This window comes from Hyaena hyaena, unplaced genomic scaffold, assembly GCF_003009895.1.
Source record: "Hyaena hyaena isolate Hyena2069 unplaced genomic scaffold, ASM300989v1 scaffold_37, whole genome shotgun sequence".
Taxonomy (NCBI): domain Eukaryota; kingdom Metazoa; phylum Chordata; class Mammalia; order Carnivora; family Hyaenidae; genus Hyaena; species Hyaena hyaena.
The window spans coordinates 1,560,621-1,820,951 of NW_024080669.1; the positions used below are offsets into that span (position 1 = coordinate 1,560,621).

At 49.5% G+C, this 260,331-nt stretch overlaps 17 protein-coding genes, 1 non-coding gene and 1 pseudogene across 36 annotated transcripts in view; 8 read left to right on the forward strand and 11 right to left on the reverse strand.

The window, feature by feature from the left end:
* Nucleotides 1-1,921: 1,921 nt before the first annotated feature.
* MCAM (melanoma cell adhesion molecule) lies at nucleotides 1,922-9,552 on the forward strand. Its single transcript, XM_039229320.1, has 16 exons — nucleotides 1,922-2,091; nucleotides 3,833-3,957; nucleotides 4,184-4,391; nucleotides 4,474-4,544; nucleotides 4,622-4,709; nucleotides 5,665-5,844; nucleotides 5,951-6,072; nucleotides 6,154-6,316; nucleotides 6,421-6,539; nucleotides 6,621-6,762; nucleotides 6,931-7,052; nucleotides 7,146-7,287; nucleotides 7,375-7,446; nucleotides 7,566-7,713; nucleotides 8,040-8,157; nucleotides 8,604-9,552. The coding sequence occupies exons 1-16, from the start codon at nucleotides 2,022-2,024 to the stop codon at nucleotides 8,631-8,633; spliced, it is 1,920 nt and encodes a 639-aa protein (XP_039085251.1). The 5' UTR covers nucleotides 1,922-2,021; the 3' UTR covers nucleotides 8,634-9,552.
* An 813-nt stretch (nucleotides 9,553-10,365) lies between these two features.
* CBL (Cbl proto-oncogene) lies at nucleotides 10,366-92,882 on the reverse strand. Of its 2 annotated transcripts, XM_039229318.1 has the most exons (16): nucleotides 92,590-92,882; nucleotides 69,356-69,603; nucleotides 43,777-43,923; nucleotides 40,691-40,847; nucleotides 39,740-39,861; nucleotides 39,280-39,417; nucleotides 38,257-38,344; nucleotides 37,539-37,670; nucleotides 37,119-37,322; nucleotides 29,940-30,071; nucleotides 29,437-29,814; nucleotides 27,482-27,576; nucleotides 20,081-20,221; nucleotides 19,613-19,713; nucleotides 18,741-18,923; nucleotides 10,366-17,739 (listed from the first exon to the last, which is right to left on the reverse strand). In XM_039229318.1, the coding sequence occupies exons 1-16, from the start codon at nucleotides 92,782-92,784 to the stop codon at nucleotides 17,468-17,470; spliced, it is 2,733 nt and encodes a 910-aa protein (XP_039085249.1). In that variant the 5' UTR covers nucleotides 92,785-92,882; the 3' UTR covers nucleotides 10,366-17,467. The 2 variants fall into 2 exon arrangements, with proteins under 2 accessions (XP_039085249.1, XP_039085250.1); XM_039229319.1 differs by lacking the exons at nucleotides 69,356-69,603; nucleotides 92,590-92,882 and adding an exon at nucleotides 53,353-53,538.
* Nucleotides 28,310-28,438, reverse strand: LOC120230049. The gene has a single exon (XR_005527908.1). It is a non-coding gene; the product is annotated as a small nucleolar RNA SNORA19 (small nucleolar RNA).
* On the forward strand, nucleotides 66,123-66,830 carry LOC120229985 (annotated as a pseudogene).
* A 459-nt stretch (nucleotides 92,883-93,341) lies between the features above and the next one.
* On the forward strand, nucleotides 93,342-102,422 carry CCDC153 (coiled-coil domain containing 153). The gene is made up of 7 exons (XM_039229398.1): nucleotides 93,342-93,377; nucleotides 98,019-98,100; nucleotides 98,533-98,598; nucleotides 99,225-99,344; nucleotides 99,874-99,966; nucleotides 101,871-102,001; nucleotides 102,276-102,422. Exons 2-7 carry the CDS (start codon nucleotides 98,031-98,033, stop codon nucleotides 102,402-102,404), a joined length of 609 nt encoding a protein of 202 aa, XP_039085329.1. The 5' UTR covers nucleotides 93,342-93,377; nucleotides 98,019-98,030; the 3' UTR covers nucleotides 102,405-102,422.
* Nucleotides 102,423-103,400: 978 nt separating this feature from the next.
* On the reverse strand, nucleotides 103,401-107,684 carry PDZD3 (PDZ domain containing 3). 2 transcript variants are annotated; one of them, XM_039229389.1, is made up of 11 exons: nucleotides 107,669-107,684; nucleotides 107,250-107,277; nucleotides 107,034-107,107; nucleotides 106,493-106,704; nucleotides 106,093-106,282; nucleotides 105,886-105,980; nucleotides 105,377-105,581; nucleotides 104,954-105,150; nucleotides 104,629-104,856; nucleotides 104,288-104,488; nucleotides 103,401-104,056 (listed from the first exon to the last, which is right to left on the reverse strand). In XM_039229389.1, exons 1-11 carry the CDS (start codon nucleotides 107,682-107,684, stop codon nucleotides 104,027-104,029), a joined length of 1,476 nt encoding a protein of 491 aa, XP_039085320.1. In that variant the 3' UTR covers nucleotides 103,401-104,026. The 2 variants fall into 2 exon arrangements, with proteins under 2 accessions (XP_039085320.1, XP_039085319.1); XM_039229388.1 differs by having other exon boundaries at nucleotides 105,844-105,980.
* A 471-nt stretch (nucleotides 107,685-108,155) lies between these two features.
* On the reverse strand, nucleotides 108,156-119,776 carry NLRX1 (NLR family member X1). 3 transcript variants are annotated; one of them, XM_039229409.1, is made up of 10 exons: nucleotides 119,495-119,776; nucleotides 118,039-118,135; nucleotides 117,424-117,493; nucleotides 116,871-116,959; nucleotides 115,503-116,122; nucleotides 114,095-114,916; nucleotides 110,788-111,383; nucleotides 110,429-110,515; nucleotides 109,468-109,719; nucleotides 108,156-109,052 (listed from the first exon to the last, which is right to left on the reverse strand). In XM_039229409.1, the coding sequence occupies exons 2-10, from the start codon at nucleotides 118,106-118,108 to the stop codon at nucleotides 108,731-108,733; spliced, it is 2,928 nt and encodes a 975-aa protein (XP_039085340.1). In that variant the 5' UTR covers nucleotides 118,109-118,135; nucleotides 119,495-119,776; the 3' UTR covers nucleotides 108,156-108,730. The 3 variants fall into 3 exon arrangements, with proteins under 3 accessions (XP_039085340.1, XP_039085341.1, XP_039085342.1); XM_039229410.1 differs by having other exon boundaries at nucleotides 119,679-119,774; XM_039229411.1 differs by lacking the exons at nucleotides 108,156-109,052; nucleotides 109,468-109,719 and adding an exon at nucleotides 109,722-109,803.
* Nucleotides 119,777-123,549: 3,773 nt separating this feature from the next.
* Nucleotides 123,550-137,145, reverse strand: ABCG4 (ATP binding cassette subfamily G member 4). 4 transcript variants are annotated; one of them, XM_039229259.1, is made up of 15 exons: nucleotides 137,022-137,145; nucleotides 136,134-136,383; nucleotides 132,011-132,128; nucleotides 131,762-131,894; nucleotides 131,578-131,628; nucleotides 131,231-131,376; nucleotides 129,935-130,058; nucleotides 129,692-129,806; nucleotides 129,380-129,522; nucleotides 127,840-127,938; nucleotides 127,449-127,617; nucleotides 127,257-127,357; nucleotides 125,749-125,907; nucleotides 125,464-125,582; nucleotides 123,550-125,299 (listed from the first exon to the last, which is right to left on the reverse strand). In XM_039229259.1, exons 2-15 carry the CDS (start codon nucleotides 136,369-136,371, stop codon nucleotides 125,074-125,076), a joined length of 1,941 nt encoding a protein of 646 aa, XP_039085190.1. In that variant the 5' UTR covers nucleotides 136,372-136,383; nucleotides 137,022-137,145; the 3' UTR covers nucleotides 123,550-125,073. The 4 variants fall into 4 exon arrangements, with proteins under 4 accessions (XP_039085190.1, XP_039085191.1, XP_039085193.1 ...); XM_039229260.1 differs by having other exon boundaries at nucleotides 136,134-136,398; XM_039229262.1 differs by having other exon boundaries at nucleotides 137,104-137,131.
* Nucleotides 137,146-147,009: 9,864 nt separating this feature from the next.
* Nucleotides 147,010-158,976, reverse strand: LOC120230017 (histone H4 transcription factor). Of its 2 annotated transcripts, none has more exons than XM_039229380.1 (10): nucleotides 158,875-158,976; nucleotides 152,363-152,553; nucleotides 150,440-150,669; nucleotides 150,069-150,180; nucleotides 149,748-149,900; nucleotides 149,157-149,234; nucleotides 148,949-149,069; nucleotides 148,725-148,863; nucleotides 148,503-148,627; nucleotides 147,010-147,984 (listed from the first exon to the last, which is right to left on the reverse strand). In XM_039229380.1, exons 2-10 carry the CDS (start codon nucleotides 152,541-152,543, stop codon nucleotides 147,570-147,572), a joined length of 1,554 nt encoding a protein of 517 aa, XP_039085311.1. In that variant the 5' UTR covers nucleotides 152,544-152,553; nucleotides 158,875-158,976; the 3' UTR covers nucleotides 147,010-147,569. The 2 variants fall into 2 exon arrangements, with proteins under 2 accessions (XP_039085311.1, XP_039085312.1); XM_039229381.1 differs by lacking the exon at nucleotides 158,875-158,976 and adding an exon at nucleotides 158,425-158,485.
* A 4,618-nt stretch (nucleotides 158,977-163,594) lies between these two features.
* C2CD2L (C2CD2 like) lies at nucleotides 163,595-173,081 on the reverse strand. Of its 2 annotated transcripts, none has more exons than XM_039229401.1 (14): nucleotides 172,347-173,081; nucleotides 170,238-170,333; nucleotides 169,760-169,879; nucleotides 169,481-169,591; nucleotides 169,273-169,389; nucleotides 169,067-169,178; nucleotides 168,821-168,929; nucleotides 167,937-168,001; nucleotides 167,710-167,837; nucleotides 167,441-167,615; nucleotides 166,647-166,748; nucleotides 166,371-166,504; nucleotides 165,999-166,284; nucleotides 163,595-164,683 (listed from the first exon to the last, which is right to left on the reverse strand). In XM_039229401.1, exons 1-14 carry the CDS (start codon nucleotides 172,698-172,700, stop codon nucleotides 164,472-164,474), a joined length of 2,121 nt encoding a protein of 706 aa, XP_039085332.1. In that variant the 5' UTR covers nucleotides 172,701-173,081; the 3' UTR covers nucleotides 163,595-164,471. The 2 variants fall into 2 exon arrangements, with proteins under 2 accessions (XP_039085332.1, XP_039085331.1); XM_039229400.1 differs by having other exon boundaries at nucleotides 166,371-166,507.
* A 3,926-nt stretch (nucleotides 173,082-177,007) lies between these two features.
* DPAGT1 (dolichyl-phosphate N-acetylglucosaminephosphotransferase 1) lies at nucleotides 177,008-182,778 on the forward strand. The gene is made up of 9 exons (XM_039229291.1): nucleotides 177,008-177,903; nucleotides 178,239-178,359; nucleotides 178,514-178,727; nucleotides 178,964-179,110; nucleotides 180,604-180,688; nucleotides 181,290-181,478; nucleotides 181,791-181,878; nucleotides 182,038-182,193; nucleotides 182,272-182,778. Exons 1-9 carry the CDS (start codon nucleotides 177,743-177,745, stop codon nucleotides 182,335-182,337), a joined length of 1,227 nt encoding a protein of 408 aa, XP_039085222.1. The 5' UTR covers nucleotides 177,008-177,742; the 3' UTR covers nucleotides 182,338-182,778.
* Nucleotides 182,779-183,516: 738 nt separating this feature from the next.
* LOC120229969 (histone H2AX) lies at nucleotides 183,517-184,827 on the forward strand. Its single transcript, XM_039229294.1, has one exon. The coding sequence runs from the start codon at nucleotides 183,582-183,584 to the stop codon at nucleotides 184,011-184,013; it is 432 nt and encodes a 143-aa protein (XP_039085225.1). The 5' UTR covers nucleotides 183,517-183,581; the 3' UTR covers nucleotides 184,014-184,827.
* Nucleotides 184,828-185,086: 259 nt separating this feature from the next.
* On the reverse strand, nucleotides 185,087-192,532 carry HMBS (hydroxymethylbilane synthase). 2 transcript variants are annotated; one of them, XM_039229292.1, is made up of 15 exons: nucleotides 192,355-192,532; nucleotides 189,890-189,937; nucleotides 189,670-189,723; nucleotides 189,296-189,368; nucleotides 188,864-188,913; nucleotides 188,723-188,778; nucleotides 188,278-188,355; nucleotides 187,972-188,049; nucleotides 187,773-187,848; nucleotides 186,738-186,851; nucleotides 186,457-186,495; nucleotides 186,116-186,235; nucleotides 185,820-185,873; nucleotides 185,627-185,713; nucleotides 185,087-185,528 (listed from the first exon to the last, which is right to left on the reverse strand). In XM_039229292.1, the coding sequence occupies exons 1-15, from the start codon at nucleotides 192,385-192,387 to the stop codon at nucleotides 185,355-185,357; spliced, it is 1,134 nt and encodes a 377-aa protein (XP_039085223.1). In that variant the 5' UTR covers nucleotides 192,388-192,532; the 3' UTR covers nucleotides 185,087-185,354. The 2 variants fall into 2 exon arrangements, with proteins under 2 accessions (XP_039085223.1, XP_039085224.1); XM_039229293.1 differs by lacking the exon at nucleotides 189,890-189,937.
* A 2,261-nt stretch (nucleotides 192,533-194,793) lies between these two features.
* VPS11 (VPS11 core subunit of CORVET and HOPS complexes) lies at nucleotides 194,794-204,798 on the reverse strand. The gene is made up of 16 exons (XM_039229362.1): nucleotides 204,598-204,798; nucleotides 203,861-204,009; nucleotides 203,633-203,768; nucleotides 202,929-203,092; nucleotides 202,116-202,363; nucleotides 201,209-201,410; nucleotides 200,646-200,797; nucleotides 199,450-199,636; nucleotides 198,678-198,824; nucleotides 198,365-198,553; nucleotides 198,096-198,257; nucleotides 197,733-197,872; nucleotides 197,446-197,648; nucleotides 197,156-197,327; nucleotides 195,421-195,643; nucleotides 194,794-195,298 (listed from the first exon to the last, which is right to left on the reverse strand). Exons 1-16 carry the CDS (start codon nucleotides 204,782-204,784, stop codon nucleotides 195,134-195,136), a joined length of 2,826 nt encoding a protein of 941 aa, XP_039085293.1. The 5' UTR covers nucleotides 204,785-204,798; the 3' UTR covers nucleotides 194,794-195,133.
* An 8,641-nt stretch (nucleotides 204,799-213,439) lies between these two features.
* Nucleotides 213,440-225,903, forward strand: HYOU1 (hypoxia up-regulated 1). Of its 3 annotated transcripts, none has more exons than XM_039229347.1 (26): nucleotides 213,440-213,598; nucleotides 214,371-214,506; nucleotides 214,724-214,817; nucleotides 215,009-215,087; nucleotides 215,240-215,394; nucleotides 215,477-215,553; nucleotides 215,851-216,032; nucleotides 216,269-216,384; nucleotides 217,623-217,815; nucleotides 218,035-218,169; nucleotides 218,324-218,406; nucleotides 218,505-218,637; nucleotides 218,791-218,978; nucleotides 219,185-219,323; nucleotides 220,687-220,747; nucleotides 220,898-220,977; nucleotides 221,348-221,533; nucleotides 221,624-221,796; nucleotides 221,934-222,021; nucleotides 222,136-222,258; nucleotides 222,426-222,559; nucleotides 222,693-222,777; nucleotides 223,425-223,659; nucleotides 223,744-223,791; nucleotides 224,257-224,310; nucleotides 224,437-225,903. In XM_039229347.1, exons 2-26 carry the CDS (start codon nucleotides 214,416-214,418, stop codon nucleotides 224,496-224,498), a joined length of 2,994 nt encoding a protein of 997 aa, XP_039085278.1. In that variant the 5' UTR covers nucleotides 213,440-213,598; nucleotides 214,371-214,415; the 3' UTR covers nucleotides 224,499-225,903. The 3 variants fall into 3 exon arrangements, with proteins under 3 accessions (XP_039085278.1, XP_039085277.1, XP_039085279.1); XM_039229346.1 differs by having other exon boundaries at nucleotides 214,411-214,506; XM_039229348.1 differs by having other exon boundaries at nucleotides 214,411-214,506; nucleotides 224,260-224,310.
* A 17,582-nt stretch (nucleotides 225,904-243,485) lies between these two features.
* SLC37A4 (solute carrier family 37 member 4) lies at nucleotides 243,486-249,897 on the forward strand. Of its 5 annotated transcripts, none has more exons than XM_039229374.1 (10): nucleotides 243,486-243,526; nucleotides 244,711-245,053; nucleotides 245,903-246,135; nucleotides 246,448-246,691; nucleotides 247,200-247,358; nucleotides 247,601-247,686; nucleotides 248,201-248,314; nucleotides 248,519-248,584; nucleotides 248,898-249,036; nucleotides 249,168-249,897. In XM_039229374.1, the coding sequence occupies exons 2-10, from the start codon at nucleotides 244,906-244,908 to the stop codon at nucleotides 249,332-249,334; spliced, it is 1,356 nt and encodes a 451-aa protein (XP_039085305.1). In that variant the 5' UTR covers nucleotides 243,486-243,526; nucleotides 244,711-244,905; the 3' UTR covers nucleotides 249,335-249,897. The 5 variants fall into 5 exon arrangements, with proteins under 5 accessions (XP_039085305.1, XP_039085306.1, XP_039085307.1 ...); XM_039229375.1 differs by lacking the exon at nucleotides 243,486-243,526 and adding an exon at nucleotides 244,380-244,443; XM_039229376.1 differs by lacking the exon at nucleotides 243,486-243,526 and having other exon boundaries at nucleotides 244,465-245,053; nucleotides 249,168-249,338; nucleotides 249,477-249,897.
* Nucleotides 249,898-250,515: 618 nt separating this feature from the next.
* TRAPPC4 (trafficking protein particle complex 4) lies at nucleotides 250,516-253,516 on the reverse strand. Its single transcript, XM_039229311.1, has 5 exons — nucleotides 253,276-253,516; nucleotides 252,938-253,112; nucleotides 251,863-251,966; nucleotides 251,148-251,274; nucleotides 250,516-250,860 (listed from the first exon to the last, which is right to left on the reverse strand). The coding sequence occupies exons 1-5, from the start codon at nucleotides 253,448-253,450 to the stop codon at nucleotides 250,782-250,784; spliced, it is 660 nt and encodes a 219-aa protein (XP_039085242.1). The 5' UTR covers nucleotides 253,451-253,516; the 3' UTR covers nucleotides 250,516-250,781.
* Nucleotides 253,517-253,829: 313 nt separating this feature from the next.
* RPS25 (ribosomal protein S25) overlaps nucleotides 253,830-260,331 on the forward strand; it is a 26,363-nt gene continuing 19,861 nt past the window's right edge. For 2 of the 3 annotated variants that reach the window (XM_039229313.1, XM_039229314.1), the window contains exons 1-4: nucleotides 253,830-253,940; nucleotides 254,176-254,271; nucleotides 254,834-255,017; nucleotides 256,243-256,341. In XM_039229313.1, the coding sequence (XP_039085244.1) occupies nucleotides 253,938-253,940; nucleotides 254,176-254,271; nucleotides 254,834-255,017; nucleotides 256,243-256,337 (378 nt within the window). In that variant the 5' untranslated portion in view covers nucleotides 253,830-253,937 and the 3' untranslated portion in view covers nucleotides 256,338-256,341. Of the gene's footprint in view, nucleotides 253,941-254,175; nucleotides 254,272-254,833; nucleotides 255,018-256,242; nucleotides 256,353-260,331 lie in introns of those variants that run through there. The other variant, XM_039229312.1, reaches the window with a different exon arrangement.
* CENATAC (centrosomal AT-AC splicing factor) overlaps nucleotides 256,425-260,331 on the reverse strand; it is a 7,585-nt gene continuing 3,678 nt past the window's right edge. The window contains exons 4-11 of the mRNA XM_039229309.1: nucleotides 259,501-259,567; nucleotides 259,367-259,429; nucleotides 258,984-259,048; nucleotides 258,725-258,830; nucleotides 257,757-257,787; nucleotides 256,950-257,039; nucleotides 256,746-256,878; nucleotides 256,425-256,655 (exon numbers count right to left, since the gene is read on the reverse strand). Coding sequence (XP_039085240.1) covers nucleotides 256,583-256,655; nucleotides 256,746-256,878; nucleotides 256,950-257,039; nucleotides 257,757-257,787; nucleotides 258,725-258,830; nucleotides 258,984-259,048; nucleotides 259,367-259,429; nucleotides 259,501-259,567 — 628 coding nt within the window. The 3' untranslated portion in view covers nucleotides 256,425-256,582. The remainder of the gene's footprint in view (nucleotides 256,656-256,745; nucleotides 256,879-256,949; nucleotides 257,040-257,756; nucleotides 257,788-258,724; nucleotides 258,831-258,983; nucleotides 259,049-259,366; nucleotides 259,430-259,500; nucleotides 259,568-260,331) is intronic.

The following is a 260,331-nucleotide window of genomic DNA, read 5'->3' on the forward strand; positions in this document are numbered from 1 at the left end:
TACCGGGCCCTTCGCATCCTCTCCAAGGTCCTGATCTCTCTTTGGTTTGGAATCTCAAAGTGCCCCCATCATGAGCCCGTCCCAAAGCTGCCTGCTCCCTGACCTCTACCACCCACGCCCTCGCAGCCCAGATCACCCCCAGGCTTCTTTAAAGGACAGTCTTTGTGCTTGTTTGGTGGAGCCACACAGGGAAAGGATGTCACCCTCAGCTCTAACCTCATTTCCCCTTCGACGCAGAGGCAGCTCCTCCACCCCCACCTGGCTGCACTCTGCTCAGGGCGGAAGAAGGATTCCGAACTGACTGTCCTTGGTGGTTAGCTGGCTTTGTTTTCAGGCAGAGAGGAGAATGATTAGTTAATGGTGTTAAGTGAAGGGAAGGGAGTGGGGGCGGGGAAGCAGAGCGCCATGCCCAGCCCCGGTGTGCCCGGGAAACAGCATCCTTCAACCATTCCTGTTCCTTCCCCCTGTAGACAAACTCCTCCATTCCACTCCGGGCCCAGGGCCAGTCCATACATTCACTCCTGGGGGGATGCGGAGCCACGGTCCTCCGCTTGTCCTGTCCTCCTAAACTCCAGGCTCCAGGCCCCTGCCCTGGCCGGCTCGGCGTGGCTTCTGGCTGGAGACGGATGAAGAGAGAGGAGGGGTCAGCAAGGTTCCAAAAAAAAAAAAAAAAAAACCCCGAGGCTCATGTGGTTTGCCAGTCATCTCTGCGTCATCAAAATACCATCCCAGAGCATTCTCTCAAGTCACCTGCCCATCTCCGGCGTTTGCTGCCTCACGCTGCTCCTCCCCCAGCCCGCAGAGGCTGCTCTGCCAGGCGACAGGCCTCCACCCCAAATCCAGACCTCTATTTGACCCTCTCGCTGAAGGAGTCCCAGCAGATGTGAAGCTGGGGTCTCTCAGAGGCGAGAGCCCATGCCACTCCCCAGAGCCGGAGTTCAAGAGGCCAGAAGACCTGGGTTTGGGAAGGGGGGGAGCTTGCTGTGTGGACAGTGCCTGCAGCCAGGCCTGATTCCCCTCCAGGCTTCCATTCTCGGCTGGGCTGCGGAGCCACAGTCAACTAGGGGCCTGGGGGTGTGCAGTTGGGGGTGGGCGGGGAGCCCTGCTGCAGGGGGCCCTTTCAACCGCCAGGACAGCAACAGGTTTTCAGGGGTCAAGCTGGAGACCTCGTGCCCATTAAGCCTGCCTTCTCCCTCTTTTCTTTATTCAGGAGAGAGGAAACTGAGTCCCAGCTAGGCTCAGTGAGTGAGGAGGGCAAAACCCAGAATTTTCAAGGCCTGGACTTGGTTACGTGTGAAAACCTTGGGCTTGTGAATTGCAGCCCCCTCCCTCTTCCACCAGTCAGACTTGCAGGAGCTTGGGTTTGAAGGGGGAGCCCACGGGGTACCATCTCCATCCCCAGTGCAGGTGCCTCTGGTTCTGTGGGACCCGGCTTGGGGCTCTTCCCTCAAAGCGGCCGGCACTGCAAGGCTTGGGGGCGTGCGAGGCTTTGGGGGCAGTGCCAGGCCGGCGGCAGCCGCAGTGGTGCAATATTTCTGGGAAGCGACTGCGGCCGGCCAATTTCTCTGTGGCAGGGGTCCGGCGGGGTGGAGGAGGAGGCAGGCAGAGGAGTCTGCAGGGGAGGCCCCCATCGGGGCGCCGGAGGACCGGGTCTGCTGCTCCTCCGACCCGGCCGTCCCGGTAGGGGCCGAGCGGAGCCCAGCGCCGCCGCTTCTGAGCCGGCGTGACTCTGGGCGCCCGGGCCGGCCTCTCCTCGCCGCCGCCTCGGCCGGTCAGCCCGGCCTCGAGACACCTGTCACTGCCCCCTCGCCCGACCCGAGCCGGGAGAGGGGCTGGGAGCCGGGCCCGGCCTAGCTGGGCGCGCGGCCCCGCGCGGCTCCGGGCCCGCCCCCGTGGAGCGGCGGCGGGGGCGGGGGGCTGCGCGGGGCGGGGCGGGCCGGGCCCCCTCCCCCGCCCCCCTGACGTCAGCCCCCGGCCGCCGCCGGCTGGCTCACTAGGCGCTCGCCCTCCGGCCGGGAAGCATGGGGCCGTCCGGGCTCGTCTGCGCCGTCCTGCTCGCCGCCTGCTGCTGCTTCTGTCGCCGCGCCGCGGGTGAGTGGCTTCGCAGGGGGCCCGCGCCCCCCGAGCGGCCTGGGCCAGGGGTCTTCGGCGGAGCGTGCCCGGGGAGCGGAGCCGGCGGCGCGGGCCGGGGCTCTGCGCTCCGCGGTGCGCTCCTCCTTCCCGGCGCCTTCTGCGCGCGTGCAACTCTTCTTCGCGGCCAGTTTGCAGCCTCGGTCCTGGAGGATCGCGGGGAGGAGGCTGCTGCCCGGAGCGGGAAGGGGTGGAGTCGAGCCTCTCTGGGGTGCTGGGGAGAGCTTTGCCTCAGGTGCCCACCCTGGGGGCCCGCGGTTGGAGCGGCGGCGGGAGGCACGGCTCGTGCGCATCCCCAAATCCCGAATTCTGCGCCCGCCTGTTGCTGGAAACGGCGGCTTGCTGAGCGGGAGGGGGTGCGCCGACGCCTCCTCTCCGGCCTGGGCTTCGAGCCAGGCTGGAGGTGAGCGAGCGGGGGAGGGACGGCGGCTCCTGCCCGAGCAAGGGCGTTGGCAGGAGGCGGGGGTCGGCGTGGGTCGCCTCGCGCCTGCCGGGTGACGGGTTCACAGGTGGCAGAAACGAGGGACTGAGGGTGCCCAGGGTGGAAGCGCCCCAGATTTGTTACGCCTCGCGGAATGGGACCGCATTCAGGTGGGAAGAGCGCCCCTGCACTTCGGAGTTTTTCTCTGGAACTGCCTGGGAGCCGGGCGCTCCCGGGTCCACGCTGCCCTTGTATGGCCTGCAGCGGTGTCGCGTGTTTCTCTTGGCTCCCTTTCCCGGGTCCCAGCCGCTGTCCGGCTGGGGAAGGGGAGGGCTAGGCAATACCCAGCTCGCTGGCCTCATGCCCAGTGCCTACAGTGTCCCTGGGGTCCCCTGGCCCCTGCCTCCCAGGCTGACTGTATTTCTGGGGAAAGAGCTAAATTGGGCTCCACAGCTGCAGCCAATCTAGCCCCACCCTGCCCGGCTCCTCTCGCTCTGGGGAAACGGAGTCAGGGACTCGAGGCTTCTGCCCTGGGCTGAAGACCGCTCCATCTGCCCTCCTTGTCTGGGCGCCAACCGGGGGCAACCACCCAGGCATCCCTGAGGCCAGCCAGATGGTACCGAGTGACATCACCTCCTCACAGGGCAGGCAGCACGCTGGCACCACTGACGTCACTGTTGCCCACTGCCTGGCCCTCACCCTGACCCCTGGGGGGCATTCTGACCCCTCCGTGCTCACAAGACTCCCAGGATGGGGTCCCCTGAGTGTGTGGGATGTTCATGGAGACACTGCTTGGGGAGCGTGAGATGGGAGCTTCTGGCCAGGATTGGCTCACTGGGTCTTGGGGGAAATCTGGGGAGGGGTGTCTTGGGGGGCAGAGTAGTGATGTCTTCCCCGGGTGTGGGGACACAAAGGGGCCTGTGTGCCCCAGCCTGGTACATGCCTTGCATTCCCACGCTCTGAGCTCACTGGGAGTGGAGGGGGGTCTGGAAGGAAAGGGGCCTTCCTCTTGGCTCAGAGCCTGGGTTGCCCCTCTGCCAGCCTCGTCGGGAAGGTGCCTGGCACTCAGGGTCTCTGCGACAATGGCCAGGGACGGTCCCCCTCAACCCCCCTGACCCTGGGGGACAGGGCGGCCTGGGGCAGCGGGTAGAGAGCGGTTGAGGGTCGGGAGGGCAGAGCCGTCTCCAGGAAGAACAGCTGCAGGGAGCGGGCTGTGAGGGGAGGCCACGGGGAGCAGCTGGAGCTGACAGCACTGCTGGGGTGTCCCCTCCCGCACCCCAGGTGTGCCTGGCGAGGCGGAGCCCCCCACCCCGGAGTCCGTGGAGGTGGAAGTTGGCGGCACGGCCCTTCTGAAGTGCGGCCCCTCCCATTCCCAGGGCAACTTCAGCCACGTGGACTGGTTTTCTGTGAGTGTGTGGAGAGGGAGGCAGGGTGGGAGGCTGTCTCCCTCCCGCAGCCCTAGGACCCTCTCTCCCCTCCCTTCCCCTCCATCACCTGCCCTCCCCTCCTCTCCATTACCTGCCCTCCCCTCCATCACCTGCCCTCCCCTCCATCACCTCCCCTCCCCTCCATCACCTCCCCTCCCCTCCATCACCTCCCCTCCCCTCCATCACCTCCCCTCCCCTTCGTCAGATCCACAAGGAGAAGCCGACTCTAATCTTCCGCGTGCGCAAAGGCCAGGGCCAGAGCGAACCCGGGGAGTACCAGCACCGCCTCAGCCTCCTGGACAAAGGGACTACTCTGGCCCTGACACACGTCACCCCCCACGACGAGCGCATCTTCCTGTGCCAGGCCAAGCGCCCTCAGTCCCAGGAGCACCGGATCCAGCTCCACGTCTACAGTCAGTGCCCCGTCGGTGCCTCGTGGGCAGCGTGGGTGGTGGGAAGCGGTGGCCCCACACCCCTCCCCTCCTTCCCTTGCAGAAGCCCCGGAGGAGCCCACCATCCAGGTCAATCCCATGGGCATCTCGGTCAACAGCAAGGAGCCTGGGGAGGTGAGCTATGCCGGGGTGGCCAGGCAGGGGCTGGCGGGGCCTGGGCGGCAGGGAGACTCACACCCTGTCCCCCTCAGGTCGCTACCTGTGTGGGGAGAAATGGGTACCCCATTCCTCAAGTTGTCTGGTACAAGAACGGGCGGCCCCTGAAGGAGGAGAAGAAGCGTGAGTATGGCCCTCTCAGCCCCTTAAGAGCCGTGCTTAGGGTGCCGCCACCTTGCCTTTCACTCACTCGACTCTGGTTCTTTGAAGTACCCCAGTGGTGCCTGAAAACATTTCCATGAGAATGTAAACGATCCAGAAAATCTAGAAGGAAAACGCCCTTCCTGCCCCACATCCCCTCCCAGAGGCAATCTCTGCTGCCAGCTTAGTGTTTGGTCTTTCCAGCCAATTTGTGTCTTTACACCTGTAAATACATCCCGGAGCATGTAGGTTTTTATTTTTTATTCTCTAAATCATTGGTTCTCAAAGAGGGGTCGTTTTGCGCTTCCTCTTCGGGACACTTAGCGATGTTTGGTTGTCGTGAATGGAGAGGTGGTGATGGCACCTGGGGGCGGCGGAGGCGGAGGCCGAGGGTTCCTGCCCAACAGCCTACAGCGCACGCGGCTGCCCGGCCCCGCAAAGAATTATCTGGGCCGACGCTTCGGTAGCGCTGAGGTTGGGAAGCCCCGATCCCAGTGGTTCTGTAGGGCGTGTGGCGTCACCCGGGATCGTTTTTTTTTTTTTTTTCTGATGGGGAGTCTTGGAAATCTTTGGGGCTCAGTCAGCGCTTTGCCGCCCCGCCCCCCCCCGTAGCGTTCCGTCGGGCAGGGGTGGCGTAGCCGGGCTGGCCGTTCGTTCCCCCGCGGGTGGGCGTCTGCAGTGTCTGGCGAGGGGGCGCCGGTCACGACTGCTGCGTTCCTGGCGCACGCCCTGCTGTGTGTGTGTGCGCGCGCATCCGTGGCACGCGTGGCACACGTAGTACAGGTAGGTAATGAGCAGGAAAACTTCAGAGGTGAAGGGTCGCAGCTGCACTGTGCCTGGCCTGCTGCAGAGGCAGGGGTCCCTCTGGGTGCCCCCCTGCCCCGCAGCCCCTGCGACCAGCTGAGGCAGAGCCCTTCTCCCCCGTCTCCCGGCCCAGGGGTCCACATTCAGTCGTCCCAGATCGTGGAGTCGAGTGGTCTGTACACCCTGCAGAGTGTCCTGAAGGCCCAGCTGGTGAAGGAGGACAGGGACGCCCAGTTTTATTGCGAGCTCAACTACCGGCTGCCCAGCGGGAACCACATGAAGGAGTCCAAGGAAGTCGTCGTCCCGGTTTTCTGTGAGTCCCCGCAGGGCCCTGGGCCGGGGTCGGCGGAAAAGCCGGGCTGCTCCCCGGCGCGGGGACAGCTCCGCGCTGAGGGCCACCGCCGCCTGTGCCCGTGCAGACCCGGCGGAGAAGGTGTGGCTGGAAGTGGAGCCGGCGGGCGCGCTGAAGGAAGGGGACCGCGTGGAGGTCCGGTGCCTGGCTGACGGCAACCCCCCGCCCCACTTCACCGTCAGCAAGCAGGTGCGGGGGGCGGTGCCCGGGGAGGGGGGGGGCGGCAGCTGCAGGCGCACCCTGCTCACTCACCCCTTCGCTCTCCCCCAGAACCCTGGCACCAAGGAGATGGAGGAGAAGGCGACCGAGGACAGCGGGGTCCTGGTGCTGGAGTCCGCCCAGAAGGAGCACAGTGGGCTCTACCAGTGCCAGGGCCTGGACCTGGAAACCGTGACGTCGCTGCTCAGTGACCCACAGGAGCTGCTGGTCAACTGTGAGGGGCCCGGGGCCCAGGATGCGGGGGGGGGGGGGGGGGGGGAGGGGAGGGCAGGGCAAGAGGGAATTTCGCCCAGGCCAACGCCGCTGTTGTGTCCCCAGATGTGTCTGATGTCCGGGTCAGCCCTGCAGCCCCGGAGAGCCAGGAGGGCAGCAGCCTCACCCTGACCTGTGAGGCAGAGAGTAACCAAGCCCTTGAGTTCCAGTGGCTGAGAGAAAAGGTATCCAGGTGGCCCTGGGGCTATGGGGTGTGTGCGACTCGTGTGGCCTTGCGTGACCCACCGACCCCCCTCTCACCCCAGACAGGCCAGGTGCTGGAGAAGGGGCCGGTGCTCCAGTTACGCGACCTGCAGCGAGACGCAGGGGGAGGCTACCGCTGCACGGCCTCCGCGCCCAGCGTCCCGGGCCTGAACCGCACTCAGCTGGTCCACGTGGCCGTTTTTGGTGAGGCCTCCGGGCACAGATCAGGCGGCCCCGCGAAGCTACCCGGAGCTGGGTGGTTTCGAGCTCTTCGAGGACACAAAGCCACCTGCTGCCCTGGGATGCTCTGGCGGGGAGGGGGAGGCAGGCTAGTGGAGTTTGCCACCACACCCGTCCCCCTCCCTCCCTAAGGGTCCCCGTGGATGACCTTGAAGGAGAGGAAGATGTGGGTGAAAGAGAACACGGTGTTGAATCTGTCCTGTGAAGCGTCAGGACACCCGCGGCCCTCCATCTTCTGGAGCGTGGACGGCACGGTGAGCAGGCACACCTCCTCACTCATCCCTGCCCCGGCCTCAGCTGCCGTGACCGCTCCCCCCCACCCCTGAGCTGCGCCTCCTTCCCTACAGGCACATGAACAAGACCAAGATCCGCAGAGCGTCCTGAGTGTCCTGAATGTCCTTGTGACCCCAGAACTGTTGGAGACAGGAGCCGAGTGCGTGGCCTCCAACTTCCTGGGCAGAAACACCACCACCATCTTCCTGGAGCTGGGTACAGTCCTTTCTGTCCGGTAGGGTGGTGGGGGCGGGCGAGAGCTTGGGCTTTTCCTAACCCACTTTTCAATCCGTGTAACCACAGACTCGAACAGAACCACGGCCCCCAGCACCTCCACCGTCAGCCCTCACGCCAGAGCCAACAGCACGTCCACAGGTGAGCAGGCGGGGCTGGGCCAGGGCACCCTCATTCTGGCCGCCCTGGGCTGGGCGGGGCAGTGGTGGAAGGGTGGCCGCCCGGGGCCGGGAGTGACTGGGGGCATCTCTGTGGGACAGAGAAGAAGCTGCGGGAGCCTGAAAGCAAGGGCGTGGCCATCGTGGCCGTGACCGTGTGTGTCCTGGTCCTGGCCGTGCTGGGTGCCGTCCTCTATTTCTTCTACAAGAAGGGCAAGCTTCCATGCGGGCGGTCGGGCAAACAAGAGATGTAAGCATGGTGCCCCCACCCCGTTGCCCAGCTTGTTGCCTCCGCGGGCACATTCCCTGCCGGCTCGAGCGCCCGCTCACCCCGTAGGAGCAGGCGGGGGACGCCGAGTGCGAGTGCTCCCTGCTTTCCTGCCCACTGCATCACCCGCGCCCCCACCCCCCCCACCCCCACCCCCCGCCTTCTCCCTTCCATTCATTCAGTTTCCGGCCCTGGGCCGGGCCCCAGAGCCCCTCCGCAAGAGCCCAGCCCCAGCCCAGCGTCTGCCAGCGACCCTCCCTTTCCTTGCCCTCGAGTTGCCGACGTCTTGCCTCCCTCCCTCCTCCCAGCACGCTGCCCCCGTCTCGTAAGAGCGAATTTGTAGTTGAAGTTAAGTCAGATAAGCTCCCAGAAGAGATGGGCCTCCTACAGGCCAGCACCGGTGACAAGAGGGCTCCAGGAGACCAGGTAGGAGGCGGCTCCGCGGCCGGTGCCTGACGCGGCTCCAGGGATCCGCAGCCACAGGGGCTGCCGGCTCTGGGCCCCTGAACACTGACTCTTTGTCTCCTTCCTCCTTCTCTGTTGAAGACTGCGAGCAGGCCCGGCTTCCCTTCCTAACACTGGCCCCAGAGGGGTAGGGTGCGGCGAGCGGGGCAGGGGTGGCTCCCAGGACGGAGAGTGTACACTCTGCCCTGTCGCCGCTCCCTCTTCCTGAACAGCAACGGGGCTGGGGTCGCCAAGTGCAGTGTGGCCAGTCCAGTCCGCAGCCTAGGCCCCCGCCCCCTCCCGCCGCTTCCCTCCACGCCTCATCCATCGGCTTTGGCTTCCATCCCTCATCCCTCCAGCGCTCACACCCCAGACTCCCTCCTGGTCCCCCCCGCGGTTCCCTTAACCTCTGTTTCACTCATTTCCAGGGAGAGAAATACATCGATCTGAGGCACTAGCCTGCTAATCACACGGAGCGCCCTTCCCGCCTGGAACATTTCCCGCTCCCCCTCTCCCTCCCGACACTCAGGATGATCGCCAAGCCAAAGCCACTCACGCAGGCTGCAGAGAAGGCCCTCTTCACGGACGACCCACCCCCACCGAGGTCTCACTTGGGTGGAAGAGGGGCGTCAGGGTCCCAGGAGGGGGGAGTTCCCCGCAGGCTGTGTATACAGTGTCCTGGATGTATGTACCTGTTTTCTACCAGCAGCCCAGTTAGGTAGCCTATTTATCTTGAGCTGGTTTCCTGCCCCAAAGGCTTGCTTCCTCATTCAGTGTGTCACTGAGGTGAGGACGCACTGAGCCCAGGCCCCTCTCTGCTGGGGAAGCATGCCGCTCACGGCGGTGCTGGAGAGGACCGCGCCTCCATTACAAGCAGCTGCCTGCCCCGGGCGGTCCTCGTGTGACCCACCTTTCTCCGGGAAGCAGCCAGGACTGGTGTCGCTCCTTACGAGACGTGCCAGGTGAACGCTGTCCCTGCAGGGAGGAAGGTGGGCAGCTTTCCCGAGTTAGGCCCTTGTGCCCAAACCCCCTGCATTAATCTGGCTCCCGCTGCCCTCTTAAGGGGTCATGTAAAACTGAAAAGGGGGGTTTGGGGACAGGGATGAGGTCCAGACTGTCCTTTAGGACGATTAAGACTCTACTAGCACCGAACTTCCACAAACTGAGCTCATGGGCTTAGACCCTGAGAGAAGAGCCCCCTCAATGGGAGAACGGTACTTAGGGGCGAGAAGCCGGCCTGGCTAGAGCTTTGGGGTGTGTGCGCACACCTGTATGTATATGTGGTTTCGTCAGGTTGTGTGTAAATTTGCAGATTTCCTTTATATATATATATATATATATATATATGTAAGAAAAATAAAGCTTAACCGCCCCAGAGCTCTGACCCTGTCTTTATGTACCGCGGGCACCACTGCAGCCTGGGGTCTCCGCAGCTGGAACCGCACCACACCAAGCCCGGTGCGTTTGGGAGCGGAGACCAGGGGGTGCCGTCTGTTTCTGTGCACACAGCCACCTGACTCTAAGGCGGCCCCAGCGAGTACCCCTTCCCCTGGGCTTTCCGGATCGGACTTGCCTGGAGGAAGGACTTGCCTGAGGGAGCGGCGGGCTGGCCTGGCTCGCTCTCCCACCCGCACGGAAGGGCAAGAACCGCAGTCTGCTACAACAAAAGAAACTTTATTTAAAAATATTTTTTTTTTTACAGACATGGGTGCTTGAAAAAGCTCTTTAGTTAACTGTATGGAAATGAAAAAAAATTAATAAATAACATTAGTATAACAGACCTCTAAACATTAATACATTGGCAAAACAAAAGGGACTTCAAATGAAAACCAATCTTTAAAGCTCTGCTCTTCTCTGTAAGAATATTTACCTTCTGTCGTATTCTTTACAGGTGAGGAGGATTAAATACTGCTAATAGAAATTTTTTTATATTAATGACACATTTTTAAAATAGTCCACAAAAATCTCTAAGCTTTCGTTTTGTTTTATTTTTAACACCGATATACAAACTGGGACTCTATTCTGGAGAAAGCATCAAGTTCTCCTCAGCCCCACCCAGGCCAAGAATGTCAAATCCTAAAGAGGGAGGACTTTCAAAAGGATGGTTTCTCTCCCAATTCTTGATTAAAGGCGGGGAAGAACTGAAATGGGAGAGCGAGAAGAAAAACGTCTTATAGACAACTTTTTTCCTTTTTTCTTTGCCGAAACTGCCCGTGGCCACATCCTGAGGCCCTGGCGCGTGGGGGTCCTGCTGCCATTGGGGGTGGGGGTGGGGACGGGACCCTGCATGGGGGCACTGGCTGCTTAATGCTTTAAGACTGAAGTCTTCAAATAAAAGGAAAGCCACGTCTTTAGGGAAAGGCAGGAGGTGGCGGCCAGTTCAGGATCCAGCAAAAAGACCAGACCCGAGGACGGAGCCCCGTCCCGTCCTCGGGAGGTTCCAACCCACACCCCCCCCCCCCCCCCCCCCCCCCCGACCCGCGCCGCTGCGGCGCTGGCAGGACCAGGAGGCGGCACACGTGGAACGGTCCAGAGCGCGCCCGGAAGCCTCGGAGCAGGGTCTCTCCTTGTGGGAGATCGAGCGTTCACCCTGGAAGTCACGATCGGGGACTGGGACTGACCGAATGACCCCAGGGGAACACTTTTTCCCCCCGATGGGGCATCTCGGCAGGGAGAAGGGACCCCAGATGCGCCTCACCCACCTGCCATCTCCAGCCACAGAGTGTTTACCTCCTCCCCGCCCCCAGCCTATAAGGGCTGACACTCAAGGTAGAGGAGCTAAGACTCTGGTATTTCCATATTAAGTCCTAAAATGCAGCCTGAGTTTCAGTGCTGCCTTAGAAAGGCACAAAAATGTTTGGCTTTTTTTTTTCAGTGTGCTAAAAATTGTTTTGTTTTGAATAAAGGAAAAAGATATATAAGGTTAGAAATCCCAAGTCACCACAGCCAGAAAGCAAACGTAGGAGGAGGTACCTCGTAGCTGCCATGCCCCTACCATACATTTCAGCAGGAGGTCAAGGCCAAGACACGGAGACGGGGAGGTCAGGAGGCATCCCCTCTCACGGGCACCGTGCCCGCAGGCTCACCCAGGCAGCAGAAGGAAGGAGCCAAGGAGGAGAAAACACATGGTCTACAGACACCTCGGTAGTTGTCTGCCTCTTCGGTTTTGAGACGGCCATGAGCATGGCGGCCTCGCCCCCAGCGGGGTCCGAGGTCTGCAGGGAGGAGGGACCAGACACACGGGGCACGCCGACACACGTGTACGTTAGGGCGCTGGGCTGGGCGGGGAAGCGGCGTGAGGCTCGGGGAGGTGCCCGGGGCCTGTGGCTGAGCCTTCCCCCCCAGCCCCCCGGCCCCCTAGTCTGAAGGGGGCGTAAAAAGAGGACCTGCGAGAGGCAGGGCAGGGGTGCCCTCCCGTGCATCTCAGGAGGAGGTCAAGAACGCAAGCCGGGCAATCAGAACTCCGCCGACCTGCTCGGCTGCTCGGCTGCCCGGCCGCCCAAAGCTGGCTTTCAGCCCCTGCTCTGTGCGAGCAGAGGGAGTGGCCCGCACATTCTTCTCGGGCACGACACGCTACACATCACACACCACATGGGGGAAGCGGCAGGGAGCTCTCCCGACAGCTGCTGCCCTCAGCCAACAGCTGGCCCTTCGGGAAGGTTCTTTCTGCATTCGGATGGGAGTCTCCAGTCGTAGCTTGCTCTTCCCGTCCCTGTCCGCCCACATCTTACTCCGGTGCTGCTGCGTAGAACCAGAAAGCGCCTGCAGGCCCCTGGGAGACCAACCCAGATTTCCCAGGACGCCAAGGTACCTGGCACTGCTATCCCTCTGCTCCGTGATTCTGGCGCCTGGTCCAGGGTACCAAACGCGAGGGCTAACGACTCATCCTCCCTCACGTGCCTCGATGTGTATCTTTGGATTACTAGATCACTTCTGTGTATTCCAGACGACTCCAACAGTTTGAAAAAGTTACAAGTAATTGTGAAATGCCTTAAGAACATGGGACAGGCTCTAGGAGGGAAGTATGATCAAAACTTACTAGGCAAGCAGGAGCAGTTTTTCAAAACCTAAAAAATAATTAAAAAAATAAAATTTACAAAGGCTCTGCTACAGGACTACAAAGAAGTCAGGTGGACGGGGAAGACCAGAGTTCCTGGTCTGAAGAGCTCTCCCTCAGTCAAAATGCTCCTCTGAACCGGAATCTACATCTAACTTCTATCCTGGCCACTGCCCCAACTAGCATGTGGTCCTGCCGGACCTCGCATGGGGAAGTCGTTTCTGAGGTACCCAGAAGGCCTGCCCAAGAATATCACCGCAGGGCTCTCCCCGAGGAGGGGCGGAGCGAGGGCCACGGGCCCACAGAATGGATGTATTTTTGGTGCTACAACTTGAAGAGAGCCCAGAAGTCCCTGGGCAGCTGCAGTGGGATGTGTGATCTGCTCTCCAAAGAACATGAAAGAAGGCTAACCACCTGAGACTGAATGAAGGCAAAGAAATGTCACCTTAAGAACAGACTAGCTCCGGAACAGGAGAAACTGGTCCTAAAGAGGGAGGTAAGAAATCTTGGATGCCAAGACTGATAAAGGGAATTAAAACAGTAAGAAACAAAGATGACAATAACCTGAATTAAGTGAAACCTAAGAATTTCCTCAATATCCCAGACACAGTCCCATGCCTACCTTTCTACTCTTAAAAAAAAAAAAAAAAAGGCAGGATGACAGCAGTTTTACCACTAAAACACCTTTAGGGTGTCTATCCTGCCAGTAGCCTCTCCCCGCACCCCCACCCGAAGGGGCAGGCTGCCAAGGCTGACTGGTCAGGGGTAGACACCCAGGCAACGTGCTGGGCCGATCGTGTTCTTTCTTGAGAATGTGAATCAAGAGGCACCGGAAAGCTGTACTCAGTGATCCTTAGAGAGCCCGGATGTCATGTCAACTTGGGGACTGGGCTGCCTATTCCGGGGCTTGCCTGATAAGGAGAAAGGACGAGGTGCAAAGTCTGACAGTCCCAGGCCAGCCCCACGCAAGAATCAACTGTTCTTGTTATACGGGGGGTCTATAAAATACCCGGTGTCCTCAGGGTTCCTTCCTTTCTTTAGCCTGTATACCTGTTTCCAACATCCGAAGGATTCCTAAACAGGACCATCAAAGACACAAAACTGTGGCCTCCTTTCACTATGCACCCTCCTCCGTGCACTACGTGGCTTTATGCACTTCTAAAGAAAGACAATGAACAGAGACTGAGGTCAAAGTAGTGCCAGTAACCCTGCATGTGGACTTAGAATACTTCAGATTGAATTCTAAGGCCTGAAAGTCTAGGAAAGTGGTGATGTGCACCTTCTGGTGCTAAGTTCTAGGGGGCTAAGTAAGGCTCCTGGCCCAGGGGGGAAAGGCTGGCACTTCTGAGAACTGACTGAGTTCCATCGGTTTTGCTGCCTGGCTCTTGGGAGAGCAAACGATCAGCTGAAGACCAGGACCAAACAACAGGTGGCCAGCCCCTCCTACACCTTCAGCCTTTCTGAGACAGAGGATGAGCTGCAAAGGGTGTGGAAGGACTGGAAAACAAGTCCCAAAGAGAGTGGGACGTGGTAACAGGTTCCCAAAGGGGGACAAGGAAACTTCACAAGGGGGATTAGGGACGTGAGCAGCTCAGTAGAAAGATCAAGGAAGGCACTAGACTGGAGAGGGACTCCGGGCAGATGCTTTACTTATACACGTAACTGGCCTACTGTGCAGCTCTGAGCCAACCAACGCACCCCTCAACCCACCAGATTCCACTGAACTACATCTAAGATGGTGGGTGCCCACGAGACTTACACTGAGGAAATCTCCCCAATGTTTTCAAAGCTCTAGGAAGACGACACGGATTAACGGAAGAGCCTTGAATTGATTTTACCCAGGACAGCTCTTTAAGGAAATACAGATCTACATAAAAGAGCTGTGAATAAAAACTGCACAATCTTTTGGGGATAGGCTATTTTAGGGCCAAATGCAAGTATGAGACAGGGGGCATGCGCAGTCTGCCGGCATCGGTTACTCACAACGTGCCCGACAGGGGAATGCGGAGCTGGCACTTCTGGCACATGGTAATCGCTCAGAAACATCTGCTGAACGAACAAACTGGTAAACCGCCAGGCCAACGGTCAGAATACCGTTCTCCCCTGGGCGGCGGTTGGTCACCAGAGTCAGAAAAGCCAATGGCAGGAAGGCGGACTTACTTAGTTTGGGAAGAAGACCTAGAACCCTGACTGTCATGTGAGGTAGGAGAATATTCTGCATCAACACTATCGCTGACCACCCACAAACAGGCATCGAGCTTGTTAACGGTGCCTTGAAGGGAATATACAGGCCCTACTCTGCGATAGCAAATTCACAAAAACTCATTTGTAGGTCTGCCATTTGAACCATCAGTTGTATCTTACTCTTCTATACAGGAAATAAATACTTTAAGTATGAAGAAAAGCGACCCCCTTCCAAAAATTTTAACCCACAAAACAGCCAAAGGACACCATGAGCGCTATGCCCCATCCCAGGCCCCAGTGTCACCTGTATGGGAACAGAACCGAAGAATGGCTGAGAGTGTTGAGTGGGGGGAGCGGGGCGAGTGGGAGAGAATGGGCGCCCACAGGTGCGGATCACTATTTACATAAAAATGAACCGAGAGCCAAGGAGAAGAGGAAGTGCCCAATCTCTTATTTTCTTACAGGGAGGCATATATCACAGAGCCCCCAGGGCAGCTGGCGAGGAGGGCTGAGCAGAGCAAGCCAGAAAGAGGGAAAGGAGACTGGACTGAGCAAAGCGGCGTAATGCGTTTGAGAAAAAAGAAAAACATCAAAGTGACTTTTACCTTATCCACCCGGCAAGTTAACAGAGAAGGAACCACTTGGAATTAGGAGGGAGATGGGTTTGCCCCACAGGGCACTATACCCAGCTGCCGGGCCGATGACCAAGCCAATCAACAAAGTGTATGTTCAACAGGGGGATCTGACACCCCAGGTTGAGGGCTGACCCCATGAGCCACAGGGGTACTCGATTAGGAACAAAAGAATGAACTTGCCCGGAGCCCACACAAGCAAGGACGTAATCTCCAAAGATGCGGGACACACTAAACAGACAAAAGATACGCAGAACTGCTGTCGTGTGCTCTCCACACATACTACGGGCAATGTGTGCAGACGAGGAAAACCGGCAGCGTGTAAGGGCATGGAAAGTGCTGCCGTTTTTTCCGAGTTCTTCGTCTGTGTCTTCAGCATTTAAACAAAATACAAACTGATTGTTACCACAAACAAAACACTATCCTTACCGGCTTTTAGGAGGAGATGCTGGGTTATGGTGTCCCATCCACTGGCACTCTCGCTGCCCCCAGCCACGCCGATCGGGACCCCCCACACCTGACGGTGGGCTGGGCTGTGTCCCGCCACGTGGAGCAGACACTGGGGAACTAGGGCAAATCAGCAAGAAGTCCTGCACCTTCTTCCCTGGGAACGTAAACAGTTCGGAGGCAAGAGGGTGAAGCCAAAAGGTCCAGAACAGCTGAGAGCCAAGGGAAGAGTCAGGACAAGTGTGAGCTCCACAGATGACAAGATGCGAAAGAAAACTGACCTAAAGAGATTCTAGATCTAAAGACAAAAGCAGGATTTAGATTTCGAGGTGGGCAGATTTGTCAGAGTAGGCGTGCTTCTGACAAGTGGGGGTGGGGGGAGGGGGGAGCCAGCGGAGACCGGACAGAAAACTAAGCCAACTCCAGGGGTCATTTCGCAGCACCTCCGGGGGCTGACTACCGGGGGCCTCACCCTGGATCCTGAATCTTCTTCATGACCTGCAATGACACAAACTGCCGGGCTTCTCACATGCGCGCTCTGCCCACAGGAAAGTCACGTACACACCAAACACTGTCTAATCACCGTGGAGAATGCGGTCACTGGAGGACACAGGATTAAGGTGACGAGGAGACGGAAGGACGCGCTACAGGCCCAAAGCCAGAGGCACAAGAGAAACCCAGTTGTCGGGACCAGCGCCGTAAGCAAAACGCTGTGTGACCACGGGCGTAAGCCCCTTTCCTTAAAGGGCAAAGAGCGGACTCTCCTCTGAAACTGTAACCTGGCTTGTGTTCAAAGGGAGACCCCCACACAAGCTGGGACCAACTCGCTGGGAAGAAAAATCGAACAGGGAGGTCTTCACTATCCTGTGCGTCTGCTGGAGAACAAGGCAAAGAACACGTGAATGAAGCTTCCTAAAAGTTCTATGGGCTTCGGCCAGAAAGCCGTGCTGGAAACAACCGCCCGGCCCTTCCCATGAAGGATAAAAACCCGCGGGCCTACGGTCGCGCACACCCGGCACCGAGGCAACGCGCTCCCACAGACCATCTTCGGGGCGGGAGGGAGTGGGGTGGAATGTATCTGAAGGCCTCTATCTCAGACCGGTCATTATGTAATTAGGGTAACGAAATCATCTTACTTTAACAGATTCAACGTTCCTATACAAACAGTGCTTTGGAGTGACCAGTGCCAGCTGCTAGATCAAACAGGACTATAACGGTACAGCGACAAGACGGGCCACCCTTCCCTGTCTACCACACAAACCAACACCATCACACATAATGAGGAACATCCCATAAGCCCCTCGGCTTCAGTGTGTCTGGTCACGGCCACCCCACTGCCAATGACAGACCCGGAGGAGGAGGAGGAAGCAGGACGAAGGACAGAGGGAGGGGGTTCTAAAAATACAAGACTTTAGCTACGCACATGGTGATCCCAGCCGACGGGGAGTGTTGGGGCAGTCATACACACGGGTTGGGTAGAAAACCACAGTAGATGGAAGTCCTTACACGATTCCTTCCTAAACCTCTTGTGCTAATTCCCTGCCTGGGATTAACACACACAGCAGGTTAATCTTATAATCACGAGACACACGCAACCACAGACACACACACAACCACATCCTTAACCCAGGGAAGTCTGAAGTCCCCAATGAGAATTTACAGCAGAGAACTTCTCCTACTGCTTTCTGGGCTGTTCCCCAGGTAGGCTACCATTTAATAAGAATCCACACTCTAAAGTGAGGACTGAAGGACACCTTCGAATCCACTCTCAAAACAAATAAAATAATAAAACACACTAGCTGCTCCATGTTCATTCCACTGCTTTGAAATCTTGGAACCACAGATGTGAACTCCCACAGAGAGGGCAAAACTTCGCCATGAAGCCTCCAAAGAAACCTCTGCCCTTTCAGGGGCCACTCGGCTAAGAGCGGCCGGCTCACTGGTCCACGACGCAGCAGCGGGGCAGGGGGTGCTAGGTGGCCACGTGGGCGGGAGAAGAAATAGAAACAAATTCCCGGAGGATATTTTTGGCCATTTCGATGTTGTTGTGGGCAATGACCAAAGCTTTCTGAATGTCCTGGTAGGAGTACCCCTGGCTCATGAGGCTCTCGATCTCGCTGGAGAGCTGCGGTGGGGCAGGGGCACCACCGCCCTGCTGGCAGCTACTTGCTTTTCGTTCAGAGTTGATTCTGCGAGGGAACGGTTTGGGAGGCCTTTCGGGAACTTGGGAGCCCTCAGTGAAGTCTAGAAGAAATAAAAAAGAAAATATTTGCAAACGTGGGGGGGTGGGGAACGCTCACCTGACGGCAGGAGTCATGACAGTGTGCTAAGGCCAAGGTATTACTGACCTACAGCACCGGGGACTTGTGCTCTCAGAGGGCCGGGTTTTACCGGTTCCGGGGTTTTAGCACAAAGCCGCCGCCACCACCTCCTCACGGCAGGAGCAGCCTTCTAAATGTGCCGCGCACCTGCTCCACGGACAGGGACACTGGCGTCCTGAGCACAAGCACCTGCACCCGCGTCACGCTCTACACTTCTCACACGCAGTAGTGCCTGGATTATTTAACCACTTTTCTGGCAGGGAAGCAGAAGACACTAAACTTCTCCTTTCCCAAAGAGGGAAACAGAAACGAGCCCAAGTTGCAGCGGAGGAGCATTCGACAAGGCTGGGCGGGTGGGGAGCACCAATTGTCTGGGCAATGGGATGCATCTTTTCGGCCAGCTGTCCTGAGAGCGGTCTTCAGTTTCCAAAGTGACAGCAACTCTGGCTGCACCCCCAGGCAGCCACAGGTGCGAGGACAGCCCCTGCAGTTGAGGCCCCAGCGCAGGCTGGCTCCGAGCCCACTCAGTGCACTTCCAGAGCCGGCACACCCTCTTTCCACTGGGACAGGGCCCGGAAGTCAGGAATGCGTGCTCTGAACCATCAAGCTTCGTTACCAGTGTCACGAAACACACTCCAAAGAACCAGAAATCTTACCAGTGCCAGCCAGGAGGAGCCACGGGTTAGGGAACAGCCTCGTTTCTAAGTCTGGCAGGATCCTAAAGACTGACTACAGTTCAACTTCCTAATGGAGACCCGGGACCAGCGTCCATTCCCCCCACTCCCGCCCCTCCCTGCCAGGGAGACTAAAATAAACTAACACCTGGTGACAAAAGTACTGTCACCAGGCAGTCACCTCTGTTGCAGTGCAAACCATGAGCCACACAGCAATTCAGCACAAACCCAAGCTGGCTTGGAGACTCACTTGAGGTGGGGTCGCCTTCCAGGGACAACCAGCCGAACGAAGAGCTGGCGTTAGAGATGTCGGAGAGAGTCCGCCGGGCCAGCGCTGCTGGCACAGGCGGCTTGGGGACGTCGTAGCTGTCCTCCTCATTTTCAGACTCCTCGGGTCCGGTGCCGGCGTGGGCCACGGCCGGATTCCCCTCACCTGGAGAGCAGTTGGTGTGGTTATCTTCCGCTTCTCACACAGCTCATTCATTCATGCGTATCCAGCACCCAAGCTACTGACCACCCACCACGGGCCAACCGCCCTGGGAGGCACCGTGCGTGGAGGTAAAAGAACAGAGAGAACGCAATCTGCACCGATACTGCAGCCCCGGTCTTCTCAACGTGGCAAAGGGTCCCCTCGCCAGGGTTAAAAGCCACCGAAGCTGAAGACTCAAGTGCCATTTTGCAGCATTCATTCAACGTTTCTACTGGCATTTCACCTCGGAAGACAGGCCAAAGGGCCTGTGTGTGCTGCCGTTTCGAACTTTCAACTTGGTAAACTACTTGATATGGGAATTGAGTATTCACCACCCACACACAAAAGAATTTCATCAATGTGAAAAAGCAAAGGAAATAAAAGGGAGCTGCCAGCACTGTGGGCCCAGGTCACAGAACCCAAATGCCTCTAGGCCCTGGAAGGATGAAAAAGTACAAAGGGAACTAGGTGTGTGAACAGGAAATAAGAGAGAGGAGAGGGTTTTACTGCCCCTGGATCAAAGATATTTTGCAAAGAAGATTATATAAACGAAGAGTCTGCTTAGAACCAAGCTGTCTTAAAGAGGCACATAGGACAGACTCATTCCAGTGGCACATCCGTGATTTTTTCAAAGTAGCAGAATGGCTACTCACCAAAGGTGCTGCTTTCCGTGACAGCCGGTGTCGCCTGGGACTGAATGTTATACATTGCTTCGTACGTACAGCTATCAATCTGCTGGTCACAGTCACACGCTCTGAACCGGAAGGAAAGTAGCATATGATCTTCAGAAATAGAACTCTGTCATCTGCAAACTTATTAAGCCTCGTCTATTCTTCACTACCGTAGACCCTGAGTCTATCAAGATAGTATTTTCCTTTTGCCAGATCACTAATAATTGGCACCAGATCAACTCTCATGACCCATAATGGACGTGTGGTTTTGAAACTGCTGTGACAGTGAGGAAGCAGAAGTGGAATTGCCCATAGGTGCATGGGCCGAACCCTGGGGTACGTAGGCTCCACGTCTTTCTGCTTTCATGCTGGCTGGAGAACGCCACGTAGGGAGCAACCGGGCAGGTGAGTGGTGTCCACTGAATTCCCAGAGAAGACCTGCGAACATACCGTGAACTCTGTGTCGTGTCCAAAGGCCGTTTCCCATCTGGCTTTGGAAGCCCTAGAGGCCTGGAGGAGGGGGTCATATACTCTGTGTCCTCCTCACTTTCACCCTGCTCCCCGGGGGGCAGCTTTGGCACAGGAAGGGGCCTGGAAGAGGGAGAAGACAGAAAAAGAAAATGAAAACAACAAGCTGCAAAACGTGTAGGTGTGAAATGAGCGCCTTCGAGACAGGCGGCGACTCCCATCCAACAGGGCAAAACACGCCACCTAGGGAGCTGTTACTTCCCCGGTCAAGACAGGTTAATTATCGCAAAACACACTGAACGCTAAGTGTTTTTTTCAGCTGACCACAGATGCAGCTATGTTGTGTGAGACGGGCTACACAGGAACAGTGCTTGATGCCAGTTCGTCTAATCCTCAATAAACTGGGGACCCAGCCCAAGGGCTGGCATGCCAGTTTTTCCCTCACCAGGCACGAAGCGAGCAGCGGCCGTGACCTTCTGACAACATGCTAGGAACTTACACCAGATCCTAGGTCTAATATCTATCTACGGTTTCAAAGACTATGCAGCTTGTTGAATGCCTCCTCATAGGTTATCTCCTAGTTTAAGCACCTTTTCTTGTTCTATAAAACAAAACTCTGCCATAAAGAGAGATCAAGTGCCTGGGTAGGTTAGCATCAATTCTGAGATGGGACCTGCCATCTTCTGACTCCTGCTTCAAGGATCTTGTGGTTACACCCAAAGCTCTCAGTCAGTAGCTTTAGAATCAAAAATTCTCCTGCTCCCTCCCCCCACCCAAGAAACTTGACAAAAGGGGCGCCTAGGGGGCTCAGTCAGTTAAGTGTCCGACTTTAGCTTAGGTCATGATCTCATGGTTCGTGGGTTTGAGCCCCGTGTCAAGCTCTGTGCAGACAGCTGGCTCAGAGCCTGGAGTCTGTCTTGGGATTCTGTGTCTCCCTCTCTCTCTGACCCTCCCCAGCTCACGCTGTCTCTCTCTCTCTCAAAAATAAATAAATAAAAAATTAAAAAGGGAAACGACAAAAACAACAGGAAAATGAAACAGCCACAAAACAAGACACATGCACAGGTGCACACATACACATAACTGCTGCTGGGAACGTGAGTTAAAGAGGGGCGCTCCTCCCTTCCTCTATTTGTTCTGCACACCCTAAACACTTGATAGGGAGCACCTACTGGATGCGTCTGTATTTACTCTGTGTTTCTTTTTCCCAATTATAAAAGCAAGAGCCGCTTATTATAAACCACTTACAGAAACCCAAGACAAAGCAACAGTCCCTCTAATCTAACTGGAGATTTTTCTTACGTCTACATAATACTTGATTTGTACGTCTACATAATACTTGATTTGTGCGCTGCATGCGGAAGTTCTGAGTTAGAAGCATGTTAGGATCTACAATATGCTCTGAAATGTGCCCACGAAGTAAGATAGACTGACGGATAGACAGTAGGATAGGTAGAGAGGTGTCTGGCTGCCTCGGTTGTTGGGAGTATGTAACTCTTAGATTTGTAGGTTCAAGCCCTGCGCTGGGTGTAGAGATGATAAAAAAAAAAAAAAAAAAGAGTAGATGGAACCAGGGGGTATTATACTAAGCGGAATTAGTCGGAGAAAGACAGATATCATATGACTTCACTCATATAAGGAATCTGAAATACAAAACAGATGAATGTAAGGAAAGAGAAGCGAAAATAATCTAAAAACAGGGAGGGGACAAAACAGAAGAGACTCCAAATTCAGAGAACAAACAGGATTGCTGGAGGGGTTGTGGGAGGGAAGATGGGCTAAATGTGTAAGGGGCATTAAGGAATCTACTCCTGAAATCACTGTTGCACTATACGCTAACTTGGATTAAAAAAAAAAAAAAAGTGTAAGTGAGCGTAAGAAAATGTTGATAGAACACAGGTGGGGGTATATGGATGTTCACTGTAAAAATCTGTCACCCTGACTCTATGCTTGAAACTTTTCATAATAAATTGTTCATGGGTAAAACCCATCCATCAAGATTAAGAAAAATATCAAGTATTGGTGAAGATGGAGGGAAATAGTATTTTCATGTAGTTTTAGAAATAAGAAATTGGTATAATTTTTCTGGAGCGTAATTCACCAAAAATATTTAACCGAACAGGCAGGCATATGCTCAGGCTCAGCAATTCCATTTCTAAGAACTTTCCCTAAGGAAATAATCAAGAATATTCACTAGAGCATTATTTAAGATACTGAAAAAATAGGAGATAACCTGTCAAATAATATTGTACTGAATCAAGTAACCTTGGAACCACATACATAGCAATATACCTGAAGCCAACTGGGTCCCTCGGTGCCTTAGAGGTTCTAAGCAGGAGCCTCAGAGGCTCACTTCCTTCTACCACAGTAGGTGTTCTTATCTATTTTACCTACTAAGGTTCCAATTAAGTCAGTTCCGCTGCTGTGTAATCATCTGCAATAACTTGAAAATCATCGTAGTAGGAGAATATATAATGACATCCTAGGATGTTCAAGGTCCTCCTAGTGAAAAAAAGCACGTACGACAGGATTCCATACCCACAAAGAATGGCAACGAAGAGATCGTCAAATTGCTAACGACTGTCTAAATCTAGGTGGTAAGATTATGGGTAACTTTCATTTCTTCAGTGTCACATCTCTCTATTTTCTAAGTATTCTTTAGCATATTACTTTCATAAAGCGAAAAAGGTCAATGAAAGGGCAAGCAAAACATTTTAATTATTAGAATTTTTTGTTGATGATGGTAATAAAAATATAGAACTGCACTTCCTTCTCATTAAGTATCTTGGCAATACATACTGCAAAACACTCACAATCTCTTGTCCCGGTAATTCTACTTCGGCTGTGTCTCTGGTTATGTAAAGATGTTCAATGAAGCAAATTTATGATGGTAAGTGGTTTTATACAAAATAAATATCCAACAACAGAGCAATGGGTTAAATATGTAATGTTATAGCTAGCTACGCTATATGATGCTATACAACCATTCCAGTGACTATTTTGAAAAACTTTTTAAAAAATTTTAGTTAACGTACGTTGCAATATTGGTTTCAGGAGAACTCTGTGATTCATCACATACAACACCCAGTGCTCATCACGTGTCCTCCTTAATGCCCATCCCCCATCTAGCCCATCCCCCAACTCACCTCCCTCTATCAACCCTCAGTTTGTTCTCTATCATTAAGAGTCTCTTGTGGTTTGTTTCCCTCTCTCCTCTTCCACCTCCTCCTTCCCATATGTTCACCTGCTTTGTTTCTTAAATTCCACTATAAGTGAAATCATATGGTATTTGTCTTTCTCTGATTGGCTTATCTTGCTTAGCATAATACATTCTAGCTCCATCCACAATGTTGCAAATGGTAAGATTCCATTTTTTTTTTTTTTGATGGCTAAGTAATATTCCATTGTGTACATATTACCACATCTTTATCCATTCATCAGTCGATGGACATTTAGGCTCTCTTCCTAGTTTGGGGCTACTGTTGATAATGCTGCTATACACACTGAGGTGTTAAAAAACTTTTTTAATGACAGGGAGAAATGCCCAAAATATAAGGCCAAGGTTAATAAAAGGGAGACTATGAAAGTACACTTTAAGACATATGTACATTTTGTGTGTCTACAGACATGACCAAGGAGCAACCATCATCCAACTGCCTGAAGCAGCCGTACGAGCAGGATGAAATACAAAAGAAAGGAGGCACTGGAGAGCGGCCTGGCAGCCAAGGCTCAAGAGGCCAAGACTCCAGAGAAGAATACCTCAAAGTATGCCCCATGCAGCGGTTGTGAACTTGAGATGTGAAGGCAGTTTCAACAGGCTGGAGAGAAAGGGACTAGAAATTTGGGGTTTCATGATGGCCAAGACACAGGAGGCAAAAGTCCTGGAGAAGGGCACAGGGGAGAAGTGGGTCTGAAATTCTGCCGCAGTCTTCTCTGGAACTGCAGCTAACCCCTGACCCATGTCTGGAGGCCCGCAGATTCTGAGAAACCGAGCCGACGGTGCTAACAGAAGGGCTTAACTGATAGTCTGGCTACCTCACTAACCCGGAGACAAAGCTGGGGTTAACAGGTACGGCCTCTGAACAATTACACTTCACGTGTTCAATGACAAAAAGAAGAATGGAGACTTTTATTAGAAAATTAGAATTAGTAAATTTTTAAAAGTCACGTGGAAATTCCAGAACCTAAAAATAAGAAGATTTAGGGCAGATTAGAAGCTGCAAAAGAGAAGATCAGAGAACTGGAACAGTGTAGAAACTACTGATATCAAAGTAAGAGAGGAAAGGAAAACACAGCAGAGAGCAGAAGAGGTGGATGAGGTCCGGCCAAGAGGTGGGACGTTCAGTAACTGTGGTCACAGGAAAGGGAGAGATGGCAGTGCTCAGTCTATTTTAAGAAAGAGTGGCTTGAAACTTTATAAAACAGGTTTTAAAACATTAAGCCACAAAATTGATAAACTCTACTAACCTTAAGTAGAATAAAGAAAACTAGGAGCATTATAGTACCAGCTCTGGGATCCAAAGGCAAAGAGGTCTTCTACAAGTAGTCATGCAAAGAAACACTACCTGTAAAGAAGCAGCATTAAGCCTGAGAGCTGATGTTTCAACAGAAACAAAGGAATATTCTTAAAATGCTGAAAGGCGGCAATGGTTGGTAACTGTACTTTTTTTTTTTTTTTTTTTTACCATGAGATCATGACCTGAGCTGAAGTTGGATGCTTAACCGGCTTAGCCACCAGGACCTCTCCACCCCAATTTTTTAAAGTAATCTCTACACCTAATGTGCGGGTTGAACCTACAACCCTGAAGTCAATAGTCACATGCTCCACCAAGTGAGGCAGCTGGATGCCCCACCTCATAAAAATTTTTAACAATTTTTATGCATCGAAAAATTCTATCCACGATAAAATGGCAACCCACAGAATGGGAGGGAGTTATTTGCAAATCATTATCTGATACAAGATTAGCATCCGGGATATACAGAGAACTTCTAAAACCTGATGTGACGACGGCAAAAGAACAAACAATCCAATTAAAAAACAAGCAGGTGCCTGGGTGGCTCACTTGGTTTCAGCTCGGGTCGAGATCTCAATGTTCATGGGTTCGAGCCCTTGCGCTATCAGCGCGCAGAGCCTGGGATTCCCTCTCTCTCTCTCTGCCCCTCCCCAGCTTGTGCTCTCTCTCTCTCTCAAAATAAGGCAACTTAAAAAAACTGAAAATGAGCAAATGCCTCAAATAAACATTTTTCCAAAGAAGATACGTAAATGATCAATAAACACATCACAAAATGCTCGACATCACTAATCATTAGGGAAACGCAAATCAAAAGTATAAGAAATCACCTCACACCCATTAGGATGACTACTATTAAAAAAAAAAAAAAAAAAGCCCCCAAAGTAACAGGAGTCAGCAAGAATGCAGAGACACTGGAATCCTTGTGCACTGCTGGTGGGGATGGAAAATGGTGCAATAGCTGCTGCGGGAAACCGTATGATGGTGTCTCAAAAAAAAAAAAAAAAAAATCAAACAAAGAGTTATCCTATGATCGGGGAATATTAGTTCTGGGTACCGGGTCACAAGAACTGGAAATAGGGCCCCGAAGAGTCCTGGTTGGTTCACTTGCCTCCACAGCAGTACTCTTCGCAAAGAGCAGCAACGCAGAACCGATCCAAGCGTCCATCCACCGACGAGCGGATAAGCAAGCTGTGGCACAGCAGTCCCCCTTTATCTGCAATCTCTGTGGTTTTACGTTCCCACGGTCAATTGTGGTCTGGAGGCAGATAGTCCTCCTCCTGACGCACCATCAGAAGGTTAATAGTGGCCTAACACTTTGTTGCAGTGTCCACATCGCTCAGCTCCCTTCATCTCATCACATGGGCATTTTACCATCTCACATCATCCCAAGAAGGGTGAGTACAGTACAGTATTCGAGAGACCCCACATTCACAGACTTGTACCGTGGCACACTGCTCTAACTGTGCTGCTTTAGGAGTGTTAATCTCTTACTCTGCCTAATTTATAAACTACACTTCATGTATGTACGTATGCATGTGTGCATGCATGTATGTATAGAAAAAACAACACAGACATGCTTCAGTACTAGCCTCGGTTTCAGGCATTCATTGGGGGTCTTGAAACGTAACCCCTGCAGGGGCGCCTGGGTGGCTTAGTCGGTTAAGCGTCTGACTTTCGCTTGGGTCATGATCTCGCGGTTTGTGGGTTCGAGCCCCGCGTCGGGCTCTGTGCTGACTGCCAGCTCAGAGCCTGGAGCCAATTTCAGAGTCTGTGTCTCCCTCTCTCTCTGACCCTCCCCTGCTCACACTGTCTCTCTCTCTCTCCTAGAAAAAAAAAAAAAAAAAAAAAAAAAAAAAAATAAAAAAAAAAAAAAAAAAAAAAAAAAAAAAAAAAAAAATTAAAAAAAAAAAAAAAAAAAAAGAAACGTAACCCCTGCAGATAAGGCACGGGGCGGGGGTGGGCGTACTACATACAGCTGGAATATTATTCAGCCTTAAAGAGGAAGGAAATTCTGCACTATTCTACAACATGAATGAGGACATTATGATAAGTGAATTAAATCACAAGAAGACAAAGACTGCATGATTTCACTTAAAGGCAGTACAGTTATCAAAATCATAAAGATAAAGTGTGACGGTGGCTGCCAGGAGCTGGGGGAGGGAAGGATGAGGCGCTGCTGTTTAATAGGCACAGAGTTTACGCTTTACGAAATGAAGAGTTTACGAGCATGGATGGTAGGGATGGTTGTGTGAAGTGAATGTTTTTAATACCACTGAACTGTACGCTTGTAAGATGGTACAGTTATGTGGGGTTGTTTTTGTTTTTTTTTTTTTTTACCACACACACACAAAACAGACACCTAAGAATTAAAATTTAAAACTCTACGAATTAAGAATTGTTTACAAAAGCCAACAGAACCAGAACTGCTTCTTTGAGAAGATGAATAAAATTGTTAAGCTCAGCAAGACAGAGAACACACACAGAGGAAAAAAAATTAGCCCAAGACAGAAAATATAAGAATTCTGAATGGATACAAGTACAGATCAACTTTAATTTTCTTTATACTCCTCTGGGTTTTCTAAATTCCATGACTGAGCGGTTTTAACAGAACCAACTCCACTGTGAAATACAGCTTTAGGGGAGCCTGGGTGGCTCAGTCAGTCGAGCATCCAACTTCAGTTCAGGTCATGATCTCACTGTTCATGAGTTCGAGCCCCGCCATCAGGCTCTGTCTGTGCCGACAGCTCAGAGTTTGGATCCTGCGTCTCCGTCTCTACTGCCCCTTCCCCTCTAGTGCTCTCTCTCTCTCTCTCTCTCAAATAAACGTTAAAAAAAACCTTATCTTTTGAGATACAGCTTTAGTACTTACCTGGCAGCCAGAGAATAAATGGCATTGGCAGACGCAGAAGGTTTGATTTTGGGGTGCTCACACTCTGAACCTGCTAGTGGGCTGTTATTCATATTCTGGAAAGACAAGTGGTGAGAAAGAACCTTCTTAACACAGCCCAGTATCTCTTCTTATTTATTTAACTTATTCAAAATAACAAGAACAGTAATATAGACACAGATAGCACTCTCAAGTCATGCTTACGGGTTATTACATATCAACAAAAGAAGGGTTTCTTTCAGGCTCTGAAGAAAGTTTAAGGGTTAGGAAGATAGAGATCTAAACAGAGCCAAGGTGGAGCACCTGGGTGGCTCAGTCAGTTAAGCGTCCGACTTCGGCTCAGGTCATGATCTCATGGTTCTTGGGTTCGAGCCCCGCGTCAGGCTCTGTGCTGACAGCGAGCTCAGAGCCTGGAGCCTGTTTCAGATTCTGTGTCTCCCTCTCTCTCTCTGACCCTCCCCTGCTCACGCTGTCTCTCTCTCAGAAATAAATAAAAAAACGTTAAAAAAAAAAAAAAGATTAAAAAGAGCCAAGGAGATGTGGGGTTTTGTTTTAATTCTGGAAGGTTTGAGGAAACTGGCTGTCTACACAAATACCGTTTCTAACTTTAAAAATCTGTACCTCTTTCTACAATGGTGCCACCAGAAAGTCAAGCCTAATTTATTCTTGCAAATTAGACTGCCTATCACACATATGCCACTTAAATGTAAGTGACCCTCCCCCTTCTCTTGCAACCAAGAGACAGGCGGTTCATTTAAGGGCCACAGCATTCCTCAACTTCACTACTCACAGACCATTCCCTCTCTTTTTATTTGTCTGAAGGAGACAGACAGCATTACGGTTTACTTGTACTGCTAATTAACCTTCAACTATCTGTACAGCATGCAAGAAGTAACACTGCTCACGTACACCGAGAAGGCAGGGCAACGAAACATGCACTAGATCATTCTCCCTCTTGCTTACTTAAGCACCAGCTACATGAGCCCCTTTGTGATTCCTCACAGACTCTCCCAAACTCACTGGCTTCCCCTTCATCCTGGACGGTCTCCCTCAGAATCAGCACAGATCGCTCCAGGTCTTTGCTCAGAATGGCTCCCCATCCCTCCGCGTACCCCTCACCCCAACTCCAGCTGTCCCCACACCTCCCCCCCTTTGTGTGTTATTTTCCTCCAGAGCACTCAGCAGCACCCAACATCCTCTCTTTCATCATTAGCTCACCGAGTTCATTTTGCCTTGACTCCAGCAGAAGTAAACTTTGTAAGGTAAGATTTCTTGTTCGAGAACATACATAAACGAGCCAGCAAAAGGACAAACACACCTCCCCACCCCCAGGCCGGGACCCTTAGCTCATGCTTGTTCAATGAACCACTAACCTTTCTTCAATCTATTCTCTTAGCAATCCATTTGGCCTCGATGGGATGTTCAACGTCCTCTAATCTAGTACTAATGCTCCCTTTCACCTTTCCCCCACCCCGATATAGAAAACTTCTGCTCCACTCATATTAATCTACTTCTAATTCCACAACACACCTCAAGCATTTGTATCTCCGTGGTTCTGACCTTAAAACTGTCCACTTGGGAAAGAACACTTCAAATTCAGATGCCATTCATTCCATAAAGCCCTGATGATTGCTCTATTTGGAAATAACCTCTCCTTTCTCCAAAACTGAAGTGTCTTCTATTTACACTACATGAATCCAGCCATATCTACACACACACAAATGCACACATGCATCCACATACATATTGCAGTATTTACAAACATGCCTTATCTGCTCTACTAACATACTTCTCGAAGGTATATATACTTCTGAGAGTAGGGATTATTATCTGACTCCTATACAAAACGTATACAAAAGTGTGACCCGTTCAATGCCATCCACAAATATTTGTTAACAGGCTAAATAAGGCTAAATAATTCCAAAAGCAGCACTCACCATGGAGGTATCCACACTGAATGTGCTTCCAAGCCTAGGCCCTTCTGTTCTGGGCTCCATTTGGGAGGGCAATGAAAATGGAAGTGAGTGCCGGTTGGTTAATTCCCTACCTGTCCAGGGGTCACTAGAGTTTGGGGCAACCACTGGTACTTTGGGGATCGGCCGAGGCAGCCATGATTCCCCAAGGCGGCTAGAGGGAACGGGGGGCAGTTTGTCCCTGGACGGACAGTCGCCTGGTGTGCAAGGCAAGGGGCGTCTCTGAGGCCGGGTTTCTGCTCCAACAGAATATGGCCGGTCTGGAGGGGGCGGTGGTGGAAGATCTCGAAGCGTCGGAGGTATTGGTAATGGTTTGTCCTTATGAAGGGAGCCAGAAGCTGCCTGTGGACGCAGGAGGAAAGCAAAATCAAACCCACTAATCTACAACAACAACAAAACACCCAACAACCACCACCACTAATCCACAACAAAGAATCAGAAAACCGTAGAAACGGATAACGTCTTACCTTAGAAGCACTTCCAAGCCCAGAAGCACTTGAAGGAATAGACACCCGCTGTTGCAGAAGGTCAAGCCGCGGTGGCACCGGGGGAAGGGAGGCTTGCGGGGCCATTGAAAATGGAGAAGGAGGCCGTTCCACCTGACACAAATCAAATTTCCTAATAGGTTATTCTTGTTTGAGAGGGTGGCACCTCCCGACTCCTCCAAAGGCTGCAGACTGCGAGTACTATATGACCACTGACTAGAGCTGCGAATGGCTCAGACTTCCTGAGTTAGTTCTGTGTCACCATAAGAGGGCACTCGCAGTCACAGGAACACCAAGATGCAAGTTACAGGCCAAGGATCTGGAAATGGCTGTGCTACAGAAAGCTTCCCGGCTTACAACTGAAAACAGATACTACACTTTTCCACATCCTCGCCTTCAGAGAAATAAAAAAATCTTTTCAAGGGGACAAACACGAACCCATACGAGAAGAAAGGAGCAGACGTTAACCTTTCAACAAGCCACCTGGGAAAAAAAACATTTAAGGCACAGGACAGTGAAAGAGACCAAAGATGAGAGATTCTCCACGGGTTATTAGGATACAAAGAAGAAAAAACATAGATGTTTTAAGAGGAAAACAATCAACAGTGTCGCTAAAAAACACCTTGAGAGTCCTTCTGAATAAGTTATTTCCGTTTGGTGATTTAAAGTGATTAATATTTTCTCTGTGTTCTTAAAAAAAATGAGGTGCCAAGTTAGGCGAAGCCGTACATGTCTAACCTCCTCCACTTCTGTGCCGATAGCAGGGCGATGAACAGCTGATACACTTTCCCAGGTAAGCCATCAAGAGGCAGAATTCATACAAAATGCTACTTGGCCTCTGCATTCTGCTCCAGGAAGCAATACAGACGGAGTATGGGCAAATACGTATGACAAGCCCTTATGCAAAATGACAGAAAAACAACCATTCACATACTTAGTCCTGTCATTAATGCTGGGTGATAAAGGAGGGCAAAAAATGCCCTCATCACCAGCTACCTGCTTTTTCTCATGCCTAAGAAAACAGACTCCATGTCAGTGGTGCATGAGCAATGCAGTGGGAGCAGCCAGGCACCTCAAGGGTTAAGAAACTCAGGCTAATTCTCACTTTGTCATCAGTTTCTAGCCAGTCACAGTGTCCTGATTTTTCCATGAAAGAGTCTCGTATCTTTATGTGCCTTTTCATTCTGCTCACCAATCCCACACCCGATTTATTAAAACCATCTTCTAGCAATTCTCCCAACTTCTGGTTTCTTATCTCGCCAAATCCTTTTGCTCACCATTACCAGCTTAGCCATCCTTAAATACGCAGTGGCTCAAAAAACCATTCAACAGTAATTCTCACTTCCCCAGGCATCTCAACTCTGGAATTCCTACCTCCTTGCCTTTGTTCAAGTTGTTTCCCAATCTGAAAGGCCCTCTCTGCTTTTTTTTTTTTTAAGACTTTATTTTTAAGTGATCTCTATACCCAACATGGGGCTTGAACTCACAACCCCAAGAGTCACTCATTGCACCGACTGAACCAGCTTATTTTAACCCCTCTCACCATCTATCACTCATTCTCATTCCTGAAGTGCAGAGGTTGAGCTAATCATACTCTGTAATTCATGGCTCACTGTCATAACTGACCTTTGCAATCTTCTTTTATGTCAACATATAAGAAAGTCCCAGAAAAGGAGAAAAACACAGAGAAGAAATTATCAGAGAAATAAAACAAGAATGTTTCTGTGACCTAACGGACACAAATATCCACAGGAAAGGTTTACTCACCGCACAGTTAGTCCGATAAAGGAAAAAACCCACAACAAGCAAGCAAATAAACAAACCTTACATTTTCAAGGAATCAAGGATAAGGAAAATAACCTAAAAGCTTCTTGGGACAGAGGGAAAGGGAGCACAAAACAGCAAACTAGAATCTAGAAGCAAAGTGAAGCCATAACAATTGAGAGCTGAGTCTTTTTCAACCTACTATTCTGTCACCAGTCCGTCTAGAGGTTGAACAAAGATACTGTAAGATATCAAACATCTCAAAAATTTTACCTCTCACCTTTTTGAGGACATACTCTATCCAAACAAGAAAGTAAAGCAAGAAAGAAGGAACGCGTTTCACAGGCACTTCCACAGAAAGGAGGGACGGAGGTTTCATGGGGCGAGAGGAAGGCTCCAGGGGCCAGGGGCGCAGCACCCCCAGAGAGTCCAGGCTGGGGCTGGAACGTGAAGGACTCCCATATGGTCCTACACTAGATTATATACTATCTACTGTATTTAGAGAATTGAGAGGATATTGGACAGCTTGGTTAAGACTTGGCAGTGACGGGGAAAACTAAGGAAATAAAAATAAAGCAATTATCCCAAGGAGAGCAGAAGGCCGTATGCGAACACAGCAGCAATTCTATCGTAGTATGTATTACTTGGAGCAGTAGGGAGCAAAACCATTTACACACCGACTGGTGATTTGGCCAAAAACCACTCAAATGTAGTAGGGAGAGAGAAACAGTGTAGGAAGGAGGGAGATAATAACTCCTTTTGTACAACACCTGAAGTGATCAGAGGCTGCTACTGAAAAGGCAAAAGAAAGGAGTGCAAGTAGATGGTCTGAAGGGTTCGAGAACGAACAAATCTGAGCAGGGCACACAGAGGAGCCGAAGGGAGGGCGGTGGAGGCAGGGAGCCAAGGCTCTCCCAGCCTTCTAGCAATTCTTTTACACTTACCAAAAAATCCATACACATTTATCATTTGGATTTTGTAATAAGTAGATTCACTGTATTAAAAATAAACCGAAATAAAAGAGCAACAAAAAACCCTCAACAGCAGCTACCCGGCACGTGACGCAACAGGCACCCTCCTAGTCTCCTAGACCGTTGCGAGTGATTTTACAATAGAAGACTGGGGATAAATTTTAGTATCTATAGAAAAAAATATTTTATAAAATATTTTATTCATACAAATGCGAATAACAAACACCTAGGTAGTACATCTAAGAAATGCAATAGTGCCGTCTCTGTGAAATCCCCCTGTGCCTCGCCCCTAACTGTATCTTTTCCTCCATCAAAGACTCTAAATGTACCTTCACTTTCATTCAGCAATTCCACTGCTAGGAATTTATCCTACAGACAGACTTGCAAAAGAACACCAGTCCGTATAAGTCTCGAAATAATACAAAATATTCATTAAGAGACTACATAAATTGGGGGCACCTAGTTGGCTCAGTCAGTTAAGCATCCAACTCTTGCTGTGACTGAGGTCATGGTCTCACTGGTCCTGAGTTCAAGCCCCAGCAAGTTAGGCTCCACACTGACAGCGCAGAGCCTGCCTGGGATTCTCTTTCCCTCTCTCTCTGCCCCTCACCTGCTCACACACTTTCCCAAAAATAAACAAACTTTAAAAAAGCAGGGTCATGAGGTTGAGTTCCATGTTGGGTGTACAGATTCTTTGAAATCTTTTTTAAAAAAGGAAATACTATAAATAAATCATAGAATAGCCAAGTGACAACACATGAAGCTGTTTTTTCTCGATTTGAATATTTACAGTGTATATTTATTACTTTTAGTTAAATGAGTAAATTTAAAATCATTCACACAGATCACATTAGGAATCTTTTACAACCATTTTTTTGTTGTTTACAAAAATAAGGTGACACTATAGTATACAATTTTTTTTTTTTTAACAATATACATTAGGGGCGTCTGAGTGGCTCGGTCGGTTTCAGCTCAGGTCATGATCTCACAGTTTGTGGGATGGAGCCGTGCATGGGGCTCTGTGACAACAGCACAGAGCCTGCTCGGGGTTCTCTCTCTCTCCCTGGCCCCCCAGGCTCACATTCTTTCTCTCTCAAAATAAACTTTAAAATCTATATATAGGGGCGCCTGGGTGGCTCAGTCGGTTAAGCGTCCAACTTCGGCTCAGGTCATGATCTCACGGTTTGTGGGTTCAAGCCCTGCATCAGGTTCTGTGCTGACAGCCAGCTCAGAGCCTGGAGCCTGTTTCAGATTCTGTATCTCTCTCTCTCTGACCCTCCCCTGCTCACGCTCTCTCTCTCTCAGAAATAAAGAAAACATTAAAAAAATTTTTTTAAATAAATAAAATCTATTATACATAGATATATGGGAGACAGCTTTCCACTGAAGTGTATGTAAACTGAACTCCTTCTGTAGAACATTCCATTATGTGGACTGTGGTAGCCAGAATGAGGATTCCCTGTCCCCGGCCCTAAGATGTTCATGCACAACGCAGAAACTTACTTTCTGGATACCTTACTTTCCCTGGTAAAAGGAGAACTCCGCTGATATGAATAAGGGTGTGGATCTTGAGATGGGGGAATTATCCTGGACTATCAGGATGGTTCATCTAATCCCAAGAGTCCTTAAAAGCAGAGAACCTCCAAGAGATAAGGGGGAAGGAGGAGGAAAGGAGTCCAGGATCCGAAGAATGGGGCTGACCGCTGGAATAGGGAGAGCCCGAGCTGACACCAGCAAGGATGCAGGAATCTCAATCCCACAACTGGCAATGAACTAAACTCTGCCACATCCAAATGAGAAAGGAAATGCATCTTCCCCTAGAGCCTACAGAAAGAACTACAGATCTGCCGACAGCCTGATTTTACCTTGACTGCACACGTGCTGCACTTCTGGCCTATGAAACCGTAACCACATGTTTGTGTTGTTTTAGGCTGCCAAATTTGTAGTAATTTGGTATGGCAGCCATAGAATACAATCACATGGATGTATCATAATTTCTTACTGCTGGACATGTGAGTTCATTCTGATTTTTCATCATTACAGATAATGCTGTAAGAATAACTACATGCACATCTTTATGTGTTTATCTGATTTTTTTTTTTTTTTTTTTTTTAATTTGAGAGAATGAGTACTCCTCTTCAAGCTGGGAAAGGCGCAGTGGGAAAGAGAAAGAGAATCTTAGGCAGGCTCCACACTGAGCAAAGAGCCCGAGGTGGGGTTTGATCCCATGACCCTGGGATAACGACCTGAGCAGAAATCAAGAGTCGGACATTCACCCGGCTGAGCCATCCAGGCGTCCCACTCAGGATAAACTGCTAAAATACTGGAATTGCTAGTTTACACTCTGAACATTACACATTTTGACAGATGTCAAATTGTCCTTCAGAAAGATGGGCTAATTTATACCCACATCAACAATGAATGTGATGCCTATTTCTCCACAGTATTTCTCTATAATAAATTTCACGAAGGGGTCATTTTAATTTTAAATAAACGCATTCATGAAAGCTCACCTCCTTATCTTTTTATTCAGCTTCCCTAGTATTCCAGGAGTTACCAAGAAATTTTCATGAATAAACACACAGAAATTTATGTAAGAACATAACATGGCTTTAGAAGTCGAATTAATCTCTTAACATGGAACCAAAGAGCCTGTTATAAGGGCCAAGACTTCAAACAATCTGTCCACATCAAAAAACCAAAAAGGTACACCTCACTCTAGATTCCCTCAAATATCTGTTATTGATACAGCATAGATATATCAATCCTGTTTTGAAAGCAGTTTCAATTCCCAAGCATTCAAAGTAATTACTAAGTGCTCAATTTTGAGTAGCAAATTACAAATGAGACACGGCTCTTGCTTTCTAGGAATTTATAATATACCAGGAAATACATTTATAAAATATTACAGGGAAGTAAGTTCTACAACAGACACATTCAGTGTCCCAGAGGCACCCGGCAGGACCTAGAAATGATGTACGTGTAAATACATGTGAACTAGGGGGTGGAAGAGGCAGGGAACAGTCTGGAAAGGTTTCCTAGGAAATGAAACCTCAGCTGAATTACACAGAAACCACCACAACAAAAGCACGGAGAGATTTTAGTGGTTTGGCCTTGCCGGACCACAAAACATAAAGCAGAAAGGACTGTAAGGCCAAAGTGCCTTGAAAGGAGAATGGCTTAACCCCTTAAGTTATGAGAAGTCTGTGGTAAGAGTATGAGGCAGAGCAATGAAGTGGTCAAGTGTGCACTGTAGACCAATGGTTCCGGCAGCAGGGAGAAGAAAGGAAGACAGCCTCAAATAAGGCGATGGCACTGAGGACAGAGAGGAGACACACTGGATATAATCATTTAAGAGAGCACATCCATTCTTTCAATACATATTGAGCACCTACTATGTGCCAGGCAGTAAGGTACTGATATGAAAGAAAGCTGCCTGTGAGTTTGTAACTCTAAACTAGACAACTAAAGCATATCAGAAGCTTCTGTCTGCCCTACATTGGCTACAATCTTCAAGGACTGCCTTACTTCTAATTAGTGAATAAATCCGTTTTACCCTATCCACATATGTTACTGAATTGGATCCCATCCTTTCCTGGTCATTATCCTCTCAGTTTGTTTAGTTTCTACATGGAACCTCCATCCACCCTCTGGTCACTGTGGTTGTCATTTATTTGGTTACTAACAGTGCCTCTCTCTCCACAATCTCACCTTCCAATGCCAAGAAGTCAGGAACAAAGGCAAGAAGACCATTCTCCGCACAGCAGCAAAACTGGGTCCTGTTTCATTTTTTTTTTATTTTTTTTTGGTTTAATGTTTTATTTATTTCTGAGAGAGAGACAGCATGAGCAGGGGAGGGTCATAGAGAGAGGGAGACACAGAATCCAAAAGTCTCCAGACTCTGAACTAGCTGTCAGCACAGAGCCCGATGCAGGGCTCAAACCCACGAACCGTGAGATCATGACCTGAGCCAAAGTTGGACACTTAACCAACTGAGCTACCCAGGCGCCCCTGGGCCCTACTGTTTTATACCTGCCCCCCCATTCTCTCCAACAAGCTATGTGAGTAAAGCCAATTCTAGGACACAGGGGGTGGGCCTTAAATCCAGAAGGTCTAGCCACAGACCCTGGTTCAACTCACTAGCGGTGTGATTTCCAGCAAATTCCTTAACCTTGCCATGCACTGGTTTCTTCATCTGCTTAATGAGAAGAAAAGTATCTACTTCTGCGTTATTGGAGTATATACGAGTACAGGACTGTAGGAGTTAAAATAAGAGAAGTATTTAACATGGTATCTCTCGCATAATACATACTCAATAAACATAAGCTACTTTGACCCCATGTAGATCAATGTCATCAGGTGCTCTACCGCTTTAGAGCACAGCTCACCATGGAGTTTGCCACAGTCTCTTAAAGTGCAGTCTTACCTTGGCCCCAGCCAACTCCTTCATCATAAAGAGAGAATCATCAGCTCGTTCGTCGTCGTCATCCTCATAATTTGGGGAGGGAGCTCCTTCGGCTCCTTGCCTGAGCAGGCTGCCGCTTCCTCTAGGGTCAAACGGATCTACCACAATGGGTTCAGTACCTTTAATTTCACATCGGCAGAAAGGACAGCCCTGGCCTTCTGATTCCTGCAGAAGAAAACAGGAGATGGTAACAGACACGTCTCAAAGTACTGACAAGATCTGCCCGCTGGGAATTGCATTTCCTAGAGATGAAAAAAGAAATCAAAAACTCAAAACCTACCCCACAAACCAGGCCATCTTTTTTTATCTGCAAAGGATACACAATCCCCAGTTCTTCAGAGTGATTACACAGCTGAGAAAACGCACGGTCTGGACCCATACCTGCCAGGACGTGAGACAGGACGTGCACATGAGGTGTCCGCACGGCTCGATTTTTACATCCTTGTCATTTTCAGCACATATTTTACACAGTTGGAATGTGGAGCCCATCTCACAGTATAATTCATATTGTTCCTTTGATTAAAAAAAATACAAGAGATTACTCAGCCTATTCAGATATTTGTTGAATGAATAAATGATCATAACTGTAAATGCTAACAAGAGAAAAACTAAAACGACTGCTATTTTCTATACAAAATTGGCTTGTACAAAAGCAGTCAAGAGTCTCTCATTAAAAGGGGGGAAAAAGCACTCAGTCTTAGTCTTATTTTAAGTTCTTTAGAGAAACCACACACACATAAATTCACTAATCTAGTCAATGGTTTAAAATGTAAATGTTCTGGGGCGCCTGGGCAGCTCAGTCGGTTAAGTGTCCGCCTTCTGCTCAGGTCATGATCTTGAGGTTCGTGGGTTCCAGCCCCATGCAGGGCCCTGTGCTGACAGCTTGGAGCCAGGAGGCTGCTTCGGATTCTGTGTCTCTCTCTCTCTCTGCCTCTCCCCCTCTTGCCCTCTGTCTCTCTCAAAAATAAGCATTAAAAAATAGTATAAATATATAAATGTAAATGTTCCAACCACTTAACACAACACTCCTGTCAGTTCTGTACAGCACATACAAAAGCTGGCCGCTAGAGCTATGGCTGTGCCATACAACAAAATTCACCTGGGTCACTTTGATGTGGTCTTGGGGAGTTGGTTCACATAAGCCTGTCAGGTCAGGATTCTGATTCCGTCCATCTGGAAACAGATAGCTGTAAAAAGAGTAACCAGCCTCGGGATTTTACTAAAGCCAATTTATAACTACTACTAATACAGACAAATGTTATCTAGCAATTCTCTCATTCTAAAAGGGCAATTTTGGGGCGCTAGGATGGCTCAGGCGGTTAAGCATCTGACTTCGGCTCAGGTCATGATCTCGTGGTTCGTGGGTTCGAGGCCCGTGTTGGGCTCTGTGCTGACAGCTCGGAGCCTGGAGCCTGTTTTGGATTCTGTGTCTCCCTCTCTCTCTGCCCCTCCCCCACTCATGCTCTGTTACTCTCTGTCTCAATAATAAAAACATCTTAAAAATTTTTTAAAAAATAAAAGGGCAATTTTGCAGAAGTACAAATATATATATCTTACTAATACTTCCAAAAACATACAGGGGCACCTGTGTGGCTCAGTAGGTTGAGCATCTGACTCTTGATTTCAGCTCAGGTCATGATCCCAGAGTTGAGGGATCAAGCACATCAAGCTCCACGTTGAGCATGGAGCCTGCTTAAGATTCTTCCTCTCTCCCTCTGTCCCCTTCCCTGCCCCGCTCGTACTCTCTCTAAAAACAAAACAAAAACAGAACAGTTCCAAGAAGATATTCCCAAACACTGACAGCTCTTTCTCTAGGCCACAATGCCACAGGCTCTATCTTTTACTAAGAGGCTGATCACTTTTTCAGTAAATGACCGGACGGTAACTATTTTCGGCTCTGTAAGCCATGCAAGTCTGTGTCATGTATTCTTCTTTGGTGTTTTGTTTTTAAATAACCTTGAAAAAGGAAAAGATATCTCAGGTGCAGGCTGTACCACAACAGCTAGCCTGGGAGCCACAGTTTGCCAACCCCTATGAGCCCTTTTAAATAAAAACTTGATGGTCAAGTCTCACAGCCCCTAAGTTCCTAGATCCTGGCAGATGACAAACAGTAGATACTCACAAGCCTTCCCTGAAGCCGTCAATTAGGGCTTGAAAGAGAGGTTTATTGTGCGGGATTGTCTGGAGAATGTTCCCATCAGCAGTGACATACCCAATAGCCCACTGCCCCAGACGAGTACAGCTGAGCCGGAAAATGTAACTGCGAACACAGATGAACAGATCTTTTACATACTGTTATTTGGGGGAAGGCAAGACAGAGACCAAAATCAAAAGGACCATCAATAACAGATTCTACAATGACTCCAGAGCAAAAGGAAGAAACACATAAGCTCAAGTGGCCTGAGAGCATTTTCAAGTCCTAAGATCTGAATCCGTCAATTCCTCTGGTAAACAGACCACAATCCTAGTACGGACACGTGGCCGCTGGGGAACTAATTCAAGATCATGCTTCCTCTACTCTGGCAGGGGTTGCAAGAGAATAAAATTCAGAAGGAGAAAGCTGCTCGCTTCACGGCACTGACCTGCCAGGTTTGTGAATGAACTTCTGGAGCCGAGCTTTCACTTCATCATATGTCAGGAAAGCCATGTAACCAGGATGAGTTACAGCAAGACTGTTCCAGTTCCTGAGCAACGAGGACCAAGGCTACGGGAACAAGAGCTCAATCAGACCACTCAGCTCAAGAGCTGCAACCAACCTCACGGCAATGAAGGAAAACCATCTTGATTCTCAATGATAAATTCTCCATTTACGCTCACAAATTTTCAACGATCTTGTCACTTTGAGGGAAATAACCTTGAGGTAAGAGCTTAGAAAAACTAAGAAAAGATGAATATATGCTTACAGAAAGAGACTTTTTTCATAAAATGAAATTCGAGACAATCTAATGCAGTTCTAACCAACAGGAGCGGGATTAAACAGAAAACAAACAAACAAATCAGAGAAACAGCAGGACCCATACGTGCAGCTAAGAAGCTGCAAACAAAGGTTTGTGCAAGCGGGCGTACACGCACCTTATCTCTATGGAAAAAAATACACGAGCTCTTTCTGAAGGATCAATACATCTCAATATTAACAGTCAAGAATTTCAATTACAACAGGAGAAAAATCCCTAAAAAATAAATACCTGGAAACATACCTAAATGTCCAACTAGAGGAAACTGATTAAATAGATCATATTATACCCATTTTCTGGACATTTCACCATTAAGATGATGCAAAAGAAGAAGATCCACCAACAAAATGAGATAATAAACATGAGGGGAAGAAAGCAGATTATATAGTTATTATTTTTACCAATAAATAAAATAATAGAAATACAAAGCAGTGGGGAATTTTTTTCCTTATAATTTCCAGACTGACTAAAAATACTTTCATAGACTATATAAACTCTCAAATGTTACTTTTTTAAAGAGCTCTCTCTTCAGAAAAGTAGCAACAACTAGTGGTTAGTTTTCTGTTTTTAGTATCCTACCTGAAAGAGTCTTGTAAAGATGTCAAACTCAAAAACTGAAATATAATCATTGCAGGTCAGATCAATAGTGGATTTCAGAGCCATGGCCTCGAGCCCGGAACTGATGGGATGCACTTCGTGAAGGGCCTGTCGGAAACTCTTCCAAGGGACTATTGTCCTGGGGCGGGGAGAGGAGGGAAGGCACTGAGTGAGACAACAGACAATTCTGGACATTGCTAAAATAATCAAGGAAAAGAAAGCCACATGAAGGTCTTAAAATCAATTTCAATTCTCTTAAAGAAGCTAAGCTGTATTTTGGACTGAGAACAGAATGGGAGTAAATGATACATTCTTAACTTTCTTTCTAACGAGTATATTAGTAACTGAAATCTTTTTCCACTATTCTCTGGCAGAAGGTCACAAACGAATCCCCTTTCTCGTCTTTCTTCACACATTTGTTCTATTTAGGGAAGCATGGTGAGAGAGAGAGAGGGAATTACTTTTTTTATATAATAAACGTAATCTCTGGCCAGGCCTCAATTAACTGAAAGCTTATGTTTAAATTAAGTTTTTGCTTTTATTTTTTTAATGTTTATTTATTCATTTTGAGAGAGAGACTGCACATGCATGTGTGAGTGCACAAGTGGGAGAGGGGCAGAGAGAAGGGAAGAGAATCCCAAGCAGGCTCCGAGTTGTCAGGGGAGGGTCCAACACAGGGCTCGATCCTACAAACTGTGAAATCATGACCTGAACCAGAATCAAGAGTTGGACACTTAACTGACTTAGCCACCCAGGCACCCCTAAACTAACTTTTTCAAAGCATGAAATACATTCTGAGTTCTCTGAGGAGCTCACTCTCAAGGACTAGACAGGAGGAAATAGGTTTAAGGCACAGGAAGACAGAGCTCTGATAGGGATGAAGAATAAATTATTATAGTGATGAAACCCTAGATTAGGCAAGCACCTCATTGCCTTTGAAAAGTTTTAAGAGATCAAGCGGCATTTTGAATTCTTTTCTAATGTAGTTATTAAGTTAAAAGAAACAAAGTTAAACTTATTCCCATCCTCTTTAACCAGGTTTTTAAATCACTAATCATTTTATGTTTTACATTTACACATATTTTGAAAAAGAAGGCATTTAAAGAAAAATTTACATTAGGCTCTGTATATTCAGTTAAGAAGTTTGTTTTCTGGGGTGCCTGGGTGGCTTAGTCGGTTAAGCGTCCGAATTTCGCTTAGGTCATGATCTCGCGGTTCGTGGGTTCGAGCCCCGCGTCGGGCTCTGTGCTGACTGCCAGCTCGGAGCCTGGAGCCTGTTTCAGAGTCTGTGACTCCCTCTCTCTCTGACCCTCCCCTGCTCACGCTGTCTCTCTCTCTCTCTCTCTCCTAGAAATAAATAAAAATATTTAAAAAAAAAAAACCAAAAAAAAAGTTTGTTTTCTATCTTTTCATTTCCTTGGTCCAAAATTTCAGAGGACACACAAGAACATTTATATTCATACTTTAAAGCAGAAGTTTAATTCATAAATCTGTCTATAGAATTTAAAACTTCTGTACATGAAGAGACAATATAAGGAAAGTGGAAAAACCAGCCTCCGTATCTTAACAGCCACAGACTAGAAGATACTTGCAACGAAAGTAACTAATAGACAACCCATAAGTAACTAACGGACAATCCGTACCTTACAACAGGAGAAAGACTCAGCAGTAAAAAGGACAAGTCAGGAAGAGGAGCAGGCAAGTCAGAATAAGAATCCCGACCGGTCATAACTGTGAAAAGATGTTCAATCTCCCATGTCATCAGGACCAGAAAGCAACCATGACACCCAGTTCACATTACCAGTGTTAGCCAGATTGTGGAGCTACTGGAATCTGTGTACACCGTTCACAGGGATAAAAACTAGCATAACCACCTTGTGAAGTGATGGGCAATATCCGGCAAAGCAGAGGACGTGAAACCCCGACTCAGCTACTTCGCTCCTAGCATATAACTACGGAGAAGCTCCTCAATATGAAGGTGAATATAATTTTGTTCACCTCGGCACCATTTGTGAGAGCCGGTTAACGGGAAACATAAATGCCCATGCACAGCAGAATGGATGGGGAGAAAAAGAAATACTCAACCGAAGAGCATGGGTTTCGATGGAATCTGCAAAGTTTTCTCAAAAAATAAAAAAAAAATAAAAAAGTTACTATTTACCAAAGCAGGAAAGTAGATACAGTAAACGCTCCCTTATCTGCAAGAGATACTTTGGAAAACTCTCAGTGGATGCCTGAAAATGCAGGTAGTACCAAAGCCTGGTATATTATGTTTTGTCCTATCTGCATACACTTAGCATAAAGTTTAATTTCTAAATTAGGCACAGTAAGAGATTAAGAATAAAAGAGAAAATTATAACAATATACTGTAATGGAAGTTAATATAAATATGATCCTTCTCTTTCACAGTATCTTACCGTACACAGCCTTCTTGTGGTGAGGTGACATGATAAAATGCCTACGTGAGGTGATGAAGGGAGGTGAAGCATGTAGTTAACACTGTGATGTAGTGTCAGGCTACTACTGTCTGAGCAAGTATCAGGAGGTCACCTGCTGTGGACCACAGTTGACCACAGGTAACCCAAACCATGGAAAGGAAGACAGCAGATAAGGGAGGGGAGCGGGGGAGGGGGGGGACTACTGTACAAACATGTTCATTATTTTTCTCTATGCTTTCCCATGACACAATTATTGTATTAATAAAAAAATAAGTAGGGGCTCAGTCAGAAGACCATACGACTTCGGGTTGTCATTTTGAGCCCCACACTGGGATTAGAGCTTACTTTAAAAAAGCTGGGGCACCTGGGTGGCTCAGTTGGTTAAGCATCTGACTCTTGATTTCAGCTCACAGACTATGAGATCAAACCCTGCGTCAGGCTTCGTGCTGAGTGGGAGGCCTGGGTGGGATTCTTTCTCTCTCTCCCTCTCTGCTCCTGCCCCCCTCTCTCTCTTGTTCCCAAAATCGAACAAACATTTTTTTAAAAAAGTTAAAAATTAGATTAAAAAAATAAACAAAAGGCCAAAACATATGCTTTAGTTTTTCATGTTCAAATTACTTTGGGACTTACTTTTCCCCAAAAGCTTTCCTCCAGAATTCTGCAGCATCTGCTTTAGTAATCCGAAATGTGTCTCCTTGAAAGAGTCCACTTGGAAAGATTCCTTTTAGCTCCGCCAGCATGTGGCTGAAGATCAGTGACAGTTTGGTGAGGTTTCGCCTACAAATGATCAGAAGTGCAGTAATTAAACACGTGAAGTTATTTTTCTTTTAAATGCCTTGAATTCGCCATGTCAGGTGTGTAATTAATATGAATATGGATATATACATTTATAAAGAACCTCTTCAGATATACTTTCTGGTCAATTATTATTCAGAGGTACTATAAAACCAGGAAAGGAGAGAGGCAGGAAATGTGCTGTTAACAACTGAAATACTCTTGTGATATTATCTTCACTTAAAGCAGGGCTCCAGAAACTGTTTTTGCTCTAACATCCTATGAAAGATGCAGATATAATGGGGCCAAGACTGGGGCCCTCACTAGGTCCACCCCCATTCCCTCCACTCAAAAAATGTCCTATAGTAAATAGAAAAATTTAAACAATAATACATTTTTAAGCCCTTTTCATCTTACTCAGGCCAAAAACCTCTGAGCATTAACTAACATGAACAAATCTACTTTCTGAGGATGACAGGTAAGAGGATTCAACGAATAAAGGTATACAAATTTGAACACCTCTACTAATCCACTCGCAGAAGAAAGGAAATGCTTAAAAAAGCAAAATACATCAGAGTAGCTTTGCACAAGCTATTCTGGATTTTAAGACGAACCACCATATAACTCACACAATTAAAAAATAAATTATTTATAATCAATTACAATTCTCAATTTAAATATCCAAGACCTAACAAAGATTTTCACTTAAATCAGACCTTAAAGAGGGTAAGTTTTATCAAAACAACTCCTCACCCTATAACAAAACTCAAGTGCTAATATCCAAACCATGTAAAAATTTCTAAGTGAGTGTGCTACTACTGTGCTTTAATAATCAGTGAACTTATTCTAATAACCTCTGTTTAATCTCTGCTTATTGCATGTGATTATAAAGATGACACACAGCATAGAGTAGAGAGTTATCTAATCACTGTGTGGGGGCGCCTGGGTGGCTCATTCAGTTAAGCGTCTGATTTTTGATTTTGGCTCAGGTCATGATCTGAGGGTCACGGGACTGAGCCACGCGGATTAAGATTCTTTCTTTCCCTCTGTGCCTCTCCCTCACTAGTGCAAGCTCTCTCCCTCCCTCTCTAAAATTAAAGAGTCACATCCTCCACCAACTGAGCCAGCCAGGCGCCCCTAGGTGTATTATTTTAATCAGATTACCTTTCTTATCTACAACATGCTGTCACACAGACCAAGATGCAGACAGATGCTTTAGATACTGTTCTACCCCAAAGCAGATACCGGCTGCCCTACCTTCCCTTTGTCTCAGTCATCAGTATTTATGTATTCAAAAGTCTAGTCTTGTCGTAAGTGGCTTATAAAATTCCAAGTCAACTCATGACCAAATCTGATTATCTAAAAACTCTCTTTAATAGAGAGAGATTTTTCTCTTTAGGTAGAATGGAGATCCCATCTTTATCTTTCCTGTGTACAGTGCTGCACCAAAGTAACCAAGTCTCTCTAGCCCTGACTCTTGGGCAAAATGCTACTGAAATCTTTCCAGTCAAGCTTTTCAACGAATCCGCTCCACTTCTCTGATGTGCCTTCTTGCACTTGTAGCAAGTTACTCTCTTTCTAGTTTCCTATTTGTTTTCTGAAAGCACCTACAAAAGTGACAACATATTCCTTGAAGACAGTCTAAAAATAATTCATATGCTAAACAGACCAAGCGTGAGATAGGAACACAAGCACTTATCCAAGCCCTGAGCTGGCACTCTGGGATCCTTCCATTCTGGCTGGTTAGAGCTTTTACTATTTTACCAAGAGGAAACAAAAGTCGTCAAGATCAAAGGATGCATCACAGAATAGAGAAAAAAAAAAAAAATACTGGGGCACCTGAGTGCCTCAGTCGGTTAAGTGTCTGACTTTGGCTCAGGTCATGATCTCACAGTTTGTGGGTTTGAGCCCCACGTTGGGCTCTGTGCTGACAGCTCAGAACCTGGAGCCTGCTTCAGATTCTGTGTCTCCCTCTCTCTCTGACCCTCCCCTGCTCACGTTGTCTCTCTCTCTCTCTCTCAGAAATAAATAAAACAGTAAAATAAAACAAAAAAAAACTATGCTTAACAGTACAGCAGAATAATATATGTATAATATGGCTACGAAGATATTACAGCACATTCTAAAGGTTTTAACAGCTTTTTCTGGAGTCTTCATCCTGAAAATACCTTTCTTTGGTTTCTCTCATATTGTCCTCTCTTGGCTTTGTCTTTCTTTGGCTTTTCTTCCTGTTCTCTCAACAGAGCTACTTCCCAAGAATATGCTCCCTGCTACTTTCCTTTCTCTCTCCGTGTACTCTCTTGACTCTTCCTTCACAACTGCAAGCTTCAGAAACCACCCTGCGAGCGATTCCCAAACCTTAAGATTTGGTAGCTTTCCACTTGCCATTCACATGGCAGCACCTCAAAGCAACATGTTCAAAATTAAATTACTCTTTCTTCTCAAATCTGTTCTTTCTTCATAGTCTCTGTAATGACAACACCATCTTACTTCTCACAATTCAAAACCTTAGAGGGGCGTCTAGGGAGTTCAGCTGGTTAAGCACCAACTTTGGCTCAGATCATGATCTCACCACGGTTTCGTGGGTTTGAGGCCCACATCAGGCTCTCCACTCTCGGCACAGAGCATTCTTTGGAACTTCTCTCTCTCTCTCTCTCTCTCTCTCTCTCTCTCTCTCTCTCATGCACACACGAGCACACTCTCACGCTCTCAAAAATAAACATTAAAAATTTTCAAAAATAAAGACTTTCTGAAATACATACATAAAGCTTAGAGTTATCTTGGCTTCTTCCACTTCCCTTATTCTCCATATCTGATCTATTTGTCAATTTGCTGACCACTGCTTTCTTCCCACCTTTAACCTATATGATTCTAATGTAAGTTAGTTGCAACCCTCCCACACCTCCTCCACAATTCAAACTTCAGTCTTCCACACAGATGGCCAACAGCCATGTGAAAAGATGCTCCACATCACTCATCATCAGGGAAATGCAAATAAAAACCACAATGATATATGGGGGAGCCTGGGTGGCTCAGTTGGTTAAGTGTCTAATTCTTCAGATTTTGCTTCAGATTCTGTGTCTCCCTCTCTCTCTGACCCTCCTCATGCTGTCTTTCTCAGAAATAAAACATTAAAAAAAATTAAAAAAAAAAAAACACACCACAATCAGATATCACCTCACATCTGTCAGAATGGCTAAAATCAACACACAAGAAAGAAGTACTGTGAGGATGTGGAGAAAAAGGAACCCTCTTGCACTGCTGGTAGGAAGTGAACTGGTGTAGTCACTGTGGAAAACCGTAGGGTGGTACCTCAAAAAGGTAAAAACAGAACTAACCTATAATCCAGTAATTGCACTACTGCGTATTTACTCAAAAACTACAAAGCACTGGTTCAAAGAGATACACGCACCCCTAGGTTTATAGCGGTATTGACAATAGCCAAATTATGGAAGCAGCCCAAGTGTCCACTGACTGATGAACAGATATGTGTGTATACACACACACACACTGAAATATTACTCAGCTATGAAAATACAATGAAATATTATTCAGTTATGAAAAATGAAAACTCCCCATTTGCAACCACATGGATGGAGCCAGAAAGTATAATGCTAAGTGAGATAAGTCAGGCAAAGAAAGACAAATACCATATGATTTCACTCATATGTGGAACTTAAGAAACAAATGAGTAAGGGGAAGTAAGATAGAGAGGCAAACTAAGAAACAGACTCTTAACTATAGGGGACTTCTGATGGTCAGCAGAGGGCAGGAGGGTGGGAGATGGGTGAAATAGATGATGGGGATTCAAGAGGGCACCTGTGATGAGCACGAGGTGATGTATGGAAGTGTAGAATCATTAAATTGTACACCTTATACTCATTTTTTAAAATTATTTATTTTGAGGGAGAGAGAATACAAGCAGGGGAAGGGAAGAGAGAGGAAGGCTACGAAGCAGATTCAGCATGGACACAGGGCTCGAACCCACGAAATCGTAAGATCATGACCTGAGCCGAAACCAAAAGTCAGACGCTTAACCGACTGAGCCACCCAGGCGCCCCATTATTATACTAATATTCCAGTTGGTATGTTAACCAACTGGAATTAAAATTAAAAACCATAATAAAAACAAACTTTAGTCTTCAGTCTCCTCCTACAGAGGTCCAATCATGCCACATATATAACTGCCTTTTAAGGAGGGAGGGGGAAACAATTTTCACACTGCCAGTGGGACAAAAGCCAAACTCAATTTTGATTTCAAGACTTTCCACTGACCTGAATCTAACCTACGTTTCTAACTAATTTACTTTTTCATGAGTATATTCTAGCCAAACTGAGTATGTCATCTTTTCTTATACATACTAACTACCCTGGTTCGCTTTCCCACCTGTAAGCCTCTGCTTATCAGTTTCCCTAGTCTGAAATAAGAGGCGGCTTAAACGTCATTTCCTAAGAAGCCGGCTAGAACTCAAAAACCACTCAAACACCCACAGCACGTTCGCTGCAGCTCTCATGTCATCTGAGCTCCTCCTGTACTCAGTCTGTTTCTAATGGGTATTTATATCCCTTTGGGCATCTGCCACAATTTCTAACCTTCATTACACCTTCGGACAACGCTGCCTACCAGTGCTTGGCACTAGGGACGGATGCAGCTCTGAATAAAATGAAATCTCTGGCTTAACGGCATTCCTGTTCCCATGGGAGAGCACCAGGTGGTGGGAGAAAAAGTGCTTTGAAGGAGCACAACACAGCCTATGAGCAAAGAGTTGTGCAGGGTTGACGCTTTAGAGAGGGCAGTCTCAGGAGCCTCTCTTGTAGAAGCAGGGGCAAGAAGGGAGTCTGGGATGACTGGGCTGCGTTGGCATCTTTTCAAAGAATGCTCCAGTGAGATCTACTAAGGTTCCAGCACGATGCTGGATTAGAGATAAAATACACACACCAAAATCATAATGGGCAGAAAGCTATTTTCACTTGTGAAGCCAGCCACAAACAAAAGGGGGGGGGGAATTATTGACCACAAGGATGTAATGGCACCAGGTACCAAAGAGCAGTTCAAAGTGCTGACTGAAATAGTTACTTAAAATCAATCCGAGACACTTTCCGACTCAAGGAAGCAGCCCCAAAACAGCCAGCTTACATTTCTTAAAACCACCAGAGACATGCACCATAAGCATCACACTTCTTAAAAGGAAATTAAATATCTATAAAAGCCCATGGGTCAGAGCATTTTGTAACTGATCTGAGTTGCAATTCTGTTCAATAACATTTTAAGGCCACAGGCTTATGGTTGAGTGTCTGCTGTGCATAAGGCTGAATTTAATCAGCAGAATCCATCTAAACACGTAATCTGAGAACGAGGCGAGGCGTGATGCATATTTAGCTTATTTCGAGGTAAGCAATACTTTTCAAAATTCTGTCAGCAGCTCCTTCAATTCATACAAGATGTTCTAACAATTCTCCAAAGAGCCACAAAGGAACACAACTGTTCTAGGTTTTGTTTTGTTTTTTTATAAATACCCTGAAGACAAAACTTTTCTTAAGTTCCAGCAGTAGCAAGTAATACAGGTTTTGCTCTAACTCATGAGGTATTTGAAGAAGGAAGTCATTTTTTTATGTTTATTTTTGAGAAGGAGACAAAGAGCAAGGGGGAGGGGCAGAGAGAGAGGAGACAGAATCTGAAACAGGCTCCAGGCTCCGAGCTATCTATCAGCACTGAGCCTGACGCAGGGCTCGAACTCACAAACGCAAAATCATGACCTGAGCCAAAGTCAGACGCTTAACCAACTGAGCCACCCAGGTGCCCCCATTTTTACTACCACTGACACCAAACATCTACATCTACGTAACCACAAATTCTACCCGATAGCTTCCATCTTCCTCTTCTCTTAGCTCACAACTTCCCCATAATCGAATGCTGACTCAGTGTACAGTGTCAATTGTTTTTAAAGTCCAGGCCAGTGTCAGTTCTTCCCCCAACTCTGGACCTACTCCCCAAGCCAACATACCTTTGTACCTCAGGCCTGAAGTAGTGGTTACTTTTTCTGGGTATCATTTCAGTTAATAAGAGACTAAGATGTCTATGTCACCAATACATAGGTATATTAAAGATTAAAGAAGCAATGATAGCTCCTGTTTTCGCTTCTAAGGTAGAACGATAAATACAACTTGACAGGAATTACAATCACCATTTCTATAAATCAAACAGGACAGTGTTGAAAAGTAGCCTTTATATGAACACGAGATAAACAGAAAACTCTTCAAAGGATTCCAACCAATGAACTAACTACACAAAATACTGAAAAACAAGCCACCTTATAACTCATGGCCACAAAGTACTTTGCAGAGAAAGAGGAAATGAAAAGAAGAACACAGTATGGGGAGGTAAATTAACTCTTTATCTGAAAGTTTATGAACATTTAAGAGGAGTACTAAGAACGGTGCCACTCTTTTGCTTTAATAGAATGCTCCATCCCTTCCAAGCACAGCAACAATTTCATGAAGAAAAGGACTACTGAAAAATAAGAGATTGAGACTTTTTAGAAAACAGTGACGACTCACAAAACAAGTGGTCCAATGGATTCATAAAGATATTCTCACATAGGGTTACATTTCTGAAACTCCATTTTGGGGCCGTCTGGGTGGCTCAGTTGGTTAGGCGTCTGTCTTCGGCTCAGGTCATGATCTCAGAGTTCATGAGTTCAAGCCCCGTGTTGGGCTCTGTAGTGCCAATGTGGAGGCTGCCTGGGATTCTCACTCTGTCCCATCTGCCCCTCCCCTACTCATGCTTTCTCTCAAAATACATACATAAACAAAAAAAAAAAGTAGAGTCCTTAAAAAAAAAACAAACTCCATTTTGGTAAATTCTGTAATTTACAAGCATGCTCTGTTTATTCTTTCTACAAAGGAGTAGCTGAAAATATGTATGAGAATAGTTAAGACTAGAGAGCTAAAATGTATTTCCTGGAGGGGAGTACGTGGGTGGATCAGTTGGTTAAGCCACCGACTTTGGCTCAGGTCATGATCTCACAGTTCCTGAGTTTGAGTCCTGCACTGGGCTCTGCACTGTTGGTGCAGAACCTGCTTGGGATGCTGTCTTCTTCTCTTTCTGCCCCTCCCCTGTCTGTACTTGCTTGCTCTCTCTCAAAAATAAGCAAACTTTAAAAAGATTTTAAAAAAATATTGTGAGGTATTCTAACACTAACGACTTGCTAAATGCCAGAATCTGTGAATTACTTTACTCAATTTTCTTTCTGAAGAAATAACATGGGCGCCTGGGTGGCTCAGTCAGCCGAGCATCAGGCTGATCTCAGTTCATGAGTTCCAGCCCCGCATCAGGCCCTCTGCTGTCAGCACGGAGCCTGCTTGGGATCCTCTGTCCCCATCTCTCACTGCCCCTCCCCTGCTTGCTCTCTCTCTCAAAAGTGTTAAAAACATTAAAAAAAAAAAAAAAAAAAACAGAAACATCAAAAATCATCTCAGCCATTTCAAAATACTGTCTCACGTGAAAACGGTTCAAAGACTCAGAAGTTTCTTTGATTTTTAAAGTGAAGGAAGAAAGACTTTCCTTTTATAATTTAGTTACTTGTAGAACCTAGGTGATAGGTATCTGATTGGTGTCAAGTTCTTTCAAATTCTTCTGTATGAATGAAAACGATCATAATAAAACATTGGGGGGAACCCCAATAACTTAGGCTGAAATCTATTTTAATATTTGTGGGCCCAATGAACCTGTGTTTCCCAGTGGGTAAATTTCAAAATGATTAACACTTTTAATACAATGATTCACAAATAGCTATTCAACATTATATAGTATCATTTTGGAGTCGTAAAATATTCCCCCAAATGAGGTCACTATAACCCATTTTTTGTCATTCAGCCATGGTGCGGGCTAAAGACCCCACAGAGATGATGACAAATTATACTGTTGAATGGTGGAGAAATGATCAATGTTTGTTAAGTATTTCATGTACTGGTGCCGTTTCAGTTCTAACTACACTGCTTTCCTAGTCACTGGGCTCCAAAACCGTCCATGCAAACACTAATGTCATCCAAAGAATGCTGAGTGAGAACATAGTGACATGACATTTATAACTCAATAGCAGCATCCTCTGCTCAGAGTAATCAGCTTTAAAAATAGATACAACGGAACTTCTTTCAACAAGCTTCACACAGGAAGTCAATAAAGTACTGTTTAACTCTTATCTGCTTAAACTGCTTTAAAAAAAAAATTTTTTTTTAAAGGGCCAAACCAGAACCATCACCTACAAAAAAAATTCTGAACCGGTATCTCTGAAATATCAATGACTTTTCTTTTTTTTTTTTTTAATACTAAACACACATTAAACGTATCTGTTGTTATACAGAGCTAGTAATTGGCAGAGCAGGTCTTGAGCCCAGGCTGGTTGAAATGATACATATTTCCTTTCTAATGCCTGTGGTTACTGAAATCCTACCCATTCAAAGTTCATTCTAAATGCTATCCCTTTGATGTTTGTATTGGGTGGGGTGGGTATAGGATATTTACTAGTTTTCATTTAATGTCTTACTCTCCAACCCCAGACCCCAAAGCATCTTATTAATTCATGATACAGGCTTCACGGGGTACCTGGGTGGCTTAGTCTGGTAAGAATTCAGCTTTGGCTCAGGTCATGATCTTTCAGTTCATGAGTTCGAGCCCCACATCAGGCTCCGCAATGAACAGTGCAGAACCTGCTTGGGGTTCTCTCTCCCTCCTCTCTGCCTCTTCTCTGTTCACACTCTTTCTCAAAATAAATAAGTAAAGGGGCGCCTGGGTGGCTTAGTCGGTTAAGCGTCCGACTTTCACTTAGGTCATGATCTCACGGTTGTGGGTTCGAGCCCCGCGTCGGGCTCTGTGCTGACTGCCAGCTCAGAGCCTGGAGCCTGTTTCAGTCTGTGACTCCCTCTCTCTCTGACCCTCCCCTGCTCACACGCTCTCTCTCTCTCTCCTAGAAATAAATGAAAAATAAATAAATAAATAAATAAATAAATAAATAAATAAATAAGTAAAAACTTAAAAAAAAAATACTTAGCACAGCTTCCATCATGCTCTGCTTTGTATGAGGTGTCTCGGTCCCCAACGAAGTGACACCTCAAGGGCAGGAGCAGGGAAGTGTCTTACACGCCATCTCCTGCAGTAGTGAGCAATGCCTTGGACTTACCAGGCATTCAACAAGTTTGTAGAATGGGATTAGAAAACATAACTTTACCTTTTAAACACACTTTGTATTTTGAAACTCAGATTTACAGAAAAGCTGCAAAGATGGTACAGAATGTTCCCATATATGCCTCATTCAGTTGCACTTTCTAATACTATCACCTCATGTTACTGTGGTACTTTTGTCAAAACTAACAAACCTACACACTATGGTCCTATTAATATTAACCAAACCCCAGACATTATTCGAGTCTCACCTGTTTTCTCCATTAATGTCCTTATTTGTTTCAGGACTCAATCCAGGACACGTAACATTTATCATAGTATCTCCTCACTCCCCTCTGATGTGTGATAGAAAGTTTCTTAGTCCTTGTTTTTCATGCCGTTTAAGAGTTTCGCAGGTTACTCGTCAGGTACCCTGCAGCACGTGCCCTCCAGGTGTTTAGCTGGTACTGTCATACTTTTGACTCGGCTTCAGTTCACAGAAAGAATGTCACTGAAGTGAGGTGCCCTCCTCATCACAATAGGGGGTATGTGAAGTCCACATGACATCTAGTGATCTTAACCTTGACCATTTGGTTAATGCAGGGAGTGTCTGATTCTCCACTATGTAATTATTAGTGGAAAAGAGACTTTTCCACAGATCTTTCTTTCCTTGAGAACTCATCTGAAACAGATCACTTATACTAGAGACAGTATTTTAAAATAATTATTTCTGGGGCACCTGGGTGGCTCAGTCAGTTAAACAGTGGACTCTTGGTTTGGGCTCAGGTCATGATCTCACAGTTCGTGGGATCAAGCTCCGTGTTGGGCTCTGTGCTGACAGCATGGAGCCTGCTTGAGTCTCTCTCTCTCTCTCTCTCAAAAAAATAAGCCTAAAAGTAAATAAACAATAAATAAATATTTCCTCAAGAGTTTAAGAATAAAATCTGACTTCTCTATCTTTTTTTACAAATAGTTTGTCAAATTAGTTTCCACATAACACCCAGTGCTCATCCCCACAAGTGCCCTCCTCCATGCCCATCTCCCCCCTCCCCCCCAGATCCATCAGTCCTCAGTTTGTTTCTCAGCATTCAAGAGTCTCTCATGGTTTGCCTCTCTCCCTCTCCCCCACCACTTCCCCTCTTCTTCTTCCCCTTGTTCCTCAGTTAAGTTCCTCCTAATCCTCCTATACGTGCAAACATATGATATTGTCCTTCTCTGCCTGACTTATTTCACTCAGCATAACAACCTCAAGGTCCATCCTTGTTGCTACACAGGCCAGATTTCATTTTTTCTTGTTGCCATGTAGTATTCCATGGTATAGATAAACCACATCTTCTTGATCCATTCGTCCGTTGATGGACACTTAGGCTCTTTCCATGTTTTAGCTATTGTGGAGAGTGCTGCTATGAACTGACTTCTCTATATTTCAAAATAACTTCTGAATTTATTCAATCCAAGTTCTGCAAGGTAACTATGTAAGTTATTATATACACTGAAGCATTTGTCTGCAGCGAAGAGCATATTCACCCTGAGAACTGATTACTACTTCTCCATACCAGTTCTTTAAAGAATACACAAACACGTAAGTAACACAGTAACAGAAATCTCCAAAACGTCTCAAACCCTCACACTAACAAATGACAAAACTACCAGGCAACTTTCAGAAAGCTCATCCTATAAACTTAAAAAGTAAATTTAAAAATATATCGAAAGACTATAGACAAACAAAACAAATTATATGAGGAGACAGCTCGGATAGAATCTAATCAAATATGCAGAAAGTCTACCTGGTTAGTATTGATTACTTACCTCCTGAATATATGACATGTTAGACATTTAAATACATGGTTTTTTCCAACAAATACAGAGTAGCTACTAAACTTTGCTATCCTCAAAACTTAGGAAAGAACATGGAATTTTCTAGAACTATCTGTATCTAATGCTTCTGAAGGGATCAAAACTAGAGAAATCTTCATCACTACCATTCCCTTCAATATATTTTCTATGAAAAATAATCCTCAAATTCACAATTCTGTGTCTCTGTACAACTCTGGTATTAGTATTTTAGCTATTTTATTAGTATTACTAATCAGTATTTAGTGTATGGCTTATATACATAAACATGTATATATAGAGTATATATGTAGTACATAATATAAGTATTTTATCAAATTTAACATACTTTATTAGAAACCATCAACAAAGACAATGGCCTAGAACATAGGAAAGAAAGTCTTTCTGGACCCTACCATCTAGTCAGCAAAGCAGACTCGCTCACTTAGTAGACTCTGGTAAGTACTCACGTCAAGTAAAAACCAAGTGCCATAAGAACACGGTCAGGGGAACCACATATTAAAACCAGTAAAATTTAGGAGGCCTCTTGGGCTTCACAGAATCCACAAAACCTCAACAGACAACGAGCAGGAAAGGGATTCCAGGCCGAGGGAGTGAAGCAAGACCCCGCAGGGGAGCTCGGGGACTGGCATACCGGGATGGCTACCGGGATGGCGGGGTGGTCACCACCATGGCAGCATGCGATGGAGCTGAAAGCGCGGGCAAGACTCAAAATGCAGATTTAGCAAGCAGGGTGGGAGATTGGGCAGATGCAGTGGAAGATGATTAAGGGCTTGCAACCAGGAGTCGTATTTAATGGGTTTTAAGGCCATAAATGACACTGGCAGGCAAGAGCGAATAAGAAGAGAAATGACAAAAGCAAGCATGTCAATTAGGATATACTGCAGTAGAAAGGTGATGGGAGCCTGAATGCGGGCAGTAAAAAGAAGACCGATTTGGGGCACCTGGTGGCTCAGTCAGTAGAGCCTGCAACTCTTGATCTTGGGGTCATGAATTCAAGCCCATGTAGGGTGTAGAAATTACTTAAATATACATATATGATGTCTTTTGTTTTGTTTTTATTTATTTCTAGGAGAGAGAGAGAGACAGCGTGAGCAGGGGAGAGTCAGAGAGAGAGGGAGTGACAGACTCTGAAACAGGCTCCAGGCTCTGAGCTGGCAGACAGCACAGAGCCCGACAAAAGGCACGAACCCAAGAACCAAAAGATCATGACCTAAGCGAAAGTCGGACGCTTAACCGACTAAGCCACCCAGGCGCCCCACATATATAATGTTTTTAAGACCGATTTGAGAGATACTGCAGAAGTAAATCCAAGAAGAAGAAATGACTCAATAGAAAAGATGGTGAACAGGAAACTGAGCCTGAGCAACTGGGAATACGGTTATTCCCAGTTTTCATAGTAATAAATATGTAATATCATATTAATTTTTTATATTAATAAAAGCTAACACTTTTTTAAGAGGCTTTCTATGTGTCAGGCACTTTACATATTTTATTATTTAGTTAATTCTCATTCACAATCCTGCAAGACAGAATGAACGATTATCCCCATTTTACAGATGAAAAACCCAAGGCTGAAAGAACAAAGCCTATGACCAATCCCAGCAGCTCGGGCTTCTCACCACTATGTGATATCAATGCCAGGAACACAGCAGAGCAGCTGGTCTGCTTAGTGAAGAGGGCACATTCTGTGTTGCGACACGCTGAGTGTGAGGTGTCTGAAAGATATTAACATGGCAGTATCTAGCCAGCTGCCTGGCAAAGGGGCAGGGAAGCAGATCTGTGACTGATCTGGAGAGAATTGCTGACACGACTGAGAATGGCCCGGCCTATCTGCTCCTTCCTTCACACAGGACAATCCAACTGATATGACGGGGTTTTAAAGAGACGTGGAGCATCTCCCTTTAGGAGTGTGGGGGAAGGTGGGACAGAGTCAGAACATGACTGGCTGACTTCCCTTATAAAAAGCAGAACAAATCCATGTGAGAGCTTGTCTTAAAACAATGGGCAATCCGTGTCCCAAGTGAGCTGCCTTTCTAAGAAAATCGTACTACTTTTCTACTTGTTCTCATATAAGGCAGAAATTAATGCCATCTCTTTGGAACCAGTCTTTGTTTCTCATTATCTTCTATACAGACTTGATGAAAATGCATTTAGTATCCCAGCACATCTCCATACATTCTCAAACTTTAGGGATCCTACTACCCTTTCAGTGGTATTGATCATACTTTTTGACAGGAAAATGCACATGGAATTTGTCTACTAGAGCCGCCATGCAAAAGTAACCCACATTTGCTGTGTCCACTAAATTTGATAAAGTAAAACACATATGATAAAATGCCAACATTGTCAAAGTGCAGAGGTACGTTCACAAATGAAGAAAAATAAAGGGAAAAAAATCACAAATATGTCTTGAGAAGAATGTAAGATACTTGAAAGCTGAAATCTTAAGCCTATCCTGATGAACTGGTAAAAAAAAAAATCTTCAGAATGCAGCAACTCAAATCTAACGCAATTAGACACAAATAAAAACATAGAAGGTATTTTAATAACGGAGTACAATGAAATCTATTCAAATAACCTTTACTAATTTGCTCATTTCATAAATATTGAATGCCTATATATGGCGAGCACTGTTAAGTTTAGGGGAAATCGACTGTTTCATTTCAAACTTTGAGTAAACCACAACCCCTAAAAAGAGTAGGCATCAGACCCTCCCTCCCCAGCCCTCATCCACATAGTTATGCATGCATGCATGCACAAGCATACACATTAGACCATATCAGTATTACAGAAGAATTTTTGCTGAATATTCCCCACAAAAGTTAATTATTTTTGCAAACTGTCACAAATACAGAAAGAGAATAACTCATTTTGATTACTTCCATAGTCAAAGATCTTGAGAAAAAAGTTCTATGCTAGTTCCATTTACTAATATAAACCAAAAAATCATAAGCAATTGTGAAATAGAATCCAGTGAAGCATTTACCCATCGTTACAAACTACGGTTGATCCAAGCAACACAAGGGCAGTTTAACTTCATAAATCTATTACCATAATTCACTGTAACTGCATACGGGGGAGTGGGGGGAGTTCACTTTATAGAGCCATCTTTTTGAGAGAGAGAGAGAGAGAGAGCAAGTGTGAGTGGGGGAGAAGAGGGGGAGGGAGTGAGGGAAGAAGTGGGGGGGGGGAGAAGGAAGGAGAAGGAGAGAGAGAATCTTAAGGAAGCTCCATGCCCAGCATGGAACCTGACGCAGGGCTCAGTCTCATGACTGAGAGACCATGACCTGAATGGCAATGAAAAGCCAGACGCCCAACCACCTGCGCCCCCCAGGGGCCCCTACGGAGGCTTCTTCTATCTCCCATCACAGTCCAGTTACCACTTTAGTCCGGGCCACCATCATCTCACGCAGCTGACTGATTCTGACTCCTGACTGACCGTGCCACGCTCTGGCAATGAGCTTAGCAATGAGCTAACGAGGACCAAGGGCTCCTCCTTCCCTCTGACAAGCGTTTCTCCTAAACACCTTCCCAAGGGCTCCCACAGTCTCTAGGTACCAGGCAGCTGGTTCTCAGCAACTCTTGGCCACAGGTGGTTCCCATACTCCCACTTTTTACCTTCCTCATCACACTGAACCCCATAAAGAGAGCTCAGGGGTGGGCTGGGGAGGTAGGGTCTCCTTCCTGGAGCTCAGTCTCGGGCCCCAACCTAAGCACTCCGCTCCACAAGACACCGAGGGATAGGGGATCTGTGTACCTGTCATCCTTCCACCCATGAATTCCAGCCCAACATTCATCTGGAGTCTGAGAGTTAAGTTTTCAAAACTACTTACTGACTTCAATAGCCTTTGAATTATGATAATTCTTCTGAAAAAAATTATGGTAAAATATACCTGACATAAAAGTTCTTATTAGAACCATTTTCAAGTCTGTAATTCAATGGATGGGACACTGAATACTTTTCTCCTTCCCATAATTTTTTGAGGACGGTGTATCTAATTTTTTTTAAAGAAAGCAAATACTTAGATCTGTTTCCTGGGAAGAGGCATTATCTTAAGAGTTTTCTAAATATTAACTTATTTATTATAATACGACAATCCTATGAGAACACCTTTAAGTGAAGATACCGGAGGCAAAGAGCAGTAACTTGTCTAAGGTCATTACACATGGTTAACGGCAGAGGACTCCAATCCGGGCAATTCAGCTCACACACTGTCAGCTCACGCAGTATCTAATTCTACTGTGCCGTAACATCACCGCTTAACACGCCATGTTTCCTGACATGTAAGTGTGACACTGAGTGGAAATGACCAAGAAACTGTGCTACAAAGCAGGGCCGTAATAATCATTCAGGATCTGCAAGTAAAGATTTAATCTACAAAGTCTTCATCCAGTGATTAAAAAGTAAAATAGAGAATATTCACTCAGACATAGGCCTAAAGACCCCTGCGCAAAGTTCTTGAGGAGAATTTAACTCACTGTTAACACAAACAACAATGGAAGATTCTCTCTCCTAAATGCCTTTTTAATCATGCTCTTTGAAATCAGAACAGGGGAGTCAAAGAAAAGGATCACTATTAGTTGGTTCAACTTCACCCAGGTAATACAAGTCAACTATTCTAAATGTAAATAACTGGGTGAAGAAGCTCTAAGAAGAATGGAAACAAGTTAAGAAATAGGAACTCTAACTACTTAAACTTGGATTTCAACCGTCTAGGTATACTTTTATTAGATACTAAGGCTGGGTGAGTGCTTTGCATGTAAAAGGAGGAGGGGGAGGGTTTAAACAAAGAGAGGAAAGAAAAATGCTAATGAAAGCTGCTTATTCCATTTCTTTGGCAAATTTAAAACACTGGATTTAAACTCTCTGAAAAACAAAACAAAACAAAAAACATGTATTCCGACACACAGTGAGTAAAAACAGAAGAGTAAGTTGCCAGGATGAGAGTTCACAATGCATTTTCTTACTTCTTAGGGACCCCTAGCAAGCATTCGCTACTTTGTACGCGGCAGCCTGGCAAAAAAGGCATTCTCAGCCTTGGGCTTGCTCTTTAAGATGTTCTCATTTAAATGCAGTTGTATGCTTCGCAAGTGTTATGGTTTTAGAGAAAGTCTTGGTTGGCACTATGAGAGCAAAGTGATTAGAAAAAGGCCTTTTACACATTCTACTTGACATTCACTGCTTACTTCTCTATAACGTTCTGGTTTTAGAAAAGTCATCACAGATTCTTTGAGGGGAGGCAAAGGGGGAGACCTTCATATTCCCTCTACATGCATAACCAAGCTTATGTCCAATTAGAAGTATTGCGAGCCACCTTCTCTTATTCTGTAAAGACACAATACTGTGATAAACGGCACTATTGAATATTTTTGTGTTCAAAAGACAGGCCTATTAAAGAATATTTTAACTTCTCTGAGTCTATGTGGTTTACTATTTTAGAAGATACTTGAAGTGGGACCTCCAAAAATCATTTCTACAGCATGAAACGGAATATACAGTTATCATTCCTTTACATTCAAACAAAGAAAACCAAAGTCATTAGTAACAAACATCTGGGAGAGAAGCTTTAAAAAAAAAAAAAAATTAAAACAAAAAGAGGCTCTGGCATTTACCTAGCTACACATACACTTGGGTAACTTATTCTAACTGTTGATAATACAAAAATATCTATCCGGGTCCTCTACCCATTGTTTAGTCAGGTTATTTGTATTTTTGGTATTGAATTGTAGGAATTCTTTATATATTCTGATTAACCCCATACTGGATAGATCATTCGTAAAGATCTTCTTCCACTCAGTGGGTTGCCTTTTTGTTTTGTTGATGATTTCCTTCACTGAGCAAAAGCTCCTTAATTTGACATCTCAAGTGTTTATTCTTGCTTTCGCTCCTCTTGCCTCAGGAAACTCATCCTAAGGCTGATGTCCAAGAGTTTACTGCCTAGATTCTCTTTTAGGAGCTTTATGGTTCTATATTTTAATCCAAATCCCTTCTCAATTCTTTTGATAAGTCTCTAAAAAATGGAACTGCTGAGCAAAAGTTTATATTTTTCTATATAAGCCAGCCCCAGTCTCCACTGCCCACTCCTCTCCCCCTAGATGGTTCTGTCCACTCTCATGGCTTTAAATATTATTCTGGGGGCGCCTGGGTGGCTCAGTTGGTTAAGCGTTCGACTTCGGCTCAGGTCAGGATCTCACAGTTCATGGGTTCGAGCCCCGTGTCGGGCTCTGTGCTGACAGCTAGCTCAGAGCCTAGAGCCTGTTTCAGATTCTGTTATCTCCCTCTCTCTCTGGCCCCCCCCCGCCACCCGCCGCTCACACTCTCTCTCTCTCAGAAATAAAAACATTAAAAAAATTTTTTTAAATAAATATTATTCTGAAAGCCACTACATTTCTAACTGCATTCCACACCTCTCCCTCTGAACTCCAATGTCCAATATAGCTAATTGCCTGGTTGACTTCTCACCTTGGATGGCTCATAAAAATATCTCAAAAAGTAAACAAGTCCAAATGGAACTCCTGATTCTCCCCACTCCTGATTTAGTGCTCCTCACATCTAGACTCTGAATCCCCCAGTTTAGTAAATGCTGCAGCCACTGGCAGAGTTAATGACAGAAATCTGTAGGTCATCCTTGATCCTTCTCGGTCATCTTTTCTAGCTCTCCTCTTGTCCAATTCACTAGCAATTCTTTTTGATTCTAGCTCCAATCGACCTCCAGTCTGTCCACTTTGCTCCCCAGACCAGGCTGCCTCACCTCCCGTCTGGCCAACATCAACAGCCTTGTCATACGCCTCCACTCGCATCACTGCTACTCCCACAAGCCTAATCCGTTTCCCACACAGCAGCCAGCACTATCACTGCAAAGTAACAGTCAGATCGGGTCCTTCCCCTTTTCTACGGCTTCCCATTGCAACATCATCTAACCCGTTTCTCAAACCAGAAACCTAGCCAATCATTAACAAGTCAAGCGATGCCAACCTGAAAACACAGCAAGTACTATCTGCTTCTTGCCATCTTTGCCATCACGATTTTGGGTTCAAGCCATCATCCTCTCTCCAGGACTGAAAAGGGGGTGCTGCCCCTTTCCCAATCGTTGAGAAATGTATTCCTAATCTAAGCGGGAATCTTTTCTCACCAAGCCCAAACTTCTCAACACAAAGATCTAAGCTGCCAGTATCTATCTACCAATAAGATCTGGCACACCAACGTGATAACTAAAAAGGCAGGACAGCTACAACCAAGTTCAGGCTTCCTTCCCAAGTATAGACAATAAAATAGTAATGTTTTAAAAGTAGCTGCATCTCATAATCCCATTCAGCTTCTGCTCTAACATCCTGTGCAAGAAGGAAAACAGGTGCAAAAACCAGGGTTACAGATCAAAGACAAGAAAGCAGCTTATCGTTTTTGCTTAAATCGTTTTTCATGAAGTCTAAGAAAAATAAGGGCAAACGTCTTTAGAGAAGTTACTTCATCCAAGTATCCTCTCTAAAACAAAGACAGGAAGCAACTATATTAAATACTGATAGATATGCTTAAGCAGAGCATATGTAAGGGATCAGCTCTTCAACCTCCAGTCTAGGAACAAACTCCCTGTGCACACAGCCTTAGGAGGGTAGGGCTCCCCACGCCACAGGTTCATCTACAGGGGACACCTGGCCCATGCCAGATGGGACTGCAGTGTTTGCCTTTTCTTTGGAGTTAACTGGTTCAGGGATACTCAACTGATCGCTAGCAAACCAGATCAAGACTGGGACTAAGAGTCAGATGTTCTGCTACAGCGGAAACCCTTAAATGTAAATCCTGGGTGTAGCAAAGGCCAGATTTTCCTGCAATTCAGACACGAATCTGCATCGAGAGAACGCAGTTAGAGCCCCAGCACATTTCCAACCCTGGTTTCAGTTACTCCTGAGGCTTAGTTGCATTCTTGCCCATAATACAACTTAACATATTCACTTGTTCTAGAATTTTACAAGCCCACACATTTCTCTCTCCAAAGAAGAAAAACCAGGAATGAACTATAAAAGGCCTGTAACTTCCTTTCATGATAAAAAACACTAAACATGGTATAGAAGGAAACTTTCACAATCTGATAAAGGACATCTCTGAAAATCCCACAGCTAACATCATAGGCAACAGTGAAAGACTGAAAGCTTTCCTCATAACATCAGGAACAAGACAAGGATGTCTCCTCTTACCACTTCAACATAAATTCTATCCAACATATGAGGTTCTAGCCAACACAAGTAGGCAAGAAAAAGAAATAAAAGGTATCCATAAAGAAGAAGTAGTAAAATTTTCTCTATTTGCAGATGATATGATCTTGTTTGTAGAAAATCCTAAGGAATCCACTAAACAACTACTAGAATCAATAAATGAGTCCTGCAGAGTTGCAGGATATAAAATCAATGCACAAAAATCAATTGTGCTCTATAAACCAGCAATAAAGTATCCAAAAGTGAAATCAGAAGAGCAATTCCATTTATAATAGCATCAGAAAGAATAAAATACTTAGGAACAAATTAAGCCAAGGTAAAAAACTTGTACACTAGAAACTGTAAAACAATGTTCAAAGACTTAAAAAAAGCCTAAATACATGGAAAAATAGCCCATGTTCATAGACTGGAAGACTTAGTATTGTTAAGATAAGAAAACTTCCCAAATTGATCTACCAGTCCAATGCAATTCCTATCAAAATTATAGCCACTTTTTGTAGAAATTGATGAGCTGATCCTAAAACCCATAAAGAATCTCAAGGCACCTCAAATAACCAAAACAATCTTGAAAAAGAAGAACAAAGAACAAAGAACAAAGCACACTTCCTGATTTCAAAGCTTTACTACAAAGCTACAGTAATCGAGATGGTGTAGGTACTGGCATAAGGAAAGACATATACCCAAAGGAAAGAACAGAAAGAATCCAGAAATAAACCTTTGTACATATGGTAAATTGACTTTTGACAAGTGCATCAAGCCAATTCAATGGGAAAGAGTGCTCTTTTAATTTTTTTTTAACATTTATTTATTTTTGAGAGACAGAGCACCAGCAGGAGAGGGGCAGAGAGAGAGGGAGACATAGAATCCGAAGCAGGCTCCAGGCTCTGAGCGGTCAGTACAGAGCCGTACATGGGGCTCAAACCTACAAACCATGAGATCACGACCTGAGCCAAAGTCAGATGTTCAACTGACCAAGTGCCCCAGGAAGAGTGTTCCTTTCAATAAACAGTGCTGGCACCAAAGGATACCCACATGCAAAAGGATAACGTTGGACCCTTACCTTTAGACCATATACAAAAGTTAACTCAAAATAATCACAGGCATAGTCTTCATGACATTGGACTAGGCAATGGTATCCTAGCCTTGATATCAAAAGCACCAGTAACCAGAGAAAAAATCGTGGCATCAAAATCAAAATCTTTTGTACTTCAACTGATACCAACAAGAAAGTAAAAAACAACCCACAGAATGGGAATAAAACCTAGTAAATCATATATCTGATAAGGGTCTAGTATCCAGAATATGTAAAGAACACTTAGAACTCAACGATATAAAGGAAAATAACCTAAAATGGGCAAAGGATTTGAATAGACATTCCTCCAAAGAAGATATACAAATGGCCAATAAACACATGCAAACGTGCTCACATTATTACTCATTAGGGAAATGCAAATCAAAACCACAATGATACCTACTGCATACCTAGTAGGATGGCTATAATCAGAAACAAAAACAATAACAAGTCTTGGTGAGAAACTGAAACCCTTATATGTCGTTGGAGGAATATAAAATGCTGCTGTGGTAAACAGTCATGTAGTTCCTCAATAAGTTAAAAATAAAGGGTGCCTGGGTGTCTCAGATGGTTGAGCAATCGACTCTTGATTTTGGCTCAGGATCTCAGTCATGAGATGACCAAGTTTCATGAAGCTTCATGGAACCTGAGGCTAGGCTTAGAGCCTGTTGAAGATCATCTCTCTCCCTCCTCCTCTCTCCTGCCTAGTGCACTTTCTTTCTCTCAGAAAGGTTAAACACAGAATTACCATATGACTCAGCAATTCCGCTCTCAGGCATTTATCCAAGAGAACTGAAAACACAGAGCCACACAACGACTCGTACACAGATGTTCACAGCAGCATTATTCATTACAGTCAGTGGAAACAACAAAGATGTCTGTAATCAGAATGTGGTATATCCATGCAGATTATTATTTAGCCATTAAAAAGGAATGAAGTACTGACTCACACTGTAACATGAATGAGTTGTGAAAACACGTGCTATGAAAGCCAAACAAAAAAGGCCACCGTGTTACAGGACTCCACCTATGTGAAACATCTAAAACAGACAAATCTTCAGAGATAGAAAGGACTGTGATGGTCACGGGGGCTCAGAGCAGGAGTGGGGAATGGAGAGTGACTGCTAACGAGTATGGTGTTTCTTGCTGAGAGCACAGAAACACTCTGAAATCAGAAAGTGGGGACATTACACAATTTTGTGAACACACTAAAAAACCACTGAATTACATTATTTATAAGGGTGAATTTTATATCAGGCTCTGCACTGACAGTGCAGAGCTTGCTTGAGATTCCCTCGCCCTCACGCTTTCTCTTTCAAAATAAACAAACTTTAAAAAATAAAAAACTGATTAAGGAGGAGTGCCTGGGTAGCTCAGTCTGAGCATCTGACTTCGGTTCAGGTCATGATCTCACAGTTTGTGAGTCCAAGACCCATATTAGGCTCATTGCTGTCAGCGCAGAGCCCACTTTGGATCCTCTGTTCCCCACCTTCTCTCTGCCTTTCCCTCACTTGTGCTCTGTCTCACTCGTGATCTTTGTCTCTCTTAAACTAAAAAAACAAAACAACAACAACAAAAAACAACCAAAAAACTGATTAGGAAAAAAAGCCTTTAAGGAACCAAAATACAGATCACAAAGATCATACAATAAAGTCATTTCCCTTTGTTTAAAAAAAATATTTTGAATCTTAACTGAAATTTATTTATTCTCACTTTACATATAACTTGTACAAACCTTGCTGTATTAAGCCTATAGTGTATTAAAAACTTCATATTATGGGAATAAAATTGATACAGACAGGCATGCTGACAGTAAAGTTTAAAAAATGGCAAAAGAGGGCCCTCCATGAGAGCCTGTTTGTGCTTAGTGTCCTGTGCACATGCTTTGCAGGCAACGGCGCCATGTGTCTGACTTCCAGCAGACAAGCTGAATGGGTCGCAGCAGCAGTTACTTTTGCTGCCAGTACAGCTGTGACTGGGAATCTAGCTCACAAAAGGTTTTACAGTAAAGATCATCCAACAAGGGGCACCTGGGTAGTTCAAGTTGGTTAAGCATATGATTTCAGCTCAAGGTCATGATTTCATAGTTCGTGGATTCGAGCCCTGCACTGGGATCTAGAGCTCAGTGCCTGGAGCCTGCTTCAGATTCTGTTGTCTCCCTCTCGCTCTGCTCTGCCCCTCCCCTGCTCATGCTCTCAGTCCCTCTCTCTCTCTCTCTCTCAAAAATAAACAAACATTAAAAACAAGATCATCCTTGGGGAGAGGGGAAACTGGGTGATGGGCCTGGAGGAGGGCACTTGTTGGGTTGAGCACTGGGTGTTATATGGAAACCAACTTGACAATAAACTATATTTTTAAAAAATCTGCAAACCTATTGATCCTTAAAAAAAAAAATCATCCAACAAATCTATGGTGAACCCTCACATCTGGAAAGACAACCCCAAGGCAGTACATGCATGTGTCTGACACTGAGGATTTGGGAGATAAAAGCTGCATACTGACATTGCTGGAGGCCCACCAGGGTCCCATTCTGGGATGGAGTCACACAAATACAACGAAGAGACTGCAGACAACGTGGGACCTCTGATCATTTAGAGAAAGGAAACTTAAATGGACAGGTTTGATGCTTCAAACCAACTCATCATGATGTTACCTGACTGCTTAATGAGAATGACTACCACTTATGTCTAATTCGCCTCCCCTGGGTTCTGGATGGGGTATACTGCCAACTGCAGCTTTCGTATTCACAGCATTTGCCTTACTTGTTGAACCATCCCGATGCACAGTTTAAACACAAAAAGGAAAAAGGAAAAACCTCATCCCTGTGGGTTAAAAAAAAAATTGCAAAAGAACTTGAAAACAATAGTATGAGGCCATTCAGTCAGGACAAATTGGTCTGTAAACTTCATTAGAATCTGGCTGTATCACTAATACTCAGCCTCATACAGTAAGCTATGTTTATAATAATGAAAATAAGGAAGATGATTAAAATTAGAGCTAATACACTTATCACTTTCATTGTGCCAATCACTGTCCTAAGTTCTCAACCTTTACTCAGTCAGTAACTCCAACAACCCTACAAAGAAAGTACTACTATTATCTCATTTTACAGATGAAGAAACTGAGAGATCAAAGAGCTAAGTGGTAAAGTTCAGATTTAAACACAGGCTTCAGAGTCTATCCTCTTAACTATTACACGATACTGCCTCTCAGAGATGAACAAGTCATTGTTTAAAAAAAAAAAAAGAAAAAAGAAAAAGTTAAATGATATTCAGTATGCTCTAAGACTGGAATATCTTAATTCTTATTTCACTATAACAGTGCTCTTTAAAAAAAAATCTTAAAAATCATGGCAGCCTATGTATGATCTAAAGGAGACCATCTGAAGTAAAAGAACACTTACTGACTTCAACCTGTACCCCCAGCTTATTTTCCCCAATTCTAGCTAAAGCAGACTGCTCACATTCCTTCAACATACAGAGCCTATGTTTTCATGCCCCTATGTTAAAGGCCTTTTCTTCATTTCCCCGACTAGAAAATTTCTACTTGCCCTTCTAAAACCTGGCTCAAATAACACTTCCTCGGTGCCGAATTCTCTGATGCTGCTGGGCAAAACTGTGTTCACACAGCGTTTTGTACATCTCTCTATTCAAGAATCTATCACAGTTCATCATAATTGAGAGCCTAACCCCCCTTTTCACCTCCTCCAATTAGAACCTAGTTCACTGTAAATGTTAAAATTAGATTTGAAAGTTCTGATATCTAATAAAGTAAAATTATTTTTTAAAAACTTAGCAATACAAAATCACCAGTCAGCTAAGGTCTACACAGTCAGGGTTTTATTTTAACAAAAGTCATCAGATTTAAATATTTAAAAGGAATAAAGTTCACTTTCACATAAACTAGAAGTTACAAAGGTTCCGACAGATTGAATTCCATCACCAGAAATCTTTTTAACAAGAAAAGACTGATACTCTGGACGAAACCTGAGCTATCCGTCACAGTAAAGTAATATGAATAATTAGGTGGGTAAAACTTTAAGTGAGAGATGAGGGTTCCCAGAGAGTCAAAGGAGTGGCAGGTAGGCTACCAGGATACCATTTACTAAGTTACTGCTTGAGTCACACGTGCTAACTTAATCTCATCTTTCCTAATTCATGTCACTCCTTGAAAGTAATTTACTACCTAAAAAGTTCTAGTAGAATTTACATTTTATTACTAGTTCTAGATGAGTTAATATTTCCAACTGGACCAAACCAAATACAACCATACCTACAATCAACCCATTTCTCTCCCAATACGTAATTTATAACTAGTAACATACATAAATACATATATATACATATATATACACACACACACATGTACATACAGTACATATATATAATATGGTATGTAATAAGTATAAAAGGGGTCTCTCAAATATTTATTGAGTTAACTGTTAATTCAATAGGAAAAGTTACCTATAAAAGAAATATTTCAGTTTTCTTTATTTAAAAAAGCTATCTGATTTTATTTTTATTTATTATCTCATATTTATGACTTCCCTAATATACTATAGCTCTGGCAAAATACACTCTACTCCCAACCTCAGCTGAACCTCAACCTTCTTTCAATCGCTTGCCTATCTACAAACTTTCATGATCTTCATCATCTCTAAGGGACCTACTGCCTCCAACTCATCTTCATGACTATTAGTCACTGACTGTTCAGAGATAAACAAATCTATCAAAGGTAGGGATGGCTCAATATCCTCCAAGACAACCTTTTATATAAAACACACCTTTAGGGGCACCTGGGTGGCTCAGTTGGTTAAGCATCTAAGTTCGGCTCAGGTCATGATCTCAGAGTTTGGGAGTTCAAGCCCCACGCTGGGCTCTGTGCTGAGCGTCTGGAGCCTGCTTTGGATTCTGGGTCTCCGTCTCTCTCTCTCGGCCCCTTCCCTGCTCACACTGTCTCTCTCTCAAAAATAAACATTGAAATAATAACAAAAAATAACAAAACATACCTTTAAATCAAATATCAACTTTGCAGTCTCGTTGACATAAAATTAATATTAATTCAACTACTTCTATGTGTTACCCATTCAGGCAGTCACAGGCCTGAATAAATATTTGTGTAGTATTTGTCATTACCTAGGCTGAGAATTCTCCTCATACATTCTTTCTTTTCCCTCCTTGAAGAGGCTTATGGTCTGCTTAGTTTTCTTCATCAAATTCTCCATGAACACCCTAAAATACTCATTTTCTCCAAGTGTCTCCATCTTCCCCTCATATCTTGACAAGATAGTGCGCAGGTGCTGGTAGGTATCTGGCAGCAGGTCTAAGATATAAGGTGGGCTATTCTTTAGCGCCAGCTTTGGGTTCTGACACAACCGCACCACCTGCAACAAATGGAAAAGAAGGGCTATTACTGGGAGGATCTTAAGGACAATTTCCTTTTTCAAGTTAAAAAAAAGAAGTTACAAAATATGTGTTCGACTGCAGAAATATAAAAAAAAATTGCACAAGACCATAAGAAATGATCTGTAATACCCCTGCCCAAGGGCAATTATTTTCCATTTTTAGTGCTTCCCCTAGAAGGGTGGGTTCTTAAAACCATGCAAGAGACTAATGGTTCAGAAATTACACAGCAGACAAGGGCCGCCTGGGTGGCTCAGTCGGCTGAGAGTTTGACTTCAGCTCAGGTCATGATCTCACGGTTCGTGGGTTTGAGCCCTGCGTCGGGCTCTGTGCTGACAGCTCAGAGCCTGGAGCCTGCTTTCGATTCTGTGTCTCCCTCTCTCTTTCCCCTCTCTCTCTAGTGCTTGGTCTGTCTCTCTCTCTCTCAAAAATAAAATTAAGCATCTGACTTCAGCTCAGGTCATGATCTCACGGTTCGTGGGTTCGAGCCCCGCATTGGGCTCTGTGCTGACAGCTAGCTCAGAGCCTGGAGCCTGTTTCAGATTTGTATCTCCCTCTCTCTCTCTCTCTCTGACCCTCCCCTGCTCATGTTCTCTCTCTCTGTCTCTCTCAGAAATAAATAAAAAACATTAAAACTTTTTTAAAAACAATAAAAAATGATTAAAATAAATAAATAAAGAAAAAACAAATTACATAGCAGACTAAATATTGCACGGGGGAGGGAGACATCACACCAAAAAGTGCTAGATGCAAGTTTGTTTTAAATGCACAGGTCACCTCACAACAGAATAAACAAAATTCCCAAAGGTAGAAATAAAATATGTGGCTACCCTGGGAAGTAATGCAGAGGCCAGAGTTTTACAACCACTAGGGTGAGGGCGCAGAGGGGTCCTGAACCCAGAAAAGCATGGAGTTGAAATGAGATACCATTCCTTGCCATATAAATGACCTCCAGAATTTGCCTGATAATTCTTTTTCCCATCTTCTACTTTCAACTTTTCTGAGTCCCGATGCTTTACATAGGTTTCTTTTAAAGAATACGTAGCTATATTTTTAAAACTCAATGTAACAATCTTTGTTTTTTAACTAGTGAGGTTAGTACATTTTATATTTGTTATAATGACTGATAAATTTGTATTTATTCCTACCATCTTATTTTGTACTTGCCATTTACATGGATTTTTCTGTGTCTGAGAAAGACAAATAAATTAGTGGAACAGAAAAGACCCACACATATACAGAGCCTTCACTTATCATAGAGGACTGGTCTTTTCCAAAAATAGTAGTGCAACAATTGGGTATCCATATAGAAAAACAATAAAGTCAAACTAAACCCTCACCTTACACTATAATAAAAAAGCAAAAAAAAAAAAAAACAAACAAACCCACCAAATAACTACATAGGTTATACACCTAACTGTGAAAGCCAGATCTATAAAGCTTGAAAAGACAATAGAAGAAAATCATCTTTCTTAAACAAGATAAAAAGCATTAACCACACCATACAAAAGATAATTAAATTCTACTTTATAAAAAACTTGCTTATCAAGATACCCTAACAAAGAGTAAGAACATATAATCAAAGAATATACTTGAAAAACATATGTCTAAATGTACATATATCCAAAATATACAGGTATACCTCAGAGATACTGTAGGTTCGATTCCAGACCACCACAATAAAGCACCTATCTCAATAAAATGAGTCAAATGAGTATTCTGGCTTCCCAGTACATACAAAAGTTACGTTTTTATACTATACTATATATAGTCCATTAAGAGTATAGGAGTATTAGGTCTTTAAAAATGTATATACTGGGGCACCTGGGTGGCTTGGTCAATTAAGCGTCCAACTTCAGCTCAGGTCATGATCTCACGGTTCGTGGGTTCGAGCCCCGCGTCGGGCTCTGTGCTGACAGCTAGCTCAGAGCCTGGAGCCTGCTTCGGATTCTGTCTCCCGCTCTCTCTGACCCTCCCCGGCTCACACTGTCTCTCTCTCTCTCTCAGAAATAAGTAAAAAATTGTTTAAAAAATAAAAATGTATATACCTTAATTAAAAATATTTTATTGCTAAAAAACGCCAACCATTATCTAAGCTTTTAGTGAGTTGTAAGCTTTCTGATGGTGGAGGGTCCTGACTCAATGCTGATGGCTGACTGATGAGGGTGGGTGTGGCTGCGGCAACTTCTTAAAATAAGACAACGGTGAAGTCAACTGCTCTGATGGACTCTTCCTTTCCTGAAGGAGTTCTCTGTACCATTAGAGGCTCTCTGAGAGCATTATACCCACAGTAGAAATTTTTTTCAAAATCTTTCAGTCCTCTCAAAGCCTTCCATTGGCTTTATCAATTAAGTTTATGTCATTCATATTCTAAATCCTCTGCTATCATTTCGACAGTCTTCACAGCATCTTCCCCAGAAGATTCCATCTCAAGAAATGACTTTCTTTGCTCCACTGTAAGATGGAACTCCCTCATCAGTTCGAGTTTGATCCTGAGATTGCAGTCATGCAGTCCCATCTTTGGGCTCCACTTCTGATTCTAGTTCTCGTTACTTCTATCACACCTGCAGCTACTTCCTGCCCTGAGGTCTTGAGCCCCTCAAAGTCTACAGGAGGGCTACAATCAACTTCTTCCAGACTCCTGCTAATGCTGATATTCTGACTTCCTCCCAGGAATCACCAATGTTTTTAATGTCATCTAGAATGGTAAATCCTTTCCAGGGGTTTTTAACGGACTTTGCCCAGATCCACAGAGGAATCATTATCTATGGCAGCCTTATGAAATGTATTTCGTTAAGCAGTGATTTGAAGATCCTTGATCCACGGGCTGCAGAATGGATGCGGTGTTAGCAGGCATGAAAACAACATGAACCTTTTACATCTCCATCAGACCTCCCAGGGGACTAAGTGCAATGTCAATGAGCAGTAATATTTTGAAATTATTTTTTACATATTTATTTTTGAGAGAGAAAACCCAAGTGGGGGGAGGGGCAGAGAGACAGGGAAACAGAATCTGAAGCAAGCTCCAGCTTGCTCAAGCTAACAGCTCAGAGCCCCATGTGGGGCTTGAACTCACTGAGATCATGACCTGAGCCAAAGTTAGATGCTTAACCGACCGAGGCGCCCCTGAAATATTTTTTTTCCTTTGAGCAGGTCTCACCAGTAGGCTTAAAATATTCAGTAAACCACATTGTAAACAGTTGTGCTATCATCCAGGCTTTGTTGTTCCATTTACAGAGCACAAGCAGAGTAGATTTAGCATCATTCTTAAGGGCCCTAGGATGTTGGAGTGGTAAATGAGCTGTGGCTTCAACTTAGTCACCAGCTGCATTAGCCCCTCAACAAGAGAGTCGGCCCGTCCTGTGAAGATTTGAGGCCAGACACGGATCTCTACCAACGAAAGTCCTAGATGGTATCTTCATCTGAACGAAGACTGTAGAAAACTTAAGTTTAATGTAGCCACCTTCACTATCTTAGCTAGATGTTCTGGAGAGCTCACTGCAGCTTCTACACCAGCACTTGCTGCTTCAACTTGCATTTCTGTTACAAGACAGTATAGCGTCTTCCCTTAAACCCCAAGAGCCAGCCTCTGCTAGCTTCAAACTTTTCTTCTGCAGCTTCCCCTCTCTTATACTTCACAAAATAGAAGACAGTCAGGACCTTGCTCTGGATTAGGCTTTGACTTAAGGGAATGTTGGGGCTGGTTTGGTCCTCTACCCAGACCCCTAAAAGTTTCTCCACATCTGCAGTACGGCTGTTTTGCTTTTATCATCTGTGTGTTCACTGGAGTAGCACTTTTAATTTCCTTCAAGAACTTTTCCTTTGCACTCAACTGGTGTAAGAGACATAGCTCTCAGCCTATCTCAGCTTTAGATGTGACTTCCTCACTAAGCTTAATCATTTCTAGGTTTTTGTTTAACTGAGAGGCATGCCACTCTTCCTTTTATCTGAACACTTAAGAGGCCACTGTAGGGTCAGTAAGTGGCCTAATTTCAATATTGTGTCTCAGGAAACAGGGAAGCCAAACGAGAGAGATGAGGAAACAGCTGGTCAATGGAGTAGTCAGAACACATACATTTATCAATTAAGTTCACCATTTTAGGAGTGCTTAGATGGCTCAGTACAGCACGCAACTTTTGATTTTAGGGTCATGAGTTCAAGCCCCACATTAGGCGCAGAGCTTTCTTAAAAAAAAAAAAAAAAAAAAAAAAGTTCACCATTTCACAAGGGTGTGGTTTGTGGTGCCCCAAAACAAGTAGAATAGTAACATCAAAGATCACCGTAACAAACATAAATGAGCAAGTCTGAAATACTGGGAGAATTTAGCATATGACAGAGACATAAAGTGAGCAAATGCTGTTGGAATAACGGAGTAGAAGGTTGCCAGATACCTTCAATTTGTTAAGAAAACAAAATGCACTATCTGCAAAGCACAATAAAACGAGGCACACCTGTAATTGCTACTGTGCCATTTCCTTTTTCCTCTCCTTCTGGAACTTCAATTACTTACACATAAAGACCTTTTCATCATATTCCGTATGTCCTTTACACTCTTCCATCTTCTCCATCCTTCTGCCTCTCAGTGCTTTAGCCTGAATTTTTTTCCTTTTACTTCACTAATTTTCTTTTCAGCTTTATCTATGCTGTTAAACCCATTCACTGAGTTCCTAATAACCAGTTCTTGTGCTTTTCAGTTTCAGAATTTCTAATTCATTATTTCAAATCTCAAAGTTACCAATTTTGTCTTTAATTCTTTTAACACATTAATCACAGATTTATTAAGTTCATGATTGATAATTCAAATATCTCTGCTTGTCCTACGGGGATGTTTCTACTGTCAATTTTTCCTCCTGGTTTCCAGTTGCATTTTGTCTTTTCATGTGCCTATTTTTTTTACTGAATGTTAGACACTGTATATATATAAAAAATTATAGAGTGGTATCTGAGTGGCCCAATCAGTTAAGTGTCCAACTCTTGATTTCAGTTTCAGCTCAGGTCATGATCCCACAGTTTGTGAGATCAAGTCCCACATCAAACTCTTCGCTGATAGTGCAGAACCTGCTGAGGACTCTCTCTCTCTCTCTCTCTCTCTCTCTCTCTCTCCCCCTTCCTCCCTCTCCCCCTCCCCCCCTCATGTGCACACTCACTCTGTCCCTCTCAAATAAACATTTTTTAAAAATTATAGAGACAACCTGAGGCCATCGGTGATGCTATTCAGAAAGGGTTTACTTTTGCTTTTGGCAGGCAAACAGGCTGGGGACATTAAGAATCCCAGACTATTTTCATGTAATCCAGAATTAAACAGATTGAAAAACTGGGTTTTAATCTCTTTAAAGACTAGTCTACTTCTGTTTCACCCTTACTCCTACAATTTAGGCCCTGAGGGACCCAACCCCAAAAAACCCAGAGTTTCCAGGGCCCTCTAACTTGGCAGGCTCTAATTCCAATTGTTTTTGTCCTCCCTGACATCCGAATTTTGAAAACTCTACTCAGCCTTTCAACTGTCACTTCCAGAATCAGCCTTGACCTTACGGGCAAGGCGGCCTCAAACGTCAGGCAAACTTCTCAGAGCTTTCCTTATCTTCCAGAACCTGGCCTCATAATTCCTTACTGTCTTCACAGCTGAGTGCCTTCTGGTTTTTCTAGTTATCAGCAATATAGTTGGTTGAAACTTACCTAACGTTGTCTACCAGTGGGAGAAGCAAAGTGTGACACCTTGCTTTTTATTTCACATTTAAAAACATCAATTTCTTCCTTGTGTCAACAAAAGCTCATTATAAACTTTTTTATGATGTCTAAATGATTCCATTCTATAGATATACTGTAACATATCTCAAACATCCCCCCTTTTAACATTTACATTGCTTTCAAGCCTTTACTGTTCCACGTACCACTGTGATGGACATCACTGGCCACGGTGCTCTTCTATACATTAGATTATTTCCTTAGGATAGATGCCCCAGAAGCGGAAACAAGAGGTCCATCTAGAATAACTATAAAATTCCCATTTAATAACTAATCATCAATGACTCTTCAAATGAGGAGTAAGACAATAAATTTTTAAAGCTAGGTATTTTATTCTCTGTATGCCATTTCCTGAACTCTTGAAAAAATAGTCCCATATAACAAACACAAGCTGCATCAACAAAAATATCTAATGTATGAATATTTTAACAGTGTTTTAGGAAGCTGCTCATCTCATCAAAGGTTTAAGCCAAAAGGGAACATAGCCAAGAAAAAAAAAGACTCTATATTCAGAAGACAACTATATTCTAAGTGCAAGAATTAAGAACTTATATCAATAAAAGTCTCCAATATACAAGTGTTATATTCCAAAACCTCATTTGTAAGTCAGTTGTTTATAATTCAGAATATATTTTTATAGTGTATTTATAATAAAATAACTACAATGATAGCTTCCTTAGGTTAGTCCACGGAGGGAGGTAGGGGAGTCTAACAATAAGACTAAGAGATCAAGACCCAGCAAAGACTACATGAGATATATAGCTAAAGATTTTTATTTTCAGAGAAAATTAGACATGATTTATAGAGAGAAAGAATCAGAAGAGAAAAAGATAAATGAAAAGCTAAGGTTTCTGGCAAGACAATAGGGAATTAGAGGCAACACAGTTAGAAACACTGAATACCATTAAAAGAAGGGTTACCTCCCCTTCCTCTCAAACAGAAGAAAGCCAGGGAGGGCAGGTTCAGAGATAAATTCAGAGATATTTATTTATTCAGAGATAAATTCAGCAGTAAGCTGAAGGCTGTTCCTGATGGTTTTGACTTTCCTCAGTGCACATATTCAACAAATATACGCCAAGCACTGGGATAAAGAAGTGCAAAGACAATATGCCTGGATCTGAGAGCAATCACGCAATAAACTATAAAAAAGAAATTTAAAAAAAAACAAGGTTCTAACACCTGAAACCATAAAACTCTCAGAAGAAAATACAGGTGGCAAGCTCCTTGACATTGGACTTGAGGATTTTTTGGATCAGACTCCAAAAGCAAGGGCAAAAAAGCAAAAATAAATGGTACAACATCAAACTAAAAAGTCTCTGCATAGCAAACGAAACCATCAACAAAATGAAAAAGGACTCTACTGAATGGAAGATATTTGCAAATCATTTATCTGATAAGGAGTTAACATGCAGAACATATGAAGAACGCTTGTAATTCAAAGTTTTTTTAAATCTTGGATTTTCACATGGGCAAAGGTCTCAACAGACATGTTTTCCAAGAAGACATACAGATGGCCAACAGGCACATGATCAACATCACTAATCATGAGGGAAATGCAAATCAATACCACAATGGCATATCACCGTATGCCTGTCAGCATGGCTAGTATCAAAAAGAAATAAGTGTTGGCAAGGATGGAGAGAAAAGGTAACCCTCATGCACTCTTGGTGGGAATGTAAATTGGTGCAGTCATTTGGAAAATACTAAGAAGGTTCCTTAAAAAATTAAAAATAGAGGGGTGCTTGGGTGGCTCAGTCAGTTGAGCACCCAACTCTTGGTTTCAGCACAGGTCATGATCTCATAGATCGAGAGTTCAAGGCCCACATCAGGCTTCGTGCTAACAGTGCAGAACCTGCTTGAGATTTTCTCTCTCTCTCTCTCCCTCCCTCCCATCTCTCTCTCTCTCAAAATAAACTTAAAAAAATTTTTTAATTATAAAAAAACTACCAGAAAATCCAATAATTCTACTTCCACAAAGTTGTCTGAGGAAAACAAACAATTAATTTGAAAAGATACATGTACCTCTATGCTCACTGCAGCATGATTTATGACAGCCAACATATGGAAACAATCTAAGTGTCCATCCATGGATGAATTGATAAAGAAGATCTGGTATGAGGGCACCTGGGAGGCTCAGTCAGTTAAGTGTCCAACTTTTGATTTAAGTTCTGGTCATGATCTCATGGTTCGCGTGATTGAGCCCTGCATCAGGCTCTGCATTGCCAATTGGGAATCTCTCTCTCTGCCCCTCCTGTGTTCGCACTCTTTCTCTCTCTCTCAAAATAAACAAACAAACATGTTTAAAAAATAAAATAAAAAAGTATAATTCTGAATTAAGAACTGAGAATACTATTCAGCCATAAGAAATAATAAAATCTCACCATCTCTGACAGCATGGATGGACCCTGAGGGTATTCTGCTGTGAAATAAGCCAAACAAAGAAAGACAAACACCATATGATTTCACTTACATGTAGGATCTAAATAATAAAACAAGCAAATAAAACTCACAAATACAGAGAACAAATTCACGGTTGCCAGAGGGGGGGCGGGATTTGGGAGGTCAGCAAAATGAGTGAAGAGAGTCAAAAAGCATAAACTTCAGTCATGGGAATGTAATGTACAGCTTGGTGACTATAGTCAATAATACTATCCTGCATACTTCAGAGTTGCTAAGAGTAAATCTCAAAAGTTCTCACTGTAAGAAAAAAATTTTGTGAGGACAGGTTTATAATTATGTATGGTGACAGATGGTAACTATTACTTATTGTGGTGATCAATGTATACAAATACAAAATTATTCATTATGTCATACACCTGAAACTAACAGAATGTTACATATCAATTATACTTCAATATAAAGAAAAATATCAGGGGTGCCTGGGTGGCTCAGTCAGTTAAGCATCCGGCTTCAGCTTCAGACTCTGTGATTCCCTCTCTCTGTTTCATGCACATGCGCGCTCGTGCACGCGCGCACACACACACCGCCTCCCGCTCACACTGTCTCTCTCACTCTCTCAAAAAAAAATATTTTAAAATTTTGAATAAAAAAGAAAAACATCACACTCTATGCAAAGAATTAGAGTAAGATAGTAAGAAAATATTGAACAACTCCAGCAGGCCAGTTAACAGGGAAAGCTTCTCTGAGATGAATCTGGACTAAAAGTTGAAATTACACGAAGGAGCTAGCCATGTAGCATCAGCAGAAGAGGAGCCCAGAGGGCGGATCATCTTTAGGTCCAAAAGCGGGAACAGGTCTGGACTTGTTTGAAGAATAAAAAGATCAGCGACTCTAAAATGGAGACAGCAAAGTGGAGAGAGCAAGAGAGAGATGTGGAATGGACAGGGAATTAACAAGGAAACGTTACAATAAAGCCTAACAGACAAGCTTTTAAAGTTTTCAATTAAAATTAAACATTAAAGGGGCGCCTGGGTGGCTTAGTCGGTTGAGCGTCCGACTTTCGCTTGGGTCATGACCTCGCAGTTCGTGGGTTCGAGCCCCGCGTCAGGCTCTGTGCTGACTGCCAGCTCGGAGCCTGGAGCCTGTTTCAGTCTGTGACTCCCTCTCTCTCTGACCCTCCCCTGTTCATGCTGTCTCTCTCTCTCTAGAAATAAATAAATTTAAAAAAAAATAAAATAAAATAAAATTAAACATTAAAATTATCTGCAAAAACAGAGACAATACCTCACAATAAACACTTATGAAAGGCCTGCACAGCTTGCAATTAACTAGGCACTCAATATGTTAGCTCCCCTCCCCAATTCCATACAACTTGGCCAGGCTTATCTTCAGGGCAGGCAGGAATTATGTATTGAAGATGAGTGGTAGACAGCACATCACCCTTTGAGGACTCCCAGAAACTGGTACCATTATTCCTATCATCTTTGTTCATGCCACCCCAACTTGCCAATCCTGCACGCTCTCTTACTGATGACCACCCAAGAATAAACAGGGTGACGTCCCTTCAAAGGCATAAATCCAGCAGAGCTCCCAATAAGAGTTTATATTTATATCCAGGACTATACACATGAACTGACATGTTCTCCCTATTTAAAGGTAAATGCACTAGGGTCCCTGGATGGCTCAGTCCATTAAGTGTCCAACTCTTGTTTTCGGCTCAGGTCATGATCTCAGTTTTGGGAGTCTAAGCCCCGCACTGATAGTGCAGAACCTGCTTGGGATTCTCTGTCTTCCTCTCTCTCTGCCCCTTCCCCACTCACAATGTCTCTCTCTCTCTCTAAGAAAATAAATAAACGTAAAAAAAAAAAAAAAAGAAAGAAAAAGAAATGCATTAACTTCACAGAATTTAGGTTAAAATGTAGTATTTGCCCTAATTCCTCTGAAAAAAGACATGCTTCCTTCGAACAAAATGAAAAATTGCTTAGTCTTACATACAATGTCCAACCTATAATATGTAATTAACAAATGTGTATGACAATTAATTGAAAAATATATCACTTCTCATAACATTCAGACTTAAAATATCATGTGTTAAAAAATGTTTCCAAAGTACTTGATTTGCTTGCATTTTCAAGCTGGTACCATGTACCTTCCACAAATATTATCTGTCCCTCCTTCAAATGTGACCTTGTAAAGATCATTTGTAGATTAAATGTCTGCTTTTCTCAAGATCTTTTTGAGAGGAGTCATCACATGACCAGGGAAATCGGTATTCCACCACCAACTCTTGAGTTTTTAACACTAATGAAAACCATACAGAAAATATATTGGGAGACCTACTCTTTTGATGTTAAAATCTACTAGAAAGAAAAAGAAATACCTTAAATATGTATAACCTCTAGAAAAAACGTTCAGAAAAGTCTCTGTGACTAATTCAAGTCAATAGTTAACAAACTTCAAAAGCTAAAACACCCTGCCTTTATTATGTAGTGAACTTGAAATCACCAGTCATAGTTAAAGCATAAATGGACACTCTGAGCTTAAAAAACATTCACCAAAAAATTTCTAAAAAGGTAAAATATTTTCCTGCTTAGTGTGTCTTCCATTTGGCCAACTTTATTTTGCCTTCCGAGCCTTGCAATACCAAAAATGGCTCCCTTTTGTTTACTTCTGCCTGTACATTTACAGCATCACTCAAAACAATGCCAAAAAGAAACGTGCTTAGCTCTGGGAAAGCAACAGCATCCTTGTACAGCTGCCATACAGCCCATTCATAATAGCTTTCTCATTGGCCTCGCTCCCCCCTTGCTTCTGCCAAGGCCCGATGGTCAATAGAAAAAAAATTTGGAAAGTGCTATGATCACAATAAAGAGAAATAAAATCATGCTTGGAAATACCTAAATTTTTAAAAGGGAAAAGGTACCAAGAACAGTGCCTAAACCTAATTCTACTCTGAACACAGACTCCTTTCAAACACTAAGGAATGTGAATTTCTAATTAGGCAGAAAACTCTTAAGCATATAGGACTATGAATGACTAAGCATTTACCTCTATAGACTTCAACTTATCCGCAGAAGTTTCTTCATTTCAAACTTCTTTGTATGTTAAAACTCACACGATTTGGGGCGTCTGTGTGGCTCAGTTGGTTAAACGTCCAACTTCAGCTCACGTCATGATCTCACAATTCGTAGGTTCGAGCCCTGCGTGGCGGCTCTGTGCTGACAGCTCAGAGCCTGGAGCCTGCTTCAGATTCTGTGTCTCCCTCTCTCTCTGCCCTTCCCCTGCTCAAGCTCTCTCTCATAAATAAATAAACATTAGGGGCACCTGGGTGGCTTAGTCGGTTAAGCGTCTGACTTTCGCTTAGGTCATGATCTCACAGTTCGTGGGTTCGAGCCCCGCATCGGGCTCTGTGCTGACTGCCAGCTCAGAGCCTGGAGCCTGTTTCAGTCTGTGACTCCCTCTCTCTCTGACCCTCCCCTGCTCATGCTGTCTCTCTCTCTCTCCTAGAAATAAATTTAAAAAAATATATTAAATAAATAAATAAACATTAAAAAAATTTATGTGATTAAAATAAGCTTTATGCTTTAAAAAGGAGTATTCAGTATGTTGAGTTCAACATAAAACATATAAAATTTGATTACGGTTTTAAAAGGCTCCATATTGCTCAAGTGAGCAGAAGATACACTGGAAAGGACACCAGGTCTGGAAATGCGGGTTCTAGTCTGATGGCCAACATTAACTGGCTCTGTTATTAGGTAAGTTTGTTCAACTCTCTGGGCCTCAATTTCCGCCTCTCTAAATGAAAGCGATCAGTTAATTCCTAAAGCCTCGTTAAGTGTTTCCTAACACTTTATTGAAGCTTCAAGTTTTAGAAACTCATCAACACAGAAACTTGAAGAGATTTAAAATCTTCAATTACAAATATACAGTGAAGCTTTTAAATGTTTTTGAAAGAGAAATCAGAAACCTATACTTTTTTTTTTAAAGAAACATATCATCACTAGATAATGGTGAAAAGAAAAAGGCTTTTACTTCTAATTACTATTCTCCATTATTGATTTATCAAAACTCCATTCAGGGACTTGAACTGTAATTACTACCTAACACTTCTCAAATACCACCCAACACTATTTATTAAAGACACTATGCCACTTATAACTAATTACCAATCTCATTACTTTCATTTATCACATTAGCTACAGGAAAAAAAAAATACATCCAATGCAATGTATGATATTAAATAACCTACATGCGCTGATAGTTTAACCATGCAGTTTTTATACATGAATTCTGTTTTTAAAAGGAAAAAAAATAAAGTCTCTATCCGGACGTGTTGGTGCAACTTCAAACCGAATACTTAGCATGAGCTAGAGATGAGATGATTTTAGCCCTGCTTTTGGATGTCAGCCCGATTAAGACACAACTATGGCTCAGGATATCGCAGACGCACCAAATTGCTCTAAAGCCGTCCCCATTCCCAGTCCCCTTTCTTATGTCCTCAGGGACTAAGTCATGGGTGCTTAATGATTCCCACAGAGGTTTATCAGAGCCTCTGTACTACTTCAGTTGTATCACCGGATTCTGAGTACACTGATTCATCTCTAACTCCCCAGCACCAGGCATATAGCTTGAGCTCAGGAAAAGTGTGATTGTGGACAGATGCCACCCTAATTTTCACTGAAGGTAACAAGAAACTTTTTTTTTTTTTTTTAATATCTTGAGAGAGAGGTAGAGAGCAAGCAGGGGAGGGAGAGAGAGAGGGAGACAGAGAATCCCAAGCAGGCTACTGACGCGGGGCTCAAACCCACAAACCATGAGATCACAACCTGAGTCGAAACCAAGAGTCGGATGCCTACCCACCTGAGCCACCCAAGTGCCCCAAGAATCATATTTAAATCAACAAACAAGACAAGGATTGTGGTTGGAAGCAAACTTTTTGAAGGGCAACGTGCTAATATATAGATTTTTAAAACTTTAATGTGTGTGCCTTTTGACACAGCACATTTCATTTCTGGGAGTTTATCCTAAAGAAATATTAAGAAGCTGCAAAATGACTCAAGGGTATTATCCTAAGTGAAATATGTCAGGCAGAGAAAGATACCATGTTTTCACTCATGTGGAACTGGAGAAACTTAACAGGACCATAGGGGAGGGGAAGGGGGAAAAACAGTTGGGGGAGAGGGAGGGAGGCAAACTATGAGAGACTCTTGAATACTGAGAACAAACTGAGGACTGATGGGGGGGAGGGGAAGGGGGCTGTTGGCATGGGGAAGGGCACTTGTTGGGATGAGCACTGGGTGTTATATGGAAACCAACTTGACAATAAACTATATTAAAAATATAAAAAAAAAAAAGAAGCTGCAAAATGGACAATCACTACAGCATAGTTTCTAATATTTAAAACCAAAAATAACTAGAAGATTATCAATACGAGGGGCACCTGGGTGGCACAGTTGGTTAAGCATGTGACTCTTGATTTCAGCTCAGGTCAGGATCTCAGGGTCATGAGACTGAGCCCCATGTGGAGGCTCAATGCTGAGCATGGAACCTGTTTAAGATTCTTTCTCCTCTTTCTGCACCTCCCCTGCTCACTCTCCAAAATAATAATAATAACAAAAAGATTATTAATATGAATTCATCAGATAAATATAATTATGAAATCTCATACAATCCTTAGAAAAACTCAGGGAGACCTTTGTGTAGCATTAACATAGAGCATCACCACAATTCAGCAAATTTTTAAAAAGAAAAAGATTTTAGAACCATTTTTGTTTAAAGTCCCACTTTTGAGGCACCTGGGTGGCTCAGTCAGTTAAGCAACCAACTCTTGGTTTTGGCTCAGGTAATGACTTCACACACTTCATGAGATCAAGCCCCGAGTCAGGATCTGCACTGACAGCACAGAGGCTGCTTGGGATTCTCTCCCTCTCTCTCAAAATAAACCTTAAAAATATTCTTTTAATTTAAAAAAAATTCCATTTACGGGGCACCTGGGTGGCTTGGTCGGTTGAGCGTCCAACTTCAGCTCAGGTCACGATCTCATGGTTCATGGGTTCAAGCCTCACGTTGGGCTCTGTGCTGACAGCTCAGAGCCTGGAGCCTACTTCAGATTGTGTGTCCCTCTCTCTCTGCCCCTTCCCCACTCATGCTCTGTCTCTGTCTCTCAAAGAATAAACAAACATTTTAAAAAATCTTTTAAAAATTCCATTTTTGCTTAAAAATGTTTAATTCTGAATATAAATTACTTTTGAAACTTAAAAACATAATAATTAAAATCTTCAACGTAAGTATCCTACTGCCATTTCTTCAAAAAAAAAAAAAAAATCCATCAAGCTTACCTAAAATAAAAGCAACTGTTGTAAGGAGGCCTGGTACTTCAAGTGCCATCCCTTCGCCAACTGATGGGACACCACCTGGGAGCTGGGCAGCAATACAGAATCGTGGGCCCCGCCCCAGATCTATTCAGCCTCTACACTTTTTTTTTTTTAATGTTTTATTTATTTCTAGGAGAGAGAGAGAGAGACAGCGTGAGCAGGGGAGGGTCAGAGAGAGAGGGAGTCACAGACTGAAACAGGCTCCAGGCTCTGAGCTGGCAGTCAGCACAGAGCCCGACGCGGGGCTCGAACCCACGAACCGCGAGATCATGACCCAAGCGAAAGTCGGACGCCCAACCGACTAAGCCACCCAGGCACCCCCAGCCTCTGCATCTTTAACAAGATCCCCAGATGGCCTGAGTTCATGTCAAAGTCTGAGAAGTACTTGTTTCTAAGAAATCACTTAACAGAGTCTGAATACCAGGTCAAGACCCAAAGAAAAAAGCAGAAGTATTAGATAGGTGACTTAGGTTACTTAATCTCTCTGAATCTCAGTTTCATTCTCCTAAAACACACCATTTTGAGATTTCTGATATATCAGCAGATGTGAAATTGTAAACTGGGCTACAATATAAGGAATGATTAGAACTCAAGCTATCAGTCTTAAAGAGTAAATGCTAAAGAGTCCGTAACCTGCTCAAGTGGATAACTCTTTCAAGGGCAATGCTGTCCATCCAATCTTCTCAGAGCCACTTAGGGAAAAGGATAAGGATGGAATGTAAGCTGTAGATGCCAAGTACCTCTGGAGAGATAGTCATTTGAGGGTATGAGAGTAAAAGGGGACTTTGACATTTAGTTCTGCATTAAATTGTTTTTCACGAAGAGTGTTAAGCCTAGGTACTGCTATGCAAAGTTGGTCTAAGAAAGGAAGAGGCAGGAACAAGGATTCCATCCCATTCACTGAAGTACCAATAAGCTGGCCTCATTTAAGACTTCCTCATGGCCGACACCAGAGCCAGAGGAAAGGCAGGGACCAGTGATGGTTCTGAGAAGGAGCCCAGGCAGCAGAGTCTGCTAAGAAGGACTCATCATCCATCCCAAAAGCTGCAGACGGGAGACCCCGAGTCTTCTGTGGATTTCTCCTGAAGGAATCGCGGGAGCATCTATGACAGCAGCACCAAACCTTCCCAGGACTTGAAATCTGCACCCTTTTCCCCTCCTCCTTTTGGAAGCTGCTGCAGGAAGGAACATTGTGGGGACAGAGCTGAGGCTGGCTTCCAGTGCTCCTGGTTGACTACTCCCACCTATTTCCTTCCAGCACAAAATGTGCTAATCATGAAAACATTTCACAATGACTTGCTTGTCATAATCCCCCTACTTCCAACAAACCTAACGTAGATCAGAATTAACAACTTCATTAAAAAATGTGATTGAAGCTTAGGCTAAGTTTTCAAACTAATACTTAATTTTTCTTTTAATGATCTAGGTCAATCATTAAGGAAGTGGGTTTTCACAGCATAAACATTATGTCATGTTTGAATATAACACAAACTCCAATGGAAGTAAGGGTAAGGGACCAATTTGCCCATGATGGATCAGGGTTAGTGTATGTATACTAAAAATATACCAACATCATACTAAAAACAGGTTCACTACCAAAAATCAAGTAATCCAGTGAAGAACTGGGCAGAAGACATGAACAGAAACTTTTCCAAAGAAGACATCCAGATGGCAAAGAGACAAATGAAAAGATGTTCAACATTGCCCATCATCAGGGAAATCAAAACCAAAACAAGATACTACCTCACACCGGTCAGAATGGCTAAAATTAATAACTCAGGAAACAACAGATGTCAGTGAGGATGTGAAGAAAAAGGAACCCTATTGCACTGCTGGTGGGAATGCAACTGGCGCAGCCACTCTAGAAAACAGTGGGGAGGTTCCTCAAAAAATTAAAAATAGAACTATCTTTGACCCAGCAACTTCACTACTAGGAATTTATCTAAAGGATACAGCAATGCTGATTCGATGGGTCACATGTACCCCAATGGTAACAGCAGAGCTATCAACAATAGCCAAATTATGGAAAGAGCCCAAATGAAGAATGGATTAAGAAGACGTGGTACATATATATACACAACGGAAGACTACTTGGCAATGAGAAAGAATGAAATCTGGCCATTTGCAACAACATGGATGGAACTGGAGGGTATTATGCTAAGCAAAATCAGTCAGTCAGAGAAAGGCAGATATCACAAGATTTCTCTCATATGTGGAATCTCGGAAACTAAACAGATGATCACAAGGGAAGAGAAGAAAAAATAAGATGAAAACAGTGAGAGGCACACCATAAGAGACTCTTAAATGCAGAGAACAAACTGAGGGTTGATGGGGGTGGGGTCAATGGGTGATGGGCATGAAGGAGGGCACTCGTCAGGATGAGCACTGGATGTTATTTGTAACATGTATCACTGGGTTCTACTCCCAAAGCCAAGACTACGCTGTATGTTAAAAAACAAAACAAACATGGGGCGCCTGGGTGGCTTAGTCGGTTAAGCATCCGACTTTCGCTTAGGTCACGATCTCGCGGTTCGTGGGTTCGAGCCCCGCGTCGGGCTCTGTGCTGACTGCCAGCTCAGAGCCTGGAGCCTGTTTCAGTCTGTGACTCCCTCTCTCTCTGACCCTCCCCTGCTCACGCTGTCTCTCTCTCTCTCCCCTAGAAATAAAAAAAAAAAAAAAACAAAAAAACAAATAAAACTAAACAACAACAAAAAAAACCCCACAAGGTTTACTACAGCAAGAGTTACCAAAAACTTTAGCCAAAGCTACAAAATGAATAGACCCTCTTCTCCCCTGGACCAAGCTCACTTTTATTCTATTTACCTTTCAAAATTTCTATCATGAGTCACATGAAATGCTCAAGTGAGCTCATGTTTCATAGGAAATTATTAAGAATTTTACATCCTTTGGGGGAGTTCTTAACAGCATAAAAAAAACACAATCATGTTTTACAATGACTGTATATTACCTTTATAACCGAAAAAAGTCAAACTACTTTAAGTAAATGATACTTTAATTCAGCACTCAGAAAAAAAAAAAAGCCACCCCCGGGTGGCTCAGTCAGTTAAGCCTCCCACTCTTGATCTCAGCTCAGGTCATGATATATGCTTCATGACACTGAGTCCCAAGTCAGGCTCCTCACTGAAAAAACACAGCCTGCTTGGGATTCCCTCTCTCTCCCTTTGCCCCCACTCACTTTCTCTCTCTCAAAATAAACATTAAAAAAAAGAGAGAGAGAGAGAGAGATTCCCTGATCCCCCTCCTCCCCCCGCTTAATCATACAGAAAATGAGAAGAGAATATGTTTTGACCTCATTTTATTTTGTTAAATGTCTGCACTTCATTCACCAAGTACCACATGTTAGGCCCAGGAACTGAAAATAAGACAAAGCCTTGGTCCCAAAGACCTCTGCTGGAAGGAGAAACAGATGAAAAAGTGATAAATACTACCACAGGTAACACAAACCAAGTATAAGAGGGAAATGAAGTTAAAAAAAAAAGGTCTGTGACCACCATGCAAAGTAACCAGTACACGTTAATTTGAAGAGATACAAACACTGAACTTGAAAGCAGATAACAGGTTATCTCACTGGATGGTATTGAATGCTACCTTACTATTCAAGAGAACGTCTACTTTGCTTGAGTGTGTTAATGGCGGAACGTGTGTGCACGTGAGAATTACCGTATACCTACACAGGTCAACTTTCTGAATGGCTTCTGTCACTGAGGCTTTGTGGTATACCTGAGAAGGTCCCGTACAGAGGAAACCACCAAGCCTCAGGAGGTGGGTAATCCTGGATTCCAAGTCAGGCTCCACCATCAACTCAATTAAATTATGTAACGTCTCTGAGCCTACGTGTCTCTGTCTATAAAACAGAGATGATACCACCAAAGGGCTACTGCAAGAAATATGTTAAGTTTAATGTAATTAAAATGCATTCCTACCCCCACACCTTTTCTTTTCAGTTATTCCTTCGGAACACACAAAGCAATTTAAATATTTACAAGGCTCTTACTATTGTATAAGTCCTCAAGACTGGACCCCGCAGGAGATAAGCAGATTATATAGTTGCTGTCCTCACAGGAGTTTACAATTTCGAGAGGTTAAGATAAACACAGAAGTAATACATACAGAAGAAATAAGTTCCACCTTAAGAGATCTCATATCACTGTGTACATACTTACGTAATCACTTATCACTGTACCGTACTATCCTGGAGTATAAGAATTTACACCTAGCACTAGGCTTGGGACTTAGCATGCAGAGGGAGGGAGGAAGCAGTCCAATGAAATACACTGAATCAATTTCTAATTACTGCCCCTTCCAAAGTATAGGAAGTTACTCAAGGTACTTTGGGGAAGGGGTGGGACAGGGGTGGGACAAACAGGACTTCTCCTGTTTGTAGCAGAAGGATCCTGTAGCAGAAGGATCACCTTTTGAAAATACTTTTTTAAACTCATGCCTTAAAGGGAAGCTTTTTCCCTTATAAATCATAAGGGAATTACACCTCTTATAAACTGTATCTCAAGATGCCTAGGTGGCTCAGTCGGTTGGGCATCCGACTTCAGCTCAGGCCATGATCTCACAGTTCGTGGGTTCGAGCCCCACGCGGGGCTCTGTGCTGACAGCTCCCTCAGAGCCTGGAGCCTGCTTCAGATTCTGTGTCTCCCTCTCTCTCTCTGACCCTCCCCTGCTCATGCTGTCTCTCTCGCTGGCTGTCTCTCTCTCAGAAATAAATTTTTAAAAATAAATAAATTTTTTAAAAAGTGTAAAGTAAATTGTATCTCGTTAAAAAAATCAACACCTTAACGTTTTAATGACATAAGCTAATTCAAAATAAAAGACAAACCTAAATACAGCCAGCATGTTGCTCTACCTCAGACATGGGTGAACTAAAACCTCCAACACTCTTTCTGTCCACCTGCAAGCTAGGAACAGCGTTTACATTTTTAAAGAGTTGTGAAGCAGCAACAAAGAATACAAGACTAAGCACGTGTCCGGCAAAGCCTACAATATTTTCTACCTGTCTCTTGACAAAAACAGACTGCCAACTCCTGCTCTACTTCATAATGGAATTTTGAGTCTCTCATAAACTAGATACCTTAATACTTTGAAGTTTACATTTAAGGCAATTAATGGGATTTCTCTCTCCACTCCCCTGCCATATCCTCTCTTACCAGCCACTTTCTTCACATATATTTACACAGATGTTTTATTATAATATACTCGGCTGGCAAAACAGAGGCTGACCATGTCCTTTGTTTCATAACAAGTGTTCTAGCACAAGGATTTTTCCAACAATGTTTAAGTTCCACAATGGATTAGTAAATCAGGCCTATGTTGACCAGAACCTATGACTTACGCCAACTTCTCCATCTGCACACATTCAATACTGGGGGAGGGGAATAGACTAACAGTTCCCCTTGCTAAGTCAATACACTGATTATTAATAGGCTGGAATAATATTCACCTAGCTTCAACAAGGACAGAACAGGTACGAGAGGGTGACTCAGAACCAAAGTCAATAAATGTGTGGGACATTTGTGGATCTGACAGTTAAGTTCTCTACCACTTACATCATACCATATGAAGAAGGGTTACTGACATTTATTTAAGACTAACAATAAAAGTAAAAAAAAAAAATCTATGCAAGCATAAAAGAACCAGTTCAATCCAATACCTATGAAAGTACTCAGAAATCGGGAGAGCAATATGAACCTATCAGACTAATACACCAAAAGAAGACTAGTAAGTAATACGTGCTATGGGGCACAAAGCTTACCAAAAATCATCTTCTAAGACAAGCAACACAAGAATAAAACATCCCTCTCTCCCAACACTAGAAAGGAAAGCTAGGCACCTACTTTCCTTCAAACTATCAAAATCTTTGAAAAGCACTCAAACTGAATCCTATTCTTCCCATATAATTAAACACTCTGGGGGCGCCTGGGTGGCTCAGTCGGTTAGGTTAGCCGACTTTGGCTCAGGTCATGATCTCACGGTTCGTGGGTTTGAGGCCCGCGTCAGGCTCTGTGCTGACAGCTCAGAGCCTGAAGCCTGTTTTGGATTCTGTGTCTCCCTTTCTCTCTACCCCTCCCTCACTAGTGCTCTGTATCGAAAATAAATAAACTATAAAAGAAATTTTTTTAACATTCTGCAGGAGAAAAAAAATCACAACTCCATACTTTTTTGAATTTTTTTTTTTTAATTTATTCTTGAGAGAGAGACAGAGCACAAGCCCTGGAGGGACAGAGCGAGAGAGGGAAACACAGAATCCAAAGTGGACTCCAGACTCTGAGCTGACAGCACAGAGCCCGATGCGGGGCTCGAACTCACAAGCCACAAGATCATGACATTAGTGGAAACTGAAAGCTTTGCCGTCTGAGCCACCCAGGTACACACACATCTCCATACTTTAAAGAAATGAAGGAATAAAACTTAAAGAGGATCTTATTTGAACTATGTTATAAAAATTCAAAAGTTTGAGGAAAAGTTTTTTATTTTTAAGGAAAAGTCTCTAATCAATACCGTTTGGATATATTGCATACACGAGAAACCAATTAAAAATACAATTTTTTTTTTAAATTCCAGGAGAACCTTTTTAGTCCTCAGCTGTAAATCCCTAAAACGCAAACCTACAAACCTCAGATCTTGAATACATACGGTATTTTTCAAAACGGTGTCAATAAGGGGCACCTGGGTGGCTCAGGCGGTTGAGCGCCTGACTTGGGCTCAGGTGACAATCTCATGGTTTGAGTTCGTGCCCCGGATAGGGCTCCATGCTGACAGCTCAGAGCCGGTAGCTGCTTGCTGATTCTGTCTCCCCCTTTCCCTCTGCCCCTCCCCCACTTGCATTCTGTCTCTCTCACATAAAAAAAAAAATTTTTTTTTTAAGGTGTCAATGAATTTACAGTTTCCTTTACATGCCTAACTTTCTGCACCGGTTTTACTACAATTTCTAAACAATGAAATTGAAACTACGCCACCAACATAATAAATATACAAATAACTTGTATCTTTAATTATAATACCAATTATTTAACGTGAGAAACACCAGCCTGAAAAAAGGCGCTGAAACCACTTGTATGCACTTCAGGAGTGTTAATTCACACACAGGACTTATTAAGCATTTATATAGCACATTTATATTTGCCAAGTGTTTCATAATCATTTTTACTAGCTGTTTTAGTCCAAAACAATCCATGAAAAACTTTACAGAAGAGGAACCTAGACCTAGAGAGGAACCAGAGAAAACCAATTTTCCTCTGGAGGAAATAACACCATTCCCTTAAAACATGCTAGATACTTCCAGTTACTTTTCATTGACAATATGAAATTTTCCAAAAAGAAGTTATTAATTAAGGAATGTGAAAAATATTAAGGAAACATTGTATTGAGTGCTCTCGAAATGCTTAAACACGTTCAAGTACTCTGGACTACTATATTATAGACACTATAAAGAAGGAAAATCCTCCCAAATGCCAAACTTAATGGTTAAATATAAAAGCGATTATTTTTCACACTTGCTTTAAAAAAAGTAAGCAAAGAAGCTCATTGAACACGCTTAAAAGTCAGGTCCTGTAACGAGAAGTCAGGTCGGCCACGAAAAAAGTAGAACCCAGCTAAAAAGCAGCGTGAAGAGGAAGTTCTGGAAGCAGTCAGAATCTGGAAGTCAGGATCTGCTGCTTAGCACGCTCGGTTAATACATCTTTCAGAAGATAATGTTTCTAACCAGAACTTGTGGTTTAATCTCAGCACCAGCAATGGATCACATCCAATGTTTTGGGGAATAAAAATTTGCCCCAGCGTTAGATGTGGAGGAAAAGTTCCTTTCCTCGCCCATTTAAACATCCCGATTTCTTTTATCTTGGTGTTATATCTCAATGAGAAAAAACTATGTGCTCACCCCGAGCGCAATTTGCCTGCGGAGTCGTCCTGACCCCAGGTCTCTCAACCAGAGCCCATAAACGTTAATTCCCGAGTCAGAGCTCGACTCCTCATCCAGCTAACAGCCCCAGCCGGTAAACTGCACGCTCTTCTTCGCCCTCCCCCTCCCTCCTACCTCCTGGGGCCAATTCCGTGACCCACATCCCCAGACCCTGCAGAGCCCCAAAGTCTGCACCCCCCCATTATACTTCCGCCCCGGTGGCTTCCCAGTTAACCTTCACCCCAGCCCCCACCCCATCTTTGTCTCGCTACGCCTAACACCACCTCAACGTCCCCCAACTCCCAACCGCAGCCCTTCCCCCGCCGCCGACCCCCCCCACCTTCCCGGTCTCTTCCCCCCCACGTCCCCCTCCCCTCGGCCGGGTCACCCCAGCTCCTCGCCTCCCCAGCCCCGCATGACCCGTCCCCTCCCCCAGCTTCCTCTGTCCCTTCCTTCCCCTCCCTCGGCCCCCTCCGCCCACGCCCACCCCTGCTCCCGCGGGTCCCGGGCAGGCCTTTCACCTTGTCCATGAGCTTCCAGCACTTCTCCACCATCTTCTTGTCCACGGTGCCGGGCGGGTGGGGGCTGAGGTGGTGGTGGTGGTGGTGGTGCGGCTGGAAGGCGTCCTTCATGAGCCCGATCAGGCCGCCCGAGCCAGAGCCCCCGGAGCCGCCGCCGCCCCCGGCCCCAGAGCTCTTTTTCACGTTGCCGGCCATGGCCCGGGGAGGGTTGGGGGCCCAGCCGCGTCCGCCGGCTCCGCTCCGCTGCGAGCGAGGGAAAGAAGGAGGGCGTGAAGGAGGGGCCTCTCCCGGCCGCCGCCGCCGCCGCCGCCGCCGGCTGTCCGGGCGGAGGGAGGGGCGGCCGCGGGGAGGGGGAGTGGGCGGTGACGGGAGCGCGGTCCGCGCGGGCGCGCCCCTTCCGAGAGCGCGAGCCCGAGGGCCGGAGGAGCGCGCGGCACTCAGGGAAGCCGGCAGCCTGGTCCGGACTGGGTAGCGACGACCCTCCCTGCGCCACCCCCTCCCGAGCCGCCGCTCCCGGAAAGCCGAGGCCAAGTTTCCGCGCCGCCTACCCCTCCCCTGCCCCCGGGGGCGGGACCAGGCAGAGCCTTTGCGCCTGCGCCCTCTGCTGGAGAAGCCGGGAAAGGAAGGGGGCGGGGCCTGGGTGGAGTCTGCGCATTAGACAGAAGCCGAGCCCTCCATGTTCCTTGTGGGTTGTAGGTTGGTGCTCTTTGGAGGGGTAATTGGGGTATTTAAATTAAGACAGCTAGCTGTAGAAAGAACCTTAACGTCAAGTCTTTCCCCCATGCCTGGTAAGTGAGGAAATTGAGCTTAAAGTCATTTGCCCCTTCACATTGTGGGAGAAAACCGGGTTATTTCCCCCCCCTTTGGTGTTTTAAACCCATTAGGTCGGCACCAAGGACAGGAATGTGAATGCTGCAGATGGTTCTAGCCTGATTACACGCCAGAAAGGCTTAAGACACTTAGGCCGCAAGCTCTTCTTCCAGGTCCTTTGACCTTCTGAAAACAAAACACTTCCCCCTTTTTTGGCTTCTGAACACTAGTTCCTTTTCTGGGAATTGGGTCTGTACTTGAGATTCCCCGGCTCAGCGGGTTGCAGCCCCAGCACCAGACCTTGACCACAGAAAGACAGCTGCGAGCCCTGGCCCCAGGAGTACTCACTCCTCTCACGAAACAAATGCAGTTCCCATTCGTTTCCACTTCTCTAATCTAAAAGCTTCGTTGGAAGAACTAAGAAAAAGGGAACTTTCTTCCTAAAGAAGGAAGTGCCCTGCCCTAATTTGCTAATCCTGAGCCTCCTCTCTGGGAGCTTGCAGGCTCTAGTGTGTCCACAAGGACTCAGTTCCCTCTTAGATCCTCCCACCAGGGTCCTTCACAAAGCCCTTGATTGGTTAAAGAATCAAGTTTATTCTGTGCCCATGTTAGAGGGGAGAAATATCTCTGGACTCAAAGACCTGTCAGCCAGACATCCTTGTTCTGCAATTCAGTGGCCTTTATCTAAAATTGATTAAGGAGTCAGCATTATGGTTTCCTATCAGTAGAATTAGAAAGAGAAGAAATCTCCCAAAGGAAAAATCTAGGCAAGGCTCTTCGATAATTGCCAGAACTCCCCATCTACCACCCTAGGTGCAGGCCCTCCCTTTCTCTCCCCAGATCTATTGAAACCTTTTCCTCACTGGTTTCCCTGCCACCTCCTATCCTTTCTGCCACCAGACCAGTCTTCCTGAATGACAGTTCTAACAGCGTCAGGAAAAAAACTTTAAGGGGCGCCTGGGTGGCTCAGCCTATTAAGCGTCCAACTTCAGCTCAGGTCATGAACTCACAGCCCATGGGTTTGGGCTCCACATGGGACTCTGTGCTGACAGCTCAGAGCCTGGAGCCTGCTTCAGATTTCCCATCTCTCTCTCTCTCTCTCTCTCTCACTCTCTCTCTCTGCCCCTCCCCCACCTGCTCTCTTTCTCTCAAAAATAAACATTAAAAATTTTTGAAAGAAAAAAAAAACCTTTAAACACTGCTGATGGTCTCCTGAATGAAGTTAACAGTCATGATCTAACACCAAACTACCCTGCAGTTTTATACCATCCCAATGCACATACTATGCCAGGTAGACTGAGCAAGTCACAAACCACAATTTTTTTTTCATCAACATTGCTCAGAGCATTCTCTCTGCCTAAAGCTGTGCTACTGAAGTTCAATCCATTCTTCAGAATTCAAATAATTTCTTCTTACCAGACGTTCCAGCTAGAAACAACCCTCTAAATTTTCGTAACTATTTATTCTTACTGCTACCACACATTAATTTATGCTACACTGTCTAGTTGACTTTGGTCTTCCACAGTACCTAACACCCGGGGGGGGGTGTTACACAGGGTATTTTCCCCCCTCATCATCAAATTGTGTTGTTTGTACAAATTGTATGGTTTGTACTTTGTTTCTGCTGAAGAAGACACATTTCTTTAAATATACAAATGATTGGGGTGCCTGGGTTGCTCAGTTGGTTAAGCATCGGACTTTGGCTCAGGTCATGATCTCATGGTCTGCAGGTTCGAGCCCCACATCAGGCTCTGTACTGACAGCTCAGATCCTGGAGCCTGCTTTGGATTCTGTGTCTCCCTCTCTGCCCCTTCCCTGCTCATGCTCTGTCTCTCAAAAATAAATAAATATTAAAAAATTTTTAAGTAAATAAATAAATATACAAATGACCTACCTCTCACATTTGAATAAAGCAGACCATTCTCTCTTCTATATCCCTTAAACACTCCCAGATGGGATCCTATTCAAAGGAAGACAGAATTCTGCTGAGATGATAGTTTCCTACTTTCACTTCTACACTGAAGTTAATGAGTAGGGCACCTGGGTGGCTCAGTCAGTTAAGCGTCTGACTTCTGGCTCAGGTCATGGTCTCACAGGTTGGTGAGTTTGAGCCCCAACAAGGGCTCTGTGCTGACAGCACCAGAGCCTGCTTGAGATTCTCCCTCTTTCTCTGCCTCTCCCCCGCTCATATTCTCAGTCTCTCTCTCTCAAAAAATAAATAAATAAACTTTAAAAAAAGAAATCACAGGCACCTGGGTGGCTCAGGCAGTTAAGCACCCAACTTTGGCTCAGGTCACGATCTCACAGTTCATGGGTTCAAGCCCCAGAGCCTGGAGCCTGCTTCACATTCTGTGTCTCCCTCTCTCTCTGACCCTCCCCTGCTCACGTTGTCTCTATCTCTCTCTCAAAAATAAATAAACATTAAAAAAATTTTAACTGACGTTAATGAAGAAAGAAGGAAAGATTGACCTTTTTTTGTTTTAATAATTTCTACTTGGCTTGCTTTCAAAGTGTACTCAAGATGGAACTGGATTGTTGATCACAATGTCATTCTTATTCCTGGGTTATTCTAGAGCTAGCTCAGTCTGTACCATCACATCATGTGACATGTGGCATTTTTATTACATTTCACCTTCACCCAGACCACATCCTCATTCTGCACCTGAATGTCAGTTGGTTGACTGAACATATTTGAAAAGTAAATGTTCTTCTGAGGCGTGATCTGTTGTTTGTATTCTGTAAACTCTGTCCTCAAAATGTCACCCAATACATCAGCATAACAGAGAAATTGATCATTCCGTGGCAAATGACCCCAAAGAGGCTTCTAGATGAGGAGAAGGACCAGGGTAAGAACCTCTACTGCATTCCAAGGCAGGGGGAAAGGGTTCTGTGTGGAGAATAAATGAAAACTCCAGACAACAAGCAATTGAACACACATGTGGAGGGGGTGCTTCAAATTCTGTATCTCCCTCTCTCTCTGACCCTCCCCTGCTCACACTGTCTCTCTCTCTCTCTCTCTCTCAGAAATAAATAAAACATACAAAAAAAATTTTTTTAAATGTGGAGAGGGGACAGAGATAGACATAGCTAAAAGAGTCCGCAGGTTCCTGAATCCACAGGGGGAAAATCCCTGACATTTTTGCTGTTTTCATTCTAGCCCAGAGATCCAGAGATGACAAGCCCCAACCGGGCTGGAAGGAGGTAGGGGATGCCTCACTCTGGAGCACAAGGGAACGACTTTCCCGAAAGTCGTTCTTCCAGCCACTCATGACTCCAGCAAGATGCTAGGAAGTATTCCCAAGAGGGAGGCACCCCCAACATGGCCCAATCATTTAAGTAGAAAATTTTAGGAGACACTGGGGGGGGTCAAGCAGGTCCACTAGAGGGAGCCCCGACCAACTCAATACCACAGTGAGCCCAGCAAAGTAGTCTCAAACCCAGTCTCATAAGGGAATAGGGGAAGACAGACAATAAATTAAGTCCCCCACAAGGGAGGATAGCCCTCTGAATACACAGTTGAAACCCAGGCCTTACAGGATTTACAAAATCAAAGACTTAAAGACCAGGAAACTGAAGTTGAGCAAAATTAAATGGCTTGTGCAAGTTTTCATAATTGGAGGGGGGACTAGAACCCATGGCTCTTGTCTCTAACCAGTATCCTTTCTTCTATGTTTGTAGCCTCTGTGTCAGCACCCTGGAGTCCGTGGATCTATCTCTCCTCTGTGTCCCCTTTCTCTGATATGACAGACTCTCTCAACTCCCTTCTCCTGCATTCCTTTCCCTTGTACACTAGAGAATGCCTTCCCCAAGCCTAATAATGTCGTTTGCTGATAAGCCTTAGGGATGTAAATTGCCCGAAATGGCTACTGTGAGCTCTTTTCCTCTGTATTAGCATAACAGCACCGTATCAGATGCATAACTCTGTATTCTGTAAGTCTCCAAACTTTAAGCAGCGCTTCGTGGAAATGCAGCATACTGATTGGGCTCCAAAGCCCTTTCTCCTCAAACTACGTTTAGAATTTAGGGATGCAGAGAGAATTGACCCTCTGGGACCTTGCTATTTTAAGCTTTGTACTTGGCCCATTCCACCTGTCTGTGACTCCATGTTTCCCAGTTACCTGGACAACACTCAGCCTCCGGAAACCCAACCTTCCAGTCCTGCCCTCAAAGGAAACGTGTCGCCCTGGATTGGCTCCCAGAACCAGGCTCCTCCTCAGGCTCCTAGCTGGTTGGGCCTTGTCTCTGTCCCTCTCCATGAGTGGGTCACCCTACAGGGAAACACAACAGAAGCAAGAGAGGATCCTACAGGTGGGACGAGGCAGGGTAAGGATGATGGGAAGAAGGAAGGGACAAGTACTGAGATTTATTTTCTCCAAAAGAGGGTGGAGAGGAATGATTTCCGTACATAGAACCTGACTGGTAGAAAGAAACAGCTCCACCTTCCCCATACCCCAGGCTTGCCTCAGGGTCCAAGGAGACCAAGAATGGAAGCTTCTGGAAGGTATAAGAGAACAGGCTTGGAGATTAAAACTCTAACTCTCCTGGGACTCCTGGTCATTCTAGGGGTCAGGAAAGCAACCTTAAGTCCAGACTTAAATACAAGTCCTCTCCTTCCCCAGGACAGCAAGGAGATGCCACCGAAAACCAAAGGAAAAGGGATGAAAGCTGCGACACAGAAGAAGAAAAAGAATGTGGGTGCTGGTGAGTCAGGGTGGATTGGAAGTGAGTGCCTCCTGCTTCTCCATGCTCTGGCTTGGAGACCAAGCAGAGGTGCTCCAGAGAGAATTTGGCCCTCTGCATGATGAGATAGAGCTTTCCTGAGACCCTCCCCCTTCATATCTTCCCTCCAGGGTCCATGCAGCTGGGAAATTGGGGGAATCGGCGTGTACCCATTCCATGGTGCCCTTATGGCTCTGTGTCTTCCCTGTGTATTCACCACACATATTCTGAGTGCCTACTCTGTGCTGGGCAGCCAGGACACAGGAGTGAACTCAGTAGGCCCTGCCATCAGAGATGTGTCCTCTAGAGGTCCTTCGATCTCCTGCAGGAAGAAAGTTCTGGGCGTGGGGTGAGGATGGGGAGATGTGAGGAAGGCTGAGATCATGATAAGCTGAGGCTTTGCCAACTTGTCAGATGTGGAGGCCAAATCTGCACACCGGCTTGCAGTGCTGGAAAAGGAGTTGCTCCAAGACCACTTGGGTAAGAAAGTGGAAGCTCTGGGACAGTAGGGGTGGGACAGGGGGACATTTCACATCCTCAGAGGCTCAGAGGCTTGGAGCTGTTGCGGGACGCTGGGCTGACCTCTGTCCATCCCCTGGTGGAAAAAGAATTGGCAGTGCGAGGAAGGGTTGGGTAGGGAAGGTTGGTGAGGATAGCTATTTTTTTTCAAATTTTTAATGTTTTATTTATTTCTGAGAGAAAGAGAGAGAGAGACAGTGTGAGCAGGGGAGGGTCAGAGAGAGAGGGAGACACAGAATCTGAAACAGGCTCCAGGCTCTGAGCTGGCTGTCAGCACAGAGCCCAACATAGGGCTCGAACCCACGAACCATGAGATCATGACCTGAGCCGAAGTCAGAGGCTCAACTGACTGAGCCACCCAAGCACCCGAGAATAGCTAATTTTTGTAAGCAGAACATAGAGGGCATTTTTCCTTCTTAGTGAGGAAGAGCTCATGGCATTCTAGGGACAAACCGACCAACCCAGAGGGAGAATGAGAGGCTAGAAGCCTGCCACTGGGTTCCCAGAGGCGGGCACAGTCCATCAAGTCCAGGGGGCCATGTGGGACTCCCAACCAGTTGTGAGCATGGCTCTGGTACTTTTCACAGCTCTGCGGAGGGATGAGGCTCGCCGAGCCAAGGCTTCTGAAGACCAGCTGAGGTGGAGGCTACAGGTGCTAGAGGCCGAGTTGGAAGAGGCCCGAAGTGAGGGGAAGGCCATCTATGCAGGTGTGTGGTTGGTCGGGCAGGTGGGCAGGAGACAGGGGCCTGGGAAAGGACAGCCAAGAGGGCCAGAGGATCCAAGGAAGTAAAACAAGGATTCCCATCTGCCATGCCCAGCTTTACCCTTCCCCGCTCAGCACGAATCAGGCAGGGTCCTGAAGAAACAAAGGAAAGCCTCCCGGGATCGCAGGCAGGAACCTTCCTCATCAGGATCATGCCTGATGCCATGTGCTTTGTGGATTACAAAATGCAATCGTGGCCTTTATCTCATTCATCCCATGGGAGTGGGGGGGCGGGGTGAAGGGCTACAATCTAGGCCCTGAGCTGGAATGGGGGAGGGGGGTTGGTTTCCCAGCTCTTCCCCAGCTTTTCAGGGTCTGCCAGCTTCTCACAACCACAAGAACCACCGAGAAGTCCTCTACGCTCCTGTCCCACTGGACCAAGAAGGCCCTCCCCACCCACAATGTCCCGTCCCTTCCTTTTTCCACCATTCCATCCACACCGGGGGACCCGTTACCCTCTGTCCCCACCACAGAGATGAGTCGTCAGCGCAGAGTCCTGCAGAAGGAAATGGAGACCCGCAGCAGGCAGCTGGAGGAAGAAGTGAGAGGCCTTCGGGAGCAGCTGGGTAGGCTTCCCCACCCCCTAACCCCTTTCTCTCTAAGAGGCACTGACAAGGTCCAGCAGGAGTGCACTTAAGATGGTCCTTTTCTAGGGGCACCTGGGTGGCTCAGTCAGGTCAAGCGTCTGACGATGGCTCAGGTCATGATCTCAATGTTCGTCTGTTTGAGCCTTGCATCAGCTCACTGCTGTCAGCACAGAGCCCACTCTGCCCTGCTCTCCCTCTGCCCCTCCCCTGCTTGTGCTCTCTCTCTCTCAAAAATAAATTAAAAAAATTTTTTTTAAGTTAAAAACGAAATCCTTCTCTAGAAGACTGCTATCTAAGCTCTCTTTTCCTTTTCTTTAGAAAAAAATTTTTTTCAACATTTATTCATTTTTGAAAGACAGAGAGTAAGCAGGGGAGGGGCAGAGAGAGAGGAAGACACTGAATCCAAAGCAGACTCCAGGCTCCAAGCTGTCAGCACAGAGCCCAACACAGGGCTTGAACTCACGGACCATGAGATTGTGACCTGAGCCAAAGTTGGACACTTTACTGACTGAGCCACCCAGGTGCCCTCTCTTACCCTTTTTGCCACCAACTGTTCCACCATGGAGGGTTGGAGTAGAGGGTTCAAGGTGGCAAAAACCTCTTAGGTTGTAACTAAAAAAGACCAAAGTCTCATCCCGTCTTCCTCTCTCAATGGTCTCTCCAAATCCAGATCTTTCTCCCCACCACTGCCGTGTCTGTCATGAGCAAAACACATTCCCTCTTGGCTGATTTTTGCAACGAAACTGAGGAAAGATATTTGACTTACGTTCATATCTTCAATGCCTCATGCATGCTCAGTCCTACATAAGTAGTTGCTACATAAAGGAGTAAACCTTCAAGATAAGCAAAAGTGTAAAAAAGAGGAAGTTTTTCCTTTCTCTCTTGGTTACGGAACGCAGTTAAACTATGTTAGCGTGCACTTAAGATCTTTCACAATCATGGTCTTAAAGGGTTTTTTTTTAATTTTTAAAAATGTTTTTATTTATTTCTGAGACACAGAGAGAGACCGTGTGAGCAGGGGAGGGTCAGAGAGAGAGGGAGACACAGAATCTGAAGCAAGCTCCAGGCTCTGAGCTAGAGCCCATGAACCGTGAGATCATGACCTGAACTGAAGTCGGACGCTTAACTGACTGAGCCACCCAGGCGCCCCAAAGTTTTAACCTAAAGTAGCCCCGGTTTAGCCACACATACCCAAGAGTTGCTCATCTGCCATGTAGACCCTGAATGCCTTTCCTCATCCTTGCCTTGTCTAGAATGTACATTCGATCAGCATTTATGGAGCGCCTTCTGTATATACTAGGTTATTTGTTTGTATACTCTTGCACTTAACTCACAGTAAGCCTGTAAGGTTTGGACCATTCTGTCTTTAAGGATAAAGAGACTTAGGCTCAGAGAGAGGCATGCCTGAGGTTACACGAGTTACAAGCACACTCTGGACCCACATCTCTTGTCCCAATCCCACTACTCTCTCTACTGAACCTTAAAGGTGTACGTCTGCTATGGGGCGCCTGGGTGGCTTAGTCGGTTAAGCGTCCGACTTTCGCTTAGGTCATGATCTCGCGGTTCATGGGTTCGAGCCCCGCGTCGGGCTCTGTGCTGACTGCCAGCTGAGAGCCTGGAGCCTGTTTCAGTCTGTGACTCCCTCTCTCTCTGACCCTCCCCTGCTTACGCTGTCTCTCTCTCTCTCTCCTAGAAATAAATTTTAAAAAACATTAAAAAAAAAAAAAAAAGGTGTACGTCTGCACTTTATAGGGACCATGAGAAAAGTGGTAATACTCGGGGGGAGTCTGGAATGATCGCATTCAAGTTCAAGTCTACCTTTGGAGACTGTTCACAGGTAGACTGTCACTACGCAATCCTTTCGCCTTCTGCCCGGCCCACAGAGACGTGCCGGAGGGAGGCTGAAGCCTCAAGGCAAGGGGCAGAGCAGGCCCTCGGGGAGCGGGACCAGACTCTGGCTCAGCTTCGCGCACACGTGGCAGACATGGAGGCCAAGTACGAGGAAATCTTACACGTAAGTTGGAATCCCAGCCACCCCAGTTGAATCCCACCTCCCCCAGCCCCACAAACCCCAACTAATATGGCAATGACAGACCAGGGGGAAGGAGGAGAAGCATCTCCACAGGGAGATCTGCCCTGTCTTGAAGGCGGACAGCCAGGGGATGAAACCATGCCTACTAAGTGTAAGAGCTCTGAGAAGACACTGGCAAGGAAAGCTTGTAGACTAGCCTGGGGCACCCCTCACGCTGCCCGCTCCCTTCCTGGGGCCTGAAGCTTGATGTCTGCAGGGCAGCCTGGACCAACTCTTGGCCAAGCTGAGAGCAGTCAAGCCTCAGTGGGATGGGGCCGTGCTGAAACTTCATGCCAAGTACAAGGAGCGGCTCCACCAGTTCGGACTCAACCCCCTGGATCTTTGAGGCTGTAAGCCTCTAGCCTCTGGGGCTCTTGGAGGCTCCAGCAATAAATCTGTCTTGATGCAGAACTCAGCAGAACCGTGGGCTGTGGCTTTTTGGCAGGGATGAGGACCTCCTATGCGGCAGCTTGGTTCTGGGCTGACCCATTACTCCGAAGACTGAACAAGAGGAGAGAAATTTGACAAGCTCTCAACTCTCTTTCAGAGAAACTGGGTCCCATGCCTTGAGTCTGGAGCTTTTTTGGTCCCTTCAAACCACCGTCCAGTACCCCTCACCAACGCAGGCTTTGTGGGGGAAAGGCCATTTCTGTAATAGACCAACAGGGAGTGAGCAGGCACCAGCCCCCACAACCCTAAGGTGCCCATAGAGGGAAGATGTAACTGGTCTCCAAATTCTTGCAATATATCCGAAACTCCTGGAGTCGTGCCTAGGGCAAGTTCCAGATGGCTGCAATCCCAGCCAGCCCACAGCCCATCTAAAAAGGGAAATCCCTGTGTTTCCTCTCTGTTTTACTACCACCCTCCCAATACTACTTCACTTCTGGTCAAGTGTGGGGGGCGGGGTTCCCACACGAAGAAATTCTGTAACAGTTCTCTGTTCACCAGCTGGGTGCCTTTACAGTTTAACTCAATTCCGGCACTACTGACATGAAGAGAGCATCAGATCCCTCAGGCTCAGCCCCACAAGACAGTCCCCACTTCCAATGCCAGTGTCACATCCAGGTTGTCACCCGTGCTTCTGACCAACAGGCCAAAACACAAAAGTTCCCACCACCCCGCCCCCCGCTTGGGTTCCATCATTTGCCAGAGTGGCTCACAGAACTCAGAGAAACATTTCACTCACTGGATTGCCAGTTCATTAGAAAGGGCACAAGTCAGGAACAGCCAGATGGCAGTATGCACAGAACAAGGCATGAGCGGGGGAGCTCCGTGCCCCCCCCCCCCGCCGGGTGCAGCACCCTACCAGCCCTCCAAGCAGTCAGCCACCCAGAAGCTCCCTGAACCCTGTCCTTTTGGTTTTTTATGGAGGCACGAGCAATGAAACCATTGGTCATTGGTGATTAATTCAACCTGCAGTGCCTCTCCCCTCCCGGGAGATGGAGGGTAGGGGTGGGGTGGGGCTGAAAGCTCTAACCCTCTCTAATCACGTGGTAGGTTCCCCTGGCACCAGTCCCCCATCCTTAGGTACTTTCCAAAAATCACTTCCTTAACAAAGGTAGATGTGGTTGAATGGGGCTTGTTATGAATAACGAAAACACCTTTCTCACTCTTATTACTTAGGAAATTCCAAAGATTTTAGGAGCTCCGTGCTGGGAAAGGGTATAAGTTATTATAAACCTCAAAACCACACCACTCCGTTCGTTTCAGGCAGAACTTCACCCTTGGGACACAACTCCCAAGGTCCCCAGGCCCCCGGATGGGCCTGCCTGAGGCCTCTGGCCACACCGTCTTCTGGGAGGTTGGACCCATGGGAAGGGAGGGAGACCTTGAGCAATCCTGTGATTGGGGGTGTCCAGAATTCTATGGCCGCAGCTTCAGGCTTAAAGACAGCTTCTCAGCTCCTACCTCCGCGAGGAGAGTGAGGACAGGAAGGCCCCTGGCAGGTCTGTGCCAGGCGGAGGAGGGCTATAGGAGCTCCGAGGGCAGAGCCCAGTCCTGAGCAGAGAGAGAAGACAGAAGGCCATTCAAGGACCAGAAGAGTTCCTTTCCCCTGTCCCCCACCCGCACTGGAATGCCCAGGACCGTGGCGTGTTCTGTGGGTCCTTCGGTCCCCACCTGCCATGGCCTAAAGTCCCAACGTGCCTGCCTCACACTGCTTCACCCTGTAGCCCTCCTCTCTGGCTCCCTCTTTCTCCGGCTGCTCACAGTCCATCTGTCTCTTCTTACCTCTCCGACCCCTGGGTAATTCCAGGCTTCGTAGCCCTGGGAGGACCTGGCGGCCAGCTTCAGGCAGAGGGGTGGCTCAGCCTCAACGAGCTGCTGAAGCTTTTCCACGTCATTCTCTCCACCCAGGGGATACCCATTCACCTCCAGAACCACATCTCCCATTCGCAGCCCCGCCCGGGCGGCTGAGCCTCCTAGGGTGACCTGGTGAAGAGGGGGGTTACAGAACGTGGGACACGGTGGGCAAGTTGCTGGATGCTCTAAGACCTCGGGAGAGAAGCAGATGAAGGCTCATTAGGAGGCAAGTGATTGGAAAGATCCAAGGTCCATAGGGCATAAGTCACCTGGGAGATGAAGAGACGTGGCTCGCTGGCCACGCAGGTAAGTCGGAAGCCATAGCCACCGCCGGACCCAGGGTACAGGAAGCACTGGCGGGAGCCACATGGGACAAGAGGCGTGGCTGTATCTTCAACTGGCAGGTCCTTGGTTTCAACCAGAGAGGCGGAGCAGTTTTCCTGGGGAGACGCAGCAGCCTCTGTGCTCTCCAAGAAGAGAAGTGGGGACAAGCGAACCTGGAGGGAGGCAGAAAGAACCAACCGGTGGCTTCTCCCCCGACCGGAGCCCTGCTCATTCCCGCCCCCGCTCCAGCCCCGGCCCCTCAGCTCGCACCATGCTGAAGAAGCGGTCAGCCTCAGGGTCGACAACGGTGAGGGAGACGGAGGAGCCCTGCTCCCGGATCCTGGACACCGTCTCCTCGTGGCCCAGCCCCTCCACGCTTTCCCCAGCCACAGCCACCAGCCGGTCCCCAGCCTGCATCCCGGCCTTCTCAGCTGGCAGTCCAGGGTCCACCTCCCACAGGAACTGTCCTAGGGCATAAACATCCTCATGGCTCCTCCCCCGCTGACCCCAGTGCCAGCCCAGGCCACTGTGGGCACACTGAGGGACTGACGGGGGGCGGGGGGGTGGGCCACACAGTACGAGGAGGCTCAGGGCTGCAGATGCCACTTACTGTGCACGGAAAGCCCTGTGTGAACACCTGCGTGTCCACCCCAAGACACACCTTCCCTACCCGCCCCCGGGGCTACCACTCACCTGGTTGGCCATCCAGACCTTTCTCTTCCCGAAGCAGGAACCCAAAGCCCTTGGGCCCCTTCTGTAGGTGCAGACGGCGTGGCTTGGCGGGCAGTGCCCAGCCCTCCGCCAGGGGCGCAGCCAGGGGCACTCCCAGCCGGCGACACTGCTCCTCCACCTCTGGCCCGGCCACCAGCAGGGTCACTTGCTCTCCACTCTGCGAAAGCTGTAGGGGACCCAGCAGGGCGTCAGCATCAAGGCATCAACCAGCTACGTAGGGAGGGCAGAGGCAGGCCCTCCTCAAAGCCACTCAAAGGTGACACTGAGGGTGGGGGAGAGAAGAGCCTAGCAGGGACTGTGAAGGGAAGGGTAGCAGGAGGTATGAGGTCAGATTAGAAGAGGAATGCCAGGGGAGGGACCTGCCGCCTGAGGCATGGCCCCCGGGGCCCAGATGGGTGAGACCGGGTGGGGGAAGCAGGCTGCCGTACCTTCCTGCGGAGTTGGTTATAAGTGAGCTTCTCCACGCTGACCCCGTTCACTTCCAGCAGCCGGGCCCCAGGGGGCACCCCTGCCCGCTCAGCTGCTCCTCCAGTACCCAGCACCAACCAGAAAGGACCCTGATAACCTGGAAGCCAAAAAAAAAAAAAAAACCAAACCAGCAAGTTTCAGTCTGCCGCCTGCCCAGCACTGGGCTGAGATCCCCGCTCTTAACCTCCCACCCGAGCCTCAGGGCTCACTGTAGGTGACACTGAAGCCAAAACCGCCCTCATCTTTCACTATGTGACACAGTCGGGGCCGGACCCCTGGGCCGAGAGTAGGAGAGACGTGGGCACTGTTTCCCTGCAGGGCTTGAACCGCGTCATACACATGCTGCGCCAAAACCGTCAGCAACACCCGCGGACCGCTGGCCCGGATGCGGCGCACCACCTAAAGAGAGGGCATGCAGGGGGGAGGTTGGGGCTGGCCCCTCTTGCCAACGCCCCCTCCCTGGAACCAGCTCTCTAGATGCCTTCACCCAACCATCCCGACCTGGGCAGCCCTAAATCCTGGGAGGTGGGGGAGGCCGAGGCTTAGGGACTGCCCCCGTACATCCCCTCGAGGTGCTAAGGCCCCAGGGAAGCGCCAGGCCAACCTCACCGCACCATAGTCTTCATGTTCCACAACGTGGTCGTTCACCCCTAGGATCCGGTCCCCTTCCCGAAGACCCTGGCACTGGGCAGAGGTGCCCGGATCCACCCTGCACACCACAGGCACAGCCTTGGCCAGCTCCTGTGTCAGGTGGAAGCCAAAACTCCCGCCCTTCTCTTTGCTCAGCAGACAGAAGCGAGGCCGCTCCAGGCTCCAGAGATCTGGAAGGGGAGGTGGGCAACAGAAAAGGGGGAGAGGGGACGTGGCCCCAACACAAGTCACCTTGTGCCTGGCAGACCCTACCCTTGTGATAGGGCACCGGGCAGCCTCCCAGTTAAGTATTGGGCAGTGGGGCCAAATACCCAAATGTGGGAGGAGTGGTTTGGACAAAAGAAAACACCCAGCCCCCTCCTTCCTCCACGCAGTTACTCCCCACTGAGCCTGCTATCAGAGGGAGGCCCGGTGGAGTGGTTACCAAGGAGACGGGAGGGGATGAGGAGCTGTGGTATCTCTGGGGAAAGGGAATGGTTGGCCAGGGCAAGGGGGTTACCGGAGGGGTCGTGGTCTTCAGCCAGAGAGAGGACAGGATTGTCAATGCCCTGCTTTGGGTTAAACTCAAACTTCCTGCAAGGAGGCAAGGGACACAGATAGGAGCAAGCTGACATCCTGGACTCTGGTCCCGATCTGTTTGAGGTGCTAATGAAGGCCTTCCCCACCCTGGATCCACTCCACCCCTTGCCCCAATCCTTCCCAGAAGGGCACTTACAGAGTTAAGGAGGCTGAGTCCTGAAGATCTGCTGTGCAAAGAAGGGATGAGGAGAGGAGGGGCGCATTCCCTCCCCATCGGACTCCTCTTCCACGGTCATTAACTGTCATTAACTGAAAGGACTTGGGGGACCCCCCAAACTCAGGACTTGCCCCCTCCATCCTGCTCCAAAAGGACCTTCCCTTCTCCAGTCTTCCCTTCGCCTCCCAGTCCGGGCACAGAAATTTGAGCATATCAGGACAGGGCGTGGACCAGGAAGACAGACCCACCCACTCACCTCTTCTCCTCTCATTCCCGGTCTATTTGCCTCAGGGCTCCAAGCCCCAACATCAGGTACACCCTGGTCCCAAAGCTTTGGCCTCCCAATCTGCCCTCTCACTGCCCTCAAGTCCCCACCAGAGGATTTCTCCGTCTCCTACCTGCAGCTGCTTCCATAGTTGGATCAGCGGCCCAGCGCTCCAGGTAGGGACAAGGTCCATCAAAACCAGCTGATCCTCCCACCCAACCTGCCACGGCCCGCCTCCTTAAAGACACTGCCTTAGAAGCAGTGGGGTAATGGTTAACGGCAGGACAGTCTTATCCTCTGGGGAAGTATGCCTGTTCCTCCTGCCCCCATTCCTGGGCCCCAGCTCTCTCTAGAGACCCCGCAGCGGTCCCAGCTTCTGCTCTGGGCAGACAAAGGTGGGTTGCTGATCACTAGGATTCAAAGCCCAGGATACCTAAGTTTGGAAAGGCGATAGAAGTCCGATAGCCCAGTGTGACCGCCTCCGACCCCAGGATTTTGTTCCCGGACCACCCCCTGGCCCTCACTGCCTCTGAACCTAGCGTCCAAGAACCACCTGCAACAGAAAGTGGTCCCCAAACAGTGCCCTTTCTTGAAAGCACCAGGCAAGAAGGAGGCCATCGTGGGTGGAAGACACAGCTTTTTAATGGAAGCAAGGCAGTGTGCAGGCCCCTCAGAGCCACCTAGCATAAGTACGATTGTGAGAAAGGGGGCATGAAGGTGAGGAGAAGGCACCAATGAGAGAGGAAAGTGGCTCCGGGCATCCTCCGTGTCCTCTGACGGGTAGAAACATGCAGAAGGTGGAGGCCCTCCAATGCATCCCTTGGCAACATCTCTGGGGGGGGGGGGGGGGCAGACACAAGAAGTGCGCCCCCTGGTGGCACAACTGGAAGCTCCTTGCGTGGACAGAGACGAGGCTGGTGGTGCCACAGGGCAACTGGCTACCAAGATGCCACATCGAAGTGTTTCTCAGTCTGCTTGGCTGAGTGGAGAGGAGGCACGTTCCATGACTCTGGCAATTCCAGACTCAGGAGCAATAGTTGGACGTGCCCCCAGGAGAGACGGGCACAGCTGTGCCCAATCCTTCACCTCCAGCCCCACAGGGATCCTCCTGGAAGTAGTAGTGCAAACCAGGAGACCACAGAGGGAAGGGTCTTGGGGCTGGGGGTCACCCGGCTCGGTGACTGCTGCCCCTGCCTCAGCTTCCAGGGCCTCCCAGCTGCTCCAGGAGGGCCCTGACCTCACCCTCCACTCGCAGCAGCTGGGCCTTGCGCCAGGGGTTAAGGGTGTCCCCTCGGCTGTCTTCCAGATCCCGAAGCAGCAGCTCAAGGTGGCGCCGGACGCGGCCGCGATCCCAGCTGTTGAGGTTCCGCTGGACTTCACTAAGGATCACCGACCAGTACTCAGACACCGCTGTCCCCTCTGTCAGCGACACCACGACACGGGCACCACCTTTAGCAGTGCCCTGCACGTCCCGCAGAGCCTGGCGGCCCTCTGAGCTCAGCTCATTGAAGTAGAGGCTGGGAGGAGAGAGAAGAGAAGATGTCATCTGCGGGGCTCTCAGAAGGAGGGCAGAGGGTGGACGGGACAGAGACTGGGGGATCCTCACGACTCCTCCCCTAGCTGTGGAATGTGATGGGGTGTGTGCCCTGAGCCAGAGCTGGAGGGGGTGGCCAACAGGAGGCGGGGATGACATCTGAATCTAGCAGGACCGGAGACAGGAGGGATGGGGCCATGAGGACCCTAAGAGAAATGGCGGTAGGGAACCGGGGTGGGGTAAGGCGCGGTGGGTTCCGAAGCGGGTCTCTGAGGGCCAGGGAGAAGGCGGGGGTAGAGCCCAGGCCCTAGCGTAGGAAGAACACAGTGGAAACAGGAGGGAGACTGAAGGGCTGGGACGGGGGTGGGGGGGGGGGTGGCACCGGGGACAAGACTTACTGCAGCAGCTCCAGGGAGGGGTGGTCCCGGGCCGCGTGGGCCAAGGCCAGAGCCGCTGTGTCGCCGGCACCATTGTAGGCCACGTTCAGCTCCTGCAGCTGTCGGTTACGGTCCAGCTGGGCGGCCAGCAGCTCCAGGCCCTCGTCCCCAAGGCCCGTGTGCAGCAGGGACAGGTGTGTCAGCGAGGTGTTTCCAGCCAGCCCCTCCAGCAGCAGGGCCACACCGGCCGCTGTCAGCGGGTTGTTGGACAGCCTACAGCCGCAAGCACCCCAAGGTTACGAGGGCCGGCGGCAGATACCCTGCACTGGGCGGCGGGTCTTGGACCGAAAGGGGAGTCTGGACACAAAGGTGTGCAGGCCCGGGAGAAGAGCAGGAAGAAACAGGGGTGTGGAAGAGCGTACAGGAAGGCAGAGCAGGGCGGGGGCTGGCTTCTCCTTCCTTCTATTCTCTTCTGCTGACTCCCCTCTCTTCACCCTTACCACTTCTCTCCTTCCTTTCTTCACCTCCTCCCCAGACGGCCCTGCCCCTTGCACTCCCCCTCCTCATTCACCCCTCCCCTTATTCCAACCAGGCTTCTGGGTTCCTAATAAAGCAGTCAGTGCTTTGGAAGCATCTGTTGAGTGCCCAGCATTAGGGTCATCCTCGCGAGGCGACGGGGGAAATCCTGGGAGAGCATCAGCAGCACTGTTGCCAGGCAACCGGCCTGGCTATTATCCGCCCCCCCACCTCCGACCCACGGTGATTTTAGCCACCAGAGAGGCTCTCTTAGCATCCATTCCTGGTGGCAGCTTTCCTCCAACCCGCTGGACCTGGGTGGAGGACGGGGTCTAGGCCCCCACCCCCTTCGCCACACCATGGGTGGGCCAGCGCCGGGTGTGTTGTGAGGCAGGAAGCTCACCCTTGGCCTCAGCTGCCAGCAGGATGGCCAGAACGTCCCTTCACCCCCTCCCGAAACACTCACCGCAGGGTGGCGATCTGGCACTGGTCATGCAGCAGCAGGTCTCGGAGGACCCTGCAGGCCTCAGGGCCCAGGCTGTTGAGTTGCAAGCTGGGGCGGAAGGTGGCCAGAGGGAAGTGAGAAGCAAGGAAGGAGTCTGGCATGGAGCCTGCCCACCCACGGCGCCCTTTTCTCACCATCGTGACTCTCAGCCCACGCTGCCCTCCCTTCTATTGCTGGTCACCTGCACGTACCCCAGACTTCTTCATCTCCCCCCTCGCAGTCCTTCCTCACTCCCTTTGGTCTCCCCAGCACCTTCTCTTCCCACCTCTTCCCCAGCCCTCCCCTGTCTTCTGGCCTGGCGCTCAAAGGCAGGTCCTCACCCCAGCTTCTGGGCACGCAGGAAGACAGGCCTGAGCGTGTGCAGCCCGGCAGGGTCCAGCTGACAGGAGGCCAAGTTCACCTCATCCAGGGCGTGCCTTCCACTGCCCAGCACAGCTGCCACCACCGTGCACTTGAGGGGCGTCATGCGCACACCGGCCAGGTTGAGCTGGCGCAGGGAGCCGAGCACCTCGGCAGAGAAGCGCTGATTCTGGAACTCGTAGTGGAAGAACAGGTGGTCCAGGAGCTCCGACGGGGGCAGCACCTGACGGCCCAGCTTGCCCAGCTTCTTCTTGATGGCCTGGGCGTTCTCCAGGGCATCCAGGTTCCTGATGGGGCAGCCGAGCTGAGCCAGCACGGCCCGGTTGTGCGCAGACAGGAGCCCGCCCATGAACATGGGGAAGAGCTCGAAGACCTCATCGTCAGGAGGCTCATCGGGGTGGCGCCGGGGGCCCTCCACGCCCAGGATGCTGGCGCCTATCTGGTCCAGGACGTCATCGTTGTAGTAGTCTTCTTCTCGGAACATCTCCAGCACCATGGCCTGGGCGACCGCCTCGCGGCTCTTACCCGCCACGCGCCCGAACACCCGTGGGACCACCTGGGAGGGGACGCAGGGACAGGGCTGCAGCCTCCCGCAGGCCCACTCAGCCTTCAAAGCTCACTCGGCCTCACCTTCTCTCGTAACCCCCCAGCACGATTTGTCTGGCCATACTACTCCCCGACTGCAGCACCCACCGTGGCTCCCCACTGCCCATGCGGAAAGGAAACTTGTCATAGTTTGGCCCCAATTTGACCTTTCCAGAGTCACCTCTCGACACCTGTGTCACACACTCCTGACATCAGGGGATTCTTTTCCACAGACACCCCATACGTTTGCGAGCCCCGTGGTGGGAAGGAATTCTTATCTGTTTTGCATTTTGTTTGGTGCCAGGCAAGGTGCTATGAAGATATCCTCACCTTCCACATCATCACGGTCACCCCAGCAACAAAGACTGACGTCACTCCTGCTTATTCAAGGCCCTTCCAGCCACACTGCTCTCGTCCACAGACCTCTCACGCTCCCGCACTCTGCTTCTGTCCTTTTGGCTTCTCTCATGATTATCATTTGATACTACCACAGTTCTATTCCTTCAAAGCTGTATTCTCTTTCTGGGGTGACTCCCCTCCCCAATTCTTCTCCTTGGCTAATCCCCCAGGGTCAGGTTAAATGCCCTTCCTGCAGAGAGGTTTTTCACATCCCCCCATCAGGTCCCCCACTTACACGTTTTCACAGTACCTGGGACTTTGCTGTCTAGGCACTTACCATGATTTTATTTATTTTTTATTTATTTTTCATTTTTTCTAATGCTTTATTTATTTTTGAGAGAGAGCACGCAAGTAGGGGAGGGACAGAGAGAGAGGGGAATAGAAGATCTGAAGCAGGCTCTGTGCAGAGCGCGGCAAGCTTGATGCGGGGCTCAAACTCACCAACCGTGAGATCATGACCGGAGCTGATGTCGGGCGCTCAACCAACTGACCCACCCAGGCGTCAAACCAAAATTTTAAATCACACAGTCCCAGGGACACGTTCGTGTTCCCCCCGGAGGACCAGAAAGGGCAGAACCCTGGGGTTTTGTTCATGGTTTCTTCCTCAGAACCTAACGCATTGCCTGGTACACAGCAGGCACTCAAATGTTTGGTGGGGAAATTAACGTATGGGAGGCTGAGGACATCATCTCCTGTCCCTGCCTTGGTGCTGAAACAGACAACAGGGCCCATGGCTCTGGCAAGGAGCCACGAGGTAGTTTTGAGGAACCTCCTCTAACGGCTGGTTTAGGGGGTTCTCTGCCCCTTTCTTTATAGGTGAGGTTCCCGCCATCACCGGGTGACGACCTCAGAAAATGTCACCCGTGAAGCTGAATCGATAGGTTCATGAAGAAACAAATAGGACTGCTGCGGTGCTAACAGTTTGGTGCACCGACAGGCTTCCGGAATCCCGTCAGGAGGTCACAGCCTCTCACTGTAACCCGGATCAGGCAAACACAGCCTCATAGGGCTGGGCTGGCCTGGCCTGAGCAATGGCCATTACCTTCCCATCGGAGGAGTGAGAAGGGGTGGGCTGCCTGAGCCTGGTTTTGTGTCTAACAAACAATTAAATAACACTGGCTGTGTGCCAGGTCCTGAGGATGAATACATTTAATCCTCATATTCGGCCAAATGATATAGATTCTGTTAGCCGCATTTAACAGGTAAGACTTGGGGGCACAGAGAAGTTAAGGAACTTGTCCAAGATCACACAGCTAGCAAGTGGCAGAGCCTGGATTTAATTCCAGATAGCTGAATTACTACTGAATCCCTGTTTCTAAACTTTATGCTTTGTTCCCTATAAAGAGGAAAATGTGTTAAAATTCTGCCAGCACTGACCATCAGGGGTCTACCTCCCGAAGATGGGTTACTGAAGCATTCCTAGAGAGGACCAGGGTTACCTAGCAGGGCACCAAAGCTTAACAGAAATATCCATCATACAGCGGTAAAGTTTGGCAGAGAAAGCACAGGGTTCAGAATCACAAAACCTGGACCCAGATCCCAGCTATTCCACTTACTATTTGAGTGACCTTGGGCAAGTTACTAGCCTCTGTGGGCCTCGGTTTCCTACGATTTTCTTACAATTCTAAAAAGGGATCATAATAATATTTCATTCACAAGGCACCTGGTAGACATCACCAGAGGGCGGGTCCTTCCTCCCCTCGAAAACTCAGCACGTCTGCCCTGCTCACGACACAGTGCTTGGGCCTGTCATTTGGATTCTGGAGCAGGCCTGCACTATCCTAAGCCAATGATCAATGCCATTTATCCTCCTGGTATAAATGCATAAAATGGCATCTGCTTTATAAACTTGTCTCTGGTGATTTAGTTAGGATGAGTCATCGTTCCCGGAGTCTAACCACCTCGGGGGGAACAAGATACATTGGAGTTTCTGGGCCTGCAAAGAAGAGGCCAGACCCTGGACCATAGCGCGATTCCGGCCCCCCACCGACAAAGACCAGAAGAGAGACAAAAAGAAAACTGTCATTAGGGTCATAGGATTGTGACTAAGGTGCCTGTGCCCTCACGTCCTCCTCCCAGCCGTCAAGCCTTCCCCAGCCGGTGGTTTCCCTCTCCCCCTTCCCTTATGTCTCAATCCCACTAAAAGCCAGATTGCCCCAATCTGAAACCAGAGTCAAGAAGAAGATTCGCGGTTACGCAGGAAGTAGCGGTTTCCTTCTGGGAGAGGAGCGGGGGGCGAACGGGGACTATGGGGGCTGAGGGCCCGGGGTGCTGGGCTGTTACCTTGAGCAGGTTGAAGAGCAGAGGCAGGGCTCGCAGGGGCAGAAGCTTGGCCACAATGCCCAGGACCAGACTGACGTCCTCCCCGACACGGCCCGCAAGCTCGACCACTTCCTTGCCCACGCGCTGCAGGGTCGTCTTCCGCAGGCCCAGCACGATGTAGAGGGCGGCCAGGTACTCCTGCATGGCAGGCACGGTGAACACGAAGGTGCCCCGGCGCCCCGGTTCCACGCACGGGGCCAGAAAAAACCTCAGCGCGTCCCGGCGGAAGACATGGAGCAGCTGGAACTCTTCCTCAGTCTTGATGCCGGCTTCCAGGCAGCCACGGACGTCCTCTTCGGAGAAGTAGGTCTTGCGGGAGGACACCCCCTCGTAGGCCAGCTTGCCCATGGTTCGGGCTGCATAGGCCATCAGGGACAGCTTGGAGGGGTCAGTGCTGTCCAGCATCTCCCCACTGAAGTTCAGACGCAGGAAGCTGGTGTAGATGCTCGTGAGGGTCTGCCCGGCCGGCGTGGGGGCGTGCAGGAAGTGCAAGGTGGCACAGACGAGCCAGCAATAGGAGGGCAGGAAGCAGGCGGCGGCGATCTGGTGGTGCCCCTCCAGGTTCCGGGAGAGCATCTGCACCAGGTTGTCACGCTGAGCCGGCGTGGCCGAGATCCCTGCGCCGCCGGCACCGTACCCGCAGTCTGGCTGGTTGAGGCGGAGCTGGAAGTAGAGCTTCTGCAGGTTGGTATCAGAGAAGCCACAGATCTCGCCATAGCGGCCCACATACTTGCTGGGGATTCGGCCGATGGCGGAGGGCCGGGTGGTCGCCAGAATGCTGGCCTGGGAACGGCACGGTTGGGGGTTAAGAAAGACTTTTGTGCCCTGAGTGCCTCACTCCTCAGAGAGCCCCTGAAGATTGAGTGTCCAAAGATGACTGTGGGGCGCCTGGGGGGCTCAGTCAGTTAAGCACCCAACTTCGGCTCGGGTCACGATCTTATGGTTCGTAAGTTCAAGCCCCAAGTCGGGCTCCGCACTGACAGCGCAGAGCCTGCTTGAGATTCTCTCTCCCTTTCTTCCCCTCCCCTGCTTCTCAAAATAAATAAATAAAAACTTAAAAAAAGAAAACGATGACCATAATAATTATAACTAACAATTACTGAGCCCCCCCCCCCCCGAGGACCCAGGGCACTGTGCTAAAGTACTTCCTATGAAGCGTCTCCGTTGATGAGTATAGCTCAGGGAGAGGAGGAACAGAACTTGGGGAAGTTAGTGGCTGGGCTTAAAGACACACAACTGGGAAGTGGAGGTGCAGGTTTGAACTCACCAAGAACCTACACCCCCACACCAATAAACACGAGGGCTCAGGACACAAAAGCCTTTAGGGGACAAGTTACGGGCAGCGGTGGCAAGGCAGGGGGCCGCTCACCTCCGGCAGCATGTATTTCCGCAGCAGGTTGACAATGATGGCAGCGGGCGCCTCCGGCTTTTCGGGGTCACTGCAAAGCCCTGTCCCGGCTAACCGGAAGTCGAGGTTGAGGTGCTCCAAGCCATGGAGCACAAAGAGCAGGCGGGACCCGACAGCAGCCAGCAGAGGCAGAATCTCCTTCAGGGGCGTGTAGCGCTGAGCCACAAGTTGGCACAAGGAGGCGGGGGCGGGGCCCAGAGACGACAGATCCTCGCAGGAGAAGGGGATGAGCAGCTCGAAGGCTGGCAACCGCCCGTAACACCAGTCCAAGACCATCTTGCGCACCAGCGTGCTCTTCCCCGTGCCCACCGTCCCGTAGAGCACCACCGTCTGCACCTGGCGCCCACAGGCATCTGGGTCAAAGAGCTGGGGCAGGGCCAGCAGGGGGAGACCCGCTAGAGGGGGCTGGTGCTCCAGGGCCAGCTCTGCCGTTGGGCGAAGCAGCTCATCTGGGGCGCTCTCGCGGATCACAGGGTCTACATGGACCGTGTCAAGTGCAAAGGTCGGGCCGAACCGGCGCTCCTCTCTGGGCAGCCGGCTGAACCACTCGGCCAGATTCCGGCGGTACTGCTGGACAGCTTCTGAATGGGAAGGCAAGGGGGATGTGTCAAGGAAAGGGACTGGAAGATGCAGGAGCTTAGAGTCAAATCACAGGACCAGGGGGTGCCTGGGTGGCTCAGTTGGTTACGCATCCGACTTTGGCTCGGGTCATGATCTGGCAGTTCGTGGGTTCGAGCCCCACGTCAGGCTCTGTGCTGACAGCTAGCTCAGAGCCCGGAGCCTGTTTCAGATTCTGTATCTACCTCTTTCTCTGACCCTCCCCTGCTCACTCTCTCTCTCTCTCACTCAGAAATAAAACATTAAAAAAAATTTGTTTTAAATCACAGGACCAGGATACCGAGTCTCAGCATGGTGCTGTATGTATAGGACTCCCTCAGACAATAGACTGTCCAGAAAGTTTGGAACGCCCTTTACAGAAAGTGACAAGCCGTAAGACAAGTGACGCCAAAACCTGGGTTGACGGGTTGCGTGGCTGTCTGTGTGCAATCTCCACCGGATTGTCAGACCCGGTTTGTTGACGGGAGATGTGGTCTATCCCTCCCAGTGCTTTGTACATGGAAGTGTGGGGCGTACCGCACAGGTGTCGCAGGGAGGGATACATGGACAGGTGGATGATAGTCTGGGGGGGGGGGGGTGTTGGCCCACTGATGGATCCTCTCTGCCTCCTTCTTCCTGCCTGCTCCTCCCTCCAGACCTCTCCCCCATAATCCCCATCAAGACCCCATTCAGCCCCTCTCCTCAGGCTGACTGAGCAATCAGTCTCTTTACCAGATGTAGAGATGACTTGGGACACCTGTCCATGCCTTCTGGGTGGAGGACCACTGCCTGCTGAGCTTCCATGGTGACGTATAAAGACCCTGAGAGCAAGAAGGGGTGAGCTGGGGCTTGGCTGCTGGGCTCAGCCTCTGCACAGTCTCAGAGCCCAGGCCTGTCTGAACTGCTGGACTTCGAGCTTCCTGAGATCCAGGCCTGACCCTGGACACCCAAGTAGAGAGCCTTATCAGACTCTCACATCCTTCCTAGGGGCTGAGGTCTTGCCCCATCCCACCCCCGCTCTGCTGACTGCTGGCCTGGAGCTCAGGCTGGCCACTGCCAGACTCCACCCACTTCCTCAAAGACCTTCCTCCCTCTGGCCGCCCACCGTTGCTTGTAGATGATGTAAAGCAACTTCATGTCAGGCCTGGTGGCTGACTCTGTACCCTCCCTATCCCCAGAAAACCAATCTCGCCCACAAGGGATCAAGATCTCTCAAAGTCCTGACCCTTCCCAGGCTACTTGGCTCTGCCCAGATGTGTTCTAAGGCAAGACATGAAGGCCTCACCTAGAGAGCCCAAGGGAACGCACCCCTCGATGGGGCCAATTCCAGTGGCTCAGGAAAGGGATTCGGCCATCTGCAGAGAGAAAGGGGAAGGAAGAAATAGCATCCAGAGCCCATCTGCATTTTCCCACCAATACACAGACTCCGTGTCTACGTTAAATCCCCCATTATTTGTTTATATAACATCACACACTGACCCTTTGTAGCAGTTACTATCTAAGTTTATATCTTATTGTATAAGAATATTTGATGAACAGTCCTTTCCACCCCGCCCCCTCCATGAGAGCAGGGACCATATCTGTTTTGGTTCACAATTACATACTTAAAACTCAGCACAGGGTCTGGCCCCTGGCCCACACTTAGGACATATCTGCTACATGCAGAACGAAATCAGACAAGTGATCCGAGACTCCTATAGCTACAGGGACCCTCAAAGGTCATCTAGCTCGACTCCCTTTTCTTAGGATGGGGAAAACAGAAGCTCAGGGAGGTGAGGTGGCTTGCCCAAGGCAAGGGCTCCCGAATCACAGAGTTAGGGCTACCCCCGGTGTCTCCCTCTTAGAGACACCACCTGGACCTTGAAGACAATGGAGAAACAAACCGCTGGTTCCTGCTCACCTGCTGACTGGCGGACTCCTCCCAGACCAGGGCCCCAAGGGGCCTTGGGGAAATGGCAAACCCACCTCATGGTAGGAAAGGTCAGAGCCCAGTGCCCCTGCAAGAAGATTTAGGTGAACGGACCGTACACACACACCCACCTACCCACCCCCGTCCCCCTGTGCAGGCCACAGAAAGGCCCTTCTCCTCAGGGAACATCAGCCTTCCCTTAAATGTCAGCACTGCCGAAGCCCTGACCTGGCTTGGACCGACTCCCTCTCCTATACCCCCTACTTGAGGGAGCCCATTTCATCTCTACCACACCTGCTTCTCCTCTGAGCCCTCACGAGTGCCTTTCTCCCAAGTTCCAGCCTGGCGAACTGCTTTATTTAGGTGTCTTTTTTTTTTTTTTTCTTTTTTTCGCTTGGCTGCCAGCAAGCTCCAATGAGTCCTGTGTTCATCTTCAATGGCTTTTCTGAGCCTACGTTTCCAAGTAACAATTATCCAGTCTCTCCTGTGTTTTCTCCCCAGCTCTCGAGTCCTGTTGGCTGAGTTTTAATGATTTTATCGTTTTATCTTCTCTGTGACTTTTATGTAAGCCGCCTTTGAGGCTGGCATAAATAATAAATGAATGGATGAACTTCCTACTTGACATCTCCATATGGCTATCCTGCCCGGGCTTCATGGCTTCACCCATTCACCCCTCACCCCCCACCCCTTTTAGTTACTTTATTGCTTTATCTTCCCAATCACACCGTTTATACTAGACACCTGACCTCTCCGGTCTTCAAACACTTTCTCCCTTCCTTCGTACACTTGAAACAGTCCTACGGACTCCTCCTCAAACTGTTTTTGCCAGCCTGCTTCTGTGGCATTGTCTGTGCTCCCTCGGACCCTCTGGAGACTTCTGCGGACCCCCTTCTCCTCCTTCCCGGCCTCTGCCTTCAGTCTCACCCCCCTCCATTCTGATCCCTCATCTCAGCCACCAATCACCTCCTTAAAATCCTAGGTTATATACAGAGTCCAAACACCCACGCAAGCTATTTTTCAGGGTGTTCCCAACCCCTACCTCAGTAGCCAAGTTCACCAAATTTCTGCTCGCACTTTCCTGACCCGTTCATACACTTTCTTGGGCTTAGAATGGCCTTTCTCCCCTGTCAGAATCCTACCCAATTGTTTAAGGTCCCCTCTCCCCGGAAGTCTCCCCTGACGCCCCTTAAATGGAGCGCGCTGTCATTTGGCACCTGGTCCGCCCTGCAAGGTGGCTCCTTAAGGGCGGGGCACGTTCTGGGGAAAATCGGCTGCCTGGGGCCCACCCACCAGCAGGGCCCACCAGTGGAGCGGCCGGGGCCAGAGCAGAGGTCCCAGGGGCTGGAGAAGGGTTAAGAGAGGGCCCCGGAAAGCATAGGAAGCTCGGGGAAACTAACTCCGTGGGACAAAGTCAGATCCAGGGCCACTGCCTCAAGACGGGGCTCACCGCGCGGGCCTAGAGGTGAGGGCACTCTCCAAAGATCATTGCCAAGTAGCGGGCACAGCGGGGACAGTACGGGGCTGTGCTCAGGGCTCCTCCCCGCAAACTGGGTCGCCAACAGCTCTCCCCGCTCCCGCTGGCTTCGGAGCCCAAGGGGAGAGGCTGCCGGCAAGCCGACCGCTCAGCGCACCCGCTCGCTCCTCCGGGTCCCGGGCTTGACTTCACCGAAGCAGCTGCCCAGCCGCGGTCGGGGGCGAGGGGCGTCGCAGCCGACTGGGCCTTCCCCCCGCGGCGACCGGCGTCTCCCGCTTCCTCCCAGAGGGCCCCGCTCGGCGCGGCCCACCCGCCCCGCCCCGCCGGCGTGCGCGTCCCGGGCAGCGGGCCCTGGCCGCGGGCAGCGGGGAGGACCGCCCGGACGCCGGCGGCCCGCGGAGGAAGGGGACGGTGACCGGAGCCCCGCGCCGCGGAGAGCAGGCCCGGGAGGGGGGGAGGGGAGGAGTCCCGGCGCGTCCCCCCCCCTCCTTCGTGCCCGCCCCCCGCCGCTCCGGGCCTCCATCCAGGCGCGCACCGCCGCCGCCGCCCGCACTGCCCTCTGCAGGTCACCATGCGCCAGTGCCGTCCAGCTACCTCTCCCCTCCCAGGCGGGGCTTGCTGTTGTGCCCATTATACAGACCGAGGAGCTGCCGTGCAGAGGGTGGAATGACTCGCGCAGGTTGACCCAGTTAGGAAGTGGAAGGGCCAGGATGAGAGTTCCAGGCCTCGATCTTCCGGTCTCACCCCTAGGCACTCCTGAGGCACCTACCCGCCCCCGGGGGCCTTCCCTCTGTGCCTCTTCACCTCCGCAGCCTACCTCCTAGTAGAGATCAGAGTCGAGGCCTTGGTGGGCCCTCCCCCCATACCTGGCCCTCTTCAGACCCCAAAGCTCTGTGAATGGCTTCTGGTCACTTTGATCAAGAAAGGAGTAAGAATGAGGGCTCCCACCCCAACTTGCTCTGCTTGTCTGGCACCCAGTCATGGCCTAGCCCTGGGGCTTCCTGGTCCTCAGAGCCCTCACTGTCATCCCTGTGGCTCCACACGGGAACACCCAGGGCCCTAGCAGCTGATGGAGCAGCCACCCACCGCCCACAGCCAGGGCACGCCTCCACATGCAAACAGAGGTGTGCAGTGTGCACTGAACAGGAAAAGCAAGAGGAAAGCCATAGACAGGCACCTGGAGGCAAGGTTGGAAAGGCGGCTTCATGTTCTCTACCCTCCATCCAGAAGAAGACAGCGTTGATATTTCATTAACTCGCATAGACCTATGTTCGTTCACTGAATACATAGTACCGGGTTGGTACTGAGCAACCGGAACAAGGCCTGCAGGGTCCAGACCACAGCAGCTCCCCTCCAGGTAGCCAAAATGATGGGCCTTCAGAAGCAGACAGAAGCCTTTGGAAAGGCTAGGGGAGGAAGTTGCTAACTGCCCCTGGCAGAGAAGGTGACATTTGAATTGGATCTTGAATAAGTCTGGGAAGGGAAGGGCATTCCAGACAGCAGGGGAAATGGGACATTTTCATTTTAAGAGAAGCTCCGAAAGGGGAGTGGAATGGGGGGGAGGGAAGGGGAGGTAGAGCAACGCTATGAATGTGGTCTCAGGGGTGACATTTCAGACCCGGGGGACTCTTCCAGCTTCACTCCCCCTACCCAGCCTCGCGGGAGGCAGACAGGCCCCCGGCTGCAGTTACTGGACACAGCTCAGAGCAAACCACTCCCCTCCCCCACCCCCAGTGGGTATGACAGCCACGTCGGCTTTATTAATAACATATAATTTGCCTGGCCTCTTGCAAACAGAAGTACCATGAGTCATGCTGTGGGCATGTGCTCTGTCGTCTGACCTCAGGATAGGGCACCAGGTGCTGTAGACCCCGTAGCGTGGAGAACTGCCTTAATCATCTCTGCCCTCCAGCCCCCTGCACAGGCCCTGGCACAGAAGGCGGCTGCGTTGAAGGAAATGATCTCTGAGCCCAGGGAGGCTGGCACTCAGGGAGAGCAGGCCCCTTCCTAAGCATGCTTGGACAGGCAGAGGGCATTCGTGCCACACTCCCGCAGTTAATGGGACCGGTGGGAGAAATCATAGGTGGCTCACGATGGCAAGCGCACAGTATCTAAAGAGCTTGCTCAGGTCGCTTCTCCAAGCCTCGGTTTTCTTCTCTGGGAAAGGAGGAAATGATAATACTCATCCCAGCAGCCTCGTGGGGTTACTGTAAGCATCGAAAGAGCTTTCTTTGCAAACACACAAGCCACTCTACAAAATGTTCTCTGTGCCTAAATGCCCCTTGCCAGCTCTGGAATGGCCGTTCGTCTCCTTTAGCTCCCAAGGGCTCTTACCAGCGTGTGAATTTATAAGTGTTTTACTCTTTTAGGAGTGTTTACATTTTGAAAGAGAAAATAAAGATGAAGAATCTTAAGAAAGACGGCTTCATGGTGGGACTTTGTACCCTCTGATTTTAAAAAGCCACATGCAGGCATTACTCCTGGGGGAAAGGGCGGCACCCAGAATAGCCCCTAAAGCTAGCTAGGGTTCCAGAAGCTAGGACTCTGACTTCTTCCCACTTCCCACCACCACTCTGAACCTCCCGTGAGAAAGTATATCTCCAGAGGTACCTGGGTGGCTCAGTCGCTTAAGCGTCCAACTCTTGATTTCAGCTCAGATCATGATCTCATGGTTCATGGGTTTGAGCCCTGCATCAGGTTCTGTGCTGACAGCTCAGTGCCTGGAGCCTGCTTGGGAGTCTGTCTCCCTCTCTCTCTGCCCCTCCCCCACTCGTGCTCTACCTCTCTCTCTCAAAAATAAATAATTAAAAAAAAATTTTTTTTAATGTTTTATTTATTTCTGAGACAGTGAGAGAGAGAGAGAGAGGGAGGGAGACAGCGTGAGCAGGGGAGGGTCAGAGACAGAGGGAGACACAGAATCTGAAACAGCTACCAGACTCTGAGCTAGCTGTCAGCACAGAGCCCAATGTGGGGCTTGAACCCACGAACCATGAGATCATCACCTGAGCCGAAGTCAGACGCTTAACCGACTGAGCCACCCAGGTGCCCCAAATATTTTTAAAAATCAAAAAAAAAAAAAAGTCCATCTCCAGGCAGGCACCCAACCAGGTATAGACTAGACCCTCATTTAGCCCAGGACAATTTAGCTCTGCAGGTAGCACGGGCAGGGTGGTCCTGGCAGCTGGTAGGGTAGATGCCAGTCCTTTCCGAGCTTCAAGATCAGGAAGGAAGAGGGTGAGACAATGTGCTGCTTCTTGGGTCATCTTGCCACCAGCCTTCAAGGACTTCTGGGCAATTTCCTACTCCAAGCCTCAGACCAGCAACCCACGTCCAGTCCTGGTGGCTGATGGCTTGGCCCTGGTAAGTGTGGCCCCGGAACGGGGCTGGGGGGTGGGGGTCAGGAAAGAAGAGAGGAAGAAAAAGAGAAATCTGGGGTAAGCTCAGTGAGGTCCCTGTTGTTCTCATCCTAGAGCTTAGGCTCCGGGGTCTTTCCTGCTTCTCGTTGCCCTTCGTGACCACTAACACATGCCCTCCCCCCCCATAGGCACAACAGGGTTCAGTGACTTCTGGAGAAAGAGACATGTATCACTTGGCGAGAACACACCCATGCAACACACACAGGGCACCCACACATAGCACAAAAACCCACCCTAACCAGCATCCTTGGCCAGTGCCAAGAATGAGGAGTCTGGCAGCAGAAGACCTGGTTCCCAGACCTGGTTTCACCTCCATTAGCTAAGGGTCCTTGGGCAAGTTCCTTAGCCCAGGTCTCAGTTTCCACATCTGCAAAATGGGTTATCATGAGGGATGATGCAGAGTGAGCATGGGACTTCCTTGAGATAATGAACATGAAGCATTTGTAATATATAAAGCATAATACACGTACCTCATAGGCTGACATATACTAGCTTGACTTACCACCCACTGCCACGAACTCCCCAAAGCACGCAGACTTCTTTCAAATGCTTCGAAGACCCCTCCCAGCCCATGGGACTGGGTGCCACGCCCATACACACTTAAACACCACATACTGTATAAATATAGGTTTTATTAATAATGGGGTGAAATCTCACAAATACAACTGGCATCTCTGGGTGATGGGAGAATCCGTGGCAGGACAAGAGAAGGTATGTGTACAAGAATTGGGGGGTGGAGAGAGGCCTGGGGGAAGGGGAGATCAGAAGTAGCATGAGCCTGGACCTACCACAACAGCCAGACATGCTCTGTGTCTGTCGCTCTGGTGCCCAGGGGCCACCGTGGCTGCTGGGAAGGGCGTGGAGAGACCCAGACGGGAGTTTGAATGAGCAGCAAGCAGCCGGGGAAGGGGTAAGAGAGTGAGAATACCAGCCTGATGCACAAAAGAGGGGGCATGGGGTGGCAGGCGGCCAAGGCCAACGGATGCCCGTGCTTGTGCTTGTGTTGGCTACTGAACTCCAGGGAGATGGTGCCCGGTGCCACCCCTGGCTTGGAGGGGAAGGAAGACTCGGGGGTAGACACCTGCAGATCCCGGAGACACCCCGGGCAGCATCGGCCTCGTCCTCACAGTCAAAGCGCCATGCCCAGGAGGAGGCCGGCACTGCCCTTCCTGCAGCACCCATCGCCCCCACCGCCGCCGCCACCGCTGCCGCCGCCACCACCCTGCCACCATCACTCCTCGGAGCCACAGGGGACAGCGAGTGTGTAGGTCTGAGATTGCCTGTTCGCATGTATGTGCCCACCAGTCTGGAGAGGGTAGGGAGTTTCGCAGGACCGGGCAGGAGAAGCGAGAAAGGAGGCTTGGTCTTCTCCTACTCATGCCCCAGAATAAAGTGCATTCCCCAGTTCCAGTGGCAGGTGAGAGAGAAACACAAACATTATTGCAGAGGTGCCACCAGACCCTGCCCCCACCAAAGGGGACGGGGCAGGGTAAACGGGGCGTCCCATGGCCCCAGGCCTCTCCAATCCCCAGGATTGGGAGGGGTGGCCCAGACAGAAAACCCAGCTTCTGTCCCAGCAGATTGTCCAAGTCGGCCAGGTCTGGGGGCGGGGGGAAGGTGAGGAGGAGGAAGAGACTTCCAGAGCCTTCCCTGCTCCGTTCCAATGTCCGTCCAAACGGGACTTCCAGGGGACCCCACCAGGGCCCAGCCCTGGAGCCTGTACCTCAGAACAGTCCAGTTTACAAACACTTGTGTGGTGGGGACCCCCGGAGGAGGCCACTTTGGTCAGTTGTGAGTGGGGGCCTGGAGAACCTGGGGGTCCCAGGCAGACAACAGAGGAGGGTGCGGAGGGCAGGAAGGGGGGGGGCAGCTTCCTAGTGGTCTTTGCATGCAGATGTTGGAGAGTCGGGGGGAAGCTACAAACTGCATCAACTGGGGAAGGCTCCTGGGCACGGGGAGGGCTGGAGCCCCCGTTGCCACAGCCACAGTCCGGCAGCCAGCCTGTGGAGGGGCTGGGACGGGAGAGGATGGCTGCACCAGCAGCCAGTGCCAAAGTCTACCAGGTTAAAACAGTCCCAGAGGGCCGGGGCTGGGGCCTTCCGCTGCGGGGGCTGGGGCGCAGGCCAGGGCAAGGCTCTATCTCTCGGACTTGACCCGGTAACGGAGCACAAGATACGCCAGCAGCCGCAGGGCCAGGAAGAAGATGCCCAAGACCAGGAAGTCCATGTAGAGCTTGGCGTCCTCCACATCCAGCGCTCGGAGGATACTCTGCGGATTCTGGAAAGGGCAGTGTTCCTCCAGGCAAGTCAGGTCTCCTCGATCCATGCCATAGATGGTCAGAATCACGCCCTCAAAGCCATACCTAGGCACGTGGGGGCATCAGAGCAGGATACAGAGCATAGGGTCACCTGTTCCCTGGGCATACCGCCAGGGCCCAGCTGCAACTCTCTCAGCCCCGGGGCCTGGGCTCCTGCAGGGGCGGGGGGGCGGGGGGCAGGGACAGCAGGTGAGGGCAGGGTCACTGACCTGACATAGGAGAGGTAGGAGCTCCATTGCAGGTAAGTGGGGATGGTCTTGAAGCTGACAAAGAAGCCGGAGAACAATAGGACAGGGATGGCGGTGACTGGGCCCACAAAGGTGGCCACCTGGAGCGGAGGGGAGGGGACCGGGCCATCACAGGAGTGACCAGGATAGGCCCTGGGGTTTCCCACAGATCCATTCCGATGCCAGCCCCCGCCTCCTCCCACCAGCCCCCTATCCACCCCACCCCCCACCCCGTCAGGATCCCCAAGTGTAGGGAAGCCCTCCCACCTGTAGGGAATTGGAGGCGGCTCCAATCAGCAGCCCCAGAGACTGGGCCACCAAGGCGGTGGCGGTGGCCAGGGCTGAGAAGAGCAGGAAGCGGCTGGTTTCGGCTGGCTGGCCCGTCATCCAGTACATGATGCCGCAGTACACCACCGGGCACACCACCTGCGGGGGGTGGGGGCACAGGCCCGGGCAGTGGGCCGCGAGCCGGGGGCACGGGGGCCAAGGGCCTCCCTTCCACCTGGGCGGGAGCCCCTAGAACAGCTCTTCTCCCAGCATCCACGCTTAGTCCTGGCCCCGTGCTCTGTCTGTGCTGGCCCCCCCGCCCCCCCCCCCAAGGCTGACACAGGACCCTTCCTTCCCGGCTCTAGGAACCTGTTATCATCCTCTAGTGTCACCATTTCCCTTAGACCCACTCTGACCAGTTCAGGCACAGTGACTTCTCCATATCTGAGCTCCGAAAGAAAGCGGACCAGCTTATTCTTTGTATTAATTAGTGAATTCTCCATCGGGAGCACACTTGGTCCCCCTCTAAGTGATCAGCTCCTGGAGGGCGGAGTCGAAGCCCTGCAGCGAGTACAATATGGCAGCCTGCTCCTGGTGCCCAATCACGAGGCCACCAGAGGAGGCCGAGATCCAGCTGTGCTCTCCCCACGAAGCCATGCACCCTGGCGCAGGGCAGCATCCGCTGAGGAAGGGCCATCTTCTTCCAATCTGCACAAAGCTGCCCTGGGGATTATGGGTGGCCCTGGAGCTTGCAACAGAGTGGTAGTGGCAAAAAAACAACCCAAACTGGCTAACATTTATGGGGCACTTTAACACTGTTCTTTTTTTATTTGTTTTAAATGTATTTTAATGTTTATTTTTGAGACAGAGTGTGTGAGCAGGGGAGGGGCAGAGAGAGAGGGAGACACAGAAGCAGAAGCAGGCTCCAGGCTCTGAGCTGTCAGCACAGAGTCCGACACGGGGCTCGAACCCTCGAATTGTGAGATCATGACCCAAGCTGAAGTTGGACATCTAACCGACTGAGCCACCCAGGCGCCCCTGCCAAGCACTATACTAAGTACTTCACATGTATTAACTCATTTAATCCTCACAAACAATCCTGAGGTAGATACTCTCGTCACCCCACTTTGGAGACGGGGATGGGAAAGCAGAGAGGGACGGGGGCTGCCTCAACGTCCCACAGCTACCAAGTAGCAGTAAGGCTCCAGGGCCTCCACCAGCCCCCACTGCCATGGATAAGATTTACAGAGTCATTCACGGGGTTATTCTTCTCTTTGTCTGTTTGTCATCGGTTGTTCCCACAAGAACGTAAGTCCCACAAGGTCAAGATTACATCTGTCTCATTCATTGCCGAGTCCCAGTGCCTGGCACAGAGCCTGGTGCACAGTAGGGACTCTCTGCCTCTTTGCTAAGTGAGAAGGAGAAGAAAGGCTGGCAGGAGACAGGGTTGAGGGAGGCAAGCGAGCAAGCGTGGAAGGAGTCAGACAGGAGAGAAGGCAGAGGCTTACCTGAAAGGGCACATCGGCCATGGTCTTGGCCAGGTAATATGCTTTGAGGCTGTACCAGTAGTTGAGATGCTCCCTCATGAAGACCGCCATCTCTAACGGGACTAAGGACACAGGCAGATTAGGCACAGCTGTCTGATACCCTGACGCTGACCCCCTGTGCCCCCAGCCCCCACCCAGCGCAGCTCAGCTCACAGGTGAGCACAGTTGGCATAAGGGCAGCAAACATGAGGAACAGCATGGAGAAGAAGAGGCAGCCGGTGTTGTTGAAGACCTTGCTGGCATCGTTACCGATGTGCAGGTAAAGGAGACCAATGAGCACGCCGATTACCACGTGGGACACAAACCGCAGGTGGGTCAGGACCTGAGTGAGGAGAGGGGATGGGCCACAGGCCAGGGATGGGCAGCCACACTGGGGTAGGAGCTCAGAGCCACCCTCACGGACACACAGACCCCCAGGTGCGCTGGGAGACTGCTGGGTTGGTGGGGGGGCAGGGGGGGGACATTCCCATCCCAGCTGCTGAGATCCTATGCCCCCAAAAGCCAGGCCTCTACCAGCCTCTTCTCCCCCAACTTGATGCCTCACCGTGTCCCTGAGGATGGACAAGAAGGTCCTCTTGAAGAGGATGCAGAACTGTGTGAGGGTGCTGGTGGCAAAGGTGTGGCTTTCAATGGGATCCACTTCCTGGGGAGAGGACATTGGATCAGGTGAGGCTGTCCCACCCACCCACTGCGCATCCAGCTCAGTGATGGGACAGCCTCTGAGTCCTTCCCCAGGCCAGGGGTTCTCCAGGTGTCCTGATGGGAAATTCTCCACCATGGAGGTGGGTGCCTGGAAGCTGGCCTCAGGGTCATGAACTGGAGCGAGATTCCGAGAGAGAGAGAGAGAGAGAGAGAGAGAGAGAGAGAGGGAGAGATACAAGGAGCAAGTAAAAACTTGGGAGGCAGGAGAGAGCGAGGAAGTCAAGGACACCTGTGGGGGCTAATAGTAGACCAGTCACCCCTCTTCCTGCCTGTACTCCATTAGGAAACATTTACCCCCAGGGCATAATACCTTTAGGCCACCAGTGTGACAATCATATTTAGCAATGATAATAATGACGGGCAACAACAGTAACTAACCCTTCTGGTTTTTGAGGCCAGCATCCATCTTATCAGTTCAGATGAAAGAATTAACTAGAGGTCATACGGCCTTCCAGGCACAGCTGGACCAACCAAGGGATTGTAGGGGTGCAACCCCACTAGCTCACAAGTGGTGAATCAGCACCGCCCTAAAGACATAAGCACCAGAGGGACCGAATGAAATCTCTAATACAAAGAACAAAGATTTTTCAGATTCCACATCTCTTGACATGGGAAAGACCTTCATTTGCTCGAGACAAAACAGCACCAGGAGCACCTGCTGGTGTGACCTTATGAGTCTCCAGTCAACGCCATCCACCTTCTCAAGAGACCCCTGCCCCAAATTTTGGCCTTAAAAACCCTCACTGGCAAGCCACTGGGGACTTTGGGACTTTTGAGCATTAGCCCGTTCTCCCGGGTGGGCCTTCGCCAATAACTCGCCTATCTTCCTTCACCACAGAAGCTTGGTGTCCGTTTTTACTGGCTTGCTGCACAAACTCTCCTTTGGCTCAGTTTCGTTTTCAAAGGGTTAAAATGCTACCTCATTTAAGGAGGGGAACAGGCGCTGAACGAACACCAGCTGTACCAGCTACAGTGCAGAGAGATTTATGCAATGATCTAGTTAGTCCCTCCAATAACCGTGGAGGTTAAGCGTCATCACCCCCAGGCTGCAGATGACACTAAGCCATGTTTTGGCCATGAGGCAAGTGACAGCATCGGTTTTGCTTACCAGGTGGCACTGTGCCGGCACCGGGGACGACACACAGATGCTTAGTAAGAGTTTGCTGAACAAATAAATGAACGAGAACACCAAAGCTCAGAGCTTGAGCAACGTGCCCAAGGTCACACAGCTGTTAATAGCAGGTCTACTCCAAGTTCTGGGTTCCTCCTAGTACCCAATGGTTGGGATGCCTCTGGGGAAAGCCTCTTTGGCAGGGCCGTCGTCCATTGTCCCATCTCCCCTCCCCCACTTTTCCTTCTCTGCCTTCTCCACCCCTACTCACCTGAGGGCAAGGGGGGCAAGGGGTGGGGACCTCGTTCTTCTCTGGGCTGCTCTTCTTCTCGGCCATGGTACAGAGCCCATTCTGCACAGCCCTGAAGAGCATGGGGTTGAGGTCTCCGTACTCTCCAGAGGCCACTTCGATGACTAGGAGGCACAGAGGGGAGCGCTTAGCTAAGATCTGTCCTTGGTTCCCAAGGGCAAGCCAGCCCCTCCATGGGTGTGTGGGGAAGGCGAGTGACAGTGAGGTCCCTGCCCCAAGGAGGCCCGGGTGCAGGACCTGATCCCCCAGGTCTGGCCCAGCGTCATCACTCACTGAAATCAGCCGGGTTGTGGTAAGTGGGGCAGTGCAAGCCAAGCCCCTTCAGGTAGGGGATCAGGTTGGTGACCACGCCCTTGAAGATGCACTGACCCTGGCTCAGGATGTAGAGCTGAGGCAGAAAGAGAAGGGTGAGGGAAACACAGCCAGTGGACCGGCCAGGCTCCACTGGCACCTCTACTAATGCCCTTCCCTCTCCCCGCTGCAGGCCAGTCACCTGTGAGGCCCAGAGATGCTCACCTTGTCAAACATCTCAAAGAGCTTGGCACTGGGCTGGTGGATGGTGCAGATGATGGTCCGGCCCCCCTGGGCCAGGGACTTCATGAGGGACACCACTTGGAAACAGGAGGCGCTGTCCAGACCACTGTCCAGAGAAAGGCCACCAGGGGGTGGGGTGAGGTGGGCAGAGCCAAGAGAAGGGAGTGTTTCGGGTGGGGCAGCTGCTATGAAGGGGATGGAGCTGGCGGGAAGGGAGTCACTCTGGCCATCCCCGTAGCCTGTACATACTAGATGATTCAGGCATTTGGAGTTACCAAGAAGCCAGGAGCACCATTCAGTTCAACAAGCAAACTTATCGAGCAAGCACCTGTTGAATGCCAGGCACTGGGATTACAGTGATGGATAACTAAGACATAGATCTGGTCTGGAGGGAGGGAGAGGTGCACAGATCACTTGAGATAATGTGGAACATGCCCTAGAAACATGGGGTGACAGAGAGGGGGAGGATTCAGATCTGCCATACAGGGCTTGGAGGGTAGTCAGAGAAGTTTCCCGAGTGCATGCGGAAGAAGAAGGAACTAAGCCAGTGAAGGTGGAAGGGCAGGTGTGGAGCCGAAGGGCATTCCAAGCAGAAGACACAGCATGTGCAAAGCTTAGAGGCAGGAAACACATGTCTGGCCCAGGGAATTATAAGCAATTCAGTGTTATTAGAGCATAAAATACAAGACAGCATGAAGCAAGATGTGAGGCTGGAGAAGCAGGTTCCGACCAGGACCTTGGAAGTCCTCTGATTTTACTCGGAGGGCAAATGGGAATCGTTGTGTGTGTTTTCAAGCAGGGGACTGAGTATTGCCAGACTTGTCTTTTAGAAAGCTGTCTCTGGCTGCGCTTTGGAGGAAGGACTGGCTGGGAGAGACTGAAGGCAAAGAGCTAGGAGTCTGTTGCAGAAAAACGGGCAAGAGCTGCTGATGTCCTGAACTGAAGCAGGAGCACCAGGGATGGGGGCGGGGCAGATCTGAGAGATGGAGAAAGATGGAGAAAGCAGGTAGAATCAGCAGGATTTGGTGACTGACTGGCTGTGGGGAAGAGAAGGAGAGGGAGGCATCAGTCAAGGAGGGTGTGGGGTTTCTGCCTGCGTGAAGGATGGGGCTGCTCCGGCAACGGGATTGGCAGGGACAGGGACGGATGAGGGGTAAGCCCTTATCATGGCCCCAAGAGGCTGCAAACTCGGACTCTGGTCTCCAGCAGTGGAGCAGATGCCCGGGCTCAGGGCTGAGAGGAGGGGGCATCCTGGTGGGGGAGGAGGGAGAGACCTACCTGGTGGGTTCGTCAAAGAACATGACCGGCGGGTTGTTGACGAGCTCCAGGGCGATGGCCAGGCGCTTCCTCTGCCCACCGGAGAGCAGGGCTGTCCTCGTGTGCGAGCAGGACATCAGGCCCAGTGCTGTCAGGATCTCTGTCACCTGGCCCAGTCCCCACCCCCGTCCCAGGTCAGCTTCAAGTTCTCCGCTCCTCCCCACCCCCACACCACCCCAATTTAAAGAAGTCCACTTAAGTCCTTAAGTCTACTGTCCCAGCCTTAGCCCCCCAACTCGGGGCTCTAGGACCCAGAAGCACACACAGGGCAGCTGTCCTGTTCGCACCCCTTTCTCTTCCCCACTCACCAGTTCCTTCTTCACCTCCTGCTTCTCACTCAGCTTCAGGTTGGCAGAGACCTGAGGCCCAGAGAGTAGGCAGGTCAAGATACGTATGGGAGGGGGGCCCTGCCTTGACCCCTTGAGGATGGGGGCAGTGGACAGACGCGTGGGGAGGGGGGTTGGGAGGAGGCAGCGGCCATCCGGCCCTCACCATCATGGCTTCCAGCACCGTGAGGTGTGGCAGCAGCATGTCATCCTGCATGATGTAACAGGACATCTTGCGGAAGGTCCTCAGGTCCCGCGGCCGCCCGTTGACCAAGATCTGCCCCTTCATTCCAGACTCCCTGCAGGAATATTGGTCGTGGATGGGGGTCAAGGGCACCTCAGAACACTTTCTGGGCTCTCCCGGGGATCCGCCTTCCTGGCCCCTTCCCCCCTTCCTCCCCAGCCTCGTCCTCACCTGTACCCGGCCAGTATGTTCATGAATGTGGACTTGCCAGCCCCCGAGGGGCCCATGATGCCAATCAGTTCCCGGCGGCAGAATTTACCCGACAGGCACTTGAGGAGGGTCTTATAACCTGCAGTGAGGGAGGGAGGAACTTCAGATCAGGGTGTCAGTGAACAGAGGAACCCCAAACTCTTAGCAGCAGCCATGGCTATGATAGAAAGAGGCAGTCTCTACTCAGGGTAAATGGATTAGGATGGAGAAACAACCCCATATTCACACCCCTAGAAATGGCCACTACTAACGTCAGAGTACCAGAGGTGGCCATCCTCTTCGGTAGGCTATGAAAAACCTCCACACCCTCATGGGGGGGGTGGTTTGTGGAGAGCCGGGTCAAGTTTATAGACGACCCTGCTCCCCTTCTACAAACACAGCAGTCACCCTCACTGCCTCCAGGAAGATTTTCCCAATGATCAGCCTGAGTGAGGGGGTCGAATGTCCTTGGTGTTCCCATGGTGCTTTGCACATGCCAGCATGTGACACGCCTGTCTCTCACCCCCGTCCCCCAACCTCTTAGTCTGTGAGCTGCTTGGGGGCAGAGTCTGTGTCTTGTTCATCTTTGTAACCTCAGCAGACTGTCTGGCATGTACTAGGTGCTCAGTCAGTGTTTCAGGAGCGTGTGTTCTCAGAGCTTTTGCTTCATTCTGGAAAAAGCCTTCTTCTTTGTGCTCCGTTGGCCCCCTAGGCTTGTCTCTGCAGCCCCTAATATGCCCCAGTAACATCTCGTCATTCATTCACTCATTGGGAGGCAGCATAGGCATTAAGAGTACTGATTTGGAGTCAGGTGGATCTAGGTTCAAATACTGGCTCCACACTTACCAGCTGTGTGACCTCAGGCAAGTTGCTTAACCTCTCTGAGCTCCAGGTCCCTCATCTGTAAAATGAGGATGATAGTACCTATCTCATAGGGTTGTTGTAAAGAGTCAATGAGATAATATATGTAAAGCATATGACACAGTGCTTGGCACATAGAGTACACTTAAAAAGTGACATTTTATTATTAATTCTAGTTGACAAATGTTTATTGATATCGACTACATTCCAAGCTCTGTACCAGACACTGGACAGAAAATGAAGAAGACACATTTCCTGCATTCAAGAAACTCATAATCTAGTTAAAAATGGTGGGAAACGTCTGTGGATCTGAGGAAAGATAAAATAAGGGTTATAATAGAAGCACAAATAATGCACAATGAGAATGCAGCAAACAGAACTGATGAGGGTGGAGGGGCAAGGAAAAAATCAAGAACGGCTTCCTGGAAGAAGTGGCAATTGAGCAAAGTCTTGAAGGATGATCAGCACTCAAAACTGGAGAGGAAAGCCAGAGGCTCTCCAATCCTTGGAAGGAGGAGCTCTGCCATATGAGAGCACATATGGAGCACAATCCAGGAAGCAGAGGTCAGAGACTATGGGGAGCCGCCCAGGGAAACAAGGTAGAGAGGAAGGAGGAAGCCCATGAGACCCCCCCTTGCCTCCTCTGCCTGCAGACCTGCCTCGGTGAGGCAGAAACACTGATCCCCTACAGGCGATTTTGTTCATTACCACCCTCCCCCGACCCTCTCCACAATACCTCCTCAGCAGAGATAGTAAAGGGGTGTGACCTTTCCCTCTCCCTCCACACCACCCAGCTGTCCCTCTGGACGCATCCATTCAGAAGGAGGCTCAGTGGCTGTCCACTCTGGGGTCCTGATCACACCACCTGCCTGGATAGTGCTTTACAGTTTATAAACTCATTACTCCAGTTGTTTCTATAGCAACAGGGATGAGCCAACCAGGGCCCAGGGACATCCAGTGACTCACCCAAGGTCACATAGCAAGTTCTTCACTGGGAGAGGGCAAGTCATAGGTTCTGTCCCTCTGCCTCAGTCATTATGACCATCAGTCAGAAAGACGTGTGGTTGTGTACGCCAGCAAAACGCCTTTCAGAACACCCACAGGAAGTGATTTCTTTTGCAGGGGAAGAAGCTGGCAATGATGAACCTTCCTCTCATTTAATCACAGCCAAGCACTGGATTGAGCACTGATGCCTAATACAAATATCATCTTACACTTGCTTTTTCCAAAGCCGTTTCACAGATAATGCCTCAGCTGAACCTGTGCAATGACAGTGCTCACCGCCCCTGTTTACAGATGAGGAGAGTGAGGCCAAGAGAGGGTAAGCAGATGGCCCAAGGTCATCATCCAGCAGACAGGTGGCTAGGAACCCAGTCTTTGAACCCCCGCTCTTCCACAGCTGCTCATCATGGGAGAGGCCTGCTAGGCCTTGACATAAAGACACACCAGAGTTCTAGGCCTGCCTCAGTCGGTAACTCTTGCAATTCTGTCAAGTCCCGTCAAAATCATGACGGTAACATCTCCTCCCAAGGCATAACAGCGTCATTGTGAATGTTAAGTGAAGTATTTAATAATAACTAATAGGAAAGGGCTTTTGAAAACAAGAAACATCGTATATAATTAGGGGATTCGGGTAGCACATCCTTACCTGGGAAAGGCAGAGCCTGCCCTCTCTCCACATCCCTTGCTCTTTCCCCCCTCTGCCCACTTCTAATTGCTTTCTGTCCTCCAGACAAGGGGAGAGGGACTCCAGAGAAAAGAGAAGTCAAAGAGAGGAGGACAGAAGACAAAGAAAAGGGCAAGGGACAGAGGAGACAGCAAAATGGACAGTGGAGAGCAGCGGGCTGGCAAGGTCAAAGGAGGGAAGGACCTGATCAGAAGTGCCCATTTATGACTGGTGTGTTGAAGTAACCAGTCCATCTCACCGCATTTCTTTCTTACCCACACATCTTTTTTTTTTTAAATGTTTTATTTATTTCTAGCAGAGAGAGAGAGAGACAGCGTGAGCAGGGGAGGGTCAGAGAGAGAGGGAGACACAGACTGAAACAGGCTCCAGGCTCCGAGCTGGCAGTCAGCACAGAGCCCGACGCGGGGCTCGAACCCACGAACCGTGAGATCATGACCTGAGCGAAAGTCGGACGCTTAACCGACTGAGCCACCCAGGCGCCCCTCTTACCCACACATCTTGAAACCGAGGAAACGAGAGGGCTAAGGACATAATGGCTACCTCCTCGTTTTGCCCAGAGCTGGTCTCAGGGCAGAGAGTCTACCCAGGGACAGGGCACCGGGCAGGGGCCCCAGAGGCCTCAGTTGCCATTGGCCCAGGCCCTGTGACCTTTTGGTTGCTCATGGGAGTGAGGGTGGGGAATGCAGAGACAGCTCATGCTCGGTCCTGCTCGGAAGCACCCCAAACCTATTCTTAAATCTCAGAGAACAATGTCCCAGCCCCACCCCTCATTCACACCCAGCTCTGGGTGGGGGCGGGGGGGGGGAACCCTCGGCTTCTCTATTCCCAGCTCAAGCCACCAAGGGCAGGGGGAAGCAAGGGATCCTGGGGATGGCCAGGGTTCCAAGGCACTCAGAGCCCCAGCCCTACCCCACCTGTGCTGATGAGAGAAAAGAGGAGCGGATGGGAATGGTGTGCCAGGGAAGTTAAGAGAGAGGAAAAAACAATACACTGAGAGCTGGAAAACCTGGCTTCTGGTTTCGGTTTTGCCATGTGTTAGCTGTGTGGCACTGGACAAGTTACTCAACTTCCCTGGACCTCAGTTTCCTTATTAGTGACGTGAGGATGTCATCTATCTTGCTAAAGCTTCACCCTCCCTGCCTTGGAGGACTTCAGCAAGAATGGAGTAAGAGGACACGAATGAGAACATCTTTTAGGATTAGCAGGGTTCTGTGGGCGCAGGGATATTGTTAACCACTGGGGAGAACCCGAGCGACAGCCCTCCACTTTCTCAGACCAGCCCTCAAAGGCAGGAATTCTACCTAAGAATGAAGACAAACACTCCTCAAGAGTCACTGAAACCCCAGGGGTTATAAAGTCAACTTAGAGGAAGACAGCTTCAGTAGCCACTGGGACCTAGTGTCCCATACGGTGCTCACAGGTGCGAGGGGGGCACAGGCCTGCCACCTCCACTGTGTGCAGGGCCCGTTGGTGCAGAACGGGGGACACCCAGCCCTCCTGCTGTCCAGGAGGCAACTCCTGGGGGCTCCACAGCTCCCCACCAGACCGCTCCCTTACCCCGTTTGCGCCAGCAGGGCCCCTCCCGCACGGAATAGGACAGCTCCACGAACTCGATGTCCACCGCTGAGCGCTTGGGGAGGTGGGAGAAGCGCTGGGCTTCGGTGATGTGGTTCTCCACCTTCTTCAGGTGCGTGGTCAGCATCGGGGGCTCCGCCCCGTCCTCCAGCGCCACGGCCATGGCCACGGCCCCGGGTCCTAGTCCACAGCCCACGGCCTCCAGCGCCTTCTCCGCCATCACGCCGCCGGCCTGCAGGGAGAGGGCCTGCTCGGTTCGCGGGAGACCCCCAAGCCTTGGCTCAAACCTCCCTCGCCTTCTAATGCTCCCCCACCCCCACTCCCCGCCTCCTTCTCAGGGCAGATCTGCTACTGAGAGCACCCCACTTCCCACCGCCGGAGCATCTGTCCTCTCCTGGCCCCCCCAACCCCACTCCCGGCGCAGCAACGCTCGGTTCCGACCTCTCCTCGCTCCGGGCAGCCCCAGCTCCGGCCTGGCCCCAGCCCAACCCCTACAAGCCCTCACCCGCTCCCCCCTCCCCGCGGCGGCTCTAATCTCCTTACCCCGCAGGCCAGCAGCCCCTGGGGACTGGAGGGTTGGGGAGCGCGGAGGAGGGAAGGGGCGGCCCGCGGATGCTGCCCGCTAGCGGGTCAGGGTAGCCGGCTGCTCGCAGGGCGGACGGGCGGAAGGCGGAGGAAGAGGAGGCTCCGGGCCTCCCGCAGCATCCCCCTCCCCATGCCCGGGCGGGACACCCGGCCCGCCCCTCCCGCCGGTGCCCCGGGGCTCCCGCGGCCGCACCACCCGGACCCAAGACCTCCCCCCTCCGCCACCGCGCCACCTAGCCCCCCGTGGAGGGCTCCCTCCTCCCCATCTCCCGCGTGCCTAGTCACCTTGACGCGCCCCCGGGCCGGTGCGGACCGAGAAGCTCGGCGCTGCCGCGGGCCGGGGATGGAGACTCCGGGCCCTTCTCACCTGCCTCCGGCTGCGGCACCCGCGGCCCGGCTCCCGGTCCCGGCGGCGCGGGCCGGGGCGGGGCCGGGGCGGGGCGGGCGACTGGGCAGGGCCGAGGCCCCAGTCCGCCGCGAGATGACAAGGATGGGGAGGGGCGGGTGGGGGGGCGCGGCCCGACTCGGCTGGGCTGCGCACACCCGGCTCCCGGAGCCCGGTCCCGGGCGCTGTGTCCTCCCGAGGCTGCCGGGCGACTGCGCTCTGCTCCGAGCTGCTGCTCGCCGGTCCCGCTGTTCTTAAAGGGCCCGCGACGCCCCGCAGCAGGCGGGGGGCGAGCACCGCGAAGGGGACGGCAGTGTCGGCGACGCGGAGGTCGGAGTCGGCGCAAGTGTGGCCCCGGGACTGGGGGTTGGCGGCGAAAGGCCGACTTGAAGACAGGAAAAGAGCTGAAGTCGTTCAGTGGGGACAGGTCCCTGGATTACATACTAGATGACGGCGGCGTGAACATGGGGTGGAGGTGGGCATTGGAGTGCAGATGCCGTTACTCTCAAGGGCTTGTGAAGCTGTCAGACTATCTGCACACATACACACGCCAACAGTTTCCCTCAGTTCCGGCTCTTGAGCTCAGGCTTCTCCCAGGGATTTCCCAAACTAGATAAAAAGGCTTTGAAAGCTAGTCTTAGGATGACCCCCTCCCCTTTCTCCACCCCACCCCCCACTTTCCCTCTTTAAGCAGGGAGGAAACTTGTTAAGAAGGGTAGGAGGGTGGACGCTTTGGGAGAGCTTGCAAGCATCTCCAAGGTTAAGGTGGTACTTAGAACTCAGCCTGCTTTGACTGTAGAAATTTTTCTTCTCCCAGGCAAATTCAGGCCTTTAAGACAGGCACACGCCTGATACTAGAGACACATATGTGCCAGGGCATGCACAGGCCTCACTGACACTACTTTTGGCATCTCCTAGCACCCATGTGCATCCTCTCCCTCACCCCACAAGCCTTCAAATGCAGGTCCCCAGGACACTCCGGGGCTCTCTCCTGCTTTGCTCCTTTCTCTTGCTCCTCTTGGCCCCTGCTTGCCCCAGACCCAGTCTTCTAGGGGTAAGTCGGTTAGCCAGTTGAGACACGTGACCTGAGCTTTTAAGTTCCCACCTGTCACAGGGCAAAGACTGAGGGGAGGGGAGGCTGCTGGCGCTGCTGCCACCTTCTTACTGCAGCAGTTGAGAGGTTACTAGCAGTCAAACCTCTCCCCTGCTCATCAGCCCCTCCTCCAGCCTCTCCGGTGCCTGGAGGCTGGCGGCCCCTGCAGGACATCAGCAGGCTCCGCCCTGTAACTGTAAGGTTCAGTGGATTTTGGATCCAGCCCTCCTTACCTTCCCCATCCCCACCCCCACGCCCCACATCACCGCCACTCCTCAGGACCCACGGCTCATTCTCCAGATGGACCCTCCATTCTCCAAGTTAACTGCAATGCTCTAGTATAAACTCCCTGTCGCCAATGGTTGCATTGAGCAATCATTATGGACCTTGCATTATCTGACTTAATTCCCGCAATATCCTTATGAGACGGGCATTACAACTTCTCTTTAGAAATAAAGAAACATGCAACAATGTGGACGGAACTATAGTGTATTATACTAGGTGAAATTAGTCAGAGAAAAACAAATATGTGACTTTATGCATACGTGGAATCTAAGATACAAAACAGATGAATATAAGGGAAGGGAAGCAAAAATAATATAGAAACAGGGAGGAGGGCAAACCATAAGAGACTCTTAAATACAGAGACGAAACTGAAAGTTGCTGGAGGGGTCGTGGGTGGGGGGATGGGCTAATTGGGCAAGAGGCATTAAGGAGGACGCTTGTTGGGATGAGCACTGGGTGTTATATGTAGGGAGTGAATCACTGGATTTTACTCCTGAAATCATTATTGCACTATATGCTAACTAACTTGGATGTAAATTTTAACAAATAACAAATTTGAAAGAAAGAAATGGAGGCATAAGGAGGTTGGTTAAGCAATGTGCCCAAGAGGACACATCTAGTCAGCAGCAGAACAGGGCTTGAACCCTGAAATTTTTGCTTTTACCCACCCTGCTATGTGGCCTCTCAGAACTCTATTCCTAAATGGACTGTCTCCTTCCTGTTTTCTAGACGGGAGCTTCCATTCTCACAAGATAACCACCACGTCCTAATGACACTCCACTCCTTTCCCTGGGATACAACTTTCCAATTCTCAGGAAAATTTCCTCCCCTCTTAGGAACACCATGTGCCATTTTCCTTGGGACAGGCTTCCCCAGCTTCAGAGACCATCATTTCCACGCCTTCGATCAGCTTTCCACACCATGGGATTTACACCCCATGCCCCAGAGCCATGGTCCTCAGCCTCGGCTATGAGTTTAACATCACTTGGGTGATATCTAGAAAATATGTTTAGATAATACTGCAAACCAGTGAGTCCTGATCTCAGGACTCAGGTGTGTTTTTTTTTTTCTTTTAATAGTTTATTTATTTTTGAGACAGAGAGACAGAGCCTGAGTGGGGGAGGGTTAGAGAGAGAGAGGGAGACACAGAATCCGAAACAGGCTCCAGGCTCTGAGTTAGCTGTCAGCACAGAGCCCGATGAGGGGCTCGAACCCACAAAGAGTGAGATCTGACCTGAGCCAAAGTCGGATGCTTAACCGACTGAGCCACCCAGGCGCCCCCCCCCTTTTTTTTTTTAATTTTTTAATGTTTTATTTATTTCTGAGAGAGACAGTGTGAGCAGGGCAGGGTCAGAGAGAGAGGGAGACACAAAATCTGAAACAGGCTCCAGGCTCTGAGCTAGCTGTCAGCACAGAGCCCGATGTGGGGCTCGAACCCATGAACCACGAGATCATGACTGGAGCCAAAGTCAGATGCTCAACCGACTGAGCCACCCAGGCACCTCAGGTGGTCGTCTTTTTAAAAGCTCCCCAGCTGACTCCACTGGGTAGGAAGTCGAGAGCCCCTACCCTAATTGAACCTTCCATTCCCTGGGCTTGAACACTTGCCATGTACCCATGAAAGTCCTCTCTCTTCCCTAGAACAGACCTTCTGTTCTCTAGGACACCCTCTACTCGTTGTGTGAACACATCTTCCATGTCCTGAATCTGAGGTCAATTATCTGTACTCCGACCTTGATGCTTTTATTCATTCTGTGTTCTTAAGCAACTTTCTCCACCTCTCAGAGCTTCATCCATGAAACAGAGATGATAAAAATCCTGCAGATCAGCCTCAAAAGATTCTCATGAGGTTCAAGTGTTCAAGAGCTTAGTGCTTATTCTCAAGAACAGATCATACATCCTTATTCCCCAGGCCAGACTTACATGGGTCATTTTATTTCCCCCAGAAGAGTCTCCCATTTTCTTGGCAAAGAAGGGGAAACTACATTTATTGAATGTCTACTATGTTCTAGGCACCTGGCATAATGACGTGATCTCTGAAAAGAGCTAGGTCTGTATCTTTCTTCCCTGAATTTCTAGAACATGGACACAGAAAATAATAACTATCCGCTGACTGAATGGTCTAACCAGTCTTCATGACAACTTGATGAGGTCACTATTATCCACCCATGTTTCAGATAAGGAAACTGATGCTCAGACAGGTCAAGTACAAGTTGATGTGATGGCTCCAGGGATGCATGTCAGAATCAGAGGGCAGGCTTGCTAAAACAAACTGTTAGCCCTACCCCCCCAGAGTTTCTGATTCAGCATCTGTGGTGGGGCCAGAGAACTGGCATCTCTGGTAAGTCGCTAGGCGATGCTGATACTGCTAGTCTAGGGACCACACTTTGAGAACCATTGATCAAGAGAACCTTCATCCCTCAGACCCGACCTCATCATTCCCAGAACAACCCCTCTATCTTCTACTATGGACCTTCCCTCAGATAGACCCACCCTCTCTTCCTCAAATAGTCCTCCTCCATTCCCTGAGATTGATCCTTTTCTTTCTCTAGGACCTTCCCAGTTCCCATCCCAGACCCTTTCCCCCTTCCTAAGAGGGAGCCTCCAAAAAGGGCAGGTTCCGTAGACCCAGAAAAGTAAGGGTTGATGTTAATTGGCTTACGAGGAACAAGGCAGAAGTAGCAAATTCCTGTCTCAGCTTAGTGCCAGGAGTTAATCTAGCAGATGGGTGCTCTGGGCAGGGATTTGTGGGAGAAGCAGTTGGTAAGGAGCTTTATGGACCGATGGGAAGGTGGGGGGAGGGCGGTTAGCAATGTCCTATGGGAGTTGGGAAGGAACTGGACTGCAGACTCTGGAACCAACCCACGTCTGCTTCCCCCACCCCAGGCCACTCAACCACAGGGCCTCCCTTGACCACTGCGCTAGTCTCATCTTTGGAAAGAATGGTTTTAAAGTGTATTTGTCAACAGACGGACCCTCTGCTGGTCACTGGGGGAAATGCAGCCCAGGACCAGGAATGACGGGTAGATAAAGAAGGAGGCTGACGGAGCCCTCCCCCACTCAAGACAGGAAGTGAAGATGGGCATAGGCTCAAATCAGGGCAGTGGAGGGGGTACCTACTAGGCAGAGCTCCTGCTGTTGCCTTCTAAAAGCAACAGGGCTTTATTTTTTTTTTTAATTATAAAAATACAGGGTGTTGGGGGCGCCTGGGTGGCTTAGTCGGTTAAGCGTCCGACTTTCGCTTAGGTCATGATCTCACGGTTCGTAGGTTCGAGCCCCGCGTCGGGCTCTGTGCTGACTGCCAGCTCAGAGCCTGGAGCCTGTTTCAGTCTGTGACTCCCTCTCTCTCTGACCCTCTCCTGCTCACTCTCTCTCTCCTAGAAATAAATAAAAAACATTAAAAAAAAAATACAGGGTGACAGGGGTGGCTGAGTTGGCTAAGCATCTGACTTCCGATCAGGTCATGATCATACTAGTTCTGAGTTCAAGCCCTGTGTGGGGTTCTGTACTGACAGCATGGGCCTGCTTGGGATTCTCGCTCTCTCCCTCTTTTTCTGCCTCGCCTCCACTCATGTGGTCTGTTTCTCTCTCAAAATAAATAATAAACTTAAAAAAAATAAGTATGGGGTCTGTCAGCTGAGCGTCGCACTTTGGCTCAGGTCATGATCTCCGGGTTCTCAAGTTCAAGCCCCAAGACCCCTTGAGACCTGCCCCCCCATCATTCAAGCCTTGAGCCCTGCATCAGGCTCTTGGGTCAGCATGCAGCCTGCTTCAGATCCTCTGTCCCCCTCTCTCTGCAAGCCCCACGCTGTCTCAAAAGTGAATTTTTTTTTTTAAAGTGTAATATGTACCACTCTATCTCTCCCCTGCTATATAGCGCCACTTCCTTTTGCTAAGAAGAATATGAGAGACTCCAAAGCTGCAGTGTCAAGGTTCACTACCCGAGTCTCTGTCTCTCTTTCCTTCCAATCCCACACACCCTCCTCCTCCTCATCTCGGCTTGTCATATTTCTTCCCCTATAACTTGAACTCCCACCACACCTCTTGGCTTTGTGTGTCCTTTGCATGGAATCAGCCTTAGCGCGGGTGTCCGCCCCCGTGGTTCTCTGGGGTCAGTTCCCCTTGTGAGCCAGGGCCCCACTCCACCGCAGGGGGCACAAAGGCCTCTGCAGGTTGGTGTTTCCCTTGGATTCTTCCACCCCAGTGACTTGCCTCCACTCAGCAGCCTGCTTCTTTTAGATGTACCGTGGCCTCTGAATAGCTCCATTTAAAAAGTCCCCTTTCTGACCACAAGCATTCCCTTCGGCCCTCTAATCTTCAGAAGCCTCATTGGAACCTCTAATGCTTTGCTTTTTGAGTTTTTGTTTTTTTTTTTAAGTAAGCTCTACGCCCAACATGGGGCTTGAACTCATGACCCTGAGATCAAGAGTTGCATGCTTTATCGACTGAGCCAGCCAGGCGCCCTGAAACTTCCAGTGCTTTGATCCTAAGCACTACCTCCTCCTCTCCCAGGGGCTCCTTGCTCAGTCTTCTCCCGCTGCGCTAATTACCCTGCTCCCTGGCCCCACATAATCCTTGTCCTGGCTGTGGGTCAACCCAGCGGTCCGCCTTCTGCTTTTCCAGGGGTGCTGGTATTTGCTACAAGAAAGTATCTTGTATCACCACTTGGTTGTGGTGAAATTTGCAAGTGCCTGATCTTGGCCTTTGACCTCAGCTATGCCATCAGGTGATCTCACTCCTTCATCTATTAATGTCAGTTCTTATAAATCTCCTCAAAACTTTAATTCCCACTTTCTCCAGGAAATAGAGACAACCAGATGCAAAAACCTTCTCACCCATCCCATTCATCCCTCCGGCCCTCTACTCAAAAGGAAGGGGCGTCTCCCTTCCTTCCCCAAGTGTCATCTATCTACTTGTCCTCTATATTCCTTGCCCAGTCAAGAAATTCAAGCTATTTAACGTGGTATGAAAAGCTCCCAGCCTCCACCAACCTTCCCTCTCAGCCTCAACTCCTGCTGTTGAACGTGATGGGTGTGCTCCTTATTCCCAAAGGGCACCGTGGGATTCCTGCTCTTGAGCAAAGTTCATTCATTCATCTACTATTCACTATACCTATATTCGATAGGTCATATTCTTACAGAAGTGACCTGATTCCTCGTGACCATTCCTCCCTCTCCTCATCATGGGGAATCATTTCCCTTCTATACCTTATTCAGCTCTTCTGTGCCTGTGGACTTGCCGCAAGTAAGAGAAAAGAAGCATTTGCCTCCACACTCCTGGGCTACCTGCCTTCTCTCTACCCCCACTCTTTTTTTTTTAAATATTTTATTTATTTCTAGGAGAGAGAGAGAGAGAGAGAGACAGCGTGAGCAGGGGAGGGTCAGACAGGGAGTCACAGACTGAAACAGGCTCCAGGCTCTGAGCTGGCAGTCAGCACAGAGCCTGACGCGGGGCTCGAACCCATGAACTGCGAGATCATGACCTAAGCGAAAGTCGGACGCTCAACCGACTAAGCCACCCAGGCGCCCCTCTCTACCCCCACTCTTTAAGGAAGAGTAAGATGGGTTGTCTCCTTAATGTTCAGACACCGTATCTGATGCACGTGAATGAAACCCTAAGACAATCAAATTAGCATGGTCACCCCCCTAGCTCCCAAGTTCTGCTCTGACCCAGCCCCAGCCTCTGATATCCTTCCATGGGCCTCGAACTGCTTTGACTCAATAACCCCTCATGCTAGGTCCAGTGCTTTCTAACCTATGCATGCTGAGCCCCAGAATCCCTTCCCCCTGAAGTAGATTCACATGGTAGCAAGCCAGAATCTCTTTCGCTGTCCCCATGATACAGAGCACAGGACATGGTGTGGACATAACTACTAAGACTGGCAAGGAAGGTACTTTACATAAGGCATTGGCTTGCTCCTCAAGACACTGCTCAACTGAGGAAAGGATGACATCAGTAATGCTGGAGGGGGCAGTCTGAGCCACTGCTTAGAACACCCGCCAGGGGGCGCCTGGGTGACTCGGTTGTGTCTGACTCTTGATTTCAGCTCAGGTCATGATCCCAGGGTCGTGGGATCTAGTCCCACGTTGGGCTCTGCACTGAATGTGGTGCTTGCTTGGGACTCTCTCTCTCCGCTCCTCTTCCGTGCTTGTGTTCTCTAAAACATTTTTTTAAAAATTAAAAAAAGAACACCAGCAAAAAAAGGGGACCATCCAAAAAAAAAAAAAAGACAAAAATTGAAACCAGAATTTGGTAATTAATACATACAGCTAACCCCTCAACAACACAGGTTTGAACTCCATGGGTCCAATTATAAGTGGATTTTTTTCCATAAATACAGAACAATACAGTAAATGTATTCTTTCTTCTGATTTTTCTTAAAACATTTTGTAAGCTTATTTTATTGTAAGAATATGCAGCATATAATATATATAACATACAAAACACATGTTAATCAACTTCTTATGTTATTGATGAGGCTTCTGATCAACAGCAGGCTATCACCAGTTAAGTTTCAGGGGAGTCAAAAGTTAGACATGGATTTTCAAGGATCAACTGTATGTTTTTGAAAGTATTAGTTGGACATACCTATGTATGCTTCATATTTCCATTTTGAATGGTGTATGGAAAATGGGGTACCACCATGTTTTCAAGGTCTGGAGTCTGTAAAGTCTCCATCTGATCCTGATTAGGAGAAAGATCTCTAACGACTTGCCTTTGGGGTTTGTCTTTGGCCCTGTTCTAGTCAACCTTTTAATCCACCTCTTAGGGACAGGTGTCAACCTATCAAGACAAAATTTAATAAGGATGAACACGAGGGCCTACTGTTAAGTCCAAGGTAACAACGCCATTACCTCTGAAAAAGAGGAGCGTGGTTTGGGCAATAAGTATGTAACGACGGGTTCTAGATGGCAGTGGCTTCACAATGTGTAACCACCAAAAACACAGGCCCATAGGAGGTGGGGGTGGAAGGGGCCCCAAAATCCATGACGTGAGGAGACCCAGAAAAAACTGAGGGTACTTGGCCCAAAGAAGCCTCAATTGTCTTCAACAAACTGAAGGCCTGCTGGGGGGAGCAGATTATACTTGTTTAGTGGAGGGACAGGGCGTGGGTGGCAAAATCAGTACAGGGCCCTAGAGGCCCAAGCCTGGAAATGAGATGGCCTTGCTTGTGCAAAGCTCTCATTCCTGCTTCCTGTCTTCCCCACACCGCCATTTCCCGGACGGCGCTCCCGTAGAGGCAACGTGAACACCCACACATAAGCTTAAAGCCCGCATCGATTCTTGCCTGAACTCTTGCCGGCAGCCCCCTAACTTCTCACTGCTCCAATTTATTTTCCTCATCACTGGCAGAATTGCCATCCCAAAACCTCACACGGGTCCTTTTGGGTGGCCTGGCCTTCTTTCCGGGTCGCGTCTCTCCCCACAGCGTACTGCCCTCTGTGATGCAGGCCAGAGTCAGGTGTACAGACTTAGTTTCCTCTACCTGGAACAATATGTCCACCTCTCTGTACGTTGTAGCTCTCAACACTTCCTTGAGGAAGCCTTTCCTGATCCCTCGCCCATGGAACGCCGCCTCCTCCTCCTCCGAGCCTCCTCAGAGAAGTCTGGAGGCTTCCATGACTCCACTTACTTAGGTCTTACCTGGTCTCTGGACTGCAAGTCTCTTGAAGGCAGGTCCTGGATTTTCCTCTTCTCTGTATCTTTACTACCTGCCACAGCGCCCAGACTATAGAAGAAACTGGGTAAATGCCTGCTGGAGTTAATGAAGAGACTGTTCTTTCCTAAATTCTTCCTGTGAGAGGCACACGCTGTTTTTGTAATAAGAATTAAGTTCGGTCCTCTCAAAAAGGTGCAAAAATCCTTTGTGGACAGCTTTCTGCCCACGAACATCCCTGGGAATATTTATTCCTTCGACCTCCAGAATGGCAGCGACCTTAAGAATGGACACAGGGTGCCAAGAAGTGGCTAAACAGGTCACAAGAAATGGTTCTTATTTTCAAGAGTTTCAATTTCTTTAAAAATCTAGTGAAAAACAGATACTTTCCTCAGGAAACTGTACATTCAGATCAATGTTCTAACTTGGCTCTTAAACCTACGGTACCTGCCATTCCCTAGGGCCTCCAAATCCACCATCCATTCCAGTTTCCTTCTCAGCCCCAGAGGTAAAGAGACCCTGCCCCAGAGACACTGGATTCTAACCGGACTTGGACGGTAGAGCTGTGGCCAGGTGCCCTACCTTCCTGTCTCCCAACCGATCGTGCATTCTAGAGGGAGTGCTACTACTGCCCCCTCACAGCCTACGCCCGAGACCTCCATGGAGACGGCAGATGCTCTGAGAAGAAATGGAGAAGTTTCACCAAGGGGGGAGAGGGAGGGGAGCAAGAGTAAAGGTAAAAAACAAAAACAAACCCCAGTCACAAAAAGGAGAACAAGCCTAATTAGTCAACTCCTCTTCTGGGCAACGGTGTCTCCTACCTGGTTAACAGCCACCAAGCGTCAGGAAGAAATGAGTAAGAGCCCGAGTGTTTCTTTTATTACTGAAACAACCGTTACACACACACTCAGCGCCTGCGATCCCATCCCTGAGGACATCCACGAAAGTCCTTACGGTTGCAGGAGCCCTTCAGAGGAAAGCGGCTGCCCAGTGCACGCCCGCTTCGCTGGCTGTAAGGAAAAGGCCCTCGCAGGGACCAGTTACAGGTCATCCCGGGACCTAAAGACCCCTAAAGATGGGAATGGATGCGAGTTGGCAGGGGATTTTGATTGCTGTTTCCGTGTGACTAGGGGATTACGGATAAGCCTGATACTAGTCCCTCTACAAAACCACACACGACTAGGGTATCCCCCTCAAGGAATCCAAACTCCTCAGGTCCCCACATAATGCGGTCTGGCAGAAAAGGAAGTCCTTAGAGTCCGCTGAATGACCTAAGCCGGGTCCAGAGTGCACCACGCCGCTCTTGACACCGCCCTTAAAGGCCCCCACTGGCAGGGGCAGCCCACCAGGGGCAAAGCCACCAGCCTGGCTCAAACCCGAGCCTGGGGTAGAAATGGTGAGGCTCTGCAGCCTTCACACCATCTGGACTTCCGGCTCCTCAGCTATTCCCTGAAGCTTTTCCATGACGTCCCCGGAGCGGGGCTCAGGGGCTGGGGGAGGCTCTCCCGGGGCCTCGGACAGCACATAGTAGACGATCTCCTGTTCTCCTTGGGCATTAGTCTGGTTCACCACATGGATGACGGGGCTGGGAGTGTCCTGAGAGGCGGAGAGGGCCGTGCCCTCACCGCTCCCACCCTCCTCTTCCTCTTCCTGAGGTCCTGGCTCCCCTGGCACTGCTTCCAGAATGATGCCCTGCAGGCTGCTCTCATTCAGCGACGCTCCCAGGCCCAAGCCGTCCTGTGGCTGCCGCAGCAGCTGCTGTGTCAGCTCCACGCTCTCGTAGCGAACCAGCTGCAACCGCATGTAGCCATCTTCGTGCTCCTTGTACCTGGGGAAGCAGGAGCACGAAGGGCAGCTAACACGTGCAGGGGGACGCAGAAACGTCCAGAGACCAGCGAGGTACGGGACAAACAAAGGATGGGAGATGCCCTGGGATTTTAAGTGATAGGAGTGTGAGACCAAAAAGGTCTTTATTGGAATATGCAGAAGGCTCGAAATGGAAAATTATGTAGAAACTTGAGAGGGAGCAAGGGAGGGGAGTGTGGAGGGGGAAAAGAAAAGATCTGTGTTGGAGGACTGGGGTGTCACAGGACCCAGGAGATGGCCATGGGGCTACGGATGAGGGCCCGTAGGCGCCAGGTCCGGCCGCAGGGCTGTGGCACCATGCCTCCCATTCAAAATCAGAAAAATCATCTTTGCTCCACCACTGATTTTCAGGATTCCCCAAGCCTCAGTGGAGATGGTGGACATCCAATCATCATCAAACTCAAGGTTTTTAACTTGTTGAAAAGGCATGGTGGGGGGAAAGAGGTTTGTGAATCTACGGGGCAGGGTTCAGAGACATACCGAAAACGAGGGTGCCCTGAGGGCCACTTGAACTGGTGCTTCTCTCGAAGGTGCACGGTGAGGTTGTTGCCCCTCGTGAAGCATTTGTCACACACGTGACATTTGTACCTCGGCTCTGAGTCTCCCTGATGGGGAGAGGAGGGGAGGGAGAGTGAGGTCAGCTCTTCATCCTGGGCTCCCCCACACCTGCGCTTGCCCTCTCCCACCAACAGCCCCACTCACCTCATGCACCTTTCGGTAATGGGACTTGATGGAGCAGAGGGATCGCGCGCTGAAGGTGCAGCTCTCAAAGTCACACCTGTAGGCTGGCTCCTTGCTATGGGTGTCCAGGTGCTTCCGCAGGTCAATCAGATTCTTGCAGCTGCCAGGAGAGGCAGGAGCGGTGGGAGGGCACGGGGAACCCTGGACCTCGAGTTCTCTGATTTCTGGCCCCTAGTTCCCCTTACCTGTAGTCACAACAGTCACATTTAAAGGGCCGGTCCTCGCTGTGGCGAAAGCGCATGTGGTTCCGGAGGGACGATGGCAGCGGGCAGGTCATATCACACAGAGGACACTTATAGTGATTCACTGAGAGGAGCAGAGAGGAGGCTGTGATCGGAGGCCAGGCAGATACCTGGAGGGTGGGCTAGGAGGTTGGGGGCGCTGGCCGCTCACCATGGTTCCGCATATGGTCTCGCAATAGCCGCTCAGTGGCAAATCTCTTGGAACAGTGAGAGCACTGGAAGCGTTGCTCTGCGGTAGGGCAGGCAGAAGAGAGGCTGGGCTGCAGGGGATGGCAGAGAGGCCCAGAGAGGAGCGCAAGCCCGGGGAAGGGGACCACCCGAGAATGGGGGAGCTCAGGAATCAGGGGAGGACACTGTACCACGGAAAGAGCATGGCAACTGCAGTCGAGAACCTGAATTACAATCCCTGCTTGACCCCTAACAAGCTGTGCGATCTCAGGGAAGTGAGTTAAACTGACCCTCGGTTTCTTAACCTGCAGAAAGGGGGAGGAGTGGCATACCTCACAGGGTTGCGAGGATTCACCGGGAAGAGACATGGCACATTGTATGTACCGGGAAGAGATATGACACTGAATAAGAGCACCTGATGACTCTCCCGTCACACTGTGGTAGGTGACTGAGCCCTAAAGGTAGATGTAGCCAAGCTGCAGATGCCTTCACTTGCCCCCTCTACCAGAACATGGCCCTGACGCCCACCGCAAGGACGGCCCACACCCACTCCCCTTCTTCTCTGACTGCTTACGATCCAATGCGGTCTGGCGACGGATGTGATCTAAGAATTTGGTGTTGTTGGCGAACATGCCCCCGCAGGTGGGGCAGGCCACCACCTTCTCCTGGGTGTGGCTGCGGAGGTGCTCTCGAAGCTTACGGCAGTCCTTGAAGGTGCAGGTACAGCCTGGGAAGGAAGGCTCAGTCAGGCTCAAACCCCCTGAGGGGGCTCTGGCACCAAGTCTCCAGCCAGCAGCAAACCAGACCCTGGGGGACTGGTCCCATACCTAGCTGCCCCAACCCCTTAACACCCCCAGGGGTTCTTTCAAGACTGGAAGTTAAGGAGTGGCCCTACCTTTCCAGCCACACAGCACCACATGGCTGTCTTTGCCTACTGCTTGGTATTCACAGCACAGACTGTGCGCTTCCACGTGCCGATAGAACCACTCGGGGTTGTCGAAGGAACTCTGTGCCAGGAGCAACTCAAGGTAAGGACAGAGGGAGGGTGGAGGGCCTTTTAGCCCCACATGTCCCAAGGGGGTTTCTTGGCTGTCTCCCAAATTAATGCGGTGGGGATGAGAATGCTTGTGCATGGTGGCTCAACAGAAATGACATGAGACAGCAGCAGGCACCTGGCAGACGTAGGGCATCCCTGAGAGGGTCAAGGCATCTTGAGCTAAGATCCCCAGCTTCCTTCCACCCCTACTCCCAGCACTGCCCGCTGACCTCACAGTGCTCCCACAGACACAGGAAGTGGTCAGGGATGTCAGGGATGATGTTGCGGCTCTGGAAGTCCAGGATGCAGGGGCTGAGGTTGGCCTGGCTCTGCAGGGCCTGCAGCCCCCACTGCTTCAGCTTGGTGTGGTAGCAATGGAAGTAGACGTGGCGGATGAGGTCAGCAGAACTATCCATAGAGCAAAAGCCACACTCCTGCCACAAGCAGGAGAATTCTTCTTCTGCAGAAAGGGGTTTGGAGGGAAAAGTCTGATACGTTCCAAAGCTCAGCTCTCCTTCTACCTGTAGCACTCAGCAATGAGCGAGGAGGCTGAACTCTGACCAAATTACCGCAGTTCATTCAGCAAATTATCAGTGTTTAACAACTACCAATCGTGCACCAGGCACTCGGGGGGTATAATGAGTAAAGAGTCTCAGTCCTCACCCTCACGATAGCTTTTGGTCAAGGGAGAAGAAACATTAAGTAATCCCACATATAAATATAGAACTGCAGCTAGTCATGAGTTCTATAAAGGGGGCAGGGGGTGCGGGTTACTATAACATAATTAAACAGAGCTAATTTGATGTAAGCATGGATGACCTGGAAGCGTCCCTGCATTGAGATCCGAAAGGCAAGTGCTTGTGAACAAGACAGTGAAGTGCAGTCAAGGCGGAGGGAAGGGTGTCAGCAAAGCCCAAGCCACAAACTCACAGTGTGGCTGGCATGTGCTGCTGGCTCCCAAGTTGGGACACCCCTCACTCCTTCCTGCCACACCACAGATCCTTCTTTCCCCCATGTTCTGCCCTGAGATCCATCCTCTCCGGGAAAGCCATCGGCTGCTGCAGTCCAATGTCTAGCTTTCAAGCAGCTCTCTCAAAGCACACTTTCAATGCTTTCTAGGGGTTTACTTGTTTTAAAAAGTAGGTACTTTAAGGGGCGCCTGGGTGGCTTAGTCGGTTAAGCGTCCGACTTTCGCTTAGGTCATGATCTCGCGGTTCGTGGGTTCGAGCCCCGCGTCGGGCTCTGTGCTGACTGCCAGCTCAGAGCCTGGAGCCTGTTTCAGATTCTGTGTCTCCCTCTCTCTCTGACCCTCCCTTGCTCACGCTGTCTCTCTTTCTCTCCTAGAAATAAATAAAAATATTTAAAAAAAAAAAAAAGTAGGTACTTTAAGATATATGATAATCCCCTAATTACTCTTTTGTGTGTATATTATTTGACTTCTGAAACTGTTACTTATACTTCGTAGTCACTAGACTTAGAACAGAATTTGAGGTTGGGAAAGGAGAGCTGCCTCTGTACTTTCTGTGGAAAAGAACTTTTAAAACTGTGTTGTGATTAGGGACTGAATTATTAATTTAGGGGATTGCAAACCATTTTTTTTCCCTTAAGTAGGCTCCATGCCTAACGTGGGGCTTGAATTCACGACCCTGAAATCAAGAGTCACATGCTCTACCCACTGAACATGTCAGGCGTTCCCCCCAATTTTTTTTTAAACGGAAAAGAATAAGAACACTTGAGAGAACATTTAATAAAGGCAAGTATTGTTTCAAATATTTTTTAACTTTTGCATCTAGGGCTGGGAAGTAAAATGCATGCCTATCTGGTAGTTGCAGTGAAAAAAAATTGAGAAGTACTACCAGAGAAGCAGAAAAGCAGGTTGTCGACAGCTTGTATGATATGATCCTTTTTAAAAAAGAAAGTCGTCTTTATCTAATTTACTGAATGCAGAGAGACATCAAAAAAAAGAACATTCACTAAAGTACTGTCACTAATTGCCTTTTGATGGAGGGATGGCCGATTCCTCCAGCATTTCCTTGTTGAATGAGTTTCTATGCTGAGTCTACAACGCTTTCATAAGCAAAACAAGCACAATTAGGAAAGTCAGGCGGTCCACCTTCCTTGAGCTCCTTCCCCACCCAGTCCTGCCCCCTTACCGAGCGGGTCCTCCTCCTCCTCCTCCTCCTCCTCCTCCCCGGAGCCGTGCAGGTGCTGCTGGAGGTGCTGAGTGACGTGCTCGCAGAACTCCTCCATGGCTGAGCACACAAAGGAGCAGGACCCCCACTCACACTGTAGCCCCAGATTCTCCTTTCGGGGAACTTTCCCAGGGGGTGGCATGGCCTTCGCCCTAGAGGAGGAAGAAATCCACAGCTGCAAGGATCCCACCCAAGTGTTGGCAGCGGGGGAGGGGGGAGGAGGGCGCAGGGCTGGGCTGAGAGACGGAGTAGCAGTTCCTGCAATCCTGGAAGCCGTCTGGTGTTCTTGGGAAGGGAAAACACACACTAACATTATTGAGCGTGTGTCAGGCACTGAGCTAAGAACTTTAAAGGCCGATTTCTCTTGAAGCTTCAGAGCAACTGGCCAAGAAAGAATTAATTATTCCGATGGGATGCAGAATAATGCACAGGTTCAAAGAGATGGCTCTGGACAAGGAACAGACTTCAAATCTAGACCCCTGTGTCCACCACCTACTAGCTGTGTGACCCCGGCCAAGTAACTTAACCCTTCTACTCCTGAACATCTTCATCTTCAAAATGGGGATAACAAAACCTTTGTTTTTAATTTCACACTTAACTATATGTCAAGCATCATACTAAGCATACTATATTGACATAATATAATTCAGTGACATATTGAATTACCAACACCATCCTATGAGGGAAGTACTATTTTTAACTTCATTTACAGATAGGAACCTCAGACTCAGGGAGGTTAACTGGTTTGCTCAAGGGCACACACTACTGGTGTGGTAGGGTCAGTTCAGATGGACTCCAAGGTCCATATTCTTTCTTTCTTTTTTTAATGTTTTCTTTATTTCTGAGAGAGAGAGAGAGAGAGAGAGAGAATCCAAAGCAGACTCCAGGCTCTGAGCTGTCAGCACAGAGCCTGACGCGGGGCTCGAACCCACAAACCGAGAGACCATGACCTGGGCCAAAGTCGGACGCTTAACCGACTGAGCCACCCAGGTGCCCCTCCAAAGTCCATCTTCTTTCTAACCAACACGGCTTGCAGCCGAGCCCAGAAGCTCTTTATTTCTTATTGCATCATGTCGTAAATCCTCACCAGACTTTCAAACTGCCATACTATTTGCCTTTGCCTAATCCATCCAGTGCTTACTCACCACTGCCCTAACATCCTCTGACCTAAAATGGCCATTTGACCCTTGAAGGATGAGATCCGAACTGTGAGGGTCCATTTATATGCAAATTTTTCCAATGCCTTTCAAATACATTGGAAAATTTTGGGATGTTTGCAACAATTTGAAAAAAATTGCAAATGAACTGTGAAACCTAGAAATATTTTTTAAAAATTAGGGGTGCCTGGGTGGCTCAGGTGAAATGTCCAACTTCAGCTCAGGTCATGATCTCATGACTTGTGAGTTGAAGCCCCACACTGGGTTCTGTGCTGACAGCTCAGAGCCTGGAGCCTGCTTCAGATTCTGTGTGTCTCTCTCTCTCTGCCCCTCCTCTACTCACACTGTCTCTAAAAAAATTTTTTTGTTAAATAAGAAAAAGTTAGCTATGTCACAAATGCATAAAATATATGTAGATACGGGACTATTTTATTGTTTACTACCATAATATATATACAAATGTACTATAAAAAGTTAAAATGTTATCGGAGCACCTGGCTGGCTCAGTCACTGGAGCATGTAATTCTTGATCTCAGGGTCGTGAGTTTGAGCCCCATAATGGGTACAGAGATTACTTTAAACTTTTTTTTTATAGGGGCGCCTGAGTGGCTCAGTGGGTTAAGCATCCGACTTCTGCTCAGGTCAGATCTCACGGTTCATGGGTTCGAGGCCCGCATCAGGCTCTGAGCCTGGGGCCTGTTTTGGATTCTGTGTCTCCCTCTTTCTCTGCCCCCTCTCCCATTCATGCTCTGTCTCTCTCTGTCTCAAAAATAAACTATTAAAAAAAACACTTTTTCTTATTAAGTTAAAATTTATCAAAACTTACACACACTTACAGACTGTCATCTTTTCATTTTTGACATCTAGTGTTAGTAATACATGTAACATCTGCAGTGTTTTGTGTTTTGTGTTTTTTTTACATATGACAATATTTTTTAAAGTTTATTTAGAGAGAGAATCCCAAGCAGGCTCCACACTGTCAGCACAGAGCCTGACGTGGGGCTCCAACTCACAAACTGTGAGACCATGACCTAAGCCAAAACCAAGAGTTGGACACTTAATCGGGGCGCCTGGGTGGCTTAGTCGGTTGAGCGTCCAACTTTCGCTTAGGTCATGATCTCGCAGTTCGTGGGTTCGAGCCCCACGTCAGGCTCTGTGCTGACTGCCAGCTCAGAGCCTGGAGCCTATTTCAGAGTCTGTACCTCCCTCTCTCTCTGACCCTCCCCTGCTCACNTCTCTCTCTCTCTCTCTCTCTCTCTCTCTCCTAGAAATAAATAAAACATTAAAAAAAAAAAAGTTGGACACTTAACCAACAGTAGAGCTATAGTAGTTGAGCTTTGGGGGAGTCAAAAGTTATACATGGGTTTTTGACTGCACGGCGATGGCATGCCAACCCCCACACTGTTCAAGGGTCAAGTATAGATCCATTTGAACATAAAAGGCCGTATCTGTCTAGCCGATATCGTACCTTGGGTATATTTGGTGAATACAAATGCAGGGCTGTCTAGCCACCGCCCCCCCCCGACCCCCGCGAAGATTCAGACTCAGGTAGGCTGGGGTTAAGCTTAGATATCTGCCCTTTTATGTCAGCACCTCAGGTCTGACGCAGGCAGTTCCAGAAGCACAATTTGTGGAACAATAAAAGAATAGTTTCCCTCATTAAAATGAAACATAAAATGACAGAGGACAACAGTGAAAGGAAAAGTTCAGGGCAAGAGAGGACACTAAGAGGCCTTGACTCTGCCCGGGGAGTGTCACCTCCAGAAGGATGTTCACTGTTGTTGCCCTGGAAGGGAGCAGAGCACTGGTCTACCTGACAGAGCTAGGAATTCTGGAAAAGGCTTTTCCTTACTACACACTGGGGGAGGGGGGGAGGGAACAACGGAGGAAAAACAAAACACATGAACTCCTTCATGCCTACAAGTTCAAGAACCTTCTATACCTAATTGCTTATCAGAGGAACCCCTTTTTATTCCAAGGCTTTGCCCCTCCTCCGAGAAGAAGCCAGTCACCTTGGACACTCTGGGATGTCCATGGGGCTGCTCGAGACTTAAGACGGAATCTTAACAGGAGAAAATGTTGACTGTTTTTATAACATCGAGGTAGGAAATGTAGGAAACGCCTTCCTCAGGCAGACACAACACCCCAAACCTCCTCTCTCTGCCTGGGATTCAAGTTCACTTAGTACTGCATGCAAGACTCTTCAACTGGCCTCAACTTACCTCTCCAGGAACTGGGTAAGAAAACTAACCCTTACGGAGGGCCTACCATGAGTCAGCCCTGTGGTGAGTCCTCTTCCAAAGTTCATTTCAAAGTGAGAGCACCCACACTCTAACCCAAAGATCATGCCCTCCTCCCCTACACCATGCTGCTGCCCTGGCTTCCTCTCCCGTCCATTCGCTTCCTCTTCCTCTCTGATTCAATTAACTGTGTCCTTAAACACATTACATTCTCCTCAAACCCTCTGCCTGAGAAACTTCTACCTATCTTTCAAGCCCAATGTCCCCTCCTGATGAGTCCTTTCCCAATTAATTCATCCAGGTACAGCGGGAATATCCACCTGCTGTCCCCACAGCACTGTGCACGCCTTCATTATGGTGCTGCTCCAGTGGCATGGAAGGTCTGTCCCCCCAAGGCTAGGAGCTCCTCAGGGCAGGGCCCATCACCCTCCACTGCCTGTTCCCAGCATGAGCACAGAGCTCTGTACTCTCTAGACACTCAATAAATGTCAGGATCTGATCACATTCCAGGAAACTTTCCAAAACTACCTGCTCCTCAGATTACTCTTGCGTCTTGGTTCTATAGCTGGCATAGGTAACACTAGAAAATCTCGACCCTATTTGTATGCTGCCCGTGGTCGCTCATGGTCATTTGATGTGTTCTATTCTCATTTACCCAACTGGACAATCTTAGCTGCTTCTAGTTAGAAAGCATATCACGCCCATCTGTGTCCTTATACCATGTCCAGTACAGTGCTGAGCACACATACACTAAATACACATCTGTTGACTGGTGGGCGAGACTGAGGAGATGGGTTATCTAGATATCCAGAATGACCTGAAAGTTAGGCAAAGCTCCCTGAATCCCTCTTTCGCTGTCCCCCCAGCCTTCTTTACTTTCTCTGTCTGTACCCTGCTTGTTTCTACCCTGGGGAGCAGTGGGACAGTGGCTATCTGTGGGCAAAGTGAGGCAACGTGTATACTGGTGAGGGAAAGGACAAGCTGTCAGAAAACCTGGGTTCAAGATCCCTGTCTCAATGGTTTTACTCTGCCTAGAATAATGTAACATTAAGTACCTACTATAGATAAAGCACTGTTCTAAGTATCTTATGTGTACAAAAACTCATTAATACAACCACCTACCTATTGAGGGAAGTACCATTATTATCCCACTTCACAAATGACGAGATGGGCCCTCATAGGTTAAGTAATTTACCCAAGGCCACAAGCCAGGAAGTGCTGGAGACAGAATTCAACGCCAGGGAATTTGGCTCCATTTTCCTTCTATATCTGCCATCTTATCTCTTCTTGTCTGACTCCTTCCTACCCACAGACCTCATATCTGTATACACAGTACCCCAAACTTGTTTTATTAAGTACTTACTTTGTCAATTTCCTCCAATCAACTGTGAGCTCCTAGAAAGCGTGACCTGTGCCGTGTTCAGTTCTAACCTCAGAGCCAGCACATCCTAATATAAGCTCTTTTAATGTTCAAGTGAATTGATAACTTATTACTTTATTTTGGATAAATCACCCGGCTTCTGTGAACCTGTTTCTTTAGAACAGGACACTGGTGGGGAGCCTGTGTGGCTCGGTTGGTTGGGCGGCTGACTTCAGCTCAAGTCATCATCTCGCGGTCCGTGGGTTTGAGCCCTGCGTCGGGCTCTATGCTGATAGCTCAGAGCCTGGAGTCTGCTTGGGATTCTGTGATGCCCCCTCTCTCTGCCCCTCCCCCGCTCAAGCTCTTCTGTCTCTAAAATAAACATTTAAAAAATTTTTAATAAAAAAATAAGTAAATAAAACAGGATACTGGGGTGCCTGGGTGGCTCAGTCGGTTAACCGTCCAACTTCAGCTCAGGCCATGAACTCGAGGTTCATGAGTTCCCACATCAAGCTCTATGCTGACAGCTCAGAGCCTGGAGCCTGCTTTGGATTCTGTGTCTCCCTCTCTCTCTGCTTCCTCCCCTGCTCTCACTGTCTCTGTCTCAAAAATAAATAAGTATTTATGGGGCGGCTGGGGGGCTCAGTCCGTTAAGAATCCGACTTCAGCTCAGGTCATGATCTCATGGTCTGTGGGTTCGAGCCCCGTGTCGATCTCACAGTCTGTGGGTTCGAGCCCTGTGTCGGACTCTTTGCTGACAGCTCAGAGCCTGGAGACTGTTTCAGATTCTGTGTCTCTCTCTGCCCTTCCTCCACTTGCACAGTCTCTCAAAAATAAAATTAAAAAAAAATTAAAAATAAACAAAACGGGATACTAATATCACAGCTGGTGACCGGAGTCAACAAACCTGGTCAGAAAGCTCCAACATCTACCAGCTGTGTGACTCTAGGCAAGTTACTTAAGCCTCAGTTTCCCACGTAGCAGATGAATCATTCAACTTGTCTCGCTGGATAGGCTTATGGACTAGATAATGTAGATTAAAATGCTTAGCATAATACACCCCTAGAACTCAACAAGCGTCAGCTATTTGCATCCTTGCTTCTGAGGGTGAGATGATCTAAGTAGAAATCTACGAAAAGGTCAACAAAAGGACAACCCCAGAGATTCCTAACACTTCTTTACATCAGGGATCACAGTAAGCAACAATCAGCAAATACTTGAGTATATAATTTAACGCGAGGCACCGAATTAACCCTGAAAACTCACAATTTGGCCAAAGAGAGGACTCTGACGTGTGACGACAACTGCCAAAACAAAGCGCCCCGATGAAGGAGGTCAGGACAAAAAGAAATCCCAGTGCACAGGCGAAGCGGGGGAAGACTTGCCCTAAGAGGCGGGGACCGGGGCCCTGAAACGCCGGTAGAATTCGAGGGAAAAAAAAGGAGGCCTTCCTGGTAGCCCCGCAGGTTTCCCGTAGTCCTTCCCGCACTAAGGCATGGCGGTGACCACGTCTCAGTAGCAGCCAAACCCCATACGAGAAAGCAGTGAGGTTCGAGTCGGGGTTAGGGGCCAGGGGCGCTGCAGGCGCCAGGCCGACCGGCGTGGCTAGGCTGCAAGAGGAAGCCTCTCGCCAAGGTGACTAGGGCATAGCCGGGTCTGGGCAACCTACTCAGAGCGTCCCCAACGTCGCTCAGGCAAGCCGGGAGCCCAACTTACCGTCCCTCCGACTCCCGGCTCTCTTCGGCTCTTCCCACCTCCGACCATCTCCGGAAGCTCGCTTGAGCGACGGCCAGCGAGAGCCAATCACCGTTCTCGGATCCCTCTAACAGCCAATGGCCGCTACGACTGACGGAACCCGTGCGCGACCAAAATACGGAAGGGGCGGGAGCAAGGAGCGGCGGGCTCCGAGGAAGGCAGCTTTGCTGGCGCCGCGGGGGTCCAGGCGAGGCGCCGGCTAGAATCCAGAGGCCCCGAATTCCCTCAACTGCGCAGGCTCCGCGCTCGCACCCACTGGGCCTGCGCGGGGCTCCAGGTGCGCGCCGAGTTGGGTCTCCGTAGTCACATGTTAGCTGCCCGCGAGCGCTGGGAGGAGCAGCAGGAGGCGGAGGTGGCGGCGCCTGAGGCTGGGTGCGCGCGACTATAAACCCCGCTCGGCCCAAATTGGGGTCGTGCCTCTGTCCTTCGTTCTCTTGCCCTGATTTCTTAAATATCGGCCTCCCTGAGCCGTCTTCTCAGAGAGCAACCGTGTTATCCATCCACTCTAAGTCAGAAACCCGGTAGTCATCCCTGATTCCTCTGTCGTGTATCACATCCGACTCTCCCCGCAAAGTCCTGTGAATTCTACGTTCTCAAACACACACCGGAGCTCTCGAATTCAGACGCCCCCATCCCACCCCGAGTCCTTTGCCGCCCCCTCTCAAAGTCTATTAACGACGCCTAGCCCGGATGTCTACACTTACTGGTTCCATTGCGTGCACTCTTGCTTCCCTCTGAGCCATTCCCCACGGAGACCTAATCAAACCACCCTGCTTTAGGGGCGCCTGGGTGGCTCAGTCGGTCAGCCTCCAATGTCGGCTCAGGTCACGATCTCACGTTTGGTGGGTTCGAGCCCCGCGTCGGGCTCTGTGCTGACAGCTCAGAGCCTGGAGCCTGCTTCGGATTCTGTCTCCCTCTCTCTCTGATCCTCCCCTGCTCACACTGTTGTCTCTCTCTCTCAGAAATAAAAAAAAATACATTAAAATTTTAAACACACACACACACACACACACACACCCTGCTTTAAGCGCTGAAAGGCATTCTGTGGCCTCCAGGCAAACCCCCCAAACCATGCTGAGGCTTTCTAGACCCTTCAGCACCTAAGTCCTATATATTTCAACGGTGTCTTGAGTCCTAGTCCTCTATTTCTGTTCTCCAGCCCCGAGTACTTTCGGTTTCGCTACCTAGCAAGCTGCCTTTTACTTTTCCTGCCGTGTACTTGCTGTTTTCTCTGTCTGGTACCATCTTCCCCTCATCTCCACTCTGGCGTGTATTTAACTGACGCCTACTCATTTTGGTCTCAGTGAAGATGCTTCTTTTTCCAAGGAGTCTTCCAGTAAGGGATGGCAGGGATTGTATGTGTTCTTCACCTTCACATTCCATCACTTAGTCTAGTGGCTGAAGCATTAAGGGTTCAAGACATTTTTGTTAAATAATGTACTTTAGTAAAGTTCATTGGGGTTGATATTTATTTTGTTACAGTTTTCTGTATTTTCTAACCTAAAAATAAGCCTATATAATTCATATAATCAGGAAACACGTTACATGTTCAGTATAAATAAACTTAGAAGATACTGTTAAAAACAGTCATAGTAAAATCAGAAATTTGTGCTTCAGGTTTGTTACTAACAACAGCGAATTATATTGTTGTCCCTATTTTATTTTATTTTTTAAATGTTTTATTTCTAGGAGAGAGAGAGAGACAGCGTGAGCAGGGGAGGGTCAGAGAGAGAAGGAGTCACAGACTGAAACAGGCTCCAGGCTCTGAGCTGGCAGTCAGCACAAAGCCCGACGCGGGGCTCGAACCCACGAACCGCGAGATCATGATCCAAGCGAAAGTCGGACGCTTAACCGACTAAGCCACCTAGGCGCCCCTTGTTGTCCCTATTTTAAAATTGGGCTTTTAAAATACAATCCGTGGGGCACCTGGGTGACCCAGTCGGTTAGGCATCCGACTTTGGCTCACATCATGATATCACAGTTCATGGGTTCCAGCCCCGCACTGGGCTCTGTGCTGACAGCCCAGAGCCTGGAGCCTGCTTCGGAATCTGTGTTTGTCTCTTTCTCTGCTCCTCTCCTGCTCACACTCTGTCTCTCAAAAATAAATAAGGGGCGCCTGGGTGGCTTAGTCGGTTAAGCGTCCGACTTTCGCTTAGGTCATGATCTCGCGGTTCTTGGGTTCGAGCCCCGCGTCGAGCTCTGTGCTGACTGCCAGCTCAGAGCCTGGAGCCTGTTTCAGTCTGTGACTCCCTCTCTCTCTGACCCTCCCCTGCTCACGCTGTCTCTCTCTCTCTCCTAGAAATAAATAAAACATTAAAAAAAAATTCAAAAATAAACATTTAAAAAATAAAATAAAATACAATCCGGAAGTAACAAAAATATTTTTATCAACTTCATTGCGTCAAAAGCATAGTTATAGTAATACTTCACAAAATGCCAACCTCACTTTAATTCAAATTTACACCACTGAAGATGATTCCTCGCTTTAATTTAGCAATCGCATGAAGAAAAAGTTCATTCACAAAGCTATGTAGCCTCAAAACCATTTTTACAGAGCAAAAATCTCAGGATAGCTCTGGGATCCACACATATGTCTCCAAAATTTGAGACTGTGTCTTGCTGTCTAGCATAGTTTACTTCCATCTCAATCTGCTTCTCTTGAAAACAAGCTACAATTTTGGCCGGATAATTCAGGCACATCCTCAGATTTGTTCTTTAAAAGCTACCACAAAAACTTAAGGCATAATTCATACTCCTCAAAAGCTGTAGCTCTCTTCTGAAAGTGTAAAATGGATGAAGTTATTGAGTACTGTTTTGTATTTCTTTTGTGTTCATTTAAAAACCCCTGTGTTTTTTAAATGGGATCAGGTTCTTTACCAAAAACTAGGTGATTCGGTTGAGCTTCCAGCATGTCAACACTAGAAGCTGAGTACAACTTCCAGTTACCATTCACTCAATCCACAGGTCCGTGAGAATCTGAAAACTTGCCCTCCCCGTTGACAAACACTTCTTGTAAAGTTTCAAGGTCAAGGTGTCTGGCTATCTTGGCATCTTGGTAAACAAGCTGCTCCTGTGTGGACCACTAAGTGTTGCACTTCTTAGATCAGGGGAAACAGCTGGATAGATCTCTGAGTTTTCATGACCTAGAGTTGAGCATATCACTACAAATTAGCTAACTATCCATACTCTGCCACTCCTTCTAAATATCCCATATTCTGTGACTAGTATGGAGAGGAACACGGGGGGTATCGACAGGTCCATGCTGCCTACCCAAAGGCCTGTGACCTGACCCCCTGTGATGTAAGTCGGAATGGTGAGGCTGAAGGTTCCTGAATGGTTATCTAGGCCACTCTTCATTTTAGAGATTAGGAAGTGGAGTTCCAGAAGGGAGAAGTGGCCAGTCCCAAGGTCACTTGGTGTGTCTGTGGCACACTCAGGCTTTCTGTCCCTGGTCCAGGGCTCTGTCTGACCCCCTGCAGCGGCTTACTTGGTTCAAGTCCTGTGGAAGTTCCCAGAGGACAGAGACCAGGGGTGTAGATTTTGCGAGTATTCCTGGCTCCCCGAACCTTGCCCACATTTAGGAATGAAAAGACTTTTCATTATGATGAAGCCTTTATAAGTCTCCCCCTCCCAATCTGTCTCTTCTTTTTTTTTTTTTTTTAGTATTTTCTTTTTTTAAATATATATATTTTATTTATTTCTAGGAGATAGAGGGAGAGACAGCGTGAGCAGGGGAGGGTCAGAGAGAGAGGGAGTCACAGACTGAAACAGGCTCCAGGCTCTGAGCTGGCAGTCAGCACAGAGCCCGACGCGGGGCTCGAACCCACGAACCGCGAGATCATGACCTAAGTGAAAGTCGGACGCTTAACCGACTAAGCCACCCAGGCGCCCCCCAATCTGTCTCTTCTGAGGCAACAGCTACTACTTATTCAACACCGGCCCGACGCCAACAGACCTGTGAGCGCTCAATGCATTTGCTTCTCGGCCACAACCAAGCCGTAGTGACTCTCATGGTTCCCATTTTACAGATGAAAACACTTAAGGCATTCTGAGGCACCATAACGTGGACAGGGACACACAGGAAATTACAGGAGCTGAGGCTCAAAGCCAGGCAGTCTAGATCCAGAATGCATGCCTCGGATTCTGTTCTATCAGGAAAGGAGCAGCCTCTTCAAGAAAGGGGAATGAAGGGGCGCCTGGGTGGCTTAGTTGGTTAAGCGTCCGACTTTCGCTTAGGTCATGATCTCACGGTTTGTGGGTTCGAGCCTCGCATCGGGCTCTGTGCTGACTGCCAGCTCAGAGTCTGGAGCCTGTTTCAGTCTGTGACTCCCTCTCTCTCTCTGACTCTCCCCTGCTCATGCTGTCTCTCTCTCTCCTAGAAATAAATAAAACATTAAAAAAAAATTTAAAAAAAAAAGGGGAATGAAGATGCTTGAACTAATTGATTTTTTTTTTTCTGATTGATTTCTTTTGCTACATCATTACCCTTCAAAGACCTGTTCTCCCATCCTCTCTCTGTCTGTCCCTTCTTCCCCTTCTAAGGCACTCCTTAGCAGACCCAACGCATGTGTCGCCTACTCTACTTCACTGCCTGGGCCCCTGTCTCTGACCCTCTCACCCCACCCATCCCACAGCTTTGCCGTCCACTCGCCTTTCAAAGGATCACCAGTTGTCCAGTTTATAAACTCCAATTTGACTTTAATTTAATAAATTAAATTCCAAGCCATCACACAGCAATGGACATCATCGTCTCCCGACACACGGAGGTGCAGCCCTGCTCTTGCTCCATTGTCACCAGTCTTTAATAAAGCCCTGGAAGCCACTGCTCTGGGGAAGGCTTCCACCCAGCTCGGGGCTCCCTCCTTCCAACAGAGCCACTGCTCACAGAGAAGGCATCAAGTACAAAAAATGGTAATAAAGGGAGGGAGGGACGAGGAGCAGAGGGGAGGCAGGGAGGTGGGGAGTACCTGCCCCCCATCCCGGGCGCCGGCCCGGCTTTCTGTGAGCTGCCAATGTCCTCCGAGGCAGACACTGGTGCTGGTCAGAGTGGGGACCTGAGGGAGACACGGGAGTCCTGTCCCAAAGGGAACTGCCTACCTTCCTGGGACAGGAAAGAAGGGTCACCTGGGAGAGATGCCCTCTCTCGTCTGTGCACTGAGGGTCCTGGACCACACATATAAATAGAAAAGAGAATAAATAGGGGAGGAAGGACCAGCTGAGGAGCTGAGCACCCTGGGAGTCCCTTGAGGGGCCAATGTCGACAGCACACCCAGGTCTGAGGAACGCCCACAAGTGCCGGGGGCAGAGCCTTCCTCCTGCTCCCGGCCACCGGCTCCCTTTTCTGTGTTCTCAGCAACGGGCGCCCGCCTCTCTCCTGCTTCCCGTTGTAAGCACGCTTCCAGCTAGCCCCCCAGCCCAGGGTGGACAGGGCTTCCTGGAGCCCAGAGGGCTTCCCTGGCCCAGGCTGTCGGGAATCCAGGAAGGGGAGTGGCAGAGGACGTGGGGGGTCAGCTGAGAGGACTCCTGCCCTCTCCTAGCTCAAAAGGTGAGGAGCGCCCTCAGAGCTGGGGGCTGGGATTGCCATTGGCCTTGGGTTTGGATTTGAAGGAGAAGCGCTTGATAAGGCGGCGAGAAAAGCTGCCAGCCTTCTTTCGGACACTGGGTGTGGCCGTCGCATTGGAGAGGTCGTCGTGTGATTGGCTCAGACCAGCTTCCTTCTGTCGAGGCCTCCGGCGGAAGATAAGCTTCGTGCCGCTGCGCAGGAAACTCACTGTGGGGGGGAAGGGGGAGGCTGAGGCAGACGGAGGGGTACGACAGGCGTGGGGTGAGGTGGGGAGCAGAGAAAGGCCCGAGCACGGAGGGGTCAAAGATACAGAACAGAACCTTTCCTTTGCCTAGAAGCCAGGCTTCCTTAGGAAAGAAAGTGGAGGCAAAACAATGCCTTTCATCTTTCCCGAGGAAAAAATGGTGGCGCTCATGGGATTCTGTGGGCAAATTTAACTATTGCCGCTGAGGAGGAATGTCACAGGGCTGCTTCTCTGTAAGGACAGACGGACAGACGGATCTCTTTACTCTGGAAAGACAAAGGCTGAGCAGAGGGTAGTCCTAAAAGCCCATAAAAATCATGAAAGGATAAGGCGGGTGGGCCCTGACTTGTTGACCAAATTCCAGGATGTGGGCAGGATGCTGTGCATCTGGAAAACTTCAAGGGGGTAAATTCAGGACCAATATAATGACACAAATGTTTACACAGCAGGCTTTGGACTTAGGAATCTCATTATCCCGAGAAGTGATGCAGGCTTACATCATAGTTAAATACATGCGTGGTTGATAGACTCGTTGGCAGAGGGATAAAGATGTTTGGGAGCAAGCCTCTCACCCTTAGAAGTTAGAAACGCACCACAACTATCCATGGGCTGTGTCACTGCTAGAAGGAAACTCCTAGAGTTGACTGGGGGTGGGATTCCTTATACTTACGGGAAAGAGAGTACAGAATGGAAGGTGGGGGAGAAAACAAGAAGAAAGGAAAGGAGGTATGTACTTAGCCTTAGGACGCAAGAAAAATAGAGGTAAAGGGAAATCCTTTGGCATTCCTCCGAGTCACCTGTGCCTGTCAGATCCAGGCCAGGACCCAAGGCAGTAAGTGCCCCTTCTCTCCTCTGGCTTGGCTGAATCAGGCTAGGAACTCTAGCAATCCCTTAGCGGAGGAAGGAGAAGGCAAACTGGGTTGAGAAAACCATTCCCCTAAGTGTCCAGTAGGACCCAGGTCATGATACTGGGCATAAAAGGAGAGGGGGGTAAACAAACATTAAAAAAATAAATTTTAAACATTAAACAAAAAATTAAAGGGGGGGGGTGCTGGGTGGCTGAGGCGGTGAAGCATCCAACTTTGGCTCAGGTCATGATCCCACGGTTCATGAGTTCAAGCCCTGCATTGGGCTCACTGCTGGGTCCGCTTTGGATCCTCTGTCTCCCTCTCTCTCTGCCCCTCCCCTGCTCCCTCTCCCTCTCTCTCAAAAATAAATATTAAAAAAAAAAAAAAGAAGAAGAAGAAGGGGAGAGGTACATGCCAACATCTCCCCCACCTTTGTGATCCTTGAGGCTGCGGGTCTCCAGCGCACCAGTGGACCCTGTTTCTGACTCGACATCGTCCACGGATGGCCTCTCAGAAATGTCCGACCGCGTTGTCTCATCTGCTTCCTGGACGCTCGTGGGGCTGGAGAGGGCATCTAGGGGTCCCGGGGACATGGCTGGTGGGTCTGGGGGAGGTGAGGAGGGGCCTCCACTGGTTCCTGCGTCATCCTGCATTGAGGCCTCCAGGGATGCCGCATAGCCCAGAGACAGAGCCAACTCGTCCTGGGCAATGGGCACCTGGCAAGAGGGACACATTTTAATAGGCAGGAGTGACCCATTAGGGCTTTCTCCCATCCCAGCTCCGCTCCTCGGAGCCCTGTTACCTTGGAAACGCCAGAGATGATGAGAGTGCTACGCTTGGTGGGTGTCTTTTTGGCTGCCCGCCCGCTGGGCTCCGTCAGCTGGCGAATCGCTGTCTCTGCTACAGGGTCCAAGCCATTGGAAAGGCGGCTCTCCCCTGCTGGGGGTACAGGGGATGGATAACGTGACTCCTCCACGGCTCCTTCTTGGACTTGGACTCCTGTGCCCCACCCAAAATGGTTTCTGACCCTGGCGCTCCAGTGCCAACCGCCACTCACACTTCCCGATCCCCCACTCACGGCTGCTGCTGTGGGAGGCACTGCTGGGGCCGCTGCTTTCACTTAGCACAGTCGTAGTCTTCTCGGTCACCTCCACCTTGGACGGGGAGCGGGAGGGGGAGTCTGGTGGGTGGGGGAGGGTCAGTGAGCCGGGAGGTGCCTTAAAGTGGCCCCCGCCCCCCTACTGCCTTTATTGAAACGCACACTTCAGCTGACTCAGAGGGCAGGGGTGACTAAGGGACAATTAGTCACATGGTTGATTAATAAGATGCCATGGGGGCAAAAAGATAGCATGGGAAGTAAGGGGAGTGTGGGGAAAGTGCCAGGGGACCCCCTGAGGGCATTGGGGAGCTGCCTTGAAAATGCAGAGTGCACAGAGATGGCACAGAGGTCCCCTGGGGGTGGGGGGAACCCCAAGGGACCTCTGGAGCTGGGAGAAATGTCTTGGAGGGCCGCTGGGAGTGGGAGAAGTACCACAGAGGCCACTGGGTTTGTTGGAGGATCCCAAGGGTGCTAGAAGGTCAAGGGTAGAGGGAGGGACACGTAGGCAGCTGGGGCCGGGGGTAGGGACCGCAAGAGAGCAAAGTACAAGAGTCCTGCAAAGGAGGGCCTGGCTGACCCAGGACTGAAGCAGGATAGGAAGAGCCAGGGAAAAGGAGGGGTGGAAGGGAGGAGAGGGTTTGAGAGACAAAGATGATGAGGACAATGTGGCTGGAAAGCAGGAGCTGGACTCAGGGCTTCCCTTGCCCTGCCCTGTCCCACACGGATCCTGCAGCCAGGGGCCCCTGCCTCAAGCCGGGCTCCCTTCTCTTTACCTAGTTTCCCTTCTACACGAGGCCGGGACTGGACGGTGGTGACTGTGGTCACGATGGTGCCATCCGGCATGATGGTCCGGTCCAGCTCAATCTTCTTGGTAGGAGTGAGGCTGGGGCGTGGGGTGGAGGGAGCAGGTGTACCCAGGTTCCGGGGGGGGCCCTCCTCGTACTGAAGCTGCCGAGGGGAGGAAGAGCAAAGAGGCAGCGCCTCAAAAGAAGCTGCCCTTCCCCAGTGGCCTCCCATCTCCTCCCCAGGCTCAGCTTCTCACCTCCACTGAGATGGTGGCTGCAGGCCCCAGGGCTTTCCTCGGCCCTGGGGTGAGCGGGCACACCTGTCTTCGGGACAGTGGTCTGGAAGGGGAGCCCACAGGCAGTGTGACCTGGCCCAACGGTTCAGCTGGGGAAAGGAGGAGTACTTTGAGGGTCAGCTGGTCCCATGGACCAGGCCCCACTGAGCACCCACCCAGAGCGGCGCTCCTTCCTGCCCCATACTTACCGTCTCCAGAGCTGCTGTTCCTCAGCACTTTGAGGGTCAGCTCCCGGCTCTGGGGGCCCAGATCCCTGTGGCCAAGAGGAGATGGAGCAGGGAAGGGGAAGATTAGTAAAGTGAATCCACCCTCGAACTGATCACCGGTCAGAGGCTCCAACGGAGCCTGCCCTCCAAATACTGTCTCTTCCCCGGGGCACCTGGCTGGCTCAGTCAGAAGAGAACACGTGACTCCTGATCTCGGGGTCATGAGTTTGAACCCCACTTTGGATGTACAGAGGACTTAAGTAAATAAAACTTACAAAACAATAAATCTTAAAAACATTAAAAACAGAAACAAATACTCTCTCTTCCCAAGCGAATGGGATAGAACTTGCTCAGTACGCCAGGCATTCGGGTCCTCCCTGGGCCTGCCCCATTTGGCCTCCATGTCTCTCTACGTCAAACCACCCCCTTCCCTTTGCTCGAGCTGTTTCCTTGCCAAAAACACTTTTCTCTCACACTGTTGAAACCCTATTCTTGCTCTAAGGTGTGGTTTAAATGCCACCTTCTCCGTGAAGCCTACTCTGATCTTTATTCCCCATGGGAATTAATCTCCCCACACCTAAGCACGCCCACACCATTATGTGTAAATCTTGACTGGAGCCCTTATACCATCCTCTTTACATGTATCCGCATCTGCCTGGAGCCTGCGGTCGGTCGACTCAGGGGGAGGGAGTGTATCTTGGTCCCGTCTGTATCCCCAGGAGCTAGGCCAGGGCCTGGCATACAATCGGAGCTCACACCAAAGTTTAGTGAAAACAGGGCGGATTTGTGCCAGGGCTATGCTGGAAGGATCAGATGTTCAGTCTGCCCATAGGAGCAGGGGTGGGGATGGAGGAGTCACTCCTTACAGTGCCAGGTCCTCAGGCCACTCCACGTCAGGACCAGCACTCGTGGGCTTGGTCCACTTCTGTTGTGCAGGGTTGTCGAGCTCAGCTACACAGCACAGTTCCGCAGTGCCTGGGAGGAACGAGAAATGAGAAGATGCTTACAGATGGGAAGCCACTGAGGAATCATGAAGCCACCCCCTCGGAAGAAGGGCAGGGGCCACCCACACCCAGAGCCCTGGCAGGTCCTCAGCTGCTTCTAACTCTCACCTTCCAACTCACTTCCCAGATGAGATGCTCGAAGCTGCCGTAGGAATAACCGGATAGGTCTGGAGATGGCTGGCTGCGCCTGGGGCACCACGGGGGGCTTCTCACTAGGTACCTAAGAGCAGAAGGAGGTAAAAAGAACAAGGATCCCAACAAAGCCCCCCGGGGATGGCATGCATACAAGCGATTTGCTTTGAGTGCCTACTAACCTGGCCTCCGGGCGCAGAGCAAGCCCTAAGGTTGACCATCATGGCTGGCTGGGTGCTGATGATGGCGTCCTCAATCAATTCCTCAATGGTGGAGAGCTCTACTTGCTCCTCGCCTCTCTGTACGGAGAAGAGGAGAATAAAGAGATGGGGCTCCCAGCTCTGCACCACCTCCCTGCTCTGCCTCTTCCCCCCAGCCCTGCCCCCTTACCTCCCTGGCCTGCAGCTTGGGAAGCACCGTCAGGCTGAGATCTGGGCGATCAGTGAAGGCCCAGGACACGAGCAGCCCCTCGTCTGGAATTTCCTCCAGGCTGACTTCCAACTGCGGATGAGAGTCAAAGGGGCCGGGTTGAGACCTGCCTCATGCCTCCAACTACTCCTACTGGCCAGGACCCTCCCTTCCCAAGTTCTGTCCCAGAGGGAACCAAACGGAAAGGCCGAGGCCTTGAACCGCCCCCTGCCCAACTCAGTTTCCCACATTCCCTTCCACCTGTGTTGGTGGCAGTGTCAGAGTGACGTGGTAGGTCTCCATGGAGACGGCAGCGGGGGACTGCTGGGTCACGGAGACTGGGAACATCACCTCCTCAGCAGAGAGCTGGCAATGCAGCACCTGAGACAAGCAAGGCACGGAGGCGAGGAGGGTCAGGCGTGGAGGAAGGTGCTCAACCGTGTTTCGCGCTGCCCTTTAGGGACCCTCCCAACTCGCTTCCCTTGGGACTTCACCCTCTGGGGTCACAAGCCGGTAGAAGAATTAAAGTCAAAGGCTCCCCTCTCCCGAAAAATGCAGATATACACACATGTGATATATTTTGCATGCAACTTTAAGGGGATTCCCAGAGCTCCTGAAGCCAATCCTAGGATTCCTAAGGTGTTCACAGACTTCAGGCCTAGAATCCTCAGAGGAAAGGGAACTCATGGGATCAGCTCCCCTCGGGGCCTAGAAAAGGCAGTGCCCATCAGCCCCTTACCATGGTGCGCTCTGATTGGTCTACGCAGGTCACATGACTAATGCTGGCTCTGGGTGGGAGTTGGGGCACCTCCTCAAAGGCGATCTGGATGGAACTCTGAGGGAGTAACGTGGACATAGGGTCAGGTCTCTGGAGCTGCCCCCCACAGGGCTGGCCTGCTGGGTTGCTGGCTGGGTCCTGGCACTGCGGAGTCCTCAACTGCAGGCTGGCTTCTGGCCCCTTCTTGGCTCAGGGTTTTAGGACAGGAAGTGTTCCCCTTGAACCACACCTCTCTGGGGCCTGCAGTTGCTAGGAAGGACAGAGGGGCTAGACCCCCTCAAAACCAGATCACCTTGAGCTGAAGACCCTAGATTTCTCCTGAAATCTTTTTCTCCTCCCACCTTCCTCTTCATTCCTCAACCTACCCCCAAAGAAAGGTGTGAATAGAAAAAAAAAATAATAATAAAGGTGTTGGTTGCTATCTACATATAATTGGGGAGAGAGCCACACAACTGAGCTGAAGGTAAAAGACATAGGACCGCTTGTTCAAGACAAGAGCTGAAGAAATGAGGCTAAGCCTACTTCCACATACACAGGATGCAGACACTCAAGAGTATGACCCTATCTGTGTTCTTGGGGTTGAAGACTAGCTTCACATGGCCTTGGGAAACTTTACCAGAGGCACTGGCAAGAAAAGCAAGCTCAGAGGGCTCTAGGTTCCAGAGGCCTGGCTAATTCCCCAAGGCAGACAGCAGAGTGGTATTAGGCAGCAGAAAGCTGCTTAGCTTGAGTCTTGAAAGAGCTTCCTAATTCTGACATAGTACTGGAAACAGCCTACTGCAGTCCAACCCAGAAAGCAGGATGGGAAGAATTGAGGAGGGGGCACCCACTGAACTGGCAGCCCTTCCTTGGGCCTTGGGATGGGAGAAAACAGATTCACAGGGCCCACGTGCCTGGCCAACCAGAGGACACCAACTTCTCTGCTCCTGTAGCTGGCTGGTTTAAAGGCCAGGCCCAGGGAGATGGGGAGACGGATGCTTGGAACCCCAACCTCCCCACCCTCTGCGAGGCAGGCCAATGTCCAGCTGAGTCAGCTGTCTTGGGGAGTCGCTCCTGATCCAGGGACAAGGTACAGGGAGAACTGGGTGGAGGCATGAGTTCAAGATGTAGACTAACAGATACTATCTGGCTTTCTGCTGGCTAGCTGGACAGAGGAGACCAAGCAACTTCTTACATGGCCACTTCTGTTTCCAGGTGTCTGGGGAGCTAGTGGAGCAAAGCCCTAGTGGGAGCTGGAAATTGACAATCTTCTGGGCAGGGGGCTGATGGACTGTGAGGATGAAGACAGAATACTGGGCCGGGATGGGAGAGAGCCCCATGACAGGGAGGCCTCTACCTCCCACCCCACCTCAGTCTTATGACCACGCTTCCTGCCCTACTTCCTGGGAGACCAGATGCCCATGGTGCAATGGGAGGAAGTAGGCTGGGCAGGTTTGTGACTGACCCTCAAGAGGCAGCTCCAGGCTCATCTACTGAGAAGGGCATGGACTGTCAATCTGCTCTCCACCTTAACACCTTTTCCTCAATATATATGCTGCAGGTCAGCAAAAAGAAGGGTGTGTTAGACTGTACCAGTGAAATTACTAAGGGCCTGGCAGGGGGAAGGGGGGTATTTCAGTCTCCTTGGGGATCTATCTGAATGATCAAACCAGGGATTTGGGGCATGAAATGTTACCTGGGTGTGGTGGCATGAGGACCAGGCAAATTTCTTCTGCAGGTGCACCTGTTTCCTTCTATCCCCGCTGCCCCAACGCAACCAGCACCCAGGCTACACGGAAGTGCCCTCGGGCCCAGGGATTAGCGTTGCTATGAAAACAGCAACTTGTGCTTGGGTTTGCAGCCAGAGAGTACCTTGACCACAGAATAGAGATCTGGGACATAGCTAGATTTCTACAACGTCCAGCCTCACCTGCACCCTTTTCTCTGATCCCAGAGGGGAAGAGAAGCCACAGGGATCTCCAGTTGATCCCTACCCCCATCTGGTCCCCTAGGCAAGAGCAGTCCCTCCCTCCCTCCCCTGGAAGGAAAGGCTGAGCGAGGGGACCGCCTAGGTGCTCCTGTCCAACTCACCCCGTCCCTGCAGGCCTGCTCGTTCAGCGCTCGCACCCAAGCCCGTTGCCAGTTCTCTCGGAAAGACTTGAAGGCGAAGAGCGACGCCAGGAGGCCCCGGACGCCTGGCTCCTCGGGGGCACCAGCCCGAGTCGGCCGCAGCCGCAGCAGCGAGCGCCACACGCCCAGCTCCCGAAGGGAGCCCGCGGGTTCGGCTGCTAAGGCGGGTCCCGGCCCCCGGCCCCCACGGGCCCGCGCCAGCCACAAGCCCCGGGCATACTGTAGCAGCCAGCCAAACACCGTGAGCAGCGAGGCGGCGAAGAGGATCAGCAGGGCCGCCCAGCCCACGTCCTGCTGCCCCCAGCCCGGATCCATGCTCCCCGCGGGCTCCGGTCCGGGCCCCGGCTCGGGCTCAGCCGCTGCCCCGGGGGAGCATGGCCCGGGCGGGCCGCGGGGCGGGGGCGGGCTCCCCCGGGGCTGAGCGCGCGCGCTTGGGGGCTCTGCGGGGATGGGTGTCCGGAACTAGTGGATGCCACGGATCGATGAGAGGAGTCCTGGGGGTGGGTGGCGGCGCCGGGGTCCCTCTCTGCGTGGTCCGGGTCCTTCCTCGGTTGGTTCGGCAATTCGACCTGGGCTAGTCGCCTGCCAGCGCCCGACTCCTCCCACGGCGTGGGCCCTACTGGACCCGGGCGGGGACTCGTCTGCAGAGACGTGGGGGCTCCGGGACCGGCACCGGCTCCGGAAGGGCTGCGTGCGCAAAGCTGACACTGACAACACGGCCGGCGCCCCGCCCCCACCCGCCCTTAAAGGAGCCGCACCCGCGCTGGGCGGGGCTTGGCGAGTCCGGCGCCCGAGCGCTTAGAGGAGGGCGGGAGGATTACACCGAGGGGAGGAGGTTCCGGGGTTGAAAATAGGCGGGATCTTTGGCCACCCCGCCCCATACTGAAAAAGGGGCACTCCCCTTCCCCTGAGCTCACAGCAAGAGTAACTTCACTCATTTGAGATGTCTCCTCAGATTTTCCTTACGCAGCTTAGATTTCTATAGTTTGGATGCATGTGGGGTTAAGATGGACATGACCCTCGTGGATGGCGTCGCCCCCTTCTCCCAACACCCCTAGGCGCAGCAGATTCTTTGGTTCCCATTTCTTGGCCTAAGCTAGGCCCTGGATGTGTAAGTAGGTGCCGAGCATCCCTCCAACATAGAAGTGCCTGGCGGAGGTCCAGGAGATACCGACCAGAAAGAACTTGAACCTAGTCGAATCTGAGAACAGAACATGGAATATTAAACTCCCACCTCCACCACCACCTCCCTTCCCCTAGGAGCTAGGACCCAGGAACACCCTCTTAACCTCCTTGCTCGCGTGGGTTTGTTCTGGAGATATTTCCCAAGCCTGGGGCTGCTTCTGTTTTTAAAAATAATATATTTCCATAGTAACAGCTCCTGCCCATGGAGCACGTGTAGAAGAGGTGGTAATGAGAAGGGAGCTGGCAGCGTAGCTCTGGACTATCAATAGATTCAGCCAAAATATGTGATGCCATCCAAGTATGTGATACCTCAACAAGTGCACACACACACACACACACACACACACAATGATGCTATAGGTACACTCTGGCCTCAGGATCCATCCCTTTTCCTGGATTTAAGGGAGTAGATTCCATCCCTATGAGACAGGAACTTGACATTTCCTTCTGGAGGGAGAGAAAGGAAACTCTTGCAACAGAATGAAAAGGAACCCCCATTCCCTAAGAGGCCCTTCTCCACGTACATACAGCAAAGTATTCCGCACACAGATAGGGTAGCAGGGAAGGTATTAATCTCCCTCCCAAATGCAGTCAGTAGTCCAAAGGAGGGGTATCCGGGAAGAAGCAATGCCTCGTAAAGTGCGGGGCTGCAGAGTCAGGCAGAATCTGGCAGGTCAGCAACAGGGATCCTGAGCCAGAGGAGGTGGTGGGGTAGCCTGGGATGCTGGGAATTCACTGTAAGAGATGACGGGGGGGGGGGGGGGGGGGGGGGGGGGGCATGGTCGGTAATGGACAAACCTTGCTGTCACCCTGCCCATGCATGCATCATCACTGGACACCAAAAATAATGAAAGATTCCTAGAATGTGGGTTTAAAAAAATTTTTTTTTTAGTAATCACTCAACATGGGGCTCAAACTCACGTCCTGAAGATAAGAGTCGCATGCTCTTCTGCCAAGCCAGCCAGGTGCCCTTAGAATGTGGGTTTCTAATCATTAGGTGAGGCAAAGACATGAAACGAAGGGAGGAAAGCACTCAAGGCCAGACCCCAGCAGGAGCTGTCACAGGGCAAAGCATTTAGGGCTAGGGAAGCAAGTTATGTGGGAAGTTGCCTAGGCACAAAGTTCCACTATGAAGACCCTTTTCCCCCTGAAAACTCTTCTTTAGGAACCCGCCGATCTCCCAGGAATCGGAGTTCTCTGAGTTCTTGGATTTACTCCCTCAGCTCCTCCACTGATGACTCGGTCCTCTGCTGTCAGACATAGCGTCACAAGTCAGTCTTACAATTCTGCCTTATAGTTTAGCTGGTTGTTTCTATGTTTGCTTTTCTGACTCACCAAGAAACTACTAAAGAGTGGGGACCCAGGGGCATCAGTTGACCATCTGACTCTTGATTTTGGCTCAGATCATGATCCCAGGGTCGTGGGACTGAGCCCAGTGCTGGGCTCTGCACCGAGCATGGAGTCTGCTTGAGATTCTCCCTCACTCCCTCTCTTTTTCTTTCCCCCTGCTTCTCTCTCCTGTTTTCTTTCTCTGAAAAATAAAATAAAAAAGAGTAGGGACCCTGTCATACTCATCTGTTTTCCTTCATACTCAACCAAGGTGCTTGGATATGCTGAGCTAGACACTTTGTGTGTGTGGGAGGGGGAGCGCATTTATATCACCTTGTGTCCTCACCGTACTTGATTTTCCCATGAACTTAGTAGGAATTAGTAAATTATTTTTAATTAACAATTTTTAAAGTGTATTATTTTTAAGAGAGAGAGAGAGAGAAAGAGTGAGAGAGAGCACATCTGCAGAAGAGGTGGGGTAGTGGGAGATAGAGAATCCCAAGCAGGCTCCGCACCACCATTGCAGAGCCCAAAGTGGGACTCAGACTCAGAAACTGTAAGACTTCATCTGTGAGTTCTAGGACCAACTTCAGCGTTCAGGCAAATGCTTTGAACTTTAACCAGGAAAGGCACAAAATTTCAAGTGTGGCCAAGTCCTGTGTTTGTTCTCCTAACCAGTCTGATAGTCAACTGAGCATCATGGGAACAAAAATATTGAGACTATAATGTAAGTGCCCAAGTAACCATTTTCTGATGGTAAGCATGTATATTGGATGAAGAATCCCTAGTGTCTTGATTTTGAACAAGGGGTCGCAGGGGATGGGGGATGTGAGATGATCTCTGGAGAAGAAAGAGGCAAATGTTCCCAATGCCAGGTTGGGAAGGAAGATTTATTAGGACTCAGCTCCTAATAAAAAAGGAAATAGATACACTGTCCCTCAAACCTCCAGGGAGTCTCAACCTGCTCCTGATCAACAAGATAACTGAGCACTGCCTCCTCTGAGGCTCCCACAAGCTCCTCCTTCCCACCTGCTCCTGGAGTCTCTCTCCGTTTCCCCATCTGGGAGGCCCTTCCACTCTTGCCACCTACGGAAATCTTTGGAGATTCTACTCTTCAACACCCTTTCACCTCCCCCTAATTGCTCTCTCCGTGTGCTATTACCATTTGACCCTCTTTAAGACCCAGACTCACTGTGTGTGATGATGCCTCATATACAGATATCTGTGTGTCCTTAGTCCCATGGGGATACCCTGTGAAACAGAAAACACTCACCTCTAGGGAGTTTCCAGTCTAAGCGGCACAGATGCACAAGTACTCGTCCGCGCACACACGCACACAGACACACACACACAGAAAGACAAAGTGGTCTGACAAGTACTGACAATCTGGTGGAATACTATCAAGTACATTACTGGGATTACCTTATGTATATATAAAGTGTATTTTATACATATATGGTTGTTTTGTTGCTAATTACAGCCGCCTTCGAGTCGAAGGGACATTTCACACCTGGTTTTGAGACACCAGAAAGCCCATCTCTGGCCCAACACGAGTCAAGCTGCCCCTGACTCCCAGAGCACAGCATTTTGGAGGGTGGACAAAGTGAGGGGGTGCTTGGGTTGTGTCTGTACTCCCTGGCGGTGGTTTCCTCTCCGCGGGATGTAAATCATTTTCCACGGAGAGCCTGCTAGTGAATGAAAGGGAAGAAACCGCTGAACTGTTATCTGCAAGGAAACAGGTGCCAAGCAAAAGGCACCTTAACCTAGAGGAAGAAACCTGACTGGGAGTTCCTTGGGCCCACAGGAAGCCACGTGTGGGCTGAGTCTCCTGTTTCCTTAGCTCTTTCCAACGCCACCTTCCTCCAGCCTCGCCCCCTAGGCTTGGGAGCATCCAGGACCGAGGAAAGTCAATCGGGTTGAATCCAAGACCTGAGGGCACTCTCGGCCCCTGCGGTGGTTAAGTGTCCCGCTGGGTTGCCCAGCAACTAACAGCTGCGGCGGGGGCACACGGCGGGCAGGACAATGAAAAGAAAGTTCCTGAATCAAGGACAAGAAAAACATGGAGTTGGAGGGAGTTTTCAAGTGTCTAGGTTTTAGAATTCACATCATCTTCCAAACTGTGGCTGCGTTTCCAGGAACCAAGCTGCGTTCACCTTGGCTTCCGACTACGCTGGCAACAAGTTTTCTACCAGGAGCAGGGGTGCTCCCCATCCTCGTCCCTCCCGCCCTTCCCCTTGCCTCCAGAAGCCATCTTCCCGGCTCCAGCGGCACCCCAGAGGAAAGGCGGGGTACTGGCCCTTTAAATGTGACCTGCGGCGGCCGGCCGACCGAAGACTGACGTGGAACCCAGAGAAGGCGGCGTCCGACACGTGGGAAAAGGTGTTCATTTTGGAAGCGGGCAAGGAATTTCTCCGCTTTGGGCTGTACCCCTTTAATATGACTTTAGGAAAGTATCCGCCTTTGTTTGTGTCTCTCTGATTACTTTCCCAACGCCGTCGTAGCGACTCAACTCTCGAGTAAAAGGATGGAGTTTAAAGTGACTCCCCCGTCCCCGCTCTCCTGCCCGCATTAAAAATGGCCGCCGCCGCCTTCCACAAGGCAGGTTGCTCCGCGAGCAAGATCCGGGAGGAAACCCTGGGAAGGCAAATGCAGCGGGGGCAGAGGCGAGGTTGCTCTCTAGAGGCTCGCGGGAGTCTTGAGGGCGGCTCGAGTCAGAGTGGCCGGGTTTCGCTCAGGCGGCTGTGGGAAGACGCGGCCACTCCTCCCTGCGGAGGGCTCGGGGCTCCCGCCCGGCTTGCCCTTTAGCTGAGGCGGCGGCGGAGCGGGCCCCCTGGCCGGTCGTCATGTGGGCCTTCCCGGAGCTGCCGCTGCCGCTGGTGGTGAACCTGATCGGCTCGCTGCTGGGATTTGTGGCCACAGTCACCCTAATCCCCGCCTTCCGTGGCCACTTCATGGCCGCGCGCCTCTGTGGCCAGGACCTCAACAAAATCGGCCAGCAGCAAATGTGAGCGGCGGGCACCCTGGCCCCGGGTGGGGCGGGGAGGGGCGGGGGCAGAGGAAAAAGGGTGGGCAGGGCAACGGCGGGAACTGGGGTGCCTGACCGAGCGCTGAGACGCAACGCTAACTCCGCAGAGAGCTCCGAGCTCAGGGAGGTCAAGGGCAGAGCTGGTTAACATCGGGAAGGGACGTAGCGGTTTGGGGGACCCTCGTGTGTATCGGGCACTCCAGCACTGGCGCCCTTACCCCCTTCCCCATTAGATGGCTGTGATACCTGCACTAGTGAGTGACCACGCCCCCTTTCCTCCCCCCCCCCCCACCCCTTTTGCTGCTGGGCCACAGCCCAGAGTCCCAGGGCGTGATCAGCGGCGCTGTTTTCCTCATCATCCTCTTCTGCTTCATCCCTTTCCCGTTCCTGAACTGCTTTGTGGAGGAGCAGTGTAAAGCCTTCCCGCACCATGAAGTAAGTGGGTGAGTGGGGGCGGTTGCTTGCGGCCGGGGGAGTCGCGGTTATTTGGGTTCGGGTTGAGGAGCCGTGGAACGAGCGCAAAGACAGGGATTTTTGCAAGGTGAGGGGGGAGTAGGCTTGAGCTGTGACCTGCCCGAGCCTCCCCCAGTTTGTGGCCCTGATAGGTGCGCTCCTTGCCATCTGCTGCATGATCTTCCTGGGCTTCGCGGACGATGTCCTTAACCTGCGCTGGCGCCACAAGCTGCTGCTCCCTACAGCTGCCTCACTACCTCTTCTCATGGTCTATTTCACCAACTTTGGCAACACGACCATTGTGGTACCCAAGCCCTTCCGTCCGATTCTTGGCCTGCATCTGGACTTGGGTGAGTAACCCTGCCGCTGCTGCCCCTGCGGCCTCTACTTTAGGGCACCTTATGCTGGGAGATCTCCAGCAGCGCATCTTCCTGGTGCTCCACCTTCTCCGCAAGCGGCCCTGTCTTGGCGCTGTGTCGTCTCAGATCCTTTCTGTTGGTCCTGTACTTTTTCCTCACCACTCGCCTCCGCAGAACATCCTTAAATCCTCCTTTCTGAGTGGCACACTCCTGTCTGCTTCCCCCAGGGATCCTGTACTACGTCTACATGGGGCTGCTGGCCGTGTTCTGTACCAACGCCATCAATATCCTAGCAGGAATTAATGGCCTAGAGGCTGGCCAGTCGCTAGTCATTTCTGCCTCCATCATCGTCTTCAATCTGGTGGAGCTGGAAGGTAGGTGGGATTGGGGATAGGGAGAGAAGTCTGAGTGTTGAGGAACTTGCTTGATACCTAGCTTTGGAGAGTTTAGGGGGAAAAGCAACATATTCTGATTTAGTAAATGTGAGAAAAAAAATAGCCGCCCTGTCATTTATAACTGCATTGGCACTAATAGGTAGGCTATGGTCATCTCCTACTGAACATAAATAATTTCACAGAACCTCAGAATCAAGGTCACTCTGTGACCATGACAGAGTAAAACAAAAACCAGATTCCCCACTAACCATGTCTGAGTATAGAGAAACTGCAAGAACAGTGCATTAACAAAAACGGATAAGAGCTCCCTCTTCTGGCCAACATGAGCAATTGCTGCTTCTTTCTGATAACTCCGTTCCAGCTAATTCTTAGATAAAATTAAGATACCCAATCCTAGATTCACTTCTACTGACAGCACCCAGTCTAGGGCAAAACTCTGCCTCCTTGCTTCACCCCAGAATTACTTAAATCCTAGAGTATGCGCCGCTTACCAAGGCATGCCCTGGTTGCCTATGATGTGTGGTCTCCTATGTCTCCCTTATCACGAGTCAGTAAATCCGGCTTTGACTGTAGGTGTTTCTGGTTGTCTTTGGCTGATGGATATCAGTAAGTGCTTTTTAAAACTAACGACTTGTAGGAGTGTCTGGGTAGCTCAGTAGGTTAAGCGTCCGACTCAATTTTGGCTCAGGTCATGATCTCACAGTTCTTGGGATCGAGCGTCGCATCAGGCTCTGTGCCGACAGTGCAGAGCCTACTTGGGATTCTCTCTCTCCCTTTCTCTCTGCTGCTTCCCTTTCGTTCTCTCTCTTAGGATAAATAAACTTCAAAAAAAAACACAAACAACTAACCACTTACAAAAAATTTTTTTAATGTTTTTATTTATTTTTGAGAGAGAGAGAGTGTGCGAGCTGGGGAGAGGCAGAGGGAGAGGGAGACACAGAATCTGAAGCAGGCTCCAGGCTCTGAGCAGTCAGCCCAGACCCCAATGCAGGACTCGAACTTGTGAACCACAAGATCATAAACTGGGCCAAAGTTGATGCTCAACTGACTGAGCCACCCAGGTGCCCCAAAACTAACCACTTTTCAAACAGTATCTCATTTAAGCTTTGTAACATGTGGTGGGTGTTCTCATCAACCATATTTTACATTTGAGGAAACTGAGGGTTAGAGAATTTAAATGTGTCCTGATCAAAGTCACCCAGTTAGGAAGTAAAGCTGATCAACCAAACCTAGGTCTGAATGATCTAAACCAAATTGAAGACAGTAACTCAGTTTAGGAGGGGTTCATGAACAAGGTGGAATATTAGGAGTTGCCTGGGTAACATAAAAGGGGTAGTGAGTTTTTGACTATGACTTGGAAGAGGTGGAGAAGACAGCTTGGAACAGAACTTAGAGACAGACAAAAATAGGACCAAGATAATGCAGGGGAAGTTCCAATCAACTTGTCCTTTCTTCTTCCCCTGCTTCCAAAGGTGATTATCGGGATGATCATGTCTTTTCCCTCTACTTCATGATACCCTTTTTTTTCACCACCTTGGGATTGCTCTACTATAACTGGTAAGTAGGCCTGTGGCTAGGGGGATGGCTATTTGAATATGTAGCAAGTATGGTCCAGATCATGACCCAGCTCCGGCCAGAGAGGCTACACCTGCGCACACCCGTACTGAGTGTTTTCTGGGTCTTTTTTTTTTTTTTTTTTAATGTTTTATTTATTTCTAGGAGAGAGAGAGAGAGACAGCGTGAGCAGGGGAGGGTCAGAGAGAGAGGGAGTCACAGACTGAAACAGGCTCCAGGCTCTGAGCTGGCAGTCAGCACAGAGCCGGTCGCGGGGCTTGAACTCACGAACCGCGAGATCACGACCTAAGCGAAAGTCGGACGCTTAACCGACTAAGCCACCCAGGCGCCCCTTTCTGGGTCTTTAGTCGGAAATATTCCTCAGTGACTCTCTACCCAATCGTAGTCAGGGACAAGTGCTGTGGAGCCCCCAGGAAGAGACGAATTCAGGGCTTTGGGTCCTGGACAGTTGCTGGGAGAGCTGGAGTCCCCTCGGCTGGGCCAGAACTAGAGTTAGGGCTAGCCCAGGGCCCAGGGTACCTGATGTGAGAGAAAAGATTGGTAGTGCCTCCTGCCCCTGGCTCAGATCCTCTCCCCCACACAGGTACCCATCACGGGTGTTTGTGGGAGATACCTTCTGTTACTTTGCTGGCATGACCTTTGCCGTGGTGGGCATCCTGGGACACTTCAGCAAGACCATGCTACTCTTCTTCATGCCCCAGGTGTTCAACTTCCTCTACTCACTGCCTCAGCTCCTGCATATCATACCCTGCCCTCGCCACCGTGTGCCCAGGTAGCCACTTTGGGGCTTGAAAGGGACATCCTGGCTTTTTCACTCGGGATGCAGAAAGCCAGCCTTGCACATTGGCTGTGCAAGGGGAGTGGGCCCAAAGAAGGGCTAACTCTTGCCATGTGGTTAGCTCTTATAGGACAGAGCACGTTTACCTACGTAATCTGATCAGCTCTGATCACGTATCAGTAAGCAGAGCCAGAAGTGGAGCTTAGGTTGTTTGATTTCCTCATCCGGCGCTCTTCCTATTAACCGGCCACAGTGAGGAGAGTTCTTGTAGTGGCCCCGTCACATAAAATTCTCTTCCCCCTGCAGACTCAATACCAAAACAGGCAAACTGGAGATGAGCTATTCCAAGTTCAAGACCAAGAGCCTCTCTTTCTTGGGCACCTTTATTCTAAAGGTAACAGGGTAACAAGGAGGTAAGGCTCTAGGCCGCCATCTGGAATTCAGGGACTGGGGAACCTAGGCCTACGGCAGATCCGAGGGGAGTTCAGAAGCATGAGGCAGGTCTCCATTGCTGAAGCGCGCTTGCTCTTCTCTCCACCTCTGACCCCTCCAGGCAGCAGAGAGCCTCCAGCTAGTGACAGTGCACCAGAATGAGAATGAGGACGGTGCCTTCACAGAGTGTAACAACATGACCCTCATCAACTTGGTGCTTAAGGTCTTTGGGCCCATGCACGAGAGGAACTTGACCCTGCTGCTGCTGCTGCTCCAGGTGTGAGTGGGGAAGGGCTCTCCACTACCTCGTCTCCCTTTCTCCATGGTTCTGACTCTAGTGTGTTTCGCTTCCCAGATCCTTGGCAGCGCTGTCACCTTCTCCATCCGGTACCAGCTTGTCCGGCTCTTCTACGACGTCTGAGTCCCCCGACTGCACAGTCTGCAGGCTTCCTGACTCAGGCCGACCTCTTTCTGGACCAGTAATGCCTCCTGGCCAGGCCTCTCCCACCTTTCTTTCTTCTCCAGATTTTGTACTTAGCATTTTCTTTCTGCTGTGATGATTGCCATGTAATGACTGTTGATTGGGTCTTGGCTACGGCTTCCTTCAACTTGCCACGCTCCCTCTCCATCCCATCCTTGCAGCCTCCTAAGGTGGGATACTGCAGCTTCCATGCAGTTATCCACAACTCTGACTCTGAAGGAATACGTTGGGCCTGGGAAGAGAACCCCGGCTGGGGAGAGGGACACGAGCTTGAAGATCACTTGATATTTGACTATAAATTAAGTATTCTGATTGGGAAGAGCAGACTGGTGAGGCCAGGTGCTCGCAGGGGTGACAATAAAGTGTTGTCTTTTTCTTGTTGTTCCTGTAGGTGTTATTTCCTATATGGGCGTTTTAGGGTAGATTGGGAGGGTGGGTGGAGGCACCTCCCTCAAGAGGATGCCTCTGTCTCCGTCCCACCCTTTTTCTTTTGAGTGTAGCAGGAAGTGAACAAAAAACAGAGACCTGGAGCGCCTATGTTGAATAAATACTGAAATCCTGCTACTTCAGGTGGCAGGGAGGGCCATAAGATTGGATTTACTTGTTCTCTGGCGTGGGATAGAACGGGGGGCCGTCCTATTTATTCCCTCTTCTGCTTTCCCTTTGCAGGATGGGAGGAGGGAGAAAAGAGAAGAGGGTGACCAGACCTGGAAGGGGAGGCAGTGGTGTTGATGATCCCTTTCCTTTAAAAAACCCTAGGCCCACACAGATTTCCCAGAGGCTCTTGAGATGGCTCAGACTCCACCCTCTTTGTCTTCCGGTTCTGGGCTCCAGCTGGAGCATTTAAATCTGGCGCCCTCCGCCCGGATTGGCTACATCAGGGAGTGCGTGGCCGGCTGCGTGCTACCACTCCTCCTCGCCTTTTTCCCCGGGCAAAAGGTTTTCAAATTGGACCAATCGGCGGGCGCGCTCCCTGAGCCGTGGCACGTCACTGAAGGGTTAACTGCAACCAACTGGAGGCGGGTATTAGAGAAAAGGGCCAATCAGGAGGGCGCGGAGGTGTGCCCTGGGGGCTTATAAGGGCGGCCTCTGGGCGCGCGCGGCAGCAGTTGGACTGCGGCGGGCGGTGGTTCCTCGGCCCCTTGGTACGCGTCCCTCTTCACCGCTCCTCTACCTCGCGCAGCATGTCGGGCCGCGGCAAGACGGGCGGCAAGGCCCGAGCCAAGGCCAAGTCGCGCTCGTCGCGCGCCGGCCTCCAGTTTCCAGTGGGCCGCGTGCACCGGCTGCTGCGGAAGGGCCACTACGCCGAGCGGGTCGGCGCCGGCGCGCCGGTGTACCTGGCGGCCGTGCTCGAGTACCTCACCGCCGAGATCCTGGAGCTGGCGGGCAACGCGGCCCGCGACAACAAGAAGACGCGGATCATCCCCCGCCACCTGCAGCTGGCCATCCGCAACGACGAGGAGCTCAACAAGCTGCTGGGCGGCGTGACGATCGCCCAGGGAGGCGTCCTGCCCAACATCCAGGCCGTGCTGCTACCCAAGAAGACCAGCGCCACCGTGGGGCCGAAGGCGCCCGCGGGCGGCAAGAAGGCCACCCAGGCCTCCCAGGAGTACTGAGGGGCGCCCGCGCCGCAGCCGGCCCCCCATGCCACCACAAAGGCCCTTTTAAGGGCCACCACAGCCCTCACAGAAAGAGCTGAGCCACGTCGGACTCGGGGCGGGCGGCCGCAGCTCTCGGCTCCCCCTCCCGCGTAGTCGCCGCCGCCCGGCCCGCCCCTCCCCCGCGCGGGCTCGCGGGTCCTCGCTCTCGATGCCTCCGGGCCGAGGGGCGGCCCCGCTCGCCAGGCCAGAGACCAGAGGGCCGCGGCCGGGAGGGGGCTAGGGGCGCGCACCTGCCCTCCGCGGCGCCCGTGACTCAGCCGCGCCGGCCCCGGAACCGCCGGTGGGCTGCGGTGAGGCCGCGGTGCCTTCTGGAAGAGGCGCTCGCCGTTCTGACGCAGGGCTGAGGCGCGCGCCGGGGCCGGGACTCTTCGGACGCGGTGCGGAAAGGACCGATCGCCGTCCCCCCTGGCGGCCCCCGGGCTCCCGCCGCCTTCGCTCGGGGGTGGGCCGGGCCTCGGCGGGGGGGGCCCGGGCTTGCGGGCCGTGGGGCCCGCAGGAGGTGCGCGCGCGCCCGCGGTGACCCGCAGCCGGGCCCTTGGGCCCCGCCGCTCGCCCCACTTTGCTTCCGGCGACTACTCTGCGGGGCCACGCGCCTCGTACCAGCACCACCCGTGCGTCCCCGTCTGCACTGAGCCTCCGATAGCTTCGGAACTGGGATTTTGCAGCTAAAACCTATCCAAGACGAGTACCTTACGTATTGGGGAGTTTCAGATAGACTAATTTTATTTATTAAAGGACTTTTATAAAAAAACAAAAACGCAACGTGTGTGGTCGTTTATGTAAAGAGTTGTGGGGTTGACTTTCTTCCTGAGGTTGGGGGACTATGTGACACGTGGCTCATCTGATAAGACACACGGGTTAGCCGGAGAGGGGCAGGTCCTAGGTTTGTCCATCACGGCTCTTGGTGTTTCCTGGGAGACCATTTGAAATAACTGGCAGACACCAAAAATGTCCCGGAAGAACGTTGGACATAGGTCCCCTAGAGTAAAAGGTTTTGCGTTCGTCCTTTACTGCAACCTCAACAAAAACAAAGTCAGAGCCGGTTTATTAGTTGACTTGGTTACATTCAAAGGCTGTGGCTTGAACTTTTTCTCTAAAGAGATGAAACCCCCACCTACTGAGGAGGCAAGGCACTCACCACAGCCCCAAGGTGAGACAAGTCCCTGGAGGTCTCTGACCTTGCAGTTCAGTCCCCTGGGGTAATCACTCCCCAGTTAGCAGTGAGAACGGGGAACTGTGGGCTGGGATGCAGGCACTGAATTATAGCAGCCCAGACACCTGTGCCCCGCAGACCAGTTAGTGGGCATCGTTAAGCTGTCGCGCAACATCCAGAATGTTCTTGGCTCCTTTGTTCAGCAACAAACTGGCCAGGCTGATGCCCAGGTTCTCAGCAGCCAGCTGTGCTTGTCGTGGAATGTTCCGGGCAGTGATCCCCACCAGCTGTGGATCGTCCTCTGGGCCATCTTCATGCTAGGTGAGGGAAGGGAAGGGGGATTTGGTGAGCACGAAAAAGGAGGAAACAGGCAGGTTTGTCTCTCACCCCCTCCCTCACCCTCCAGCTTTGGCACCTGGGCGGTGACACAAATGGTGGCCTGCATGGTCTCTTGCATGCTATCTGAGCCGTCTAGACTCCAGACTCCTCCAGTCAGGTACAGCTGGGAAAGGAAACGGTTATCTCAGCATATTCTGAGAGAACTGGTTAGAAACCTATGCTCTCTTGGACAATTCGAGATGCCCAGGGACAAATGTCACAGTGCTTACTTGCCCGTCCTTCATAGCGGTGTGCACTGCCACTGGCACGCTGCAGCCTCCTTCCTGCAATGAGAAGTTGCCCTGTGAACCCCAAGGACTCTTGATAGCACTCTGTCGTCACCAGAACCCTCAGAGACAGAGAGACCTCTGAAGACATACCTGAAACAGGCAGGGGCCCAGTCCCGCCCATACATTCAAGAATGAAGTTAACATTAAATAAAGAGCATTCATTTGAGAATTCTCCCCCATGGCTATGCCCAACCCCCCAAGTCCCCACCCCTCCGTCGGTGGAACACAGGTCCTACCAGGTGCCTCAGGAAGGCTCGCTCGGCAATGCAGCGAAGCAGGGTCTCAGGATCATGCAACACACCCACCAGATCCAGGATGTCCTGGTCCTTGGCTCGGACTTCCACGCCCAGGGCACCCTGATGGAAAGACAGCCTAAGACGTCAGGCCTAAATCTCTCCCCCACCAGTGGAGCTGAGGATGGGAACCAGCTCACCTCCACCTGCTCCCCGGGGTCTCTTTTAGCCCAGAAGCCTCCCGAGGCCTCCCCCTCCCTAGAAATGTTTATGCAGAAGGTTGTGAGCTTTTTGATTGAGAACAAAAGTGCACATCAACGCATGGCTTCCGGGCGCTGACATACCTGACCCACAGCATACATGCACTCCTCCGGGTGTAGTATCTGCAAGGGCGGAAAAGGCACTCAAGAGGGTGGTACTGGGGGGTGCTAAAACCAGACAGTAGTGAGAGGGGCTTCCCTACCACATAGAAAGCCTAGGTAGGCAAAAGTGGGGGTCTGGCCTCTGATCCCCAATCTTCTGGACTCACTTCCAGCTCGAGCCTTAGAGGCAGGGTGTTGAGAAAGCATACAGGCAGGAACAGGAGGGAAGATTCACTGGGGACAGAACAGGGACAGCCCCTTACCTGCCCCACCCGGTGCTGCCAGCCCATGCGCTGCAGGCCAGCTGCGGCCAGGATGATGGCACTGAACTCCTGAAGTTCATCCAGCTTCTGAAGCCGTGTGTTGAGGTTTCCCCGCTGCGGGGAGATGCTTAGGACGACAAGCAATGGGCCATTTGGAGCCTCATGCTGCTTCTCTGCCTGAGTCCTTCTGTCTCTGACTAACATCTCACCCTTAGTTTTCAGCTTACTGATAACAGCTAACATTTAGGTAATTACTAACACTTAATTGCTACATACCAGATGCTGATCTAAAGTGCTTTACATACGTCTATTTAATTTTCACAATCCTATGAGGTAGGATTTCCATTTTACAGATGAGAAAAATGATACAGAGAGGTTGAATAACTTGCCCGAGATAACAAGATATCTGGGAAGCATTCCCTGACCTCCAAGTCTGCGTTTATAGAGGTTCCAGCTAGAAGCTTCCAGAGAATTCCCTACTTTGTGTACTGGTGCACTCAACATGTACTATTTTGAAAATTAGCTTTACGAAACATTCGATATATTTGGAACCTCAAAATATAATGGAATATGAAACAAAAAAGGAAGCATCCTCCACCTCCCCTGTTTCCCAGTAATCACTGTTCAGTATCACTCTGTATTATCAATGCCTATTTGTCTCCAGGCAAAAATGTAAAATTCTATAAGCAAGGACATTTGGTCTCACCACTATCCCCAGTGCCAGGCACTGGCCTGGGCCTAAGAAAACATAAAAGGATTAGGGATGGATGGATGGATGGATGGATGGATGGATGGATGGATGGGTGGATGGATGGGTGGATGGGTGGGTGGGTGGATGGATGGGTGGATGGGTGGATGGGTGGATGGATGGGTGGATGGGTGGGTGGATGGGTTGATGGATGGGTGGATGGACGAATAGGGCAGACAGTCAAGGACAGATAGTCTGCTGGCCCATGGTCCTTTTCCTCTGAAACTGGCCCTGTGGACCCCATCTTCCTCCCTGGCTACTGCCCCCTGCCTCCTCTGAAAGGATACAATGCTCTTGAACTCCAGGTGTGGGAACTTTCTCTGCAGCTGGGCCGCTCTCCGCAGGGAGCTGGTTCCCACCACACTAGTCAGAGAGAGGGTTTAAAATGAGATTTAACCTGAGGCAGGCATGGTTCCATTCCTCTTCTACTTGGCCCTCCATTTTCTGTGCATGTCCCACCAGGATGCCTATCCGGACCCCACTCACCTCTTTTCCGGCAAGGTTTCTAGGGTCTTCCCAACAAATTTGGGGTGAAACACAACAGCATCATAGGGGCTCTCCCGCCTGGGGATGGAGGAAAAGTCACAGAATGAGGAAGAAATCTCAGTTAAGGTCACCTCCAGGGTCTCTCCTTAGCCAATTAACTGGCATTTTCTCTTTTCTGCCATGCCTGACACCCCTCAGGGCAAAGGGAAGAGCTCTAGAGGCAGAGGGCAGAGTCCCAAAGGGAAAAGCAAAGGCCAACATGATGCCTACCCCCTGCCCAGCCCCCCTGACTCGCAGAGCTCTTACTTGCAGATGGCGCCAATGGTGAAGCCAGGAGGAAGCACCGTGGGCAGGTCCTTCAGGGAGTGAACAACCAGGTCCACTCTAGAGAGAGAGAGAAGGCGGCAAGGAGAAAGGATCCCAGCAGCGTGCCTTCACCCCTCCTCTACCTACACCTGCCTCTACTCAGCCGCTCGCTTAGAGCACATCAGGAAGCAGACCTCAGGACCCTGAGACCCGCTCCTCCCCACCCTCCCTTCTGCTCCCAACCCCCAGCCAATCCTGCCCTCCAGGAAGTCAGATGGCTAGGAATCAGGACCCTCTCCTTTTCTGAGGCCTGAAAAACCCACATATGAGCCTCCCTCTAGCCAAGGGTTGAACCCTCACGGTCTAGCTGATATCCAGGTCTGATGTGCACTGGGGTCCTAGCCAGACACTGGGAGGGAGCCACGCTCTCCTGTCTTTCACGTACTCATTCTTTTCCAGCGCGTGTTCCAGCTCCTTGGTAAACAGGCTCTTCTCGCCAATCTGCCAGTCAAGAAAAAGCCTCAGAGTGAACCTCTTGGGGGAAGGAAAGAGGAGGGAGGGAAAGGGATTGGGGGAAATACATTACCTTAGAGAGCGCAGTATCAAGAACCTTGTCCCCTGTGGTGGACATAGCAACTGAGGAGAGAATCAGTCAGGTGTTCATTGATCGGCATTTACTGAGCCTCTACTAAGCCCTGCACTGTATAACTCCTAATGTATACAGAGGCCCCCCCCCCCCCCGCCCCGCCACACCAATGGTTGCCCTCCGGGAATCTATGATCTAGCAGGGAGACCAGACACATTCATCAAAAGACCCAAAGCAGATGTTAAATGCCAGGCTAGCCCAGGGAGTCAAAGCTAGAGGTATCCAGAGGAGTAAATGGCCCTCCAAAAAGCTAAGAATCCTTAGATGCATTGGGACCAAGCTTTGGGCCTAAGGGAAGGCAGAAATGTTGTGTTTTTCCCTCCAGAGAGGAAGGGCTTCCAGATAGCTTCCATTCCCGTCCAGAAAACTCACCGATTTCAAACTGCAGGCCTGGGTATAAGGACTTCAGCACTGCCACCACACTGTCTGTCTGTATGCGAGCCAGCTGAGGACAAACACGCAGATTAGTCCTGTCCTTCCCTGGCACTGCCCTGAGCTCACCCCCTCCCAGGGTTAGGGAGACCTGGAAGGAGCTGGAATTCAGAGAGGGGGTTGAATGCCCACGGAGGAAGGAGAGGGGCCTGGTGTGGTCTGCTCAGCTCAGCGACTGTCTCTCCACACACTGCAATATACTATTCTTCACGGGATTTAACACCCAGCCACCCATTTCCTCCATTCCTAACCCTCTGGGCCCCCCAACTCGTAATACTGTGGAGCCTAGAACTCTTGAGACGAACTGTACTCACCTGGCTCTTTCGGGTACCCACACGAATCACTCTCATCTTTGGGCTGTTTTCTTCCTGCAGAAAAAGTCCCCAAGTCACAGTCCCGTCTGTTCCTTGCGTGCCTCAACACCGTGTCCAAGAACCAGAATCTCTGGCTTGGAGGAAAAGAACCTCTGCCAGCCCCTGGCCTGTGGCCAGTGGACCTTAGAGTGGGAAAGTTCTCCGAGACTGGTCCCTTTACCTGCCTCAGCACCTGGCGCCCTCCTCCCAGATCCAGAGAAACAGAGCCCTGAGGGAAGCAATAGCAGGACCCACTGTTGCTGAAATAACCAGACACTGAGTCCCGAAGCCCATCCCGGCTAAGACGGTGGTGGGAGTGCTGCACACAGCCAAGTGGGCAGAGAGATAAGACCCATCAGCCTGGCCACAGGGAGGGTGGGCCCTGCAGCAGACGGGGGCAGGGCAGCTGGGGCCTCGAGGGAACTTGCGCTGAGTCACTGAGGACAAGTTCAGTATCCACAAGACATCAGGCGCTGGAGAAAGCTCCAGTGCCGCCTAGAAACTGAGAGCTACCCCACAGATGCCACACCATGGATCCCCTAATCTGGCTGGAATGCATACATAAAGGACTGGGGTCAAACAGATCCTATGTAGCGTCCTCCTCAGCCTCTTGGCCAGGTGACCTGGGGCACACCGTCCCATTAGTATCAGTCTGTTCATCTATAAAATGAAGGAGTTTGGACTCCAGTATTTTCTGCCGCTCATGTTCCAGGAGACTGAAAGGCTGAGCTGCCTACTGTCCATTCATCTAGAGTGCTCCCTCTGGGTTCACCAACCAGAGACATCAGGACGTCAGTGACCAAGCTAGGAACACTACGGGACATGGCTCTTCCTCCTGACAGGGCACCCTGGGCAAAGGTGTTCAGTGCCTAGCAGGTAGAATTGTGTTCCACAGTCTTAGGTCCTATTTCTTTCTAGACCAAAGAGTAGTCACTGCAGATAATGTCAACTTTCCCTACTGTGAGATCTTCAACCTGTGGAGTTGTTTTGCAGGCAGGACTCTGGGGCCTCTGTTGTTGGGGATGTGATAGCTGACTGCACCTGGACGCTAGTCTATTGCATTGCTATCACTTCTCCCATAAATAAACCCGAGGGACCCCGAGCAAATTAAGCTAGGCCTGAAATGCTAAACACGGCCCCTAAAATTCTGGGCCACTAGGAGCCCAGAGAAAGGAATCTAAGGTCCCAGAAACTGCTGGGTTCAAGCAATCCCTGAATTGCGTCGATTCTGCACAGCACACTTTATTCCATTAAAAAGATATTTTTTGGGGGGCACCTGGGTGGCTCTGTTGGTTAAGCATCTGACTTTGGCTCAGGTCATGATCCCATGGTTCGTGAGTTCGAGCCCCGCATCGGGCTCTGTGCTGACAGCTTGGAGCCTGGAGCCTGCTTTGGATTCTGTCTCCCTCTTGCTGCCCTCCCCTGCTCACACTGTTTCCCCCTCTCAAAAATAAATAAACATTTTTTTAAAAATAAGAAAAAGTTATTTATTGACCATGTACACTATTGCTCTTAATCTTCATGACAACCTATCAGGTAGACAGGGCAGGTATCTCTAGCACTCTGTTGCAGAAGCAACTGAGGAGTGAAATGACTTGCCTGGAGTCACACAGCTAACAATGGGCAAAAAGCAGGAGCTAGAATTTTCCTACTCCTAGTCTAGTGCTCAAGAATGTGTGCAATGGCAAAAAATCCCTCTCCTCACCAGCAGCCTGGACAACAGATCAGCAGCTGCCCATTTCTTTCTTTCTTTTTTTTTTTTCCTTTCTTTCTTTAATGTTTGAGAGAGAGAGACGGAGCCCGCGGGCAAGCGGGGTAAGGGGAGGGGGAGAGAGAGAGAGAGAGAGAGGCGCAGAGGATCGGAAGCGGGCTCTGTGATGAGAGCAGAGAGCCCAATGAGGGCCTCGAACCCACAAACCAGCTGAAGTCGGACGCTTTAACCGACTGAGCCACCCAGGCGCCCCTGCCAGTCTCTTTCTTATCTCTGGCTGGCAGTGGCATCCACTGGCTGTAGTTTGCATCTACACAACAGAGCTCGGGAGAGGAAGGCGCAAGGGTGACGCCCCACCCACCATCGTAACCCAAAGGTGTGTCTCAGCTGGGGACTTTGAGAACAGGCCAGGGCTGAGTGACCGCTAAAACGGAAAAAGGAGAGAAGGCGCACTTCCAAAATGTTTGTGTGCAATCGGGAGACTTGGGGGTACACTCTCCTCTAAGGATCCGAAGTGGAAGTGGTACATATTCCCAAGGTGGCCGAATGCTGCCTCCGCCCTGTCTCGTGTAAAAGGATCCCGATCTTGTGTAGATGAACTTATCCGGGCTGGTCACTTAAGTCTAGAGCCGTGGATGCCAGGCCCGGAGGAACCCCCTCCCCCTCGCCCCACCCCGCCCAGATCCTCGCAGGGGTGCGGGTTTCGTTCCAGACTATCCCTCCACTCTTAATCCCGCCCCCATCGCCCACTATCTCCCATCCTTCCTAAAGTCAATCCAGCTACTTGCCCTTTAAAAACTATTTCGACAAAAAAAAAAAAAGATGACGGATAGTCGATCTGACCAATAGACGACGGAGGATGGCAACCTGGGGCCAATCGTAGCTCAGCTAGTCAGGAACGCCAAAGTTGCGAGGGTCACCCGCTCAGTACTCACCGCCGTGGCGGCGGCGTTGCCGTTGCGGGACATGACTGTGCTCAGGAGGTAGGTCCGGGAGGCGCCGCCAGGGCCCCTGGGAGTCCGGGGAGTCCGGAGGGCCCGACCAACGGGGACCGGGTGCACGCGGGGTGCGAACTCCTCCTGCAGCCTCAGACTCCGGGCTCTCCGTCACTTCCGGCGCCCGCCCCCGGCGGGGAGGACCACCCTCGGGGCGGGAATTAGAAGGATTGCGACAGACCTGACCTTACCCTTCTGTTACCGGCCCTAATCTGCCAGGCTGGTGGGGACGCTGGGGACCCTGTCCGCCCCAGTCTTCCTCGCTGGTATCCTGGGCCTATTAACCATTCATTTCTTTTTTTTTTTTTTTTAAATGTTTTTTATTTATTTCTAGGAGAGAGAGAGAGAGACAGCGTGAGCAGGGGAGGGTCCGAGAGAGAGGGAGTCACAGACTGAAACAGGCTCCAGGCTCTGAGCTGGCAGTCAGCACAGAGCCCGACGCGGGCTCGAACCCACGAAGCGCGAGATCATGACCTAAGCGAAAGTCGGACGCTTAACCGACTAAGCCACCCAGGCGCCCCAACCATTCATTTCTTTTACGTATACTTCGTTCTGAGCGGGGAGTACTGATGGTGACTAAGAGATGCTCCCCACATTTACCCACAGAGCAGCCCTCCTCCTACCGCCGCCCAGAGGGTCAAGCCGAAGTTAGCAGGGCTCAGAGAAAGAGTATTCACTCTAAAATGCTGCGTTTGAAGGAAAGCGTCCTTGGGCAACTTCCATGCCCCGTCTGCTGGATTCAACACCTTCAGTTAAGAGGATGCTCTAGAGGGGCGCCTGGGTGGCTTAGTCGGTTAAGCGTCCGACTTTCGCTTGGGTCATGATCTCGCGGTTGGTGGGTTCGGGCCCTGCATCGGGCTCTTGCTGACTGCCAGCTCAGAGCCTGGGGCCTGTTTCAGCCTGTGACTCCCTCTCTCTCTGGCCCTCCCCTGCTCACGCTGTCTCTCTCTCCTAAAAATAAATAAAAAATTAAAAAAAAAAAATCTTTAAAAAAAAAAAAAAGAGGATGCTCTAGAAGGCTGGTCACCCAGAATTCTACAGCTCACTCTCCTTAGCTCTGGCACAAGCAATTAGTGCAGCTGATGCAGTGCTTCCTTTGTTCTGTTAAAACTTCGCTCTGCCACAACCCTGAAGTAGTCATCATTCCTATTAACTGAGGAGACTGGTGCAGAAATCAAAGGTCATGCCTAAAGACAACCCAAGTGCCGGGCACCCGGGTGGCTCAGTTGGTTAAGTGTCCCACTTCAGCTCTCAGCTTGGGTCATGATCTCACAGTTGGCAGGTTTGAGTCCCATATTGGACTCTGTGCTGACGGCGCAGAGCCTGAGGTCTGCTTTGGATTCTGTATTTACCTCTCTCTGCCCCTCCCCTGCTGGCACTCTGTGTGTGTGTCTCTCTCTCAAGAAATAAACAAGCATTAAAAAAAAAAAAAGACAACCCAAGTGGGAGCACCATCATTAATGGCACATTGTTAGTGGCAAAGGTGTCTTAGAGAAAGTGCTTCCTTCACCAACTATCTTAATAACCATGCACTGAGTGCCCACATGCTAACCACTATCAAGGAATTGGACACCCATTCGCTTGCTCCTTAGGCCTTCATAACGTCTGTACAAGGTGTTGTCATTCCTAACGTACTGATGATGAAGACACTGAGGTTCAGAGGAGGTAAGAGATGACCTAAATCAAACTAGGATTCAAACTTAGGTCAGCTGCCCCGAAGTCTGTACTTTTAGCCACTGCAAGTATAGCGTACTCTGCCTGTTGCACACACTACCTAACCTTTAAAGCACGATGTCCGAGCTACTTAATTCAGTTGAGCAAGACACAGGAGCAGTTTTCCGACACATTTACAGGCAGACACCTAGCCACACAAACTTCAGCTAGCAACTTCCGAGAGAGAGAGAGAGAGAAGTGTTTCAATAAAGGCCCTTTTATCCTGCTTCTCATCTGCATATGTGCTGCCGAAGCGAGCACGTCCTGCTTATCATCTGGTCCTAAATCTGGCAAGACACCAACCTATCCACAATGAAGGCAGGCTTAAACCCAAGGATTCGCACCAGAATCTGCCTCCTGCCTGAATACTTTGCGCAAACAAGAGCCACTGAGACCAGCCAGACTACAGAGCGGGCGCTGGTCTGGGGGGGCCTCGGTCCAGGTTGCTCCCAGAGCTCAGGTACCAGGCCTTTCATCACTGAGGCCCTTCAGGAAACTGGTCTACTGGAGGCCGCTGGCCCCACCCATTAATGGAATGAGGTCTTGTCAACATAACTTTCAAGGAACCATACAAGAAGGAAAGTTCTACAAAAACAGAGGGAAAAGTACATTTTGCACAACTAAGAATCACCAGGAAGTCCCCAGAATAAAACCTTCAACCCCCCAAACCATTATATTCTTTTATTTATAGACTCTGGGAGCAAGGACCCAAGCACAGCCTGGTGCTCTTGGATAGAGAATAAAGCAGCTATTGTCCACACTCGGAGGTTGCTGAGGTACCCTCCCCCGCTGGTCTGGAATGATCCACACTGCTCAAAAAGTCAACAGGAGGAACGGCGGGCTGGCCGAAAGAGGGAGAAAAAGTCCTCTTTAGTCCTGAGGGCTATGGCGTCAGATCAAGGTGGGTCCTGGGCATGTCTGCCTGACCCCTGTGCATTGGCCCGGCCTCTGTCCCCCATATCCCCGCTACTGTGCCCCCACTATCACACCCCTTCCCCTTAGCTGCTCAAGTGCCCCTCCTGGAGTGCATGAGCAAGTCCCGCTGCAGCCCAGCCTCCAGGCTTGCAGTCAGCCTGGCCGTGGGAGGGTCAGTCAGCAGAGTCAATTTGTTGAAAACCCCTCTGCCGAAGTAGTCAGCAATCACAGAGAAGCTATCGTTGGAGCACTTGAGCTGCAGGGAGAGAGGAGAGAAGAATCAGAACTGCAGGGGCCCCATCCTGAGTGAGGAGAGAAAAGACGCGAATGCTCCCAAGACTCCGTGAGGGGGGCAGTCATCTACCCACTCGTGCCCACCTGGTGCTGGAACTGATCGTGGAGATCGCGTTTCTGTTCCTGGGCACGGATCATATCCATGACCTTCCGGTTTTCAGGGAGGCAGGTGGGGCAGTCAGCGTCACTTTCCGAGTAACTCTCAAAGCAGTGCTGGTGGAAGGAGTGACCGCAGAGAAAATGGACCGAGGGCAACTCCAAGGCACTGTTACAGATGCTACACTTGGTCTTCTGGAAAATCTTCGGACTGCAGGCAAGGGAGACCAGAAAGGAGTGGCCAAGAGTGAGGGCAGAGCCAAGAGCCAGGTGTAGAGAGAAGGCAGCTGAAGTTGATGAGGAGGGGTCCCTGCTGAGGGACTACAAAGTCCTGGTCTTAACCTCCATAAGGGAGAGAAATGAGGACGCCAGTCCGGGCCCGCAGAGTCTCCATGTGCTCCCGGCAAGTCCGACTAACCCATTTCGTTTTCACAACCACCACTAAGTTGTCCTTCACAGTTTTTAAACATTTTTTATGTTTATTTATTTTTGAGTGGGGAGGAGAGCACACACACAAGTGGGAAGGAGAGCACACACCCAAGTGGGGGAGGGGCAGGGAGAGAAGGGGACGGAATCCAAAGCAGACTCTGAGCTGACAGCAGCGAGCCCGACACAGGGCTCAAACTCACAAACCCTGAGGTCATGACCTGAGCTGAACTCGGACACTTAACTCAACCGAGCTACCCAGGCAACACCCCCCCCCACCCCGCTTCGTTTTTAAATTGAAGTACAATTGAAGTTGCACTACGATCATCACAAGTGTAGCTACCATCTGTCACCACGCAGTGCTATTACCACACTGACTACATTCCCTGTGCTGTAGCTTTCATCCCTGTGACATTCATTCCGCAGTCGGGGAACCTTTACCTGTCTTTCAGATCTTTACTCAGATGTGACCCTTCCAGTCTCCATATAAACAAGAACCCGTGTGCACGCACATACACACAGCACCCTACTCTCCTTACTAAACTAGTTTTCTCCTTAGAACTTATAACCATCTAACACACTGTAATATTTTATTTAGAGTATTTAACACCTGCCTACCTCTACACTGTAAGCTCCACATGGCAGGGCTTGTCTCTGTTAAGAGCAGTGCTTGCCGTCTGACTCTTGATTTTGGCTCAGGTCATGATCTCACAGCTGTGAGATTGAGCCCTTCGAGGGGCTCCATGCTCAGCGAGGCGCCTGCTTAAGATTCTCTTCCTCTCTCTCTGCCCTCCCCTGCTCTCGCCCCCTCTCTTAAAAAAAATGTATTTTTAGAAAAGGTAAGCCATAGAGTCGTAAAAAAAAAAAATACCAGCTGTTAACATCCTCCAAAAACCCAATAAATAACAAACTTTGGAATAAACCATTCTTTGGAAATTCCCTATTAAAACAGATCTTCAAAAATGCAAAGTTTGAACATATTTTCATTTTTTGTTTTTTTAAATTTATTTTTAAGACAGAGAGATCATGAGTGGGAGAAGGCCGGAGAGAGGGAGACAGAGTATCGGAAGGAGGCTCCAGGCTCTGAGCTGTCAGCACAGAGCCCCGACGTGGGGCTCGAACCCACGAACTGTGAAATCATGACCTGAGCTGAAGTTGGATGCTTAACGGACTGAGCCCCCAGGCGCCCCGTGAACATATTTTCGTACACTCCTCTCTGACAGGTATTTAATGACGCACCCTGTGAAGAACAAGGTTATCCCGCCCGGACTCCTCCCGACATCTGGTTACCAAGTACCTTGCCTTGAGCTCCTGGATCTCCTGACGGATGCGGGTGGTCTCCTCTCGGTACCGCCGCACCCGCAGCTCATCCTGTGCGATCTGCTGGCTCTGTTTCTGTAGTTTTTGGACCAGGTAATCCCGGATGACCGACAGGGTGGCTGTGGAGTTGTGGGCCAGAGTCTGCACCACTGAGAGTGGGTCCAGAAGGAAACAGGACAGTGAATGGGGCAGCACCCTCGACAGAATGGAAGAGCCCTGCCCCAGATCTCGGCAGCCGGCACCCCGCCCCACCGCCCTCTCAAGTACCGAGAAGCGGGGGCATGAGGTTCTTGCTCTCGATGTGCTTGAGCACGGCCGCCACGCACTCCTTGCAGTCCTCCTCCTTGCGCGCAAAGTAGCTGAGCGCCTGCTCCCACAGGGACGGCTCCTGGTCCCCGTGGCGCTCGCACACGGCAATCACCTGCCGGTACTGCTCGTGCTGCATGTGGTAGTGCATGATCTGCTGGAACCTGGGGTCGGGGCAAGGCACGCCTCAGTGGCTGTCCCGGAAAACCAGATCCTCCCCCTTCCCCCAAAGTGGCCCGGAATCTTACAGCTTCCCCTGCTCATAGAGGTAAAGGACCCCGTCCTGGAAGTCGTGCATCTGGCAGAGGACCAGAGCCTTGTCAAAGACGTCGCAGAAGCGGCCACTCTTCAGCAAGGAGATGGCCTCCGCGTGAAGCTTCTCTTTGATCTAGGGAAGGAGGGCAGAGTTGCTGGGCTTAAGGGAAAAAAAATCACAAAGGTCTCTTGTGACGAGGCAAGTAAACTACCTCTTCGACTGCCTCTTCACGGAGGACCACTTAGCCCCCAAGGGTGAGGTGTCACTGGTCTAAAGAATGCAGCCAAAGGCAACCACAGAAGACGGAAGGGCGGTCTTTTCTCCGGTACCTCCTGCAGCTTCTGCCAGGCCTCACCTGCGGATCTTTCTCATGGGCCCAGTTCTGCAGCCGCAGCTCAAGGAGGGTGTCATAGATGCCCTGCGGGGAGTCGGGCTGGACTTCGCTCATGTGTTCCAGGAAAGCTTTCAACTCTCGGGGGTTGTTGGCAAAGATGGGGATGAACTCCTCTGAGTTGGCCTAGGGGGGCAAGGGAGGAGAGAGGAGGCCGAGTGAGCGGGTGTGGTACCCACGAGGCCCCAGAAGTGATCCCTGTTGTCCAAAAGCCAATCTCCTTGACGTCTCACCCTGCAGCTGGGAGTTTCCCTGTCACCTCGGCCTTCAAGGCTAGGCTGATAGTCGGTACACAGTCCTTTTAGCAACTGGGTCGTCTGCTCTGGTATGTGGTGCATGAGGATCTTGCCATAGCGTTTCATGTTGCTCTCTGCCTGCTCGAAAGGCAGCTTGCCGATGTACCGGAGGGCTTCCTGATAATTCTGTGGAGAGATAAAGGGCAGAGTAAGCGTATGCTCCTGCCTTCCCACCAGGAAGCACTTTCGTCATTCCGGGCATGTCCTAGGAAAAGAACAGGTCTCTGTCTGGGTCAAGAGTCTCACTTACCTTGATGTCCTCTAGCTGGATCTTTAAGTACCACTCGTGGTGTGCATGGTTCTCAGCCAAGTAGAGGGCATGGGAGTAGTAGCCAGCTTGCCGGAGGACCTTGATGGCTGTCTCCACATCAAAGTGGACTTCGCTCTCACTCTTGGTCTGCCAGGGAGATGGCAGACACAATCATTCACACAAAGGTTGTGGTTGGGGAAGGGAGAGGAAACATGCATCTAAGGCCAGATTCTTTTTTTTTCTTTTTCAGTGTGAACTCTAGGCCCAATGTGGGGCTTGAACTCACAACCCTGAGATCTAGAGTTGCATGCTCTACTGGCTGAGCCAGCCAGGTGCCCCCCGACAAATTCTTAAGATCATAAAGTCAAGGCCAGGAAGGTTGGAGACAAAAAAAAAAAAAAAAAAAATTTTTTTAAGGAAGTCCCTGGTTTTAAAATACTATGTCCTCTTGCTTCTCAGGAAGTTTTTAAAAGCTAAAGTCTTCCTCTTCCCCTATTACAGGGACTCCTCTGGGGACCCAAGAGCCCCCCATTGTTAATTCCCTGGGCTTAAATACCCTCAGAAGTTCAAGCATCATAAACGAGAAGGGAGACAGGAGAGAACTAACAAGAAAGACTATTCTTCTTCTGAGGTTATAGACCAGAGGGTCCTGGTCCCCAAATAAGGTGAGCCCTTTCCTCTCCCTGCATCTGCTGAAAATGGGCAAGCCCTGGTGAAGCCACCACCTGCTCAGCGGGGCCCTTGAGGAATCCACACCACCACCACCCTGCACCTTGATGAACTCCTCTAGCTTCGAGCTGTCCTTGAGCTTGGTATAGCAGTTGAGCAGCAGGGTGGTGTGGTCAGCATTGGCCAGGGACTGCCGGTGCAGGGTCTGCAGGTAGGCGGTCAGGTTGTGGATGCGCTGGGCATCCAGAAACTTGCGGATCACATAGGATGGCTCCAACTTTCCAATGGTTCTAGAGACGCATGCATCAAAAGCATCTGGATCAGCATACTTCTCAGACTTTCACATGCCTAGGAATCACTTCTAGATCCTCAGCAGGTGTGGGGGGGGATGGGGGCCGCGAATCTGTATTTCTAACAAGTCCCAGATGATATCAATGCTACTGACTGTATACCACATAAGACGCAAGGCTAACAGAGCACTGGTTTTGGCTGAAACTTGGCTGAAAATAAGAATTCTAGGAAGGTAGAGAAAGAGACCAGATAAGTTCCCACAACCTCTTAGTAGGGCAGAAAATTTCAAGAATTAGTATCAAGGGAAGAAACTGTGGGAAGCCAAGAGATGAAGAGCCCTTTCCCTTTAAAGAATCAGGTCAAGGGGTGCCTCGGTAGCTCGGTCGGTTAAGTGTCTGACTGTGGCTCAGATCATGATCTCAGGGTTCATGAGTTTGAGCCCAGCATCGGCTCTCTGCTGTCAGTGCAGAGCCCGCGTCAGAATAAACTTTTTTTAAACTAAGTAAGCTTTATGAAAGCCCAATGTGGAACTCGAACTCATGACCATGAGATCAAGAGTCGTGTGCTCTACCAAGTGAGCCAGCTAGGTGCCCCAAAAATGAATATTAACAAAGACCAGGCTAAAGTTTAAAATAAGAATGGGTGCCCAGCTGGCTCTCTCCGTAGAGCATGTAACTCTTGATCTCAGGGTTGTGAATTCAAGTCCCACATTGAGCATGAAATCTACTTAAAAAATAGATAGGTAGATAGATACATAGATAGGTAGATAAAAATAAAATAAAGTTTAACACAAGAAATACTCATCAGCTCCACTGCATCCTGGTCATGTAATATTTGACCCTAAATGTTCCCTTTACAACCAACTGTACCAACTTCTCACCCAGGCCATCAGAGTTTCTACAGGGAGAAAGGATGGCTCCTGGTAGAGTCCACGCCCCTAACCCAAGCCCAGGTGTTAGTCTATCTGGCTGCACTCAGACCTATATTCTAAAGCACCCCAAGACCGACCGGATATACTGTTGAACAGCCCCATCGTGGTTGCCCTTGCTGTAGAGATGGTCCCCATACTGCATGAAGATCTGAGCCAAGCCATCACTGTCCAGGTGCTGGCTCTTAGCCAGGTTAATGGCCATCTCAAATAGGTTCTTCTTAAACAGCATCTGCAAGGGGAGAGAGATTAGAAAATGGCTGGCAGCAGTCCTGAGAAGACACCTTCCCAGAACGCACCTACAACACACAACCCACACAGTCCTGGAGTTCTGATCTGCCTGGATCCTAGATAGGGCAAGACCTCTCAGGTACCCCGAAGACCAACATGGCCTCATTTCCCAAGGCTCTCTGCAGACAGTGGACCCTGAGAGTAGACTCAGGCTCCCAGCCACTACTTTACTCTAAAACCTCATCCCAGACCATTTACCTTGTAATTCAGCCCTAAGGGAGCTGGATAAGGCTGTGCCCCAAAGGGAAGGAAACAAACACCCTGGCCAAGGTGACTTGGCCTCCAAGGGGAGCCCATTCCTACAACTGTGTCTGGGTGTCCCTGGCCAGCTCTGGGAACCTGGTGGCCTTGCCTCCAGTTTGGTCTGTGTGTCCTTCTCCTGTAGCGCGTGGACCCGCCCATCCCGCGTCAGCACGTACAGGGAGCCCCACTCAGCAAGAACGTCCACGACATCCTCAAAGACGGCACTATAGGCTATGAACTTGTTGCACAGGTCGTAGACATTGAGGATCTGCTTGTCGGAGCTCTGGGAGTCCCTACTGGTAAACTCTGACCTGTGTGGGAAAGAAAAAGCACCAGATATCTGCCCCAGCTCGGCCTGAGCTCCTCCTTACAGGACAACTTTGGTGCTGCCCCCTCTGCCCAAACAAATCACCCCCTGGCCCCTCTAGCAGCATATCCCATAAATGCAGCATTGCACAGGCAGCCGGAGGAAGAGAACATATAGACCTAACCTAATCCTTCAGGATCACATCCTTAACATTAGCGATAGATTAAAAAAATTAAGAACATCCAAACACCCATTCATATAACATAATTAGCTCCTGTATATGCGAGACACTGTGCTCGGTGCTGACCGAAAATAAACAAACATTGAGAGGGACCATTTCCATGAAGAGCCTGCCACCCCTTTTCAGGTGGCTTAGAATAAAAATACTGTGTCCTGAACTCCCCAGCCCTTTCTAACTTCTCAACTACTCATTTCCTTGTTCCACCACCCAGTTTGTTTTGACCGAAGAGTAAGAAAACCAAAAACGGGTCCAAAATTCCCTGGAGCATTCTAGTGCGATTAACAAATACCTGCAGCAAGAACACATTTTTTTCAGTAAAAAAGTTACAATGGAATCTAGGCGTGAGGACAACGTACAGAAAACCAAAGTAGGAGCTTGACAGGGTCCGGGTATTAGGATTTTGAAATCATGTTAATTCTGGGGAACAAGGGCAGCCTTCTCCCTTTCCCTTGTCCCTGGAGTCCTTACTTGGGAGAAACCTTCCGGTCACGGGAAACAATGACAAGGTAGCCTCTAAACCAGTGAGCAATGAGTTTATGGCCCTCAAAGGCAAAGCAGGGACCACGTTCATCAGGCTGGTACAAGTAGACACATTCATCTCCAGCCACTATGAACTGCAGGTCCTGAGAAGGGTCGCTTAGAGCTGAGCAACGCAGGCCACAACCATGGGTGTCCAACTCCACACGAGGATAGTCCTTTCCAGAAACTATATAGGACTGCAAGAAAAAAGGCGTTAATAGGCTCCCTTTCAGAGGAGGCATCTAAGCCTTCCCAAAGGTATTCCCATCTCCATACTAGCTCGCTCTCCTTTTGACTCTCAGCACCCTAACACTTTCCCTGGCTCCTTACTTTGTCCATTCACCGTCAACCATCTCTTCAATATATAAGCAGGAAACACAATTTCTTCCTCTGTGTGTACGGTCACTACCTACTACAGGAATCCTGCCACTACAAGAAATGCCAAAATCTCGAACTGTTTAATCAGAAGACTATTCCTAAGAGCAGGCTGTTAGAAGTTAAGAGCACCAGGAACCAGCAAAGTAAACAATTTTTCCAATGTCACTTAAGTTAGGAAGAAAAAGCAGGTCTTTCACTACAAGCCCGTAGTTCTCTTCCTAACTCTGACTCTTCCTTGTCTCTTAAGTGAAGAAATAAAACGTTAAGCCGAGCCAACGCCTCGAGGCCACATGATGAAGAGATTAAGAACGCTACCTCTCTTGTCACTTCCTCATCCTAGGCCCCTTTCCTGCCTGCCCCTAACAGTGCAGGCCCCCATCACACCTGAACGTTCTCAGTTGTCACAACAAACAAATGAGTGGTCTTCCCTGCCTGGCGAAAGGCCAGTCCAGTAACAGGATAGTTGCCTTTGTGCAGAATCTGGGTCTTGCTATGCCTGTCCCGCGTGATGTCTCCTTTGTTCAATGTAACACTGCCATCCGTGAAACCTGGAGGGAAGCAGGAAACAGCACTTCATTGAGGCTGAAAAGATCAGGAAGCACAGAAGGGGAAAAAGACCACTGAAGGCACGTGTTAGAAGTGACAAGCTTTCAGGGTGCTTTGGTGGCTCAGTCAGTTAAGCATCTGATTCCTGATCTCGGCTCAGGTCAGAACTTCATGGTTTGTGGGAACAAGCCCTGCGTTGGGCTCTGTGCTGACAGGAGGAGCCTGTTTGCGATTCTCTCTCTTTCCCTGTCTCTCTACCCTACTTGTTCTCTCCGGCTCTCAAAATAAATAATTTTTTTAAAAAAAGTGACAAGCTTTCTCCTTATACCTGACTTTTACAACAGTTAACATAAAAATCGGCGCATACAGACTCTTTTTCAAAGAATAAAACTAAATGCTTTCCTACTCCAAACTTTAGTATCTCAAAGGACTTAGTTCGATACAAAGTAGTCTCATTAAAAGAGCAAGGAGGAGCTGCAGAAGCAACTCTGAAGAACATCCATAAAAATCACGGAGTGTTAGCTTTGCCTTCTTCTGCTTACCGATGGCCATAAAATTGAGATTTTCATGGACAGTCAAACAAGACACAACAGTAGGCTCTGTTCCTGGGATGGCAGGGAAGATGCGAGTGCAGAGTGGATTGCCACCATCTCTCTTTTCCAGGTTCCAGATCTTCACCTGTGAACAGACCTCAGCCGTGTGAATGCTAGTCACCCTCCAACAACCGTTCCTTGGGTCTGGGTCTTGCCCACTTTCTTTCTAGGACTCACCAGGGGGTTGATGCCTTCTTCATCTTCACCAACAGATGCCAAAATATTGTGCTGCTTCAGTTGATAAAGGTGTGTAACCCGTAGTTTATAGGCTTGGAAGCCTGTAAGCTGTAGAGAGCGGGGCAAGAACCAGATTTGGCCTTCCATATGTGCAGAATAGTCAAGGAACCTCCTTTCCAGGGAGAGACTTGTATTTAGACCAGAACCCTGATAACTGCTAACATGTATTATTCAAGCTCTTTAAAATATTCAAGGACTTCCCCACATATTATCTCCCAAAAGTTCCCCATCTTAAAAACAGTGAAAAAGGAGACCAGAGCTTAGTAGCAATAATATGAAGAACAAAGCAGCACATTTCCAGTCTCATTTATCTCCTGGCCCACAATTCGGGCAGGGGAGATCATGACACCTTACACATTCACCTTGTAAAGCCAACCTGCATACACTGTTTACACTGATCTTAAAAATAGCCTTGCCAAACTGATACCTTACGCCTCTTTCACAGAAAAGTAAATAGAAGCCCAAAGAGGTTACGTGACTTGCCCACAATTGCTCAGTTGGCAACAAGTGAGAGAATGGACTTCCTTCTTTCTTCCCTCAGGCCACAGAAGAACCACTGGGCGCCCACCTAAAGCAAAGTGTCACGTAACACGAACCCCTCGGACCAACAGATTCCATCCCGGCTGGATCGCTTCAGGGATCCGGGGAGGGAACCGACAGCTCCGGAGGAAGGATATCTCCAAAGACGAGGCTCCCTCGGCCTGAGTCGCAGACAGTGATGCCAGGAGGAAGGCAAAGGAACTTAGAAGCACCGGGTCCCGGGGCAGGTGCAGCCGCGGGAGCAGCCCCATCACTGCCCAGCGGCTCTTTCACCAGCTCCTTGTCGAAGAAAACGAAACGCCGCCACTGCAGGTAGGCCGCCATCTTGGCCGAACGTCCCCGCCTCTGGGGGAGAGGTCATGTGAGAGGGGCGGGCGGATCACGTGAGCCGAGAGCTTCCGGGAGCCTGAGTACACATGCGCCCTGGCGTCCAAGTGACAACTTCCCTCGGCGGGGAGAGCGGGCGGGGCCGCGTGGGGTAGGAGTACCCTGCGGTCATTCTCCCCGCGGTTTGCCAACTTGCCGGCTCTGTACGTTCGCTGGCTAAAATGCGTCTCAAGTGCTGGACCCTTGTCCCTTCACCTCGTTGAGCATCGGTTTCCTCCTTTATTAAATTCGTGAGCAATGAAAGCTCAAGATGAGGAATATCACACGCTTTAATTGTAACCCACAGTGCTCAAGTAGATTATGACCAGACCTCCTAGGACTGTTTTCAGGCATGAATAAACCAATGTATATGAAACTGTTTTTGCAGCTGTGGGAGCGGAGACCTAAAATTAGGAGTTTGTGCAACTAGATAGATTGCGAACTATAATCAGTGTCTTACGTTCATTTTTGTGTCCCTCTGTCAGTGTGTGGCATGCATTTGACAAGTAAAATCTGTTTCTTAACGAAGCTAGGAAGTATTCATGGGGCAGGAACTCACAAGAACGCGGTCTTTCTGGGGCGCCTGGGTGGCTTAGTCGGTTAAGCGTCCGACTTTCGCTTAGGTCATGATCTCGCGGTTCGTGGGTTCCAGCCCCGCGTCGGGCTCTGTGCTGACTGCCAGCTCAGAGCCTGGAGCCTATTTCGGAGTCTGTGTCTCCCTCTCTCTCTGACCCTCCCCTGCTCACGCTGTCTCTCTCTCTCTCTCTCCTAGAAATAAATAAAACATTAAAAAAAAAAAAAGAATGTGGTCTTTCTTTCCCTTTCCATAGTGGGAGAGTATGGGACATAAGTCGAACATGGGGAAAAGCCTGGACCAGCAGCAGCTCTGGGAGCTGAGTGATTTAACGAGTGGCAAGTGCTTAAGATATTCCATGGCCACCCACCATTTCCATCTCTGGCTAAACCAACGGTTCTGGGGAAAACTGTAGGTATACAGTTTGGTGTCACAAGGAGCTCTGTACAAGAGTGACAGTCATTTTGAGATCATACGGACACACGAAAAAGTGACCATGTGGTATTTGTTAAGTTTGTTTTTGCATCCCTCTCTCCCACAACTTTTCATTTCCAGAACATTTTCTTTTTATTCCCACCAGCTGGAGTTCCCAGAAAGCAGGGGCTGTGTTTTGCTGACCATGAACCAGCCCTAACAGAGCCTGGTGGAGGCTCCCTGTTTGGTTGAAGGAATGAATGTGGATCATTTTCCTCTTACCCCTCTGGTCCTCAATCTGGTTGACACGAAAGGTAATGTCCATTTGCTAAAGAGATAAGTGAGGGGAAGAAATTGTATAGCACACAGATTTCCTGACTTCTAGCTCAGACTTCTTTCCTCTGTCATAGTTTCAGGATGTAAACCGTGAGTAGAGGAAGCATAAATAGGGACTAGACTTGACCCACTTTCAACAGCTGAGTATATTTTGTACCACTCATTAGAATTTTTGGAAGTGTGTTATGTCAGTTGTTAAGACTGAATAACATGTTAAAAGAAGCAATGTGGCTCAGTCCATAGAGCATGTGACTCTTGATCTCAGGGTCATGAGTTCAAGCCCCATGTTGGATAGAGTTTACATTAAAAAAAAAAGCAGCGATTTGAGGACAAGGGGTGGGTGAAGTAGGTAAAGGGGATTAAAAGGTATTTACAAAAAAAAAAGACACAGGGATGGAATGTACAACATAGGGAATACAGTCAAGAATATTGTACAAACTAAAAAAAAATGCATTGTATAAACTTTGTATGGTCACAGATGGTTAACTAGATCTACGAGGGAACCATTTTGTAATGTATATAAATATGTACACTTGAAACAAATACAATGTTATATATAAATCATTTTTCAAGAAAAGAAAGAAGAAAAGAAGCAATGTGAAATACAGAGATGTGAACAGCAGAGTGGCATCTTTTTTTTTAAAATTTTTTTTTTAATGTTTCATTTATTTCTAGGAGAGAGAGAGAGAGAGAGCATGAGCAGGGGAGGGTCAGAGAGAGAGGGATATACAGACTGAAACAGGCTCCAGGCTCTGAGCTGGCAGTCAGCACAGAGTCCGACGCGGGGCTGGAACCCACGAACTGCGAGATCATGACCTAAGCGAAAGTCGGACGCTTAACCGACTAAGCCACCCAGGCGCCCCACAGAGTGGCATCTTTGTTGTTGACTTAGGTGCTCCCCCTACTGTCTAATGACAGAGGCCCAGAATCTTCCATCTGAACCTGGTAAGGCCTATGCTCATTTGGTCTTCTTATTGATGAGGGTACAAAGGCAGAGACTGGTGACCCACTGCACCTCTTCAGACTCACTGTCTTCCTTCCCTTCCTCCTTTTGGGAAACATGTATCGAGTACTCACTATTCCTGCAATTGTACCAAATGCCCAGAATATAAATGTGAACCAGACGTGGTTTTTGCCCTTTAGGGGGCTCAGCCACCACCGTGGGGGACAGACATAGAAATGACCACAAGTAACCAGCCCTGAATTTCATATAATGAATTATACCTAACAGAGTGCTTTCACTTTTTATGGACTTTTCATAGCAACCATCTGCAGAAGTATCATTATCTCTGGTGAGAAACAGGAGTCTCTAAGAGATTCAAGCAACCTCTTGAGCAAACACATGAAAGTTTTTCAGTTCCCGAACCTTTAATTAGATCCTTTACTGGAGTGTGAAGCCAGGCTGTGCTTGTCAGAACACAGGATTTGTCTTTTTGTTATACTTGTCTGAATCCAGGAACTTCAGGATAGTGAGGAAGATAAGCAGAAAATGATGTACTAATTCAGTTACAGTTCTGCATTCGGAGAACTTGAGTTCTGAAGAGACTAAAGAAGCAATTCAAGTCTTTAACTTGGAATTAAAGGATCACATCTCAGAGTCAAGGATTGCCTAGCAGTGGCCTCTCTTTTCCCCATTAGGGAAGAAAGTGCTGCCCGTGATGTATGAAACAGTCATATTCACTGGAGCAAAACAGGAACATTTCTTGTTTTGGCTTCAAACTTTAATTTTCTACCAGTCCTCCCCCTCCGCCCTCCATCTGACTCTCTGGGTAGAAAACCATTTTCTAGACTACTGAAAAGTCTGGGTTTTTTTTTTCTTAGCCCCTAAAAGGCTATCAAAATTTCCACTTTAGCAACAGGACAGCTGAAATTTCCACTTTAGCAACAAAGAAACTCAGAGGGCTCCCCATACAAGTTCCAAAGCTACAGGGAACAGGAGGAAGCAATTAGCTCATTATTGACTGTGAAAATCTGGCCAAAAAAAAAAAGAGGGAAAGGAAATTCCCCATGAACTTGGCAAAGCACTTAACCAAGCTTTTAACAAATGCAGTAGTCACTTTTAAGTTGTATTGTTCTAGAGTAAGAATAAAAACAAGTGGTTAACTAATGTGTACTTGGGGCTTAGGCTATCCGAAGCACTAGACTAAGTACATTACCCCCTTCTACATCAACCCTGTGAGGCCAGCACCAGCATGTCGCTTTTACTGATGTGGCAATTGAGGCTCAGGAAAGCTGAATAACTTGCCTAGAGTCAAACAGGTAGGAAGTGGTCCTACAGGTAAATCCAAGTCTGTCCAACTCTAAAGCCCCATATTCTGGATGCTCGATTTTTTTTAGAAGCCAATTCCATAAATTTGCTCATAAATCTGAGTGATTTTCTAGGTGTTCATGAAATCACAGAATACAAGAACACTAAAAGCCTTGCTTTCTCTGGACACATAATCATCCCTATCTCAGTGCAAACTGGGAAATATCCCCAATACTTTGTCTCCTCATCCACCCCCACCCATCCAATTCAAATTCATAATACCAGGACTGAAGAAATGCATCAGTATTCTTTTTTTTTTTTTCATTTTTTTAAGTTTTGTTTTATTTACTTTGGAGAGAGAGAGAGAGAGAGAGAGAGAGAGAGAGAGAATCCCAAGCAGACTCCGCACTGACCATGCAGAGGTCAGTGGGGGGCTCGAATTAATGAACTGTGAGATCATGATTGGAGTTGAAATCAAGAGTTGGATGCTTAACCAACGAGCCACCCAGGCGCCCCTGTACCCTTACTTGTATTATTAAAGATAGAGGGGCTGTCATTTACTGCTGTTGGCAATGCATACGGTAAACCTCTCCGGAGGGCACTTGTCAATACGTATGAAATGCCTAAAGAGGAACGTAAGCCTGCATAGGCACTTCTAGGAATTTATTCTTTTTTTTTTTTTTAATTTTTTTAAATGTTTTTATTTATTTCTAGGAGAGAGAGAGAGACAGCGTGAGCAGGGGAGGGTCAAAGAGAGAGGGAGTCACAGACTGAAACAGGCTCCAGGCTCTGAGCTGGCAGTCAGCACAGAGCCCGACGCGGGGCTGGAACACACGAACCACGAGATCATGACCTAAGCGAAAGTCGGACGCTTAACCGACTAAGCCACCCAGGCACCCCGGAATTTATTCTTTTTTAAAAATTTTTTAAATATTTTATTTATTTCTGAGAGAAACGGGGGGGGGGGGCAGCGTGAGCAGGGGAGGGTCAGAGACAGTGGGAGACACAGAATCTGAAGCAGGCTCCAGGCTCCGAGCCAGCTGTCAGCACAGAGCCCGACATGGGGCTCGAACCCACGAACTGTGAGATCATGACCTGAGCCAAAGACGGACACCCAACTGACTGAGCCACCTAGGCGCCCCTAGGAATTTAAGTAAATTAGAGGGGATAGATTTGCATAAAGCTCTGTCAATAAACATGTCTACTGCAATTTTATAATAGAGGGAAAATAAAGGTAATGATTTAATTGTCAAATAGTAATCTTGGTAAATAAATTACTGTAGTTCCTTATACTGCAATTCTATAGATACAGCCACTGAAAATTCTGTAGAGGAAAAATGACATAGGAAAATGTTCTCAATAAATTAACTGAAAAAGAGTCACAAAATATTATCTCCATTAAAGTTTAAACGCTGTGTGTAGATATACATCAGAATGCTAAGTGTTTAATTTAGAAAATGGAATTGTAGGTGGTTTTTATTTTATTCGTTTTTCCTATGTTCTTCAGTTTTCTCCAATAATCACATTTCTTTCATAATTCTAAAGCCATTGGTGAAGAAATAGGAAAAAAAAGAAAAAGTGTATCCTGGTACAGCTTCCCCTGCTAAAAGTGAGTTTTCCCCTGCCTCAGGGTTCCAGCAAAATCAAACCTTCTAGTCTTTTGTGCGACACATACAAAGTAACTTCTAAAAATTGTATTAAAGTATAACATATATACAAAAGTGTACATACTGCGGCCCATTAAACTTTCACAAAAGCATTACAACCAGCGTCATAACCAGAGCGCGGCCAGCACCCCCAAGAAGCCTGTATTGTGTTCTCTTCCAAACCCTAGCACCCTGCAAGGGGAAGCACCATCTCCACCTCTACCACCATAGCTTAGTTTTGCCTGGTTTTAAACTTTATAGAAGTGAAATGATAAAGTGTGTACTCTTTAGTTTCTGGCTTCTTTCACTCAGTATTAGCTTTGTGAGATTCTAACTAGTTAAGTTGCAGAATGTAATCGTAATTTATGTTGTGTGAATTCACCACAATTTATTTATCGCATCTAACTATTTTTTTAAGTTTATTTATTTTGAGAGAGAGAGACAGAGAGAGACAGAGAGAGAGAATCCCAAGTAGGCTCTGAGCTGTCAGTGCAGAGCTCAACATGAGGCTCAATCTCATGAACCATGAGATGATGACATGACTGAAATCAAGAGTCAGGCACCCCTACCCATCCAACTCTTGATGAGCATTTGGGTAATACTCAATTTGGGGCTGTTATGAATAAAGCTATTACAGCCTCTTAGTGAATATACGTAAACACTTGTCACAGGTAAACCTAAGATGGAAGTTGCTGATTGACAGCTCATTTTTAGAATTCTTCTGAACCAGGATGATTTTGTCCTGATTAACATTGCCGTCAGCACATGGCGTAACGTGCACGGTTTATGACGTACGCATGTGCCCTTGCTAATGTGTTCATTTTAATCTTCTGTAGGTTTGGCACATGTCCTGCAAGATGGCAACTTTTGGGTTTCTGCTCAGTATGGGGGAAGCAATGTAGTCCTCAAATGTTATTAACAAGTTATTCTAAGCAAGAACTAGTGACTGCAGCTGCCTTCCTCAATTTAAATCAGGTGTTTTATCTTCAAATTTTCCCATCGTTTTACAACTTGTTCTTGTGAAACGCTAGTCTCTTCTCTGGTCAGAAAACACAACAGGTGACTCCCCAGAGCACCCACACCTGCCCCACTCCCAAGGGGACAGACACCCAGGTCGAAAACCATAGCTGCAGCAAAATTGTGCTCCCACCAAGGATATTCTGAGGATGGGAGCCCATTTAGGAGCAGAGCAAACTGACTTTCTTAGTGTCCCAATTTGCACACATTCAACAGGTTTTTAGTAAGTGTACTGAGGGGTGCCTGGGTGGCTCAGTCAGTTGGGTGTCCAACTTGGGATCTCAGGTCATGATCTCGAGGTTCATAAGTTTGAGCCCCACATCGGACTCCGCTGTCAACTCAGACCCTGCTTCAGATCCTCTCCCCCTCTTTCTACCCTCCCCCGCTCACACTCGCTCTCAAAAAATAACCTAAAAAAAAAAAGAGCACTGAAACCATAAACACAAATGTTTCCCAAAACATCGACTTTTCTATTTTTTTTAAAAATTTTTTATGCTTTATTTATTTCTGAGAGAGAGAGCAGAGGAGGGTGAGAGAGAGAGGGAGACACAGAATCTGAAACAGGCTCCAGGCCCTGAGCTGTCAGCACAGAGCCTGATGCGGGGTTCAAACCCACAAACCATAAGATCATGACCTGAGCTGAAGTCGGCTGCTCAACCGACTGAGCCACCCAGGCGCCACATCACTGACTTTTCTAAAGGTAAGGACACGGTCATCCCCATCTCTGGAACCCCATACCTAGTGCAGTGCTTATAACTGATAGAGGCCCCAAAAATATTAAAAATGAATAATCTCTTTGAAATGGATGGAATCTACCCCACTAGATGACTACCCCAAAGTAGAGTCAGTCACACAGTAACAAAATCTTTCTCCTGGGAAATGAAATAACAACTTAGATGTCCATCACTGCGGCTAACCAACCCCCGTGTTATGGAATGTTCTACAGCAGTAAACAGTGAGGCGGAATCTTTACACGCTCATCCAGCAAATGCTCCCTGATTTCTCATTACTCACAAAAAAGGGGGGGGGCAAGTTGCAAACAAACTTCATAGTATAACATTTCATCATTTAGAAAGAAAGCAAAAGCTACATGTTTCAAGACAAATGCATGTAAATGCACAGGAAAAGGCCTGGAAGGTTCCACACCACACTGATAACAGCAAACAGCTCGAGAGTGTGATTGAGCATAGTCTCAAAGGGATTTATTTCTCATTTCTACAAAGGTTCCCATACTTCGACTGAACAGTCCACAAAGGGAAGAAAAATAGGCCTCTTCCTGGTACTGTCAGTAGATGTGCTTATCTTTACTCTGCCTCCCTAAGCATCACGAAAAATGGAGGGAAAGGAACAGGTAAGAGCTCCTTAAACAAGCCCTGGCCGTTACAGCTTCAAGGAAGCCTTCTGCGAAGGGAGACTTGGGGAAAGGGAGGAAACAGGAGACCGATTTTCCACATTTAAGAGAAGTGCGCTCATGTCAATAAAACGGGGGTGGGGGTAGGTTGGAAAAAAAAACAAAGAAAAGTGCCCTCTCCGAGGGCTGTGCACACTTCCATCGGGCTACGAAGTACAGAGGAGGGAGGAGCGCCAAACCTGCCCGAGATTCTTTAATTCTGACAGAAGGAGGAAAAAAAAAGATCTACAAGATCTAAAGGAACAGAAACACGAGGCGATGCATTTATGCTCAGTTGATCACAGCCTCACAGATAAAAGTGGCTTTTGTGTGCAGCACTTTGCATTTTGGAATAGTCTGTCTCAAAAAAATGGGTCTTAGAGTAAGGGCTCCAGGCCAATTTCTGTTATCTCTGTCCCACCAGCGAACATCTTTCTTGGTGTCTTTAGCGCCATAGGTGAGACGAGGGTGAGGGTGGACTAAGCCAGAAGCGCAGCCATCCTGACTTCTATCCAAAACCTAAGGCAGTTCAATACCAACCAGCAAGCGAGCGCCTCTTCCGCGTGGCTGCGGAGGGGATGCCGGTCATTCCTACTCCTCGGCTGGGACTCCCCTGGTGACAGGAGTCAGGGGACCGAGTGCGGGACTGTCCGTGTGCCCACCTGCACCGGGCACGAGTCACTCCCGACCCTGGCAGTCCGGCATCCAGCGCCGAGGCCGGAAAGGACCCCGAGCGCACCGGGGAGGGCGCCGGGCCCCATGACGTGGTCCAATCCCGAGCCGGCGTCGACGGTTTCCCGCCCCCGCCCCCTCCCAACTGGCGGACTGGCCCCTCCGCGGCCTCTGGGGCAGAAGCCGGCGACGGAGAAGGGGGCGGGCCTAGGACGTGGCCCAATGGGAGCGCGCGCCGCGGCGACGGGGGCGGGGCCGGGCGCGCGGCGCAGGGCCGGGTGGCCGAAGCTCCAATGAGCGCGCGCCGCGTCCAGGGCCGGCTGGTGCGCGAGACGCCGCGGAGAGATTGGTGGCTAATGTAACAGTTTGCAAACCGAGGGGAGTTGTGAAGGGCGCGGGCTTGGGGGCGTGCTGCCGGCCTCGTGGGTACGTCCGCCGCCGCGTTTGTCCCAGAGCTGAGGCCGCAGGAGCGCAGGTAAGCGGTAACGGGAATGGGAATGGCGATGGGAGCCGGCCACCCCTCCTAGGAGAGGCAACGTGCTAGCTCCGGGGGCGGGTCGGTAGCGGGAGCGAGGGCCGCACGGACGCCGGTGCGCTTGGCCCCGCAGCTCGGTCCTGGGGCGCCCGCACGCTTTAGGGGAGGGCCGGGCCTCGTTTCCGGGGGTGGAGCCGCCGTCTTCGCCAGGTGAGGCTTAGGTGAACTCGGGGGACTCGGTACTTGTCAGACAAGGAATCTTACCGTTCCAGGCACGGCGTCTGTGTAGGCAGCGGGGCCGGGGGTTGGGATGGAGAACGGGCGGCGGGCGGGACAACCCGAAAGGATACCGAGGAGGAGACAGGCCCTTCTAACATCCCAGCCTCCTCCAACGTCACCACCTCTCAGTTCCCGTTCAGGCCCGGCCTGGCTTTTCCCCTCAGCGGGGGAGCTCCAGGTGTAGGGAGGTAGTTGAGCTCTGGGCCGGGATCCCTGGCCGCACCCCAGGTGTCAGACAGTAGGGGCAGTGCCAGGGTGCGCCATTTACAGCCTATGCAGTGGACAGAAGGCTCTGGTCTCCTTTCTCCTGTCCCGGTATCTTTCCTGTTGAGGGATGTGGTGGATGGAGCCCAGGACCCTTTGTGTGATTAGAGTGCTGAGCCCTTATCAGGAGGAAGAGGAGGGGGATGTAGGCCCCTCTGCCCCCTGGTGACAGTGGGGTATGAATCTTAAAGCTTTTCTGTTCTGGGATGCATTTGTCTTCTTCACTCAGGGAATCCGGTTACAAGTGTTGTTTTTCTCCTCCCTCGGAGATACAATGGCAGCCACCGTCAGGAGGCAGAGGCCAAGGAGGCCAGCCCGTTGGGCCTTAATGACTGTGCTCTTGGCAGACCTGTTGGCACTGAGTGGTACGTACCCCAGCAACGGGCTCAAAAGAAGAATCGATGAATGATCCATGGTGGGAGGGGAGGCTTTTAGTTGGAAGTTGGACTCTTCTGAGCGGCTGAACCCAGGCTCTTATCTTTGCTAACTCCCCTTCTCTTTGGAGAGCAGAGTGCTTTGGTTAGAGGGGACTCAGGTGTGTGGGGGAACAGGGGCTAATTGACAAATCTATTTCCTTTTCAGACACATTAGCGGTGATGTCTGTGGACCTGGGCAGCGAGTCCATGAAGGTGGCCATTGTCAAACCTGGAGTGCCCATGGAAATTGTCTTGAACAAGTGAGGGCGGCCCCTGTGTCAGGGGTGGGGAAAGAGGGAGGAGGTCTTTGCTCCAAGCCAGCGCGTGTTCTTGCCAGGGCCCACGACAGGCTGGTGTCTGAGTGATCAGATTTGGGGTGTTGAGGCTCCTAAATCCACATCCTGCTATAGGCACTTGGGCCCTATGTCTCTCTCTTTTCTTTTTTTCCCAGGGAATCCCGGAGGAAAACCCCAGTGACTGTGACCCTGAAAGAAAATGAAAGATTTTTTGGAGACAGTGCAGCCAGCATGGTGAGCTAGCGGCCCACTCCCTTCCCGGAAGCAGTGGGCAGAAGAGAGATGTCAGACACCAGAGCCTGTTGTCTTACCAGCCTCTGATGTGGGAGGTGGGTGATGGGGGACTTGGGAATCTCACATTGTATTCCTTGTTTATCTGTTCCCAGGCCATCAAGAATCCAAAGGCGACACTGCGTTACTTCCAGCACCTCTTGGGGAAGCAGGAAGGAAACCCCCATGTGGCCCTTTACAGAGCCCGTTTTCCAGAGCATGAGCTAGGCTTCGACGCACAGAGGCAGACTGTGCACTTCCAGATCAGCCCGTGAGTGCTGTGGGGGCTCAGCGGGCCTGATGGGCTCCTCTGCCCGTGGCCGTCCTTGCCTCTAACCCTCCCCTTCCCCCAGGCAGCTACAGTTCTCACCCGAGGAGGTGCTCGGCATGGTTCTGAATTACTCCCGTTCCCTGGCTGAAGATTTTGCAGGTGAGTGGCTAAGGTGGGGCCAGTGGTGGCCAGGTTCCCTAGGGTCTCTGTGGGGACAGTTTGGCCTTCCAGGGAAGAGCCAGCCATATTTGAAGACGTCTTTGGCTGTCGCAACTGGGGAGCTGCTACTGACATCTTAACGAGTAGAAGCCAGGGATGCCGCCCGAGATCCTACAACGCTCGGGACAGCCCCACACAGCAGGGTTACTTGGCCCAGAAGGGCACCAGTAGCAAGACCAGGAAAGGGTCATGTGAGGTACGGAGCTGGTGGGAACCCTGGTCTGTTGTCCTCTGTAGAACAGCCCATCAAGGATGCAGTGATCACCGTGCCAGCCTTCTTCAATCAGGCCGAGCGCCGAGCTGTGCTGCAGGCGGCTCGCATGGCTGGCCTCAAAGTGCTGCAGCTCATCAACGACAACACCGCCACCGCCCTCAGCTACGGCGTCTTCCGCCGGAAAGATATCAACACCACCGCGCAGGTGAGCCGGGGAGGAACTTCTGAGCCAACTCGGAGGCTGGCTGGCTGGCTGGCTGTGACCATGGAGGCCACTTGACTCTGTTTTGCATCTTGTTTGCAAGGCTGGCCCTTGACAAAGTGCAGCACGAGGCCCCCTCTCGGCCAGCATTGGGGCTTTTTGACTTTCAGTGGAGAGTCGATACGGCACCTTGGAGTTAGAGAAGGCTCTTGTGACGGTCGGTCTCGGTGTCTCCACAGAACGTCATGTTCTACGACATGGGCTCTGGCAGCACCGTGTGCACCATCGTCACCTACCAGACGGTGAAGACGAAGGAGGCGGGGATGCAGCCACAGCTGCAGATCCGGGGCGTGGGGTGAGTGGGTACTTCCTGAGACACCCTCAGGTAGGGGGTTTCTTCTTGGAGGGGCCGCTGCCTCCTTTTCCTGCTCCCTACTCGAATGGTCTCCTGAGGCAGCGGTCACCATAGGGTACCTCTTGGTACCATCTTGGGGAAAGATGGAGAGAGGGGGACGGTTTGGGAAGGTTGAAAGGCAGGGAACTTCCCGAGAGCTGCTGCTTAGGAAATCCATGGGGCTCCCGACCATGTGCACGGTCGGATATGGTCATTTGCTTGTCCTTGTCACTTTCAGCAAACTTACTGATGACATGGTCTGATTTCCTGAGCTGTTCTTTTCTCTGCGGCTCCACCGTCACCACTGTAGTCCTGGCTTCCATCGGCTCTGACCTGCAGGGTTACGAAAGGGTCTCCCTGTCTTCAGTGTGGTCTCCCTCTAGTTCTTTCTCCACATTTGTAGCCAGAAGGTTCCTTTCATACCAACGTGATTGTAATCTATTTCTTTAAAAATCTTAGGTGGCAGGGTGCCTGGATGGCTTAGTCGGTTGAGTGTCTGACTCTTGATTTCGGCTTTGGAGCCGTTTAAGATTCTCTGCCCCTCTCCCCTGCTGTTGCACGTGCCCATGTGTGTTTTCTCGTTCTCTGTCTCTGTCTCTCAAAAAAAAAAAAAAACCTCAGTGGCTCCGAACCTTTCCCATGACCTGGGAGGGCTCCGACTCCCCCCTTTTGTCTCTACCCAGAGACCTGTGCTCTTTGAGCACCATCCACCATGCCTGTCCTCGTTTGGAACTTACTGGGCTGTTTCCCACCTCGGGGTCTTGATGCATGCCGTCTCCTCCACGCAGAGTTGTGTTCCCTCCTCTTCAACCCGTTAACTCTACTCATCCTGCACGTTTCAACTCAGGCATCATGTCTCCAAAGAACTTTCTGTGGTGTCTGTAAACAGGCAACCCTTTCCTTTTATGTCTTCTAATGCTATTGTCCGTCCGTCCCGTATAACTGAGGAGGTGGTTGACATTTCACGTTCTCGTGATTGTTCGATGCTAGACTGTAAAGTTCTTGGTGGCAGTTTCCCTGTCTTCTCTTAATTGCATCCCCGGAGACAGATAGTCAATGCCCAGTGAGTACGGTGGAGTGGAGGCGCACGTGAACTGCCACGGAGGTGTCAGCCACGTGGCAGGAGAGCGAGGTTCTGAGGTCGACCAAGGGACGCCGAGTGTTCCTCAAGCGTTTCTCTGTTGCTTTCCCCTGCATAGATTTGACCGCACCCTGGGGGGCCTGGAGATGGAGCTCCGGCTGCGTGAGCACCTGGCAAGGCTTTTCAACGAGCAGCGCAAGGGCCAGAGAGCAAAGGATGTGCGGGAGAACCCCCGTGCCATGGCCAAGCTGCTGCGGGAGGCGAATCGACTCAAAACCGTGCTGAGCGCCAACGCGGACCACATGGCCCAGGTGCCTCCTCGTGGCTGGTCGAGGGCAGATATTCTCCACCCAGGGACGGTGGACGACCCCACGACCCTGAGCTAGGCCCTTGTGTGCCGTGTGGCCCATCCCTTCTCCCCAGGCCTCCTGCCATCTCCCTCAAGTCCAGTTCCCTCGGTTTCTGACCTGCCCACCCGAAGAGGAAGACCGGGGTGGGCACTCTGACCTGCTCATCCCCGTCTCCCCCAGATCGAGGGCCTGATGGATGATGTGGACTTCAAGGCAAAAGTGACCCGCGCGGAGTTTGAAGAGTTGTGTGCAGATTTATTTGAGCGGGTGCCCGGGCCTGTCCGGCAGGCCCTGCAGAGTGCCGAGATGAATTTGGTGAGGGGGCAGTGAGATGGGAGCGGAGGCCCAGTGGGATAGAAAGTGGTCAGGCGGTGGGGAGGAGGGGGCAGGAATGTCACGAAGTGAGTCGGTGCCGAGCAGGAGGGCTAACGATGATCGTGCCGTTCCACCTCACGTTCTTTCTCTATAGGACGAAATTGAGCAAGTGATCCTGGTTGGTGGGGCCACTCGGGTCCCCAAAGTTCAGGAGGTGCTGTTGAAGGCTGTGGGCAAGTGAGTGCGGGTGCTGAGGCGCCGGGGCCAGGGCTGCGGAGAGGGAGGCCAGGCCGGGGGCTCCAGAGTAGCCGTGCTGAGGCGCAGGACTTTCACAGGGAGGAACTAGGGAAGAACATCAACGCGGACGAGGCCGCCGCCATGGGGGCCGTGTACCAGGCAGCCGCGCTCAGCAAAGCCTTCAAGGTGAAGCCGTTTGTCGTGCGAGACGCCGTGATCTACCCCATCCTGGTGAGTAGGCCTGTCTGATCACCTCACCGAGGGCGGTGTCTCTGTCTGCCGTAGCCCGTATCCTTGTTTTTCTGCCAGTTGATGTTCTCCACGTGCCTTACCCCAGAAGCCACCCTGGCTCTCTAGCCTGCCTTTTCTCTGCCTGCTGTGTAGGTGGAGTTCACGAGGGAGGTGGAGGAGGAGCCTGGGGTTCACAGCCTGAAGCACAATAAGCGTGTTCTCTTCTCCCGAATGGGGCCCTACCCTCAACGCAAAGTCATCACCTTTAACCGCTACAACCACGACTTCAACTTCCACATCAACTATGGTGACCTGGGCTTCCTGGGGCCTGAGGATCTTCGGTGAGAGGGCAGGGCAGGGCAGGGAGCCCTGGGAGGGAGGATCTGGGGCCCCGGGACTGGCGGGGGAAGCAGGCTGTGCAGTTGGGGATTGGGGCGAGCATCTTCTGTAGACTAGGGCCCCACAGTTGGTGCTGGGAGGCTGTGTGGTCTAAAACTGGAGGCAGGCTGGCTGGGCTCCCTGGAATTGCTCTCTCCTCCCCAACCAGGGTGTTTGGCTCCCAGAATCTGACCACAGTGAAGCTAAAAGGTGTGGGTGAGAGCTTCAAGAAGTATCCCGATTACGAGTCCAAGGGCATCAAGGCCCACTTCAACCTGGATGAGAGTGGCGTGCTCAGCCTCATCAGGGTGAGAGCAGAATGAGACCATGGGTACAGGGCGAGGGTCCGGGCCCCACCAGCCTTTCCAGAGCAGTTCCACGTGGTATTAGAACATGATAAATGAGAAGGGCATTGAGGTGGATAAGTCTTGGCTCTAAACACAGCTAACTAGGGATCTGGTGTGTCAGGGCCTATTAGAACTTACAGGTATTATAAAACTCAGAATCTATAGAATGGCCAAGGAATCCATTCTTTTTTTTTTTTTTTTTTTTTTTTTCTAGGAGAGAGAGAGAGAGAGAGAGACAGCGTGAGAGAGAGAGAGAGAGAGAGAGACAGCGTGAGCAGGGGAGGGTCAGAGAGAGAGGGAGATACAGACTCTGAAACAGGCTCCAGGCTCTGAGCTAGCAGTCAGCAAAGAGCCCGACGCCGGGCTCGAACCCACGAACCGCAAGATCATGACCTAAGCGAAAGTCAGACGCTTAGCCGACTAAGCCACCCAGGCGCCCCCAAAGAATCCATTCTTGAAGAATAGTTCGCGACAGGGGGATGGGAGCACCTGGATCGCTCAGGCGTCCAACTTTTGTTTTCGGCTCATGTCTTGATCTCGTGGTTGTGGGTTTAGGCCCCCCACTGGTCTCCATGCAGAAAATGAAGCCTACTTTAAAAATTTGTTTCGGGGCGCCTGGGTGGCTTAGTCGGTTGAGCGTCCGACTTTTGCTTAGGTCATGATCTTGTGGTTCATGGGTTCGAGCCCCGCGTCGGGCTCTGTGCTGACTGCCAGCTCAGAGCCTGGAGCCTGTTTCAGTCTGTGACTCCCTCTCTCTCTGACCCTCCCCTGCTCATGCTGTCTCTCTCTCCTAGAAATAAATAAAAATATAAAAAAATAAATAAAAATAAAGACTTGTTTCGATGTTTTTGAGACAGTGAGTGTAAGTGGGTGATGGACAGAGAAGGGGGAGACACAAAATCCAAAGGAGGCTCCAGGCTCTGAGCTGTCAGCACAGAGCCCGATGTGGGGCTTGAACTCCTGAACCGTGAGATCATGACCTGAGCCAAAGTGGGACACTTAACTGACTGAGCTACCCAAGTGCTTCTCAAGAAGCCTACGTTAAAAAAAAAAAAGTAGTTCTGGGGATTGACACCTTTTAGAAGATACTGTGGGAAATCCTGGCCCATTTCATAGTCAAGTGGAGAAGTGCAAGGGTCTGAGGGCGAGAAGGAGCTGTGACCCTGTCTTCAGGAGGGCTCATAATCAAGGGGCAAGGGAAGGAACAGACCGGCACTGCTGTAGGTCACACGGATGTGTGTGAGGAGACACCCACTGCGGCGGGACGTTCGTGGCAACGAGGTAGGTTAGCACGTGTGTCTCTTTACCGTGAACCCGTTTCCAGGTGGAGTCTGTGTTTGAGACATTGGTGGAGGACAGCCCAGAGGAGGAATCTACTCTGACCAGTAAGATGAGTGTGTGCGCCTGCGTGAATGTGTGTCCAAGGGAAGATACACCTGTATGCATTTTGGGGAGGCAGGCAGGCCCTGCCCTTGGGCGAGGAGGTGGTGTGGCTGCTGTGGCCCCTTTGAGTCTGTGAGCTTTCTTCCTCCTAGAACTTGGCAACACCATCTCCAGCCTGTTTGGAGGCGGTAGCACACCAGACGCCAAAGAGAACGGTACCGACACTGTCCAGGTAAGGCCAGCATGGAGCCAGGGCAGCTCGGAGGATGGTGTGTGGGGCCAGGTAGTGGCAGCAGAGGCAGGGATCAGGGCGGGCATTCCAGCTGCCCAGGATTGACTAGGCCCCCTCCCCACTTCCCCCGAGCCCTTGCCATGGGAACCATGTCCTCCTCGGGGCCCTGAGCCATTCCCTTCCTGTCCGAGCAGACTGCCTGTTCCCTTACAGTCCTCTGTCTGCCCCCAGGCTGTGCTGGGAGCAGCAGGCCCCTTCACAGCAGAGCCCGGGGACTTGGCCTTGCTCGCTGAGCCGGATTGTTGGCTTGTCCATAGGTTCTGCTGGTGACTGTCACTTGGTGGGGGGGGTGCGGGTGCTTGTCTCCCAGGAGGAAGAGGAGAGCCCTGCTGAGGGGAGCAAGGATGAGCCTGGGGAGCAAGCGGAGCTCAAGGAGGAGGCGGAGGCCCCGATGGAGGATACCTCTCAGCCCCCGCCCGCTGAGCCGAAAGAGGGTGCAGCTCCTGAGGAAGAAAAGGCCACAGAAAAAGAAAACGAGGGAAAGCCCGAGGCCCAGGCAAGCCCGAGGCTATGGGAATAGATGCCTGCCTGTGGGGAGTCAAAGGACCTGAGCTTTTCCTGACACTCTCGTCTCTTTCCCCACCAGAAGCCAAGTGAGAAAAAGGAGGCAGGGTCTGAGGCTGTTCCTCCGGCCCCAGAGGAAGAAAAGAAGCAGAAGCCTGCCCGGAAACAGAGAGTGGTAGAGGAGATTGGGGTGGAGCTGGTGGTTCTGGACCTGCCTGACTTGCCCGAGGATGAGCTGGCCCGCTCAGTGCAAAAGTGAGTAGAGCTCGTGCGTGCCCGTGTGCGTGTGTGCGCGTGGCGGGGGGCAGAGCAGTGGCATTCCTGGGAGGGAGAGCTGTCTGCCCCAGGGTCTGAGTTCAGCGTGCTCGCTCCCTCGTGCTTGCTTCCCACAGACTTGCAGACTTGACATCCCGAGACCTGGAGAAGCAGGAACGGGAGAAGGCTGCCAACAGCTTGGAAGCTTTTATCTTCGAGACGCAGGTGGGTGGGCTGGGAGACCCACCTGCCCCAGGACATGTGTCCCAGGAGGGTCTGGCTCTGTGAGCCCTGCCCTTGGGGTTCGGTGCATGCTTGGGCCTGTGTGCACTTCCCTAGGACAAGCTGTACCAGCCCGAGTACCAGGAAGTGTCCACGGAGGAGCAGCGTGAGGAGATCTCCGGGAAACTCGGCGCCGCCTCCGCCTGGCTGGAAGACGAGGGCTTTGGAGCCACCACGGGGGTACGGGGCCTCCTGGGACATGGTGGGTGGGATGGGAGCCCCGGCTTTGCTCTCCCACTCAGAGAGGGTGAGGGAGCTGGGGTGAGGAGAAGGACGCGGGGCTGGCTCCAGGGCCGGCCGCCATCCCTTCACCCCCACTCTGCACGCCCCCACCCTGCGTCCGTCAGATGCTGAAGGAGAAGCTGACGGAGCTGCGGAAGCTGTGCCACGGGTTGTTTTTTCGGGTGGAAGAGCGCAAGAAGTGGCCCGAACGGCTGTCTGCCCTCGACAGTCTCCTCAATCATTCCAGCATGTTCCTCAAGTGAGCAGCCCCTTCGATTTTCTTCCTTGTTTGGTCCTGCCAAGCCTAGAGGTCCCCATCAGCTTCCGGTGCCCCTGCCCACACCCCAGATGCGTCTCTCCTCTGGGCTCACCGTCTCCTTCCTGGCTTCCAGGGGCGCCCGGCTCATCCCAGAGATGGAGCAGATCTTCACTGAGGTGGAGATGACCACATTAGAGAAAGTCATCAACGAGACCTGGGTAATCCCTGTGTGGACACTTACCGGGATACTCGCCTGGCAAGGTGTTCCGTGCTGGGCAGCGAGGGGATGCCGAGAAACAGGGGCTCTGCAGCTGCTGCCTCCTGGCCTGGCAGCTAATTGGCAAGGCAGAAGGCATTCATACTTGAGGCCATGTCTGATTAGCCCCAAGCGAGGGTGGTGACTGTGAGTTTTGTCAGATGCAGGAGCAGCAGAACCCATCCCCGTGAGGTTAGAGCAGCTGCTCCGAGTTGCTGGGGCTTGAGCTGCACCCAAAAGGTGGGCCAGCGTGCGTTCGGGTAGGGGAGGATGACCCATCTCTGGAGGCTGAAACTTCCTTTTTGGATGGGGAGGGATTTGGAGCCAGAGCTCCCCAGCGGAGAGACCCGGAAATGATGAGAGCTTCAGCTGTAGATGATCCCTAGTAACATAAGCCACAGGCATGGCTGTGAGTTTGGGACTCCTTTGGGGGGAGCCTCAATGCCATTCTGAGGAGTCCGCTTACCATTGGGCTGACAGCCAGCGGTACCGGAGGGGTTCGCCATCTGAGGGAAGAGCCTGGGGCTGGTTCGGGGTTTATTTCACCCAGGCCTGAGAGGCCTGCGCTCTCCAGGGCCAGCTCCGAGCCTGTCCTGGCCTCGCCCACAGGCCTGGAAGAACGCGACCATGGCCGAGCAGGCCAAGCTCCCTGCCACAGAGAAGCCAGTGTTACTCTCGAAAGACATTGAGGCCAAGATGATGGCCCTGGACCGTGAGGTGCAGTACCTGCTCAACAAGGCCAAGTTTACCAAGCCCCGGCCCCGGCCCAAGGACAAGAATGCAACCCGAGCAGAGCCTCCTCTCAATGCCAGTGACCAAGCGGAGAAGGTCATCCCTCCACCAGGTGAGGGCAGGGTGCCTGGTTCCGGGCAGGAAGAAGGCCTCCTTTCCCTCCTGGGACTACCTTTGACCCCTGGTTTCCCTCCAGGCCAGACTGAAGATGCAAAGCCCATTTCAGAACCTGAGAAAGAGACTGGTGAGTTGAGGAAGGTGATTGGGAATATGGAGTTTGCTAGGCCTAGGGGTTGGCAGACCTGCGGGCACAGCCTGTTTGTAGAAGGTCCACAAGCTGTGAGTGGCCCTTCCATTTTGTGGTTATTACATACCCACACAAACAAGTCTGTGCAAAGAAGCCAGCTGTAGTCCACAACTCCCAAAACATTTTTTTTTAATGTTTTATTTATTTCTGAGAGAGAGGGAGACAGAATCTGAAACAGGCTCCAGGCTCTGAGCTGTCAGCACAGAGCCTGACACGGGGTTCGAACTCACAAACTGTGAGATCATGACCTGAGCCGAAGTCGGACGCTCAACTGACTGAGCCACCCAGGTGCCCCCACAACCCCCAAAACATTTACCATCCGGCTTTTACAGAAAAAGTCTGCCAGCCCCTTCGTTAGCCCATTCCTCTCTTCTGTGGAGGCTAACAACTTCTTCCCAAAAGCAGGATCTGAACCAGTAGACACCGAACCTTTAGAGCTAGAAGGTCCTGGAGGAGGTGAGCACAGGGCTGGGGGTACCCGGGAAGCCTGGTGGGGTCCAACGGGGAGGCTCTGCCCAGAATAGGGCCGGTCCCCACCGTCTCACCTGCTGGTGTTCCTTCGCTCTTCCCCGCTCCCGGCAGAACCGGAACAGAAGGAGCAGCCAACCGGACAGAAGCAGACTTTGAAGAATGATGAATTATAACCACCCCCACCCCCATCCCGTTCCCCATCACCCCTCCCCCTTTTCCTACCTCCTCTATTTATTAAACACCGAGGGTCAGGGGAAGGGTTGCTCCTGCCCTCAGAGGTTTCGGTTCCTTTCCTCTCACCTCCATCGGAGGTGTGGGGAAGGGGGAGGAAGGGACAGCTCACCAGATCCTTCGGCAGTGGTTCTGTGGTAAAACCTGAAATTGTTCTCTTTTCCAGTCCCACCCTGGCTCCCTACCCATCCAGGCCCTCGTTTGGGAAAAATCACTATTATGTCTTAATTCTTTGCCTGTGGGTAGGTGAGAGATTGGCCGTGGGGGGTCAATGGGCCTGGCAGGCAGGGGAGGGATGCCCTGGGCTATTAGAGAGTCTCCAGTCTTCTCTGTCCTCCCCGCTGCGTCTCCTCCACCGCCAAGTTCGCCCCACAAGGGCCAGTGTCTGCAGAGCCTTGGATACCAGGTCTGGTTTCTGAGTGCCTATCTATGCTCTTTGCTCCTCCAAGGTCTTGTCTTTCCCTAGAAGGCTCTTCCCCTGGTTTCCTTGGCTTCCGGTTGCAAGTAAGGGTAGCTGTCCGCCTCTTGCCCGAGCCTTTCCACCTGGACTGGCTGCAGTATAGCCGGATCCGTGCCCGCCCGCTGGCACAGCCCGCCGTGGCCAGGGTGGGTAGGGAGAGCGTGAAGAAGGGAACCCAGCCACCTCTGTGGGAGAGACGACTGAAAACCCCAGAGCTCCCACCTGCGGGCTTCCGGATGCGGGAAAACGCGTGGCGTGGCCAGTGCAGGATGCCGGCATCCCACCGGGGCTGCCCGAGTCCGCCGCCTCCCTGTTCCTAGCCCTCCGCGGCCCTGTGACTCGGGCCCTCTCTGCTCTCCTGTCTTCTGCCCTCCCAGACATGGCCTTTCCCACGTCCCCTGGCTCCCCTGGCCCCCCTGGGCTGACCAAAATGTGCTTTCTACTGTGAGCCCCTATCCCGAGACCCTGGGAGGAGAGACCGTGGCGTGAATGTACAACTTGCCCTCTTCGAGGCGGGCCGTGTGGGCAAAGGAAGAGGGTGTGGGCAGGCCTGCCTTTCTCACATTGCTCTGCTGAGGTGGGGGCTCTACCCATCGTGCCGATGTTGGGGAGCCTGCCCTCCACGCTTCGTCTGGAGTGGGAGCCACAGCTCCCACCCGGCTCCCAGGGCAAGGGGGAACCTGGTTGTGTCTGTCTTTTGTTTTCCTTTTTTTTTTTTTTTTTTTTTTTTTGCCACATTGGCAGATAAGAGACTGAAGGGTCCCACCCCGCCCTGTTTGAGTTCTTTCACTAGCAGTTGAGGCTGGTTGGACAGGTTTGAGTCAAGTTGTACTTTGGTCCATTGTTAATTGAGAAACTGTTTCAATAAAATATTCTTTTCTACAGTTTTTGTGCTGTTTTTAAAATGTTTGTTCCCTGGGGCAGGCTCCGTCGGTTAAGCATCCAACTCTTGGGGCGCCTGGGTGGCTTAGTCGGTTAAGTGTCTGACTTTAGCTTAGGTCATAATCTCGCGGTTCGTGGGTTCGAGCCCCGCGTCGGGCTCTGTGCTGACTGCCAGCTCAGAGCCTGGAGCCTGTTTCAGAGTCTGTGACTCCCTCTCTCTCTGACCCTCCCCTGCTCACGCTGTCTCTCTCTCTCTCTCCTAGAAATAAAAAATAAAAAAACAAAAACATCCAACTCTTGGTTTTGGCTCAGGTCATGATCCCAGGGTCAGGAGATCTAGCCCCAGGTCGGGCTGCTGGCTGAGCACAGAACCTGCTTAAGATTCTCTCGCTCCCCACCCCCCCGGCCCTCCTCTGCTTGCACGCAGATGTGCACTCGCTCGCTCTCTCTAAAAAAACCATGTCTTCTGTGTATAAACAATACATGTTTATTACAGAAAACTTGGACGATAGAAGTTTGAATCTTAAAATGATGTATACTAACACCACCAAAATACTAACATTTTGGATTTAGCTGCGATTCATATACATAAATTGTTTTTTCATGGGAACAAAATTGTGGTTTTATTTTTCCGTTGACATTATTTGGACTCAGACATTTTTAGGTGACCACTTTTTCAAATAAGCCCATTTTGCAAATAAGAAATGGATGGTTCATGGGAGATGTCCGGCTGGCTCAGCGTGTGCGACTCTTGATCTCAGGGTTGTGAGTTCAAGCCCCACATCGGGTGTGGAACGTACTTAAAAAAGAAAATGACAGTTTACACAGGTCTCAGTAATGGATCCAAGGAATCAGAGGTGTTAAGTGCCTCAGCTAGGTTTGAACTTAAGTCTGACCCGTTAGCCCTCGCTGTTAACTGCTCCAATATGAGAATGTGTTACTAAAGTCACCACTGAGCACAGTTGACTTGGGTAGTTCATCAGCAGTGATGGAACCACATTTTACCAAAGGAAGATTGTTCCTAGTCCTTAATCACTTTCATGTTTAAGAAGCTGAATAAATAATGACTGGGAAGATTATGTTTTTCTCTAAAGGTCGAACAGGTCAGACGTCTTTTAAAGCCTGAAATGTTTTGTTTTTTAAAATAGACTTTCTTGGGGCGCCTGCCTGAGTGGCTCCGTTAAGCTCTGTATTCTGCTCTGTTAAGCATCCGACTTCAGCTCAGGTCATGATCTCACGGTTTGTGGGTTCAAGCCCTTCGTCTGGCTCTGTGCTGACAGCTAGCTCAGAGGCTGGAGCTTGCTTCGGATTCTGTATCTCCCTCCCTCTCTGACCCTCCCCTACTCACGCTGCCTCTCTCTCTCAGAAATAAAACATTAAAAAAATTTTTTTTAATAAAAAATAAAATAGACTTTCTTAGAGCAGTTTCAGGTTCACGGCAAAATTGAGCAGGAAGTACAGAGGCTTCCCATATACTCTTGGGCTCCGGGCATGCACAGCCTCCCCCACTATCAATATCCCCTGCCAAAGTAGTATAGTTGGCCCTATATTGATTATCGTCATCACCTGAAGTATAGTTTACATTAGGGTTCACTCTTGACATTGTACATTCTTTGTACTTGGACAAATGTATAATGACATGTGCCCGCCATTACATGTCATACAGAGTAGATTCATCATCCAAAATATCTTCTATGTGGTATTGATCCATCCCTCCTGCCACCTGTAACTCCTGGCAACCACAGATCTTTCTGCTGTCTCCATGTTTTTGCCTTTTCTAGAATGTCATGGATTTGGAGGCATACAGAATGTAGCCTTTCAGCCTGGCCACTTTTGCTTAGCAACATGCATTGGCATTTCCTCCATGTCTTCGTGGCTTGATAGCTCATTTCTTTTCTTTTTTTTTTTTAAGTTTGTTTATTTTGGAGACGGAGTGTGTGCAGGAGGGTCAGAGAGAGAGAGAGAGAGGGAGAGAGAGAAGCACAAGTAGGCTCCACACCATCAGTGCGTGGAGCCTGATATGGGGAGCAAACTCACGAAGCTGTGAGATCATGACCTGAGCCAGAATAAAGAGTCAGACGCTTAACCGCCTAAGCCACCCAGGCACCTCATAGCCATTATTTTTTTAAAAAAAATTTTTTTTACATTTATTTATTTTTGAGAGACAGAGAAACAGAGCACAAGTGGGGGAGGGGCAGAGAGAGAGAAGGAGACACAGAATCTGAAGCAGGCTCCAGGCTCTGAGCTGTCAGCACAGAGGCCGATGCGAGGCTCGAACTCACAAATCATGAAATCGTGACCTGAGCTGAAGTCAGATGCTTAACTGACTGAGCCACCCAGGTGCCTCTATAGCCATTATATTTAAAGGATCAATTTTTGAATTCTCTAGTTTCTATCATCAGCTGGGCATTATCAACACCTCTGTAATACACTGACTAGATATACCATAGTTTTTTAAATCTTTCATCCATTACTGCACCCCTGGGTGTTTCTGCTTTTCAGTATTAGAAACAACAGTGACTTGACTACCTTTGGGCATAGTGTTGTTTTCTTGATCTCTTAGGTTACGTTAGATGGTAGGAATATTTAAGGCAGTGGTTCTCAACTGGGACAATTTTACCAGGGGTCATTTGGCAATGCGTGGAGACATTTGGCACTGTCAAAATTGGCAGGGAGTGGAGGATAGGGGTTACTGGTATCTAATGGACAGATGTCAAGGATGCCACTAAACATTCTACCTTGCACAGGAGAGCCCTCCCCACCGCAACAAATTACCTCGCCCAAAACTTCCATAGCATTGATACTGAGAAACCCTGATCTAAATTCTCAAGTATTATCTTCTTTTGATTCTTTGCTAATGTGTATGGGAAGCAGCGCAATTTATCGGTTAAGGACATGGGTCTTGTAGTCCAAGAAACTAGGAACTGGTAGTAACCTTCACCTGAGACAAATCACTTGGCTTTGATTTTTCTTATCTTTTTAAAGCAAGATGAGACCCAACCCTAAATAGCTGCCAAAACCTACACAGTATTAATCCTGTAATTTTGCCAGACTGATAAATTGAAAAGTGGCTTCAATTTTATGATTGAGGTTGAACATCTTATTTAAGAGTCGCTTGTATTTTCTTTCTCCGTAAGCTATTGCTCCCTATCCTTTGCCCCTTTTATATAAAGTGAAGAATTCTCTCTGTGTTGGGGTGCCTGGGTGGCTCAGTCAGTTAAGCGTCCGACTTTTGGCTCAAGTCATGATCTCATGGTTCGTGGGTTCGAGCTCGCATCGGGCTCTGTGCTGACAGGTAGCTCAGAGCCTGGAGCCTGCTTCAGATTCTGTGTCTCCCTCTCTCTCTGACCCTCCCCTGCTCACGCTGTCTCTCTCTCTCTCTCTCTCTCTCTCTCAGAAATTAAAAACAAACAAACAAACAAACAAAAATCTTACCCAGTTTAGGTTTTGACTGTGTATATGGTCTTCAGCATAAATTTATTTTGTATTATTTTGTGTGGCATAAATTTATTTTCAGTAGACTTTATTATTTTTGTATGGCTTTAGGGGTTTGTAGCACTGAGGCCTTCCTCATTCCAAGATTATGTTTCCATGCTTTTGTCTAGTACTTATGATTCTCCTTTTTTGTATTTAGATATTTTGATCCACCTACAGTTTATTTTATTGTGAGATATGAAGTAGTGATCCAGTTAGCCGGTATTCCAATACCATTTATTGAAATCTGCTTTTTCTAGGCTGTTACAGAAAGCCACCTTTCTTATATAACAAGTTCAGCTCAGGTCATGATCTCATGGTTCGTCAGTTCGAGCCCCACATCAGGCTCTCTTCTGTGTGTGCAGAGCCAGCTTCAGATCTTCTGTCTCCCTCTCTCTCTCTCTCTGCCGTTTCCCCTGCTTGTGCAAGCGTGCTCTCACTCTCTCTCTCTCTCTCTCTCTCTCTCAAATTAATAAACTTTGAGGGGCGCCTGGCTGGCTCAGTCGGTTAAGCGTCCGACTTTGGCTCGGGTCATGATCTCACGGTTCGTGGGTTCGAGCCCCACATCCGGCTTTGTGCTGACAGCTCAGAGCCTGGAGCCTGCGTCGCATTCTGTGTCTCCCTCTCTCTCTGCCCCTCCCCTGCTCATGCTGCCTCTCTCTCTCTCTCTCTCTCTCAGAAATAAATAAAACATTAAAAATTTTTTTTAAATAAACTTTGAAAAAAAATAAAATGGTGAAATTTATGCAATGTAAATTATATCTCAATTTTTAAAAGTGTATATGTAGTAATCTTATTTTTAAAATTTGCTCTATGTTTAGTTATTGTAATATTATAAAGTGAGGGAACTAATATATTTTTCAGGGAAAAGTAATGACTTTTTTTTTAAGTTTATTTGTTTTTTTCGTTATTTCTGCACCCAGTGTGGGGCTTGAACTCATGATCCCAAGATCAAAAGTCACCTGCTCTACTAACTGAGCCAGCCAGGTGCCCTTCATTTTTTCTTAATCAGTATTTTCAGAGTATTTGCTAGTTTTAGCTTTTTAGAGTCTGGCTTTGGTACACTGTATTGTAGTTTGTTTTCTATTTCATTTAATTTCTGCCCTTATATCTGATTTCTTCCATTTTCTTTGGATTTTTTCTCTTTCTGAAAAGTTTCCTGGGAGGCCTAGGTGGCTCTGTCGGTTAAACGTCTGACTCTTGATTTTGGCGCATGTCATGATCCCATGATCGAGCCCCGTCTTAGGCTCCGTGCTGACCATGCAGAGCCTGCTGAAGGTTCTCTCTCTCTTTCTTTCTCTCTCTCCCACCCTCTCTCCCACTCGCGCTCTCTAGTAAAAACAAGTTAGACACTTAGCCACTTTCCCAATAGAGCACGTAAGTCTATAATTTCCTTCAAATATCTTGTTACTGTAGTCCATAAGTTTTAATATCTAGTATTTTTATTAGGTCTCAATTCTAAATAGTATCTGATTTCCACTGTGATTTCTTCCTTGATCCACACATTATTTCAGTGTGATTATATTTCTTTTAAACAGATAATGCGTTGAAAATTCAAAAGAAGCTTACAGATGTACAAGGTAAAATCTCTCTCCTATATTTTCCTCCTGTCTCCCAAATAATCCACTTTTCTTCTTTGGAGTGATAATGTTAACAGTTTCTTGACCGAGACTCATAAGATTGCATTTTATTTTTGTTAATATCCTGAGAATCTCTGTTTTCAATAGGTAAGTTAAATCCATTTACCTTTATTATAATTACAGTTATAGCCTTTTAGGGTTTTTTCATCCATATTTATTTTTTCCTTACTACAATCTACTTTCTATTGGATAGATTAATTTTTTTAGATTAATTTTTTAATGCTTATTTATTTTGAGAGAAAGAGAGACAGAGTGTGAGTGGGGGAGGGGCAGAGAGAGAGGGAGACAGAATCTGAAGCACGCTCCAGGCTCTGAGCTGTCAGCACAGAGCATGATGAGGGGCTCGAACCCATGAACCATGAGATCATGGCCTGAGGCAAAGTTGGATGCTTAACCGGCTGAGCCACCCAGGTGCCCCTTGGCTAGACTAATTTTTAAAATTTGTTGCCTATTTGAAAGCCATGCATTTTATTTTGATTATTTTGGTATTTGTTCCTTAATTATTAAGACTCAGACTTATATTTGTTTTTTTTTTCTATCAGTCCTTAGCTTTTCAAAATTGATATTAATGCCCTTTAACAAGGTAAATTCCTTAGTCTTAATTTCTGTAGTTACCACTCTCATGTTGATATCGACAATTTTCTTTTATTTCTTAATATTTATTTATTTTTGAGACAGAAAGAAGGAGAGCATGTGCATGAGCGGGGGAGGGGCTGAGATCTGAAGCAGGCTCTTTGCTTACAGCAGACAGCCTAATGAGGGGCTCGAACTCACAAACCATGAGATCATGACCTGAGCTGAAGTCAGATGTTTAACCAACTGAGCCATTCAGGCTCCCCCATCAATAATTTTCATTCTGGATTATTACGGTTTTAGTCACAGTTCTCTGTGAAAACAACTAATAGGGTGTGTATACATATAGAAAGAGATTTATTATAAGGAATTGGCTTACACAATTATGGCGGTTGCTAAGTTCAAAACCAGCAAGGTGAAGACCTAGGAAAACCAATGGGACAGTTTCAGTCCAAAAGCAAGCTGATGGTGCTAATGAAATCTGAAAGCAGTCTGTTGGAGAACTCCTTCTTGCTCAGGGAAGGTCAGACTTTTTGTCCTCCGGGCCTTCAACTGATTAGATGAGGCCCACCCACATTAGGTGGACATTAGGAGAGGACAAATTGCTTTACCCAAAGTTCATCAACTTGTTTAAAAAATTTTTTTTAATGTTTTATTTATTTCTGAGAGAGAGAGAGAAGAAAGAGTGAGGAAGTGTGAGCAGGGTAGGGTCAGAGAGAGAGAGAGGGAGATACAGAATCTGAAACAGGCTCCAGGCTGTGAGCTAGCTGTCAGCACAGAGACCGACACGGGGCTCAAACCCATGAACCGCGAGATCATGACCTGAGCTGAAGTTATCGCTTAACCAACTGAGACACCCAGGTGCCCCAAAGTTCACCAATTTGAATGTTAATCTCATCCAAAAGCACCTTCTAAGTTGACTCATAAAATTAACTATCACAATTGTGAATATAATTTTTTGTTGGTTTTGGCTTTTTCTTTCTTAGAGAAAAGTGAATTTAATTATCTTCTGATTCTTTCCTCATCTGTGTCAGATCTATTCTTATTTCCGGTTATCGTATTTTTCAGTTTAAGAGTATTCAAGTGAGTATCTTTTATAGTTTCTAGGCCCCTGCTGGTCATCTGATTTCTTAGACATATTAATCATATATTTCTTAAAATCTGGGTTTGTTTGTTTTTTTTAATTTTTTTTTTTAATTTTTTTTTTTATTTGTTTCTAGGAGAGAGAGAGAGAGAGACAGCATGAGCAGGGGAGGGTCAGAGAGAGAGGGAGTCACAGACTGAAACAGGCTCCAGGCTCTGAGCTGACAGTCAGCACAGAGCCCGACGCGGGGCCCGAACCCACGAACTGCAAGATCATGACCTAAGCGAAAGTCGGACGCTTAACTGACTAAGCCACCCAGGCGCCCCTTAAAATCTGGGTTTGATAACTTTTACCTAGATTCTCTCCAGGTATGTTTCTATCTAGTATTTTTTAAACTTAATTCTTATCTTTTTTAAAAAAAATTCCTGTTTGGTTTTGAGTGCCGAACATTGTGTATAAAGAATCGTATAGATAACTTGAAGCTTTAGATGATGTTAGCTTCCTTTAGAGAGAACTTTGTTTTGCTTATCGTAGGCAGTTAGGACAGGGAAAGATCATATTTAAACAATTTTCCCTCCAGTTTTATTGAGGTATAATGGACAAAATTATAATATATTTAAAGTGTACAGGGCGCCTGGGTGGCTCAGTCAGTTAAGTATCTGACTGTGGCTCAGATCATTATCTCATGGTTCCTGGATTTGAACCCCCACATCAGGTGAGCATGAGCCCTGCTTCGAGTGAGCTCGAACCCCGCTTCAATGAGCCCCACTTGTTTCTGTCTCCTCTCTCTCTCCTCTCTCTCTCTGCCCCTCATGGGATTCTCTCTCTCTCCCCTCTCTGCTCCTCACTCACTTGCACCCTCTCTCTCTCAAAAAAGTGTATAAAGCAATGATTTGATATAGTGAGAAATGATTCCTGCAATCAAGTTAATTAACAGACACATCACTTCAGTTAGTTTTTGTTTGTTTGTTTGTTTGTTTGTTTGGTGAGAACACTTAAGATGTATTCTCAGCAAGGGGCACCTGGGTGGCTCAGTCTGTTAAGGGTCCGACTTCGGCTAAGGTTATGATCTCACAGTTGAGTTTTGAGCCCCATATTGGGCTCCGTGCCGACAGCTCAGAGCCTGGAGCCTGCTTCAGATTCTGTGTCTCCCTCTCTATCTCTGCCCCTCCCTGCTCTCTCTCTCTCTCAAAAATAAATATTCAAAAAAATTTTAAATATGTATCCTCATCCTCAGCAAATTTCAAATATTTATCCATGGTTTCAGTTACTCATGGTCTCAGTTATCCGAGTCAACTATGGCCTAGATGTATCCTTCTAGATGCCTAAGTCATATGCCTGACTCCTTCTCATTTTTTTTAAGTGAACTCTAGGCCCAGTATGGGGCTTGCATTCATGACTCCAAGATCAAGAGTCACCTGCTCTGATTGAGCCACAAGGGGTCCTTCATCATCTCCCATCATCATCATGAGAAGGGTGAGTGCAGTACAATAAGATATTTTGGGAGAGAAATGACACTCACAGAATTTTTATTATAGTAAATTGTTATTACTGTTTTATTTTATTGTTGTTAATCTTTTACTGTGTTGAACTTATAAATTAAATGTTATTGTAAGTGCATATATATAGGAAAAACTACACACAGTTTATTTAAAATAATTTTTTTTATGTTTATTTATTTTTGAGAGAGAGAGAGTCAGGGAGAGCCAGATACAGAATGCAAAGCAGGCTCCAGGCTCTGAGCTGTCAGCACAGAGCCCAACGTGGGGCTCGAACTCATGAACCGAGAGATGATGACCTGAGCTGAAGTCGGACGCTTAACCGACTGAGCCACCCAGGCGTCCCACAGGGTTTGGTACTACCTGCAGTATCAGGTGTCCACTGGGGTCTTGGAATGTAACCCCCTTATCTATGGGGGACACAATACAGTATTTTTTGAAGTTTATTTTGAGGGAGAGAGAGAGAGAAAGAGGCAGAGAGAGAGCGCGAGGATCCCAAGCAGGCTCCGTGCTGTCATCACAGAGCCTGATGCGGGACTCGAACCCAAAACCGTGAGATCATGACCCGAGTTGAGATCAAGAGTGGGACACTCAACCAACTGAGCCCCCCAAGTGGCCCTACAATACAGTATTATTAACTATAGTCACCATGCTGTACATCGGTAGGTCCTCAGAACTTGAATTCATCTTATAACTGAAAGCTTGTACCCTTTGACCAACCTCTCCCCATTTCCTTCAGCCCCTGACAAGCACCGTTCTACTCTGTCACTATGAGCTGCTGGACCTTTTGTTGTTGTTAAGATTCTACATGTAAGTGATACCATACAATGTTTGTCTCTCTCCGTCTGGCCTATTTCACTCAGCATAATGTCCCTCCCATTTCCACCATGTTGTCACAAATGATAGGATTTCCTTCTCTTTTATGGCTGAGCCATACTGTATTGTATATGTATCTCCTATAGATGAAGAATCCCAGTGATTTTTTTTGCAATCAATCTGCCACAGGGGTCAAGCCCCAGAGAAGTGAGTTCAACATCTGGTGTTTGCATCACCAAGTCATTTGCCAATCCGAAGAAGCTGCTGAGAGAAAGAGAGGCTCAGCACAGATTTCAGAAGCCCCCTCGGGGTACCTGGATATCTCTGTCAGTAAAGTATTCAGTTCTTGATCTCAGGGTCGTGAGTTCAAACCCTGCATGGAGCCTGCTTTAAAAAAAAAAAAAGTCTCCTACGACTGGTGGAGGAGGGGAAGGGAGGGGAGGGGAGTGGAGAGGAGAGGAGGGGAGAAGGGGGAGGGTGGACAAAAATTGGGATTCAAGGGACACTGAGAAGAAGGCATCCTGGAAAAAGAGCCCAGGCATTAAGTTAGGACCCCTGAGGGACTATACTCTAGGAATAAAGCTAAACGTGAATGACAACATCCTTCTCAAAGACTATACAGTCCACTCAAATCAGCTCAAATCCTAGTCGGACTGAGGTAGTGGTTCTCAAAGTGGGCTCTTTGGACTCTTGAGGACTTTTTTAGGGAGACAGGGAGGTCAAAACTATCTTCCTAATAATACTGAGATGTAATTTGCCTCCCCCTCACCCCCACATCTGCACTTATGGTGTAAAAGCAATGGAAGATGAAACCATGGCCCCTTGGTATGAGTGAATCAAAGCAGTGGCATTGCGGGGCACCCGGGTGGCTTAGTCGGTTAAGCGTCCGACTTTCGCTTAGGTCATGATCTCGTGGTTCGTGGGTTCGAGCCCCGCGTCAGGCTCTGTGCTGACTGCCAGCTTGGAGCCTGGAGCCTGTTTCAGAGTCTGTGACTCCCTCTCTCTCTGACCCTCCCCTGTTCACGCTGTCTCTCTCTCTCTCCTAGAAATAAATAAAACATTTTAAAAAACTGTATAAAAATAAACAAATAAATAAATAAAAAAGCAGTGGCATTGCGCCCCTTTAGTAATCATTGTTTTCTTCACCATCACACACTCGAAGTTAGAAAAGGAAGGCAGGTTCCCTTAAGACTGTCTCTGATAGGGGCACCTGGGTGGCTCAGTCGATTACATGTCCAACTTCGGCTCAGGTCATGATCTCACAGTTTTTGAGTTTGAGCCCCACGTCGAGCTCTGTGCCGACCGCTCAGAGCTTGGAACCTGCTTCGGATTGTGTGTCTCCCCCTCTCTCTGTCCCTCCCCACTCATACTCTCTCTCTCTCTCCCTCTCTCTCTCAAAAATAAATAAACATTAAAAATTATTTTAAATAAATAAAAATACAAAATTTAAAGAGGGACTGTCCTTGATAAAGCTGGGAAAATCACTAATTTTATTAAAATGTGCAGTATGCCTAAAGTACTTCTGTGGGAGGTACAACGGCCGCCCTAAGGAAATACACCTCTGCAGGTATTTGAGCTGTGAGCCAAATTAGCCTCTTCTTTCATGGAACACCAGTTTTACTTGAAATAATGCCTGAGAAACCAGCTATGGTTTTTGGCAGACGGTTTCTCCAAAATGAATATGGTGATCCCATTGGATTGCCGGACTCCCATCAGTATTTGTTGCCAGAAATAAAATTTGAGCTTCACAGCTTCCTACTCTTAATACTTTCCCAATGAAATCAGTGGTGATATTACCAAATCTCATTTTTTGGTATTGTGTAATGAAATGCATTAACATTGGGAAGAGCCGCATGATTCAGTGAACCAGCAAGTTCCAAATGACCAATACATAATGTTAAAACATCATGCTTGCGTTAAATACACATTTTAAGTGTAAGATAGACCAATAGATTTTAGCTTATCAGAATATGAAAAGTTCATTGACTTGGTTTCAGATTCCACACTGCAACTAATCTTTAAGAAACTACCACTGATTGGGGTGCCTAGGGGCCCCAGCCAGTTAAGCATCTGACTTTGGCTCAGGTCATGGTCTCATGGTTCGTGAGTTTGAGCCCCACAGTGGGCTCTGTGCTGACAGCTCAGAGCCTGGAACCTGCTTCGGATTCTGTGTCTCCCTCTCTCTCTATGCCCCTCCCCTGCTCATGCTCTGTGTGTCTCGCGCGCGCTCTCTCAAAAATAAATATTAGAAAATGTAAAAAAACCTACCACTTGTCTAGCTTAGTGTAGTATCAAAAAAGAATATTCACAAAAATATGGGGCACCTGGTTGGCTCACTTGGCAGAGTGTGTGACTTTTGATCTTGGGTTGTGAGTTTGAGCTCCATGTTGGGTGTGGAGATCTCTTAAAAATAAAATCTTATTTAAAAAAGAATATTCAGGGGGCGCCTGGGTGGCTCAGTCGGTTAAGCGTCCGACTTCGGCTCAGGTCATGATCTCAAGGTTCGTGGGTTTGAGCCCAGCATCAGGTTTTGTGCTGGCAGCTCAGAGCCTGGAGCCTGTTTCAGATTCTGTGTCTCCCTCTCTCTCTGACCCTCCCCTGCTCATGCTCTGTCTCTCTCTGTCTCAAAAATAAACTTAAAAAAAAAAAAGAATATTCACTAAAATAGAAGAATAAACAAAAATAATGGAGTTCCTGGGTGACTCAGTTGATTAATCCTCCAACTCTTGATTTCGGCCCAGGTCATGATCACAGAGTCGTGGGATAGACTTCCAAAAATGTAAAACAATCTCAGTGTTCTTGTAAATTCCTTAAAAACACTTTTTAAACATTTATTCAATTTTGAGAGAGAAAGAGAGAGAGAGAGAGAGGCACAGAGTGAGAGCGGGGAAGGAGCAGAGAGAGAGGGAGACATAGAATCCAAAGCAGGTTCCAGGCTCACAGCTGTCAGCACAGAGCCCGAAGCGAGGCTCAAAGTCATGAACAGTGAGATCATGACCTGAGCCAAATTCAGATACTTAGCCGACTGAGCCACACAGGCGTCCCTCATAAGTTCTTAAAATACAATTATTTGTCATAAAAAGAGCTATTTACATTGATGTCCTATTTAAGTTATTAGCATTACTTTAAGTCTGCATATATTTTTATCCATGTATTCATAAGTATTTTTTAAATCTTTCAGTTTTTTCTGTTTATTTTTATTCTGAGAGAGAGAGCGAGTGGGGGAGGGGCAACGAGAGAAGGAGAGAGGCTCCTAAGCTGGGTCTGCACTGTCAGCACAGAGCCTGATTTGGGGCTCGAACCCACAAACCGTGAGAACATGCAAAATCAAGAGTCAGACATGTAACCCACCATGCCTTGCAGGCACCCCTCTGTTTCTTTTATTAGTTTTTATTTATTTTGAGTGAGAGAGAGACAGAGACAGATATAGCATGAGTAGGGGAGAGGCAGGGAGAGGGAGAGAGAGAGAATCCCAACCAGGCTCCACACTGTCAATGCAGAGCCCCAATGTTTGGCTCAAATTCAACAACCATGAGATCATGACCTGAGTGAAAATCAAGAGTCGAAGTCTTAACCAACTAAGCCACCTAGGCACCCCCTAAATCTCTGTTTTAATAATGTGAAAAATATCCACAGAGATAATCCACATAGCTCTTTGGGGTCCTCAGTAATTCTTAGGAAGGTAAAATTATCCTGAGAATACTAAATTAGGATGATCTTCCTCGGGGTGCCTGGGTGGCTCAGTAGGTTAAGCGTCTGTCTGCAGCTCAGGTCATGATCTCACAGTTCGTGCGTTTGAGCCCTGCATCAGGTATTACCATTAGTGCTCTGTCTTTCTCTGTCTCAAAAACGAATAAACTACAAAAAAAAATTTTTTTAGAGATGATCTTCCTCTACCCTTAAAACTGTTTACAGATGACATAACTTTATATATAGAAAACTCTAAGACTTCACCCCAAAACTGTTAGAACTAATAAAGGAATTCAGTAGCCTTATGAGATATAAAGTCAAGGACCCCAAATCACTTGTTTGTGTGATTTTTCTAAAGCCATATTGTTTTCCTTTTTTTAAAAAAATGTTTATTTATTTATTTATTTATTTATTTAGAGGGAGAAGGGGCATGGGTGCGGGAGGGACAGAGAGAGAGGGAGAGAATCCAAGCTGAGAGTGCAGAGCCTGTTGGATGGATCTCACAAACTGTGGGATCATGACCTGAGTGGAAATCGAGAGACCAACGCTTAACCTGCTGAGCCACCCACAGACCCCTCAGTGTGTTTTTATACACTAACCAGGAACTGTCCGAAAATGATTTTTTTTTCTGCGAAAAGCATTATTGCTTCTATTTGGCCTAGGGCTTGGGAGAGGGCTCCAGGGTGGTTAAAAAGCTGCCTAGGGGCTGTGGGGAGAGGCTCAGGCAGAAGCCCCCGTACGAGGGGGTCAGAAGGGCCCCTCAAAGCCATGGGCTCCGAGGCTGCTAGTGAGTTGGAAGATGAGCCCCCGGAGCTCAGGCAGGTGCACCCCATCTTCTTGATGAGTTTCACATGCTCCTCTAGGACACGGTTCTCGGGCAAGTCCGAGAATGCGCGGGCAGAGCCCAGGGCTTGCAGATCCCGAAGCGCCTGCCTCAGGTTCTTCTCCTGGGCGGGGGTGGCTTCCATGGAATTCAGGGTTTTGCCCCGTCAGCTCTGGGAGGCTTCAGCTCCTCCTGGAAGAGGGAGCGGCCGCGGCGCGGGTTTTGCATCAAGGGACTCTGTGCCTTGGCCCTGGTCCTCCGCCCACTGCTGGAGGGCAGGTCCCAGCTGACCAGAGCCACACACCATGGCGGTGGGAACAGACGCTCAGAGAGGTAGGGCAGGAGGCCCGCGGATGCAGGTTGAATAGGCGGCTGGCCACGCGGGTGGAATAATTCTGGCAAATCTGGGAGCTGGGGAGCTGGTCAGCAATAAGGGACCAATCTCAAAAGCTGGTGTTGGCTGATCCTGGAAGCAGGGGGTGGTTGTGAAGATGGTTCTGAAGGTTGCCAATGGATGTTGATCAGATGTTGGAAGAAACTGGATCCTGGAGAGGGGTAAGGTAGGCCTACAGATGAAGGTTGAGGAGGGAGGATCAAAGAGTGGACCCATCGATTACTAATTACAAAGAGATACACTTTACAGTATAGAAATCAGGTGGACACACATATGACGTCTCTCTCTCTCTCTTTTTTAATGTTTATTATTTATTTTGACAGAGATGGAGAGAAAGAGAATCCCAAGCAGGCTCCAGACATCAGCGTGGAGCCCGACAGGGCTTGATCCTACGACCATGAGACCACAACCTGAGCAGAAATCAAGGGCCAGACACTCAACCAACTGAGCAACCCAGGTGACTTTGCCACATCTTCTTTATCCGTTCATGTATTGATGGACACTTGGGCTGCTTCTGGGATTTGCCTGTGGTAATTAATGCTGCAATAAACATAGAGGTACATATATCTTTTTGAATTAGTGTTTTCATATTCAATGGGTAAATACTCAGCAGTGGAATTACTAGATTATATGGTAATTCTATTTTTAATTTTTTGAAGAACCTCCATACTTGTTTTCCAGAGGGGCTGTACCAGTTTGCATTCCCACCAACAGTGAATAAGTGTTCCTTTTCCTCCAAATCCTCTCCACCACTTGTTTCTCGTCCTTTTGACTTAGCCATTCTGCAGGTGTGATGTGATAGCTCACTTGTTGTTGTTTTTTTTTAAGTTTATTTATTTTGCATGTGCAAGTGGAGGAGGAGCAGAGAGAAAGAGAGAGAGAGAATCCCAAGTAGAGAGAATCTCTGTGCTGTCAGTGCAGAGCCTGACGCAGGGCTCGAACTCATGAACTGTGAGATCATGACCTGAGCCTAGACCAAGAGTCAAATGCTTAACCGACTGAGCCACCCAGGCACTTCATTTCATTGTGGTTTTGATTTGCATTTCTCTGATAATGAGTGATGTTGAGCATCTTTTCATGTGTCTGTTGGCCATCTGTATGTCTTCTTTGGAGAAGTGTATATTCATGTCTTCTGCCTATTTTAAAAATTAATTATTTTTGAATAATCTCTGTACCCAACGTGGGGCTTGAACTTACAACCTGAGGTCAAGAGTTGGATGCTCTACTGACTGAGCCAGCCAGGCACCCTCTTCCGTTTATTAAAAAAAATTTTTTTTAATGTTTATTTATTTTTGAGAGAGTGTGAGCGTGGGAGGGGCAGAGAGAGAGGGAGACACAGAATCCGAAGCAAGTTCCAGGCTCTGAGCTGTCAGCACAGAGCCCGATGCGGGGTTTGAACTCATGAACCATGAGATCATGACCTGAGCCGAAGTTGGACACTCAACAGACTGAACCACCCAGGCACCCCCTCTTCCACCCATTTTTATTTCGATTATTTGTTTTGTGGTGCTCAGTTGAAGTTCCTCATATATTTTGGATACTAACACTTTATTGGATGTGTCATTTGCAAATATCTTCTCCCATTGAGTAGGTTATCTTTTAGTTTTGTTGGGGATCCTTCACTTCATCAGGGTGCTCAGTTAGCTTGGAGTTCTTCAGCAGGTTCTTCTTTCACTGTGAATCACTTTCAGAGTCATCTAGACTTTCAGAATCATTATCATCATCACCATCTGCAGCCATATTACCTTCTGCGTTATGATCCTCCTACCTCACTGAAGCCAAGTCTACAGTCTCCTCATTATCTTCCTGATAGTTTACTATCCACACTTTGCTGATATTAAGACTCCCGGTTCTTCATTAATTTTATCTTCTCCTAAATCGGCTGTCTCCCAATTGCTAGATCCAAGATTGTCATCTGGGAGGCTGAATGCTTCACCTCTCTGCTCACGGGAATCCCTGGCTGCATTCATTGTTTTGGGTACCCAGATGGGAAGTGAAGGGAAATACAAAACCCACCCATGATTCTCATCAGAATCCAGTCATGGGGCACCTGGGTGGTACAGTCGGTTGTGCATCTGACTTTGGCTCAGGTCATGATCTCACAGCTTTGGCTCAAGCCATGATCTCACAGTTTGTGAGTTCGAGCCTCGTGTTGGGGTCTGTGCTGAAAGCTCAGAGCCTGGAGCCTATTTCAGATTCTGTGTCAACCTCTATCTCTGCCCCTCCCCCACTTGTTCTCTGTCTCTCTGGGTCTCTCAAAAAATGAATAAATGTTAAAAAAATAATAAAATAAAATCTTTCATGAGGCATTCTGGAGTGGCGCTGGTGGCTGATTGCACTTTTCTCCTCCCTTCCTTGATCACCTTCCTAATCTAAAAGATCTTTGCTGTCAACTTTGGACCACTTAGAATTCTTTCAGCAAATATCCAGTAGTCTCTTTGAAAGCAATTATCTAACTTTTCTAAGCTCTTATATAAATTTTCTATTGAGGGGCTCCTAGCTGGCTCAGCTGGTGGAGTATATGACTCTTGATCTTGGGGTTGTGAGTTCGAGCTCCACTTAGAGAATACTTAGAAAAATAGAATCTTTATTATTATTATTTTTTTTATTTTTTTATATTTTTATTTATTTCTAGGAGAGAGAGAGAGAGAGACAGCGTGAGCAGGGGAGGGTCAGAGAGAGAGGGAGTCACAGACTCTGAAATAGGCTCCAGGCTCTGAGCTGGCAGTCAGCACAGAGCCCGATGCGGGGCCCGAACCCACGAACCGCGAGATCATGACCTAAGCGAAAGTCGGATGCTTAACCGACTAAGCCACCCAGGAGCCCCTAGAATCTTAAAAAAAGTAATAATAAATCTTCTTTTGAGTCCTCACATGAACCTATGAGGTTGGTAAGAAACTGGGGCTCATAGAAATTATTACCCAAGGTCACATTGTCAAAATGTAGTGGGTCTAGGATTAGAATTTGAGGTTTACTCCTGCCCATGTACTTTATTATTTAACGTTTATTTATTTTTGAGAGCAAGACAGAGACAGAGTGTGAGTTGGAGGAAGGGGACAGAGAGAGACACACACTCAGAATCCAAAGCTGGCTCCAGGCTCCAAGCTATCAGCACATAGCCTGATGTGGGGCTTGAACTTGTGAACTGTGAGATCATGACCTAAGCTGAAGTCTGACGCCCAACCAGCTGAGCCACCCAGGCGCCTCCAGCCACGTACTTTAAACACTCCATTTTGTCTTAACTTCGTCCCTAACAGTCTGATTACAAATTAAATGTTCCTACTGTGCTTATTGAAGACTGGCTTAATTTCTTACAGAAAAGACTGTGCTCTCTACAAGACCTTTTCCAGACTCTGAACAACGCGGGAACAGTGATTGGTAGCGGGAGGCACTCACTAAAAACTGGTATGTCGAATGCCATCAGTTAAAGAAGGGACCTACGCGTCCAGCCCCTAAGGGGCGCTGTTCTCACCCAAGGACAGAGTACTACCGGAAGGATTTGGACTACACCCTTGCGGGTGGACTTGGCTCTCAGCCAGCCAAGCGCAGGCGGAGGCCCCGCCCCGAGCGCGCGCGCCTGCGCACACCGTCCCACCTCTGGTCTCTGTCCTATTCCGGCTCCCGCTTGCGTTCAGGTAGCGAGACGAATGCGGGGGAGGGGCGCCGGCAGAAGGCGGGGCTGGAGGGGGCGTCTCGGGTCTCGTGGCTCCTTTGTTAGAGCCCCAGCAAAGGTTGCCCTAACTTCCGATACCAAGCGGAGGCGTTCCTGCCGCTGCCCCTTCAGGGATGGGGGCACTTCCTGGGTCTGGGGGCCTCCGAGGCACTGCTCGGGACCAGCACGTACCTGCTTCTTTCTGTCGCACCAGTCCGGCTTCTCTGCACCTCTCCGGCTGCCAGGCCGGTGGCCTCGCAGCCCGGGTCGGGTGTCCTAGGTGGCTCGAGGACACGGGGCTGGGCAGGTGCCGAGAGCCTGCGCCTGGCCCTGTCCTGCTGGGCTGAGCCACTAGGCGCCCCGGGCGAGGAACCTCCGGGAGACTATAAGCGGTCGCCTGCTCCGCGCGCGCCTACGCCTTCTGCTCCAGTTGCCTTCCTAATCGAAAGGAAAGGCCGGGGGCGTCTCGCGGGGGCCCTGGGACGCTAGCCGGCTCGGCAGTGCCGCCTGAAGCCCGAGGGTGGACCTTCCCGCCCACGGGTCGTGCTGTCACCCTGCAGCCCCCAGCCAGCCAGAGGGCACCCTACACTGGCGTCACAGGGTAAAGGGACCAGAGGCAGCTGGGTGACCACGACCGCAGGCATTTATAGGGGCTTTCAGTGCAACAACGGGACCTGCGCTGGGAAGTTCCCCTCGCTTCCGATTCTGCAACTATCCGTAAACAGCTACACCCCGATGTGTGCAAGGCATTGGCAGTTACAGGGCTTGAGTCCGCCCCGGGACGACTTGGAAGTGGGGTTGCTGGGGGTGTGTGCGCGCGCACGCACCGCGTGCAGAAACTAACCGAGCACCTAGTGCAGTGTCTGGAAGCCAGTAAACCTCGGCTGAATGAATGAGAAGGTAGGTGGCTGAGGGAGCAGGGCTAGAGAGCGCGGCTCTGCTTTATCCCACCCCTGCCTCCCCTGGGCTCCCGCAGACAAAAGTAATTAGGTTGAGCTTTTAATCACAGCTGGTTTCACAGGCAGGCGGACAAGGAAGAGCAGAGCGGAGAAAGGCAGAAATTCTAGGGACACAGTGTGATGGTTCACAGGCAGTGCCTCCCTCTGGGACCCCCTCCAGCCCCCACAGACTTCTCCGTCAGTAATCTGTTTTTCTTGTCTCCCTCAGGACACTGGGTTCCCTACCAGCCGCCCCAGGCTTAATGATTGTCCAGAAGGTGGCTATAAAGGGAGCCTGGGAGGCTGGGTGGAGGAGGGAACAGAAAAAGCCTAACTCAGCAGATCTGGTGACTGAGAGAGCCACAGGCAGGAGCTGTCGTCGGAAGCGCTGTGTCCCGGCCAGCGGGGCCTGCTCCCTTCCACCATGGCCGCCCAAGGCTACGGCTATTACCGCACCGTGATCTTCTCAGCCATGTTTGGAGGCTACAGCCTGTACTACTTCAACCGCAAGACCTTCTCCTTTGTCATGCCGTCGTTGGTGGAGGAGATCCCTCTAGACAAGGATGACTTGGGTGAGCCCTGGAAGGGCAGGGGGGTGAGCCCCGGGACACAGGACCAGTAGCACAAGTCGGCGTTGGTGGCAGTGTCGTGCGTAAAGGCACGTAGCGTGTGTGGAGCGTCTGCAGAGCGGAGGATAGGGAGAGTCTCACGCCGAAAACCTCACACGCCTGGCTGTGGGCAGAGCACTCAGAGTGTGGTCCATGCGTGTCTGAGGAGGGCTGCCCATTTGATGGGTCTGTGTGTGCCCGTGACCCACATGCGCCCCTGGAGGCGTGGCTTATTCTGAGTGTGTTTAGGGGGCTTCTGGGCAGTTTCCACACCGTGTGGGTGAGACCACAGGGTGCACGCTGGCCACTGACATCGTAAGCAGTGGGACGGGGGGACTTGGCACAGAAGCTTCATGTGGCCCCCTCCGTGCTACGTTTCAGGCGGAATAAGGTCCTTGACTCCAGTTCTAAGCTCTTTGTGTCATGTTCAGAGGTGGGGCGACAGAACAGGAGCCCCGGGGCAGCACCAGGGTGAGGGAAATGTAATCAGGCACGTGCAAATAAATCCTGGGGTGGGGGCTGCCCCGTCCTTCCCTTCTTGCCCCCTGACAGCTGCAGCTGGAACTCTCTAGGAGGTTGAAAAGTCAAGGGTCAGCGTGGGGCTAGTGCTGGCGGTGAGGAGTAGCGGGGCCCCCGCTGAGCGCGTGCTAGGATTCCAGCACAGGCTCATCCCGGTCCCCTCGGAAGGAAGCTCGCTCACCCTGCCAGGCGCCTCTACACACCTGACCCCATGTCTTCCTCCATCCCTCCTGTGCCCTTGCCCCTGGCCCCTAACCCCCCAGGTGTGCTGCCTCCCGCCCCCCTCCCCCGCAGGGCTCATCACCAGCAGCCAGTCGGCAGCCTATGCCATCAGCAAGTTTGTGAGCGGGGTGCTGTCTGACCAGATGAGTGCCCGCTGGCTCTTCTCTTCTGGGCTGCTCCTGGTCGGCCTGGTCAACGTAGTCTTCTCCTGGAGCTCCGCGGTCCCTGTCTTTGCTGCTCTGTGGTTCCTCAATGGCCTGGCACAGGGGCTGGGCTGGCCTCCATGTGGGAAGATCCTGCGGAAGGTGAGTGTCTGCCGCGAGAAGCCTGTTGAGACTGGCCGAGGGGATCCCTGCGGAGCATGTGGGAGTCCCAGCGCCCCTATCGCAGAGCGGCTTCCTCGGGACTTCCAGTCCAGCTCCTGTTGCTTGTCAAGATATTTTAGGAGCTAAACGTGGTGGGATCAGGTGGCAGATGAGGGAATTGGCCCTGCCAAGTAGAAGCGCCCTCTTTCTCGTCCCTGTAACGTGAGCTTCTAGGTCTGCCCCTGCCCCACCTGCCCCTCACCGTCAGCGTGTTTAACGTGGGCACCTGCTCTGAACCCTCCGCCCCCGCAGTGGTTTGAGCCATCTCAGTTTGGCACCTGGTGGGCCATTCTGTCAACCAGCATGAACCTGGCCGGAGGGCTGGGTCCCATCCTGGCGACCGTCCTCGCCCAGAGCTACAGCTGGCGCAGCACGCTGGCCCTGTCGGGGGCGCTCTGTGTAGCTGTCTCCGTCCTCTGCCTCCTGCTCATCCACAACGAACCTGCTGACGTTGGGCTCCGGAACCTGGACCCCACCCCCTCCAAGGGCAAGAAGGGTGAGCGCGCACCCAAGCCAAATCGTTGGGACACCTTCATTCCCCATTCATTTGGCAGACTTTCACCTAGGACTGGCTGTATGCCTGGCCCTGGGCAAGCCCATGGAGGGATGGGGAGGGACGGTGGGGGCGAGTTGGTGGGGAGTAAATAAAACTCCGTTCCAAGAGACACGTAGGTACCAGACAAGCGGCAGAGCCAACGAACGCTGTGTGACTCCTGTCATGTCCCGATCCTTCCTCGTGGCAGAGCCAGACTTCCCTGCCCTGGACGGCGTCCTGAGCTTAAGTGGCTTGGGTGCCTTCCTCCGTGGGTCCCGGCCCCTGTTTCATTTGCTGAGGCCTGCAGTGGAGGGGACAGGGCAGAGCAGTGGCTGAAGGGGCGGCTTCCCGCTGATCCCTGGCTGTGTGGATGGACTCTGGCCCTGCAGGTGGTTAATGAGTGGTGGGGGCTCAGTCGGGGCAGAGCGGCAAGAGCGGGGCCTCAGGCCTGGCCTCCTCCTGCCCCCAGGCTCCCTGAAGGAGGAGAGTACCCTACAGGAGTTGCTGCTGTCCCCCTACCTGTGGGTGCTCTCCACGGGCTACCTTGTGGTATTTGGAGTCAAGACCTGCTGTACTGACTGGGGCCAGTTCTTCCTTATCCAGGAGAAAGGACAGTCCGTCCTCGTGGGTAAGAGGAGTGTCGGGACGTGGGTGGACCGAGGCAGCAGGCGTCCGCGACGGGGATGGGAAGTTCAGGCCCAGCTTCTCTGTCCCTTCCTTCTTTCCCCGAGCCTGGGCACTACTCAGACAGCTGCAGCCGGTCACCCTTGGGGACCCTGTACCTCTCTGGGCTTCAGCCAATCCGGGGCGACCCCAGTGTGTAACACCCACCCTTCCTTTCCCTCTTCTCACCACAACTCCCTACTCCAGGTAGCTCCTACATGAGTGCCCTGGAGGTTGGCGGCCTCGTAGGCAGCATCGCAGCTGGCTACCTGTCAGACCGGGCCATGGCAAAGGTGAGTGGGCAGATGGGACAGGAAGCAGGAGGGTCCCTTTAAATCTTCCTAGCATGACTAGGACTGGCACCAGAGGGACGGGAGCCCCGGGGCACGGGCAGGCTGGCATAGGCCGGGTTAGGTGGGGGGGAGGTTGGAATGACTTCAGGGTACTGTTACCTGCTGGGGGGTGAAGGTAAGGAAGGGGCTTTAAGTGATGTCACGGGGAGCTAGAATGTCTCTCAGCCTGGCAGCGGGCTTCTCCGCAGTCCCAGGAAAACCGGGGTTGAGGAGGAAGCAGGTGCAGCTTGCCAGCACACGTCCCGACCCTGCCCCACGGTGGAGGAAGGGATGTTGTGGAGTCTGGCCTCAGGACACCACGAGCAGGCCCTGGGGCCTCCCAGAGCTGCCTGGGGCCAAGAGCTGTGGTGGGATTGCCAAAGACCTGTCAGCAGAGGCCCTGCTGTGCCAGAGTCCTGGGGCAGAGGTTCTCTGCTGCTTTGAGGCCCTGACATTGCCGGGACTGTATCCACAGGCAGGGCTCTCCATCTATGGGAACCCTCGCCATGGCCTGTTGCTGTTCATGATGGCTGGCATGACCGTGTCCATGTACCTCTTCCGGGTCACCGTGACCAGCGACTCCCCCAAGGTAAATAAGGAGGGCCTGGCTGCAGCAGGCACAGGATGGGAAAGCAAGGCCTGCGGACTCTCAGGCTCCCTCTCCCTGGCTCCACACTGCCCTGGCCTTTCTCTGCCTCGGATTTCCCTTTCCAGTTCTGTCTCACCTCTCTGCACTTTGGTGCCCCTCCTGGACTCGGGGCCTGGTTTTCTTTTCTTCTCTGTGCTCCTCTAGGATGTTGCTTTCTGGACTCCAGCTCTTCACCCTCTCGCTGAGCTCACAGGCTTTACGGAGCATGAGGTGCCTTATCTCTGGTCTTCTTCCTGGTCTGCCTTGCCCCCAGCCAGTCGAGCTAGCCCGAGTTCTGAGAAGAGACCGCGTCTAACCTGGAGGGATGGCTTCTGTACCTCCTTCACTACCCGCACAGGCCCTCGGGTTGGCTCAGTGGGGCACCCACTCCTCTAGTTCTGCCCTGTCCATTATGTCAGGAAGTGGGCTGGGGGAGGTCACTTCCTGTCTCCTTACTACAGTTCTTTGTTCTCTCCTCTAACAGAGGTAGACAGGTAGGTAGGCTTTCTCAAACTCTGAATGCCACCCTGCACTGCCTTTGTAGCTCTGGATCCTGGTGTTGGGAGCTGTGTTTGGTTTCTCTTCCTACGGTCCCATTGCCTTGTTCGGAGTTATAGCCAACGAGAGTGCTCCTCCCAACTTGTGCGGCACCTCCCACGCCATTGTGGGGCTCATGGCCAACGGTAAGCCGTGCTCTGTGGAGTCTCCACCTCACCCCCACTTGTGCCTCACACGTAGGCCAGCTAGAGGCTGAGGCAGGCCTAGCCGGCCCTCGCCTCACAAATGACCCAGCTCTTCCCCTCCTCCTTGGCAGTGGGCGGCTTTCTGGCCGGGCTGCCTTTCAGCACCATTGCCAAGCACTATAGCTGGAGCACAGCCTTCTGGGTGGCCGAAGTGATCTGTGCAGTCAGTACAGTCGCCTTCTTTCTGCTACGGAACATCCGCACCAAGATGGGTCGAGTGCCCAAGAAGGCTGAGTGAAGAGGTGCCTGTGCATCCTCTCCCACCTGTGGCCCTTCCCCTGCACGGGGCTGGAGAGGTGCGGGGCGGGGAGAAAGTGGGGCTGCTCCGGCTACCACAAAACCTAGGATTGCCTTTTTTTTGCTCCTTCTCCCTCGCCCAGGTGGCGCTGGACGTTATCAGTGGCTAATGTGGTCCCAGCTCCCCATCCTGTGGTCTATTTAAAAGGCAACTTTTGTTCTTGGACTCCATTAGCTCCTATTTCCTGCCTTCAAACAGGAAACCCCTACAGTGAGGGAGTCTCCTATACCCTTCTTCCTCTCCTGGGCCCCGCCCCGCCCCCACCCCATCTCATCCCATCCCCACGAGAGGGGAGGCTCCTCTGGCTCACCCTCCTGCAGGGCACCAATCGGCCATGATTTCTGCCCTGAGGCCTCCCAGCACAGGGTGACGGCTTGTGCCAATACCTCAGATTCCAGGCAGAGAGGAGGCTGTCATTCTCACCAGTACCCTGGGAAGTCGGAAGTCGGGCCTGGGTGGGAGGGAGACTTGATAAAGAGATTAAAACTAGATTTGATACTAAACGTGATCAATGAGCCATTCTTTCAAAAGGGGTATTACAGGCCAGAGACCGTTTTCTTTGGAAAATATTCTCTCGCTACCTGCTCTTTCCATCCCAAAAGGGACAGACTTCATTTCCTTGGGATGGGAGATCTGACGTATCTTTTTAGCTTATGTCTCCTTTGCCTTCAACTTAACACTGTATAATTCAGTGATCATTTTAGGGCCAAAGCTACTGGGTTTTAGGCAATAAAATAGTGGCTTATGATAGCGTGGTCAGAAAGCCTGGGTTCGAACTCATGCAGTTTGTAACTAGCTTTGAGACTCTGAGGCAGAGGGAGTCTGTACCTTGCTAAATCTATTGTCCATAATAGAATGTACCCCCTGAGATTAGGGTGAGGGTTAAGTTCGATAAAGCAGTAAAGGCTGGCTATAAACATTTGGTAAATATTTCACCATCACCCTAGAAGTCAGCAATTCTGGAACTAGACCCAAGGTCCTGATTCAAAGCCCCAAGTTCACTTATTTAATGAACACTTAGTTGTTTTCTATTAGAATATATCTCATCTCAGAATTCCCTTCTCCTTCCTGTCTCCCCACCAGAGCCTCCCCTCCCTCCAACCATCAATTAGGATAGCAGACACAGATCAAAGGAATGTTTATTTAGCATTTACGGACCTACTCCCTCCATAAATAAGTCTGTACAGAGTTGGGAAGTAGGCCCACGATAGACACGGGAGGGCAGAGAGCAGTATTAAGGCTCAAGGATCAGTACGTGTCATCAGGCTCCACACCCTCCCACTGTCAAGTGCACTAAGGAGGCTGTGGGGATCTCCAGCGGAGAGGATACAGGAGACTCCCTGCTGCAGGATCTCTCAAAATGTGGGGGATCCATTGCAGGCTCAGCCTATGACCCAGGTCCGAAAGTTCCAGCCTTTTCTGCCACCTCCAGGGCTAACTTCAGGTTCTGGTCAAACAGCTCACACCTAGGCCAGACCCAAGTGGCACATATGAGGACAAAGTGTTAGGTCTCAGACCCTTCCCCACTTTGGGGGCCGAGGTAGAGCCAGTGGAAGCTCTTTTCTTGAAAGATAGGAACCCCATGGGAAAGTCTTTGGGCTCTCAAAATAGCAAGAAAAGGCTAGTCACTCGTTTTATTTGAAAAAACAACTCTTCTTACATTTTTGAAAAACGGCTGTGGGGGAAAGAACGAAGAGAGGGGCAAGGACGCTTGGACCAGCATGGTGGGGGTGGGGGGGGCCGGACTACCTACCTGATAGGCATTTCCAGGGAGTAGAATGGATTCTTGAGGGCAAAGTCTGAGTAAATCTCATATATCTTTCGGAGAAGAGAATCTATTCCAGCTTGCCTGGGATCTGCCAGCACCACAAACTTGATCCCTGAAGGAGGGCCAGGAATGGTTACCAAAGAGTAAAGCAAATAACCTCATCCTGTGTGTATAGCATTTTCTTAAGCCCATTTCTAATTTTACCTATTGCTCTGTAAAGCAGGAAAGCCAAGACGGTGGATCTAGACCAATGCGGTGACATGACTTTATCACATCACCCAACTGACTGAGACCAGGCTTTGCTTTCTAGCTCTGTCACTTAATTCCTAGTCTTGTGGTCTCTCCACAGGCAGTTTTCAATTATCCCCATTAAGGGAGTGAGGGAATGACACGATCCAAAGGTCATTTCCATTTGGCATTCAGGTTTCATTTTGAAACACACCTACCAAAACGTGTGCAACACTAAGGTGAGTTTTATCTGCACACAAGATAACCATGGCCAAGCGTGCTGGGTGGTGTGGACAAAACTGGCATCAGATTAAATATTGGCTTTGGAGCCACAAAACAAACAGACGTGTCTGTGCAATTGTCCCAGGAACAGATAACGACCACCCCCTTGCTTGCCAAAGTTGTCTTTGGTCAGTCCCTTCCCCCAAACTGCCCCTACTTGCATCCCTTTGGCCTATGTGGAGACGCATACCTGTTAAAGTCTGGAAACAGTGCAGTTTGAACGTGTCGGTCTCCAGCATCTCAATGCCTGAGCTCCCCTGTTCTGGAGACAGCTGGGAACCGATTGCGAACAGCCTATTTGCAAAGGAGGTAAGGTTGGGAATGCACCCCACTGTTTTAAGGGAGGGGTGCTGCTCAAACTTTTCCACTGAAGGAACCCTAGCTGCTGAGGTGTTCACATTACACCGTGAGAGGTCAAAAGAGGCAGTGTGACAGTTTGTGAGTTCGAGCCCCGCGTCGGGCTCTATGCTGACAGCTCAGAGCCTGGAGCCTGCTTTGGATTCTGTGTCTCCCTCTCTCTGCCCTCCCTCCCTTGGTTGGGCTGGTTCTCAAACATTAAAGAAAAAATGGGGGTGAATTGCCTAGCAGCAGCACCAAAATTTCTTTAAAATTCATTTGAACTCTGCATGCAGTTACGCTCTGCCGTAAAACATTTTATGTTGAAAGCTTTGGGTGAAATTAACACCAGGAGTATGTGCGAGGATTACTCACTCCCCTGACTATGATTATCCAGCATATCTCTTACTTTAGTTGAGAGCAGGAAAAGGTCTTGAAGATCATTAGTTCAGCTACCTTACTTTAAAGACTTAGAAACTAAAGCTGAAGGAAGCTGACTTATGCAAGATAACACCACTGCCAGTATTATCTAAAGCCTAGACCTACTGGACTAGTTCTTTTTCTTTTCATAACACAAGAACTGATGACTTAAAAGGAAGCACAAAGGGGTGCCTGGGTGGCTCAGTTGGTTGAGCCTCTGGCTCTTGGTTTCCACTCAGGTCACCATTTCCTGGTTCCTGGGTTCGAGCCCTGCATCAGCTCAGTGCTGATACTGCACAGCCTGCTTGGAATTCACTCTCTCCCTCTCTGCTCCTCCCCTGCTTGCGCGTGCTCCCTCTCTAATAAATAAACTTCAAACTTCAAAAAAAAAAAAGGCAAAGAAAGATAGGCACTGCTGCTCAGGAGACTTCTCACAGAACCACACTAATCAAGCTATCCTAAGGGCCAAGTGCAGGCCAAAAGGCACTAGAAAGTGTTGGGAGACTTACGAGTGGAACATGGAGGCCAGCATGAGCTTCTCATTGGAGGTGAGGCGGGGTCGGCCGAACCGGATGGACACCGGGTAATTAGCAGGGTTGCCCAGGTACTCCAGCACCTCTTTCCCATCGGCCGTGTACTTGCCGTTCACGTCTACGCCGTTGATGGCCAGCACTGCGTGGCCCACTGTAGAGGTGAAGCTAAGGGTCAACGAAGCCCTAGCGTGGGGATTCTGCCGAAGGAACCAGCGACCCGGCCTCACTCCCTCTCCCCCCACCAGCCTGCACAGCAAAGACACTAGCCCACTCCGCAGCACCGGGCCCGCCCCTCGGACGCAAGCCTAGCCCACCCCGGATGCCGTCGCGCTGGCCGAAGGCAACCAGCACGCGCTCGTCGTGCAGCTTGAGCAGCAGATCAAGAGGGTAACTGAAAGTTTTCTCAGCCTCGGCCCGTGGCGCGTAGCTGTCCAACTGGTAGATGAGGCCGCCAGCTTTGTTCACCACGTACACACTAAAAATCGCCATTGCGGCCGCTGTCCCTCAGAAGCGGGGATTTGGCTTCTTCCAGAGGCCCCGCCCCGGAACCGCAGTCGCGGGGCCCGCCCCTCGTCCCCGCCCTCTCCCCCAATCTCCGCAAAGCCGGCGCCTGCGCACTTGTAGCACCACACTTAAGATCGCTGGGGTAGTTGCGGAGGCTGGCAGATTGTTTTCTCTTTTTTATCAGTTTCCAGGGCTAGGGCATAGCAACGTGTGACTGCCTCACAACTGGCGGCAAAATTCCAAAACGCCGCGGGCAGTGTTCGGGGTGCGCGGCGGTGGAACGACAGTCACCCTCCCTGCGTCCGCTGGGCGAGGGGGCTGGGCCCACGACCTTCCGCCGCGGGTTCCGCCCCTTGCCCCGGAAGCGCTTGCTGAGGGTGGAGGTTTCTGGGCCCGTGCGTGAGCGGCGCTTCCTTTTTGTCCGACATCTTAGCGAGGTTGCAGGGGTGGCCGCTGCTCTCTGAGCTTAGCTATGGTGAGCTCTCCCGGGTGGGAAGCTGGTGCGGCGCTGAGAGCCGGGCAGCGCTGGGACGGCGTGGAGGCGGCACCGGACACAGGGCCCCAGATCCACTGGCTGCTGCTTTGGGCGGGCGGGGGGATTGCTTCTCCCATGTGCTCAGGTAGTGGGGTTTGGGCGGGGTGGGGGCGCAGTGGCAGAGGGAAAGTGGGGCTGTCTTGTAATTTTGCTGCGTTCCCCCTTTTTCGCACAGCCGCCCAAGGACGATAAGAAGAAGAAAGATGCCGGGAAATCGGCCAAAAAAGACAAAGATCCAGTGAATAAATCTGGAGGCAAGGCCAAAAAGAAGGTAGGAGTGGAGTTCTCCCCAAGAGTGAGGGAGAGCAGGGATGCTGGGCCCATGTCGCTGTAGTGATAAATGACGTGTCTGGTACATGGCTTTTAGGGTTGTGGCGTTTAGAGTCCGATGACTAGAGTTCTGCTCTCACCATTGTGTGTTTGGAAGAATGGGGTGATACGTGCTACTTAACTGTGAATACAGCGTTCTGATGCTCAGCACATGGTGTTCTTCTAATTGGTTTCACGGAGCTCAGCCTATATCTGAAACTCGTGTAGATGTGTTCGGGTTTTTTTTTTTTTTTTTCCTTTTTAATCTAACTTTTTTTTGGATGCTGTAAACGTAAACGGCAGTAGGGTTCTTTTTCCTTGGTATTCTAGTTTCAAGTTACTTGAATCTTAGTTTGCAGAGTTTCTGTAAACTCTGAATTTCATAGATTGCTGCAGGGGCAGAACAGACACCCTTGCAGTATAATCCCACCGCCACGGAAAAGTTCTGTGACACAGGTTGTCTGGGGAGGGAAAGAGCAGTTTCTTCCAGAAACACTGACTCTCTTTTTTCTTTTGGTGAGCAGAAGTGGTCCAAAGGCAAAGTTCGGGACAAGCTCAATAACCTGGTCTTGTTTGACAAAGCAACATACGACAAACTCTGTAAGGAAGTTCCCAATTATAAGCTTATAACTCCAGCTGTTGTTTCTGAGAGACTGAAGATTCGAGGTTCCCTGGCCAGGGCAGCGCTTCAGGAGCTCCTTAGTAAAGGTGAGAGGAGAGTGTTGTACTGGTTTGCTTTTGCATGTAAAACTGGCCTGACCGTGTTAGCCGTCTTTAGTGTGTTTTACTGGAATTTATTAAAATGGGCACAGGCTAACCAGTGACTGGAATATTGTAACATGTTACCTGTAGGGTAGACCTCAAAGTATGTTCTTGGCCATTTTGGTGAAGCACAGGGATCTCTTGTGTTCGCAGGTGAATAGATCCACTTTGAGTTACAGAATAGGGGGCATTGGTGGCTCAGTTGGTGAAACATCCAACACTTAATTTCTGCACAGGTCGTGATCTCCTAGTTTATTGGATGCTTTGGGATTCTCTCCCTCATTCTCCTCTGCTCACACTTTCTTGGTCTCTCTCAAAATATATATATTTTTTAGTGTTACAAAAATAACCCAATTGTTTTGAAATATGGTTACTAAAATATTAAAAGCTTTGATGGTAAAGCAGTTTTTCTGTGTTTTTTTTTTTTAATGTGTATTCATTTTTTGAGAGAGACAGACAGAGCATGAGCAGGGGAGGGGCAGAGAAAGGAGACACAGAATCCAAAGCAGGCTCCAGGTTCTGAACTGTTAGCACAGAGCCTGATGCGGGGCTCGAATCCACAAACTACGAGATCATTACCTAAACTGAAGTCAGATGACTGAGTCACCCAGGTGCCTCTACTTCTGTATTTTAAAAATCGAGTGGTGGGGCGCCTGGGTGGCTTAGTCGGTTAAGCGTCCGACTTTCGCTTAGGTCATGATCTCGCGGTTCATGGGTTCGAGCCCCGCGTCGGGCTCTGTGCTGACTGCCAGCTCAGAGCCTGGAGCCTGTTTCGGAGTCTGTCACTCCCTCTCTCTCTGACCCTCCCCTGCTCACGCTGTCTCTCTCTCTCTCCTAGAAATAAATAAAAACAAAAAAAAAAAATTTTTTTTTAAAAAAAAATCGAGTGGTGGGTCTAATTATAATTTCACTTTAATAGGAATGTACATATGTTAAGCCTCTGGAATGTCTAATTTTTAAGTTCTAATAAGGTACAATAAGGGTAACCGTCCCAAGAGCAGATAGTGGTCCCTCATTTAGAAAGAATAAATCAAATTAGATTATCACCAAGACATGTAGGCATGCTTGCTTTTGTTATTAAACTGTCAGGCTCAAATTCAGTATTTGTCATGTCTATGAAGCATTTATTTGATAGGACTTTATGAAAACCTTATCTCTATTTTCTCTCTAGGACTTATTAAACTGGTTTCAAAGCACAGAGCCCAAGTAATTTACACCAGAAACACCAAGGGTGGAGATGCCCCAGCTGCCGGTGAAGATGCATGAACAGGTAGGCAAGAACCCTGGGGCTCATGGTGTAGAAAGTACAGATCCTCCTTATACATAAGGCTTTATCATTGTGATTCTTTTTATTTTTTTGCAGATCCCACCAACTGTACATTTTGGAAAATAAAACTTTATTAAATCAAATAAGTGGGTGTGTCTTTTTCCTAAGAAGATCAGTTACGGAGGATAAGAGCAGGTATGGGTTTGCTGACTTGGCTTTGTGCATCGTGGTGTTTGGAAAAATATCAGGAAACTTTTGGCTTTTTTTCTTTATGTGACTGTTTGTTTCTCGCTGCAGCTTCCGTTTTGAATTGATGTCTGAAAGGAAATGTAGGGTTAACAGGATGAAGGCTGAGATCTCTCCAAAGGGGTAGTGAGTGGGTTGGGGTCCTGGCACTGGACCCATACCTAGATTGCCAGCGGCGTCCATTATTCCAGACGCGGCCAAAAGAGGGCAGCCAACCTACACTGGTGCTGGAGTTGTGATCAAAGTTGGCCCCAACTCTGTCTGGAGGGAGTTTCTTCAATTTCTGTTTTTCTTCTACAAAAAAGTAAACAGTTTTGAGTAGGAAAACTTAACCCACTCTCCCATACTGGAATCTGTTTACTTACTTTCTTTAAGAAATTCTTCATGGGAGGGCCCTATTTGTTGGTTTCCAGAGCTGTGTTCCTCCTCTTGAACCATCCAGGGAGGGATAGCACCTGGAAGAGACCCGTTAAGCAGAAATTAAGGCACTCTTAAGTTTCAGGCTTGTTGTGAAACTGCCCTAGGTAAAAGCTCTTAACTAATTGACAATCAGAAATGTTTAAAACAAAAACCCAGGAATTCTGGACCTTGGGAAGTGGGGGCTCCAGACTAATTTAAAGCAACATACCTTCCATGTGATAGGATGTGCTCATATTTAAAACCTTTGTTGAGGCATAGTTGACATAGCTGCACACACTGGAAGTGTACAATTTGAAAATAAAACCCTTAAAAATATTCCCTGTCCCTCCCCATAAGCCTGTTCCCAGCCCCAGGGGACCATGGATTTGCTTCTGTTACTCTAGTTTGTAAGTATGTGCCTGTTTTTGGTTGGTCTGGCTTCTAACAGTTTTGAGATTTATCTATGCTGCACTTACCAACAGTTTTTTCTCGTTGAGCACCCCTTTGTTGTTTTTGTTGAGAGTTTATGTATTCAGGATAAGACTCCATCAGATCATACTTAAAAAATTTTTTTAAATTTATTTTGAGATAATGTGAATAAATCCCAAGTAGGTTCTGCGTGGTCTGCAGAGCCCAACAAGGGGCTCAAACTCACAAAATGAGAGTATGACCTGAGCTTAACTGAGCCACCCAAGGGCCCCAGGTAGTACTTAATCAACTTTATTTAAAAAATGGGTCTCTTACCGTCTGAGAAAGACTGCCTTAGGCCTTACCTGAGTGGATGTTACCAATTCCTGGTGCGTCCTGTAGTAAGAAATGGGGGGTGAGGGAGGAATCACAGTTGAGAACCAGGGCAGGATACCCCCTAGCTAGAGAAAGGACAAATCATAGGAGGTGGGTGGAAGCACTGCAAGTGCTAGTTCTGTGCCCTGGTTTGATGTTAAATCCTAAGAGCACAAATAACTGAAAAACAATCTTGTCCTCAAGAGACTTCTGGGCCTCCATAATGAAGATGTCCAAAAATAGAGTGCCTGCTAGATGCAGGTAAGCAAAAAACACTATCCTTACAGGGCATATGCATCATGGGGGAAGAGAAGAAAGCATAAATTACACATTATTTTGGCAGCTTTTTACATGGTACTATGTACATTTATAGCAGGCAACCTGTTCAGATAAGCATTCCATGAAAAGGTAACATTTGAACTAGGCTGAGGGAAGGTAAACCTGCTATTTAAGGCAGTGATAACTACATGGGCAAAAATAGGAAGCACGATACGGGTGTAGTATACAATATAAGATAGGTGAAGCAGTGACTCTGGGACAGGAGTGCAGGGGAAATAGAAACTTCCAGAAAGAAATTGGAGGCCATCGATTTATAGTCAGATGGTTAAAATAAGATCCCTGACAGGATGTAGATGAAAGAGGAAATAACTCATCCACAGTTAGTAGAAATAATAGGAATGGTAGCAGTTAGTAGCTTCAGGTGCCTGTGGGAGATTTATAAATGTCCTACATTGGGAATTGGGGGTTCCACAGAGGAGATTTGGCATTGGCACTCCTCAGTGGCATTGGGGGCAAAGGTGTGAAGAGATTACTGGAGGGTGAGGAAATGGGTCTGAGAACATACTATGGAACGGCAAAGAAGAGAAGGTCAGAATGGTGAAGTATAAAATGCTGGACAGATGGGTGTCCTCGGACCTGAGGGGGAACTGGCCCTTCCTGGCTGCCTTATCCATTGTACCTGATGGCCAATGAATGTCAAAGGTTGTCCTGTTTCCATCCAGTCAAGCTCTGGGGCTGGTTGCAGGTCCAAGTAAGAGGGTTGCTGTGAGGTGGAGGCCGCTTGACTGAAACAGACAGACAGGAGCCAGGCTGGCAGATGAGGTCCTTGAGCCATGAGGATGGCACAGATGAACTTTGTTCCCACTTCCCGGCCAGAAAGTCACAGAATGCTCACAAGGAGGTCAGACTCGCGACAAGAGATTCCTTAACAATTTTACCTGTTGGTTCCTTTCCAGCTTCCAAGTGCTGAAGAGCCTTCTTCTGGGTCTGGCACTGCCTGAGGCTGAGTTTGATTCAGGAAAAATAAATGTGTCTAGGACACGTAGCAGGCTGTCTAGGCCATGCTCCCACCCTCCAGAAGGAAAGTAGCATATGGAGGGTACTGTCCTTGCAGACTTCACTCTCCCTCCCCGCTCCCTCCCCACACTGCCCCCTGACAAGGCCTGCCCCCTGGCGGACAGTTAAGGGAATTCAAGCTGAGCAGATGAAGCATGGAGTCCCTGAGTTCTCTTAGAAGAGCTGGTAGGTGAAATGCTGGACCTGGGAGAACCAGGGTCAAATGGATTTGGATACTGCTCTGGCTCCTCCGAGGGAAACCAACCTCTAAGACAGACCGAACCAGCTCCTGCCGGCTGTGCTCCACCTCACGGATCTGAGCTGCCATCTGCGGGAGAGAGGCTGCTTAGCTAGGTGCAAGGTCACGGGGTTGGGTCCTCCAGAGGCCTTTTAACTCACCTCTTTGATCACTTCATCCTCTTTTTCCTCATAGGAATCTAAACCTTTCACCATGGATTTCTTGAATCTAAAAAGAAAAAGGGCAAGTCAGCCAAGAACCCCAGTCCCTAGGGGTGCCTGGGTGGCTTAGTCGGTTAAGCGTCCGACTTTTGCTTAGGTCATGATCTCGCGGTTCGTGGGTTCAAGCCCCGCGTCGGGCTCTGTGCTGACTGCCAGTTCAGAGCCTGGAGCCTGTTTCGGAGTCTGTGACTCCCTCTCTCTCTGACCCTCCCCTGCTCACACTCTCTCTCTCTCTCTCCTAGAAATAAATAAAAATTAAAAAAATAAAAAAAAAAAAGACCCCCAGTCCCTAACAGTTAGGAGAAGATCCTCAGATCATTTTTCTTTAAATTTTGGATAATCTCAATCAGAAAAAACAAAACAACGAACACCCATGTACCCTTCACCCAGATTCACCGTTAACATTTTGCCATACTGGCTCCACTTCTCTTCTATACAAACACTTCTTTTTTGCCAAATCAAAAATTGGCTTTAGAACATCATGAGACTTAACTGAAAACTTCAGCATGCACCTAAGAACAGAGAGAGTCTAGGATCCCGTGAAACAAAATCAGTGATCCGGGCAGCTGGGGACTCAGTCAGGTAAACGTGTGACTCTTGGTTTCAGCTCAGGTCATGATCTCATGGTTTTGAGATCGAGCCCTGCACTGGGCTCCGTGCTGAACATGGAGCCTGCTTGGGATTCTCTCCCTCTCTGCCTCCCCCCAACCCCCAACGTGTGCATGTGCACTCAAACTTTTTTTTTTTAAAAATCAATGATCCGGGGCGCCT

Bases quoted from the DNA above. Each gene is read 5' to 3' on its own strand.
- C2CD2L (XM_039229400.1), bottom strand. From the start codon at position 172,700: ATGGATCCGGGCTGGGGGCAGCAGGACGTGGGCTGGGCGGCCCTGCTG. The intron at 166,285-166,370 runs GTAACAGGGCTC...CCCTCTTGCCAG, and splicing joins TCATCTCTGGCGTTTCCAAG to GTGCCCATTGCCCAGGACGA. The intron at 164,684-165,998 runs GTGGGGGAGATG...TCCCCCCCACAG, and splicing joins CAGCCTCAAGGATCACAAAG to TGAGTTTCCTGCGCAGCGGC.
- LOC120230017 (XM_039229380.1), bottom strand. From the start codon at position 152,543: ATGCCACCCCCTGGGAAAGTTCCCCGAAAGGAGAATCTGGGGCTACAG. The intron at 149,070-149,156 runs GTGAGCGGCCAG...TGCTCCTCTCAG, and splicing joins AGACCATATGCGGAACCATG to TGAATCACTATAAGTGTCCT. The intron at 148,628-148,724 runs GTGAGTGGGGCT...TCTCCCCATCAG, and splicing joins ATTACCGAAAGGTGCATGAG to GGAGACTCAGAGCCGAGGTA.
- MCAM (XM_039229320.1), top strand. From the start codon at position 2,022: ATGGGGCCGTCCGGGCTCGTCTGCGCCGTCCTGCTCGCCGCCTGCTGC. The intron at 2,092-3,832 runs GTGAGTGGCTTC...CCCGCACCCCAG, and splicing joins CTTCTGTCGCCGCGCCGCGG to GTGTGCCTGGCGAGGCGGAG. The intron at 6,317-6,420 runs GTGAGGGGCCCG...TTGTGTCCCCAG, and splicing joins ACAGGAGCTGCTGGTCAACT to ATGTGTCTGATGTCCGGGTC.
- CBL (XM_039229318.1), bottom strand. From the start codon at position 92,784: ATGGCCGGCAACGTGAAAAAGAGCTCTGGGGCCGGGGGCGGCGGCGGC. The intron at 43,924-69,355 runs GTAATGACAAAT...GATCATTTGTAG, and splicing joins GAGGAGAATTCTCAGCCTAG to GCGAAACCTCACCAAACTGT. The intron at 29,815-29,939 runs GTAAGACGTTAT...CTGCGTCCACAG, and splicing joins GGCTTGGAAGTGCTTCTAAG to GCAGCTTCTGGCTCCCTTCA.
- HMBS (XM_039229292.1), bottom strand. From the start codon at position 192,387: ATGTCCCGCAACGGCAACGCCGCCGCCACGGCG. The intron at 185,714-185,819 runs GTAAGCACTGTG...TTCCTTTCCCAG, and splicing joins CCGCTATGAAGGACGGGCAA to CTGTACCTGACTGGAGGAGT. The intron at 185,529-185,626 runs GTGCCAAAGCTG...TCCCTCACCTAG, and splicing joins CCATTTGTGTCACCGCCCAG to CATGAAGATGGCCCAGAGGA.
- LOC120229969 (XM_039229294.1), top strand. From the start codon at position 183,582: ATGTCGGGCCGCGGCAAGACGGGCGGCAAGGCCCGAGCCAAGGCCAAG.
- VPS11 (XM_039229362.1), bottom strand. From the start codon at position 204,784: ATGGCGGCCTACCTGCAGTGGCGGCGTTTCGTTTTCTTCGACAAGGAG. The intron at 201,411-202,115 runs GTAAGGACTCCA...TTTCCCACACAG, and splicing joins GACCGGAAGGTTTCTCCCAA to GTCAGAGTTTACCAGTAGGG. The intron at 199,637-200,645 runs GTCGGTCTTGGG...ATGCGTCTCTAG, and splicing joins GCTGTTCAACAGTATATCCG to AACCATTGGAAAGTTGGAGC.
- SLC37A4 (XM_039229374.1), top strand. From the start codon at position 244,906: ATGGCCGCCCAAGGCTACGGCTATTACCGCACCGTGATCTTCTCAGCC. The intron at 247,359-247,600 runs GTAAGAGGAGTG...TCCCTACTCCAG, and splicing joins AGGACAGTCCGTCCTCGTGG to GTAGCTCCTACATGAGTGCC. The intron at 247,687-248,200 runs GTGAGTGGGCAG...CTGTATCCACAG, and splicing joins CAGACCGGGCCATGGCAAAG to GCAGGGCTCTCCATCTATGG.
- DPAGT1 (XM_039229291.1), top strand. From the start codon at position 177,743: ATGTGGGCCTTCCCGGAGCTGCCGCTGCCGCTGGTGGTGAACCTGATC. The intron at 179,111-180,603 runs GTAGGTGGGATT...CTGCTTCCAAAG, and splicing joins CAATCTGGTGGAGCTGGAAG to GTGATTATCGGGATGATCAT. The intron at 181,479-181,790 runs GTAGCCACTTTG...TTCCCCCTGCAG, and splicing joins CCTCGCCACCGTGTGCCCAG to ACTCAATACCAAAACAGGCA.
- ABCG4 (XM_039229259.1), bottom strand. From the start codon at position 136,371: ATGGCGGAGAAGGCGCTGGAGGCCGTGGGCTGTGGACTAGGACCCGGG. The intron at 127,939-129,379 runs GTGAGTAGGGGT...TCCTCTCCCCAG, and splicing joins CTTGCCCCCCTTGCCCTCAG to GAAGTGGATCCCATTGAAAG. The intron at 127,358-127,448 runs GTGAGCTGAGCT...CTGTGTCCTTAG, and splicing joins TATGCCAACTGTGCTCACCT to TCCCGTTAGAGATGGCGGTC.
- PDZD3 (XM_039229388.1), bottom strand. The intron at 106,705-107,033 runs GTAACCCCCTTG...CTCCCCTTCCAG, and splicing joins TGAAGACCACGACCCCTCCG to ATCTCTGGAGCCTGGAGCGG. The intron at 105,981-106,092 runs GTGAGCCCTGAG...TTTGGCTTCCAG, and splicing joins TGGCTTCAGTGTCACCTACA to GTTATCAGGGTCCTTTCTGG.
- HYOU1 (XM_039229347.1), top strand. From the start codon at position 214,416: ATGGCAGCCACCGTCAGGAGGCAGAGGCCAAGGAGGCCAGCCCGTTGG. The intron at 220,978-221,347 runs GTAAGGCCAGCA...CTTGTCTCCCAG, and splicing joins ACGGTACCGACACTGTCCAG to GAGGAAGAGGAGAGCCCTGC. The intron at 222,778-223,424 runs GTAATCCCTGTG...CCTCGCCCACAG, and splicing joins AAGTCATCAACGAGACCTGG to GCCTGGAAGAACGCGACCAT.
- TRAPPC4 (XM_039229311.1), bottom strand. From the start codon at position 253,450: ATGGCGATTTTTAGTGTGTACGTGGTGAACAAAGCTGGCGGCCTCATC. The intron at 251,275-251,862 runs GTATGCGTCTCC...GCCCTCCTTCAG, and splicing joins CTGTTTCCAGACTTTAACAG to GGATCAAGTTTGTGGTGCTG. The intron at 250,861-251,147 runs GTAGGTAGTCCG...GGTCTGGCCTAG, and splicing joins TCCCTGGAAATGCCTATCAG to GTGTGAGCTGTTTGACCAGA.
- CCDC153 (XM_039229398.1), top strand. From the start codon at position 98,031: ATGCCACCGAAAACCAAAGGAAAAGGGATGAAAGCTGCGACACAGAAG. The intron at 98,101-98,532 runs GTGAGTCAGGGT...CCAACTTGTCAG, and splicing joins GAAAAAGAATGTGGGTGCTG to ATGTGGAGGCCAAATCTGCA. The intron at 99,967-101,870 runs GTAGGCTTCCCC...CCCGGCCCACAG, and splicing joins AGGCCTTCGGGAGCAGCTGG to AGACGTGCCGGAGGGAGGCT.
- NLRX1 (XM_039229409.1), bottom strand. From the start codon at position 118,108: ATGAGGTGGGTTTGCCATTTCCCCAAGGCCCCTTGGGGCCCTGGTCTG. The intron at 114,917-115,502 runs GTGAGCGGCCCC...TGCCGTTCCCAG, and splicing joins GGAAATACATGCTGCCGGAG to GCCAGCATTCTGGCGACCAC. The intron at 110,516-110,787 runs GTGAGGACCTGC...CTTCCGCCCCAG, and splicing joins CTGCGTGCCCAGAAGCTGGG to CTTGCAACTCAACAGCCTGG.